At 41.5% G+C, this 244,417-nt stretch overlaps 4 protein-coding genes and 1 long non-coding RNA gene across 8 annotated transcripts; 4 read left to right on the top strand and 1 right to left on the bottom strand.

Annotated features, from left to right (window-relative positions):
* Window positions 1–2,754: 2,754 nt before the first annotated feature.
* PPP3R1 (protein phosphatase 3 regulatory subunit B, alpha) lies at window positions 2,755–54,433 on the top strand. Its single transcript, XM_074341253.1, has 6 exons — window positions 2,755–3,220; window positions 31,273–31,312; window positions 47,329–47,505; window positions 48,619–48,678; window positions 49,679–49,863; window positions 54,235–54,433. Exons 1-6 carry the CDS (start codon window positions 3,218–3,220, stop codon window positions 54,280–54,282), a joined length of 513 nt encoding a protein of 170 aa, XP_074197354.1. The 5' UTR covers window positions 2,755–3,217; the 3' UTR covers window positions 54,283–54,433.
* A 5,512-nt stretch (window positions 54,434–59,945) lies between these two features.
* Window positions 59,946–70,111, bottom strand: PNO1 (partner of NOB1 homolog). Its single transcript, XM_045523219.2, has 7 exons — window positions 69,831–70,111; window positions 69,442–69,591; window positions 66,760–66,843; window positions 66,522–66,582; window positions 65,597–65,714; window positions 61,403–61,473; window positions 59,946–60,713 (listed from the first exon to the last, which is right to left on the bottom strand). The coding sequence occupies exons 1-7, from the start codon at window positions 70,035–70,037 to the stop codon at window positions 60,646–60,648; spliced, it is 759 nt and encodes a 252-aa protein (XP_045379175.1). The 5' UTR covers window positions 70,038–70,111; the 3' UTR covers window positions 59,946–60,645.
* Window positions 70,112–70,434: 323 nt separating this feature from the next.
* DNAAF10 (dynein axonemal assembly factor 10) lies at window positions 70,435–104,906 on the top strand. 4 transcript variants are annotated; one of them, XM_074341250.1, is made up of 8 exons: window positions 70,435–70,736; window positions 76,790–76,890; window positions 79,092–79,222; window positions 81,397–81,498; window positions 84,332–84,447; window positions 85,149–85,283; window positions 86,465–86,562; window positions 90,690–90,886. In XM_074341250.1, exons 1-8 carry the CDS (start codon window positions 70,554–70,556, stop codon window positions 90,709–90,711), a joined length of 888 nt encoding a protein of 295 aa, XP_074197351.1. In that variant the 5' UTR covers window positions 70,435–70,553; the 3' UTR covers window positions 90,712–90,886. The 4 variants fall into 4 exon arrangements, with proteins under 4 accessions (XP_074197351.1, XP_074197352.1, XP_074197353.1 ...); XM_074341251.1 differs by lacking the exon at window positions 90,690–90,886 and adding an exon at window positions 101,738–104,906 and having other exon boundaries at window positions 70,436–70,736; XM_074341252.1 differs by lacking the exon at window positions 90,690–90,886 and adding an exon at window positions 100,821–101,647 and having other exon boundaries at window positions 70,436–70,736.
* Window positions 104,907–117,036: 12,130 nt separating this feature from the next.
* Window positions 117,037–135,085, top strand: C1D (C1D nuclear receptor corepressor). The gene is made up of 5 exons (XM_074341248.1): window positions 117,037–117,152; window positions 130,264–130,410; window positions 131,165–131,231; window positions 131,540–131,595; window positions 134,224–135,085. The coding sequence occupies exons 2-5, from the start codon at window positions 130,273–130,275 to the stop codon at window positions 134,386–134,388; spliced, it is 426 nt and encodes a 141-aa protein (XP_074197349.1). The 5' UTR covers window positions 117,037–117,152; window positions 130,264–130,272; the 3' UTR covers window positions 134,389–135,085.
* Window positions 135,086–193,193: 58,108 nt separating this feature from the next.
* On the top strand, window positions 193,194–201,168 carry LOC123619357 (uncharacterized). The gene is made up of 3 exons (XR_006727950.2): window positions 193,194–193,598; window positions 194,079–194,144; window positions 200,398–201,168. It is a non-coding gene; the product is annotated as an uncharacterized LOC123619357 (long non-coding RNA).
* The last annotated feature ends 43,249 nt before the right edge of the window (window positions 201,169–244,417 follow it).

Genomic DNA, 244,417 nt, shown 5'->3' with positions numbered 1-244,417 from the left:
TTTCCATCTCTCTTTTTAAGTTGACCCCCACATCGCTATTCCTTGCCACCCCGCACCTCCAGCTGCTGCTTGGGTGCTTCCACAGGGATATCTCACCAGCAACACAAATTGAGCATTTTAAAATCCAATCTCATCTCTTTTCACTCAACAGTCAAACTTCTCCCAACTTCTCTATTTTTCCCAATGGCATCACTCTTTCCTGTCATCCAGCTATAACTAGTCATCTTTTATTGCCCCTTCTTCTTGTTCTTGACATTGGCTATATTGCAGAGCGGGTCCATTTTTGCTTCATGTCTTTTCTGTTTACCTCATCCTCCTCTCGGCCATTGGTACATTTCATTACCTCATACCTGACCATTACCGTTCTTGTAACTGTCGTCTCTGTCTTAAGTGTCACTCCCTCCAACTTACCTCCATAACTCTCCAACAATCATCTTTTATTTGATAACTTTTCCAGGAAAAAATAATCCACTCATTAGATGTGTCCTTCGCCTCCTCACTTTTCTAATTACTTAAAGACATGTGTGCTTTTCACAGGACTATTTGGTACCTGTTCCTTCTCATATCAATCTTGACACCTAAACTTAGGGGGAAAAGGCAAAAAAGAGAATATTTTTGATCATACTTTCTTTTTATGGCCTTAGGGGGAAAATCTGGGTATTAGAGGTGCATTTTGGCTTTACCTCTCTCAGTGGATTCAGATAGACTAATTCGTTTCAGTATCAGAGAGGAACCGGCTACACGTCTATGTATTATGCAATGTACACAAAGCCGGGAGAATGTAGGTGGTAAACTCTGGTAGATTTGTAGGATGGGAAGAAGCAAGTGAACTGGCCTTTTGTCTCTTGCTCTCATCACTCACATAGGCTAACCAATGTTTCACAGTACCTAGCTCTTGAATTTCTGATTTAGATTCACAATAGGTATTTGTTGAATTATTACAGTCTGAATTGGCTCAAATCATGACAGAATTATGGGTTACTCTAAACCTACTGCATCCCATATAGCTCAAATTCCTTCTTAGTGTTTAATCCTCAGTCAGTGTGATAATTTGATTTTCACTAAATATGCCCAAGGGACGGACGGACACACACACACACACACACACACACACACAGTGATTATCTCTGCGAGGTGGAGTTGAGGGGGAGGAATTTTTTTTTTAATATTGTACTTCAAAAAAATGAGATTGTCAATTTCATGATGAAAAACTTACTAAAAATAATATACCTAGAAAATGCAGGCGACAATTTGCCTTGTTTTGGAATACCTATTAGCATCTAAATGGCAACATATCTAAGTCAAGACTCTTAGATTAAATGGTGGAAGAAACGAAGTCATTTCTTGGCCTTTCCTTGACACATTCTGTGTGATACAGCTGGTCAGCAGTCTAAGTTACTTTTCCTTGTTTATCCTGACACAGAAATAAAGTAATTCGTAAAGAAAAGGGCGGTTGCGAAGAGACCCAGGGCCCACCAGCCAAGCCTCCATTAGAAAAGATGAGTGTTTATCATACTGAGAAATAATTGGCACAGAAGAATAAAACTCTCACGTAAGGAGCTTTAACAGGCTGCCTTTAAAAACACTATGGCTTTCTATTAAACTACTCGAAAGGATTTGTCAACGAAGTTTCTGACTACTCAGTGAACATTTCTTGCTCTCTCTCTGTGTCACACACACACACACACACACGAAATTACCAAGATTTGAAAAGGAGTAGCTGGTTAAACCTGTTGCAAAATGTTTTCTTCATTATCTTCATCACACCTCTCCCGGCAGCTCTCCGCCCCCCGCCCCTTTTCACCAAACATAACTTTCCTCTTTAATGCTTTTCTGGACTCCATTTCGAACACTGGAGTCTGAATTTTCCGGGAATGATAATTGCCACCAAAGTAGATACAGCCCTTCTACACGGACAATTGGGCTGTCTTCAAATGTTTTTCAAAAACAAACACTGCCGCTCCGCGTCAAAAGGAAGCCTGGAGGGTTTAAGGAAAATACAGAGCTGGGTGAGAAAGGCTTTGCAGAGTGGAAGGCAGCCCCTCTACTCGGTGGTCCTGTGACTCCCCGCGCCTCAAGCTTCGGCGCAGCTCTGGCCCTCCTCCTGTCTTTCCGACCCGGCACCTGACTGCCAACCCACACTGAAGTGGGGGCCTGCGGGTGCTGCAGCGGGGTGACAACAGTCTAGATGCGCCATGCATTCTGCAGGGGGTCCACGGCGTTACACCGATGCCAAGATACCTGTCTTAAAGTGCAAACCGATCCTCTCTAGCCCCACGGCTGGGATTTTCCCCTTTTTGGTGGGGAGTCTGGGTGGTTTCGACACCTCAAGGCCGCTATCTGCTCTCCTCCCCCGCGAAGCCCCCACTCCAGGGCCCGCGTCCCCCTCCGGCAGGTGTTCGCGCACCCTTTACATTTCCTCCCTCCCAGGGCACCCTCGCATTTCCTCCTTCCCCTCCCGGCCCTGCCTCCCCTCCATCGCCTCCCGCCTCCAGCCACATGACAGGAAGGGCTCCACCAAGCGACGTCACCAACGTCCGCGCCCCCGCCCCCGCGCTCCCCCCGCCCCGCACGCAGGGGGGCGGCCGGCGGAGGGGCGAACGTGGTCGGCGCGCTCGGCGCTCCCCAACCAGAGCTCGCCAGAGCGCCGCGGCGGCCGCCGCCGAGCCGGCGCGCGGGTTCCCGGATGTGCGGCGCTCGCGGAAGCCCCGCCCCCGCCGCCGGCTCCGCGCGCGCCCCCGCCCTCCTCCCCGCGCGCCGCTGCGCTCCGCTTTCCCCTCCCTCTCCCGCCCTCCCCCTTTTTCGTGCCTTGAGGTTGCGGGTCAGCGCGAGCCACTGCAGTGAGTCCGTCACGGCTCCAGCGCGGGCGCGAGCGCGAGGCTGCAGCCCCCGAGCCGCCTGGCCTCCTCTCCCCTTTCTCCTCGCCTCTCTGTCTGTCCCCCTCCTCGCCGTCTCTCCTCCCGCGCTCTCCGTCTCTGAATCTCAACCTTAATTTCTCTCCTGCCCGCCCGCTCCCGCCTGCCCCGTCACCCGGCCGTCGCGGTCCCCGCGGCGCCGCCTCCCCTCCCCCAGCCCGCACCCCCTCCCCCGCGGGCGTCCCGAGGGCCGCAGCCGCCCCAGCCCAGCGTAGCCCGGCCGCCGCCGTTGCTTCCTGCGGGAGCCCGTCTCAGCGCCGACACTCTCCTCCGCGCGAGCGAGCCGCCGACCGCCCAGCAAAATGGTGAGCCCTTGGCTTCCCCACGCACCATCCCTCCCCGCCCGCTGGTCCCAGGGGCAGGGGCGGGGGCGAGCCCGGACGCCCCTGGTCGGCTTCCCCCGGTGGAAAATTCGAGAGATCCGAAAGAGCCTTAGCGGCCCGGGGGCGGCGGGCGGCCGATTGACAGCATGGCGGGGGCCCCCGCGCCCGCCCCCGGGCCTCCGCGGGGCGCCCCTCCGCCCCCTCCCCCCGCGCCCGCCGGGATTCCGCCCGGGCCTCGACCCCTGCTGCCCCGGCCGTCCGCCGGGGACTGTCCCCTGGTCGGCCCGCGTTACTTCCCTCCGGACTCTCCCCCACGTGGAGCCCCCGGCACCCCCAGACTCACTCTCTCAAGTTCGGGGAGATTCCGGAATCCTATGGAAATCATATGTGGCAAATGGCCTTTTATATAAGACCCACTTTCTCTTCGGAGCTGCTCTCTCTCCCACTCACGCTCTATTTTCAAGCGATGAGTCTTGGCAGGAATCCTGCCACTTACTTCCCCCTCTCCGTTCGTGTTTATTTCATTGCTGTTTGCAACCTTACGGGTTGTTTTTGTTTTTGTTTTTGTTTTTTTCCGCTGCTGCTTTTCTCTCTGCAGTGGCGAACCGGGAAGGTCCAAGGTGTAGATTCATGAAAACATGGTTAAGTCGGTTCGTGAGAGACGGGGATACTTGTTTTTTAATGCTTACTTACAGCCTGAGGTTTTTCGTTTTCTTTGTTACCTTCCTAAGTCGCTCCTGGGCTGCTTGTTTTTGAATCATGGCGATTTAAATTTGTCTTTCCTTACCCTCACATTAATCCCTAGGTAGAATTCACTGCTGTAGTGTTTCAGACCGACGCTAGGGGTGTGTCTCCCGCCTCTGTCACCGTAGCCAAGAAATCAACGACGCCCTTTTAGCCTGTTACCTTACCGCTTCTCTCGCTCCGGGTAGCCGGTGTAGTTTCCTCTTGTGATCAAGAATTGTGTGCACGGTAGAAAAAGTTTGCAGTGCTTTTTCGTATGTATCAGGTATCCGAACATGTGATTCGGTGGCTCGGCTTTTTCTAAAAGGCTTTAAACAGTTGTCCGAAGATTTTTCGACAGATGGCTTGGCGTTGAGTAATTTCTTGCACCTTTTAATTGTGTCGTATTTCACCTTCTATGTAGAATTTAAGTATTTCACAACAGCGCGGTGGGTGAGGGAAGAGAGAAATTCTGTTGATTGCAACCTGAGATCAGTTTGGTGCGGTTGTGAGGGAAGAAAGTGAAATTAGTCAAGTCAGCTTGTATTTAAGATACAGGACAAATGATTAAGTGCACTTATTAGTGTACTTAAAATCCAGATTAGGAGCAGACTTAATAAATGAATACTGATTTTGATATGTAGAGGGGTTTTTTCCCTGTCAACTTGGGAGGCACCCCAGAGACAATTTTGGCCTTCAGAGTCAAAACTTAAGCTTTTCCATGCTATTACAGAAAACAGGTTAGATCAGAGCCACTCATAGTACGGTCTCTCTCTTTTTGAACATAATCTTTTAGAGTTATGAATTACACTATTAGGGCTTTAATAAAACTTCTTATACGTGTATCTTACCGGAAGGTCAGGATCTTGAAGATCTGTGTCCATTGCAGTGAATGGTTTTAACTGTGTTTATAAGTGATACATTTTGAGGAACAGTGGTCTAGCCTTGTTTATGTAGTATATAGGAGAATGATCTGGTTTCCAAATAGATTTTTTCCCCCTGTGGTTCATCCTCCCAGCTCCCTGCTCCCACCTTTTTTTTTTGAACAACAGGCTGACTTTGGGAAATCCTCTTCTAGCTCCTAAATTTACCTTCCCAGTACTCAAATGTTTATTTATCTTTGAAAAATATTCTCGAATTACCATATGATTTTGTTTTCTTCCAGGTCATTATTTCCCCCTTCTTTTCAGTTTCCTTTTTAGTATTTATTTTCTAATTCACTCTTGGCTCTTTTTTGCTACCGTCCCCTCAGTACCATTTCAGGTCATAATTTGTGACAGTAGCTTCTCAACTTTAAGGACTATTTTGGTCTGCTGAATATAGCACTGGTTGGAAAATATCAAGACCATACCTATGGCTCAACTGTGCCATATGGAATACTGATTAACTCAAATAAATTGGACTTTGGAGTGATCTGGTTTCACTTTTGTTAATTGAGCATATGGTTCTGAAAACTTTCACTCCCTTTGGAAAATCTTTATAACTCTTACTAGGTATCATGAAAATACTTAAATTTTTATCAACAGATTTTAATTTATGAATATCAGTAATTAATTCAAGTAAGGGGAAAGTAAAAAGGCTTATAAGAATGAATTAAACCTATCAAGAATCTTTTTTGACAGGTATTAATTTTAGTTGCTACCTTAAAAGCATTCTTTTTTTTTTTTTTTACCCTCCGAGAGTTATGTCATTCCCTCCCTTCATCTCTATTTGAGTTTTAAACTGTTGAAGCAAGTGAGCTGAACATTATAGATATGTATGTAAAAATTGAGTACTGAGCTCCTAAGAATTTTCCTTGAACCATTAATAGTCTGCTGTCTATGGTTAAACGAAGAAATAGACGTTTATTTGTTGAAATACCTAGAGAAGAATTGTCACATACCTAGTTAGGTGCGTATAGTTTTAGATAGGTACTTCAGTGTTACTGACATGCAGAGGTAGAAAAAGAAAATAATAATGAAGTAGAATGTTTGGTTAGATCGGTCTTTGAGTAATTCCTGTAAGAGTGAATTTTGCAAAGGCATTTTTAGAAACTTTGAGTAATTCCTGAAAGAGTGAATTTTGCAAAGGCATTTTTAGAAACTTTGAGTAATTCCTGAAAGAGTGAATTTTGTAAAGGCATTTTTAGAAACGTAGTTCTCTTTTCATGTATCAGATACAGTTTTTGCTGTTCTTGGTATAATTTAGAACTATGATCAGGTGATTTTCTATTTTTCTTGAAATAGGTAATACAGATTTTGTTCTGGATGCATATACATATATTGTGCATAAATAATTAGTTATTCTTTTAAATTTTATTTTTTTAGGGCAACCTTAGATTTCAGAAATGACCTTTTCATGTTTTTGTGTTTTTAAGTTTTTTATTAAAATTATCTCCACGCCCATAAATAGAACCCAAAACACATTGCTGTCTACAATAACTGCATTTGGAGCTGTACACAGCATATTTTAGTTTAGATTCTGTGACCAAGAAAGGCTACTAAAAAAAGGGGGGGCAAGAAACCTCTCTTATGGCCAACAGAATTAAAATTCACATCAGCCATGAGGTGAAAATTTCTCCACTTATTATGTCCCGTAGTGGATGAGAAAATTAAAAAGGTTCAGAGCACAAGGTTAAGAAGCTGACTAAGGGTCAGTCAGCAGTGAGGGAGGGGCAGACAAGTGTGGGAGGATCAGGCATGTGTCGAAGGTAGAAAGGCAGCAGAAGTGCGCGGCAGTGAGACGTCGGCCTGGGCCAGGAGGACCGGGCAAGTCAGACAGACTGCGGGCCCAGAGGCTGGGCCAGCAGCGGGCCCGTTCCCATCAGCAAATACTTGCAGATTCCCTCCGCTCTTCACTGGTGACTGTGCTCGGTCATGGAGCATACTGCGATGATTAAGGCAGGTCTCCTACCTTCATTTAAGGAGAGACCTAAGACCAATGCCAATAGGTGTGAAATAAGTTAGCATGAGTTACCATATGAATGATAATCACAAAGCCGGTTAGAAATTGAGGAAAGAGCAAGATCAGCTTCATTTGGGATTAGGGAACGTTTTAAGAAGGAGGTGACAATTGAGCTGGGTCTAAAAAGATCATTAGGATTGCCAGAGGCAGAGTTGGAAGCAGCTAGGAAAAGGTTCTTTAAATCCCAGAGCTAGGAAGAGAAGATACCTTTGGCGCACTGACACTTAAAGTGTGGTTCCTGGACTGGCAGCATCAGCATCATCTGGGAACTTGCTAAGTCCCACCCTGGACCAGCTAAATCTGAAACTCTAGGAATGCAGCCAAACGGTCTAGATTTGTATGTCTTCCAGGCAGTTCTGTTACATGCTGAATTTTAAGAACCATTGTTTAGAGAATAGCATGAAATGTATCTATTTAAATTTTAGTTGAGCATCTGTTGATATACCAGACACTGACTATACAAACAGAAGACATAATTGTAGTTTCCAAGGAGTTTAATCAAGTAGGCAAACAAGACAGTTATTAAGCAGTGTGGTATGTGCTGTTAACAAACTAAACATGGGGTTCTGTAAGAGCACATGGCAGGGAAGAGACTTAATCCAAACTGGGGATGGAAAAGAGAGGGGAATGTCATTCAGAGAAAGCTTCCTGAAAGAGCTGGTGCCTGAGCTGAGTCTTAAAAGGGTGAGTATTAGCCAGCAGGAAAGGCGGTCTGGGTGGAAAGCTTTCTGTTTAAAGCCACTGAGGCACGGATACAGAGCATGGCTGGAGGTTAGGGGATTAGGGCAGAATGGAGAGAGAAGGTGGTCAGGCAGAATGAGGCAAGATTGTAGAAGGGTTTGCATAGCATATGAAGGAATTAACATTTTTGGCCCTAAAGCCTGTGGGAAGGTACTGTTTTTAAACCAGAGAATGGCATTGTCTCATTTACCTTTTGAGAGAAATCAATCTGATGGCCGTGTGGATAAAATAGGGTAGATGGATCTAGACAAGGGGACCAGTTAAATTATTACAATAATGTGAGAAATAAGGACCTTAAAGAATGTAGTAACAGTGTGGATGGAGAGGAAGGGCCAGGTATGAGGCATGTTTAGGAGGCAGAGGATAGGACTTGGTGACTTGGGTTATGGGGAAGGGTTGAGTCCTGCTGTGGCTTCTGGCATGGGTGACTGGGTAGGTAATAGTGTCATCCATTGAGCGAGTATTTATTGAGCACCTGTGTACTTGGGTAAGGTCTTATTCTGGGGATGCATGGGAAATGCTGTCCCGGTCTCAAGAAACTTCCAGTTTGCTGGGGAGACTTGTTTCATCTCTAGTGTTTCCTTATCATTTGGCAATTCATGCTTGGAATGCTGTGTTGCAAGAGTCTAAGTTCAGTAGGATCGAGTGCTGTGAAATATTAACAATGCCTGCTGCATAGACATCGTGGCCTCGGTGAGAGCAGCGGGAACCTGATAGCCTGGAAGTAGGAGGAGGCAGCATAAGCTTAAGCAGTGATTCTCACGATGTGGATCCCGAACTAGCAGCACAAGGATCATCTGGGACCTTGTTAGGTGTACATTCTCTGATTGGGAGATGCCGGAGGAGAGGATTTGGAGGAGTGATGATTTCTGTTTCGGTCATGGTGAATTGAAAAGTAGTCATGGGCCATCTAGGTGGATATTGCCGACAGGTAATTGAAGAAATCTGGGCTTAGATTAAAGATTTGAGCGTTGTGTGTATATGTTTTAGGTAGTAGTTGAAGCCATGAAACTGGATGAAATTCTGTAGAGAAAGAATATAAAATAAAAAGAGGACAAGCCCAAAATAACACTGCATTAAGGGGCAGGTGGAAGATGAGGAACCTGTGAATGTTGTCTGAGAATAAATAGCCAGAGAGACAGTTGGAAAATTAGCAGAGTGATATCCTATTTGAAGGAATCAGCAGTGTCTAGATTTTGCAGAGCTCAGGAAAGAGAAGAAGATCAAAGTGTCTTTGGAGAGATCAGGAGAGTTTGGGGACTTCGGCAATAGTACAGAAAATCACCATTTTGTACTGGTAGCAAGGAAAGCCCGGATGCTGTGAGTTGAGGAATAAATGGGTGGCCAGAGATTGAGTGTAGACTGTTCCCGTAAGCTTTGACTGGAGGGAGAGACGGTGCAAGTTAGAATACATTTAGGTTTGAGGAAGAATTTATTTTGGGAGTTAAGGGTACAAGCCAGGAAAGCAGGAGCAGTTGTAGATTCAAAGGGAATGGATGGAATTGTTACTAGTTTGAGAGCCCTGGGGAGGTAGGAGGATGGAGGGAGGGAGGGAGGGAGGAAGGTATGAGTCTCCTTAGACAAGAAGAGAGGTTTTTCTCACCCATTAACATGGAAGAGAAGGAGACAAAAGTGAAAACTGTTATTGAGGCCATAATCTTCAAGACAGTAACTTCAGTTTAAGTCCTAGGTAATGCAAATAAGATTGCAAAGGAATGTCAACTCTGCAGAACCTTTGTCTTTGTCTTTTCATTGTTATATTCCGCATACTTGATACATGATAGATGTTAAGCAGTGTTTGAAGAAGGAATGTGGAGGAGTAAGTGAAATAAAGGAGTAAGTGCTGAGGAGACGGTGGAGGCAACGAGTGCCAGTTCACTTTTTGAGACATTTATGGAAATAAGGACAAAGGAAGTTAATTCAAGTGGTTAACAGTTGGGGTTTTTAGAACAGGAGATACTCATAAGAGGAGAAGCCAGGAGAGGGAGCTGGGAGAAACGATGATGAACAGAGTGAGCCCTCGAGGTGATAAAGGGAAAGCAGGGGCAGCAAAAAAGAGGGAAAAGTCCGGGTGAGGAGAGTAGGCTGTGGATGTTTTAATAATGAAGTTCAAACTAGGTGGCTAAAATCATCTCAGTAAGAGAGATCTGGAGATAGTCTGAGGCAAGATCATCCGCTGAAGTTGAGGCTGAGGCTGAGGCAGATGGGGTGAGGTTGAGGGTGAAGAGTTATGGAAAAGATTATAGTATCGATTTTGGAAGAGTTGACAGCAGGGTAGTAAGTAAATATTATTAAATAGTGGGTGGATCAGGAGATGACGACAGTGGGTCAGTGACCCAGGAAATTAATCTAGGAAAATAGGAGTTTTAATAAGAAAAGAGCTTAATATTTTGTCAGTCTTGGCGTTGGTAACTTCTGATCAAATTGCACAGGTCTAAAAGGAACTATTTTCTGAGTTTGAGTTTTATTATAAGGAAGACACGTAGTCATATAGGAACATTCTTAAAACTTTTTAAAAGTTCTAAACACACTATTAAATACAGTTACTTAAAAAAATAAAACCATAATGAAAGGTATAAAATGGAAAATAAGACTTTCCTGGCCACCCTTTCTCCTTGTTGATCACTGTTAAGTTTCTTGTATACTCTTCCAAGGAGGTGTTTTGTTTTGTTTTTTTTTTTTTTTTTGTATGTGTGGGTTTTTTTTTAACCTATGCCAGTGTGTAGATTTATTAATCTTTTATAATTCAGTTTTTATTAAGATTACAAAGGTCGGACTTAAAGAGATTTTAATGATGTCATGCTCTAGGTTACTTATTCCAGTCAGTTTTATTCCAAGACTTTTAACCATATTTTAGACGTGAGCATTGAGTCAAAAACAAATCAGCATAATTTTTTAATCAGGTAGCAATTTCATGATGATTGATGTTGGTACTTCAGCAAGGGTCTGAACTATGACAGTATTATGAAATTACTCTTACGGAAAATAATGTATTACTAGAACATGTTTCTTACGTATTTTTGCCACTTAGCACCTTACTAAGTATTAACAAATGGGTGACAGTTTCTTAAAAAGAAAACAACTTCGGAATGTAGTAGGTAAGGCATCTTAATTTATCTCAAGCTTGCCAGGTTAAAATTTCTTCCTGACTTTTTACTCTTCCAAATAAACCTTTTCTTCAGCAGTCCAGATCCACTCTCTCCCTCTGAATTTGCTCCGGGGACATCCCCAACACCCTTTTGTGGTCGTGAATTGACAGTAATTCTAGCTAGTCTATAGATGTGGTGCAGGGATAAAATTTTGAAATGAAACGTGACTAGTCAACATGTCTGGGTTTGTCTTTGGTCTTTATAGTCTTGGTCTATAAAAATATTTCAAACATTTGAAGATTTCTGTAGGAAATTCTTTAAAATTTAGTACCGGTAATTCAACAAGTCGTGGTTCTTACAGGTTACCTCCTCCGAGTTTTGTTCTGTCAGGTGAAGTCCTTTCTTGGAAGTACCATCGGGAGGGCCACGCCGTAGCCCTGTTGCTGCCCCAGCGAACATTTCTGTAAATGAGATGTCACTTTGACTCGTCGTTTGGGAGAATTATTAAATTCATCTGTGCTCTAGCAAGGTCTCTTGACTTCTGTAAACAATGCAGAGAATTCATTTTTATTTGTATGTCAGAATTAGGTATGCAGTTTAAAACCAAGGGACAAGAGAGTGAAGCATAGCAACTCACAAAGAGAATCAGACCTTTACCATTGGCATTATTGGAACTATTTATTGGCACTGTATTTATTTGTCCTTAATCTGTCTAGTTTCAGGGATGGTTTTCTTTCATATCCTCCTGAGTGTGATGCCACAGTCTCCTATTATAGGCATGCAATTAGCTGGAATCCTCTAGTATCATCTGCTTGTAAGGCAGTCTTTACTAAAAATTAGAATGTCAGGAAAAATATGTGCTAATAGGTAATAATGCAGTCTGTGATTTTATGTGTGCTTATGTTGTATCTATTTTCCTGACAAGTAGAATTTCATGAATTATAAACTAACTCAGAATTATCTTTTTCAGATAGTGAATTTATGAATGTATAGGCTTACTTCAGCTCTGCCTTCCTGCCTAGCTGTCACTTTTTTTTTTAACCATCATACTTGTGACTCATCTGTGTTTGCTCATTTTCTTGTTTTCCAGCTTACGACAGTCTAGATCTGTGATGTCCAGTTCAGTAGCTGCTGGCAACATGTGGCTATTTAAAGTATAATTTGAATGAATCAAAATGAAATAAAATTGTGAATGCAGTTCTTCAGTCACAGTGCCTGCAGGTGCTCAGTAGCTGCTTGTGGCTGGTGGTTCCTGCATTAGTGCGGATACGGAGCGTTCCCATCGTTGCATAAATGTCTGTTAGGTCGCGCTGGTCCAGAATGATTATGCATCACATGTCACTGCACCTTACCTTCTTGTGTTGGTAGTAATCTTCTAATGATCAGCCTGAGATTGGGAGTTGGCAAGATCTGACTTTAGATTCTGGTTCTGCCATTTACTAGCTATGTGACTTTGAACAAATACTGTAAACTCTCTAGACCTCATTTAGCAGATGTGCAAAATGGGAATCCCAGCACCTCAGATTGTGGTGACAGTAGAGAGTGTCTGGCAATCCAGCAAATACTCATGAAATGTATTTGGTTCTTCATTCTTCTTACTTGACTTCTTTGTAATGTTGGACTTTGTTGGGAACTCTTCAAATTCTCTCCTTTTGTCTTTTGTAACGTTTCTGCTAGATGCTCCTCTGTCTCTCTGAGCATTTTTAATCTTTGTTCTTAGCCCCTCATCTGGCTTTGGCCCACGGTCCTCTTAAATATGATTGTATCTTTTTCCTATTTAAAATCCTATTGTAGAGACTAAAATCCTTACCATAGCCCATAGATTTCATTGGCTCTGCTTATTGTTTACTTCAGCTTCTTTCACGATGTTCTGCTTTCCCTCTATAGTGTCGCCCCTTCAACCTTGTTACATTTTATGCAGCATTTTATGCTATGTTTATTCTTCCATCTGTTTATTCTACCATGAGAACCTTTTGCACAGGCTGTGTTTGGAAAGCCTCAGAAGTCCCTCAAGCAAGTAACTGGGTCTCCCACCCCTGGGCCAGGTCAGACCATGTGCTTATGTTACACTCTTCTAGGACCTTTTATGTCTTTGTGGCACGTGATTCATTCATTCTATAGGCGTTTGGTGGTTTTCTGTCTGCCCGTGATACAATGTGGGTTTTATGAGAGTGGGCGTCGTGGCTGCTCGTTCCTCGCTGCCAGCATAGGCTCCTCCAGATGATCAGATTCAGTAAATACTTGTTGAATGAGTGAATCGAGTGAATGTATGAATTCTTTGTTAATTCTCAAAGTTCCATCATCTCCTGTGTACCAGTGATTCATATTTTCAGCCCACTTCTTTCTCCTCTTCCCGAGTCCGCAGATCTGACTGCTTATTGAATATTTATCTAAATAAGGATGTCTGTAAGATACCTCAAAGTCGGCATAATTAAAACCATGTTCATTATATCATCCTCATATTCATGCTTCGCTATTACCTAATTTTTCTTAATGGAAACAGTATTTGTCCATTCACTCCCATCTGAAAGCCTGGCCTACCTTTTACCCCCCTTCACTGCTGCTGAAGTCTTAAGCAGTCCCCGTTCACAGAGGATAACACAGGAACGCCGCCTGACCTGGTTTGGGGATGGGAGGCTCACTCACTCACTCGAGGGACTTCTGAGGCTTTCCTGTCTGGCTCACATACTATCCATAAAGAGGAAAATGTGTTTATGACGTTTCTAGCATATTAATGCTCCTTGCCATTGAAAAGTGGCAGCTGAATCAAAAACACACTAACATAGCTGAAAGCAGTGAGCTCCTGAAGCATGCAGTCCTGTGTGCTCTCCATACACCACACTCTTCCTCTTGGCTCATTTCGGCCATTTATCTGTGTTGGAAGAATTTATTGCACATTTCCCCCCAGATGTTTGTGCATTTTTTCTTTGTTTTTGTATCTTACCTTCAAATACCCTTTACATTTTTTTCTATTACAGTTAACTCTTGAACAGTATGGATCTATGAACTATGTGGATCTACTTACTTACATACTGATTTTTTTTCAGTAAATACACGTACTATACGAGCTGGGGTTGGTTGAATCAGTGGGTGTGGAACTGTGGATATGGAGGGCTGACTGTGTGGCGGGTCTTGGAACCAATCCGCATGGATACCCAGGGTTAACTGTACTTTGACCTGTGCCTTTAGAAAGTGCCATGCTTGTTAGTTACTTAGCACACCTTTAACTGCGTTAATATGCTTATTAGGAGTTTCACTGGTTTTGTTAGTACGCTGGTTTGAGTTGCACAGGTGTTAGGTATCTTTGTTACTGAGTCTGAGCTCCACTAAGACTGTCACTGAATCCAGTCTCCTACTGCTTGCTGGGTGCACGACAGACCAGTAAATCAAGAGATGAGGTGTTGGGACAAGGGACAGTGCCTTTATTTGGAAAGTCAGCAGACCTAGAAGATGGTAGACTAGTGTCCCAAAGAACCATCTTACCCGAGTTGGAATTCAGGCTTTTAAAGTAAAAGAGGAGGGCGTGTGGCTGGTTGATTTGTTCTTCCCCATTACATCTTGATTCCAGCTATTTTCCTCAAGCCCTGGTATTTTTAATGTGTAGTTTTTGTTTGTTTGTTTTTGTTGTTTGTTTTAATGTGTAGTTTTAAGAACATGAAGTTTTTCAGGAACATAAGTACCATGTTGTAGTAAATGTGTCCTGTCGTTTAGATCCCCAGCTGTCTCTTGAATCAGCTTCTTCTTTATCCCCATTCCCACTGACATCATTGCAGTTCCATTTATTTCTCACCTGGACTATTTCTATAGCCTGCTTAATGCTTTGCTCTTTTGGCTCCAGGTTCTTCCTCATTCTGTCTTCCATACTGCCACCAGAGTTTGTCTTTGAAAAGGAAATCTAGTGTCACTACCTTACTTAAAAGTCAATGCCGTATCTTCTATAATTAAAAATTTAAACTCCTTTTGCATGACACGCATGTTTTGATCATCATTTCTAGCCAGGCTTATGCTATAACCAACTCAAACTACTTGGTTTTCCAGCGCCGCATCATTTTTCAGTTATTGGTGCCTTTGTAGGTATTTTTTCTTCCATCTGCAGTGTCCTTCCCCTTTCTCTGTCTGGCAAACATCAAGATCCTGTTCCAGTGGCATTTCCCACCTTTTACCCCCCCCACCAGAAATTAATGGCCATTTGTAAGTAGCTTTCATTATACTACATCCCCTGTTCCCTTGTGTTTAGTTGCCTCCCCTCCTAGGCTGTGGGCTCCTCTAGGGCAGGGTGTGCGTTTTTATTCATGTCTGTAAAGCCAGCTCCTTGTGTAGTGTCTGTCATAGAATGTAAATGTAAATGCTGGATGGGTAGGTGGGCAGTTGTCCTTCTGGCTTGGGAAACCATCAGAGGGACAACTGAACTAAGTTGTGTGTCATCTAGGGCTAGAGAGGTCTTTGAAAGTCCTGTGAATAGAAAGCACAAGTGTGTTAGGCACAAGGGGAAAGTTACCAAAAAGGAAGCTGCTATTGATTCTGAAAGCTGTAGGACTTCTTTTACGCTTCAGGATTCTTTTTACATGTCTCAGTAAAGTGTCAGTTATACGTGAGAGTGTTACTTTCATTTGCTAAATGGTAAGTAAACTTTTTCATAAGTAAGTAAAATTTGATTTATAAATAATGCTTAGTTTTGTTTACTTAAGCTGATTTATCTTAACAGCTGGTAAGGGGGGACTGTGACTCTAAATCTTTGATTTCTTAATTTAGCAAACATTTATGTTCACCTACTACATACATCGAACATAGTGTTAGGTGCAGAGATGAAAGGAAAAAAGACATAACTCTAAAGACTTCACGACATAGATTGAGTCAGGCACATGGAGGGAAGATTTTATATACAGTATGATGAGTGCTTCAGTGGGGCTTCTGCAAGGTGCTAGACTTCTCTGGCCACTCTGCTTGCCAACTTTGAACTTACTAACATATAGCAGCTATTTGGACATTTTATTATTCATTTTGGCCACATTACTCCTCTAATAGAGAGTATAATATCAAGTAATTAAGTGCTGGAAACTAATGTAATCATTTGTTGTTGAATATGTTACTTTTAATGACTTTTATTTGATACTGTGAAATACACTGTGATGTGGTGGAACCAACATGGGATGTAGAATTGGAAGACCTCTTTTGGAGATTTGTGTGTGTATATATCGTAAAAGGGCCACAGGACTGCCTGAGTTAGCATTCTGGTGGTTACTGGGTAAGGTGGTTATCTAAGATGCCTGATAAAGTGCAAAATACTGTTTAAATTTTTAAAAACCAAACTACGGAAAACTAGTATGTAGCATTCTAGGTAGACCTAGGTTTCATAATCACTTCATTATAATTTCTGTATAGCTCTGTTCAGTAGTGTACTTGTTGACAAAGTAGAAAATGTATCAGAATGTTTTGGATCGCAAGTGACAAAATGCCCTCCCAACTAAAAGTGGCTTAAATAATGAAGAATGTATTTTCACAAAACAAGAAGCCCAGAGCCAGAGGGTTAGAGGGCCGTTCGGCAGCTCATCACTTTCATCAGAGATGTGGGTCTGGTTTGCTGTAAAGCTGTCTGTGTCAGGAGAGGGCTGTGACAATTTCAGACTCCACCATCTGGCTGAAGAAGAGCAGGGAACACTTCCTCGAGTGTCTGTACTAGAGAGGAAAAGCTTTCCTGCAAGACTCATAAGAGGATTTTTTTCTTAGGTCTTGTATCCACCATGTTTCTCACATATTGGAAAAAGACCAAGTTCCTTATTCTGGCAGTTAAGGTCTTAGAAACTGGCTAGCTTACTTTACATCACCCGAGGCTGGGCCTTATAGCAGTAGAAACCACCTCATCAGTATTTTATTTGGTACTCTGAACAAGAGTCACAGACTTTTGATGGAAATGTTGGCAGTAGAAATTATATTTAGCTTCTGATGTTATACTGTACCTCTTCCCTCACCAATTCGTAGCCATTTCCTGGTGTTGTCAGCCTCTTAACACAAATATTTTCTGTACCTAGCTTACCATAACCAAAATTCTGCTTGCTTCCAAAGGATATCATCCGCCTTGCAGCCCTTTGAAGGGAAGGAAAGCTGTTCAAGTTAGTGTGAATGGGAGGTGTTGGCATTGTGTTGGACCAGGAGTTGGAAACCTTGTCTGTAAAGGGCCAGAGGGTAAATACTTTAGCCTCTGTGCTCCTTACAGTCTTTACTCAGCTCTGCCATTGTGACTTGAAGCAGCTATGGACAATATATAAATAAATGAGTATGGCTCTGTTCCAGTAAAACTTAATTTATAAATGCAGGTGGTGAATTCTTTCTAAAAGCACAAATGACAAAAGAAAAAGAATACAGTGAACATCATCAAAATTAACTTTATGCTTCAAAGGACACCAAGAAAATGAAAAGACAACCATAGAATAGTAGAAAATTTTTGCAAATCATAGATATGATAAGATACTTCTACCCAGAATACATAACAGATTTTTACAATGAACAATAAAAAGACAATCCAGCTTAAACAAAAATGGACAAAGGATCTGGATAGACATTTCTCCAGAGGAGATAAACCAATGCCCAGTAAGCACATTAAAAGGTGCCCAACATTGCTAGTCATTAGGGAAATGAAAATCAAACTACAGGAACCATTTCACACCCTCTAGCATGGCTATAATCGAAAGACCAGATAAGTATTGTTGAGGGTGTAGAGAAATTGGAATGCTCTTGACAATGTTGATGGAAATGTAAGTGTTGTAGCTGCTTTAGAAAACAGTTCCTCAAAATGTTAAACAGTGAGTTGCTATAAGACCTAGTAATTCCATTCCTAAGTATATACTCACAAGAAGTAAAACAAAAAATGTAGATATAGATGTTCATAACAGCATTATTCATAATAGCCAAAAGAATGGAAATAGTCCAAATGTGCATTAACTGATGAATGGGTAAATGAAATGTGGTATATCAATACAACGAAACATTTTTTGGCAGTAAAAAGAAGTGAAGGATTGATTCTTGCTTCAAAGTGTAGGAGCCTTGAAAATATTCTGCCAAGTAAAAGAAGCCAGTGCAAAGGAACTGTATGATTCTATTAATATGTAATGTTCAGAATAGGCAACCATGCAAAGTAGATTAGTGATTGCCTAGGGCTGGGGTGAAACAGGGAGATGGTAGTGACTGCCAGTGGATATGGGCTTTCTTTTGAGGGTGGTGAAAATGCTCTAAATTTAGGGGGGAAGGTAGAGCTCAGTAGTAGAGTGTGTGCTTAGCATGCAGGAGGTCCTGGGGTTCAATCCCCAGTACCTCCACTACAAATAAATAAATAAACCTAATCCCCCCCAATAAATAAGTTAAATAAGGGAAAAAAAGATAAATCTTAAAAAAAAAAAAGAAAATGCTCTAAAGTTAATTGTGGTAATGGCTGCATAGCTCTGTGAATGTACTGAACACCTTGAGTTGTACATTTTAGATAGATAAATTGTATGGTATATGAGTTTTATCTTAGTAAAGGTATTATTTTAAAAATGCTTACAAAGCTATAGTAATCAAAACAGTATGGTATTGGCATAAAAACGGACACATAGATAAATGGAACAGAATAGCCCAGAAATAAATTCATGCATATATGGTCAACTAATTTATGATAAAGGAACCAAGTATGTAAAATGGAGAAAGTACAGTCTCTTTAATAAATGGTGTTGGGAAACCTGCACTGTTGTCTTACACCATACACAGAAGCTGACACAAAATGAATTGAAGACTTGAACATAAGGCCTGAAGTCATAAAATTCCTAGAAGAAAATATAGATGGTAAGCTCCTTGATATCAGTCTTGGTGGTGATGTTTTGAATGTGACACTGGAAAGAAAGGCAACAAAAGCAAAAATAAACAAGCGAGACTACATCAAACTAAAAAGCTTCTGCACAGTAAAGAAAACTCATCAACAAAATGAAAAAGAAACCTACCAAATGGGAGAAAATATTTGCAAATCATGTATCTGTTAAGGAGTTAACATCAAAAATAAAGAACTCATACAACTCAGTAGCAAAAAAAAAAAAAGTCTGAATTAAAAATGGGCAGAGAATCTGAATCAACAGTTTTCCAAAGAAGATACACTGATGGCCAACAGGCACATGAACAGATGCTCAGCATCTCTAATCGTCAGGGAGGTGCAAGTCAAAACCACAGTGAGACATTACCTTACCCTGGTTAGAGTGGCTGTTATCAAAAAGACGAGATAACAAGTGTTGACAAAGATTTGGAGGAAGGGGAACCCTTGAGCAGGTAGGAATGTAAATTGGTGCAGCCTCTTTGGAAAACAATATGGAGGTTCCTCAAAAAACTAAAAGTGGAACTATCATATGATCCAGCTATTCCACTTTCTGACTGTTTATTCAAAGGAAGTGAAAAATAAACTAACTCAAAAAGATATATACAGCCCCATTCATTACAGCATTATTTACTGTAGTCAAGACATGGGAGCAACCTAAGTAGCCATCGATGGATGGGTGGATGGATGGGTAAAGAAATTGTGTTTATATGTATATTATATATAAACATACACACATATGCAATAGAATATTAGCCATAAAAAAGAAGGAAATCTTGCCATTTGCAACAACCTGGATAAACCTTGAGGGTATTTTGCTAAGTGAAATAAGTCAGAGAAAAACAAGTACTGTATGATCTCACTTACATGTGGAATCTTAAAAACAGAAACAAAGCCCCAAAACCAAACGTACAGATAACACGTAACATTTGGTGTTTGCCGGAGGCAAGGAGTGGTGGGTGGGGAAAATGGGTAAATGTGTCAAAAGGTGTAAACTTCCAGTTATAAAATGTCATAGGGATGTAACGTACAGCATGGTAACTCTAGTTAATAATACAAGTTGCATGTTTGAAAGTTGGTGGGAGGGTAGATTTTAAAGGTTCTCACCACAAGAAAAGAAGTTTTGTAACACTATGGTGTTGAGTGCTAACTAGACTTACTGTGGTGATTGTTTTGCAATATATACAAATATTGAATCATTATATTATACACCTGAAACTAATACAATATTTTATGTCAATTGTATCTCAATTTAAAAAAATAGCCAAGAGGTGGTAGGCTTGATTTGTCCTGGGGTTATAGTTTCCTGATCCCTAATAAATTGTTACTACTTACTTCCTCTGCAAAATCATTTTTCTTCTGTTTGACTGAACTCTGCTTTATTTCTTCTCATTATTACCTGACATCGTTCTGGATACTCCAGTTTTTCATGTAGAATTTAAGTACCTCTGTTGTATTTTCCCTCTAGGTTCCACTGTCACTTTGTCTTTATGTACACCCTTGCTCTGCTTTTCCTTAACCCTCTCCAGTTACCATCCTGTGTATTTCCCTCTACTAAAACTGTGTTCTGTGGCCGTGGTCAAGGTGGTCTCTTACCACAATCCATAAGTCTTCCACTGCTAGGACTTTATTTCCTCTGCTCTGAGATAATTTTTTCCGATTATAATTATTGGAAATGCTATGCCTTTAGGGTTTTCTGTTTTGTTTTGGTATTGCGTGTGTTTTGAAATTAACCAAATTAGTATTGTTACCTACCAGAAGCTGCTGGACAGTTTGCATAGAAAATACTCTGTGTTCTCCATCCCTTTACTCCTCCTCTTCTCGGCTGTCCCCACCTATCTCACACCCTATTATTGCCATGTTTCTGTGATTGTTACTACTGTGTTAGATACATGAACAACACATTTTATGTTGCTATGCCAGGGTAAATTGGCGGTGACAAGCCACTTGAATTTAAGTGTTCTAAGATGCAATGAAAATGGTTTCACTAGTTTACTGCATCTCTTGTATAATGCAGAAAGGGTGTGACTTCATGACATGCTGGTAAGAATACTGTGCTACCTGCATGTAAATCAATGAAGTTAGAACACCCCCTCACACCATATACAAAAATAAACTCAAAATGGCTTAAAGACTTCAACATAAGACACTATAAATCTCTTACAAGAGAACATAGGCGAAATATTATCTGACATAAATCTTAACAGTGTTCTCCTAGGGCAGTCTACCCAGGCAATAGAAATAAAAGCAAAAATAAACAAATGGGACCTAATTAAACTTATAGGAATACTGTGGGAATTATATGAGTTGGAGCTCAGTTTGATCTCTTCTACCACCAGCTGTGTGGTCTTGTGCAAGCTGCTTAACCATGACACCCCTTTTTACCCAGAAGATGGTTTGGAGGATAAATGAGATGATGTATGTAAAGACTCTAACAGAGTACACAGCACATAAATAAATGATATATATATATATATATATTTTTTTTTTTTTGGTATTCCATAAAGTTAACTTTCAAAGCTTTTAAAGATTACGTTCTAGATCCATCAGTTTTTACCTTTAAAACAGTTGATTAGAACTTAACAAAGTAATGTTTATTGTGTTGCATGTTTAGTTTGAACTAAAGTAGTTACTGAAATTTAGGTAAGTACATCTGAAGTGTCTGAAGGATTTTAGAGCTTTACGTAAATTGCCTTAATTGGAAGAAAAGTAATTTTATTGTTAGAATAAAACTAGATAAGAAAGCCAGTGGGGTTTGTTTTGTTTTGTTTTTTGTGTCATGTGTCTGTTGCTACTCAAAAGATATCTTATACCTTTAGAAATGAAATTGTATCCTTGAATCTTTGGTTTTATTAATTGCTTTGAGTGTGTTAAGTACTTCGTAAGATACCGTTCTTACCTTTTTGGACAAATGCTCACTTATGAGAGTTTGCTTAAATGTTGGGAGCCTCATTCCTGGAAACATTGTGGGTTGGAATAAAGAAGATTAATTGGCAAATGGACTGTATTTAAGGTTCATATACCAGTTGTTTGGAACTCAGTACATTTTTCCAAAGAAATAACAAAAAAGTTTACTTAAAGATTTACAGTGACATATTTTAGTGATAATTCAGGAATCTTATTAAGTATTTTCTATGTATCATGAACTCAAGAATAGTGAAAAAACAAGTGCTTTGCTATCACGGAGCTTGCCATGTAGTGACATAACATAGTGGGAAACAGCTCATATGTGGAAACATCTCCTTTTTGCATTTAATTTAGGTCTTAGTTAAGATAGACTCTTTTCCCATTCCCAACAGCCACAGTAGCTGTGGGACTACTCAGAATATATTTTTCTCTGAGGGAGGCAGACCCAGAATCATGTGGTCCATCAGTGTGCAGTCATTAATAATACAGAAGTACTTACAATTGTACGTTATAGTAAATCAGCAGATCATTAAGAAAATTCAACCCCTTAAGATAATTTCAGAGATAGTTCTGTAGGGCTGGTTTTGGTAATTACTCTTAGTATAGCAATCTGCGTGACTTAGAGCTGTTACTGATCAAACTAAAGTTACCCCTTGCTTTTAATAATATGACTTGTGTAAAGTCTGAACCTACCTCCCAAGATGGTAGTAATTGCTGTTTGTTCCTTTTGTGACTTTTTACTCCCTCCTTAAATTTTTTCCTTATGTGATTTCTAGAACCATGTAAGAATGTGATCTATAATAGAACCATAACACTACATATGTTCTATTATAGTTTGTGAAAACATTACAGAATAATATAATTAAGATAAAGCCATAATAGAATATTAAATTATTAGAATAGAACCATATTCTACTGATTCTGTATTTAATAATTTTCTATGTTTTTCATGAATTTCTCATCTAATTTTTTAAGTGTTAGTACTCTACTATTTTTCGTCTCATTTTCCAGTTTTTGTGAACTCTTCCTTGAATGGGGAAGGCTACTATCTGCTGATAATTTCCAGAATTGTATCTCTAGTCATGATCTTTCCCCTGAGCCTAGGTTCTGTACTTGCTGGGTATGTCTGGCTGAATGTCCATAGACCCCCCCCACAATTTCTAAATTGTTTGGGGGACCTGGGAATCTGCAGTGTTTATACTCTGATGATAGTTACCATATTGTATTACACATGGGTGGGCATTTCCCCCTCCTCCTCGCTAATGTTTGTGTTAAAGGGTATAAATAGCAGATTCTTCACATGTAGAAAAATACCTCAGAATATTAATAAAGCAATACATAAACAGCTACAAATTCATATAATAGAAGTTGAAGTTATATTCAGACAGCTCAGTGAAAGAGTGATCAGATGTGTTACAAATTAGTCATAGTGTAAAATAGGAGATGAATAAATTAGACTGCATTAAAATTAAGAACTCTTCTTTATCAAATGATACCATTAAGCATTCTCCACTGAAGGGACCTAGGACTCCTTGGAGAAATAGCTGATTTCAGGACTGGGGCAGGGGAAGTACAATATAAGCCTAGAACATCTTGTGCCGGAAGGTAAGGAGGGCCCATAGAATGATGGGAATTTATTAAAATGATGCAGGAGCCAGCCTGAAGGGGAGGGACTCCCACTGGCCAAACGTGAGATAATTTAAGCATCAAGTTAGATAATGATGATAAAATATTAACACCCATTGAAATAAAAGCTGTAAGTCCACACTGAAATACATAAGTACATATAGAAATGGAGGAGAAAGGAAATCCTTTCCCTGCAGGAGGAAGCTAAGTGAAAAATGTTGAAGGAATGATGGAGTTAGAAAGCTACCATATGGCAATTGTATCAGTTACCTACTGCCCCGTAACAAATTACCCCAAAGTGTAGTGGCTTAAAATAACACACATTTATTATTTCACATTTCTCTGGGCTTAACTGTGTTCTCTGCTTCATGGTCACTCAGAAGGCTGAAATGAAGGCATTAGCCTGGGATTTGTGGTCCCATCTGAATACTTTATTGGGGAAGGATCTACATCCACACTCCTTCACTGGTTGCTGGCAGCATTCAGTTCCCTGTGGGCTGCTGGCTGGAAGTCCCACTATGTTTCTTGTTATGTGGGTTTCATGAAAGCGTGCAGGCCGAGAAGTTTGTAGACAGAGACTTGTCAGCAAGATAGAAGTCACCGCCTTCTGTAATCTAATCGCAAAGTGATATTGCCTTGATTTTGTCATGCTCTGTTGGTTAAAAGCAAGTGCCACAAGGGAAGAGGATTATACCAGGCTGTGACTATCAGGAGTGGGGAGTCATCTTAGAGGCTGGCCATCCCAGCAGCTGTCATGATATAATTGACTCAGACAGGAATCATCAGTGGATGTTAAAATGAGTAGGGGGGAGTTTGAGGAGTAACTCGGATATTTACATAGTCTAAAAACATCTTCCCACAAGATGTGGATTAAATGCAGAGGGGAAAATGTAACTTTACAGTGGAGGAATCTGGCTGCCCTTATCTGAGTGATCCAAGTTAACATTACCAGTAATGAGAAGAAGCAACAGTACCTGGTTCCTAATGTCTGGGAAGAGCACATTACCGCCTCTGTAGTGTTTTGCCAGAAAGGCATAACCTGAATTTAATCATGAGGAGACATTAGGTAAACCTACTGAGGGACTGTCCTTGAAGTAACTGGCCAAATGTCAGTCACGAAGGACCTAAACAAACTGAAGAATTGTTCCGGTTTGAAGTGCACTAGTGAGAGAAATGGCTGTTGAATACAGCACATGGTCCAGGATTATTTTTTCTATAAAGAATGCTCTTGGGATATATTTACATATTATGGAGTAATATAGACTATTATTATGGAACCATAATAGAATATTAGAACAAACAGAATCGATCCATAGTCTATTGGTTCTGTTCCTGTATTGGATTGTTAAGTATAAGTCACTTCTGCATAACTGAAGTTACGATGGATGATGGTTGTTTTAAGGGAAAACAAGCAAGTACTTAGGTGATTTATAAGCTGAACTGTCTTTTTCATAGAAGATCAAAATTTCTTGAAAACAACTGACACAATCTGGTCATTCACACTTGAGTATTTGGCAGACATCATTTTCTCAAAAATGAGCTGTGAGCCTGTCACTTCAAGGAAGATGACAGGTGACACATGAAAAAACAGAAAACCTCCCCAAAGAAATAGAAGATATAAAGATGTATCAAATGATAATTTTAGAACTGAAAACCATTTACTGATACAGTGGCACAGCAAGTGAATCAACAGCAGAACAAAACAAAGAGAGAAGAATCAGTAAACTGGAAGACAGAACAAAAGAAATTACCCAATAGAAATAGAAATAGGAAACAGACTGAAAAAAGTAATCCACAGAGCCTCAGGGAACTGTGGGATTATAAAAAATGACTTAACACTTGTGCCATTGGATTCCCAGGAGAGGAAGAAAGAGGACAGTGTTGAAAAAGTACTTAAGGAAATATGGGCTGAAAAATTTCCTGAATTTGGCAAAAATATAATCTGTAGATTCAAGAAACTGAGTGAACATTAAACAAGATGAACGTATAAAAATCTACAGCAAGACCGTGCAAAGTCAAGCTTTTAAAAACTAAAGACAGGTAAATGTTGAAACCAGCACAAGAAAAGTGTCACTTGATATAGATGGGAAAAACAGTTTAAATAACAGCTTTCTCATCAGAAACCATGGAAGTCAAGAGGAAATTACGCATTTTTTCAGTGCTGAAAGAAAAGAAATGCCAGCCCCAAACCCTGTATCCAGAGAAGACATCCTTCTGGAATGAAAGAGAAAATAAGACATTCTCAGATGAAAGAAAATTAAGAGAATATGTTGTCACCTGTGCTGAGAGGGAAGTTTTTAGCACTAAGTGCATGGTTTAAAAATGAAGACTGAATTTTGAGTCAGTAATCTGTGCCCCTGCCTCATGAACCAGAAAGAGAAGGAATCTACCCAGGGAAGGAAATAAAGATAAAAGCAGAAATCATTGAAATTGAAAACAGAAAAACAACAGAAAAAAATAAATGAGAGAAGGAGCTGGTTCTTCAAAAAGATCAATAAGTTGACAAACTTCTAGCAAGACAGAGAGAAGTAAAGTCAAAAACAAATGATCAGGATCAGGAGTGAGATAGAAGGTATCACCATGGACCCTGCAGATCCGAGAAAGATAAAAAGGGACTACTGTGAACAACTCTGTATATGTAAATTTGGCAACTTTGATGCGATGGACCAGTTTTTTGAAAAATACCAACCACCACACCTCACCCAATATGAAATAAGTAACTTAAATAGCCCTATCATCTCAATGCAAAAATAAACACTGTACAAAAAAGATAAGTATAGATCAGTATTCTCCTATCAATGTAGATGCAAAAATCCTAGACAAAATATAAGCAACTATAATTAAGCGATATGTTTAAAAAAAAAAAAAAAACAGCCATGAATGGTTCATTGCAGGGATGCAGGACTGCTTCACTATTTGAAAATCAACTAATATAATTCACTGTATTACCATGCTAAAGAAGAATCATCACATGGGCATATAAGTTGATGGAGAAAAAGCATTTGATAAAATTCAGGACCCCTTTATGATTTGGGGGGAAAAAAAGAAACTAAGAAAAAGATATTTAGGGGGAATTTACTCAGTTTGGATAAGGAACAGTTATAAAAACCTACCTTATGCTTAGTGATATATTGGGAGACTCAGATTCACAAATGTCCAGTTATTAAAGAGCTTTAGATTTTCACTTTCCTTGCTGCCTGCTTTTTATACTGAGTATCTGTTAAGCATTTATATGCACCTCACATAAGCAAGCAGTACTTTAAAACTGAAATAATATTTATAGTTCACAAAGAGAGCTTGTAACCAAATAAGACAGTGCTGTCACCTCTTAAAGTCTGCTAGATAAAGATAAATGTCTAAATATTCTGACAGCATGCCCCTTGAAAATATTCTAAACTTTACAGTGTGCATCTATAAAATTTATTCTTATTCTCTCACATCTTGACACTTTTAAGATCAAAGTAACTCTAAACAATACGACATAAAAGAGATCCAAAAATATTTTCTTCATTTCTTTGCCAGAAAGTTTCTTTAGAAAATATTTCCCTACTCCTACTGATTTAATATATACTAAAATTGATAATTGTAATAAAAATTTTAAAATTCTGAATAATGTCGACTTGAAGAAAAAGAATCTAGTGCCTTTATCTGCTGAAAGGCAAGGCTTGCTAGCTTCCTACTGTTAATATAATTGTTAAAACAAAATCAGGTTTTTTTCCTAGGACAAAAGTCACTGACCGTATTAATAACTTCTAAAACAAATGCTCTTTATTTTCTGAAGTATAAAACAAGTTTATAATCCCACAGTTCCCTGAGGCTCTGTGGATTATTTTTTCAGTCTATTTTCTTTCTATTGTTCAGACTGGGTAATTTCTTTTGCTCTGTCTTCCACTTTACTGATTCTTTTCTCTGTTCTATTCTGCTGTTGAGTTCACTCATTGTGCTACTGAATCAGTTACTGGTTTTCAGGTCTACAATTACCATTCAATTTGTCTTTATATCCTGTTTCTTTGCTGAGGTTTTCTATTTTTTCGTGTTTCACATGTCAGTAATTTTCTTTGAAGTGACAGGCTCACTGTTCAATGCACTGATGCTTAAAATTCCACTTAAACCAAGTTCCTTAAGGCTATCTAGCTTTTTACATGTACCTATAAAATGCTTCCTTGAATAAATTTAGGATAATGTTAAATCTGGCAAGGGATATCAAAAGACAATGAGACAGTTGCTGCCTTCATGGGCTTTAAAATCTGAGAAAGGGACTAAATAAAGGGTGAAAGAATTATAATGGTCAAGATTACTATAAATAGTTTCTGGTTTCTCTGAAACTGTAAGATTAATCTGAAAAATATGTATGAATTTGCTAACTAGGAATGCATATATATCTTATAAAAAAAATCTGTGTAGCTTTTGAACTGTGAACAATAGTATGATAGGAAACTATTATTTTTTAAGTGATAACATTTTTGTCTTTCTTAACTAGAGACAAATTTATGTGCTATGAAGCAATTTTATTAAATCTGGGGCTTCTTACTGAGTTTTAAAATTCAGCTTTATTGAGCTATAACTTTTCATATAATAAAGTACCAATTTTACATGTACATTTAATGTATCTTGACAAATGTGTGTAGTTTTTTAAGCACCACCACAATCAAGATTCCGTCACCCCAAAATGCTACCTGGTACCCCTTTGCATTCATCCCCCTGCCACAACCCCGATTTTTAGGTAACTATTGTTTACCTTTATACATGGAATTTATGAATGGAATCTTGTGCCATGTAACTTTTTGTATCTGGCTTCTTTTACATAACATGGCTTTTGAGATTTGTTTATGTTGTGTGTTATCAGTAGTGTTCCCTGTTCATTACTGAGTAGTACTCTGTTGTTTGGATACAATACAGTTTATCTGACAGTTGTTGAACATTTAGGTTGTTTCTTGTTTAGGCTGTTGACAGTGAAGCTTCTGTGGACATAAGCCTTTGTGTGCACATGTTTTCATTTGAGATCCTAACTAGCAATGTATAAAAATTTCAATTGCTCTACATTTTCACCACCACTTGGTATGTCAGCATTTCTGTTTAGATACATATACTGTATGTCTGGGCGTTAGCTTTCTACTGCTGTGTAACAAATAACCATAAACCTAGTAGCTTAAAAGAGCGCCTATTTATTATTTCATAGTTCTGCAGGTTAGAAACTTAGCATAGGGTCTCCAGAGACCACAAGGTGAAATCTAGGTATCAGCCAGATGACATCAGCATCTGGAGGGTTTGGGGAAGATTCTGTTTGTGAGCTCATTTAGGTTGTTGGCTGAATTCAGTTCTTTGCCATCTCCCTTGTGTTGAATTCTTCTCATGTTTTGAATCTCTGACTTCCCCTTTCCCCTTTCAGAAGGCTCTTAAGATTACAACAGGCCCACCTGAGCAATCTTATCCTAAGGTCAACTGATTTGGAACCTTAATTACACGTACAAAATCTCTGCAGCAGTCCCTAAATTAATGTTTGAATAAGTGGGAGAGAAATGTTTGTATACCAGGGGCTGGGAATTTCAGAAGGCCATCCTAGAATTCTATAGGACATAGCCATTTGTTCTACATTTTCAGCAACACTTCGTATCTCAGGTTTCAAATTCTTCCATCTATCTATCTATCTATCTATCTATCTATCTATCTATCTATCTATTTTTCTATCTGTCTGTGTCTGTCTGTCTGTCTGTCTGTCTGTCTGTCTGTCTATCTATCTATCTATCTATCTATCTATCTATCTATCTATCTATCTATCTATACTGAGGGATAACTACATATAAAAGGGTTCTGGGACACAGTGTGTATGTGTCTGTGTGTGTGGCTTTCCTCTGTACATTCACAGAATTCTCAGTTGCCAGCTGGGTGTCCTACAGAATTCAACTCAATTCTGACAGTGTCTGTCTAGAGATAACATTAGATTGCACAGGTTAAGAGCTCAGTCCTGCAGGATCTTCCCTTCCTTGTTTAGATTCCAGTTGCAAGTTCAGGTTGTCACCTGAGGTTCTGACCAGCTAGTTATAGATTGGAGGTTCCAATAGCTCCCTCCTTGGGTTTGATTAATTTGTTGGTGCAGCTCTCAGAACTCAGAGAACATTTTACTTACTAAATCACTGGCTTATTACAAAAGGATGCAACTCAGGAACAGCCAGATGGAAGAGATGTGTGGGGAGCTTCCATGCCCTCTCCAGGTGTTCCACTCTTCCTGCATCTACAGTGCTCACAAGCCCAGCTCTCCATCCCGTCTTTTTGATTTTTTTCCGGAAGCTTCATTACATAGGCATGATTGATTACATCACTGGCCATTGATGAATGGTTCAACCTTCAGCCCCTCTCTCTCCCCCAGAGATTAGGTGGTGGGACTAAAAGTTCCAACCTCTGATCACATGATTGGCTCTCCTGGCAACTAGACCCTATCGTTAGGTCCTTGCCCAAGTCACCTCATTTAACATAACAAGGCACCTTTATAGCTCTCCTCACTTAAGAAATTCTGAGGAGCTCTGTGCTAGAAATGGATGAGGATGAAATATGTTTCCTATTATGTATCAGAATATATGTAGGATTGTTACATCTTCCTAAAGAACTGACTCTTTTAAAGTTATAGAATAGTCTTATCCCTGGTAACATTCTTTTTTCTAGATTCTACATTGGCCGTTATTACTAGCCAGTCTTTCTTTTGATTATTATTTGTGTGGTATATCTTTTTCAATCTTTTTAGAACTCCATCTCTGCTCATTAATAATGTCATTTTATTAATGTTTGCTACTTCTATCTTTATTTTAATATGTATTTGGTATATAAAGTGGCATAAAATTAGGTTAAGCAGTTCTGGAAAATTATCTGCTTTAGTTTTCAAGGGAAAGACTAAGTATTGGCAACAAGATAAGAATTGAAGATGCCAATTTACTGATAAACTTTTCTTAGACTTTACGTTTACTCAGAATAAGAGGTAATTTAGGAGTTTAAAAACTAGCCAGCCAGACTAAAATGGTATTTCAGGCTGTATTCAATAACTTCTTAGGATTTGTAAGTATATTCAAACATTTCAATGTTAATCCTGTTGTACACGTACTGCCAGACAGGGTCAAGGTTAGACAGACGGGGTGTGGGATGCATGCTATACTCAGTTTCATTACTGAACATTAAAATTTAAATTTATATTACTTTAAATTCTGTAGACTTTTTTAAAAGTTCTTGATATTTACCTCATGTAAGATTGTTATACTTGGAATTTATACAGTCTTAGATTTAGAACTACTCCTGGTTCCATTAACCAAATGGTTGATCTTCTACAAGCTACTTGATCTCCCTGGACCCAGTCATCAAGAATTGTTCAGTGTAGGCATTGGGTCAGGTCTGTAGTTTTTCTGGGGTATTTTTTCCTTAAGTAAAATTTTTGTAAAGTAGGAATTCAGGCAGATTATAGTAACTTAGAGTTTATCCATGAGCTAAGACTTCTCATGAAAAGAAAACTATGGAGTCCAAGTGGCTGGCTGTCTTGCGTTGGGTCTACCTTCCTAGTAATACTTTTCCTATTTCAGTTGCACAGCACACAGAAAATTGTTTCATTGCAGGTATAAATAATAACAGGTCTTTGTTTTCTTAACAGTTTTACAATCTCAGGAAACTCTTCAATTAAATAGAGATGGCCGAGAGGGAGGGTATAGCTCAAGTGGTAGAGTGCATGCCTAGCGTGCACAGGGTCCTGGGTTCAATCCCCAGTATCTCCTCTAAAAGTAAATTAAAAAAAATAAACCTAATGACCCCTCCCCCCCAAAAAAAGAGATAGCAGGAGGAGCTTTATTCTGATCTCTACACAAAAATAAGTTCCTCTAGCAGGACAAGTTAGAGTATTGACCGTCTCCAGTATGTTAAAACTTGATACTCAGTGTGTCTAGGGCATTAATTTAAATCAAACGTTTGCATATGTCTTAAGTGGCAGAGCCATAACTTAGGCCTGTTTGATTCAACAGCTCTTTCTATATCATACTGTATAGTTTTTTTCTTATCAAAAAATATTTATACATCTAGGCACGTTAGTTTATGTCTTATTTCCCAGTGTTTTGTGACTCAGAGTATATAAGTATAATCTTTTAAAAACATTTGTGCCAATTGTGTGACTAATTATTGTCATTATTTTTTTTCTCCAGGGAAATGAGGCGAGTTATCCTTTGGAAATGTGCTCACACTGTAAGTCAAATATTCTTATCGAGAACTTCTTTTATTTTCCCATCTCTGTATATGTTTGTATGTAAATACATACTTCTATGCATCTGTATAGCAAAGTTAGTCCTTAACACTTTCAAATGGGTAGTGGATTTGACTTAAAGTCTTTATAAGTTGCCAGAATAGGGAAATTTTTTTTATAAACCTCTTTATTGTTAGTATCTGTGCTATGTTGTAGTTACATACCGACCCTTAAATCTCAGTGGCTTCACCCACCAGAAGTTTTTCAGATTAACAAAGCTTCAGGTAAACAGTTAACTTACTATAACTTGTGATTACATAAAATAAAGTGCTTATTGGAGGCAAAACTGTGGTAGACTAAGGAGCTATTGGCAGAAGACCCTTCTGGGCAGAGTGAGGAGTGTAAGAAGTGTGGGTGGACTGGTAATTTCTGACTGTCCTGGAGAACATAAAGAAAATGACAGTCTTGGAAATTCTTGAGTCAAGGATCAGAGGACCAGGGAGCTTAAATCATAACCAGAAGGTCTCTTGCGTGGAAGGACAGTGACGGGGAAAGAGGGAGGTCATGAGAATTGGAATGGGGCCCCTTGGTGAATTTGGATGCCGTGAGGTCCCAGGACTGCCCAGCCGTTCTGAGCCTCGCTTGCCCCTCCTGCCATTCCTGTTCGGCGAGGCTGGTCCTGCCTTGTTTGCAGACATCTTACATTGTGATGAGGTGTCTCTTCTTTTCTGTCTCATGAAAGCCATTTCCCCGTTGCCCTTGTTTCGTTAGTCTCCTTTGTTTTCCACAAACACGTGTCCGTTGCTTTCGTTCTCGTCAGCACCTCTGCTTGCCTGTGGGCTCTGGGTGAGCGGTCTCCCACCAGCTCCTTAATGGCTGGCGTCCTCTCGGCGTAGACGCCTGCTCTGCGGAGGAGTTTTCCCTTCCTCTCTGCTCTCCTCAGGTTTCTCTCGATCATGGGTAGTGCCCTGTTTATTTTCTTTAGAGCAGTTCCCATAAGCTTAAGTTACTTGTTTATTAACCCACTTTATCTTCCATTTTGTAACTTCTACAATTTTTTTAAACTTTTTTTTATGGTGACACTCTGACCAGTGACCCACAATTCTGCCATCCCAGGTGCTATTTATATTTTGTTTTACTCTTTCCTCCCAGGCTTTCCTTTATGAATTTCTTGTATAATTGTGATCACATGTAGATGTGTATTTCTGTTTTAAACATAAAGATAAAATGTTGCATCCAGCGTACTAGAATGGACCAAAACCAAACCTGACTATGACTGTAGACCAGAGGCTGGTAAAGTACCATCTGGCGACAGTTTTGTTAATAAAGTTTTATTGGAACACAGCCATGCCTGTTTGTTCACACACGGTCTATGGCTGTTTTGTGCTACCATGACAGAGTTAAGTAGTTGCAACAGATCACGTGGTCCATGAAGCCTACAATATTTACTGTATGAGCTCCTACAGAAGCAGTTTGCTGAATCTGTTACAGAGTGTAGCTAGCTGTCTTCTGGATTTGAGAACTGTCACTTCTGTTGCTGCCGAATCTCTGAAATATGGTCAGGATAAGAGTACTTACGGACTAGTGCTGAGTGCTGTCTAGATCTGTGATTCTTGTCTGTGTCACAGTTAACGTGTCAGGATGGTTTCTTTAGAATTGAAAGGGTTCTGTTCGGGACTGTGCCTTGCCGCTTGCTGATCAGCCGGAGCCTGCGGCGTGATCCCCCCTCTGCCTGCTAGTGGGCAGGGAGGACGTGTGCGCGTCTGTGAGCGGCTGGGATTCAGGCTGCAGATAGAGTTTGGGGTGGGCTGTGTTGGGAGTACAACTCTTAACAGGAATGAGGTACCAGGAAGTTAGTTTTTGTCTCTTGGTCAAGAAACAGAGGTCCTAAGGGGACAGTACATCCCAGGTTCTTACCATCTGCTCTCTCTTTACATCTGGGACTGAGGATCATTTACCTGACTGCAAAGAAAAACGTACCAGGGCAGAAGATAAGGTGGATGTTCCCTTTGGTACATCCAGGATGGCAAAAGCCAAGTTTCTAAAAACAGTAAGTGTTGGAGTAGATTTCATACACTAGTAAAGCTGTTTCTTTCGATTTCATCTGCAGAACTTGGTAGGTCTTCTTTCTTATGACTTCATCTGTGCTTTGATGAAACTTGAGCCTTGTGAGTAAAGGTCTGTGCTTGCCAGTGATTGTCCAGCTAGCTGTCAGGCAGTCTGAGTTCTGTGATCCAGTGTATGTGTAGTTTTCCTCTGTATCCTGTTTGGTTCACTAGAGTATATTATGCTTGTCTTTTATACTTGATTTGGATGAATTTGAACTTAACCACATTAAAACTGCCACTTTTTTCCTACCCACACATTGTAGTAAATCTTTTTTGCTCATTTGCAAAACGTCTTTATTATTGGAAGAGTTGAGTGTTCTCTCTAAACAGCTGCTGTTGTCCCTAAAATGTGAAAACCAGTCTTGGAGGCACTTTGCTGTTTCTGCCTCCCTCTTCAGGTGCTGCCTTCCCGTCCCCTTGAGACCTAGCTCCAGAGTCCCTCTGTGTCCTCTGAGCTCCTGTGTTTGCCCAGCCTGCCAGAGTCCTCCCCACTCCAGTCTGTGTCCTCCCCACTTTCCAAGTTTCACTGTGTCTTTCATTCTTTTCATATTTACATTGTGATTTAAAAAAAAAAAACAGGTAATCAGATTCTGAATTATATGCTGCAAAGTACTGGTTTCAGCCCTGTGACACACAGGTAAGTACCCACAGAGTGCTTACAGTCTGAAAATAAGAGCAGTGCATACATTTTTACAGTGGAGGTGAAACCATTATGAGACATAAAAGCAAAGGTTCCAAGGAGGGAAAATTACTTTTGGTTAAGAAAATTAAGATAAGCTTCGTGGAGGGGGTGATATTTGAAATTATTTTTGAAACCTACATTAAGATTTGAATGCTGATTAATTTTTTTTACCTGTCTGGTTATTTGTCCCTTTCAGTCTTCTTAAATTCCATCCAGATCTTCAACATTTTATCTCAACCGCTGGCATAATTCTTTCTACTGTGCTGCTTTTAATCAGTGATTTTTATCTTCTAATTCTTAAGAAAACAGAGAACATTTATACGTGTTCACCTCGTTGCCTCCTCGCCCCCTCGCCCCCCGCCTCCCACATACAGACATGTGGCCGTCACCTCACTTGTGCTTAACTAACTCCTTGCTTTCAGTGTCAGAGTCTGGGTTCTGCCTCCCGTATTCGAGGTCAGCCTGTGCACTTAGGCCTTTGCTCTCGTCCCCTCTCATCCCTAGGACCTTATTTTGTTGGCTTTTTCTGTTTTTTTCCCCTATGTCTTCAGCTTCTTCATCTTTCTTCAGTTTATTGACATAATCAACTCCCCTTTGATCCTGACGCTGCTCTATTGAAACTTACTGTTAAGATCACTTTTAATTTGTTGATACATTGCCTAATTGCTAAATCTGATGGATTCAAAAGTCATTTGTAGTGTTTGGGAAATCTTGAGCACTGATTATTTTAAATCAAGGAATTTATTAATAATGAACGTTTTAGGTGTAATGGTATTGTCATGGTTTGTAAGTGTATCTTAGAGATAGGTGATAACTACTGAACAGTGACAAGGCATGGTACGTCTGGGATTTTCTCTAAAATAATTGAAGTGACTGTGTAAATAGTATTTCTACTGTGTTAATGGTTGAAGCTGGGTGATAGGAATGTGGGATTCATTACACGAGTCTCAACCTTTGGATGTGTTTGAAAGTTTCCTTTTATAAAGTTTTTTTTTTCCCTTGAGTGGAAAAAAGAAGCAGGAAATAGCTGAGAGTAATATGAGGGAGAAATAATAATTTCATTATAGTTAAGTATGGCATGTAACACAGCAAGCTTCAAGGCTGTTAAGCTCACTTTGACCAGTAAAAGAATTGAGGCGCTGACAGTGCAGTGGACGCGCAGCGCCTGGCATCGCAGGTGCTGGATTCCTGCCTGTTGGCCGAAGCAGCTCGCTGGAGCTCGGAGCTGGACTGTACAGACAGCTGGGTGGGGAATTTTAAAGGTTGTCTCTTTAAAAAAAAAACAACAACAGTACTTACCCCAAACCCCATTTGTTTTCCTAAATAATAACGAGTAATATGACATTTAACACGTGCTGGGCACTGTTCTAAGCACCTCCATACGTTACCCTTTCTCATCCTCACAGTAGCCTCGTGAGAGAGCGGTTGCTACTTTCCCCACTGTGTAGATGAGAAAACAGGCAGAGAGAACATCAGTAACTGGCCTCAGATCACGCAGCAGCTAGAAGAGTAACAAAGCCATGATTTGATCTCAGGCATGTTTTTAATCACAATACTCCAGTAATATATATTTTTAAAATTTCATTTATCTTGGGAGGCGGTAATTAGATTTATTTATTTATTTTTAGAGGAGATATTGGGAATTGAACCCAAGACCTTGTGCGTGGTAAACAGGCACTCTACCGCTTCAGCTGTACCTTCCAAGAGTCATATTTTTTTAATCACAATACTCAACAGCTTCTCTTACAGTAAACCTTACAAGATTAGTGTTATGTTTGTCTCCATGAATCATTTTAGGCAAAACTGGACTTGTCTAGGACATGGTTAGGTATTCTCTGAATTTTTTTTGCAGGGTGGGGGGGGTCTCTCTCAATTCAGTGTTTGCTTTTTATTGAGTTAAATTATTCTAGTTCATTGTGACTTTGTTTCTGTCATTGTGACTTTTGTTTGTTGGCTAACCTGTCTGGACTGGGAAATGTATACTCTGTTGGGGTGATTTGCTTAAAGTTGAGACCGTGGTTGTAACTTGGCATGTCAGCTTGGAAAAGTGGCTGAGTGCGAGATACTCTGTTAGATAGGTTCCACAGAGGGAGGGCTAGATTGAAAGTCTGAGTGGAAAATGAGATTCAGCTGTTTTAAGTTGATAAAAGCGATATAATTCTGAAGAGGTCCAATAAAATTGGTAAACATAGGGCCTATTTTGTAGACTGAATATACATAAAAGACTTATTGAGTCTTTTATCTAAAAAGATTTCTCAATTTTCTTTCATTAGAAGGTGACCCAAGAAGAGCTTGGCAGACTGAAGGAATGTTTCCTTTTGCATAATGAAGTATCTGTAGAAACCTTGAAGACGTCTTTAGCCATTTGGATGCTGCTCTCATTTTGAGTAAACAGTCTCTTGTGCTAGCGGTTTTGTTTCGGGCTTGGATATTTTCAAGGGATTTGAAAACCTAGAGATACTGACTTGTGCTGTTAATTTCTGCTCGTAAATCACATGGTCTCAGGGAGCTTACGTGTTTGTGTTCTTAGACTAGGGTTTTTCTTTGTTTTGAAAACAAGACTTTTTACTTTTTCACAGGAAAAGTTAATCTAAAGTTAATTTGGTTTCCTCCATTTCTGCGTTCCTTTATGTTTCCTTGCTTACATGGACTAGTTTAACTCACTTTAATTTTTCTGCAGTGTGTGTTCTGTGGAGTAATTTTTGGTTTACTCCCAAATCTTTCTTCTTCATCTCAGAAATCTTTGGAGGAAACTGTTTTGATATCAAAATTTTATGTCATTAACTTTGAAATCGATTTGTATATTTGTTACTTTAGATTAAAATCTTCATAAACATACCACGCAATTCATGCTTCTTGAACAATCTACCAGCCCTGATTTATCATTTACTTAGTGATTAGTGATCCTGAGCTCTAATGTATCTCACCTAGTCCATTGAGGACTGCTTATTTTCTGCTTTCTTTCAGGGAAGTTTGTTGCCGGACGATGCAGTACATGAACTTAACACCTAGGCTTGAAGTTGTTACCTTGTTTTGCTGTTACATACCTTTTTTTTTTTTTTTTAAATCCCTGGATTGTCTGCTATATTCTTAAGTATTTCAGGTTTTTAAGTGAGTGGGCTTAATTAAGAAAAGTGAAGTGTTAGCTCTGCTTTCTTTATCTGTAATGTCAGAGTGTCATGGAAGCACTTACAAATTTGTAGCTTCAGCAATGAAGTCCATGACGTACAGTAATTTGATAGTCTAGTACAAATTTGGATAATTTTGTATCTAGTATATAGGGAAGACAGTTACTTCAGCTGGTGGTGAAAAAGCTTCACTAGCCATTTAGCAAAAGTGTAAATTGTTGGATCTCCCTCAGAATGTTAGAGCAAAAGATATGGAAAAATATATGAGAAAAAAACTTGGGGAACAAATACAGAGTGTAATAGCATCTGACTAAAAGACATCTTAGGAGATGTACTGGATAAAACAGAAGCAAAAACAGTCAGTGAAACAGCAGGAGAAAATTTTCCTCACGTGAAAAATCGAATGTTCTGACTGAAAGAGCACTCTGAGAGTCAAGACGTTGGATGAAAAAAGATCTACACTTAGTGTCAACGTCTCTTGTAATTTTAGAACTCCAAGAGTAAAAAGGAAACCCCAAAGTTAGCTGTGAGACAGGGGAAAAGGTGGCCTCAGAAGAGTAAGTCATTTGGCATTGGATTTCTTAGCAGCAGCAATTCATTCAAAGTTCTGAGTTCCTAAATCCAGAATTTGATACCAACCAAATGATTACTCAGGGGTGAGATCAACTTAAAGACATTGCCAGAAATTTAAGGACTTGAGAAATTTACCTTTCATAAATTCTTGAAAATGTACCCAGAAAAATGAAATGGAAGTTAGAGAAAGACGAACTGAGATCCAGGAAAGTAAATCTCTAAACCGCCAGTGAAAATCCCAGGATAACAGCTATGCCAGGGGCCGAGAGAGCAGGTGGTTCACATTAGAGCAAGAAGCAAGAGTTGTCTGTGGAAAAATGTCTTCAAGAAGAGAGTAAAAGCCAATATATAAATTATGTGCTGGAATTTCTTCATGTTAAGATAAAAGGCAAGTCGGTAAGAGAAAAACAAAAACAGAGACTGGGGCTGCAGTATTCCATTCTTGGCCATAAACCAGACTGAGCTCTGGAGCAGCCAGAAATACGTCTTTTGACTAATTGGTGCTGGAAGTAAAGGAAGACTCCTGAATATTCATGGTTTTGTGAAAACACCATATCTAGGGGAAGCGGTACAAAGCTGAAGAAAAGTAAAGTAACATGTTTAAATGCAGCATGCGAGAGGGCTGGATAAAGTACAGGGAAAGCGATGAGAAAGGAATACGACAGGCTGGGGCTGGATTTGACTCACGGAACAATGGAAATCTTGTGAGAGCCGCATCCTTTGAATAAGATATGTTACAGACCTACACAAAATACTTAGATTTAAAAAAATAAGCGTATGATTTTTAAGGCAGGGCTATTAATAACTTAGAAAACATGACGATGTGTTTTTATGATCTTGTAAATATATGCTTTTTCATTAATTTACTGAGTATTTTGATTGGAACCATAATATAGATAAAACCAAAAGGGGAAAAATACAGTACAATACAGTACACCTTCAGCAGGAAAAGCAGTAACGTACAAGTTGGAGAACAGCTTAGAAATAATGTGGTTTGATTTGTATCTACCTGGAGTGGAAATGTTCTTATTCCTTTTTCTCCATGCTTAGCCCAGGAATGCAGGGTGAGGATCAGCAGTGTCTCGGCGCTCTTAGCCTGCCTTCTGCGTTAACTCTTCAGATGGAACTAACATAGGAAAAGAAATTACATCAGGAAGCATATCAGGAAGCGTTTCAGGAAACCCTGTTGCCCAGCTTGGCCATCGAGTTTCACAGCATCGAGCAGTTTACTGAGCTCTCTGGTCCTTTTCCTCATCTGGAATTTTTCACCTCCACAGTTCCTTCCAACTCTTTACATCACGTGGCTTATCTATGACAGATTTTCTTCCAGAACTCAATGAGCTCTGAAAACAATTCTAAGAATGTTATTTTTAGGATTAAGTGTGTAGCTTCTTTTGTGACATTTTTGGACAATACTCACTTGCCTGAGTAAGTTTTGATGTGCTGGATCATTTTGGGCCATATCTTTTATATAAAGTAGGAGGAAGTTAGTGGTGCCTAGCATTCACATTTTGAAAGAGCATTCTAGAAGAAAGAAAGCAAACACAATTACCAACATCAGTAAGGAAAAAATAACAAGGAAATACTATAAACAGTTTTATGCCAATAAGTTACACACTTTGGATGAAATGGACAAATTCCTTGAAAAACAAATACAGGCAGACCTCATTTTATTGCACTTTCTTGTGCTTCAGAGATACTATTTTTTATTTAATTTTTTTATTTTAAATGGAAGGTTTGTGGCAGCCTTGCATCAACAAGTCTGTTGAGGGGGTTGAGGGTATCGCTCAGTGGTAGCGAGCCTTTTGAACAAAATACCTGTATTTTTATATGGAATAAAAGTTTACTCTTACCATTATTTATATACAAAACAACAACATGGATCATAAATTTAAACTTAAAAGCTGCAACTCTAAGACTTCTAGAAGACACGGGAGAAAATCTTTACGACCAGGATAGGCGAAGATTTTTAATATATTTATAAAACATGAAGAAGCATAAAAGAAAAAATGGGTTTCATCAGAATTGGAAGTTTTTGCTCTTTAAAGACAGCTTACAGACTGGGAGAAGATACTCGAAATGTCTACGCCTGACAAAGGACTTGTGTCAATCAGCATAGAGAATTGCACAACTCTCTTTAAGATGAGCCACTTTTTAAAAAGGCAAAAGATTAGAAGTCACTTAACAAATGAAAGATACATGAATTGCTAATAATCATGTGAAAAAGATGCTCAGGATCATTCATCCTCAGAGAAAAGCAGGTTGAAACTGTAATCACGTAATGCTGCCTCCCACCAAGATGGCCAAACTTAAAAAGACTGACAGTACCTCAGGCTGGCAGGGGGGTGGAGCTGGGATTCTCGTGTACTGCTGACGGAGCGTAAGGTGGTGCACCGCTTCAGGAAACTTTCTAACAGTTTCTGAAAATTAGACATTGTATTACTCTGTGACCCAGTAATTCCAGGAACACATTTGTTTATGAAAAGACTAAGTAGAAGATTCTTAATAGCTTTATTCCTAGTAGTCCCAAACAGGAGACAATAGGAATGTCTATTAACGGGTGATTTCATGAGCTGTGATATATCCGTACAATGGCATAACTACACTCCTGTGCTGTAAAACAGAAGCAGCTGACATGTGAAACAGCTTGGATCAGTGTAAAACACTTGATGAGAAAAAGAAGATAGACACAGGAGGGCATATGTATGACCCCATATACATGAAATTCTAGACAGAATTTAGATACAGAAGGCAGAACAGTGGTTGCCTAGGGTCGTGGTGGGGAGGAGGTGGGGTGTGATTGCGATTGACTGGAAAGGGCCGGGGAACATCTTGGGATGATAGAAATGTGCTTTTTGTCTTGATTATAGTGATGCTTAAATAGGTGTATACATTTGTCAAAACCTATAGAACTGTAGTAATGCATTTTTGGAATATCAGTTATTTCTGAAAGTTGGTTTAAATTTTTTTTATAGCATTTTGATTACAGCTTGGTAATTCTTTTGTTGGTGCTCAGGTCTAACTTTTGCATATTTGATAATTAATAAATTTCAAAGTATGTAATAATTATAATTTAGAAACACCAAAAGCACATGTTGCCACTTGCATTAGGAAATTATGATACACCCCTAAAATCTAGACCTTTGAAGTGGGTGGAAGTTTTTCATTGGTAGGAAAAGACCCAGCACAAATGTCCGTATTTCATAATAATCTTTTTTGATTCTCTCAATATTGGTAAGGTGTTTTTTGTGCTTTGTTCTGTTGTCAAATCATTGTGTGCAGAATATAAATATTAGAATGCTAGTTTATACCCAAGGTCATTATAAAATTTGGGCAGTTTTTGGAGCTGCTTATGCAGTTTTATCTGTGGTGGTCTCTACTGCGCCCCCTGGTGGTTTTTATTTCTTGTGATAACATTGGAGATGTTTTGTAGGAGATGGATTTTACAACAGACTTTAAAACTTTTAATCTTTATGCTAAAAAGCTACCCAATAGCTTCTGTTGACAGTGCTGTAAGGCTTTATTCTTGTGGTGGTCTTTACAAGAGTTATTCGATGCATGTTTCTCCATAAGTGATTTTATCCTGTCTGGTGACTCTTTCCACAAAGCCTCTAAGGGGTTCTGAGATCCCTAGTTAGGGATCTGTAGTTTTCATTTTATAGTGTAGTTCTAAATATCCTGCTGTACAAAAGAGGCTGGGGAATCTCTTTTTAGAAATACATAGTTAGAATGGGACTGGAACATTTAAATATGATGGCAGAAAATAAGGAAATGCTCAAAATGGGGATTGTTGAAAAATCACACAGGAGCCAACTTCAGGTAGTACGTAAGGAACAAAGCTGGAACAATTTGACTAATAAATAGTGACATTGGATTTAACCTATAAGATAGAATAAGGATCCCCAGGAATCCATGCTGATATGAGTCACTGAATAAAGAAATAAATGGGGGGAAAGGGCAATTTTCAGTTTTTGTTTTTTATCAGGAGCATTCCAGTTAATAACGTGGGGAGAAGAAAATCATTTTTAAGCAAGTACCACAGTAGTAAAATTTTGCAAACAAAACCCACCAGTGGATGCTAGAATTAGATCAGAGTTTGAGGATATTTGCACAGTCACAAAGTATACCCCCACCCCATAGGTTTTAACACAAAGGGAAAGATGGTGGATTCATAGTGGAGAAATCCGGCAGAAGCCACGTTGGCCAAGTGAGCAAAAATAACATCTCCAGCGAAGAGCCGTGTTGACATCATGAGCCCTTTGTGTGAGGCGCTGAGAAGGTCACGTCATTTCTGTGGTTTCCTGCGCCCGATGCCCAAAAGCATTCTGATCGTGAGAAAACACCAGCAAGCTCAGACTGAGGGCCGTTTCGCAAAATACTGGAGTAAAGGTTTCAAAGTCGTGAAAGGCAAGGGAGGAATTAAGAGCTGTCACAAATTGGAGGAGGCTAAAGAGAAACTACAAAAAAGTTGCAGAATTAATAGAGTTCCCAAATATCCCTCACCCAGCTTCCTCTGATGTAAACCTTTTGCAGACTTACAGTGCAGTTTATCAAAATCAAGAAATGAACATTTTTATAAAACTGTTCAACTATATTTTAGTGAAAACAGTGGTGACATTTGAAAGGTTTTCTTTTTCTTTTCCAGGATTTTATTCCAGATCCTACATTACGTTTAGTTGTGTCTTTGAAAATATTATTATTGCTAGATGGATTTGATCAGACTTTGTTTTTAAGTCATTAATGGACTACTAGGTAATAAATTATAAAGTGCTTATTAAAAAAATTCGAGCAATAAAAAAAAAGAATTTGAGCATTGGAGCAAGAGCCTTGCTGCTTGCTTGTTACTAGTATACAGTTACTGGGAATTGGCTAAAATCTGAGGGAAGTTTATTTCTCTACCATTTTGCTCATTTTCCTTTCACCTAAAAGAGCTTAGATTTAAAGTTGTTTTTCCTTTTAATCCTAACAGTGGAGCAGCAGCTTGGTGTGTGTGCAGTTGTAACAGTACCTGGAGAGCCAGGGGCCTGCATCTCTTCCCTTCTGTTGGGGATCTCTTGTGTTCTTTTTTTCTAAATGAGAAAAAAATACATCTGTAATAAAGGGAGATGGTTAATGTTCTTCACCTGAGAGGATGCTGACTGACCAAGCAACCTTCTGTCTCTTAATATTAGATACCCTGGTATTAATATGTCCAGTTGAAAATATTTACTTCAATTTCCTGTAGCAACATGAGCTCTCTAAAAGCAACTTCTTAATTCTTTTATGTGGTGATATTAGGAAGATTCTTGAAATCACTTGTTAAAATGAGTAACCATGTAGATTTCACATTTATTCCCGAGTGGACTCAGGAAGCATTGATCTGGGTCAACAGTTTAATTTGGTGTTTTCTGGGTAAACATAATAACAACTGTATTTTATAAACTCAGGCCAAAAGATCTGAGTTCTTAATATCTTAAACTTCAGAGACATATGTATATGTGACTTGATAAGATTGTGTTACAGTGCTTTGTCTGTTTAAATTAAATACGTAGGCATTTTCACCTACTGAAAAAGACAGTGCTCCCAAAGGTATCCTTACACAAAGTGGAAAAATAACTTGCATTTCAACTTGGCAAAACATAGAAAAAAAGTATCTCTGAGTCACAAGATGAGTCAAGAGGGTGAGGTTTGTTTGTTTTTCCTTGTTCATCTGTTTTAAGAGAATATGATCCCAAGCAGTAGGGAGAGTCTTTGATGAATGTTGGTGCCCAAAATTGGAATTTGTTCTTTAATATTCAACTTGGACTAAGTGCAGATCTGAAGTATTTAATGGTGCTGCCAAGATGGGTTTGATCTGTTTCAAAGATCTGTGCCTAATTTGTAGCAGGTGGGTAAGCGCTGCTGTTTCAGGAACTGAGCCCCTACTTCAGGGGTGCGTGTGACCCTGCAGCACACCTCGTTTACCGTCCTGCCAAGTGGGCGCGCTGAGAAGCTGCTTCTCTGGAGGTAGTAACGACCAGATAAGTCCCTTTGTTCCATACCTAAAAGGACTATTTGCTTTCTTAGCTCTTGGCTTTAAAAAATAAACATGGTATTGCCTTCCAAGCTAGCCATTTAAAAACACTATCATTATTTAGGTACGGATTCCTCCGGGTATTCAGCTAGCCTTAACTGGATCACCAGTACTGGGTAACCTAGACTGTGTCTTAACTCATCGCCGAATCCAGGCTGGAAGCCAGGGACAGGAAGGGGTGGTTGGAGAACAGATGCTGCCTCCTCTCAAACCACACTGGCTTCTTAAAGCAGCTCCGGGTGAGCTCTGGCTGCGTGGGCTACGTGACAGTGGTGACAGGTAGAGCGATGAGACTGGAACTTGGGCCTCCTCCTCATCCCTCAGGGGCCTTTGCAAGCCAGCGGTTGTCAGGTGAAGGTGCAGGCTCTGGCACGTTGCTTTGCCTTGGAGGAAGGTTTTAGCTATTTACCCAGAATGGGTATCAACTATTTTATATTGTTGCATAAGATATTTAAAGCAAGAGAAAGTGAATGGATTTGAAACGTTGCTTCAAGGGTTTTTGCCAGAGAGTGAGTTAATGAGATTCGTAAGTACAGGATATGCAGTTAATAACCTCACCTTTTTAAATCAGGAAAAAATTGATAGGGGGTCTCGAATGGGGAGTTCAAGAGGAGAAAGATGGAAATTTAAATTGAGGCTAATATTGTTAAGGGCTTTATACGTTTTATCCTGTTTGCATTAAGAAGCCACAAGAAGTTTTTTAAGCACAAGACGTAGCAATTTGGCTGACTGTGCCTTTTAGAAAGATTCCTGTTGGCAGTGTTAAGAAGGGTGGATTGAACCAGGTGTATTTATTTGATGATTTATGACTCATCTATTATTTGTAATACTCCTTATTCTTACGACTGTGGAGTGCTGTCTTCTGGGTCAGTGGGGTTTTCCAGGTAATTGAAACGTAATCCTTCAAGCACCTCAGTTTGAAAATTTCATTATGTAACTTTCTAAACTGTACTCATGTCCCAGCTTCCCTAAACAGAACCTGTCAGATAGTTTCCATAAATATTATGGTACTACTTGCTGCCTTCCCTCTTTTTCATTAATGGTACACTCCGGAGCTGTTGCCACGTGCGACGGTCCCGGTTCATCCGGGTCCTGTTGGAGGAGACGTTGTCTTTGCCTTTCTGCCCGCGATCTGCATTAGGCACCCGTCGTGTTCAGTTTCTTCATCACCTTTTCTGGTTCTGCGATTGCAAACTAAGGCAAAACTAAAGATTGCTAGAAGAAAACAGGTAACTAATCCTTCCTTGGTATGTTGTAAAACTAAGGCAGGCATGCAGGAAGGTAGCTTTCCAGCAAAATCGAGGAACTCTGAGAGACTTCTGAAGGGTTTGCTGAGTGGTGTCTAGTTAGGTAAGTAGAGTTTACTTTAAATACTGATGATATTTTGATCAATAGGTTTTAAATCCAAAATGCTTAGAATTAACACTCATTTAAAACATCTATTGAACCCCCGTTATATGCGGTGCACAGAACACCAGTGAAAGTCATGGGCTCTGCCCTGAGGTGGGGAGACGTGTAAATAAATGAGGTGGAAAGCATTCGTGGGACAGAATTTTTTTTTTCCCTCCAAAAGTAAGGGTATCTAATTTCATAACAGAAAATAGGAAAGGTTTGTTTGAACAGTTTGCTTTTATCATCTACTCCATTAAAGAAGGAGTGCTCTTTAATAGAAGGATGAATGCTCTGTGCAGTTGGTGTGTTCATGAAGTGTACGTTTGAATTTTGAATTGGATTATTATAAATAAATGTATATTCTGCTTGAATATTCTTTGAAGTGGTGTCCAGATGAATCATTGAATTAATTGTAAAGGCACTTACGCTATAATATAACACGTGCATTCCTGAAAAACCTTGCATGCTGCAAAGTCACATGTCTGGGAGAAACGTGGAGAGGGTGGACCACTCGTTACCCAGCTTTGTAACAGTGCTAACACGAACAGTAGCGGTCTTGAAAATACGAGCACGAATCACCTCTGGCGTTTGTAGTTAAGACCGTTACTGTTCACTTCCTAACCTTAAACTGGGGTTCGTGCTTCCTGTCTTGAGGTACAGGTTCTTGAGGGCATCTGCTTCAGCAGAAACTAATATTGTAAAAATTAAGTAATGGGCCAGGGTATAGTTGCCTTTATTAATTACTTTTGGTGAGGGCGATAGAAGGAGGGGAGGGAGACAAGGGAAATCATGGAAGCTTGTTTGGTTGCAGCCCAAGTTTTCACCAGAAAACAAGGTGAAGCCTTTAGGTTCCTGAAGCCACTAAACTTGCTGTTCTTGTCTCTAAGGAAAGCATTTGTTGTTTTCACCTTTTTTTCCTTAAGGTTTTCAAAGTTTACTAAGACTTTCTCTGTCATTTGAGAAAACGTGCCCCCCTGATCCCTTCCTGGCATACTGGGGACCAGCGACACCTCCACGCTCCGCGGACGCCGCTCCCTTCTCCGCCAGTTGCGTGGGGACTGATGCATCTTAGAGCAGCGTCTTATAATTGTACTGACTGTGCGCTAGGGGTGCAGATAATTGCAGTTCTCATTCCATTTTGACATAGTATTTTTATATTTAAGAAATATATACTTTAACTTCGAAGTTTTTATGGTGAGGATGCCATCTATTTGAACTTTTAAAATAGTTTACAGTTTTAGTCCCTAATATTGTGGGCCACAGTACATATATACTCATGGGCAATGTAACATTTGACTTGTTAAATTTTTTAAGTTGGTGATTGTATTTAAATTTTTAACGTATTTGTATTTCTGTTAAGCCATGGTCAAAATTATATGAATTAACCATATTTTAAAGGAATAATAACAGTAGTGTAATTTAGAAGATGAAGAAACCTTTTTCAAGAACGCATATGAGACCTGGTACTGAATTTTTATATACTGATTACAAACTAATACAAACTTTTCTAAAGTTGTTTAGTTATTTTGTTTCTCTTTTAAAGCATTGAAAAGTGAATTTTGTTAGCTGTGATTCTTGCAGTTAAAAAAAAAAATTCCGGGTTTCATTTGCTCATACTTGCAAAGAATATCTCTGGAAGAATATTCAGGACACTGGCAACATTGGAGGGAGGCTTTGAATGTTGAACTGTGTTCAAGCTATGTTCAAATTTGGAATTGTGAACTACATTAAAATTGAAAAAGATAAGTGAAAATCAGAGTGCTCTGGTACATAACAGAGATTGAGTCAGCCTGCCTGGTTAAGAACCACCTGACTTCCGTGATCAGCTTAGCATGGTCAATCCTGTAATATCTTGGTAGTCAGCATACAGTTGGTGTATATTATGGCAGGTGCAGGCAGGCAAAAGGGTAACCTAAAATATATATTTATGTTATATTTTCTTTGTTATAAGAAAGTAGTCAACAGTAAATGTGACTCTTAATGAAATTGGAAATTAAACTATTAGATAACTGCTGAATTTTTTCATAATGATTATCATAAAATAATTTGGTAAATCTTGTTGCCTCTTTTTGTTTGCTTTTAGTTGACGCTGATGAAATTAAAAGGCTAGGAAAGAGATTTAAGAAGCTCGATTTGGACAATTCTGGGTCTTTGAGTGTGGAAGAGTTCATGTCTCTGCCTGAATTACAACAAAATCCCCTAGTACAGCGAGTAATAGATATATTCGACACAGACGGGAATGGAGAAGTAGACTTTAAAGGTAAGAAAGTCGTTTTTTTAAAGCTACAAGTTAGCTAATCTGTGAGTAGTCTTGCAGCTCTATATATGAAAATGTCTGAAAAATTTAGTTTTTCTTGAATGTCTTTACATTATTGGTGATCAGATTATAATAATAGACTATGTTAAAACCTCATAATCTGTGGTATATGAACCTTAATGAACTAACAGTGAGATTGTTTACTTTTTGGTTCATAAACGATTAAATTGTCCTTTAAGGTAATTTAAAAATGGGATTTACTATTCCTTTTGTTCTTAGAAAATCAGTCTTTTTTGTTGTTGTTCCATTTACTCTTTTCTTTTTTTTTAGAAAATCAGTCTTACTTTAGGGAAACTTACCATATTAGAAGTTGCATTTTTAAGGAAACCTTAAAGAATGAGACACTTGAGTCAGCAATAAAAAATAACCTGTAGTCATCAGGATCTGAGCATTATCATAGGAAGGATTAATTTAGTTAATTTAGATTTTACAAAGACACTCGGTAGTGCTTGTGCTAATATTAACGTGATACATAATTTTACATTTGATTCTATACTTTAAAGTAAATAAACATTTCATTTCACTAGGGAATCAACAGATTTTGTTATTTTAGTTTTAGGAATGAATTATAAGTGAAGGTATGTAAGACCGGTTATGATTTAGTGTTTAGCAGGCAGCAAAGAAGAATGACTCTTTGTCACAAAACTTCCAACAGTTTATTTAAATTATTCTCAATTTTGGAACCAGAAATCCAAAAAAAATTTTTTTTCTGGCAAAACAACGTAAATCTTTTCTTAAAGTCCCTTTTTATAGTCATACTCCAGGAAGAAAGAGTTAAATAGCCTAAAGAAAATAATGTTTTTGAGTGTTATGCTCTGTGGTACTTAATAAATAAATATTTGTTCAAATTGACTTTAGTTTAGAGAACTCCATGTTCAAACTAAAAAAAATAGAACTTTGTTGAAGTTTCAAATTTGGCTTTTTCGAACTTTTACAGCAAGAAAATATCCTTTTGTGGGCATCTAGGGTGTTTTGGTTTGTATATGGGTGTGTATGTGTTTTTCTTTGTAAAAAAATGAAACTTCTGATTTGTAAACTTTTTTTATCTTTCTTCAGAGTTCATTGAGGGAGTCTCTCAATTCAGTGTCAAAGGAGATAAAGAACAGAAGTTGAGGTGTAAGTGTTTCTCTTCTCTGCATTCATTCTCCCTCTTAGATCACTGCATTATGACCTCTCTGTACTACAATATAACCTCCTTTTAAGATACTTTAAAAGATGTCTTTTATTCTAGATCCTTAGTAGACATGACAAATTTTACATTCTGGAGAAAATCCTTTTAGGACATTTGCAACTAGTATTTTTTTTAACGATGTGTCATTGTTGCTTTTAATTGGATTAAAGGAAAATAGAATTTCCTTTTACTGAAAACAGCCATATAAACTACATGTCTTAGATAAGAGATTTTTTTTAATTGAAATACAGTTGATGTACAGTACTTTGTAAGGTACAGGTGTACAGTATGGTGATTCATAATTTTAAAGGTTATCCTCCGTTTATAGTTCCTGTAAAATACTGGCATGAAAGTGACTAGAGATGCTCTAATGTGACTGGGTCAAATTCACTGATACTCACTGTATTCAGAAATATTTAGCCAGAAGTTCACTATTTTGGTTTATGTAGGCTGCCTCTATTACAGTGAACATCTGATGTCTTTGAAAAATACTCAGCTCTTAACCAGAGAGGTGCATTTACTAACAGTTCTCTGGGGCACAGGATACATGCAGCATCCTTTGCAATGAACTCTTGCTATAAACGAGGTAACAGCTGCTGCCTCTGGTTGTGCATTACCTCAGTCAGTGCTCTGAAGACCCTGGGGGGCGGGGACCGTTGTTAGCCCTGATTTTATATGTGCAGAAACTGAAGTTAGGAAAGTGAAATGACTTACCTCTAGGTTACACTAATCGGACCAAGCAGTCTTGAATCCATAGCCCATAGACTCTTAACTATTTTCACCTAAAGACAACATCTCTGTGTAGAAAGGAACCGCCCTCACAGTTATAAGTCTGTTTGACAACATACGGTTTTCTTTCTGATTGAAAGTATTCATTTGTGGTTGCCTTATAATTGCCATTGATTTTCTTTACTCTTTTTTTTTCCCCCTTACTCTTTTTTTCAGTTGCTTTCCGTATCTATGACATGGATAAAGATGGCTATATTTCCAATGGGGAACTCTTCCAGGTGTTGAAGATGATGGTGGGGAACAACCTGAAAGACACACAGTTACAGCAGATCGTAGACAAAACCATAATAAATGCAGATAAGGATGGAGATGGAAGAATATCCTTTGAAGAATTCTGTGCTGTGAGTACAGAGCTGAGTCTTCACAGTGTCATTTCATAAAATTACATTTTTAAAACCACTTAATAGCGAATTCCTTATAGTTATTTTGCCCTAGAAATTTATATATTTGATTTTGCCTAACTGCCCCATATTCAGTTTTGAAATATTCTTTGTTGTAATTGTTAATAACTACCAACTTTTATTATTCTCAAGAAGTAATATTCTCAGTGACTGTCTGATAAAGTGCCACGAGAATGGTACTAGTAACTTTCACATGTTGTTGGTAGTGTCCCCAAATTAACAACTGATTTATTTGAAAATACTTTTTTTTTTTTTTTTTTTGGAAAATACTTTTGTGGGAAATATATGTTCATGAGTTTCGGCTAGGAATCCAGAGGCCGGGCTTCATGCGGACGACAGCCATGGAGTCGCTGTCTGCTCTAACCTCGGCAGCTAGGTGTCGTCCAGCTCCTTTTCTAAGCTGGTGGTGGCTAGGTCTTGTGATCTGGGGCAAGGGCTCCGCGGAGGCGGAGGCGGAGGCGGGGACGACAGTTCTGGGAAGCCCTGGGCAGCAGCTCTAGGTGGGAACTGGGGCAGCGGCTTAGCTCCCAGTTCACTGCTTCTCCTCCTTACTCCTGGCCCGGAGGCACAGGCACTAACTTTTTCACGCATTGTAAGGAGTTTTAACTGCGCACTGGAGATACTAGACAATCCGGGGGAGCAACAAAGACAAAGAAAAAGCTTTGAAAATTTTCAGTCACGACCAGATGCTTCTATAGGAAGATTTTTTTCCTCCTGTTCTTTTCATTTTTTATTTAAACCACACAAGGGAAAACGAATGACTCTGGTTGTGTGTTATGTAAGGACTTAAGAAGCTACTTTGGCATTTAGGTAGACATTCACACTATCCTGTAAGTGTCTTCCTTCATCGCAAGGGAATCCTATCTTTGCATTTTGTTTCAAAAAATAGGGTGGTGCTCTAGTCTAAAGGACAGGCTAGGTCTTTCTGGAAGAGAGTTAGACAGGCTGGAGACTGGCCTTGGAACCACTGCCCGGGGGTACTGCTGCCACAGGTGCTTCTTACCCCGTCTGGGTTCCTCCTTCACCATCACCGACTGTCACTGAGGGCCTCCCGTGCACTGGCATCGGACTGTGTGTGACATGAGGCCTGGCTGGGAGTGGCATTATAGATGGCAGCCAGTTTTCAGACGAAGGGGAAAAAGAAATTTCAAGCCTTGAGGGAACAAAACAAAAATGGAAGGCTCTTGGCTGAAGTGATATGGGGATGTATACAAGTGAAGACTACTTACACTTAGTAAACACAAAATGTAACTTAAAGTTACATGTGGATCACTTACCAGTGGAAGGAAATTAAAGTGCATCTTCAGGTATAGAAATGACGCTGTTTACACTGGAGACGTAAGCTAAGCTTTGAGATGGTTTTTCAGTATTTCTGATAAATTGCATTTGGTTGTATTTTTGGAGAGCATAATTGAGGAAGGAAGAAAGATGTTTGTTTTGTGTTTTAAACCAACTTTTTTGACCATTGAGAAAGCCTATACCTTTGGCTTTTTGAGCTCTCTTTATTCTGATTTCTTAAGCTGTCACAGTGAAAGAGAATGGAAACGTTATTTTAAAAGAGCACATACTATATACCTACTTTAACATTTTTGGAATTCTTTATCTTGCAAAAATATTATAAATGATTCATGACAGGATTAAAGTTGGTGGGTTGAACACATGTATTTATTTTTGCTTCCTCTCCAAACTCCACTGAAATTAAACAGATTAAAAAGAAAGGGTATAAACCCACAAGGACCAGGTGAACAGCAGAGAGGACAGTAACTAGATGTGGCAGCCGCTGAAGCTGAACGGCTAACTGATTTAGCAGACAGGAGGGAAGTTCTAAGCTGTCAGCTCAGAAAGCTGAGAAACGTTACAATGCGGAACCCCTGCGGTCAGCATCCCCACGAGGTACATGGAGGCTCTGGTGCCCTTTCCACAGAAACAGGGCCAAGGATCACCAGACATTCAAGGCAAACCTCTTAACATTGATTACAGAGATGAAAAACAAGCCTGAAAAAGCTTAGAGAGGCAGGCTATGCAAGGCCAGTAAACACTTTAAAAGTAAAACAAAAATGTCATTATTATCCTCAAGCATATGATACATTGAATCTTTGAAACAAAAATTGGATGATATATATACAAGAGCTCTTGGAAATTAAAATTTTGAGGTTCATTCTAGGAGGTCTAACACCTCAGTGCTAGGGTTCCAGAAAGAAAATGGAGGGAAGGAAGTCATCAGAAATGAATCAAGAAAATACCTCAGAATCAAAAATAATGAGTTTCCTTGATCAGAAGGACTTACTGAGTACCCAGCATAGTATATAAAGGTAATCTGGGCTTAGGCACATTGTCATGGAATTTTAAAACAAAGAGGTGGTTCTACAGACTTCCAGAGAGCTAAGTTAGAGGGGTCGGGGGAGGCTTCATACGAAGATTCGAGAATCCGTATGGCGGCACATTCCTTAGTTAGCGGAGTTGGAAACTAGAGACAGGGGAGCATTGTCTTAACAGTTCTGGGGGCAGCTGTTTCCAAAGGGAACCCTCAGTAAACTCAGTTACACTAGATGGTAGAAATAAAGACATTTTCAGGTTTGCAAGGCCTCCCTGTTTTGGAAACTACTGGAGGATGTGCTCCCACTGTATTAAGCTTTTAAGTCAAGGAAGAAGATAATGTGGAATCCAGGAAGCAGAGGGCCCGGCATGAGAGACGGGGTCTCCAGGATGATGGGGACGGGGATCCGCAGGTGACAGGCCTGGACTGGAGCAGGCTGGAAAGCTCTGGGAGTGATTTCAAAATAATAAAATTGATAGAAGTACGTAATATATTTGAATGTGTTTGGAATAGAGGTTTAGGGTTGAATTAATGATAAATACTCAGAACACCAGCAAGGACAAAGATCAGACAGTTATTAACTGTAGCAAAGCAAACGTGCAGGAAAGAATCTAGTACGCGGTTCTTTTCTGCTATAAGGAGTATTTTACATAGTCATAAATAAAATGCTGAATTTCTGTCAGATGAAAAAAAACACAGCTATTTGAAGTGTGAGAGAGGTGGGAGGTATCTGGGGTAGGAGATAGAAGGGAGAGGTTGTGTGAAAGTTAAATCTTCACCTTCTGTGGTGAGAAGTCAGTGGATAATGCCTAAGCTTTAAATCTGAGAAAAAGCAATGCAGGAATGTTATTTGGAGACCCGTAGGTAAATACTGAAAATTACAGAAGATTCTGGATAATTGCATCTAGGTAAAAAGAAATAGAGAGTGAGGGCAGGGTAGCAAACTGCGCCTTTCATAGCAGGAGTTGTAGATCTAGTTGGTTGTTTAAGCTTTACTTTTCAAATAAAAACTAAATGTTTAAAAATAATTATTACAGACACAAGTATACTCAACAGCATGGATTCATCTCGCATACATAATGCTGAGTGAGACAAGCCAGATGCGAAAAGCTTCATTTACAACATATAAAACAGATCAAGCTAACCCATGGTGTTAAACTCTTGCTAATGACTGCCTGTGTGTCGTGGCCTGGCCAGAGGGAGGTGGCCGGTGCGGGGTGGGGGCCGTGGGAGAGCCCTGGCGACGCCCTGGGTGCTGGTCCCTTGGGTGTTCAGTCTGAAAATTCATCGTGCTGTGGACATTCATGATGGACTGACTTTCTCTGAGTAGGTTATACTTAAAACTTATCCCCCGAATAGTAGCGCAGGTGATCGCACTTTCAGAGTGCCCTGTCGGTATCCACTGAGCTGTCTGTAACAACCTGCGTGTGTTGACTCTGGAAAGAGAATGGGCAGAGAATTTTATTCATCGGGTACTTTTTGGTACCTTCTAGGACAGACCGACAGTGAAGCTCATATTTGGTTTTTTACAATTTTTATGGGAACATCTGGTTACCATTTAACATTAAATGACTAAGGGCCATGTTGGCCGGCTAAAGAGTGGGCCAGATCGTGCCTGTGGCTGGCTTTGTATGTTCTTGAGCTAAGAAAGTTTTTTACATGTTGAAATGTTGTCTAAAAAAAAAAGTAGAAGAAAATTTAAGAGAAACTGTACGTGGCCTACAAAGCTTAAAATATCCTACCTGGCCCTTGACAGAAAATTTTGCGAGCCCTTGTGCTAGAACACAAAAAGATGCCTGTTATCCTGGGAGAGAGAAGCTGTGAGAATTCCACCAGAAGGCAATGCAAGCTTAAAAAACAGCAGCAGCTTCTGGAAATGGCTAAAGTAGTAGGTTTTGTTTTTTTTTTTAAACTGTAGTTTTGATAAGGTGGTTAGACTAGTAAAAAGGAGTTCCTGGGACGTGGTCAAGTGTGATTTGTTCCGTCTGTTGCAGGTTGTAGGCGGCCTAGACATCCACAAAAAGATGGTGGTAGACGTGTGACTCTTCTTTAAAGAGTACCGCCCAACACTTTTGCTTTCTTCTCCATCTCTGAAGATCTGCTCAAGACGTCCAGCAATGCTCTCTGTGTATTTAAATGGAAGTATTTTTCTCTGTGAAGCCACATTTTCCAACATGAGCCTCATAAAGCCAACTAAGTGTTATTGAACTCTTACCCTCTCAATAACTCAGTGTAGCACTGTAAGGTCTGAAGGACAGCACCATGAAAGGAGCATATCAATGTGGTGAAGAAAGGGAAGGGGTTGGCTTTTTAATTTATTTTTCTTCATCTTTTATAACAAGAAAGTATCTATATATACATATGTAAATATTTATATATAGATATATGTAGCTTTCTATATGTGTAGTAGGTTGGCTTTAATTTAATATACTTGATTCAGAAACAAAACGATAGAGTACAGAAGTGCCAAGCAGAACATCAGACACCCTTACTTTTATTTCACACCGTTTTGTGTGTAGGTGGAAGACTGTACAATGTGAGCCGGGGGTCAGGCCAGCTGATTTCTTTCTCCTGCGCTTTCTCCTTTGAGAGATTGACAAAGCATTTGTTACCATCTTATCATTTACCTTGATGACTTTTTTGTAACCGAGGAGTGTGTAGCTTTATTTATACCTGCGGCATCCTCCCCGGGACTGGGCCTCGCCCCGAGCGGCTGTCACCGCGTCTCTGCTGGGGGAGGGCGTGTGGCCGGCGTCGCCGCCGGGAGCCCGCTCCTGTCCGCTCCCAGCGTGGCTGCGCGGAGCGTGCGGCCGCTTCATCCTGTCACTTCACGGCTAGGAGCCATCACATGCTTAGATGTCCCCGAGTGAGCGTAGCTTAGTTGTGATTTTATTCGTAAAGGACAGAAGCTGTCCGAGGCAATCCTGATTTATCTTAGACAACAACTTAATAAGAGTTCCTGAAGTAATCATGGAACTGCTTAGGATGTCTGTTTATTTGTTTCATTACATGGATGGCAAATTGTCATTAAGCTTACGTTTGAGCCAGAAATTTCCCTTCTGTGTTTCAAGAGACTGCAGCTAATCTGAAAAACTGGTGATACTTACCGTGCATGTGTCTCCGTTCACCCACATATGCTTAAGGCTTGCGGGAGAAACCTTAGTAATCTGTATCCCACAAAAGAGCAAAATTATGCCCGAACTGATCCCTCTTACATTTCTTTACCACAAGGCATAGGGAGAGTGCATGGGGGTTTTCTTGATTTGCCCGCATATGTAACAGGTGACATCATAAATGTGTGTGACATAAAAGTAGTGAGCCGTGCTCCACCTCTTGGTACCATCCCTTCCCTCTTCTGCAAAGGTACTGTTGGCTGGAAGACGACATTCTGGTTAGCTTTGTAGGACTGTAGTCTTTCCCTGTAGACTTTTCTAGGAAACTGGTTTTCTCATCACGAGTGGGGAAGGGCAGGTCGGATCAAGGTGAAAGAATGTCACCCTGGGCACACCCGCCTGCCCGCGCTGTTCCTTCAACTGAGTGCTGCACGCCGTGGGCTCTGTCTGGGAGAGAAGTCCCGGTGCTTGGTGTCCTTGCATGACATGGAGTTTTGCATGTAGATCGATTTCAAATGTACCTCTTGTTTACATAATTTGCATAATTTTAAAACATAATGTTGCCAAACTTTGGAAATGTTCATGTTCAGACTGAAAATCTCCACTACACGTAACTTTCTTCCTCTGGATCAGTACGTGGCTTATAACCCCAGCCAGTGGTTTGATCTGTTCCAGTGTCAACTGCCATGTGCTCTGCTTCAAGGGGGGACTAGTCTTTTGTGAATTTTTTGTACATAAGTATTTGTTACAAATATTTTAGCAAATGCTTTCTATTTCTCTTGCTTGTGCATATCTTGGCTGGCGTTACAGAAAAATAGTGCAAACATTATTTCCTTACTGGGGAATGGGGTTTTCTTTCTTTTTTTAGCGTGTGTGGGTGGGTGGGGGAGGGATGGTTTATGTTGAATGTTTAGTTTTTCTTCTGCATGAAACATCATGTTGTGGGATCTTTAGAAAACTTCATACTATATGAATAAGAAAATAAAATATTTGAAACTTGGTTGAGTGTATTCACAGTGGTCTTTTGGCTTCCCTCCGTCATTGAAGATAGTCCTTTATCTTTCTTTTGTATTTCTTAAAACTGATCAGTTGACATCTGGTCTTTGACTGAAAGCCATGAGTAAGACAAGTGTGCTTTGTCACTGGGTGCAAACACAAGTTTGCACGACCTGCGAGCCCAGCCTCTCGCCCTTATCCACTCTCCCTCCCTCTGCCCTAGCCACCTTGGCCTCCTTGCGCTCCCAGGAGCCTCTGGCTTCCTTCCCCCGTCAGCTTTGCACTGCCTCTTCCGCAGAGGATGTGCCCCAGCCGCCCCAGCCAATGCTTCCAAGGCTTCCAGCGATGTCCTGGCTCAGCAGGAACTCTCCTGGCCCCCCTGTTGAAACATGCCAGTACACCCGATTCTCTTTTATCCCACTTGGTTTTCTTCTGTAGCACTGATCTCTTCTGACATGATTCATTTCAGTATTTTCATATTTGTCTTCCCTGGTTATTAAAACGAATGAAAGCTCCCCAAGGGCAGGGATTTCTGTCCCTTGCTCACTGACAGACTTGTCTAGAATTCTACCTAGCTCTTAAGTGTTTGCTCAGTAAATAATGAATTAGGTAATGAGACAGCTTGTTTATACAGGTTGTGGTTTTACATTAAATTCTATTCAGTACTTTGTCATTCTTCATAAAAGGTAAAAATCAGTATTCTTTGGAGTCATTCATTCCACAGCCTTGCAGGATTCCTTCTCCGTGCTGAGCACTGCAATGCACACTTGAGATTCTTGTACGGAGGAGAGACGTACCTGACCCAGATGAGCTACGGGTTGCTGGGGGTGTTCATACCCACAACACCCATATTGTCAGGTATGCGCTTGTTCCCAGGCACTGTATTCTTTGGCTCTAGATCATCCTAAGAGTATAGATTAGTTAAGCTAAACTAATAGATACATTTAAGCCCTAGGTCTCCCTATCCTTACCTAGTTCTAGGGGTCTCAAGAGGAGAAAAGATGACTTAAAATGAAGCAGTAATCTGCAGGATGGGAGAACATATTTGTAAATCACATACCTGATAAGACATTGCTGTCTGGAATATATAAAGAACTTCAACCCCAAAACAAAAAATCCCACCTGATTAAAAAATGAGCAAAGGACTTGAACAGACATTGTCTCCAAAGAAGATACACAAATGGCCAACAGCACGTGAAAAGATTTATCACTAGTCTGTAGCAACGCAAATAAAACCCACAAGATACCACTTCATACCCATTAGCTTTGCTGTTAGCAAAATAAAAGTGTTGGTAAGGAGATGGGGAAATTGGAACCCTTGTGCATTGCTGGTGGGGATGTCAAATGGTAGTCATTGTAGGAAATGGTACAATAGTTTCTCAAAATATTAAACACAGAATTACCATATGACCCAGCAATTCCATTTCTGGGTACATACCCAAGGGAAGTGACAATCGGGGCTAGAACAGACATTTGTACACCCATGTTCACAGTGGCATTATTCACAGTAGCCCAAAGTGTCCACGACAGATGAACGGATAATCAAAATGTGGTCTATACATACAATGGCTTAGTAGTCAGTAATGAGGAAATTTTGACACATGCTATTAACATGGATGAACCTTGAAGACATGCTAAGAAAAATAAGCCACTCACAAAAGAACAAATACTGTATTATTCTATTTACACGTAAGTTCTTGGGAGTTGTCAAATTCATAGGCAAAGTAGAATGGTGGTTGCCAAGGGCCTGCCTGGAGGAGGGGGAAATAGGGAGTGCTGAATGGGAACAGCGTCACCTGGGAAAGTTCTGCAGATGAAAGGTGGCGGATGGTTGCACAGCGACGTTAATGTACGTAACACCGAGCTGTACACTTTGAAGCGGTTACAACAGTGAATCGTGTGTATTTTACCAGTTGAAAAGAGCAGACAGGATGGTAGAAAAAGAGTGTCAGTCTTTCTGGATACTTTACAGGACTTAGCACAAAGAAAGAAACGGTGTTCATGCTCGTATGTCTTCAAACAATCCTGTCTTCAAAACTCCCCACATGCTCTGAAGCCTCTGGTTACACTGGCTCACTCGAGTCCATTGCCACGTCAGCCTCTCACTTCCCTTGGGCGTTATCAATCTCAGTGAGTCCTTGCTCTCCCAAACCTCCCGAAGATTAGTGGTGTCTCTGACCACATGAGAAATTAACACTTGTACAGTACAAGTATTTTGCAAGTTGTAGGAAGGTTCCAGACGCTGTCACCGTATACTTTCAGTCATCTGACACTAAGCGTGCTGTCCAACGGCTCTGGAATCAAGAAAATTAGGTCTTTCCCAGGCGCTCAATGAACATGAGCTTTCCTGTGCGCTATCTTCCTTGTAGGGAGGTAGCATGAGGGCTGGAGCCCAAATCTGCTGGAGTGACTAGGAGAAAATGCCAAGTTCTCCTCCCTCATCAGTCACTGAAGAGCTAAGAAAATACTCCCCTTTCATGCACATCCCCCAGCCAATTTATCCATAAATATGTAAATGAACTATTATCTGATATGTCAAAAATTGTACTAGATTCTGAACATCCAAAGATCAGAGGCTTTAGGGCGGGAAGCAGACACAAAAATAACCCCTGTGTAGCATGACAAATGGCACAGAAATACAGGTAAGCACGGCCAATGTATCTGGTGTTAGACTTAGTGTCCGGGCCTTAGACTTTCAAGAAGTGGTCTGATCCAGTGTAGGTTGGCTACTGCTGACGCAGTCAGCCATCACCTCTCTCTCTTCTTCATCATTCCTGTGCCAAGAATTCGTTGGGTTTCCTCTAACACTGTTTCCCTTTCAAGTAGTACTGATTCCCTGGGGGACAGCAAGAAATGACCGACCAGGGAGAGGCCCAAAACTCAAATCAGTACAAGTTCAGTATTGCAAATTTGAGCAACTGCCAGAGAAATATATGTACTCTCTTGTATTACCAATAGTTCTCTAATTATGTACGAAGTCTTCAAAAGGAAATAAATTCAAACAATATGAAATCATGATTTCACTTTAACATAGATAACAAAACCCAAGTTTTCCCAGTCAAAATTATGCTCTTTCCTTAAAAGTAAACACAAAACATCTATGGTTACCTGGCAGTGGTTCATTTCAGTCCAAGGGATGAAAACTGTGGACCCTTCCTCAGGAAGGTACACCCTAAGCAGTCACAATTTTGAACATCATCCTGGGCAAAGCAGGGGGTGGGCAAGCACCTCCCGAAGCCTGTGCAGACTCCAGAGTACGTCCCAACAAATCCCTCCTGTTCCTAAAGTAGAAAGACTTGATACCATTGTACACACACTCTCTCCATGCTGCCGTGTCGCTGAAAGAGAAAACATGACCGCCGGGAGAACTTTCCTGCAGTTTCCCATCGAATTCCCACTGTCAGATGGACGCGTATCTAACCCCAGTGCAGGGTACCAGCCAGTCTGGGACGGTGGCGCACAGAACTGACAGGAAGGAAATGGCAGCTACTTATCAAGAATACTTTTTATAGCTCTTCCCTGTACTTTCTAATACTCTCATCACTCAAGTTGAAAAGTTTTGGCCCAGGGTCGCAGAGATGGATAAGAGAACACAGTACCACAATCACAGTTTAATGAAGTGAGTTCCATTCATTAAAAAGATGCAGACACTTGTTAAAACACTCTGTTGCAGGGTTTTCAGAATATCGTTTTCTTGGGGGTAAAAACATTCTTTTATTACATACTACACAGAAAAATAGACCCAACCCTGGTAAGGTCAGGCTGCTTTCATTAAATTCCTGTTTAAAAAATAAAACTCTTTCCTCGTGTCAACCTTGTGATGTAGCCTTAAATTTTAAGTTTACAAACTGCAAAAACAGGAGTAAAGATTAGCGTTTTTTGGTCCACAGAGTGTATCCAAACTGCTGCTTCTGACCTGATTCTAACGTATTCACACACCACCCAGTATTAAGGGTCACGATTCAGAGAGGTTTTCTGGGATAATTCTTTTAATTACAACTCATAGAGAATAAATGCTTATAAATTTATAAAAAGTTATATATTTATAAATAAAAACCTTAGATATTGATACTGAACTGTTTTTTTAAAATAAGAAGTTTCTCTCCAAATGAGAGAATTATAAACTGCAAATCTGCTACATGTGATTTAAAATGGAAAAAATGATGAATTATACTTAATGTCTAGTAATGGTACTCATGGCTGAAAAGCTCTTCACGTGGTGTCTGGTGACCAGTTGTATAGAGTAAGGCCTTTTTCTCTAGAGTCCAAAGACAAGATGGAAAGTCTGATTTGAAATCAGAATCGGTCTGCTGCTCTGCTGGCCACAGCGCGGATGTTGCCATACACCTTTGATGGAGGGTTTCCTGCAGAAGAAGATAAAAAAGCTTATTTATACAAATATACTCACATATAGAGAGGCTACATGGAAAATGGTCTACAACTCCAAAAAGGACAGGGACATTTTCCACTGGACCTACCTTAAATCAACAAAGAACCATAAAGGAAACTATACACAAATGTTCCCCCTAAAACATTTTAAACCCTAAGAGCCAAAGGCACCGAGTTGTCAAAATATTTCCCAAAGCAGCTGGTCAGCCAGACCCAGGCCCAGGGCAGACCCCAGGCGTTTCCTGAGCAACCCCTGCGGCTCCGGTCAGAAGTGACTGCGCTTTGCGGTTTGAAAGTGGGGCGAAGTGGGTCAACTAAGATGACCGATGCTGACCAGCAGCTCCCTTTCGGTTGGACCTGAAACAGTGCTGTCTGCTACTCTGACGGGCTCTCCTGTGCACTTCATCAAGGGAAAGTGGTGAAGCCACAATCTAACTCAGTAAACCTTTTCTCTTGGATTTAAGTGGAGCCAAGAGAAGATGGAATACAAGCAAAAACATTCCTCCTTTTCCTCTGGGCCCACACCTGCCAACCCCCAAGAGTTTCTCCTTGCTTCCTCTAAATGTCACCCTGACCCTAAAATGATTTGCAAACGTGATCTGAGTTCTGAAATTCTCTGTTCTTTTCTCTTGGAGGAAACCACAAAGGGGGAAGCTGCTGTTACCCAGGATGAGGTTGCAAATGGCAGTCCTTGCCATCTTGATGTTTTGGAAGGAACCAAGGATGTGCACTTTCCTGCAAGAGATAAAGTGAGACAAGTCAGCAACAGACGGCATTTCCTTAACTAAGCCCCGTATTCTGGAAACTCCTAACAGATAACAGATCCCTAAATAAAGGCGGTGGTGATGGTTGCATAACTCTGTAAATACACTAAAAACCACTCTGAAAGGGAGAAGTTTGATATGTGAATTACATCCCAATAAAAAATTATGAGAAAAGACATATAAAAAATAAAAACACAAACACTAAGTTCTTTCAGAATCTTGGTGAACAAGGGCTCCCCTCCAGGGAGTGCTCCCCACGTGCTGGGGCCTAACACACACAAGCTCGTTTAATCCTCGCCGAGCTGCGTTAGGCACAAGTTATTCCCACTTTACAATGAGGAAAAACGTATCTGAGAAATCAAAAAACCTGTCCAAGATGAAACGTGTGGTGCTGGGATATGATTTCCAACAGAATTGTACTTAATTAAAACATAGCTGGATTTCAACTGGAGAGCTTTCGAAAGACTGAGCTTCCTCATTGCTCACTGAGGGTCACCAAGACCTTGTTAACGGGCACTCCTTGCTGCGTGGCTCAAGTCACACTGACAATACAGCATTTTGCTTTTCGGAGCCCATCTTCCAAAATACCAGTCAACTCAGTAGTAAACTGACCCTGAAGTCTGCAGTGGGAGCGTCAAGCAGAACCTCTCCCCACGCAGGCTCAGGCATTTCTGAAACTGGGGGTAAAAGTGAGACGAAAAACAAGAGGATTAGGTAAAGTCTGTTGAAGACGATCCCCAGATTTTTTCCCCCAACTTTGTGCAACCAGGCAAGCACCCAACCACCCCTCTGGAACTCTGGTAAAGTGAAGGGGGGTGTTGCTCACTGGGGAAGGCGGAAGACCTGGGGTCTGGACCGGGAGTGCCAGGCCCAGCTGCAGTGGGGGCGCCGTGGTGAAAACCGGGGCAACGCCAAGCAAACGTGCACAATGAACACTAAGGCTTCCAACTGTCTTCCATTGCTGGGCTCTGTAAGTCTGCCAGCAAAGAGACTGGAGCATACTTCTCCGGGGAACCTGACCTGCTCAATAAGAAAGACTAAAGATACTGACATCCGGGGGGCTTCCCCAAAGCAACAGGCTGGCAATCACCCAAAGTGAAGCCTCCCATCCACCAGCCACCCCCCACCAGCCCCCACGCTCCGTGAGCCCAGGGCTGCTCCTCTGCTCTTGACGGCCCACGCTTACCCGTGACGCCCACACCGAGGAACCAGAATCTAACACAAGAGAATAGAAGCCACAACCAGCAAGGGGAAGAAAGCATTAGAAAAATGGGAATCGCAGGGAGAAAAGAATAAAAACAACAAAGACAAAACCGGCGATATTAGAAAAGCAATTTTCACACACTCCTGACTCCAGGACAGGACATTAAGACAACTGAACAGCAGGGTTAGAAGATGGAGTCACCAAAGGGAATTCTGAAGGGAAATGATTTCCAACAGAACTGTAAGCCTGGCCGGAGCAGCAGACACCTCCAGAACTAGGGCTTAAAAAGCGTACTTCCTATGATGGGCTAGCACCCAGACTACGTGTGCCGCCAAAACAGGGAGGCTGCGGGACAAAGAGCCAAGGACCAAGGGCTTCCGACCTCGAAGGGGCAGAGGTGCAAGCAGAAGCCGGGATGGCCGCTGTGTGTGGACAGAGGGTAGGTCCCAGAGCTTCTGGAAGAGAAGGCTCCAGGAGAGGTTCCGGAACTGCTTCGTGCACCTGAGTCCACCAAGCAAAGACACACACAGTGCGCAGCTTTCTACTGAATGAGTACGCTGAAATATTAACAGAGCACACAGGCACGCTAAAAATGACTGTGAAAACAAAGCTGCAAAGGACAGATTAAGTAATCACAGAATGCCGCCTGGCTCAGCCTCAGCTGTTAACCACTCTGAGCGCCGACTGCATACTCAGGTAACACTGAGCATGGGTCGAACAAAACCCACGGTGAATGGGGAGGGCGGGGAGGAGTGAGCAAACTGGACTGTTAGAAGGGCTGAGTACGGGGGTGACGAGGGCAGAGGACTGGAAAAGCTAAATCTTCATCTTTCATGGGAGAAAGGCAACAGTGAATCTGAGGAAAAAAATGAAGCTGGTATCTGAAGACATTTGGAAATATGGAGATGAAGAATTTTTTAAAATTAGCTAAAAGAGCTGAACTTGAAGAGTAGAAACCCCCTCTGGGAGGGGTGGCTATGGACAGGGGGCATCTCTGGCTTTTTCAAATATGTGTATGTCTAACTGATAAAAACAAAATCCTTTGAAAGAGAGCAGGCAAGATGAGGAAACAGAGACAGCAAGAGCACGTAAGTAACACAACCACCACAGCAACGTTGCTGGAAAGGAGAGTCGGTCTCAGGATGTAGAGGCAACACTACTTCCCATCACATACACTGAACGTCTCCAGAACAGATCGTGTTCAGTTTCACATCGTGTTCACATCACACTGCATTTTTACCAGATTATTAGCAACTCATCAAAAATGACATTTATAGATGCACAACAGTCCAGCTCATGGCTAATCGTAATTAATACACATCTTGGAACATGTCGATTTTCAATTAAAGTCAGTGCATGTCTTACAGCAAGAACTACAAGACAGTACGTCTTTGCCTGTACACGGCAATGACAAAACCTACGGCTAACACTCAACAAGGTGGAGAAACCTGAAACTGCACGCTAATGAAAAGACGCTCCCCAGTACCTCCATTTAAATAAATGAACAAACCTAATTACCACCCCCCAAAAGGGACCCATAAAATACACTCTATTTAAAAAAAAAAAAGAAGAAAAAGCCAGACGTCAAAGACTACATACTGTGTATTACCATTTATATGAATTTCTAGAAAAGGCAGACCCACAGTGACAGAAAAACCAGTGACTGCGTGGGACTGGGGTGGGACTGCAAACACGGACAAGGTGGAATCACAGGACTAACAGAGTATTTGCCAAAAACTCGCAGATTTAAAACAGGTGAATTTTACTGGATGTGAATCAAACTGCAATAAAGCTACTTAAAAAGATTAGTTTAACTAGTACATGTTATGTTAAGCCTTAGATATATAAATTTTAAGTCGTGAATTTAATGTAATGTATTACCCATAATTTGACTAGCAAATCAGTTACATTTTTAAACTTCTAAATTTACAAAAGCCTTTAGGGCTATATTTGATATTTTAAAATGCGGTACACGTTTCAAAATTTTTGACATTTCTAGTTCAAACAGGCTTTTCCCATGGCTCCATAGTCCCAACTCTAGGCTCAAGTCATAGAAGGTCAAAATTATCACACACCTGTCTTCAGCAGACGGGGCCACCCATGGAGTGTTAACAGTTTAATACTTAAAGTATAAAAAATTTGTCTAAAATTTAGATTCCAAATAATAGTGAGCCCCTCCATTTACAGCAAAGATGAGATGATTTTTGAGTAAAATTACTGCTGGCTTCAGTAGCAGGCGGGTCCCTCCTCCTCTCAAGCCCACCGCTTGGTTTCCCAACTTCCCGGCATTATATAATCTGAGCCATCTGCCAGTCACCCAGCCTGGCAATGGGGCAGCGTCAGCACTGGACATAGAAGGGTAATCCCAGCTTGACTTCCTGCACCCTTATTTTAATCCCATATCATCTTATATATGTTCACATATAACCGCCCTCCCGTTTTCACCCAACGTGCGATTCTTGCCTTTCTTTTGTGAAAGGCCTTTACATATGTGTGTGTGTTTATATATACATACACACTTGCATATATACACATATATAAATCTTTGTTAAGGAAAGCCTCACAATGGCATTTAACACACTCCTCGCTCTCCTCTACTGATTTAACAGATTCCCAAGATACTATTTAAATCTTCACCTGTCATGTAATTTCTTTTAATAGTGATTCTAACCATCTCCTTCATTGCTAATTGAGAAAAAAGTGGTAACTTCTAAGATTTTCTCAACTAACTTAATCTGCTTTCAAAGTAGGCAACTACTTACTCATCCAGAACCACATACTGGCATTTAGTGGCAACATGATACATAAAACACAACGCTTAGGACTTTCTGAAACCAGTAAAAGATCACATACAGATATGACAACAATTTTCTCAGGATCACATACTTACACATCAGCCAAGACTATCCGCGTCCGGGTCACATTCTCTATGGTGAACTTGGTTTTTCCTCCTTTGCCAGCAATTCTTCCTATTGCCCTAGACAGGTGATCTCCCTTTAAGGGCTTCACTAAATGAGAAACACAAAACCTCAAGATGGAAGCCATTCCAGCACCACCCACTTCCACAAAAAGTTTTACAATATTTTACAATACCATTTAAAAGAGTCAAGACATGGAAGCAACCTAAATGTCCATTGACAGAGGACTGGATAAAGAAGATGTGGTATTTTTATACAATGGAATACTACTCAGCCATAAAAAATAATAAAATAATGTCATTTGCAGCAACATAGATGGACCTAGAGATTATCATACTAAGTGAAGTAAGTCAGATAGAGAAAGACAAATATCAGATAATATCACTTATATGTGTAATCTAAAAAAAAATGATATAAATCTTATTTACAAACCAAAAATAGACTCACGGACACAAAAAACAAACTATGGTTACCAAGGGAAAAGGGCAGGGGAGGAATAAATTAGGAGCTTGGGATTAACAGATACACACTACTATATATAAAATAGCTAAGCAACAAGTCACTGTATAGCACCAGGAACTACATTCAATTTCTTGTAATAACATAAAATAGAAAAGAATCTGAAAAAAAAGTAAGTATACATATAACTGAATCACTTTGCGGTACACTTGAAACTAACACTGTAAATCAACTATAATTCAATAAAATAATTTTTTTAAAAAGCTTAATCATTAACCAAACTTCTCTACTAAAAGACACAAAATATACATTTTTTTAAAAAGCTGTAAATAATGCAGCTCAATTGATGTTGTTGGAAAGCTAAGACTCACACACAATACAGAGTCAGCAATACAAAAGCACTGTCTAGTATTCCACAAAAGACCAGCACACACTCACCATCTGTAATTTCAAAAGACTCTAGGAAGAGGTCATCCAACCTGATGAGGGCAAGTGCGTCCTACAATACAGAAATAAATACTGTGAAGCCCTGCCACTCGGGCACCTGAGAATGAGTGTTCAGCTACCATTCACAAACTGCAGAAGCAGAAAACGCAAACAAAAAAAAAAGCCCCAATCCATTGAAACATTCACATGGTGTATTTTTCAAGCCCCCACTTCAGATGAGATCACTCACCTCCACCTGAAACCCAAGAATAAAGGCTTTTACAAAATCAGCTGCTTTCGTCAGAGCGCTAACATCCTTGGTTTCTTTACAGGTCTGTTAAAAAAAAAAAAAAAGGCACAAGTTATAGCTGGGAATGAAAAATGGTAAAATCCTAACAAACGACTAAGATTGACCTTTCCCACTATTGTAATTGCCTTCACTACCACCCATCCCCAGTATATCCTCTACAACCCAGTTTTTGGTGAGGTAAGTACTGTGCTTAATTTTCAAAACAATACTCTGCTGGCTCCAGCGCTGGGCAGTGCCCCTCAAAGGCTGTTCAAATGGCTGATCTGACCCTGGCGTTACTTCCTCTGACACAGCCCAGTCGCCCCCATTCTGAAGGACCTCCGACCTCAGCCTATCCCCACCCAAGCTGGCCCTCTTCTCTTCTCCAGTGCGGTCTCCCTGGGAGTCCTGATCTAACTCCCTGACCTCAACCATCATTCGTGTGCCGATGCGTCTTTCCCACAGCAACAACTCTAGTCCTAATTACTAAGACTGGTTTAAGCAGGGATCCTGCCCTCGAAGAGTTTATTTGAGAATCACAGAAACAGGAGGTGCCATTCATAAAATGCCCACGCCTGTAAATGATGTGCACTACAAAGGCGGTGGACACTCTACGGCTCCAACCGGCATGTTAACCTAAATACTAATACAAACACTTCTGTATTTGAGGAAACTCAAGTACCAAAAGGTGAAAAAGTACTGATATGTGAACACGGGTCTGACTCCAAAACCATCACTCCTCCTCTCCCACACAGACTCACAGTAGAGTTGAGGAGAGCCCATATTTGACAGCTTTGAAACCATACAGGGCTGTCTAATGGCACATTTCAAACTAGATCCCGGTCCCAATTCTATCTGTGACCTCAGGCAAGTCCCACGAATGCCCTAGGTCTTAAGTTTTCTCATCTGTAAGATAAGATCCTGAGAGGTCCCTACCAGTAGCGATGACTTTGGCCAGGATACTCCTTGGCCAGTTTCCTCACATCTCTAAAATGGGGTACGTCATCTACCTCCTAGGGCTGCCCTAAAGACCAAAATGATGCATACCCGCCAAAGTACCACTACGGGTCTAGCATACAGCAGTAGCAACAAACGACAGTGGAATCCAAACTGGTAGTGCTGCAGTACATAAGACAGTTAAGGACAATAGCAGTTGATGCTGAAGACATGACTGAAAAGTGAACTGTAAAGGAGAAAGAACCTGACACAGTGAAGTCAGCCAGAAAGAGGAAGAAAAATATCTTATGATACCACTTATATGCAGAATCTAAAAAAATGACACAAATGGACTTATTTACAAAACAAAACAGACTCACAGACATAGAAAACAAATTCATGGTTACTGGGAGGGAACTTGGGGGGAGAGATAAATTGGGAGTTTGGGATTTGCAGATATTACTATACATAAAATAGATAAACCACAAGGTCCTACTGTATAGCACAGGGAAACTATATTCAATATCTTATAATGAAAAAAATATGAAAAAGAACATATATATTTATGTACGACTGAATCACTATGCTGTACACCAGAAATTAACATAACATTGTAAACCGACTATACTTCAATTAAAAAAAAAAAAAAGAACTTGGAATAGACCCTGGAAGATGATGAAATTGAGATAAGAAGGAAAAGGGAGCAGGGAGGAGGGGGCCTTCTTCAGAGAGCAAATCAGTCCATACGTAGGGACATAAATGTTCTAAGAGGTGGTGAGAGAACTTGGGAATGAGACACCTGCTTCAAAGGCAAACTCAGTCAAAACCTTAACTTTTATCTTTCAGAGATGAAGATACCAAGATACCATAATAAAAGCAGTGTGGTCTAGGAAGATTAATCTGGCTCTTGCACAGAGGATGGAGTCGTGAAAGGAAATTTAAAACAACAAAGGAAAGGAAACTTAAAAGGAAAAAAGATGTTTTAGCACTAAACCACAAAAACCTGAGTGAGAGGGGCAGTAGGAACCAAAAGGGGTCCTACTGTCAAATTCTGTGTTTTAAACCTCACCAGCTATTTAGGCCAGTGCCTCTCTCTGCTTTATTCCATCATTTCAGTCCCTCAGCAGAGATTAGTTTATACCAGTCCTGACAATGAATCCTTAAAAAGGAAGCTACAATTACTTTTGGTTATTGATTCTGATGCAAAATTGGCACCCAGAAGAAGAAACCCAAAGTCAATTAATTTTAACTGTCTCTTAGGCTGACATCATGGAATGAATAAATATATAAATATATTTATATATAAATTAAATTTATTCTCAAAATAATACTCCCTCAAAATAAAAAACCCATCAAAATATAAAATGTCTGTATGGTAGAAAGTACTTTGATTGCTTATTTACATACTTCTGTTTATGACAAACCCTTTATTAAAGCTTTTCTCAAACAGCACAGAATATTATTAAAACATTCAAAGATATAGCCAGCACTTTGGTACACTCTCAGGCCCAAGTTATGAATTCAACTAATATCGAAGTTGAATGCAGATTTTGAAGGCATTTGAGCGGTTCAAGCACTATTATTAAAAAACTGCAAGAAAATCATTGAACAAAATAAGGCCCATTAAGGAAAGCCTATTCATGCCTTTTCATCTCTGGAGGAGAGAGAAACCGCAGCATATTTGAAAATGGTTAACATTCTCCTTACCCTGATTTCTACATTCCTAGATTTCAAGTTAAAGCGTATCTGAAGTCCCAAATGTTCTACAATAGGAGTAAATATCTTCATCCAGTTCTCTTTTAACGGTGTGTATCTGTTAGCTGGGACTGGAATTTTCCTGGTTTCTTCTTTCCCACCCTACAATAAAACAAAACACAACTCAGGAGTGGTCTGGAGGGATGGGGGTGAGGGGTCGGGGTGGAGTTGTACAATGACAGCTGATCCACAGAAAGTCTGCTTTAACTGAACGAATTAAACTTCAAGAAGAGTCAGGCTGTAAGAGCTTCACGCCAGGAGCTTCAACATCACCCAGAGGCCACCGGCTTGACTTGCCTCTCGCCCCTGCCCCGTTCCTGTCCCTCCGTCCCCGCCAGTACCAAGAACCCATCCCCGGAGAGGGGCGGGAAGACGGGCCTCTTCGCCGGCCGGGCCTCCTCGGTGTCCATGCGGCCCGCGTCCCCGCCCTCCCCTGGCGTGGACAGCTGCTCGGCCTGCCGTTTCTTCGCCCGCCGACCACCTTTGCGGGTGACCTCGGTAAAGCCGTCCTCGGCCAAAGAGCTCTGTGACTCCATCTCGGTTTCCATCCTCAGGAATCTTCGGCCTCTGCACCAGCTTCCGGCTGGAACACGTGCAGGGCTGCACTGCGCAGGCGCACCCCGCAGGACCCAGCCTTTGCCAACCAGCCCCAGGGCTCCGCCTTTTTTCCTAAGACGTCCCACGCAGGGGGCCTGAAGCCGGATTTTGTGTGTTTGTTGGGGAGGGAGATAGGCTGTCCTAAAATGTGCCTGATTCTTACAGGCTCCCTCCGGCCCCTTCGCAGCCAAAACGTTTTGTAATCTCTAATCTGTGTATGTACGAAAGGCAATAGTAAAGGCGATAAACAAATTTGTGCCGTCGATGAAGAAAAATCTTGTGTGCCGTCAGTGGCGCATCTGGCACTATCTGAGACACCTAAAGCCAACTCGCTAGGGCGTCAGAGGGCGCGTACGGCAAGCGGGAGGGACAAACTGTCTTTACTGTTCGGTGTCTGGTTTCCAGGTTAGCGTTTTGTTAGGGAAAGGGTGTGCCCTTTAGAAGAAGCGAAATCAATCAACTGGACCATGTCGGCCTTCGAGAAGCCTCAGATCATCGCCCATATCCAGAAAGGCCTCAACTACACGGTGTTTGACTGTAAGTGGGTGCCCTGCAGCGCCAAATTTGTGACCATGGGCAACTTCGCCCGGGGCACCGGCGTCATTCAGCTGTACGAGATCCAGCACGGGGACCTAAAGCTGCTTCGGGAGGTGGGTGCCGGGTCGACACTGCCCAGTTCCCAGGCCTGGGACTGACGTTGGGGGCGAGTGAGGATCCGGGGCGGGAGGGTGTCGGCATTTCTTTTTGCCAACGCCTTCGTCCAGCGTCTCGCCATAGCACAACTCGAGCTGGGCGGGAGTAGCGAAGCGGTTCGCAGATTGAGGAAAACTTCCGATGTAAAACGCTTTGTCCCGAGTCCTAAATTGTCGATGGGCTTGTTCATCCAAGCCCTGAAGTCCCTTCCTCTACCTACCGCCAGCCACTCTCGCTGTCCAGCGCAAGGTCTCTGGAAGTGACGCTACGGCTGTGTTTAAATTCGAGGCCCTTCTGGACAGTGCGCGGTTGTATTAACAGGCACAAGTTAGTAAAATGCTTTTTCATACAAACAGAGCCAAAGCAGGCACCAGGATGCCTGCAGTGTAATTGGAGGAGACAACTAACACATCTGTTCTTTCAACGAGTATCAGTTTATTGCCTGGTATTCCCATGCATGTAAATAACAATGTCACCCGTATCATGGAGTTTTTTTTCTAGTGGGAGAGGGAATCAGTTAAATAATCAAACCAATGATACTTAAATACAAACTTGAGATGAATTTTCTAACATAAAGGAACACGGTTCTATGAGAGTAAAACAAAACAAAACCAGATTTGGGGTGAGTAGAAGCTAATTTAGGCCAAACTAGGAGTTGACATTTCTAGAGGAAACAGCATAGGTGGAAGCTTAGCGATGGGAGAGAGGTTATTTCCTTTAGAAACAAAAAGAGTAGTAAGCAGGGACCAGACGTTGCAAGATCTATAGGTCTTTTAAAAGAGTTATGTCTTTTTTTTTTCCCTAAGAAAAATGGGACGTTAATGAAGGGTTTTAAATGGGATGTGGCAAGATCAGATTTACAAATTTTGTAAAGATACTAAGGAACGAATTGGAGAATAACAACATTAACTAACATTTTTATGCCTGGGTACAGTTTTTTAAATGCCTTGATTTGCGTTGCCTTTTGAAAAAGAACGATCCTTCATACTCAGAGGTTTAGAGTTGTAATAGACTACGGGACGTCTGTAATTCCAGGGACCAAAAGCTATGGAGAGAATCTGCTTGGAGCAGTTAGGAGTTAAACTGGTAGGTAAAGGATGAATACAATTTCGATAGGAAAGCTTAAATGAGAAGGAAAGTCAAACCCCATCCCACTTTAAATTTTATAAATGCCAGTTTTCTTGTTCAGTTTGTCTTCTTTACTCCTAAACATGGCTTGTTCTTTTCTACCTTTCCTTGTGTTGCTCATCACTGAGCCCCGAGTCACTTGTTTATATTCTAAGGTCCAGTTCAGAATATTTGATTAATGATGTCCCATCCTGATCCCTACACAAGGTAACTTCTCTTTATGTTGCATTCCTGTGATACTTACTGTGTCATAAATATATCATTCTGTCCCATGTATCTCTAATTAGACCATGAGCTCCTGAAGAGTAAGGGCATATCTTTCTTTAGAGGGGTAAGGAGCAGCTGCTCAATAAACTACTTGTTAAATGAGTAAATTCATGTCTGCGAAAGGATATAACTTGGAACTTTGAAATACTGGTTTATTGATCATTAGTTGATTGGGGTCAGGAGTTTGAATCAATAAGAAACACTGGAATTGTGCAAAGAAACTTAAAGATGAAGCATTAGGAACGAATACCAATCAAAGCTCAACCAGAGCTTCTAAAGACTTGTGAGTTTTCTTTTTATACGGCTACATGACTTGTGTACATTTCAGTACACTTGTTCTGTAATGAGAAATAGTGCTCTTTGTCTCTTTTAGAGATTCTGGAGGAGTCTAGGAGGTTTTTTTTTGTTTGTTTGTTTGTTTTAGTAATTTTGCTTTTTAACAAAAGTAATGTGTGTTCATGATAGAACATACCAAAAATATAGATAGGAAAGAGAAGAAAATTAGCATCACCCATCATCTCAACCGTAGGAATAACGACTTTGTGTAGTTTCACCTGTATCTTTTGGCTCTTCTCTTTTCTACCATAAACTGTCTGCTGAGAACCTGTTATTTCAAGGTACTATGCTAAAGAAGGACCAAAGAGATTTGAAAGATGAGTCCCTCCTCCTAAAGCGCCTACTGTCTGGAGAGAGGATAAAACAAATGCACAAATTTAAGAGCTTGCATTGTATTTGGCTGGGATGATGCAATGGGAAAGAGTATAGATTAAGTACAATCTCAGTGATTCTCAACTCTTACTGTGCATCAGGGTCACCTGAGTGTGTATGGTTGCTGTTGTGTGTGTGTGTGTGTGTGTGTGTGTGTTTTAAAATATTCATGCCTTTGTCCCACCCCAAGAAATTCTGAAGCACTGGGGCTCTTGCTTCTAAACTAGAGTGAAACCTGGACATCAGTATTTTTGAAACTTCCACCAGGCGATTCTGATGAGGACTACCATTGGTCTGGTTGAATTATTTATTAAAATAGGATGAAACCTACTTGATTATATCCTTGTGGAACCACCTCAAGTCATGTGCTCCAGAGCCCGTGCATCCAGGATAAAAAGGAAGAAAGCAAATGGGTCTTCATTGATGGCCTCCTTATCTTGTTACAAAGGGATAGACAGGGAATGGGGGCAGGGCCTTGGTATACAGTTGAGCAGTTCCGGTGGGAGCTGAAATCCATCTTTCTCTCTCTTTAGGCCCTGCAGGTGTGAGACTACCACCAGCCTCTAGAGGGCACCGTTTTTTTCTAATTGGCTCAAAGGACTACGGGTGGCCCTGAAAAGTGGAATTATAACTGGGGATGTTTACACTTTTAAAAATTAGTAATAAGCTAATGAAATTCCGCTTTTTTAGCCTCTGTGTCGCTGAATTCACCACTTGTTAGCATTTGGTTGACTAAACCTTTAGTGTTAATTAAGTAGTGCCAGGATGTGGAGGAGGAGATACTGACAAGCTGTACTAGACCCACCCACAGGCAGAACAGAAATAGCTCTCCTGGGAATTATCCGTCATGGGCTTCCTTTATCACGCTAACTCAGCCTGGCAAAGAGAACCAAGAGCTGGGTCAAATCTGCCCATCATTGATGGTCATCTTCAGTACCACACAGCCGAAATTACCTAATATATACTGATTTTCTTTGTGGAACAAATTTTGCAAAATAGATCTTTATTATAATTTTTTCTAACCAATCAGTTTTCTAGCAAGAAAAATTTTAAGTGTCCACTGAATTCTTTTCATCTTTTCTTTTCCCAAGGTAAAGCATTTAATGGGCAGGGAGGGAGCCCTTTTATCAACTATAAAAAATTAGCTTCACTCCAGCGGCCTCTCTCAGTTTAGCTACTACTGTGATTTCAATGACTGTCTAAGGGAAGCGCAAATACCTCTGCTTTTTAAAGTCCATTTAGCACAGCTCAGCCCTTCTGAGCAAAGTGCAGCCCTTGTTGAGGTGCAGATAACAAGCTGTTTATGCATTTGAGTTTGTTTTTCAATACATTTTACATATTTTGAGTTTAATTTGATCACTAGTACCTATAAATCTGTTTCTTTGATAGAAGGAGAAAAGAACGTGAGTGAAGCATAAACACCATGGATTTATATCTTGTAAAGACATGAATGGGGGTAAAAACCAAAGGACCCAAGTCAGAAAGTAGGCTTGATTCAGGCCTGTACCATTGACCTTCTGCACTGTTTCAGACTTTTTCATTATTGCTGTAGTTGTTATGGTGATCTGTGATCAGTGACCTTTGATGTTCCTCTTGTAATTGTTTGGGAGCGCCACAAGCCATGCCCGGATAAGATTGAAAACTTAATTAGTAAGTGTTGAACGTGTTCTGTTTGCTCCGCTGCCCAGTCCCTTTCCCCAACTCTCTCCCTGTCCTCGGGCCTCCATATTCCCTGAGACACAACAGTGTTTAAATTAGCCCTGTAATGGCCTCTTAAGTGTTCAAGTAGAACATGTCTCTCACTTCAAATCAAAAACTAGGAATGCTGAAGCTTAGGGAGGAAGGCGCATTGAGAGCTGAGCTAGGCCAAAAGCTAGGCCTCTTGTACCAAACAGTTGGCCAAGCTGTGAGTGCAAAGGAGTTCTTGAAGGAAATTAAAAGTGCTGTTCCAGTGAACACACAAATGGTAAGAAAGTGAGACAGCCTTATTTCTGATACATATAAAATTTTAGTGGTCTGGATAGAAGATCAAACCAGCCACAGCATTCCCTTAAGCCAAAGCCTGATCCACAGCAAAGCACTAACTCCGTTCAGTTCTCTGAAGGCGAGGAAGCTGCAGAGGGCAAGTCTGAAGCTAGCTTGGGTTGATGTATGCGGTTTAAGGAAAGAGGCTGTCTCCATAACATCAAACTGCAAGGAAAGCAGAGGTGCTGGTGTGGACTTGAGACAAGTTCTCCAGCTCTAGCTAAGACCACAGATGAAGGTGGCCACACTCAACAACAGATTTTCATTGTAGACGAAACAAACAGCCTTCTGTGGAAGAAGACGCCATCCAAGACTTTCATAGTTGGAGAGGGGAAGTCAGTGCCTGGCTTCAAAGCTTCAAAGGACAGGCTGCCACTCTGGGTGTAATGTAACTGGTGACTTTAATTTTAATTAAAGCCAATGCTTGTAGACCATTCCAACAATCCTAGGGCCCTTAAGAATTATGCGAAATCTATTCTGTCTGTGCTCTATCAATGGAACAACAAAGCCTGGGTGACAGCACATCTGTTTATAACATGGTTTACTGAATATTTTAAGCCCACTGTTGAGACCTACCACTCAGGAAGAAAGTGGCTTTCAGAGGACTCCTGCTCATTGGCAGTGCACCTGGTCACCCAGAGCTCTGATGGAAATGGACAAGGAGATTCATGGTCTCATGCCTGCTAACACAGCATCCATTCTGCAGCCCACTGATCAAGGAATAATTTCGACTATCATGACTTAAGAAATACATTTTGTATGGCTGTAGCTGCCACAAAGAGTGATTCCTCTGATGGATCTGGGCAGAGTCGATTGAAAACCTTCTGGAAAGGATTCACCCTTCTAGATGCCATTAAGGGCATTCATAATTCATGGGAAGGGGTCAAAATATCAACATGACCAGAAGTTTGGAAGAAGTTAATTCCAGTACTCATGAATGACTTTGAGGGGTTCAGGACTTCAGTGGAGGAAGTAACTGCAGATGTGGTATAAATACCAGGAGAACCAGAATTAGAAGTGGAGCCTGAAGATGTGACTGAATTGCTGCCATCTCTTGAGAAAACGGATGAGGAGCTGCTTCTTACGGATGAGCAAGCAAAGTGGCTTCTTGAGGTAGAATCTGCTCCTGGTGAAGATGCCGTGAAGATTGTTGAAAATGACAGTAGGGCATTTAGAGCATGACATAAACTTGGTTGATAAAGCAGCGGCAGGTTTTCAGAGGATGGACTCCGATTTTGAAAGAAATTCCTCTGTGGGTAAAATTCTAACAGCACCGCACGCTACAGAGAAATTGTTTGTGGAAGGAAGAGTCAGGCAAACTAGCAAACTGCACCGTTGTCTTATTTTAAGAAGTTGCGGCAGCCACCGCAGTCTTCAGCAACCACCACCCTGATGAGTCAGCATCCATCAACATCGAGGCGAGACCCTCCACCAGCAGAGAGAGAACTACTCGCAGAACGGTTAGATGGTGGTTAGCTTTTTTAGCAATAAAGTATTTTTAATTAAGGTCTGTACATTTTTTTTAGACATAACGCTGGTGCACACTGAACAGACTACAGTATATGTAGACATAACTTTTAGGTGCACTGAGAAACCCAAAAATTCATGTGACTCACTTTATTGTAATACTTGCTTTGTCGTGGTGGTCTGGAACCGAACTTACAAATATCTCTGAGGTCTGCCTGTACTTTCAAACAATACAAAAATGACTAAAGGAAAAGCATAATAATTTTTATCAGAGAACATTTTAATTGCCTTTTTTATTGTGTACCTTATTTAATTTCCAAAATAGAGCCATAGAATATGGAAATCTAGAAAATGATGGGTTATAAATAGCTGCTTACATAAATAACGTACCCTCTCTTCCCTCCCTTGCATCAAGATCGAAAAGGCCAAACCCATTAAATGTGGAACATTTGGTGCAACATCTTTACAGCAGAGATACTTAGCTACTGGAGATTTTGCTGGAAACCTTCATATATGGTAAGGTTATTTTATCAGTAATAAGACACGAAATAAGCAGTTTCTTAGATTATCACTCTTGTTACGCTTCCTCTGAAAGAATTCTAATTTTAAAATATTTCTTTCCCTGTTAAATTTTAACTATTTGTAAGAATGTGACAATTATTTTTTAATGTATATTTCTGACTTCATGCTCAAAACCCATTTTAAAATACTAACCTATTTTTCTTTAGATATTTTGGGTAATGTTACCAATATTTATTTCCACAATGATGTTTGGGGCTAGCATTTAATACACATACTTGTAAATAAAGGGCTATTCTCCACCTTAAAAGATACAATATATAAAAATGCTCATGTATAACACTGAAAAACTAGATATTGTTTACATTTCAAGAAGAAGTTTGGCATTACAGAATGACACACTGTTTTAATTTTTAACATAGAACTTCCAATTCATTAATTTTAAAAAATGCTTTAACTAACATCTGAGCACAACTTTTTAGGAACACATATGTTGAGTGAATCAAGATAAACAAACTAAATAAATAATTTTGTTAAAAAAGACAAAAATAAGTTTAAAAAAAAAAACCTGTTTTGAATGAGCAAAATCACAACTGTGCCCAGTGCCTTTAATTTTCTTGTTTTTACCTAGAGTTATTTTTTCATATTTAAAGAGTTGAATGAATTGAAATTCCTCTCTAATTACTTTTCAAGAATATCTCTTAATCATTTAAAGTAAACAGTAATGGTCTAGAGGAACTGTCTTCCCTAGCTCGTGTCTTCTATTGTGACCTTTCTTGAGTCTCACTTGGAATCTGCTGCTTTGTAATTAAATGACTTCGATAGACTTACCTGTCTTAGAAGTACAGTGTAACACAGAATGAAGCTTTTACTCCACCTTGCTTTAACTGCTTGACAATCAGTTTAGCATTTATTAGATTTATTAGTTTTTACCCTGCTATGTCACACACTTTCAAAGACCTTGGGAGAGAGACAAGTCTGAATGTTATTTTTTAAAAACAAATATATTTCAGCACAAGAATATGCAACAAATACAAACTGTTGACTATTTTCCTAACAGAGCTTCCCAGTACAGCACAGGTGTTACTGTCTTATTTTCATTGGTAAGTCTTACAATTTCACATTAAAAGAAGTGATATTTCAAAGTCTGTAACAACAGTCAAATAGTTATTTTAAGTAGAACCTCAGTCCTGTTTAGTCTCTTGATGCTTTCACAATTATACTGCAAAGATAAACATCATCTCTAAGCTAGGCTGAATTTCTCAAATTTTGGTTTGAGAGATTTTACTAATAAATCTGGGCCCAGCAATAAATTGGGATCACATGTCATAAAGAAGTACATTCATTAAGAAGAGAAAGTGTAAGTTATTAAAAACTGACTTGTTAAAGAGAAATGTGGATAGAGGCTCCAACAGAAAAGCCAAAGGGGGTGGGAGAGGACGAAGGGAGGAAAGAAAAGCGTGTATTAGCATAACCTACCTGAGCCGTTCACGCAGCCACACACAGGAGTTGGTATTTCCTGCATTCCCTTCATGTAACTGACCTAGAATTAGACAAACTTCAGCCAGTTTGACTGTTAAACATTTATTGTGTCCAGCATGAGGATAAACTAAAAAAACGTAACTGGATGAAAATTAGTCTGGAATTCAGTGAGAAAATAATACGTTATTAAGGAAGAATTGTATACAAAGCAAACACTGCTCACATTTTGTCCCTCAAAAGATCCCAAGATCAAACTGCCAAGGCCGACCTTGGAAACATTCCACATCACTTGGAACTTGCTCTCTGCCTAAAGCAGTGACTATCAGACTTCAGTGGGCCAGAGTCAGCAGGCTTGGGGCCCCATCCCGGAGACATGTAGGCATTATGTCTGGGGAGGAGCCCCTGAACCTGCGCTCACTGACAAGCACCCCTGCTGATCACGTGCGGAGGCCCCAGGTAGTCGTTCCTCTTTGAGGCCCGCTTAGTGAAGTGGGCTCAGGAGTTAGAACTCCAAGTTGATTGATGACAGCTCTCGTTGGGGGCTGAAAGAAGCTAAAGTCCATGGAGAGGAAAGTTTGGAAGTAAACGTATAAATGACCTTAGTTGCAGAACCCTTATTTGTAAATAAAAATCTCCATATGCCACGCATTCTTAAATTTGAGTTGTGTACTAATCACTTCGGACACGTGTAAGTAAGAAACTGTTCTGTTGTTTAGGAATTTGGAAGCTCCAGAGATCCCAGTCTATTCTGTAAAGGGCCATAAGGAAATTATAAATACTATAGATGGTGTAGGTGGACTGGGAATCGGGGAAGGAGCGCCTGAAATTGTGACTGGCAGCCGAGATGGTGAGTCAGAATATTCTGTATATTTTAAATTTTTTTTAGATTAAGTTTCTGTGGAACAGTGTTTTCTCTCTATGTGGAAATCTTCCTCAGTGCTTGCTCCCCAAAACCTAACATTCTGGCTTTTTGACAGGTATGCTTGACTGCATGTCCCTCAACCGCATCAGACTTTGGGGTATTTCGAGCTAGAGGCTTAGCACTTACTGCTTTTGTTTTGAGCTGGGTCAACTATTAACAGCCATAGTTTTCTATGAGCCTTCAGGATTTAAAATTTCTCTACAGGTTTTTGAGACAGCTGATGATATCATGTAGGTGGCAGCTTTCATTTTCTTTTTTTAAAAAGCAGAATGAGTACTTGTGAAAATTATCTTATTGGCAGCTGGTTGAACAGTGAAGTTCTGTGGTCTTTCCTCTGAGAAATGTGCATGATGTTCCAAGATCACCAATTTTGCCTTTCCCGATGTCAGTAATTAACAAAGGACTGGTCTTTTCGTGTCCAGTCGCTGTTCTGAATGACTGTAATAGAGTCAGAATTTTTGTTGCTTCGCAGGGGGTGCATAAGTGATCTGGAACCTATTAATGGTTTGTCTAGTTTTTTAATGGCCACTCAAGACCATGTGGGAATTGTTTTAAAAGAAAAGTGGGATTTAATTTTCTAATAGTTAGTCAAGAGCAGCTGTGTTTTGGAAATCAAACATTTTTTCCAATCGTAAAAACAATATGAAATATAGAAGGAAAAATAACATTCCGTCTACCACACCAGCGTGTCTGTTAGGTTTGTTTTCCTTTCCAAGCTTAGATACAATTTGACATGTGTTATCAGTGTTAACATGATTTTGTTTCCTTTTTCCTTTAATGTTTCGCTGTGTGTAAACACTGCTGTTTCTGTGTGGTTTTCATAATTACCATTTAAATTACTGTATAATATTCCATCCTATGAATGTCTCACAGTGTCTCTAACCATGCCTCTTTTAATAAGCCTTCAGTTTTTGTTTATTATTTTGGGAGAGTGACTTAAAAATAATGAAGAAATAAGTATCATCACGTATGGAACTTTTTTTGAAATAACCATACTTTATCATTTAAAAAAGTTGTCAAACTTTCCAAAGTACCTATTTACCTTACAAGCTACAGTAGATGAGGTGGATTTCCAGTCTACCCTACCAGCTTCCATTCCTTCCCCCCCACTAATTTTATAGATAAAAATAATATTCCGTTCCAACTTGTGTTTCTATATTTACTAGTTAATTTTGCTTTGTGAATTGTCTGTTTATGTTCTTGGCTCATTTAACTATTACTAACTTAATATGAATGTTAATTTGTATGAACCCTGTAGGATAATATAATAACTCTTGTCACATTTGTAGGAAGTTTATTTCTCCTTGAAGCGGCCGTTTTAATGACCAGTTTTCTTCTATCCTTGGCAATAAACCTAGTAGAATATCTCATCTCCTCTTTTCCTGCATTTATTATCCTTTTTAAGGATTTTTGTGCCCTTTTCCTATTCTCTCTTAGGTACTTGCTTTTTAGCCATTTTATTCCATGCCTTTGTGTTTCTCAAGAGTCAGTGACACTAGTTAGTAGTTCTGTAATTTGCATTAAAAATGAGGGCATTGAAATTAAATTGAGAAGAATTATTTATTACTTTTATTAAATCTTTCCCTCTTCTCTAGTGCCATGGGAAAGTTAAACTTAATAGTATATGAAATGGTATTCTGAACCCCATATAATAAATCATAGATGTTAAAATTATTCATCTGTAAAAGAAAAATGCCAATGATTATATGGGTAGTAAGGAAAAAACATTAAAATGACACTATTTACTTATTCTAAATGAGTAGTACATTGGTTTTAGGCTTAAGCCAAGAAAATAAGGCACAATTTGAATCCCATAACATTCGTGTTTGCCTTGTCCAGCATACCTTGTTGTGACTTGGGAACAGGTGTTAGCCTTTAAGTGTACCGATTAATTTGGAAGTCATGTCAGACAGTAACATGGGTTCTATCTCTGACATTAAGTTCAACTTGCCTAATTAGAAGTCAGAGACATGCAAATATTTTTCAGATATAACATCTGTAATATCTCCATGTACATAGAAAGCCATATGAAGAGAATGCAGGAAAGAAATGTCATCACTCACTATTGAATTTTGCCAACTCACTCTTGTTCCTGCCAGGAACCGTGAAGGTGTGGGACCCGAGGCAAAAAGATGATCCTGTTGCTAATATGGAACCTGTACAAGGAGAAAACAGGAGAGACTGCTGGACCGTGGCATTTGGTAAATTACCGAACAACTCTTGCATTTGAAGTATCAGATTGTAGAAAGCGCAGGTCTTCAAGAAAGTCCGGTTAGGTCTTTGTGATCTCTTCTGTGGGTTATGCTGACAGTTTTTGAGGCAAATAGACGTGATGATTCATGGCAGCCTCTGGGGCCTGGGTTTGAATCCTCACTGTGCTACTTACTGGCTGTGTGACCTTGGGCAAGTTACCCAGCTTCTCTGTTTTTGGTTGCTTCATTTATAAAATGGAAGGAATACTAGAATTTACTCAATAGTGTTGTTATGAGGATTCAGAGTCAATACTTGTAAAGTGCCTAGAATTGTGCTTAGATATTAAATGCTCAAAAATATTTGCTATTACGTACTTCTGCTTAACCTGATAATATTGACCTAGTTTAGAACCAAGTGCCATTAGTGAAACTAAATAGAGCCTCAGATGCAAACGGTACCCTAACAAACCTCACACTGTGCTCTACCCAGAGTATGTTTATTTTCTAGAAAATAGTTATGCCATTACAAAATTCTTACAAATTTGATAATTTAAAATGAATATTGATCTTGTAGGACTAATTGATGTTTGCCCTTGTATCGCTTGTTGAGCACCAAAATTATAATTATTTTTGGTAATAAAAGAGATGGGCCATATTTCTTTTTAAATCTTTCTTTTTTTCCCCTTTTTCTTAGTATAATCCAGTGTAGATAACAGACATTAAAAATAGGATTTAACAATGTAAGTGAACTGTTTAGCTTCTTATGTTATTTTTAAATTGGATTGTTATTTAATCAGAGGAAAATTTTAGATTTCTAATTTTAACAATAAGTGGGGGAGTATAGCTCAGAAGTTGAGCACGTGCTTAGCATATACAACGTACTGGGGTCAATAAAAATAAATAAATAAACCCCATTACCTCTCCCACCCAATTTTGTTAATTAATTAATTAATTACTGTCCAGGAATTATTATGTGTGTGCAGATTATAAGCAATAATATAAACTTAAGACATGCACACTTGGGGAGAAATTTTAGAATTAGTATTTAGAATCATCATCTAAAAATTTATATAATAATTAAAAAGTAGTTAACTTTGGGTCCATTAAAGGCTTTTTATCATTGATCTAAGGAACATAAGTGCAATTTTAAATATAGGACATTAAATTTAAAGAAAAGACATTTATCCATTGATTTGACAGTTTTGGGGTTTTTTTTAACAAATGACAAGTATGTGCATAGCTGTGGTCATTAACAAAGGTGAAACAGACTCATATTCTAGCCTCAAGAAGCTTGTAGTTTTGGTGGGGAGGGTATAGCTCAGTGGTAGAGTGTGTGTTTAGCATGCATGAGGTCCTGGGTTCAAGCCCCAGTGCCTCCATTATAAAATAAATAATAAATAAATAAATAACCACCCCCCCACCAAAAAAAAGAAGCTTGTAGTTTTAATAAAGGGGCCATGTTATCCACATTAGTTACAGTACAAGGTGGGAGTGATAAAAGACCACAGAGGATGGTAAGTGGAGAAGGAATTCCGAGGGAGAGATGACTGGAGAGGAAGAACACACTGACCTCAGACCAAGGATGTGTAGGATTTCAACCACTGAGACTGGAAGGAGAGTTCAAGCATTGGGAGGAAAGTATGTAGAAGGAATGGTGGTTGGAATATCCTGGAAGATGGCACAGGGCCCCGGACAGAGGCGTTTAGATGGGCTGCCGGTAGTGGTAAACCTTCGAAGGCTTTTGCAAGGATGAGCTATGATGAGAGCTTTAGGAAAACTAGACTGGTATTGTGGAGGGGGAGAGATGAGTGACACAGGGAACACGATTCCGGAGCTCTTTGCAGTATCCCAGGAAACACAGGTCAGAAGCAATGAGAAAGCAGCCGGGGCAGGGCAGAGGAGTCTGATTCAGAAGATAATTCTGTGGCAAAATAAGTGCACTGTGGCAAGGATGAGGAACAAGGGAAAGGATTAGGTCTTAAGGGGGCTGAATTTTGAGGCTGATTGTGAGGTGAATGATGTTATTAATTGAAAAAGTGCCACAGAGGATACGATGGTTTGTAAAGGAAGATGGTGAGTTCAGTTTTAGACATCATGGGTTTCAGATGCCGTTGTGCCATCTCGGTGGACCTACAGTGGAAACGCAGGGCTGGAGTTTATAAGAAAGAGGGAGTTGCAGGCAGCAGAGAAGAAAGGTGTTGGGTAAGATGCCCACATCGCGTGGCACAGTTACAGGGGCTTCCTTCTCGGTTCACATTTTCCTCAATAAGACGTACTCTGGAAAAAAATCCTTGGATCTGTGCAGGATGTATTTAACCGTGCATTACAGATTTACTTTGGGTGTGATCATCCACACAGATAAAAACGTATCACAGTGCGCTCCAACTTACCTGAGGTTTCCTTGCAAAGATGAGAGAACATTTTGCAAAATAAATACGTTTAAAGTGGTTTCTGTTTGCATTCAGTATAGCTACCGCCAAGCAGAGCGATGGAAGCATAGGTGGTATTTATTCGGCCAGACCCTGCTGTGTTTGAACTGTAGTTGGCCTGTTAGTCTTTGCAGATACAGTACAGAGAGACTATTTGCTTTCAACTTAAAATCCAATACACACTTTCACATATCCTTTGAGTGTAGAATCTCAGCGATTGGGCTTTTGCTTTTAAACAGCCTTAGATACCAAATCAGTGACCCCGATGTCCTGTCGGGATTGGCAAAAAGAGATTCTCCCCAGTGTGATTTCTTCTTCTGATTCGGTACAAGTTACATGTGTGGTAAGTTTTTTTCTTGCAGCCTTCAAATCAGCATTTATAAAGATCTGAAATGTCTTGTGTTGATTTCCAGGCAATGCTTATAATCAGGAGGAACGTGTTGTCTGCGCTGGCTATGACAACGGAGATATCAAACTGTTTGATCTCAGAAGTATGTCATTGCGGTGGGAGACAAACATAAAAAATGGGGTAATGTACGATTGGATTCTTTTGAGTTTCTCTGAATGTATTTTCCATCTACCTCTGACCTACTACAAAAGGAAAGCGCCTCTCATAACTCATCTCAGTGAAACCCCTCAGTTGGTAGTTCTTAACCTTTTGGGCCTGTGAAGTCCTTTGAGGATGTAATAAAAATCAGGGGTCCTCTCTTCAGAAAGGGAACACACACCCAGATGTGGTGTGACAGTGCCCGGTGAGTCACCAGCCTGTGGCCCAGCCACGGACCCCTCCGGGCCACACAGTGTGACAGTGGAATGAGCTAGCAAGAGGCCTGTTTCTGCTAATATTGGAAAGCCTGAAATTGTAATAGGCTCCCAAATACTCTCGGATTTTTGGTTCCTGAGTTGCACACCTTTAGTGAAGAATGTGATTTCCTCCTGCATTCTAAAGTCAGCCTTGACTTAACTTTATAAAATAATGACATAATAACAGTAAAAAGTTAAATTATGACTTTCCAGATGCATTTACTGGATCGGGGAACTCTAGATGGTTTTGTGGATCTTATTAACCAAGAAGAAATTTTTACCGTTAAAAATATTTGACGTATTGATTTGAAAGATAAAATGATTTTTTTAAAGTGCTTTCACGTGAGCTGATAATTTTAAGGTGGTTCTACTTAGTTTGAAAAAACCTCTTCAATAATAATCATCAGACCTATTCTCTGTTTTCAGGTATGTAGCTTGGAGTTTGACAGAAAAGACATAAGCATGAATAAGTTAGTGGCTACGTCCCTGGAAGGAAAGTTTCACGTTTTTGACATGAGAACACAGCACCCAACCAAAGGCTTCGCTTCTGTTTCAGAAAAGGTAAACATGAGGCAAACGTCCTTCTATGATGCACAGTGTTCACAGCTTGTTTTGGACTAATAAATAGGATGAGTCACCAAGTTCCTGCCAGGTTTTTACATGCAGGGAGCTATTTTTAATATATTCTTATAGGATCTTGACAAGTTTTTCTGTGCAAAGAGTACTTCCCCAACATTGATCAGTTTTAGACTTTTTGACACTAATAAAGGCCTCAGTTGGCTCTGACACTTACTTTGAAGTGTAGACGCGATCACAAGAAAACGAGCTGATTTAGGAATTTAAGCAGCAAACCTAGCCTAGTGTTTCCTAGGAAATTATAATATTTGTATTAATACCTAATTAGCATAATGTTAATTATATACAAAAATATCTATATATACATTATGTCGTTTATCACATTTTACTTCATACTGCAGTGTGATATACTAAATGAGATGATTCAAAGTGCTAATCACTGTGATTGGTACATAGTAGGTACTCAGAAGTTTCTTCATTCATTCATACATACACACGTACGTACATACATACGTACATACATGCATGCATGCATACATGTATACGTTACCTTGCTCCAAATAGTATTTGAGGTAGCTTAGAGGGAAATGTGTGGTATTACAACGTTAGAAAAACTGATGAAGAAAGGGCAAATGGAAAATGAAATTGATGTCTAGAGTAAGGGGACTGGATAAAATTCATGCTGAAACATCGTGTCATTTGCAAGAGATGGGTTGGAAGTGTGACTTTGAGCTTCCCTGAGTATAAAAATAAAGCGAAAAAGGGGTGGGGTAAGAGCTCAGTGGTGGAGCGCATGCTCAGCATGCATGAGGTCCTGGGTTCAACCCCTAGTACCTCCACTAAAAAAAAAAAAATTGAAGAGAGAGAGAGGGAGAGGGAGGGAGCGAGGAAGGAAGGAAGGAAATAAAAATAAAGAAAAATAAGTCCATAAAGATTAAAACATGTAAGTTGCTCAGGAAATAAAAATTCACTCCCTTGCTCCCTTTCCGTCCATCATGGAGTCAGCAACACTTCTCAGACCTTCTGATTTTATCTTATTTTATTATTAAAATAATTATTGTTGCATGTAAGTTACTGTCATTACCTGGTGAACTAAATTCTTAGAGGATAGTCTGTATTTATCATAAAAACTGACACATGCCTCGTGCGCCTCTTATTCTGTTCAGGCTCACAAGTCGACCGTGTGGCAGGTCCGGCACCTGCCGCAGAACAGGGAGCTTTTCCTGACAGCCGGGGGCGCCGGCGGCCTGCACCTCTGGAAGTAGTAAGTCCCCCCACTGCGCGTTGCTCCTTTTTAAGTTACTTGTGGGCGTCAAGTAGGATTAGATTGAACTCTCTTAGTCTGTTTTCCCTCCTTCCACTTAGTTCATTTTGATCATAGCATTACGTAAGTATTACTTTCTAAGCATTTTTTTAAACTAACATTTTATTTATTTCTTTATTTTTATTTTTTAACGTAAAATTTTTTATTTGGGGGAGAACAAATTAATCTGAACACTCTGATTTCTTACACTTTCACCCAGGTCTACACTAGCAGAGAATGAAGGTTTAGTGTAATTTTCCAAATGAACCTGATAAAAGAATCTTTAGTTTGAAATACACAGAGCCAAAAATATCTTGGGATTTGAGCATCTTCTTAAATGACACTGAAGCAAGTTCTATATGAGTGCACTAACATATACTCATTTTATACTTCATAAATATTAACTTCCTTTTGACACATCAAATCTGTTATTTTGTGGTGTCTTCCATATACTAGAGGAGCCCGTGAATAATTTTTTTCAGAGTTGAAGTCATGGGCTCCTCTTTTGCTGTTTCTTTTTTTAAAAACAGGAAAACTTTGACCAAAGGCTTCTGTGAAATATCATTTGCTCATTACTTCTCTATTTATTAGCTCCTTCTAGAAGCTAGTAGGGGTTCTGAAAAACAGGGCTACCAATTGGAAAGTACTCGTTAAAGCATTTAAGGATATAGCGGACAGAAAAACCGAGTGAGAGCTTTAGATCAGAACTGCCCGGTTTCTGTGAGTGAGAAGCAGAGGAAAGGTTTGAGGCGCTCTGGGAGAATGCTTGGTAGTAGATCATTGGGAAATTTCCCTTTTCCTGGCACCTTCGCCCACTGTCCTTCCCTGATTCTCCCAACCCCAGTCTCCACGCTGCTTTCGGCTCTGCTGGTCCGCTCAGTTGAGCCCCGCAGCGGCTCATCACTGCCCTGCCTGATGGCCAGACGCTTCAGGCTGCCTACTTGAAGAACTAGGCCCAGTTTGCTGTGTAACCCACATCCAGAGCAGCAGCCCGTGTGATGTGCAAACATGTTTGCTGCTAGATTTTTGACCATAGTCGATTTAGTCGCTGTCAGTAAAGTTGGGTCTGTGTACAGTTGGAAATCTGAAGTTTATCTGAATATGAACTTTAATTCTGACCATAACAGATATCTAATCTACAAATTGGGCTGGAGCTTTGCTGTCAAGTATTGCACCACAAAGGAGAAGTGTTTATTGAGCACCCAACCAAGAGTTCCTAGAGGAACTCATCTAATTATTTAGAAGTTGTGGGGGATTTTGTGTTCTGAATGAATGGACAACAAGCTAATTTTGGGATGTGTGTTTGAAATACGCATATACATTCTTAAAACTTTTTTGAATTTATTTTTTATTGAAGTACAGTTGATTTATAATACTATATTAATTTCAAGTATATAGCATTCTGATTCAGTGTTTTTATAGATTATACTCCATTAAAAGTTACCATAGGATAATGGCTGTAATTCCCTTGTTGCTTATCTATCTTGTACATAATAGTTTGTATCTCTTAATCCCATCCCCCCCCAATCTTGCCCCTGCCCACCTTCTCTCTCTCTGGCAACCACCAGTTTATTTTCTGTATCTGTGAGTCCATTTCTGTTATGCTATTACACATTAGTTTGTTTCATTTTTTAGATTCCATACATAAGTAACATCATACATTATTTGTCTTTCTGTCTTTAATTTATGTCATTAAGCAAAATACTCTCTCAGTCCGTCCACATTGCTGCAAATGGCAGAATTTCCCTCTTTTTTATAGCTCAGTAATACGCCATTGTGTATGGGTGTGTGTGAGTGTGTATATATCACATTTTCTTTATCCTTTTGTCTGTTGATGGACACTTGGGTTGCTTCTATATCTTGGCTATTGTAAATAGTGTTGCTGTGAACACTGGGTTGCATGTATCTTTTCAAATTAATGTTTTCATTTTTTCTGACACATACCCAGGAGTGAAACTGCTGGATCATACTACAGTAGTTCTGTTTTTAGTTTTTTGAGGAAACTCCGCACCGTTTTCTTTAGTGGCTAAATCAATTTACATTCTCAACAGTAGTGTACAAGGGTTCCCTTTTCTCCACATCCTCACCACCATTTGGTATTTGTGGACTTTTTTTTAGTAAAAGTACGATCAGTTACAATGTGTCGATTTCTGTTGTACAGCACAGTGTTCCAGTCACGCATATTATTTGTAGACTTTTTGATGGTGTCCATTCTGACAGGTAGGAAGTGGTATCTTGTTGTTTTGATTTGCATTTCTCTAATAATTAGTGATGTTGAACATCTTTTCATGTGCCTGTTAGCCATCTGTAGGTCTTCTAAGTTTAATTAGGTCCCCAAAATTTTTGTTTATTTTTGCTTTTATTTCTTTTGCTTTATAAGACAGATCCAAAAAAAAATATTGCTACAATTTATGTCAGCGTGTTCTGCCTATGTTCTCTTCCAGCAGTTTTATGGTTTCAGGTCTTAGATTTAGGTCTTTAATTCATTTTGAGTTGTTTTTTGTATATGGTGTGAGGAAATGTTTTAATCTCATTGGTTCACATGCAGCTGTCCAGTTTTCCCAGCACCACTTATTGAAGAGACGGTCACTTCCCCATTGTACATTCTTGCTTCCTTTGTCATAAATAAGTTGGCCACATGTATGTGGACTCATTTCTGGGCTTACTCTTCTGTTCCCTTGATCCGTGTGTCTGTTTTGTACCTGTACCATACTGTTTTTTGATTATTGTACTTTTATAGTACAGTCTGAAGTCTGATACCTCCAGCTTTGTTCTTTTTTGTTCTTTTTTCTCAGGATTGCTTTGGTAGTTCAGGGTTTTTTTGTGATTCCACATGAGTTTTAGAATTATTTGTTCTAATTCTGTGCAAAATGTCATGGGTATTTTAATAGGGAGTGCATTAAATCTGTAGATTAGGTAATGTAGCCATTTTAACAATATTAATTCTTCCAATCCAAGAGCATGGGATAGTATCTTTCCATTTTTTTTTATATCATCTTCAATTTCTTTTATCAGTATTTTATAGTTTTTAAGTATAGACTATAGGCCTTTTGCTTCCTTGGTTAAATTTATTCCTAGGTATTTTATTCTTCTTGATGCAATTTTAAACAGGATTTTTTTTCTACTTTCTATTTCTGAAAGTAGAAATAGAAAGTAGTTCATTATTAGTGTGTGAAAATGCAACAGATTTCTGTATATTAATCTTGTAGCTTGCAACTGAATTCACTTATTCCTTCTAATAGTTTTGGGGCAGAGACTTTAGGTTCTTTCTGTATAAAGCTGTCTTGTCATCTGCAAATAGTGACAGTTTCATTTCTTCCCCTTGGGATGCCTTTTCTGTCTTTTTCTGGTCTGAAGGCTGTGGCTAGGACTTCCAATACTGTGTTAAATAGAAGTGGTAAGAGCGAGCATCCTTGTCTTATTCCTGAAATTAGAGGAAGGGCTTCAGCTTTTCATGGTTGAGTATTACGTAGGCTCTGCTCCCAAGTTGTTTCCTGCGCCTTAAACTCTTGGCCTTTATTATACCTTCTGAAGTAAAGGCAGTGTTATAGTTGATCCCTAACAGGCTCTAAAAGGTCTTCTGAGGAGCAGTATCCCCGTATTTCATTAGGAACAAGCCCCATGGGGGAGGGCTATTTCTTCCTTCCCTCTCTCAAATCTAGACCAAATGATATTTATGAAGAGCCTTCAGCTCTTTGTATTTCATAAATTTATATCTTCAGCTGATAGAAAATCAAATGTTCTGTTTTCTTTTTTGAAGCAATGATGTTAAGGCTAAAATCTCCTCCCAGCAGCGCCTTCCCATAGCAATGGTACGCAGAACGTCCTTAGGCTCGAGGGAACTCTGGGATTGGAAATCGGTGTCAGGTCTCTGTCCAGAAGTGTTTAGATGAGGTTGTACAAATGTTACTTGTAAGGTAAAAGGTTACTTGTGGTTCCCAGCAATCAAAATCTAGAGAATCACAATAAAAGAAGATTAAGATCACCAAGTGAATTTATTACAGAATGCTAGATCAACCTAGAACTTTCATTGTAAAAGAGAAAATACCAACTCATGCTGAATAGAAATAATGTTTAAACTTTTTTAGTAGAACTAATGCCTTTTTGTGAGATTTTTGGCGGTTGGGATTGAAGTTGAAACACTGTCTGCTTATCAACTCAACATTAGAAAGATTCCTTAACCAGGTCCAGTAAGCAGGTGAGAAATACAAATAGTCACTGGAGTATATGTATAAAAATAAAATGAGAAATGCTCAGATGTATCTCCTCTTACCAGCGCTTTGATCTTGTTTTCAGTGAATACCCGATTCAGCGGTCAAAGAAAGATTCCGAGGGTGTAGAGATGGGAGTTGCGGGTTCAGTCAGCCTTCTGCAGAATGTTACGTTGTCCACTCAGCCCATCTCAAGTTTGGACTGGAGTCCAGACAAGAGGGGTCTCTGCATCTGTAGTTCATTCGATCAAATGGTAAGAGTGCTGATTGTTACAAAACTCCAGAAAATTTGACCTAAAGACTTTGGACTGGAAACCTTCCAGAGGAACACTCACAGAATTTGGAATATGTTCTGGGGTCCTCTGAACAAAGGACTGGATTTGATTGGTGAGTGAGGTCCTCTGGACTCTCACTGAACAAAGCTGGATTTGATTGATGGAAAAGGCCCCAGATGCAGACCTCCAGGCCAGCCTTTCTCTGGGTGGGAAAGGCCAAGCTATGTGTCCGGGGACCTGACTGGCCACTGGTTTGCGCCTCGGTCTCCAGCTCCAACACTATTCCTCTCTCCTCTATCTCTAAGTAAAAGTTGAAACTTTTCTATATTTAAACATTTAAAATTTTCAGCATCCTGTGTTCCTTATTCTGTAATAACACTTCTGTTGCATTTTGGTATTTGCAATGTTGTGGTAGTGACTTCAGTTGGTTTAAAATAGTTTGCCTTGGTAAAACCTCTGTGAATTAACCTTCATAAATAAATACACTTTTGAGAGATTTCAGTGTCCATAAGTTTCTGTAAAGAATATTACTTTATAAAATACCAAACTGGTATGGTCAGCCTAGATTTGGGTCACTGGTCACTGTTTTCAGCAGTGTAACTCATAAAATGAAATACTGGGATTTACAAAGACCTCTTTTTTTTAACTTAAGAACTAGGAGTTAAATTCTTGAGACGTTTTGGTTGTTGGCTGTGATGAGTGATGTTGAGCCGTAGAGGATTGTGGGGCTTTTGTAACCTTGTTTTTTGTCAATTTCTTTAGTTTATTTTATGAATAAATTTCATTTTATTGTAAATTTTGTAGAACCTTTGATTCTTTTAATAATAATAGTAATAAAGCCAACACATCACTTCTTTTGCTTTGTAAATGCTTAATAAGTACGTCTTAAGTCACTTTGTTTCTCTGATGCCCAACATGTCCATAGCTAAGCTCAGGAATCAACTTCACTGCCCTTTCATGAAGTCTTCCTGCTCCCCCTGCCCCATTCAAGAGACAGAGCCCCCAAAACACTCATACTATGTAAAACTCATGTGATTTCAGGGGTTCTTGGAAAGTCACTTGTTTGGAATATTACATTCAGAAAATTAAACATTTTTTTAAATCCCCAAAATGTTTACCAAACAATGCTATGGACATAATTAGGAAAGTAAAAATTAAACTGAACTTAAAAAAAGCCTATCCCTGATGGGTTTTGTTTTTAATTTTCAAAGAAAAAATGAGAACTTTGTGAAATTCTTTGAGGACACTTACATTTGGTGCTGTAATTAGAGGTTTTAGTCAAGAACAATGAATACTTGTATTTCATTATATCTAAGATCTACTGATTTTGAGGTTATCTTACACCTCTGAGAAAAGTGTTCCCGATGAAACTGATACAGTGCTTTCTTATCAGTTAGCATTCTTTAATATTCACTGAATGTTCTTTTAAACTTATTTAGGTACAGGTTTTTTTCAGTATATATCACTCTTGTGCATCCCTAGAAAGGAAAATATACACAAAATAAATTTGGTTTGGTATTCCTCAAATTTCATTCTATTCAAAGTCTGATCCTTCTAAATCACTTTTTGAATTGAGTCATTAATGTTCTTTCTATTCCTTCTAATATTGTCCTTTGTACCATAAAAATTGTTGGCGATGCAACAGTTCTCAAAAACATGCTTCTCTGTTGTCTGCAGGGTTTTCTTTCCATCAACTGACATTTATTCTACAAGTTTTGGTGCACATATGCTGGCCGTGACCCCTGTCACCATCGCTGCCTGGCTTACTGCCTTTGGTTCAGTTGTCTGTTGCTGTGTAACAAAGCAGTGCAAAACTTAGTATCTTAAAACAGTAAAAGCATTGACTTTGCTTAGAAATCTGTGGTTTGGGTAGGACTCAGCAGGGGAGATTCTTCTGTGCTCTTTGCAAGTCAATCAGTCAGCCCTACTCGGGGCTGGAGGACCTGCTCCCAAGGTGGCACTCACAGGACTTGCAGGATGGTGCTGGCTGTCAGCTGAGACCTCCGCCAAGGCCTGACACCCAGGCCAGGGCGTCCTCAGAACATGGTGGCTGGGTTCTGAGAACGAGCTTCCCCAAAGAGAAGGCCAGGTAGAAGCAGTATCATTTTTAATGGCCTAGCATCATGACTCATTTAGCATCACTTCTGCCACACTCCATTACATTAGTTAAGGGGATCATACCCCCCACAACTGTCTCCACCAGTTCCAAGGGAGGGGACATAAACTCCACTTCTGGATGGGGGCTTAGTTAGGTTCTGGAAGAGCATGTGAGACTGAAACACCGTGTCCATTTTTGGAAAGTACAATCTGGCACAGTGATTAAAAGAGGCATTCCAATTTCAAAGATGTAAAAATGGGGGATAGGAGGCATGTGCGTGAACTGAAAGAACTGAGGAAAGACAGAACTTGTAATGCAGATACCCCATCCCACTCGTCTGCTTCCACCCCTCCCTGCCCCTAAGCTACTGCAGACATTACTAATCAATCATGATGCTCCTTTTCTCTTGAGCCTCAGAAGCTTTATCTAACTCTACCGGTAGCCACTCCTTACTGTTGGCAGGTGAACCCAAACTTATTTACTGTCCTGAGTCTAGAGAGCGATGCCCACCTCCTGGACCAGGCATCATCACCTTAGCAGAGGTCCCCCTTGATCCTCAGCTTTGTTGTGAGTGTGGAATTAGAGACTTTGAAAGCCTTTAGAAAGAACTCACCTGGCCTCAGTGAAGCCTTAGAAAACCACCTCAGAACAGTGAGTCTTGGATATTGGGATGATCCTGGAACGAGCCACAGGAGGGTGAAAGTAGATTTATTCAGGGAGATGCACAGTCCATAGACCCAAGTGCAGTCCGTCTCAGAAGGCCAGAGAGGCCACTAGGTGTGAGGGTGGGTGGTAGTTTTAAAGTAAAAGCAGATACTCCATACACAGTGTGGGCTGTCTCACCCAGAAGGGAGAGGCCTCAAGGTGCAGGTTAGTTTTTATGGGCTTGGTAACTTGATATGCTAACAAGTGGCAGGATTATTCCAACTACTTTGGGGAAGGGACGGAGATTCCCAGGAACTGGGTTACTGCCCACTTTTTGACCTTTTATGGTCAGCCTTGAAACTGTCAAGGCGCCTGTGGGAATGTCATTTCCTAGGCTAATATCTTACAATGAGTGCATAATGAAGCCCAAGGTCTACTGGGAGTTGACTTTTCTGCCACGTTGGTGCTAATTGCTGCTTCATTCCTTGAATGGCTATGTCCTGCCCCCTTCCTTCCTGTCTCAATACTGCAATCTGCATTCAGGTGCTATGGCTAGTTTGGAAAATAAGTAGGCCATTGGCTGTTAGCTATGTTTCTGCAAAGGATGGGGTGGTGATTTTTGCCAGGAAGCACCCACCCATGAATGTCTTGCCACCCTCATCGTGTTGTGCAGCCCCACCTCATTACTCTGGATGAGATCAGGCTGCCAGGCCACTATCTGCATGGAGCTCTCCCTCAGGGCTGGGTTGGACCCAGCAGCCCTGACAGGCCCTGTACTAAGTCTCTGTAAGGTCCTGATGCTGCTCCTGAGAGAGCCTGGGTCACAGGCACATGCTCTCAGATCTGTTGGGACCTGCTGACCAAAGTCCTGTCCCTCATCGAGTCTTCTGAGGCGTTGGGGCTGCTAGAGAATGTCCCCTACCCACTCCGTCCCACACCCCTGAACACCACCTGGAGTGGTGAGAAATTCTTTGGCCCGTGGATGCCCCCCTCCATCTTCCCTCCAGGGCCAGAGTGGACAAAATCTCTGTTTTATCTAGACCCTGTGAATCTGTGACACTGTATAGGGAGCTCAAGGGAAAAGAACCTGCTGGTCCTCAACCTCGAACCAGGAAAGTGGTTCTTAATCAGAACAGCACAGAGGGAGCAGATGCAGCCTGGCCTCACAATGCCATGGCCATTAATGCAGTGTCCACAGGTTTCGCATGTTTTGTATCAAACATCAGGCTTAAATGGAGGAAGAGGATTTTGACTTTGTGTTCTTAAATCATAAAGGGAAACTCAGGATAAACACAACCTCTGCTCCCAGGGAAACAATGGATATTAGAAATAGTGATGGCTGTGACCAAATACAGCTGCATTTATACAATAGTGCTGGAGCAATTTCCATGAAGGATTTTTTAACAATTGAACTTTGCTTATGGTATCTTGATCCAGCTCCATCCTTAAAGATAAAACCAGATTACCCAGCAGTGTTCTTCAGACAACGTTCAGTAAGTGTTGATTGGTGATAAACAAATTATGACATAATGACAAAATGAATCATTAGAAATTCCATCTTCCTTCTGTTTTCTCAAGGCATCTCTATTGATTGGGACTAAGTACAGCTGCAGGTAACTGAGAACACAAAATATTTGTATTTCTCTTTCTATAAAATTTTAGGTAGGCAGTCCAGGCTGCTGTGGTCACTCCACAATGATGAGAGGCCCATCTCTCTCTGTTTTGTTTCTCCAACCCTCCTCATGATGTATCTTTCACCTCATCACCCAGTGTGGCTGCTGTGGCTCCAACCATCACAATCATATTTCAGCCATCAGGAAAGTAATACCCTGCCACTTTAAAGAACACTTCTACTTTCATCCCATTACCCATGGTTTGGTCAAGTGGCTATACCTACCAGAGTTAAGGCTGAGAAACACAGACTTTATTCTGTACAATGACATACTGAATTGACAGCTGGGAGCTCTGGTACAAGGAAAACAGGGAAATGGGTATCAGGAGACATAAATGGATTCTACCACATGTGACAGATTCTACTACATGTGATAGTCAAGCTATAAAGTCCCCCTGGGTAAATTCTCCCATGAGATAAAAACTACGAGTGATCAATTCATGCTGCTTTAGGTTGCATCTGGCACCCAACAGGCCCTGTGGTTTCTCCTTCAGCTGGCATAGACAAGACACACATCAGGAGCACTTGTTTTCCTGATCTGTTGAATTACTTTTATTATCCTTTACATATGTACATTATGTACTTCAATGGAAGTCCAGAGCCCAGTACAAAAATACAAAAGGGAAATCCCCCCTGAAAAAACTCTAACTAATCTTCTGTTCTAAATTTCTTTTCTTGGGAATTTATTTTTACTCAATAACAATTTACTTCAAATTCTAAGCAAGATTTCCATCCAGGGCCAGTCCAAACACACAAGCAGTAGAACATGAATGAATATTTTATCTCGTGCTTTTCTATAAATTCACAAAAGAAATTTGAAGGGTAAACAATTATGATTCAGTGTGTATTGGTACCTGTCTAAAATCACTTTTTCAGTGAATGAGGTGGACAAATTTTGTATTTCTATAGGAAAAATAAATTTTCATTTGTCCATCACACAAAATGATTTCATCCTTTCTCTGCAGGAGAACAGCCAAAAGGTTTCTTGCAAATACTTACGGCTTTCAGTTATCTCAAGGCATTATCACATCTGCCTCTTCACAACTTTTAGTGAATTGTCTTTTCCCTGGGGAAGGGGGCACTCTCACTCAAGGCTGTGCTGTCTGAATCCCAGGCCTTTGCTGTAACTAATTGCCCTGTGGCGTACTGCCGCCTTGAGGGAAAATGTTGGCATTGCAGGCCTTTAACCACAAGAAAATGGTTTTTGCTTTTCAAATGCAACGGTAAGAATCTTCACTGTTCAATTCACATTAGGCACACAAGTCACACTGGACCTTGAGAAGAAGTTATACTACAGAAATTTATCCCCTAGATGCGATTGTTTATTAAAAAAAATACTTTGTATATAACACTGCATAGAATACCTATGTTTTACACAATGGGTTTATTACTCAAAAGTTGTATAACTAGCTTTGTTACAGTCAATCTTATTTGTAGTGCACCGTGAAAGCTGACTTCCAAGAGGAAACATTTGGGTTTATAAAAAGTGAGCAATTATCTCGTAAAGTAAATAAACCGTATATGCCTCCACCGCCCACCACCATTTCATTCTGTAAGTTCTGATTGTAACGTGAAGTATGTCTTAAAGTAAGGACTTCCTCAGGCCATTACTCAACTTTCGGCAAACTTTCTAGAATTTTCCCCCACTTTCCTTGCTCGGGATTGGCATGGGATATAGTCCTTGTTTTCGCAGGCTATTTCTGCGTGAACAAGCCAACGAGCAGGAGGCCTCCCGGGCCCGGTTTGGGCGCGGGGACCACAGCCAGGAACACGCACACCAAACCAGCAGTAGGGTCAAAAAAGACTCATGGTTCTCCCCCACGCCGGAGGCCGGAGACACACTTCCTGCTCCTCACTTTAAGTCTTCCACTTCTCTTTAGCTCACACTCGGCCTTCTGTAGCAAATCCTAAGGTCTCCTGAAGAAGAACATCAGAAGCCGCTGACCCAACCCATCCACTTGGGGACAGACGCGGCGCTGCGGCTCCCGACTTCCGACTTCCGGTCCCGAGCCCTTCTCCCGGCACCGCCCACACTCCACTCTCGCGAGAAGCAGGGCATCTCTCAGTCCACGAGCCAGAAAGTGAGGTCAGGCGCGCAACTACCACCGCGGGTCAGAGGAGATGCGGGTGAGCCTCTGAGCCACCAGGAGGAAGGGATGCAGAGGCTTGGCTCTCACTGCCCTGCAGGTAAACAAGAGTTTGATCTGGGCCCGCACGTGCCTTACCTGGTGAGAGAGAACATTCCCACTGGGAGGGAGTCTGCGCCTGCGGTCAGCGCGCTGTCGGAGCTGGTCCTCACCGCCAGTCAGCGAGGGCTCGGGAACAGCAGATGGGGGGAAGCTATTACCACCCGCCCAGGGGTCCCTGAACTCCCGGGAAATCACAGGCCGAGAGGACAGATCCAGAAGTCTCAGAAGGGGAGTCCTGGTGGCCACAGTCCCTGCTCATCCACAACGAGGCATCAGGCATGCTCTGGATTTTCCAAATCTGCTCAGTAAAGCTTCTTAGGAGAAACGTCAGAAGCCTCATTCTTTTCCTCACTGTTCAGACTGCTGAAGCTGAAGAGAGCCGTGAAGAGTGAGCCCAGAGGGGAAACCATGAGCTTGTCTCTAGGGAGACTTGACCGAGATAACGTTAAGAAAGATAGTATCGACAATGATAGCAGCTAATATGTACGGAGCACTCACTATGTGGCAGGCACTATCCTCAGTGTTTCCCTTTCTACAGTAAGTTGCACAGTCCTCACCACAAAACTGTGAAGTCACTACTACTGTTGTGGTCATTTGCAATCAAGGAATAGGCTTCAAGCGGTTAGGAGCCTTGTCCAAAGCCCCATGGCCAGGAAGCAGGAGATACAAAAGTAGAAACGTGGTTTGGCCATCTCTAGAATCCAAACTCTTTGTTTTTAAATTGAAGTATAGTTGATTTAAAATGTTGTGTTAGTTTCAGGTGTGCAGCAAAGTGATTCGGATATATATACATATATACATATGTGTATATATACACACACATACTTTTTCAGATTCTTTTCCATTATAGGTTATTACAAGATACTGAATATAATTCCCTGTGCTATACAGTAGGACCTTGTTGTTTATCTATTTTGTGTATAGTAGTGTGTGTCTGCAAATCCCGAATTCCCAGTTTATCCCTCCCTTCCTGCCTCATAACCACAAGTTTGTTTTCTATGTCTGTGAGTCTTTCTGTTTTGTAAAGTTCATTTGAATCATTTTTTTTTAGATTGGACATGTAAGTGTTATCATATGGTACTTTTCTTTCTCTGCCCGACTTCATTCAATACGATCATCTCTAGATCCATCCATGTTTCTACAAATGGCATTATTTCATTCTTTCTTATGGCTGAGTAATATTCCATTGTGTAAATATACCACAGCCTCTTTATCCATTCATCTGTCAATGGACATTTAGGTTGTTTCCATGTCTTGGCTATTGTAAATAGTGCTGCTATGAACATTGGGGTACATGTGTCTTTCTGGATTAAGGTTCCCTCTGTATATACGCTCAGCAGTAGGATTGCTGGGTCATATGGTAAGTCTATTTGCAGTCTTTTGAAGAATCTCCATACTGTTTTCCACAGTGACTGCACCAAACTGCTTTCCCACCAACAGTGTAGGAGGGTTTCCTTTTCTCCACCCCCTCTCCAGCATTTATCACTTGTGGAGTTTTTTTTTTTTTTTTTTTTTTTTTTCCATTTGTGGACTTTTGAATGAAAGCATTTGAAATACGGCAAGCATACAAACTGAATTCTTAATTAAATTAAATTTAAATTTGAATAGTTGCACATGACCAATGGCTATCATACTGGACAATGTAGTTCTGGAGTATAAACTTCAAGACTGAATTGAGAAGAGGCAGCTAGCCTCTTGAGCTCTCATGCACTGCCCTGGCTTTGGTGGGAGGGTGGGTGGAGCATAATTTTTCCTGCAAATCTCTTAGCAGTGGATAGTCACAGGGTTGAGGGGTGTGGGGGGTAGGTACCCGCCAAGTAGAGGGGATGAGGCACTAGCACGCCCCCTACAGGTTACAGGATAATCAACCGGGTCATCCTGACATCCTATTTTCATCCCACTTTGTAGATTTTCCAAGAACTGAATTATAGCCATAGAATAACCTGAAGCCAACAAGTGGCCATTGTCTTCATACAATAGGACAACATTACTGGTTCCTAGAGCTGCTAGTTCCTCTCCCACCTCATTCTCAAATCGTCCCTGGCAATTCTTCTACTGATTTGCTGGTCCCAAGAGGAGGGTCATGATGTTCTGCATAAGTATACAGAGGAATTTTTTCTGGGGGCTTCTGATTATTAGTTATTTCAGCCTTAGAGAGGAAATCTTTCATTTTACACTGTCTACTACAATCTTGGAGATGGTTAGCCCAACAGCTCTAAAAAAGAAAAAAACAACTTTGCCCTTTCTATGCTAAAGTGTCATAGATATGGAGTTCTAAATGAGGAAACCCAGGTTCGTGTTTTATTTATACCTAATATACTTGATTTATGGTGTTGAAAAACACATTCAGCTTAATTTATGCAGGAATTAACTTTGGTAGAGATTAATTTAGGATCTATGGCCCCTTCCTGAAGTATATCATCTCTATTCATAATCTTGGCTTGTGGACAGAGATGATAGTGAGTTAAAAAAAAAAAAAGAAATAAACCATAAACAAAACCAAAAATCTTCCAAAGGCAAATACTTTAAGTCCTTAAAATGAGGATAACAGATGGTTTTAAAATTAGAATCCCTTGGATTTCACTGACAGAAACAGAATTTAGAATTAACCTAGTGGTCTTTTCCACTGAGTTCGGACATTCAGTAAAGAGTTTTATATGAAAATAGATAAAACAGAAAAAAACAACAACAGGACCTTGCTACACAGTAATGCTTAAAAACAAGGAATTAAGAACTCTGAAATATTTAACCAGTAATATTCTTATGTTATCTTTGTCACATCTTTATAGACTACCAGGCGGGTGTGTGTGTGTGGGTGTGTGTGTGTGTGTGTGTGTATGTGTGTGTTAGGAGAGGAAATGGATGGGAAGGAGAGGAAAAAAAAAAAACAAAGGGAAAAATAAAAAACCCAAAGGGAAGAACAAAATACAGCTTGGAGCCTCCGGACAGTCAAGGGAAAAAGGGGGCAGTAGATGTCATGCCGAATTCAAGAAACATACTAGTTTACCAGGAGGAATTAATTTTGGTTTTGTTTCAGATAATTGTTTTTATTTAAGAAAGCTGTCTTTATTAAAACAAACAAACAAACAAACATAGTTGAGGGTCTCTTTTTTCTTTTTCTTTTCTTAGACCCTCACAGCTTCAGCACCGACTGAGGTGAATCACCTGCTGACGCTAGCAGCCTGGCCCCAGCTGACAGCTGTATTTGTAACCCCTGGCTCTAAGGATGCTGTTCAGAGGTCATCACACCTGCCTCTTTCTGTTTTTCGTTTTTGTTTTTGTTTTTTAGACTGTGGACTTATTTTTCTTTTTTTCCTTTTTTCTTTTTTTTTTTTTTTTGCCTCTTCCTGTTGAAGCCTCAGGCAGGTAGAGAAGGGGACAACTCATTTTGTTGTCAGATGACACCCCCTTTCCCCGGCGATTAGTGTTTCTTTTTTTTCTGAGCCTCTGGCACTGTCATCACCCAGCGTCCAGCCAGCACCCAGAACTCCAGGCCATCTCTGGTTATGGGCCGGGGTACCACAGGAGAGTGTCTGGGGAGAGGGTGCCAAAAAGGCCTCCCTCATAGGTGGGGTCCTGTCAATATTTACTGGTTAAAAAAAAAAATACAAGAGCATCCTACCTGGCTTTGTGTTTTACTGGACAGAAGCAGAGAGTATCTAATATTAAGTCATCGTCCTGTAGCTTATGTGACCAAGGGAGTGATTCTGGTTTGCTTTGCTCTTCGACTGTGTCCTTGGCCGCTGCATGATTTAGTTCTGAAAAGGAGAACAAATCTCTCTCTTTCACCAGCCCTCCACAAAGAGCAAGGCGGGAAGCTTAGTCAAGTGTGCAAATCTCTACTGTGAGCTTCTCTGCCACGTCTGGGGGAACCACTGGCCCTTGAAAGCTGTCACAGACAGAGAAGAAGCGAGGTTATAACATGATTGGACATGGAGTTTTCCAGGCCCCACTCAGAAATGTGGACAGAGCGGCTTTCAAGGCACCATTTCAGGAGATTAAGATTTGAAATTGTGTTGCTTTATCTTAATGTTTTTCTTTCTCAGGCTTTTCTTAGGCCTTGCCATGGAGTTCTGTCCCTCCCACCCAGTGTACATACGAAGGTTTGCAACGCTTCATGCTTGAAGACTTGAGGCAAATGGAATAAATTCAATGTGCCCGACTTCATAGTCCTTGGATCCACGTGCATTTGCTTGCTGTGAAGAGACGAGCATGTGAGGAAAACATATTCCTGCTGGAGGAACGGCTCCTTCTCATACATAATCGCTCTTTTTGATTTGTCCTTTGTGTCTTACCAGAGGAGATTATGAAAGAGGCTGGCTCCGCGGCTCCAAGGCCTCTCAGCCTCAGCTCTGTGGGATGGGCCTCATCGCCAGGCCTCCTTGCCTCCATCCCAGTTTCACTAGCAGCAACAGCTGGGCTGACATCACCTCCCCCGCGCTCTTCTCAACTCCCTCACTTTCCCTGAGCTTCTTACAGGCCTGGAGCCCCTGGGCTTTTGGCAGCTGAAACCAAAGCTAAAAGAAACCTGCTTAGCTCCGCTCTCACTGTGCTGAAACACCTCCACGGCCAGGGCACAAATTCTTCCACTTCCTGTCCTGTGGCAGCTGGAGCCGCTGGCCTCAGATCCCTGGCTTAAGGGTCTTGGAGAAGTTGAGACCAAACTCTGGGTCCCAAAGGGACGAGCAGATTCAGCCCCAGCCCAGCCGCTTCTGTTTCCTGAGAAGTGTGAATGAAAAATGTTGCTTGTCACAGCAGCATGCAAAGGATGCTGCAGCCATCAAGCCAGCAGCCACTACCCCAGCCCCCTCCCCACTCCACCACGGTGAGCCCTGAGGGAACTCAGGTTGGACACAAACAGGCCAAGCCCTCAGCCCCTGCAGCCCCCCACAACATTGTACCCTGAGAGGACTCAGGATGGGAAGGAGCAGGAAGCTGGCCCCAGATGGCTAAGGTGCACATCCAAGGAGTGATTTCAATGAGCCCAGACTCTTGCATCTTTTCATACATAGAAAAGCGCTGAATTCCTCAACTTGAGATGTCTGGTTTTCTTAAATTAACAGTGATCTTTTGAGAGGAGGGTATAGTTCAGTGGTACAGTGAATGCTTAGCGTGCGTGAGGTCCTGGGTTCAATTCCATTAAATAAATAAATAAACACAATTACCTCCCCCCCCCCCAAAAAAAAACAACAACAACCCAGTTTTTGATTTCCGACTCCTGTACATCCTGGCCCTTCTCTCACCTCTTCAGAGCAGTCCCTCAGAGCAACTCAGAGGCTGCCTCCCAGGCTTAAGTCCTCAGCAAGTCTGCCAAATAAAACAGAAGTCTCAACATTTAGATTCTGCATTTTTTTTCAGTGACAGGTTGAACTCCTGAATAAAGAATTAAAAATCTTACTGGGAATAAATATTGACCTTACCTACTGATAGCAAAGATGTAACGCATTGCTGGGGCCATCGGTCAGTTCTTAGCAGTCTCACTGGCCTGTGTGTTAGCAGAAGAAAAGACACCACTCTGGTGTGACCCTGAGGGTTTTGACCTTCCTGGCACCAGTCTTTCTTTCCAAGTTCATCTTTTCCTCCCTTCGCACAATTCCTTGCCTTTGCCCTTCCGAAGTCTCTTCCCCGTTCCCTGCACCCACCCAGCCGAGCCAAGGGCGTTCTCACTGCCTGGGAGGCGTCCTCCTCTCTCCACTCTCTGGAACCGTCTTATTATCCATTCTTCGTGGTCCCCATCAAGTTCCATCTAGCCCCCATTGTTCTAGTTCCCCGAACAAGATGAATCCTATCCTTCTCTGAACTCTCATTTGTATGCTACTAGAGCATATGTTGAGTTATAATTATTTCTTCATTGGTGTCGCTCTGCTGAGTCATGTATGCTTTCAAGGGGGAGACCAAAGTTAAACCGAGTTGCTTTGTTGTCCATTAAATGAAGTGAAAAGTCTGAGATATGCCCATACCATCTCAGGATCCCTCTCAAAGGCAGGAGGGAATGAAAATGGAGAATCTCTGTCTCCGTTATCCATGTTGCATGCTCACACACACACGTATATATACACATACACACGCATAGATACGTAGAGCTATTTACTGTATACCATCTACTGCACTAGGCAATTTTACATGGATATTTCAATTTAACCCTCACAAGGACTCGTTTTAGAGGCAAGGAAAGAGAAATGATTAAGAATGTAAGTAATTCACCCAAGGTCGTGTAGCTAGTAATGAGAGCATAAATTCACATTCGGGAAAGCCCAACTGCAGAGCCCCAGTCTTCATCTGTTATTATTAGTGACCTCCCTTTATCACATCAGAAATGGACAGCTGTCATTTCTTGGCCACCTGCCTCCCACCTGAGAAGCTGAAAAGCCCAGCCTTTGTCCCAGCCTCCCTTGCAGCTAGACTGCAGGCAGGTGACCTGTGCTTGACTAAACAGATGCATCTGCTAGTGATGTTCAATTGGGAGCTGGTGACGCAAAGAGGCAGAGACAGTGGAGAAGCTAGAGGTGCCGAGGAAGCGGTCGCAGGGGCAGCACCACCCGAAGCCCAGTGTCTCTGGACAGCCTGCAGCATCCATTCTTCAGTGGGCGGTCAGCGGTGGCAGTTTCCTCAGTAGGTGGGTTGGGTGATGTGTTTTAGCTGGGTCCACCTGTGGCGAGCATCCCTTGTTTGGGCTCCTTGTCCAGCCTGGTCCCAGGCCCACTGGGAACTTCTTAAACTATTTAACAACTCATTGGCAAATACTTTTTTTCTGCTTAATTGACTGGAATTAGTTTCTGTTGCTTGCAGACTACAACCTTGACTGGTATAATATAGAAACTCATCATCTTCAATACAGGTTGACTTTCACATACATCATTCCCACTCAGAAGGAAAAACACGTATGTACCCAGATTTGTATGGAAGTTCAACAGAGTGGAGGGTGAAGGTGGAAGACTGTGGATCATTGGCAACAATTCTTAGCTCATCCGTCTGATTACCTGTTCATGATTCACATTGTTGTCTGCATGGCTGACTACAGAACTTTGCAGTGTGTTGTTACAAAACTGGTATCCAGAAATGGATTTTTACCTTCCAAATATAATTTGACTTCCAAGTCTAACGCTGGGCTTTAAAATTTTTATAATGAATTTGGCCTTTGAATAATAAGAAAGTAAAAGATTTTACTCAACATCTTTCCTGCTATTATAAACCAAATGGCTTCCCCAAATTGCAGTACTTACAAAACTAAGATCACAGAGGAGGTTGAATTGCTGAATTGTTTAATGTAATTTGACTCATTAGAGGCTCAGCTTCTGAGATGGAAGACGATAGGATAGCTTGCAAAAAGGTTCCTGATAAATTCCAAGATGAAATTCACTTTGAAGAGAGTGAAATGTGGTTGGTGGGTAACTAATCTCTCTGGTCTAATGCAATGAGGGAGTGGAATTTGCAGTTTGGCAAAGGGGTTATAATTACAAGGCATCTCTGAACTTCTGGAAGAAGCTACTGCTTCAGATGGCCAAGTGGTCGACAGGGATGTCAAATGTGAGATGGGAATAAACCTTAGAGAGGCCAGGGGTTTGACCTTCGTAAGTCTAGACACGCTAACGTGATTATCATCACTCTAATCAGGTTATAGAGTAAACACACTCTACAAAGCAAAGAGTCTCATGGGGTTGTTATTTAGAGGATGATGAAAAGCTGCTTTCTGTCTCTACTTAGAACACAATGGGAAGAAATGGGGTGGTTTGCAGCATCTAACTTTGGTTAGATCTGTGGCTCTCAACCCAGGGTGATCTGACAGTGACCTGGCAATGAGGGGGTTGAGAGGGTGCTACTGTTTTCTAGTGGGTGGAAGCCTGGGATGCTGCTAAACATCCTACCATGCACAGGACAAACCCCCACAACGGAGAATTATCTGGGCCCAAGATGCCAATAGTGCCAAGGCTGAGAAAGCCTGGATTAGATGTGAGAAAGAAATGTTTGAATCCAAAGTTATATAAATATTGGAATGGGTTTACACCTCCAGGGTGCATAATTTAAATGTCAAAAACCTCAGTAATCAAGATAAATTATACTGAAAAAAAAATTAGTGCAAAAAATCCACAATGAACAGTGTATCAAAATTATTAATTAATTAATTTATTTTAATTGAAGTATTGTTGAGCGACAATGTTGTGTTAGTTTCAGGTGTACAGCAAAGTGATTCAGTTATACACAAACATACATACTCTTTTTCAGATTCTTTTCTACTACAGGTTATTGCAAGATATTAAGTATAGTTTCCTGTGCTATATAGGAAGTCCTTATTTATTCAAACTTTTAAATGAAGACAGGACCCAACAAGAGACAGGATTTGGGTTGAGGAATTTAATATATTATTTATCTTAATTACTGAGATTTGGGGCACCTTCCTTAAATTTTGTGCCTCAGTCCCCTCACCCTAGTCCTGGCCTGTTGGATTATCAAGGGTATGGAATCATTTTAGCTAAAAGGTTATTTGATGTGATTATTACTAAGTTGGGGGTAGTTAAGCCTGGTGGAGGTGAAAGAGGTCTTTTCCAGCTCCAGAATTTTAGATTTTGGTGACGACATTAGACAGGGAAGCAACGCTGGTGTTAAGCTGCATGGACTTTCTGTAACACAGATTTTTAACTTCTCCGGTTTATAGCCTGACCTCAGTTAACCAAGATCATCCTCATCACAAAATGCAATGTGTGAACGGCGTCCCAAAGAAATATGTGGCATTAACTGTGGTCGTTAGCAACCCTCTTCCGTTGCAAATTTCCCTACCAGAAAAATAACCATTGTGTGATTTTTTTTTTCCATTTTACTATTCCTCCTTCTCCCGCTCTCCTTTCCCCAGTTCCACTTCGTTGCATAAACCAACTTACTGTTCTTTTCTGGGATCCATTGATATTGACGTTATTCTACATTACTTGCCCCTTTGTTCCCTAAAACACCTTAGATGGAATTTTGTGTGTGTGGTGGGGGTGGAGGGGGAGGGTTTAAAATATTTTCCCTTCTAACAGGCTTGGGGGAAATAGTCTGTCTATATCTAATGACTAAGTTTGTGTATGTAGGTTTGAGAGTACTTACAACCTAATGCTGACGCCCTCAGAAATGCAAGATGAAAGTTTCCAAGCTAATTTACTATCCTGGGCAGGGCAAGATAGACAGTTATAAAAAATTACAGTAATATTCCTAATTAGGAGAAATGTGGTCTTGGATCCGTACTAGAACAAACACTCTAACCATTATAGATTGCCTTTCATTAATTTCCCCGGTTTCCGTCTATGTGCGGCTCGCCCATGAGAGTACCTGCATTCAGCAAATGTACTCGTGCATAAAGTAACTGGATATGGGACCCACCGCCTCCCCACATCCTGTCCCTTAATCTAACTGACGTATGTACAATTCCTTTTGATCTATGCTAACCATCCTTATCTCAATGCAGATCTCAACTTCCTATCTATTACTTTAAAAAATGCTTTAATCAGAGGGTAGTGACAAGTTGGGTTGAATTATAGGGTTTGGGTTTAGGGAAATTTTTTTCATTCTGTTAGAAACAAAGCAACATCAAACTTCATTCCAACCCCTTAGTCATTGCTATTTTGATGAGCCATTTTGTGTTCATTTCTCAAAAAAAAAAAAAAAAAAAAAGGACAAAAAGAAAAGAAAGAACTAAGGAACTAAATGGTAGATGGATTGATGAAGAAGAATTTTAATTGAATTTGAACTGAAAGCTGCTCATAGCCAAACATTTTCTTCTCTTTTTTCCTTGTTCTTTTTCTTTACCTTTTCTTTTTTTCTTCTTGGTCCAGGGTGAATGGAAGTTCATGTTTAAGCAAAGGATGTACTGAATTGTCTAGGATTTGAGACTCTGAACTGCCTGGATGTGTACTTTGCTGCAGAAAATCCACCAGGAGAGGGCAGCAGAGAGTACGGAGTGGCGGCTGCTGTCGGCGGGCAGAAGTCCTGCCGCCCCTTTGGGACCATGCATTTTGACTCAGGACGGGTCACAGGATCTAAATTACATATATGTACCTAGGTTCTCCAATTCACAAAATGGTGATGAAAATGCTTAAAGGTTCCTTTATAATAAACAGTTTACATGAACATTAGATTTCCTATTGTGGGCTTCCTACTGTCCTGTGGCAGAAAAGAAATTATGTCTCCAGAAAATTTTAGTTAGATCTTCAGAAAGAAGAACAAACGGGACAAGTGGGATGCTGTTCTCTCTTCTGTATCCCTGCTCTCTAAAGAGATGTTACTCCACCTATTTGATACAATGTTACAAACATATACTAAACAAATGAAGGAATAAGTGAATGAATCAGGTCATTGCAAATGGTAAGGATTCTTTTATAAAACTCTGGGCTTGGTCATGCACAAAGTATGAGTCAGGAGGCTGAAATGTGTTTTTTACTGTGGTTTCAAGCTAATCACTGCTGAGATGAGAGTGGCATACAACACAACCAGAATGCTACGACTACTACGCAGGCTGTTACTCCATTACTGGAGACGTGTAAGTTCAAGGTTCAAAGATTTTCCTTTTATCACGCTGCTCCTTGTGCTGCAACAGAACTTCAGCGATGCAAAGACAACTCCCTCCATTGCACTACTGCGTCTGCTTTTGTGCACGTTTGAAATTCTTCCTAATAAAAAATGTTTTAAAAACCTCCCATCCACTGCACCAATTTATTGCTCCTAGTAAATAAATCAGGGAGTGTCTCTTATGTCTAATGCTTTGAGGCAAACCCTTTACACAGCATCTGGGCCATCTCAGTGCTCCCAAGGGTTCTATGTCTGAAGTTGCATCTTCTGTTCATGCCTGTTTCTAATTACGTCTGGAGATCCGTTACCATAGGAAACCAGCACCTTCTCCATATACCTCCCAGAATGCTTCCATTGACAGTGGCTGACAAAAAAACAAACAAACCAAACCATCTGTAGAAAATGATCATTTAGAGATGGCCTCTTATTAATACTCATGTTCTTCTTCTTTTTAGGTATTGGTAGAAACTCAAGGGAGAGTGGACCTCCCCTTCGCAGGACCCTGTGCACAAGGCGTGCTTCATGCCTCATTACCCTCCACAGCAGACCCAGGTTGCTTGGTACTGTCAGCCTCACCATACAAGTGAGAACTTAGGCAACTGAATTTCTGATCCCATCAATTCTGGTGAGAAGCACCAGTGGCAGACCAAAATACGGTTAAGAACTTTGCAAGGAAATGAAGAGATGTGTGCCTACAGATGGTGACGGGATGACAGGCGCCACCTGCTCTGAGAAGATGCTCATGACGCTGGAGTCCTCAGGTTGGTCTGCCAGGAGGTAGAAGTTACCTTCCTTTTTGGGAGTGGGGAGGTAATTATGTTTATTCATTTAGATAGAGGTATTGGGGATTGAACTCAGGACCTCATGCATGCTAAGCATGCGCTCTACCACTGAGCTATACCCTCCCTGCAAGAAGCTACCTTCCTTTTGGAGGTAGAGGGGAGGTATTTAGGTTTGTTTGTTTGTTTGTGTTTGTTTGTTTTTTTAATGGAGGTACTGGGGATTGAACTCAGGACCTCGCGCAAGCCAAGCATGCCCTCTACCATGGAGCTCTACCCTCCTCCAGAGAAGCTCCCTTCATTACTCTGGGTTTCATACAAATGCCATCTCCTTTGGTGGGGCCTCAGAGTGCTGCAGAAGAGGATCTTTATCTTCAGAAATGATGCTTCAGCAAGTGCTAGATTTGTGAGGATGACCAATTTGCCCCAGTTTGCCTGGGACTGTCTCATTTTCAGAGTCAAAGCCCTGCATCCGGAGAGCCCCGTCAGTCTCCAGCAAATTGAGATGGTGGGGTTCCAACAGGGCTCTGTAAAAGTTTGTTGTTTGGATTCTGACAGATCACATTGATATGAGTCTCATGAAATACACCAAGTCATTGCATAGACATCGGATATGTAAAGGAAATAAAGTTGCATATTGTCAACAGCTCCTCTCCCACAGAAGAGACCGAGCTTCCGGGAGTTGGCTTTGGGAGTGGTAAAATGCAGTTGCCGCAGCTCATGCTGGCAAATCAACATAATGTCTGGGCCCCTCTAAACACAAGAAATTGCTGTTTCTTTCCATAGCTCAGCTCTGCTCCAATAACCTCACTATTCCTATTTGAACACAAGTAAGTCAGATAAACACATAGAACTTGATTTTGTGTTACACACACTATTAGATAAGAGCAGAAGGCGATCATTTCATAAGGTGGGGTGGGGCAGGGGGAGCCATCTCCACTTGACATTGTAGTAGCATTAGCTTGGAAAAATGATCTGGGACCAAGAAGAGAATACTCTGGGTTTAGTTCAAAACCACTGAGTCCAGCTGTTAATAATGGATTGCTTTATGCAGTCTATTCTGCCTGTTACACTTGGTATGAAGTCCTCAGCATCTCTACAAAGCGCGAAAAAGTATTTGGAAGTATTTGGGAAAGTGGAGTCATTGAATAAAGCAAAGATGAGAAAGGGTAGAAAAAAGAAAAACGCGTCAGGATTGGAAAGTTAAAAAACAGGGACAGAAAGTGTGGGGAAATAAAACAAATTTCAGTTTAGTATTGTTAATACATCTTTTTAAAAAAATCTACTTCAAGCCTGAGTTATTGTAGCCCAGGATTATTTAGTCCAGACAACACTCAATAGTAAAGACAGGCTGATTTTTATAGTAACTCATTCAGCATCGGTGTCTGTGTCATTTTCTTCATGACTGCTTCTACTACGCTATTTTGAGTCCCCAAATAACAGTTTGAGCTTCAAGCCTTTCAACTAGCTTTAAATAATTTTTCAGACAGGCAAAAAGGTTTGTCTTGCTGAAAACATCTCCCCCTTTAGTTTTAAGAGTTATCTGTATTAGGGAGAGACGTTATCTACATCCTGAAACCAAAAAGAACTCATGTCTGTTAAAATATGATGCGCGTACTCGGTCACAGCTCACTTAAATACCCCGTGTTTTGTGAGTCTCAAAGTGGGGTCTGGAACGAGCAGTATCAGTGTCACCTGGGCACCTGCCAGAAATGAAAATTCACAGCTCCCCACCCCAGACCTGCTGAATCATAAACTCTGGGGGGAAGGGGAGAGGGAACAGCCATCTGTATTGCAGCAAACCCTCCCAGGAATTCTGATGCACACGCAAGTTAGAGAATCACTGCATTCGTGTATCCACAGTGGTGGTTTTATTGCCTAGCCACATCATTTTATCACATGGATACGCTTTACCAACCAGGCCAGCTATATGCTAAAAAGTTCACCCATTCTTCAAAGATTGATCACACCTTGCCTGAAGCTGGCTCTGGTGCCAGTGGAGATCTGCAACCTGCAGAATAGTTCTAGCACATGGGTCCTACTTGTAATCATTATTAAATTCTTTACTTAATAAGGATTCTTTTTTTTTTTTTTCATTTCAAAATTTATTGAGATATAACTGACATTTAAAGTGTACAACCATCCTCTATGGGCCACCAGTGTGGCCTAATGGATAACCTATAAGGCAATGGTTACTGTATTAATTTCCTAGGGCTGTGCCACAAACTGAGTAGCTCAAACTGGGTGGTGAGAAATTTGCCTCATAGTTTTAAAGGCCAGAAGTCCAAGATCAAGACGTTGGAAGTGTTGGCTCCTCCTGAGGGCTGTGAGGGAGAGTCTGTTCCCTGCCTCCCTTCTACTGTATGGTGGTTTGCTGGCCATCTTTGGTCTTCCTGATTCCCGCCTTCTCCCTGTGTGTGTCTCTGTCTCTGTGTCCCCATTTTCCCCATTTTACAAGGACACAAATCATACTGAGTTAGGGCCCACCCTGAGGATCTCCTCTTAGCTTGGCCATCTACAAAGATCCTATTATCACATAAGGTTACATTCATAGGTACTGGGGGTTAGGATGGCAGCATCTTCTGAGGGTGACGTACCTCAACCTGTAACAGCTGTTTACAAATCATCGTAGAGGTGTAGGATTTGGCCTCATGGCTGTGGTCATCTCAGCGAGTTCCTTTCTTCCTTAAGCTGTAAGTATTTGGACTCTGGCCTGTCTTTCCTGCCTATTATGTTATCCTGGTCTAGGCCAGGTTCTACCGTATAAGCACAACTGAACTGATTTGGTTTGAGGCAAACATTTAGACAGAGAAAAGACAAACATATGCACTCGAGATTCAGCTAAACTATTCATCCACTGATTTACGTTAAGGATTTAAAGTAAAGACCACCTATTTAGAATGATGATTTTATCTAAAATACTGTGTCTGCAGCTGCAATTACCTTTACAAAGTCTATTTTTGCGACTTCTGAAGCTCTAATAGCCTCATGTGCTACCAATACCCCAATTTTTAGTAAAAATTATTTTTATTAATACAATTTTACTTTCCTTTTCAGAGTGGAAATCTTCTAAAGGCTGACTTTTCCCCAATCCACTTATTTTTAAATGGAATATCTTATTTATTCTAAAATTTTCTAATGAAAGAGATAAGATTTCTTTTTCTTTTTTTTTTTTTGTAGGGTAGAGGGAAGGTAATAAAGTTTTTAATTAGTTTTTAATGGAGGTACTGGGAATTGAACCCAGGACCTTGTGCATGCTAAGCACACACTCTACCATTGAGCAATACCCTCCCTCGAGATTTTTTTTAATGGATTAAACTATATCTGCCTTTTTGCTTTGTATTTCTTAATTTCAAAATGATATAACATTTTCACAGAATATTTGGAAAATAGAATAAAAATTTAGCCAAATGCCATTACCTTATATAACTATATATATTTTTTCTGAAATACTATACACATTACATTGCGATGCACCAACTGAAGGCAACATTGTTTTTCCCTTTCATGAAATAGGTGTGCTTCTTTCTGCCAACAACTTTGTTAGTATAACACTCCCACTATATTTTTGTTCCTTGTGAGGAACACGATGCCAGATTTCTTTCTTTATATTAACCAGTTTACACGTTTCTTAGCCTTTCCTTTATATAATAGGTAAAAAGATGAATCTACTCATCAATTAGCCAGTCAACTTCCAGATAGGATTATAGTAATGTACCAAGCACTGGAAAAGAAATTAGTGAGAAAAGAGGTCACTGTCCTTAAGAACTGACATCTAGATGGGGAGTTTACAAAAAGTGTCAGATTTGAATGCAGATCAAACTCCCTACAGCACATTACACTGCTATGCCGCCTCCTCTGAGCTGCAATTAGATGATTTTGCAGCTAAAGACCAGAGACACTGATGAAAATGAAAGACAAAAGGAAACAACAGAGGTGTCAGACTGGGGCGGGTCCCTCCAGCCCCTGTGTGTTGGCTGCCAAGGGAGAGATTCAGGGAGACTTGATCTCTTTGAGATTTTTGCTCTTAAGGCTGACAGGTGCTTGGGGAAATGTCATGAAAATAATGCAGTGAGATGCTATTTATTATGTAATATGAAAGGAACAAATTGATATAAGACATCAAAGCAGAGATTCGGGGGAGGGGGAGGATACAGCTCACGGGTAGAGGACATGCTTAGCAGGGACAACGTCCTGGGTTCCATCCCCAGTACTGCCATTTAAAATAAATAAATGAATAAATAAACCTAATTACCTCCCCCTGCAAAAAAGCAAAAAATTAGGAAAAGGACGAACAGGGAGATGATAGAGCTCATGCTCAATGGTAGAGCACATGCTTAGCAGGTGAGGTCCTGGCTTCAGTCCCTGGTACTGCCATTAAAAACAAACAAAAAAAGACAAACAAACATAAAAAAAAAACACCAAAAACCAAAAAACCAGATTCCTCTACATTTGGAATTAAAGAAGCACACATCAAGGACGCTTGCTAATGAAAATGTGAAATTTCCGCTACCGGCCCTGTAAAGTGAAGCGAAGCAAACAGAACCAAGCAACACTCTACCCACCTTTCATGTTAAATACTTAGTTTCTGAATGTGGAGAATGATTTATGTTGTTGATGAGATTAAGCCAATTTTGGTAATTTGGATTTTCAAGCCCATTATCTCTTGTATCCAGATGCAACTATTTCACCCTAGGGACACAAGTTTTGCAGAAGATTTATACCCCAAAATGGGGCCCTTTCCACGGAGCTATTTATTTTCCAATTAGCAGAAGTCACAGCATAGAGCAAGTCCAAAATAGTGCAAATTACCACAAATGCCTCTGCTCAAACATCTCCAGTCTTGTTTGAGTCCAGGATACTTGTTTCCACACTTTTGTTTATTTTGTTAGCATAACAGGTTTTCGAGTTTATTTGGATAATTTTTTTTTCACCTTCAACGTTCTTTTTGCCTATAGGGCTTAGCTTTTCTTTGGAAAAGGGCAGGACTCAGCACCTCTTCAAATATTCATTGTGATGTAGAATCCTATAAATTAATCTGCCTGATAAGGGCTGTTGGGGCTTCTCGGTGGTCCTGGGAAATCAAGGCCACTGACTTCAGTGAGAGCTTTCCCAGCTACTCCTCCCTGGAGGGGGTGAGGGGAGGAACCAGGGGACAAATTGGGAGATAGAGCTTTAAATTTTTCCTTCAGCCTCAGAGGACCTGCTGGGGCAAAATCCCCAAGCAAAAGAAATGATTCATCCCCTACTACAGAACTAGAAGAAGCTCCAGGTTAAGGTGTGTTTGATGGAGCCATTAACCCTGAGTGAGCAACAGCCGGAAACACTTGCATTTTCACCCTCAGGGCTGGCTCACCCACTGGGCATGTGAGGTTGTCATCATAGCCTCATAAAACACACCCAATTGTCTCTTATTCCTTAATTAACATCTTGTAAAGTTGATAATATGATTCTGATGGAAGCAAATCAGAAATGACTTGGCACTTTTATCTGCAGACACCATAGCTTCCTAGGGAGCTTATGGAATAGTGAGTAGGAAGGGAATACATGAAGACAAAGCATAAATACTGTTATCAGGAGGAGCTCCTTTAAACCTTTAAAGAAGAAAATAACAAAGTAAATGCAAATGTGTGCTGTCAAAGGGAAGGAATCTTAGCTCTACGATCCTTTAATCAGTTTCAGCTCCTTAGCATAAGACTGGCTGCGTATAGAATGTCAGTGTCCTGCCTGTGTTTTCCCCTAGGAATTTTCGAGTATGTGGTCTTAACAGTAGAGATGGTGATGGCATCAATGGCTCATCCTCTAGGAACTCCTACTCTGGGTTTCAAGGTAGAAAAGTCTCACCATCTGGGCATTCTCTGGCATGCAACTGGCAGCAATACTCAGGCATGCACCTGGAAGGCTTAAATGTTCGAATCAGGAGTCACAGGAGAAAAAAGTGCTGTGAAGGAAAAGAATAGGGGAGTAAAGTGGAGGCAAAGGGAGGAAAAGAATAGGGGAAGATGCTCCCAAAGGTAAATTTGAAAGTAAGCATCATACGAGGAGGGACTTTGTTCGCTGCTCTACCTAGAACATGTAGAATAGAGTCTGACATTTAATAGGGACTCAGTAAATATTTGTTGAATAAATTATGGGATTGCAGGGCTACTGTGCTATTGATGGTTAGGTGTAGGGTGGTTCAGGAGGTGTGCCCCTCAGATCTCCCTTTACGAAAGAATTAACCATTTGGTTGCAGAAGTGCAGTTAACTGAGAGCTGCCAGTTGGCAGCAACTCTAGGCTCTGTCTCATTCTTTAAGCTGAAGCCATGCTCTTGTCAATAACTGAACACAGAGGTAGAGGTGGGCGCTAGTGTCTGGCTATTTCTGCCCCACGTGGTCTGCTCTGAGGGGCACTCTTTGCTCTGGAACTCACCATCGGGTTGGTGAGAGACTGTCAGATGTCCATCATGGTCTGAGGCTTTCTGCTCAATCCTGTTTCCTTCCTCTTTATCTTTCAGAGACATCTCTACATCCCCCACATTCCCAAACTCCTTGTGCTCCTAACTCCATTTCAGTGTTTGCTTCCCAAGGACCTAAACCACACAAGATGTGACAATTTGCCTTGAAGCCTCATTCTCACTTTGGTGCAGGATGAACGGTCAGGTTCTGAGTTATTCTGATATTCTGGTATTTCAGTCCTCCCAGGTCTCAGTAGTCTTTGTGGTAAGGTTAAGCACACAACTCTCAAGGACAGTGCTACTCAAAGTGTAGTCTGTGGACTTGTGCCAATCCTTGAATTATTTATCATTACTTGTCCACAATGGATGCAGAAATTGAGAATAATCATTAAAAAACTTTAGGACCATATAGCATCACTCCAACAACCAAGATCAGTGAACTGGGTTTCTAGAAATGTGTATAGCTTAGTTTGCATGTTGTTGAACTCACATTGTGAGTTGCACGTTGTGTGAATTGTGTACTGGTCATGCGTAGTAGAACCGTATTGCAACTTGTGGTATTTTAAGGTTAGTTTGTGATTGTGACTCTACCAATGTATAAAATTTGGAATCCATTTCTTTCATTAAGAGATAATTTAATTATAAGGATAACTTTAAAGGATAAATTGTTGGAACTGATGATGACGGATTGAAGAATTCTGAAAATGCCATCATTGGTTTTATTTTAGATAAAAGTTAAAAAATGAATATTCTTAGCTTGCAGCAATTGCTTTGAAAATTCCTCTTCCCATCAACTTCCCTTTGTGAGACTAGTTTCTCTACTGAGTGTGAAAACAAAACAGAGGAAGAGTTTAGATACCACCCTCAACCAGAAACCTTGTCTTTAATCCCACTAGATTATAGTAGCAAACCAGACAAGCTCATTTGCCCTTAAAACATTTTAGCTATTGACACACACGGTGTTTGTTCAAACTGCTTCGACAGGCATTTAATACATGGAATCGCTTTTTCATGCGTAACTTTTTGTTAAATTACAATTGGGGAATAATGAAGTCAGTAATGTAAAACGGATACTCTTAGTTGTTCAATGAACAATACGTACAGACTTCGCAATTCTTATGTTAGTTTTGATTGTATTTATTGACATGTAGTTTTGTTTATTGAAATAATTAGAAATCTGGGCTTGCATTTTGCCCATCTCCCCCACCCCATTTTCCAACCAATTCATTTTTTAATGTATTTTACAAAGAATCTCTTAGCGGTGGATTGGAAAAATATAGAACCCGTCCTCTCACCAGAGATAATTGGGGAAACTGCTTTGGAGGCTAATTTTGAGGCGGACACTGGGAGTGTAGGAAGAACCTGGGTCCTGGAATGAATTTCAGGGAACGTAAAAACCTGAACAAAGCTTTAGTAACGAACTTTTTCTTTCTGGTTAAATACGCTCAATTTGTATTAGAGTGGGCGCCGGCCAAATACAATTCCAGAAAAAGGCGCCCGCACCCCGCGCCAGCTTCCTCTCACAGCTTCGGCCCGAGGCGTTTGAGAGGACCGCCTCTGAGGGCGGAAGGAAAAGGGGCGAAGGGGCGGGGCGAGCGGCGTGAGGTCATCGGAGAGCGCCGCTCGCGCCGCGGACAGAGCCGGCGCGCCATTGACGTCACCGCCGCCGACCGCTTTCCGGGAGGCAGGAGTGGAAGGCCCGCAAGGTATTATTCAGAGCTGGCGTTCGGGTTTTTCTCGTGCTTCTGTCTAAGTCCGCTTCTCCTGGGACACCCCGTACCTTGTAACTCCTCCCGCTGACTGTGAGGAGCGGGGCCGACCTGCGCAGCCTTCCGCGAATGCGAACGTTGGGGCAGCGTCGTTGCGGGACCCCTATTTCCGCTTGTCTGTGGCTGCTTGCTGGCTTCGGCCTACCTTGGCCGCTCGCGCCTCTCCGCTTTTTCTTCGCTTCTTAGCTCCGCCTTTCAAGTATTGGAGGGCGGAGAGATTGAAAGCACGTGACTTCACGGTTAATTTTCAGCTGCCTTCAAACCTTGTTGCGGGAGGAAGGCCAAAGTGGAAGGTGTAGAGGTGTAGCTTTCCAGTGCCATCCACGTTTATCGTTCACGAACGTTGATGACGGACTGTCTGCCGCTGCAGTATTACCACCCCCCTCCCCCCCGAGGTGATAGGTTGATTTCGACCTTAAGGTGAAATCTAATGGAATCTCAAAAAAATGGTTTTTCTTTATGGCCCGGGAAAGTTTAGTGTAACTCACACTTGTGTTTGAAAAGAGCTTTCGTGTCTTGCTGTTTGTTGACTGCAATTCAATTTTGGCTTGATAAAGATGTATCGGTCCCAGTGAGATGTTTGCTACTATTAATCTATTTGGACTGCCTTATAGAAGACTGGTCTGAGACTTAATCGTATGTTGATTCTGGATCCGAAAATAACCAAATAATTCCCTGTTGAAATTTCGAGAGTCGTTTGTGATTGGTAGAAATGAGAGAACTCAACTATTTTATTGAAAGATAAGATAATGGTAGTGTGAACAATGGTTTTTCAAAATAATCCAAAGAATTTTGAGTTGAAAGGTGTTATAGCTGCCTTCAAATAGTTATGTTGTATGTATCACAGTTCAGAGGTGATATAATTTTTCATAACTGCTTTAAATTTTTCAAATGACTCTTTACAATATGTTATCTCAGTTAGCTACTGTTTCCAGACAGTTGACCCTTCAAGTGTGGCTCTAAGTAGTCCCCAGGGGGTTAGGGTGTTTGATCATTTTCACTTTAGTAAAATAATAACAAATATTACTAGCTAACGTATTGAGTTCTGAGACAGGCCTTCTTCTAAAAACTTTACCAATATTACTCATTTAACCTGCATCGTAGCCCTGAGATGAGATGAGAATATTGTCACCAGCAAATTCCATGGTTTGGAAGGTAACCATTTTGCTGCATCATATCTATAATTTTGAAAACTCTTCAGATTAAATATTAGAATTAAACATCAGAAGTAATTTCATTGTATTCTGATGTAATTACTCATCTCAATCTTGAGCAACCTCTTTGTAGTTTATATCTTTTTCTATGATCAGACTTTGGGGTAAGTTTGTGTTTTAGAGGTTAACATCTTTAAAAGGAAGAAGTCCATCTTTTCTCTGGGACTTTAAGTCTGAAGGAGAGTTAACAGGTGACACTAACATGGACTATCTGCCAAAGAGCAGTATTTATTGAGAGATTGTTGTGTGTATGTTTCACTATTTTTTAAGGTAATGCAGTGCAAAATTCATTACATTAATAGAATTCTGGTGCAACATCTGCAGATGTCTCTCTAGTTCTCTGCAAAATTATATATTTGATTTGTTCCCTGGCTTAGTTCAAAATTGTATATAACTCTACTTAGCATAGGGATAGGAACAGGTCCAGGATGTACATTATTGTATAAATTTCTTTTGGACCCACATGGTGACTTCCTAATATCTGTTAAGTCCAAACTGTAATCTGATATTGAGATTCTCCAAAATTTGGTTCCAGTTTACTTTCACTGGTTTCAATTAGTGAGTAAATAGTTACTAAGTACCTAATATGTAGCAAGACTTGATGTTAGTCATGTGGAGATACAAATGTCATACAACATGAATCCTCCTTTGAAGGAACAGTCCAGTGGGTAAATAACCAGTGGAAAGTTCTGAGCAGAGGAGTAACATGATCTGACTTAGGTTTTTAACAGAATCGCTCTGCCTGCTGTGTTAAGAGCAGATTGTTGGCAAGGAGGATAGGACAAAGCCAGAAGACTAATTAGGAAGGTGTTGTAATAAGTCAGATGAGATGATAGTGGCTTCACAGTTGGAAAGAAGTGACTGTGGTGAGTCGCAGTTCAGTTTTGGGTGTATTTTGTAGGTGATGCTAAGAGATTTGCTTGTGATTGAATGTGGGTTGTAAAAGTAAGATAATTGTCAGTGGGGCTTGAGCAACGAGAAGGGTGGAGGTGTCATTAACTGAAAAGAGGCACACTATGGGAGGAGTAGGTTTGTGAGGGAGGATTGGGAGTTCAGGTATGACGTGTTAAGTTGGAGATGTCTGTTAGTTGTCCCAGTGGAGATGTTGAGTTGGCATTTGAGTCTACCAAGTCTGGAGTTCAGTAGGGAAGTCTTTGCCTGAAAAGAACATTTGGGAATTGTCAGTAAACAGGTGGTCAAGAAACTGGAGACGGTCACCAAAGAAGTGAATGTAAGTAGAAAAGGGAAGCAGCACAAGCTCTGGTACTTGGGCATTTAGCCTTTATAGGTTTGGGGAGATGAAGACCCAGCAAAGGAGACAGAATGAACATCTCATGAGGCATGAGGACAATTTGGAGAGTCTAGCATTGTGGAATTCATGGTGGAGTAATGTGTTCACTGTTGGATGCAGTTTATGGATCAGATGAAGAAGGATTGACACCTTTGGATTTATCAAGATACAAGAGGAGTGTTATTGATGGCTAAATGATTACTAAGCCTGGAGGATCTTGGAAGCCAAAGAGGAAGAAGAGATTACTTTTGTTTGGGACATATGGAAACCTTTATAGAGGAGGGGGCATCTGATGTGGGTTGTAAAGGATTAATAGGTTTTACTAGGCCCAGAAGACAAGGGAGAGGTGTGGGGAGGGGGTATTCTAAGCAGAGGAAAAATGCTTGCTTCTGCTCCTTCAAGGCCATACCTCCCAGTCAGTTGTCTTAAAGATGCTTTTGCAAATCCTTTCCTTTGTGTCCATTAGCCAGTTCCTCATTCTGGATTATCATTCTTGCTCCAGGCCTACTGAACACTGCTGAAAAAAATTCACAAAAGACCCAAATTAATGCTACCCAACTCCAACTGGGTCCTCTCGGTTGTCTGACAGTTCCTTTATTTATCCCTACCCTCTTCCTAACACATACCCTACGATGCCATGTAAATGAATACCATTTACTCAGTGTTTACTCCATGCCAGGCACTAAGGAGTCATTTACTCAATAGATAACCTATTTAGTTAGCACCTATAACATGCTGCTCTGATACTTGGAATGTAAGTGAGCAAAGACTTGCCCTGCACCAAGGCGCTTACAGTCCAGCGTGGATGACAGACATTAATCGAATAATCACAGAAGCATAAATTACAGCAGTGACGTGGAGCAATATGTGGTGCTGTGAGACTGAGTAACTAGTGGATGTGACTTAGTCTGAGGCAAGAGGGGCTGCTTCCCTGAGAAAGCATTGTTGATGAGGGAGCTGAGTGAAGCGGGCAGAAAACGGTGGTGGCCGGGAGTCCTCACAGCAGTTCTAGGAGGAGTTTCCAGGGAGAGAACGAGGCTAGAAAGGCTTTTGTAGCATGAGACTAGGGGGAAAATGGCCTTATGGAGGCTGGAAATTTAGGTGTAGAGGAGGCAGTCCATTCATATAGTTCTTTGAATATAATGGAGCTAAAGAATATAGGTTTGACTGTAGCTGGTAAGTTGGGGGAAATGACATTTTATCTGGCATATTTGGGAATAAAGTAAATTTCAGACAATTGAAAATTTTATTTATAAATTTATCACTGTGGTATGTTACAGATATTATTGTTTAAAAATCCTGATTCTGAGAGTGTAACATAAAATGTGCTCCTTTACCTTCCTGCTTTTTCATTTCCCAGCAGTAACCACGGTTGTTTCTTCTGTATCCTTTAAGAAACTCACATGCCTATACATGTACACCTCCATATTCCTATTATCTTTTTTCTTAAAAACAAATGGTTTGTATTCTATATGTTGTTTTTCAGTTTTTGTTCACTTAATGTATCTTAGGAATTGAAGCTCTCCTTCATATTTTTCTCTGCTGCAGAGTATTTTATTGAATGGACATATCTAAAGTTATTGAAGTCGTCCTTGCCAAAGGACACATTGGTTGTTCCCTGCTTTAAGGTGTGTTTTAAAGAGCGTTGCAGTGGACATCCTTGAACGTTATCTTGTGTGAAAATGAACATTTTGAGAAGTAAAATAGCTAGGTCAGAGAATTTGTGCATAGACAATTTTAAAGCATAGTGCCAAATTGCCCCCTAGAATGCTCAGTTTACACTTCAGTTAATGGTGAATGAGAGGCTGTTTCTCCTCACCTTTGCCCGTATTTTCTGTCAATCTTGATTTTTGCTTGTTTGACAGGTGAAAAATGGCATCTTGTTCTGGCGATTTATGTTTCTTTAATTATGAGTAAGATTGAGTAGCTTTCTTTATGCTTGTTGGTCGTCTGGATTCCTTCATACGCAAGCTGCTGATTTTCTTTGTTCATTTTTCTTTTGGGTTGTAGATATTATTATTATTTTTTTAATGAAGGTACTGGGGATAGAACCCAGGACCTCGGGCATGCTAAGCGCACGCTCTGCCACTGAGCTAGATCCTCCCGCCATGGGTTGTAGGTGTTCTTGTGCGCTGTTAAGTTGCCTTGTAGAGGCTCCTTTTATCTGTATGTTGCAGCTGTTTCCCCCTAGTTTTTCATTTGACTTTAGACTTGGTTTGTTTGCTTATTTATTTTTGCAGGCTTACATTTTAATAAGGGCCAGGTAAAGATATAAGGTATCAGGATTTTTTTTTTTTTGAAGGAAATTTGTGACGTTATGGAAGTGATTAGACACTCTGGAATGTCAGCCTTTGTCAGAAATGTTAGTACAAACCTCGTTTGAGGCCACAAGCTCTGTCTTGTTTTTATAAGTTGATCAGCAACTATCACGGAGATCTGGTGAACACCTAGCAACCTACCTTCCCCTCACCCCGAGTTATATTTGGGATTGAAATGAGGTTCAGTTGAGTATTTTAGACTATGATTTCTTCTTAAGTGTTCCCCAGTTTATGAACTGGGTTATTATTTTACAAGTTAAATTGTGGGTTGATGATCTAATTTCACTGTAGAAATAAAGTACATGGCTTCTTATCTTTGTTCTCAAAGTGGGATGAACCCTTCAGGGCTAGCTTTTTTTTTGAAGGTAAATTCAACATATCCTGTGCTTTTACCTTTATGTGCATCGGTATACGTCCTTAAATGATGGGGGCAATTTCTTATGTAACTATAATGCCATTTTCATAGCTGAATTCTAACTTCATAGCAAAATTATCAGTAATTTCTCAGTGTCATCTAATACACGATCCAGGTTTGAATTTTTTTCTTTCAGAAATATCTTTTTACACTTAGTTGATTTGAATCAAGATCCACACAAGGTCTCCACATCCTGTTCAGCTGTTAGAGCTCAGAGTAGGCCTCTTCTTTCCCTGCTGCCTCTCCCTTCTCTTGGTTTTTCTTCACGCCGGTTACTTGTTATGGAAACCCCGTCAGTTGTCCTGGAGGGTGTTTCTCTTCCGGATTCGCCTCTTTGCTGTCTTGTGGTACTACGTTGTTTCTCTGTCCTCCGTTTTTCCTATAAATTGAAAGTTAGCTGTAGAGACTCAGTTATATTCAGATTCAGCTTTTTGGGGGAGTTGGAAATACTACACAGATGGTGCTGGGTACGTCACATTGCCTCACATCAGGAGGTGCGTGGTATGTTTGTGCCCTACTTTTAGTAATGTGAAGACTGATCTGTGGGTTCAGGAAGTGACAGTCTCACTCCTCTGCTGTAAACATCTCCTTTTATCTCTCGGTGATCATTGCCCGAATCTGTAATTTCATCAGAGGCTGCAAAATGGTGATTAAAAGAAAAGTTACCACTTCTTCCATGTTTGTTAGCTGGAATTTGAACTCTTGTTTTATTACTTGAGAATCTTGACAATCAACGCTGTCACGACTGTCGTGGAAGAGTGCTGTCAGAGCAACAGTTTGTGACGCCGAGGATGTATCTTTCCTTGCTGTAGTTCTGGAAGCTGAAAGGAGTGTGGTGGCCTTTTGCTGTGTCAGCTTGGCTAGGCTGCAGCCCCCAGACATTCAGTCCAGCACCAAACTAGGTGTTGCTGTGAAGGTGTTCAAAAAAGTAATTAAAATCCACAAACAGTTGACTTACTTGCCAACCTGTTAGGGAGGTTATTCTGGATAATCTGGGTGGGCTTGATTCATGCAGCTAGAAGGCTTTAGAAGCAGCGCTGAGGCCTCCCTGACGAAAAAGACACTCCACCTGTGGACAGCAGTTTCAGCTTGTGGCCAAGAGGTCCAGCATGCCCTTTCTTGCCCGCCTGCCCTGCAGATTTCAGAATTATTTAGCCAGCCACACAATTGCATAAACCCATTTCTTCAGAATGTCTCCTCCTGGTTCTGCTGCTCTGGTTGAACCCCAGCTGATACCAGGAGCCATTTCCTCCACTCCCCTGTTCTCTAACAAGATGGGGTGAGGAGTGGTGGCAAGGCTCAGAGCACATCCTTTTGTTTAGGGTGATCCTATAGTTTATTTGCTCAAACTAGGGCTTCCGAGAGAGAAGTGGGAAGCTGAGCAGTGGCATAAACTGGGACTGTCTTGGGCAAATTGAGACATTAAGTCATTCAGTGTGTCAGCCACTGGTGACACATCAACATGGCATTGCCCTCTCAAGGAGCTTGTAGTCAAAGGGAAGTGAAGTAAATCAGTGCATGTCACCAGATAGTGTTTTAAGTGACAGCCACTCCTAGTGGTGGTTATCCAGACTGAGAGGCGGGGACGGTGGCACTCAGAGAAGTCTTACTGGTTGAAGGGAAGCCTGATCTTACTCCTGGAGATAAGCAGGGTTTGAACCTAGCCAAGTAGGGAGGGTGGGTCATGTATAGAAAACCTGGGGTGAAAGGTTAGACTGGGTGGGTGTGGAACATTTGGAAAACTGCCCTCAGGGCTACAGCTATAGGACTGGAAGAGGGGAGCAACAAAAGATGGGGTCAGGCCCATTACATTGGGCCACATTGTAATGGGCCTGACATCCACACTGAGAGGTTTGGGGTTTGTCTTTCAGGTAGTGGGGAACTGTCGCAGGATTTAAAGCAGGGGCGTACCATGATCAGACTGTCTTTATAGAAAAATCACATTTTGTAACATCCTACAATTGAGAGTGGAGAAAAATTGACAGTGGGGACCTATTCAGAGGTTCTGAAAGTGACCTGGTCAGTGAGTATGGAGAAAGGCTTGGGGCTAAGGAGATGAAGAAAGCCATACTGACAGGACTAGGGGGATGGGGGGTGACTCCCCGGCGCCCCGCTGGACTGAGCTCCCTGCAGCCGAGGGTGGAGGGGAGGAGGGGGGAGGACTTCAGTTCTGCCTGTGACGCCCTGCACCCCTCCTTTGCTCCTGCTGGTGCTGTGGCTCTCATCACCAGCCAGAGAGGGAAGGAATGACAGGCACGTCCTGTAGGGATTCCGGGGCAGGGTTCCTCCCTCTGCCCCTGAGCCTCAGCCCCACCTTCTCATGCCTTTTCCACTCTCTCCACCTCTGCAGCCGGTGTTTTGGAGGGAGCAGGTGGAGGGGTGAGGAATACCTGTAGAAACTGGGCAGGGAGTCGGGAGCAGAGGTGGCTGACTTCTTCTCTTTCTCTTTGGACACTGACCATGTCCAGCCTTGGGCAAGTGATTGAACCTCACTGGGGTTCGTTTGTTGTCTGTGAGGAGTAAATGAATTCACATGTGTAGACCTCAGAGTCGTGCCTGGGTCACAGGCAGCCGTGTTCAAACGTTCACTTTTGCTGCTAATGCCATACATTCCCTGCTTTGTCCTGGCATCCGAGTAGCAGCGGGAACCAAGGGAAGTTTCTGCAGCTCCTTCCTGGCAGCGCTTCCCGTGGAAGGAACGGATCCTCGGGAACTGTCTGTCAAATGTTAGAAGTCATTTGAATTGGGGGGAATTTCTGATAATAGAAGAACCTTAACAAGAAGTTCATGCTGTATAGTACAGGGAACTGGAACTATATTCAATATTTTGTAGTAACTTATGGTGAAAAAATATGAAAACAAGTTTATGTACATGTATGACTGAAAGCATTGTGCTGTACACCAGAAATTGACACAACATCATAAACTGATTATAACTCAATAAAAAAAATCACAAAAAAAAGAGAAGAACCTTTATTTTTCAATCTGCCTTGCCTTTCTTTCTTTCTTTCTCTTTCTTTCTGTCTGTCTTTCTTTCTTTCTTTCTTTTTTTTTCAGTTAGAAAGAAGGCAAGTGGTTCAGTTCAGGTTTAATGAGAGTCATTATTCTTACTTACTGCCTTGCTTTCAGTATTCACCCTTACCCATTTTAACAATAAATAACTATTTGTTTATTGGGGCTTAGGGACAGGGAATAATTGCAGGAAAATCCCCATCATGATTCTTGAGAGGGGAAATGTTTTCTGATAGAAAAATCAGATGAAAAAATTCACATTTAAATAATGACCTTTTTGTGTTTTTTATACCTGCAGTATTTGTTAAAAGCCAAAATACTTTCTTAAAATATGCCTTTATTTAAATGTTATGTTTTTTTTATTACAACTTTAATACATGCCTTTTGAAATAACAAGATTTAAACAATGAAGAATGGAAAGTTAAAAAAATGAGTGTGCTTTGATCCTATTTCCTAATTCTTACCCCTTCTCAGAGAATGTGTATTTTTGTATGTCTCCTTCCAGACTTTTTTCTACATCTCTACATATACAGGTTTAAAAAAAATGGCATATGTTAGACACATTATTTGTTATATACTATGTTCTATGACTTTTTCACCACTTACTGTGTATTACTACATAAAAATTCTTTATTTTTTCTATTGTCTTGGATAGATGTGCTGTAATCTATTCAGCTGTTTCCCTGTTGATGAATATTTAGATTACTTCCAGTGTTTTGTTACAGTTTATTCATTTGACAAGTGTTTATTGACTGCCAGGCAGTGCTAGTGAACAAAACAAAAATTCCTGCTCTCATGTTGTTATCTTCTTTTGGAGGTAGACAATAAGTGAGGTATGTCAGATGCTCTTAAGGACCATAAGGTGATGAAGGAGACAAGGAGTGCTGGGAATGAGGGGGAGGGGTGGCAAGCCTTTGAAAGTTTCCGAGCAGAGGCCTGATATAATCTACTTAGATTTGGGATGATCATTCTGCTTTCTTGATGATAAACTATTGGAATGGAAACAGCAAGGCCATTTAGGAGGCTTTGTGACAATCCAGGCACGACACAGTGATGGCTTGGACTGGCTTGGACCAGAGTGGTAGGAGTTAGAGGTGGTTAGATTCTGAATATGTTTTTTAAAGATAGGGTGATAGAGAAGAGTCCAGGACCATTCTGTAATTTTAGTTCTGAACAGTCGGAAAAGTGGAGTTGCCATGAAATGAGATGGGGAAGACTGCAGTAGGCAAGATTAGTAGGGTTTTTTTAAAAAAGTGAAGTATAGTTGATTTACAATATTTTGTCTGCTTTCAAGTGTAGAGCAAAGTGATTTGGCTTCATATTTATATGTTTATATGTATATGTATTTTCAGATTCTTTTCCATTATAGGTTATTACAAGATAAAGTAGGCAAGATTAGACATTTGGGCTTTGGGCATATTCCATTTGAGAATCTATAACAGCCAAAGAGAGGTATTGAGTAAGCACTTGGAAAGGTAAATTTGGAGTTCAGTGGTGAGGTCAGGGCTGGAGATGCTAACCTGAGAGTCATCAGTTTATTAATGTAGTTTAAACCCTGAGCTCACCTAGGGACTAAATTAGAAAAGAGACTCAAGGACAGCCCTGGGCACTCCAAGGTTAAGAGGCTGAGGATATGAGAAGGTTGTAACGAAGAAGACCAGGAAAGCAACCAGTGAGGTAGGAGGGAAACCACGAAAATGTCATGCCCTGGAGACCAGCTGAAGGGAGTCAGCTACGTCAGATGACAAGACCTGAGAACTGACATTGACTATACAGTGACTGTACAGTGTGGCTGTGGGGGTAACCTTGACAGGAGCAATTCTGAGTGAGAAGTAGGGGGCTTGATTGTGGTAGATTCGAGAAAGAATGGGAAGAGAGGAACTGGGCTGTTAGTATAAGCAATGCTTTTGAGGAGTTTGTTCTAAAAGAGAGAGAAAATGGGCTTTAGCTGGAGGGGGTTATGAAGTCAAGGTGTTTCTGTTGTTTCTTGTCTTAACGTGGAGGAATAAAATGCTTTAAGCTTATTGGATCCAGCAGAGGGAAAAATCCAGCAAGGCAAAGCCCCCACTTTCAGAGAAAAGTTTGAGGAATCCATTTTAATAAATTTATATGCATGTATACAAGGGTTTCCGTGGGCTGCTTTCTTAAGAGGATTTCCTGAGTCAAAGGGTATGTGCATGTAAGAAATCTGTACCAATTTGTATTCCACCTTTAGTGTATATACCTTTGCTAATATTGGACTTTGCCAATCTTTAAAATTGTTGCCAGTCTGATGGGTGATATCTTCATTGTTTTAATCTGTTTTATGCTTTGTAGGAACTCTATATAATCGAACTTATCCTTTGTTGTATTTTGACAAATATTTTCTCCCAGGCTGTTTCTTGCCATTTAACTTTGCTTATGCTATACTTTTACCATATAGATTTTTTTTTCAGTTTTTATGTAGTTAAGTCTGTCAGCCATTTCCTTTTATAGCATTTGGGTTTCATTTAGATTATATAAATATTTTATATACTCTTTTAATACACTTACATATTTACCTTGAAAATTCATCTGGAGTTTATTTTTGTGTATGTTGTGAAATAGGTATCTAAGTTTTCCATCTTCTTCTATGTTCTTAAACAGTTAAATACCTAAGAATTAACTGTTTCTTGAAGGTTTGGAAGAAATTACCTATAATATCTTCTAGGCTTGGAACTTTTTTGGAGCATAGATCTTTGGCTTCTTTATTTTTTATTTTTAAATTTAAAAAATTGTTGTCTGTGGTTAATGATCTATTTGGTTTATATACTTCTTTTTAGGTTAGTTTTGGTAATTGATTTTTTTTCCCCTGGCGCCTCATTCTTATCATCCAGATTTTTCAAATTTACTGGTTTATAATTCTACATACAGAAAAGAAATTGCAAGTCTTCTCTATATGTGCGGTCTCTCCCTGTCCTTATACCTTTGGGCAGTGATGCTGGAGCTGTCCTTTCACAGATCTGGGGATTGATTAGCTGCTTTCCGCCCTTACGGACCAGCTCTTACTGCCCTTTGTCTTGGGGTTACTCCTAGATTCTTCTTCTCTTTTGCCTGCAAGGGATTGCAGGCTCCTTGGTTCTGTTTCCTATCAGTCTAATCCCATTTGCTCTTTAGCTCACAAAAATTTCTACTGTTGAGGTCTGCAGGTGTGTCTGTGCCCTTTTTGGGCACATAGCTAAGGAGAACATCAAGCCAGCATTACAGTGGACTTATTTTTGTATTTCTCCTGTCATTCTGGAGAGATTGTGGGAAGGATGAGAGACAGATACGTATTTTTAGTGAGCCTTTTGAAACAAAGTCAGTTCTATCCTGTGTGGTTTTCTTTTCTCATAGCCCTTTGTATAATTGCTGGTTGCACAGTAGTTGGGTAGTAACTTCCCAGTGTGAGTAGTGATAGTCCCATGGACTTCACTTTTTAAATTTTAAATGAAACCAGATGTCTCAGTGGAATATACTTGTTGAACAGAAATGTTGATATATTGTGACTAAATATTCGAATAGTACTTTAAAACCTTAAATGACATAGTCATAACATTTAGAACTACAGGGACTTTACAGACCATTAGACCCACTGCCTTATTTTATGGATGAAGTATTCGAGGCCCAGAGAGATTCAGTGATTTATCTAAGGTGACAAAGTCACTGATCAAGCAGGATGGAAAACCGGAGTCTCTTTGCTTCAGTTTGACTATGCTGTTTGCTTTTTACACATTCTTGATGTTCTCCTTAGCTATGTAACGAAAGAGGTATTTTCAGCTAATGAAATTTTTTAAACATAAGGATGGTACATGTGGCTTGGAATTGCTTCTGAAATTTGGTCTTAGACACCATATTAAATATATTGTTGTGGATTGTGCTTCTCATATAGATATTAAATATTATGAATGTGAATATAAATATTTAAAATATGAATTTTAAAAGAATGAGCTGTCCAGGTATGCTCTAGCCTAAACGAAAACCATATAGTTTATTTCCCCCTCTCTGCATACAGACTTCATGTAATTTATGGACTCCTGGATTTCTTATTACTATTTTAAGCTTAAGGAATATATATAAATATAAATATAAGCTTGAAAATGATTTTAGTGATAAATAATCATGAAATATTTCAGACCTAGGATTTCTAATTTTTTGGTTTAATATGCTATGCTGCTGGATCAGCAGCTAAATTTAGCAGTGCTAAAATACATGTTTTTCATGAAAAGAGCTTTGCTTATCATTTTTTTTTTCCAGCAAGCATTAGGGAATAGGATATACGTATCACATTTTCACTGCTTTGCTTGGTCTTTAACTTCAACAGAAAGTTTTTTAAATTTGGGATTTTTATTATTGATATTCCGTGTTTGGTAGTCTTATCTTTAGTTCTTGAAAAGCATTGAGGGGTTGAGGGTTTGCTGTGTGTAGCATTAGTGAACTTGGGTGGGTTCTGTCCTGGTTCCCCGCTGGCCCTCCCCCCGCCCCCATCCCTGTCTCACCTCAAGCCAGTTAGGAAGAGGGGAGGTTTGTGTGTAGTTGCTCGAGAATTATATTCTTTTTTTTTCTTAATGGAGGTACTGGGGAATGAACCCATTGCCTCGTGCACGCTAAGCCCGCATGCGCTCTACCACTGAGCTATACCCCCCTGCCCAGGATTATATTCTAAGATTTGTTCAATTATCTTCAGGTTTCAACTCTTTCAGCACTTTTGAAATACATGATATAACGTTTTTTTTTTTGTAACTTAAAGAGCTATCTCTCTATGTCCAATATGAATTCTAAGAATTTAATTTTGTTCCAGTTGGTCATAATGGCAGGCGAAGAAATGAATGAAGACTATCCAGTAGAAATTCATGAGTATTTATCAACATTTGAGAATTCCATTGGTGCTGTGGATGAGATGCTAAAGACCATGATGTCTGTTTCTAGAAATGAGTTGTTGCAGAAGGTATTTTAAATATGTGATTTCTAAACATGTAATTCATAAAACCAAGTGCTATGTTATGAAACATGTAGAAGAAGAAATAGATAAATGCCCCTTTCTCCCTTTATTTCAATTTTTTTAAGTGTTGGATAATTTAGGGGAAAAATACAACAAAACTCCAACCTTAGGAAATACCTCTTAACTATATTTTATTTTGACTTGGATTTGGGAGAAAAAAAGTTCTCCCAGCATTCTTTTTGACAGCCTCTATCTTTGACCTTTTAAGTATTACAATGATGTTATCAGGGTTTCTGGAAACCCTATAGGACAAAAAGAGTAAATTGACTTTGACAGTCTAAAACAAATCTCATTATGTTTCTTCTGTCTTTGGTATTGCCTAAGCATTTAGCCTGCTTCTTATACATAAATGCATCATGTACAGTGTTTATATTGATAAATTACTTTTGACATACAAAGCCCAGATCATACCTCTTGAAATTAAAATAATTCAAAAGAATTTTTTTTTTGTATTGTACATGTTCCTCGTTTAACCAAAGATGGTACCCTGAAGTGAAAATTTGTGGGCAGAAATTACTGCTTAACAAAACTTTTCTTTTTGCAAATTATTTCCAGGTTATTTGGTTATTGGATTATAGGAAGTGAAAAAAAACATTTCTTTGATACATTGTGCTTGGTGAAAGTTTAAATATCTGATGGTGCTCAAAGTTTGTGTGTATTTCTTTTTTTCTTTCTCTTTCTCTTTCTCTTTTTTTTGTAGTTGGACCCACTTGAACAGGCAAAAGTGGATTTAGTTTCTGCTTACACATTAAATTCAATGTTTTGGGGTATGTATATTACTTTAGAGTTAATTAGAAAGCAAATTATTTATTGTGTCAAAAGTGATTTATTTTTAAATGCTAGCAATTTATATAGTTATACCTTATAGCAATTTTAATAGTCAGATATTTATTTCTTTTAAATTAGAATACCAGATGCCCATGAGCCACACATAAATTTAATATTACAAAGAGGTGGAATAATTTAAGATTTAACGAATCATTTGTGTGGTTTCTTTTTTGTAACTAGGATTTCTTTAATTGATGCCGTTAATTAATATGTACCCACGTTATTCCATGAAATCTTTCTCTTGTAGTTTACTTGGCAACTCAGGGAATTAATCCTAAGGAACATCCAGTAAAGCAGGAATTGGTAAGATTGCAGTGGATTTATTTCCTTTTATTTTACATGTTTGCCTGTTGTGTATTCCTGAAGTTAAAGTCGCAGTGCCTGTATCACACTAATTGTGGGGGGCGAAATTATGAAAGTGAGCCAGATTTCATCATGTCTTTAGTTTTTCTTTTTCTCACCTTTGTCAGAGAATAGTGTTCCATGTATTATATAAATCTCTGGATAGGAAAATGTTATGATTCTAGTAATTATTTATAACTTCTGTATTATTTTTCCTATAAATTCTTGAAACCTGTTCATCTCTACAACTGCCTTTTTTTTTTTAATTTACACAATTCTTTAAAGTATATTCTAGTTGATTTACTAGCAAAGACAGGAAAGTTTCTCCTCCACCTTTTCAATTCTTCCATTAATTCATTTTCTCAGCAGTAAAGAATCCAGTTCAGCAACAAAGCTAAAAGCTTTTTTGGCACCAGTTGTATGTGTACTGTCCAGTAATTCTGCATTAGTGACATATTTACAACCTGTAATAAATCTTCTAGGTTTGTCTTTGTATTCCATTTAGATATGTAAGTACAGTATATAAGGTCTGGTATCTTGGAGTTTTTGCTGACTTCAGAAATTAAATCATTCAATTTTGAAAGAAAAAATTAGAAATCAAACTTACGGTTACCTTCTTGACTTGGTTTTATGAATAAGAATATTAATAAATTTACTCTTTCTGTTTATAAAATACCAGGTAAATACATATATATGTGAAATACACTTGACACTAATCTTCGTCTTACTGTGGTTGACAAGTGTGTGTTATAACTTAGTAAAGAACTTGGTCATTCATTTTAAAAAAATGAGTAAACCAGATCTGTTGTCTTTAGTTTTTAGATGTGTAGACTAAGACGTTTTCGTCTTTTAAATTTCTTGGGGGAAGAATAAATTTATTTTTAAAGATGGAAACTGTGAAAAATACTTAAAGCTAAAACGTGAAGCGGTGGGAGCCAAAGATCTTGGTTTGACAAGTGGTCCTGGCTTTCGGTCTTAAGAAGTACACATCGTATCATCTGTTTTCACCTTTCTAGTATGGTCTTCACATGTATAAAGGTCCTCTTTTTGTCTTTAACACCAAGTTATTTGGAGTGTTTTAGTACTTGATTCTGTCATTGGAAAAGGATCAAATCACCTGTCTTCTTTTTCCCTCAGAATCCACTTCATAGGGGAGTACATTCATATTCCGGACAAGGGCTGGCACATAAAAAGCATCCATGAGCCTGTTCCCCTCTTCTGACCTCGTGACAGACGTTGCTAATTGATCACAGAGTTACTGTGTGAGAGGAGGCCTGTTTGTCATATATATCATGCGTGGGGAAAGGCATTGAAAATAGTCACTTTATTCATTCAGCAAATATTTGAGTGCCTCCTGGGAACCAGGCATTATTTCCAAGTGAGATAATTCCTCAGTGAATCAAGCCAATAAATATCCCTGCCTTTGTGGCAGGTGCCAGACTGTCTGGGGTTGAAAAACAGTTAACATAATAGAACAAACAAACAAATAATAAATGTGTATGAATATATGGAACGTTAGAAAGTTATATGTTATGGGGAAAAGGAAGAAAATAGCACAGGGTTAGGGGCACTAGAGTACTTTTGTAGGGTCTCCCGTTTCGGTGGTAAAGGCCGGGCTGACTGACAAGGCTGGCTGTTGAGCAGGCGTGGCCGGGTGGCTCCGTGAGGGAAGCTCATTCCAGGCAGGGCTGGGCTGGGTGGTGTTGTGAGGGCTTGGGCTTTAACTCTGGGAGAAATAGGGAGCCATGAGAGGGTTTGGAGCAGAGTTGTCCATTTTTAAAAATTAAAACCTTCGGAGGTTCTGCATTTTTCTGTATCTGTTTGTACAAGTCTTTTGATTATTGTAATGAAGCTTGCTTTTAAGTGGTGATCAGTCATTTACTCTGCTGTTTTATGGCTCTCACACCGTTGTTGCTCCATTTGAAGTGTAGAATAGCCCTTTATTCTCATTAATGGTCTCAGAAGATTCATAATGATGCAGCACCCTAGCATGTTTCTCTCCTTGTCTGATTAGGACAGTATGTTTCACTAGAAAATATCATGTGTTTATATGAAATTGAATGAAAGATCTTGTGCTTTCATTCTACTCATTTTAGTTGTGAGACTAGAAGGTAACATAAAAAAAGTAAATAGTTAAATACTGCCTTAGCCCTTTCCTGTTTAGAAAACATTTTGGAGAGTTTAGTTGACATGTTGCAAGTAAGCTCTGTTTTAGATTATGGACTTCAGATAGAAGAGAGTTAGTATGTGGATTTAGATTTTTAGATTTAAAAATTTAGTATAACCACATACAAACAGTGCAGTGTTTATCTCTGTAGCCACGTGTTAGTCTGGGTCTTCCTCTTTTGAAACACTCAGAACACTCCTGAAGTGGCTTTCTCATATCTGCACTCCCCCCGGGCTGCGAACTCCAGGAGGGCGTGGACCACGTCTGTCCTGTTCACTCTGCTCTTACCCAGCGCTGCTCAGTAGGCAGTAAATGCAGCGCTGTTGAGTTTAACTGAGGTGCAGTACAATGAAACCTAGTGGCGGTGAACAGCTTAGTAAATCTATTGCCTTTCTTCTTTTTCTGTTTTTTTAATCTTCAAGGAAAGAATCAGAGTGTACATGAACAGAGTCAAGGAAATAACAGACAAGAAAAAGGCTGGCAAGCTGGACAGAGGTGCAGCCTCAAGATTCGTTAAGAATGCTCTCTGGGAACCAAAACCTAAAAATGCATCCAAAGTTGCCAATAAGGGAAAAAGTAAAAATTGACCTTTTGGTTTTGGTGTACAGATATTCAAAAAGTACATCATTTTTTTATTGTTTTTCACAAAATAGTTGATGATGATGATGTGGTTTAAATGTATTTATTCCTTATTGAATTCTTATATAAAATTGACATTTTAAACCTGTATTGCTAAATACTTTTTCCCCCAGAAAGATTGTTATCTTTATTGGTTTTCTTATAGAACACCATGCAGTTTTTAACATTGTGGTATATTTTATATTTATAGTTTACCATCTCTCTTGACAAAGACTTATTTCCTTATATAGGTTGATCTTTCAAGTGCCACTTTATAAGCAACTGTGAAATTTAAGTTAAATGTTCTTTGTAAACATTTGTCTATTTTCAATGAATAATAACTTTATGAAGTATGCTGATGTTATAAATACATGTTTTCACTGTATAATATTAAGAAAGAATGAAATGATGTAAATGTCCATTTTAATCTGTGTAGTTATTTCATTATGCTTTCATGATTTTGGGAATTACTGCTTTTTTGAAATTTGAAGTACGAAATTAAGACTTTAAGGTTATTCTTTAATTCTTGGCACTTTGTCACTATATCCCATTTGAAGTAAAATATACTCTCATTAACTTTAGATGGGAAATGAGGTTGTATATTGATGGCTGAATTTTGGCATAATGGCTGTATCCAGTCAATAAAGCTGTAAATGTTGTATAGCTGACCTGTTTAATTTTTCTCTTTTGAGTAAACTTGTCCTTGAATTACGAGGGTAGGTTTTAGAAATGCTGAGGAATAGAGAAGTTCATGAATTTTTGTTCCTTATGCATAGCGCCCACAGTTCTCGTGGCCTCTCTTCATCAGGTTTTTTTTCAGTGTACGTTTCTGAGGCTATAGCAAGTGCAGACAGGTGTTTTGGAACAACTTCCTCTGTTATATAGTGCCACTTACGCAGAGCAGAAATCCAAAGGAGATTACGTCATGTTTATAGTCTGATTTATTTTTCTGTAATATTTGTTACAGAAAATCCTAAATATTAAAAAAAACCCAAGTTTTAAAAAATGTCGAGGCCCATGACTTTTAGTCATATGCCGTTAATGCTTTTAGTCTTTGAATCCACATCGTTCTGTGTAGGAATGCCAAGTATAGTAAAGTACTTTAATTTTTGAAAAAGAAGTTGTTAAAATTTTCTGTGTGATTAATTCTCCATAAGTAACCTTGAATAAATGAATTTCTTGATTTATGGCCACAGATATTGGAAATGGTCTTAAAATGTAATGGATTTTGTAAAGCATGTTGAACTTGTCTCTGACACACGGAGAGGAAGTCACTGATAGTTGCAGAACGTCTTCTGGCTCTGGTGTCAGACAGTTTGAAGTGGAAGAACGTTTATAATTATTTCACTCCTTTTTTCACCTTCATCCCCTCAAATTTCTAGGTTTTTTTTTTTTTTCTAAGTAACTTCATGAGAGAAATAAATGTTATTAAGAGCAAATGAAGTGGCCTTGTGTTTTTTATTGCAAAGAAGCATATAACTTGCATTTCTGTATATTTCTCATTTCATTAAGGAAAAAAAAAATTAAGTGAAAAACGTCATATGGTGGCAGAAAATTCTTAGCTAGATTATTGGTTTGTGCAAAGTCCAACTCTGCATTCTCTGAAACTGGAGGTTCTTAAGATTCTTAAACTGAGTAATTACTTTAAGTGTTTATTGGGAGAAGTAAAAAACAGTTTGAATGTATTCCGTTTTATGTCTAATTTCAAATACTTGTTATTCAGCACATAGCAAGGAGCTGGATGATAGTAAGTGCACTGGGTTGCTTATTTTTTGTTCATTTATTTCACATTTAATGAAATTTACATTGCTAAATACCATACTAAGTTCCAGTTAAGACAGCTCCTTTTTTTCTATTTTAATCAAGTATTATGGAAAAAAAAACTGGTCTTTTTGTTTAATTCAGTTTTTCAGATTTACTGGAGAATTTGTGACAAGTTGTGCTCATTAACCTTAGAATCATGAAGGGTGATGTGTTGATCTATTTGACTATGGTGCAGTTCTTGTTAACGTAGTTTGTTCCAAATGACAGTGCTCTAAGTTTAGATGTTAATTACATCTTATATTAATCTCTGCGGGAATTAACAAATTGGAGAGGTTATAGCTATAGATATTTTTAAGATTAGAATTATAGACTATTAATCTAATACTAAATAATGAGATTTGGTCTTTTAATATTATTTTAAGTACAATTTTCTTCTTGTTCATAGTTGCAGGATGGGAATTCATTTTAGTAAAATAGAATATGTTAAGAGGAAAATTGAACCTTGAATTATGGTTTACATTCCTGGAATTCGAGGTTCTGTCAAGTTGATTGGTTTTTAAGATACCCTGCAGATTAAAAAATTGTTCCACTTAGCTATTTGAAATGGGTTAGTATTCTTTCTAAATAAGCCCTTTAAAATTGACTAGAATGTAGGAAATGCTTACCAAATGGACAATATATTGAATATAGATACTTTTTCTTAAGTGTAGGTCATGGGAGAAGAAGATGACAAGTTTAGGAATCACTCAGCTTTAATACAGTTAAATCATACTTTTAAGCAATAAATTATCAGAAATCCTGGCTTTCCAAAGTGACATTAGCTGAGAAACGTTGAGCAGGGATTCCGAGCCTCATGTAATAGCTAGATTTGGTATATAAAGCAAAGAAAAAGAAGCACTGGCGTCTTGTTTTCTCCCTTGGCAGCATAGTTAGTAAACTTGCTGCAATAAATTCAGGGGGTCTTTTTTCTGAATAGCAGCGTGTTTTATGTAAATGTTATCTGAATGTAGTTAACTAATAAAAACATTTCGTCTTCCCTATATCCTGGTCTAAAACTTACCAATTTTGGAAATACAAACTTTATTTTGTTTATTTTATATATTAGCATTTGAGCATTGTTATTAACAATTAGGTTAGGGGGAAAAGTATACAGGATTTCATAATAGAATTCTGTAGATATGTTCTACTTGATTGATTAATTTGCTGTTATAACCATTGCTTGTGAGCAGGATTTCAAGAAGATGCTTTAATGTTTTTGGTTTGCAGATCTGTTTTCCTTTCAGAGAGCAGCCACCCTCTGACTTGATGTACCTTTTTAAAGTGTTTATTTTATGGTATAATTTTTAATAATAGCCGGGAAAGATTAGTAGAGTGGTCCAGAAAAGGGGGTAGCTGTTATCTATTGGTCACTGAGGCTTAATTTTAATTCTGTGACCTCCTATCCTAACCTTAGCCCAGAAACTAAAACCAGCCTAGCTCTGTATTAATCGTCTGTTCATGAAAGGTTGAGAAAAAGTGCCAGTCCCCCACCAGCCCCCCTCTCCACCTTGAAGTCTAGCAGGTGCATCACGGCACAATAACCGCGCGCAAGATGTCAATTTTGTAAAGTGATATATTTCAGATAGTACACAAAACTTGATGGCAGGAAAAATAAGCTTTCATAAATGAAACATTTAAGAGACTTTTTTATTATTTGCTTTCAGTTTAGTGTTGCCTTTAAGGTGTGCCATTTCAGTTTGGCAGCTACAATAAATGACTGAAGGAAATTGAAGATGGTAATTCAGCATTTCAGGATGCTTCTGCTGAAATGAATGTAGACCTACCCAGGGCTTGAATTTAAAGTTTATAGTAATACAGTATTTTAAAGCCAAGTACCCAGGAAATTCATGGTGATAGGATCTGAATGAGCTGATTAGGAGAAATAGAAAAGAATACCTTCAACTCCTTATTAGATGGTTGTTAGCTGTTGAGAGGCTGTATTGAAAAGTGTCAGTGTAAGAAGGATGGAGGCTTGTTACATGCAATTTGCTATAGTGTACAGTTTATCTTGGACCTTGTCCAAAGATGTTTAGTTATTAAAATAACAAAGGAATGATTATAGCAAGGAATCACTTCTGCTTTAGTGCTATAGAAATGGGTTCCCATAGGCCGTGTTGCAATGTGTCTGGTAGATACGGTTTCATTCAGTGACATTTGCTCTCTCTAATAACACATTCCTTGACTTACTTAAATTGAAAGCATTTAGTGTCTCATTTCTGACACTTCCCTTCTTTACTATTTTTCCCTTAAGAAGGAAATCATTATTAAAAGTGTGTGTAAACATTGGGGTGCATGTTTCTTTCTGAATTAGTGTTTTTGTTTTTTTCATATATATATACCCAGGAGTGGAATTGCTGGGTCATAGGGTGGTTCTATTTTTGGTTTTTCAATGTTCATAGCAGCATTATTTACAATTGCCAAGGTATGGAAGCAACCAAAGGGTCCATCGACAGACAAATGGATAGAGAAGATACAGTATATATCTACAATGAAATACTACTCACCCATAAAAAAGAATGAACTTTCGCCATCTGCAGGAACATGGGTGGACTTGGGGGGCATTATGCTAAGTGAAATAAGCAGGCAGAGAAAGGCAAACACTGTGTTACAGCACTTTTTTTTGTGGAATCTGAAATACACAGCAAACGAGTGAATAAAACAAAAAAGAAGCAGATTCACAGATAACAGAGAACAGAACGAACTAGCGGTTCCCAGTGGGGAGAGGGAAGGGGGGGAGGGTCAATATAGGGGTAGGAGGAAAAAAGTCTTAATGGTTGCTGGGTTTTGACACTTGTGAGTTTCAACATTATGGTTTTGACTATTGGTGAGTGACTTTGTAGGTCCATGGACTATATAGTATTTTGCTGTTTTGCCAAGGCATAGTCTTAATTCCTGCCAAATTCCATGCAGGAAGGCATTGTTCAGTGAATGATTTAGCCTAGCTCACCTCTCGGCATCCCCAGTTTTTTCCCCTCCCTTGCAGTCTCATTCATTTATTCACTCACTCACTGAACAAATATTGAGCTCTTCACGTGTGCCAAGTTCTGTTACAGGCATGGGAGATTCAGCAGTTATCCAAACAGTATATCGTGATTAGAAGATGTCAAACTTCACATGAAAAATGGCTGCTGTGGGTTGAATTGTGTTCCCCCCAAATGAGTATGTTAAAGTCCGAATCCTTAATACCTCGTCATGTAAGCCTATTTAGAAATAGGGTTGTTGTGGATGTAGTTAGTGAAGAGATCATAGGGTGGACCCTAATGCAGTATGACTGGTGTCGTTTTGAAAAGGGGAAATTTGAACAAAAAGTTGCACACCAGGAGAGCACTATATGAAGATGAAGGCAGAGATCAGGGTGATGCTTCCATAGGCCACGGCACGTCGAAGATCACTTGCAAAGCACCGGAAGCTGGGTGAGAGGCCTGGGACACTCTCAGCCCTCACTCAGAGGGAACCAACCTGGCCAACGCCGTGACGTTGGACTTCTAGCCTCCAGAACTGTGCGGCAATATATTTCTGTCTTGTGAGCCCTAGCAGACTAAAACAATGACCATTTGAGGGAAGGAATTAGAAAGATCAATAACTTGGATGTGAAAGTATGTGTGAGAAACTTTATGACACAAGATGAACATGGAATTCATGGAAGAAAACCAGGAACGTGTGTAAACTTTTCTAGGAATATTTTTGAATTTGAGCAAAGATCAAGGGTCTGAAGCCAGTATGTTCAGACCTTCTAGCAGACATTGTTAATTTTGATTGAGTGTACGTACCATCTTTTGAACTTCATCTTGGTTTGAAGAAACTCATTTCCCTGGAGGAAAGAAAACCCTGTCTGGTTTCCACAGAGAAGAGATTTTCACCAAACCTATTATCGTGTGTCATACAGTCTTCCTAATACAGCCAGTAGGTTCAAATAATGAAAATAAATATGCAAAACATCTTACACAAGTTAGATGTAATTTGTGCTCATCCAAGAGCACAAACCACTTAAAAAATCTCTTATTGAATTCATCTGGATAGAGATTTTCTTTTTAATTGCGTAACTCTATATCATGTGCTGTTTAGTTTTCTTTTTTAAGTTAGATATTAGGAAACTCAGAAGTGGGTTTTTACTCCTAATGATTTGGTACCAGTTTAATTAAAAAAAATTTGGTAAATGTTGCCTACTGGTTTCAGCTTTTATAGTCAACCGGTAGATTAAACAGAAGACAAGAATGTAAATGGGATCAACCTTGACCAGGTAAAAGCGAGTTAGAAAGGGGAAGGGGAGAAGGCACACTCATGGTAAGAAAGTTGGATGCTGCCCACACTGATGGGTGAATGTGGTTTTAAGCCAATTGTACAGGTAATGGCTGTGTTTTTCTTTTTAATTCTTCCATTGAAAGCTGGAAGGAGTAACGGTGGTGGGAGTGGTATAAATCAAATACTCATTTTTCGGATGGAGAGTCAGAGAGAGAGTCATCAGTGTAGGTGTGTGTTAGGTAGGTAATCACCAGAATCCAAGACAAAAATGATGTAAAAGTGATACTCCCTCATGTGAACAGAGGTAAAGTGGGGGCACAGATTTTTTTGTTTTTGTTGTGCCCATGATGTCTTCATTAAAAAAAAAAAAAATGAGAAATTGATGCTGATCGGCAACATTTGTTCAAAGAAGCAGCCCGGCAGTGGGCTAATCTAGTGAATGCTGGTTATTTAGTTTGTGGAAAGTTAAGCAATGAGTAAAACCCTTCAGTGATAAGGAAATAACATGAGAATGCTTAAGTGTCATAGCAGCTATTTCACTGTCTTAAAAAAAAATATGCATATAAGAATGTCTAAGCATCCAGTAGTTTTCCTGCATTTGGGCTCAGTTTAATTTTAGACAAATTACATTCCAGATATAGCCAGAAAATAAGAATTTTTATTTGAACGTGGCTCTCTTCCTAACCTGCTTTCTGTGTCCTTTTGAAACTTCTGAATGTTACTCAAGATAAAGTCAGATAGCACAAAAATAGGGTTACGGGTAAGTGACAGTGTGATCTTTGTTTGAATGTCTAAATAATGCTAAATCGGAAGACGGATGTTATTGCACATAATTTTCATAAAGGGAGGTTAGTTCATAGGAAATGCTTATTACACTTTTTTCCAAGATCTATTTTCTCACTGCAATCTAACTGGGTTGTAATGGAAATTAGTTGTTTGGTATCAGAAGTTGTACACGTCGCAAGTGTAGCAAAATATAACATCTTTTAGCATTTGTTCTAAACACGAATAAAATTAGGGCTTAAGGAATTGCAGTTGCTCGATTTTATCTTTTACTTGTTAAATTTGTAGAAGACGGTAATAAAAACCAGCCTAATAGTGCTTCCTTAATTGTTGACTACTTAAAATTTTATTTTAGCGTAAGTTATTTTTAAGCTACAGTATATATACTTAGCTATATTATGCCTAAATAAATAACATTGAAAATACCTGTAGTCAAATTTCGTTCTTCTGCTTAGCTGGGCATTTAAAGTAACAAAATAAATACACGACATTGAAAATAAATGTTAAAAGCAGCTTTTGGGAATAGTGTTAATGTGTGTTTTAAACCTTTAAGGGAGGTACTATGTACAGCTTAATACAAATCTTCTTATCCTCTGACTTACTAAGCGTAACTCTTCTGTGCTGCTTTGATATTTACCAGAAACATTTGAAATAATCATCTTAAGCTGTAACTGTATGAGATGTACTTCTTGCCTGTACTCCCCTTCCCTCTTATAAGTAATCTTTAATAGATTAATTAATAAACTTGAATTTCTAGAGTAATTTTAGGTTCATAACAGAAAACAGAGGGTTCCTATGTCCTCCCTCGCCCCTCCCCTCCCCTAGCCCCCACTACTAAAACATCTACCAACCAGAGCTGTGCATTTCTTATACCAGCTGAACCTACATAGATGCAACATCATCACCCAGGTCCATGGTTTACATTAGGGCTCACTCTGGGCGTTGTACGTTCTTTGGATTTGGACAAATGTATAATGACGTGTATCCATCATTATAGTGTTGTACAGAGTAGGTTCATTCCCCTCAAAATCCTGTCTTCCACCTATTTGTCCCTCCCTCCCCACAACCCCTGGCAACCACTGATCTTTTCACATTTTTACAGTCTTAATAGCTTTTTCTGCAATGTCATATAACTGGAATCATGCAATATGTAGCAATTTTCAGATTGGCTTCCTTCATATAGTATATCATGCATTTAAATTCCTCCATATTTTCTCTTGGCTTGATAGCTCGTTTCTTTTTAGTGCTGAATGATATTCTGTTGCCTGGAAGGACCACAGTTTATTTATCCAGTCACCTCCTGAAGGACATCTTGGTTGCTTCCAGGTTTTGGCAATGATGGATAGAGCTGCTATCACCAGCCGTGTGCCGGTTTTTGTGGAAACATAAGTCTTCAACTCCTGTGGGTAGATACCAAAGTGGAGGATTGCTGGATCATAAGGAAAAAAGTGTGTTCAGTTTTTAAAGAAACTGCCAAACTTTCCCAAAGTGGCCCTACCATTTTGTGTTCTCACCAGCAGTGAATGAGTCTTTTTCTGCATCTTCTCTAGCATTTGGTGGTGGTGTAATTTATTTTTAAAGCTTTTATTTGTAGATTATGCTAGATACATTTTTGTAGAGGTTCAAAGCAAAAAAAAAGTATTTAAGTGATCAAAGGAGGTGTAGAAAATCTTTAGTTTGTTAATGATAACATTGAAAAGGAGTTGGGGTCTGCCCCCTGAGAAGCTGGCAGCTAGAATGTTTCATTCTGTATTTATTTATTTATTTAGGGGGAGATAATTAGGTTTACTTATTTTTTTAGAGGAGGTACTAAGGATTGAACCCAGGACCTTATGTATGCTGAGCGCGTGATCTACCACTTGAGCTATACCCTCCCCTGGAACATTTCATTCTGAGTAAGATGGGCTTCAATTTAAAATGCATCTTAAAATTCCTTGAATTTCCTGACTCCCTGGAAGTATTTTCAATATATTCGAATTTCTATGAGGCAGAGCATTAGATTCTTCTTCCAAAAATACACATTTTTTTTTTGTCAGATCAGAGAGAAATAAGAAATGCTTATTAATGTGTGGCTTGGAAGGCACAATTGAATTTATTAGGGCTTTGTCTTTAATGGTATCCTCACCAATTGTTTTAAATATTTTTGCCTTTTATCAAGATAAAGTAGAAGAAGTGATACCTTAGAATTCCTACGGGATTGTCATTTGCACAAGTGAAACCCAGGCTCAATGTTTACTTTTTTGGTAGGTATCTGTAGTTAAAGCATAGGTTATTCAGTTTAAAAATGATTTACATATGAATAAAAAGATTCTCTAGTCATCCCTTCGTCTCTGAATAGTTACTGGTGTGTGTGTGTGTGTGTGTGTGTGTGTGTGTGTGTGTGTGTATTAAGGTCATGCGTGGTCCACGTGCGAGAGTCTCAGCATTCGCGGCCGCTAAGACCAGGTCCTTGCCATGAAAGGGACAGACCTTGTGTTATTTCATTAATGATCCGTGCAAGCCAGTTGAGGTAGGTATTTATTATTTTCTGTTTATTATTTTCTGTTCACGAGGTGACGGAGACTCTGGATGGCTAGGCCTTGTCCAAGGACACACAATTAATGAGGCTATGATGTGAGTCCCCTCTGGAGACAGCCGCTCCACCGCTGTCCCTGCCCTAAGCGTTATCACCACGGAAGAGCTAACTGCACGTGGGGAGGCTTCGCGCCCAGGAGACCTGGCTCAGCCATGGATGCTGTTTGCTGATTGGCCAAACTTGCCCTGAGTTTTCCAACTCTGGAAAGCTGCTTTCAGCTTTGGTTTCTGTAGTGTCAGTGTTAAATTTGCACACCAACTTTTGAGCATGGTTTGGAGCTGTGTCACATTTCTGACTCTATGCTCTATTGCTTGGGTCAGCGATGGGAAAATCATGCTGAATTTTTGACCCAGCTTGACAATTTTTTTTTTCTCCAGCTCAGACAATCTTAAAACTATCCAAAAAGTATACTGTTGTGTGTGTGTATGTAGGGGTGGGGGGTGCGTAGAGCTCGGTGGCAGAGCATATGCTTAGTATGCACAAGGTCCTGGGTTCAATCCTCAATACCTCCATCAAAAAACATACATATGTGTGTGTATGTATATGTGTATATATGTGTATATATATATATATATATAAAGCATATTATGGATGCACCTGGCATATTCCTCATTCCTCAAAAATAATTCTTTACTTAAATGAATAGATTTAATTGATTGACTCCCCACACCTCCTGGCCATTTAGAACATGTTCTTTACAGAAAATAAAGAGAAGCAAGTCTGTCGCCCCTCCCTCCCCACCAAGATAATTAACATTTAAAATATTTTTGGGGATCTGTTATCCACTTATATTTAAATGCAAATACAGCTTTTTCGTTGTGCTTTTTATTTTCCCTCTTGATAATAATGGGACAGCTTCAAGATGTAGCTGGTTAAGTTAAACAGGTGTTTTACTGAGTGCCTACTATGTGCTGATGCCCAGCTGGCCTGAGACTAGAAGACTGAAGGGCATAGCTCCCGCTCTTGCTTGAATTTACAATCTAGGCGAGGTTTTCCCTCAATCTTTGTGTAACATACAGGAACCCTTTATTATGTAACTGCCTGCTTCAAAATGAATCACTTTTCATTATTTGAATTTTCACTCTTGGGGTTTTCTTGAAGGTGTCTTTCTGTCTCTTCTGTTAGATTTGTTATCCTTGCATTTGCAGATCAGCGCCACTGGGTGGCAGCAAAGGAACATAGAAGATTTTCTGTTTTGCTTTCACGTACACAAAAAAACAAAGTGAAAGCTATTTGGATTTCATGGGTGATGAGGAGAAAAAAATAGAGTGATTAAAACTTGACACGTAACTAAAGCAGATGAAACCCCAACACGTCTCATCACTAAATGAATGTTACCGTCATGTAAAAAAAAAAATTGAATTTATGTTTTAATGTTACTAAAGCCATATTGTAAAGTTCTTTTCCATTTTTTTTTTAATCACAAAGATATCTTTCAAAATTCCTATGCAATTACTTTTCTGTTTATAAAGGTGAAGAATAAAAGCCAAACCAGGTATTAAGAAAAACTTGTTCAGCAAGAAACTTGTGAACAGAGATTTTGAATGTCAAGAGACAATGGGAGGGGGTCCTTTTTTTTTTTTTTTTTTGATAGCTTGTTTTAAAGAGCATTCTTGGAGAAGATTGAATTTAGTTTGGAGATCTTGTCCATAGACAAGAGTTTGTTTTCTTTTTTCTTTTAAAAATTGCTTACTAAACAGATTTAAAGTAATGTGAGCCTCTTGGCAGATTTCCTCCCATTTCTATAAAGTTACAATGGCTTTAGTTCCCAACTGAGAATACCTTGTATATACTATGTAGCTCCAGCTGAAAATGTGAAATGGTGTTGAGTAAGTGACAAGGTAACAAACACTTGTTTATTTTATTTTAGGTTTTGTACAGATACTTGAAATCTCCTTAGGTGAAAATACACCTTGTCCTTTCTCCCAAACATTTTTCAACATAATACTTTAAAAGAACCTTTTAATTTTTAGACAAAAATATATTTAGCCTATCTGAAAACTTCAATGAGTTACATAAAATATTGGGTGCAGAACGGAAAGGTTGCTTTTGTCCAGAGAGCTGAGTATTGAGCAAGCCAGGGTAGCACCCTGGGGCTTGTTCTCAGAGGATCGTGGGAGAACAGAGGATATGGTTCTTCCCCTGCTGAGCTTGGGACCTTCCAGTGGTGCTTGGAACCTGAGCCCTTCCTGACTATTTCTTTTTGGCAACATTATCATTGCCTTTTGATGTATGTATGATATAGATCAATGAACCTTGTGTTACTTGACTCTTGGTGGAAATGAAGTTTTGAAAAATAGGAAAGACACCCCCCTCCCCCAGCCCCCCCCAACCCCGTAATGAGGCCACCAGAATCTCAATGTCATCTTCCTTTAACAATACTCAAGTAAAATGTTCCAGCAGTATTTATGGGTACTGAGACGTGAAACCTCAACTTGAAATCATAGCTGGTAACTTTCTGGGCTTGGATGCTGGCTCTCAGTGTCTGCTGCAGACCGAGAACAAGGAGAGAGAAAGCTTACTTGCACCATTCCTTCCTTTTCGGGGCAAATTTTTTGGTCAGGGGAGCCAGAAGTGAAGCATTTGTGTTGTCCCAGCGCAAGACAGATTTGTGTCAGGTGCATTTAGTTTCTTTTTCAGAAACTACGTGGTCACTATGTTGAAAGAGACTCAGTTGCTCTTCCTATGAGTCCAGAGTATTTGGGGGTGGAGGGTTGTAAATCCTCTTGGAAAATTTCTAGGAGAGAAAGTTTTACATGCTTCTTTAGGAATAATCCCCTATAAATCTCCCTTTGTGTCTATCATTTGGCCATATGGGTTTCATTTATTTGTACTGGCTATCAAGATATTAAGGGAAAATATAAATATAATGAAACAAAGTTCGTTTTGAAAGTGAATGACAGTAAAACTAGAGTCTGGAACTGAATACCCTTGGTAGCTGTCTTTACAGACTTCAGGGACCTATCTTTCAAATATCAGGATGTATTTTGTTCAACTTATTTTTATGGCGATTTTAAATTTCATGGAATTTGGTGACCCAACCTTAAATCACTGATCTTGAAATATATCTTGAGATACAATATCTCAAATAGAACGTTTTTTAATGTGAATTGCAGAACACCGGCAAGAACGTTACAACACAGCTTTGAGTCTCTTGATTCTGTCCGTGACTGTTGACTTTGAAATAAGTCACCAAAATTATGCTGACGTTTCTCCATCTATAAAGTGGGCACAACCATGCCATTTTTCCCTCATCAACTGTGCAAATTCAAATAAAAAGGAGTCAGGGTTTTGGAAGGAAATGCTATTTAAAATGTTATGCTGATAGGACTAAAATTTAGATGACTTACATCAAAACTGGACAAATGTAATGAGAAGTTTCTCTTTCTAGTTTGTTCTTTATTCCTTTTGTCCCAAATAAGGTTTTTTAAGTTAATGGTTGTGGAGGTCACATTGGGAAGTTAGCGTTCTCAGCCTGAAGCCTGATCCTGGAGTCTTATGTCCTCTGTTTGATAGAGAAGGTTCTGCTAGATTGCTTGAAATCATGGGCTGATCCTTGAAGGAGTCAGGCAGTGAACAATTTCTAACAAAGCACAGGATATTATATTATATGAGAAAGTGTCAACCTTCTTATTTACTTGGAGAAGGAAAAACAGAGCACAAGGAAGAGAGTCCTCCGTGTTTGTTATGAGTGAGAATCCTTCTTCTTGATTCCAGAGCAGCAGTGAGAGCGGTGCCTCTCAGCTCTGGCCCTGCATCACTCCTGGAGCTCTTAAAAATATTCCTCAGGCCCCAGAACAGCAAATCAGGCTTTCTGGGCGTGGGGCCCAGGCGTTGGTATCATTCAAAGCCTCTCAGGATGTGTCACGACCATCCAAGGTTGAGTAGCCTTGATCTGAAGTCTGCAGTCGAGACCAACAACTTTGTAAAAGGCTGAAACAAGAGAACAGCCTTCAACAGCCATTTCTTTGTTCTTGCTTTTGTTTCCTTATTTTTCCAAAGTGAACCTGTAAGTTGAAGGCAAACAAAAAAAACATACAACGAAGATGTGCTCAAAGTCAGACAGTGAATCTTGGCAGCTGACCACGCACGGTCCTTCCTGGGACCACTCTAACTTGGCTGCACCTCTGTGAGGGAGGGGGTCATTCCTTCTAGCCTGTCCACTCACTCTACCAGTAACAGGAACTGAAAAAGGAACAAAAAATTCATCGGAGCCGTCCCCGAGACAGCTGAAGTTCTTAGGTAGTGACACAAAAATGAAGGAAATATTTTCCCCAACTTGAACTTGAGCCCCCCTCAAAAATGACAGATTTTAAGAAATGAGTGGTTTCTTGATTTTGTCTGGAAAGAACAGAAAAAGAAAGAAAGTGAAAAAGAAATCTCATTACTTGAAACATTCAAATAATGATGTAAGATCGTTTGCATAGACACAAACAAAAACGCACTCAGGAGGTATCGGTTGTGAAAAGTCACAGCTCTGGATTGTGCTGTGTGGTACAGAGAAGAGCCGCTGGGGAGATAGATGTAGATTTTGAACCTGAGTTGGCCCTGGCTGGGACCTTAAACATCTCTTTCATTCTCACTCAACTTAAATTTCCTTACTTATAAAAGGGAATTGCATCTGTGATTCTGGGAAGCCAGGGACTTCATCTTCCACTTCTATGATCCTTATTGACGTCTCAGATTAACCCTACTTGTAGAGATTTGAAGTTCCAATCAGGTATATAGACTTGCTTTAGAAAAATTCCAACCACAGGTGATAATTTTTGCTGGGTGAGTAGAAAAGAATGTTGATGTCATTTACTATCAATTGCATTTGTCCCTTTTTATGAGTAAGATACTGTAGACATCGGATTAAATTTCAAGGCTGTCTTAGAAAGACACATTACACCGAGAACTGGGAAAAAGTCTTTTCACTGATTATGTTACAGACACTAATGTTTAATACGGCACATAAATCAGCAAAGGACACGAACAAGAGTCTGACATATTTTAAAAAGGAACCGAGCAATATACTTACATGTTTGACATAGAGTTAGTGCTTGACAAATGTTTGTTAAATGGTGAATGAATCTGAGCGATTGAAAAGCAATTTCTCAGGCTCAAATGCTAACCTGAAGAGGTTCTAAAAATCAGTGTTTTGGTCACAATGTGTGTTTTTGATTTAAACTGGATTTTTCTGAAATGGTTAAAACTTCAGTGCAGTCAAGTTGGAAAACATTATGAGACAAGAATAACCATTTTCAATTAGATAGTGCTTGGGTTAATAGGCATGCCGTTATTTTGAAATGTTCACAAAAGTTACAGCAAGTTTTGAAATATCTTAAACCCATTTAATTAAAACCATGATATCAATGAACAACTCTAAGGAAGTTTTTCCTATGGGGTGTACATCTAGTTTTTACTATGGGTGTGTCAACTATGATAAACTTTGAAACTATAAAGCACAGGTTTGTTAAGACGTGGAAGAAAGTGGAAGTCACATTAATGTTCTGATACGTCCTACGCCTTAAACTTGTACAGTGTTGTATGTCAGTTATATCTCAATAAAACTGAACGAAAATATTCTGATCTAATCATTTGTTTAAATCAATACTTCTAAAAAGACATCAGTTCGTTTAAATGATTATTTGGCTACTTTAGATTAAATAGTTATAAATTGATGAACCACTTGGGAATAAGAAGAATTAGAAAGCCTTCTGATTTCTTGGCTCCTCTTAAGATGAAAAAGAAAGGATAAAACTAGGTTTCAGTGTCTTCTGCTTTTAATAATGGGGGACAGAGTAACTTAGACTGGCCCTCCTGCTGAGTCCGACTTGAAAAACTGGACCAAAACAAGCAAACAAAAATAAAAACTGCTTCAAGATCCCAGAAAGTGAACAAAATAGTAAAGAATTCTGAGGCCAGGATCTAGAAACAGGGCAAGGCTCAGAGAGGTAATCTTGGAGTTGGGGCTGCCTTTCTCCCCTGTTTCTGGAGACAGAGGCTGAGAGGTCAAGTGGTCACGTACTAGTTTTGATGCCCCATGAAGCTCAAGCCGCAGGGATTGGTGTCCAGAGTCCACCAAGGTGGAGAGAGAGTTCTCGTGCCTCCTTCCCCCATTGTGAGTCAGGACTCCGAAGGGCTGCACTCAAAGAGCAGAGAAAGACGGTGGGAAGGTGCTCCAAGGGGCAGGTTCCCCAGGCACCCAGTGAAGAAAATACAGAGCCCTCCTGGAGAAACAGTATCATTTCCCAAGACCTCAAATCACTTCTCCAAGGAATTTTGCAAATACAATATTCAGGGCATATGGTTAAAAAAAATATGCAGACAGGAGACATGATTGAAAGTCAACAGAAACAAGACAGTGGAAACAGTCACAAGGGCTCCAGATGTTAGAATGATCAGATACAGAATTTTAAATAAACATATTTACTTTGGTGAAAGTGGAAAGGATGAGGTGGAGAAATTTGGCAAAGGTGAAAACTACTGAAAAAAAAAAGAAGACCATCAGGTTGAGTGAAAAGTCTAAAAGAATTTTTGAAATGATCGTTCATTTGTGAGATACCTTAAACATTAATCTGGAATTTCAGTGCATGATGACCTAGGACAAAAGCTTCATGACCATGAGATACATGTAAGGTGGTGGAAGGTCCAGAAAGGGTCAGGCTGAGACCTGTGGTTTTGACCTCAGAGTGGAAGGAGAACCCGGATGTCGGAAGTCCATGTTTGCTGTGAACACTTTCCCCCGGGTCAGCCATAGGAAAATGTTGATCGTTCTCATTCTAGAATGTCAATTAGCCACTCTCAACAAGTTATTTTGCCTTAAGTTTCATCTCAATGGACTCTTCTAGGTAATGTTTATCCACAGATGTTTGGATGGGGTGATCCATACACCTGCGGTTGAGATTAAGCACAAGCAGGTAGGCTCCTCTCCCAAAGAGCTGTCCTACACGTTGTGCTTTTGTTGGACTGGACTCTGACTCTACAATGACATACCCAATATTTTTAGTTTTCAAACTGATGCTGTAGAAATAAGCTACTCGTGTTCTATTTTCTAAGAATCTCCTTATTTAGTTTACATTAATTTTTGAATCGTTAGTATTTCAAAAGGATGTGTGTTTCCAGTTAAAATGATTTATTCTATGCTGAATGAAACTGTCTGAAATATGTTTATTAATTAAAAAAGACAAACATGTGTGTTTTAAGTATTGTTTTGGGTTTTAGTGCTATCCTCCTTATGTGGCTCCACAAAAATCTCCGCCCTTCTTCCCAAATGTTCACAATTAATTTTTGAAATTGGAGCTAAGTAGCAAAAAACCAAATATATACATCAATAAGCAACAAGTTCTGAGGTACTTTTGAAATGGAAACATTTCTTGATGACAGATCTACAGGGACCATGCTGCCAACATCACAAGGTGGGTCACCTCTCTCATGCTGGGTTCTGAAATTACGGTTATGAATTGCCTTGTTCTTAGTTTTGTATTGGGCCGTTGAACTGCTTTGCAAGAGCTACGTTGAATCCCATCTTTTCATTTTGCTTTTTGCATTTCCCTCTGGTGTTGTTTGTTATATATGTGTTTTGTTCTTGCTACTAATGTAATAGATGTTTATTGTCAGTATTCAACCGTGAGAAAATTGATAGTGTAAAAAAAAAAAAGAACGTGGTCAGCAATCTCATTGTAGCCAATGCTGTTGGTGGCCCCACCCACAATCACTTACGCTGATCAGTTTCACGTGCCCCTGTCTGACTTTCAGCTGTTAGCACCTGAAGTTCTTGGCCTTGGACTTCGCTTGAGGGCTCACTCTACCTGTGTTTGGGCTGGCTGGAAGGGCTGGGGAGTTAATAGCCCTTGGGATCCCTTGACCAATGACTGGCAGGACGTGTGAGTAAATATCTCAGTCTCTTGGAAGTTAATGAATATCCTGCAGTCTCTCTGGCATTCCCTGGTGGGATTCAACTCCAGTTGTCCACAGTAGTAACTTGCTTGAAAACACATCCCTCTAATGGCTTCCTTCCCTTTCTGCTTTCACTTCTTCACTCACCTTCCGAGGTTTCCAGGGGTCACCTCCCAAGTGAAACACTTGTGCTTGTTCCTTCTGGGAGGACCTAACCTAAGGTGCCCATCATCCTAGGATGACACTGTGGCTTTAAATTCTCACTCTTCACACATGGAGGTGAAGAAGCTACACTGTTCTAGGGACTCACTTGAGTGTTCTCAGGGTGGAAATTTAACCACAAATCCTGTTCATTATTCAGGAACTGATCTACTGCCCGTTTCCTCACAGCAGTCATTTATCAAAGTTTCTCCAACTTGGCACCGCTGACATTTAGAGCTGGATGACTCTGTCGTGGGGGCTGTCTTGTGCACTGGAGGATGCTGAGCACATCCTCGGGTTCTGTCCACTAGATGTCAGGAGCATCCCTCACGCGAGTGGGGACAACTAAAAATGTCTTCAGACATGGTCGAATGCCCCTGGGGGCTGGGACTGCCCCCAGTTGAGAACCACTGAGTTAGATCAAGTGTAGGTGGGTCTAATGTGGCGAGTTTGTTTAGGGTCCTTGAAGGTGTTCTGATCACCCAACAGGAAGGAAAAGACAGATTGAAGATGACCTGAAAAAAAATCTTTGCAATTCCCCCCTTGCATTGGATCTACTGCCTCCCAATAAAGTAAATATTTAAGGTATATATTAGAAGACTGCTTGGATGGCATACAGCTTCTTGGGTGGTGATCCTTAGCCTGAGAGAAACTGAAATCCTTGGAGAAGGTGGCAGCTGGTTGGTGTCTTGAAGTGACTCGGGAAGTCGCCATTAAGTTTTGTAGGGTGCATGGTAGATGGAATTCTTCACTATGAGGGACTTTATGAAGACCTGGGTTCTGGACTGAGCGGTCCAAGCTGTGAACTGAGCCAAGGGTCTTATGCTGTAATAATTATGAATAAATATAATTAAAGGCTGTGGGTCAAGCCTCCCTGGGAAGGGAACGGAGCAAACCACTGTCGGGCATGGCAGTGACATGGCCTTGTCTCCCATAAAGAGCAAGTAGAGAGTAAATGCTGGGCGTGGCCTGGTCTACTCTGAGAAATGGCAAAGAGTAGGGATTGAGCTCAATAAACTTGCACCCCAGGGGCACAGATCCAGGGGTGCAGTGGCAGCAGGAATTCCCTGGGGATTGCTTCCAGGATGCAGGTGGATAAAGAGCCCTGAGGTTTCCACCTGCTTGCCTTCCAGTTTGGTGCAGTGGGAAACCCAGTCCCAGACGCAGACAGGAAGCCAGGAATTCTTTGCACAAACATGAGTCCATCAAATTACTTCCTAGAGGACACAAGGGTGGGGATTGGACGAGTGTTTGACATCCTTTGTTCTCACACTTGGTGTCAGAGATAAGATAAGACTGTCCCAGGCCAGGGAAATGGCTGGGGAAAAGAGACAGACTGTCATCTGGTTGACCATTTAGAATTCCCACCCCTCCCTCAGGTCCAGTTCCAGTTCTCAAAGCCTTGACCAACCCCTTTCCCACCCACTAGGAACACAGTCCGGACGTCTCTGAGCTCTACTTTTACTCACTTCTCTTTTTTCAAAGTGACTCCTCCTTTCCCTGGGTTGGAACCTGCCGTGGCTGACTCTGTCCCCAGTTTGGAATCTTGGGCGAGGGCGTAGGTGTTACCAGTGTCAGTCTTTTCCAAACGTATTGGATCGTCAGGGGGAACAAGCTACTGCAGCCTCTGTTTTGGGGTCTACAGCAGGGATTCTCAACGTGTAGTTCCAAAACGAGCAGCAGCAGCAGCATTCTCTGGAAGCCAGTGAGAAAGGCCGAGTCTCAGGCCCGTCCCAGCCCTGCTGAATTAGAAGCTCTGGAGGTGGGGTCCAGCAGTCGGTGTTGTAACAGACTCTCCAGGTGATTCCAGTTTGCACTCAAGTTTGAGAACCACTGGTCCAGGTCATGGGGGAAAAGACAAAGTGAGGATGTGACTTCAGTCACAGGCCTGGATTCCTGCACCCAAGAAGGGTCCTTGTCTTTCTCTGGCTGCCAGGGAGGCTCCGACATCAGGGTCTGAGGGAGATCACCTGGCCGATAAGTCAGACCTGTGTAGCACTGAGGACATAGACATGGGGAGTGAGAGTTCCTGGGGCCAGGGAGCAAGGCCTGGCTACCTCCCAGTAAAGGCAACACACTCCCTTGTTGGGCATGTCATTGTGACTGCCCTGCCTGCCAGACACAGCTCTGGGTGAACAGTGGTGCTGGACCACGAAAGTGTTTCCCCTGCCCACCTCCTAACACAGATAAGAGTACCAGCTGTCTGTAACCAATTCCAGCAATGCACCGTGCTCAACAACCCTGTGTGAATTTCACTTAACCATCACAGCGTGCTCGCTTCAGCAGCGCGTATACTAAAATTGGAACGACCTGCATTTGCTTTGCTTCTCTGGTGGACTCAGCTCCCAGATATTGCCAGTCAATGAGGCTAAAGCAGCTTTCTGGGGAGAAGGGCCTAACTGGTTTTGTCTGTATGCGTTGGTTGGGGTGCTATTGGAAGAGAGAGAATGCTGCTATTCTGTTGGGTTTTGTTGTGTGTGTGTTTTTTGGAGGGAAGTAATTAGGTTTATTTTATATATATATATTTAACGGAGGTACTGGGGATTGAACCCAGGACCTCGTGCATGCTAAGCATGCGCTCCACCACTGAGCTATACCCCCCACCCCCGGCCCCAAACGCTGCTATTCTGGATGTACCTGTGTTCGCGTTGACATTAAATGTTTGCAGAACCTCACAGCTTGATGTGTCGATCCAATAAAATCATCAAGGGACTGAAATGAAAAGAAAGACCCAGAAGATTGGTGGGCAGGAGAGCCGACTGTGTGAAAGGCACCAGAAAACACTTCTTATCACCCAAAGCATTACGAGAAGTGGGGGAAAAAAACAGTCAAGGAAAAGAGGTCGAGCAGGCAGGAGGGTGATGGCAGCTGCCTTGGGCCTCTCGTGATAGGCTTTTATCCTTTTCAAGCTGATTGACACAGAACTTATGAACAAATTAAGAAGTGTTCCTTCCTTGAAACATTTTGGACATTATACCAACTTTCTCGAGTGGGTTGTTGAAAGGACTCTATTATGTTGGGTTGGCTTGGAACCCAGGAAATGAGCTGGCTCTCTTCAGCGTTAATAAAACATCGTCTGTCATAGGATTGGCAGGTGTGACTCAATTCCTGCGCTAAAATATACAATAGGAGCCAGCCCTTTGGCAGGCCCAGTTAGCGTGCTCTGTGCAGTCTGGAATCTCCTGTGTGCCATCTAGGTTGGAAGGGTTCTGTTTGTGGGAGGATCAGACCTGCCACCCTCACTCAGCACCACGCTGGCCACTCTCACCCCTGCAAAGTGCAAGAAAACCCTCTCTGTTTCTTCCCTTGGGCTGGTTGCACGTGACCCTACAGATGTGCCTTGACATCATGTGAGATTTGTGTCTTCGAAAAGAGGGGACTTTTTCTAAATTATATTTTTTATTGAAGTGTAGTTGATTTACAGAGTTAGTTTCAGATGCACTGCAAAGCAATTCAGTTATACATATATATTTTTTCAGATTCTGTTCCATTATATGTTATTACAAGAAATTGAATATAGGTCCCTGTGTTACGTGGGAGATCCTTGTTGCTTATCTATTTTATATATAGTGGTGTGTATCTGTTAATCCCAAACCCCTAATTTATCCCTCCCCTGCCCTTTCCCCTTTGGTAACTATAGTTTGTTTTCTATGTCTGTGAATCTATTTCTGGTTTATAAATAAAATTTATATAATTTTTTAAATATTTCACATATAAGTGATATCATATGATATTTGTCTTTCTCCATCTGACTTACTTCACTTAGTATGATAATCTCCAGGTCCACGCATGTTGCTGCAAATGGCATTATTTCATTCTTTTTAATGGCTGAGTAATATTCCATTGTATATAGATACCACAACTTCTTTATCCAGCCATCTGTTGATGGACATTTAGGTTATTTTCACGTCTTGGCGATTGTAAATAGTGCTGCTATGAACATTGGGGTGCATGTATCTTTTCAAATTAGAGTTTTCTCTGGATATATGCCCAGGAGTGGGATTGCTAGATCATATGGTAACTGTATTTTTAGTTTTTTAAGGGGTCTCTATAGTGTCCTCCATAGTGGCTGCACCAATTTACATCCCCACCATATTGTAGAAGGGTTCCTTGGAAAGAGGGGAATTTTACTGATAGGCTCATGGCAGTGGTGGTGGCCACACCAGTCAGAATCTGAGTTTTTTCTAGATGCAGTGGATTCCAAGGGTGACTGGGGATACTGAAGTGCTGCTGTGCTCAGAATCTCCCCAGACCATCGGTTGCCTGTGGGATCTGCCCCACAGGGAGCAGAGGAGATGAATCAATGCCCCCTGGATGAAGGGCTCCCATCCCCACTTTTCTCTTATACAAAGTTCCTTTTGAAGGTGATGATGTGTTCATACCTCAGGTAGGACAGTGATGTTCAGTCTTTTTGGTCATAGGACCCCCTTTATACTTACAGATCACTGAGGATGCCAAAGAGCTTTTGTTTAAGTTGGTTGTATCTATTGATATTTATCATATGACAGGGGTCAGCATGCTGTGACCCATGGGCTCAATCTAGCGCACGACTGTTTTTCGTAAATAAAATTTTAATGGAACACAGCCATTTGTTTATGTATTGTCTATGGTGGCTTTAATGCCCCCATGGTAGAGTTGTTTTATCGCAGGAAAAGACTGGTGAAGCCTAAAATATTTATTATCTGTCCCTTTCTAGAAAAATATGCTGATCCCTGATATAAAAATTAAAATGAGAATTATTTAAAATATTTATTTATTAGCTCTTTAAAAATCAATAGTAAAACCATTACAAGAAAACTGATGACTTTTTAAAAAATTATTGAAGAATGTCCAGCCTGTCCAAAATGAAACAAATCAAAAAACACTCAGTGAGACCCAGAGTGGCCTTGTTTTGTGCTTCTGCAAATTCCTTTGATGTTTGGTTTCATAGGAGCAGCTCAGCTCTCATCTGCTTCTGCATCTAATCTGCTGTGCTATGTTGCTGTGTTTGAAGTGGGTGAAAAAAATCCAGCTCCGTAAAGGTATGTAGTTTGACAACAGAGGAGCATTTTCTTAGTCGTTTCAGATGTGTGTGGATATTCCCCTTTGACTACAGCAAATCTAGACAAGTGGCAGTTTCTAGGAGGTTGCATGTAGAATCTGAAACCATAGTAATGAAAATTTCATACTCTGTTACACTCAAATCCACTGGTCTAAATTGCCCTCTGAGTGGAACTTACACCCACGGAAGATTTTATAACATCATGCATTAATTGTTTTGAAAATATTAGTTCACAGAGTTATTCGTCTCTTCCAAATGTTGATATATTTCATTTCGTATCATGCCAAAACATCACATTTGTTAATATCCCCATCGAGTTCATGAAAAGAGCCTTTAAGCTGTCAAACTCACGATGGTGCACACGGGTTTCCGAAATTCTAATTTTTGCTTCAAAGCCCAGGCTTAATCATCGACGTCAAACTCTGCCAGTTGTTTTTCTTGTCGAGATCCGCTCCTCTCACTCATTTTCAAGAAAAATGTCTGCCAGATATTCAACTCTGTATGGACGTAGTTTGTCAGTCAGTCAAGTCCAGTGGTGTCCCATTTTAAAAAAGATGAACTCAGCTTGCAACTCAAACAACTGCACAAGAGCATTTCCCAGAGACAACCGTTGTACTTTGATATGCACTAAAAGTGCTTTACGATATTTCTTATTTATTCATATAACCTATATATATATATATATATATATATATATATATATATATATATAACCTCAAAGTTTGCAATTTAATGAAGTTAATACTCCTTACAGCTTCATGAAGGACTTTTTCTTTGATTTTCTAGATTTTATCGAAGTGTAGTCAGTTTACAAAGTCGTGTCAATTTCTGGTGTGCAGCGTAGTATTTCAGTCATACATATACATACATATATTCCTTTTCATATTCTTTTCCATTATACACGACTACAAGGTTTAAATATAGTTCACTGCACTATACAGTGGGACCTTGTTTATCTATTTCATATATAGTAGCTAGTATCTGCAAATCTCAAACTATCAAGGACATTTTTCAGTAAAACCGTTTTTTCTTTCTTGCAAGTATGTGGTGGGAAAAGCGCCCAAGGTCAGTACGAGGCCACTGCCTGGTGTACGCTAAGGTCGCAGCCGTTTTACCCATTCCCCTCATTGCTTTTGGACCTCACTGTGAATGTCAATACAGGCAAGAAGACAAATAAGTTCTTGCTATGATTATGAACGTAGTTTTGACCTCATGGATCTTGGGAAGTGTGTCCATGGACCACATGTGGAGAACCTGCTGAGGTAGCAAGGGAGCCAGTGAACTGAAGTCCGCTGGTTCTAGGAGATGCCAGGCCGGGAGAGGCTTCCATGATCACGTTCTCTTGGGAAGACGCAATATATTGTACCATGTTGCTGGGATTTCCCCGTGCTCGCCAGGTTTGAAAGGCTCTGAGAAGTCCTCGAGAACATAAACGTTTTCTAGCTTTGGATTTTTCAAACACTTTTGGGCAAAACACCTATTTCTCTTTTTCAGTGTCTGTGAATGCCCTTTGGGAAACCACAGCCCTCAGGGTATAAACGTGGCTGTTGGGACCCCCGAAAGCAGGCTTTGAGGGGCTGGGAGTGGTGGTGAGAGGCGTCAGGGGATGGGCGGAGACTGGGGCTCTCAGAGGGAGATCCTGGCCCGAGATCGCTCCTGGGGCGTGTTCCCTTTCTTTTCTGGACTGAACTCCTGGAGAGAAAGCAACAGTGTTTTAATCCTCCCGCCTGGCTTTGGGCCCCTCCTGCCCACCCCCCGAGGAGGATGCTAGCTGATCTGCAGAATCGCATTTTTTGTATTGCTGGCTGGCTTTTGGAGAGCTGAGCCAGGCAGAAAGGCCCAGATGTCAACCCTGAATGGGGTGGCTATGTCTCAGGGCGCTGGGTGGCGAGGGTTATTTTCTCTCTTCCTGCCCCTGTTTGTGTTGTGGGAACCTCAGCAGCTTGGTCCTGGGGTCCTTGTGCTAATCAGCTTCCCCAAACTGTCCCAAAGCTCAGTGCCTGCATAGCTGAAACAGATTCACGTCATGGTTTCTCCTACAGATAATGGCCAATCTACAAAAGGAGTGTGTGCCGTTTCTCTATGGAGTCTTTCCAAATGTGCTCCACCCAGACTCAGGCATTCCATCCTGTCTGTGGGTCCCCTCTCCAATAGATGCCACCAGTGTTGTGGTGTGATTATGGGCGTTCACTTCAAGAGCTTTTTTTGGGACATCCTGTGTAGGAAAGGCACTCCCCGAAGAGTGTGCGTCAGGGGGAGGGGACAGGAACAAAACTGATCAAACCTCTCAGTGTGGGACGGCAAGGTGTTCACAAATATCCCCAGTGCAGGGGGTTTGTGTGGAGGTGGTGGTGGTGAAGCAGGAACCAGGAGGGCAGGGCAGGGCAGGGCTGGAGCACTTTCGACGGGGAAGATCCCAGGAGGCTGCCTGGAGGAGGTGGCATTACTGGCCCCCTTGGAGGTTGGCCAGAAGGCTGCTGGGACAGGGTTTATGTGAATGTAGAAGGTGCAGAATGGGAAGATGTGTGGGTCAGGCTCAGTGGAGGGAAGGGAGGTGTGGACAGGGAATGGGAGGAGACCAGTGAGAGTGCAGGAGGGCTGTTATCCAAGACAGGTAAGAGGGGATCAGGGCTTTGGTGGTGGGACTGCCAAGGAAAGGGAGCGCGACCCTTATTGTTCTCATCTGTGAATGCTGCATCTGTGGGGAGCAGAGAAGGCAGGGGCGATGGGACCACAGGGCTCCAGGTTCCCACCCGCCTTTCACTTAAGCCCACCTGTTTATACTTGTTCTAGACTCTGAATTTTGACATCTGGCCCATTTGAACGAACGATTCTGCTGCTTAAGAAATACGCTGAAGATCACTAGGGCTGCTAAGATTCCTGCCATCGCTAAATTGATCCCACACTTCTCGGTGACCTCAACATCCTGATGCTTTCTGGGTTGTGTGTTTTTTTTAACTGGAGTATAGTCAGTTTACAATGTTGTGTCAGTTTCTGGTGTACAGCATAATAGTTCAGTCATACATACACATACATATATTCTTTTTCATTATACGTTACTATAAGATATTGAATGTCTATGCTATACAGTATAAACTTGTTTATTTTATATACAGTAGTACATGCAAATCTCGAACTCCCAATTTATCCCTTCCCACCCCCTTTGCCCCCAAGTAAACATAAGTTTGTTTTCTGTCTGTGAGTCTTTCTGTTTTGTAAATAAGTTCACTTGTATCTTTTTTTCAGATTCCACAGATACGTGATTTTTTTTTTTTAACGGAGGCACTGGGGATTGAACCCAGGACCTTGTGCATGCTAAGCGTGCACTCTGCCACTGAGCTATATCCTCCTCCCACCCAAGGGAGTTGTTTTAAAGCCATGTTTCCCAAATTTGGCCTCGGAGAACTAACATTACCTTAGTGTGTCCAGACTGTCCTGAAAGTTATAGGCTGAAGACACAGTGTCTTGCACATACGTAATTATTTTTCAGATGTATTAGGAGTGATTGTCAGTTACAAAATGCAGGTGCATTTTAAAGTGTCACTGAGTTCACAATGCCTATTAATGGCAGATGTCATAAAGATGAACGTTTATTAAATGCTTGCTGGTTGTGAACTGTGCTAAGTGCCAGTCTCAGGTTGGACTTCCAGGCTCAGAGAAGAGAATGTGCATGCTGGGGACTCACGTAGGCTTTCTCCGAGAATGGAAGGAGCGGAGCGGAGGAGGATAAGAAACCAAGCTGGGATGTCATTTCAGGTGAAGCCCCAGCCTCAGCCTGATCACATGGGAGGCTCTGGAGTGTAAGTTACATCATGGAGTTTGTCCTCACCGGTGGCGAGGGAACTGGACTTTCGTGTACCAACCCTGTTCAGCGCTGGCTCAGGTCACCCAGTCGGGTGATGGTGACGTCAGGGGACATAAATTCCCAGGTGCTTCTGGCTTTTTCTGTCACATCACAGAGCAGCTTCACTAACCTTCAGTGTTCTGACAAGGTTTACAGGCAGTTAAAAGAAGATGAAGGGGAAAACAAACAAACCACACCATGCCGGGAGTGGCCAAGGTGCAGGTGCACAGAAACCATGTGAATGCAAAGGAGGTGAGGGGGAGTCTGGTGGGGCGTGCTCATTCTAGCTCATTCAGTCCTCACAACAACCTCAGGAGGGGCGTGTTACTGTCTCCATCTTACAGGAAACTGAGGAATCTGTGACACGAGAGGTTAACAGACTTGCCAATGCTTATTTAGGTCTCCTGCCTATTTTGGTATCACCTTGCACTAGTCAGAACGGCCATCATTAAAAAGTCCACAAATGATAAATGCTGGGGAGGGTGTGGAGAAAAGGGAACCCTCCTCCACTGCTGGTGGGAATGTAGTTTGGCGCAGCCACCATGGAAAACAGTATGGAGAGTCCTTAAAAAATTGAAAATAGACTTACCCTATGATCAGCAATCTCACTCCTGGGCATATATCCAGAGGAAGCTCTAATCTGAAAAGACACACACACCCCAATGTTCACAGCAGCACTATTTACAACAGCCAAGACATGGAAGCAACCTCAATGTCCATCGACAGATGGCTGGTTAAAGAAGTTGTGGTATATAATACGATAGAATATTACTCATCCATAAAAAAGAATGAATTAATGCCATTTGCAGCAACATGGATGGACCTGGAGATTGTCATTCTAAGTGAAGTAAGTCAGACAGAGAAAGACAAATACATGATATACTTATATGTGGAATCTAAAAAAAGACACAAACGATCTTATTTACAAAACAGAAACAGACTCACAGACATAGGAAACAAACTTATGATTACCAGCAAGGGAAGGGTGCAGGGTGGAGGGATAAATTGGGAGTTCAGGATTTGCAGATACACACTACTATATATAAAATAGATAAACAGCAAGGTCCTACTGTATAGCACAGGGAAATATATGCAATATCTCGTAATAGCTTATAATGAAGAATATGAAAAGGAATGTATGTATGTATAACTGAATCACTAAGCTGTATACCAGAAATTAATGCAACATTATAAACGGACTATACTTCAATTAAAAAAAAAAACCTAAACAAACAAAAAAAACCTAAACAAAAACAATCCCAGACTGACTCGTGGCTGGTCACACAGCTAGTAAGCAGCAGACCCAACGTTCAAAACAAGGAGCTCATGCGTTTACCACCCGACTGCATAGTGTTCGTTGCTTCCCCAAACCCAGCAGCCTTCATGTGTGTAATCAAGACAATTTGGGGAAGTCAGTGAACAAGATATTGGAGGTTCCGTGGGGTGGTCTAACGTTCGGTGACATCATACTCTCTTGCCAGTTTGTGCTCCGATTTCAAAGCAATTTCAGGGGCAATTTGGATTTCAGCTATTTTTCTGTCTTAACAGTCCTTCTGACTGGAGCCATTTAAATCCAAATCAAAAGATCCCACCACAATTGGTTAATAGCTAAGAAAACAATGGCCAAGGGTGAAAGACTGTTAAAGAACTACAAGGCACTGCTGTTGGCAGAATAATTGAGAGGTGGCTGTTTGGGTGGGAGACAATGTGATTTGGATTTCTAGTTCAGCAAAATTGCTTAATTGACAACACATGCTTCCCAATCGCCATAGACGAACGGGAGGGTGGCTTTTATGTAGGGGACGTGTGGCAGGGGGTAAATGGAAGATGTCTGAATAGGGCGAAGGGAATAGATTGCCTTTGAGTCAAATTAATTGCCTTCTAGTTAAAGTCTTCTCATGAATTGCCTCATCCCCTCTGTCATCCCATGTTCATGAGGACAGTGACACAAAGTTCCCATCATGGGCAGTGAATCACACTACAACTGTCCCATGTCTAATACAGTCAGTGATTGAGGGCATTCGAGGGTCAAGACTTAGACCTACAGTGGTTCTCAACCAGGGACAGTAGCCTTCCTCTTCCCAAGGGTTTTTGGAGATACAGGAGGAATCTTTTGTTGTCACAATGAACAGGCTGTCACAAGGTGAGCATATGTGGGCTACTGGAATTTAGTTCCAGGGGACAGTGATACTAAATACCTTGCAATGCATAGGACAGGCCCCCTTGAGGAAGAAGTCTCACTCTAAATGCTAATGACCCCAACATTGAGAAACTCTGGGAGAAGTGACTTGAAGAAAGTTAATCATCTTCAGTATGAGACCCAATGGCCTCTGAAATGACCTACACTTTTCCCCCTGAAGTGGTACTTCTGGAAGACCATGTGTGAAACAGAACATCTTGGCAGTTAAGGCTGCTCAGAATGGAGCTGCCCTTGTCTTTGGTAGTGAGTTCCCCATCACTGGAGGTGTTAAAAAAGAGGCCAGTGTATCTCATGTAAGGGATATTGTGAAAAGAATATTTAGCCTGAAGAAGAGAATGGATTAGATGATCTCTGAGAGGTATCCTAGCACCAAGATACTAGGATCCTTCTTACGGTTTATTTTTACAATTCCAGGTGAGGTTTGGGAAGAAAGGAATTAAAACTGAAAATCATGATAAAGAAGATGTAGTATATCTATACAATGGAATATTACTCAGCCATTAAAAAGAATGAAATAATGCCATTTGCAGCAACATGGATGGACCTGGAGATTATTATACTAAGTGAAGTAAGCCAGACAAAGACAAATATCATATGATATCACTTATAAATGGAATCTAAAAAAAATATAAATTTTATTTACAAACCAAAATAGACTCACTGTCATAGAAAACAAACTATGGTTACCAAAGGGGAAAGGGCGGAGAGGGATAAATTAGAGGTTGAGAATTAACAGACACACATTACTATATATAAAATAGATAAACAACAAGGACCTACTGTATAGCACAGGGAACTATATACAATATCTTGTAATAGCCTATAATGGATCTGAAAATTTAAAAAAAGTATGTATGTACATGTATAACTGAATTGCTTTGCTGTACACCTGAAACTAACATTGTGAATCAATTACACTTCAGTAAAAAAAAGCCCTGAAAGTCATGCGTATATGTGAGGTCTAGTCTGAGACAGAGAGGTTGGACTGAAAGAACATGAATTTAGTATGAAGAATTGAAGGAGAAAGCACATCTTACTGGAAAGACCTCTAGGTTAGGGGTCAGCCTGCCCTGATTCCTGTGTTCACTACAAGCTCACTGGTTAGTGTGTGGTGCTGACTCATCACGTTTTCTCTGCACCTGTCAGGTGATGGCGCTCAGTGGTTCAATGGTCAGAATCTGTGCTTCTCTACTTTGAGGGTAGACTGGGTTCTTTGACATATTTCCACTGTGGCCTTAGATAAGTACCTTAATTTATCCTTTCCCAATATGTGAAATAAAAATAGTATCTGTTTGTTTTTTTTCTAATTCACAAAGAAATAGAATGAAGTAAACCTGAATGCTAGAATACGTACTTTAAAGGTAGAAAGCATAGCAAAGTACGTGTCACTTTGAGATTTCTTTTCTCTAACACCATCCTACAAATTCTAGTACCAGTGGGTACACGGGTCTCAGTAAGTTGCTTGCATCTTTCACTTGATATCTTCATTTTTTATTTTTATTTTTAATTTTGTTTTTTATTGAAGTGTAGTTGATTTACAATGTTAGTTTCAGGTGTACAGTGACTCAGTGGTACATATACATACATATGTATTTATTTCAGATTCTTTTCTATTATATGTTATTATAAGAAATTGAATATAGCTCCCTGTGGTATACAATAGGTCCTTGTTGTTTATTTTATATACAGTAATGTGATACCCTTATTTTTGGTTTCAAACATAATATTCTCACATCCCCATTAAATAACATTTTCATAGAACAATACATTTTTTATTCTGATAAAATGTTTTATAAGCATATAATTAAATAAGAATGAGCTAAATTTTTTTTTTTTATATCACAAACATTTTTGGTAGGTCCTTTAGAAAGCTCATAGATACTAGTCACCTAACTGTTTAATGTTTCATAAATGTCTTTAGAGAAAAGACATCAGGTCAAACTATGATCTATTAATAATTAGTAGAAAGAAAAAAATTCCTTTCTCAGAGCCTCTCTCTGTGTTCCAACAGGCTTGCCCTTTTAGGTCAAGATGGATCTGGGTGCAGGAAAGGAGGGTGTGGGGAGGCCAGAGGTAATTTGTAGCTAATTTGTAGGTACCCGTGAAAAGTAGTGAGTGTGTGTGTGTTTGCGTCTGTGTGTGCAGTAGTGAGAGTGACAGATGAGGGTGCTGAGGGATGAAAGGATATGAGAGAAAGGACACCCCAGGGTCAATGGTAGGGCATGGTAATGTGATAGGAAGAGTTCCGAGATACCCACCCCGTGGTGGACACATCCCTCCATTTGAGTGTGAGGGACCTGTGAGCATGATGAGGTTTCACTCCTGTGATTAGGTTATAGGTTATATGCCAAGAAGAATTTTGTAGGTTTAAGACCCTTAACTTATCAAAGGGGAGATGATCCTGGGTGGGCCTGACCTAACTAGGTGAAACCTCTAAAAGGAGGCCTAGAGGTCAGAGATGGAAGAAGGTAGAGACACTTGCTTGTTGGCCTTTGTTATGGACTGAATGTTCATGTCCCATTCCTCTCCCTCAATGGTATGTTGAAACCTTGACCCTCAACATGATGGTTTTTGGAGATGGGGTCTTTGAGAGATAATTAAGGTTAGATGAGGTCATGAGTGTGGGGCCCTCATGATGGGATTAGTGCCCTTATAAAGAGACACTAGAGAGCTTGCTCTCTCTTTGTCTCCCTGAGCATGTGCATGTGCAAAGAAAAGGTCACATGAGCACACAGGGAGGAAACAGTGGTCTGCAACCCAGCAGGAGAGCTCTCACCAGAACCCGACCCTGCTGGCACCCTGATCTAGGACTTCCAGCCTCCAGAATGGTGTGAAAAATACCTTTCTGTTGTTTAAACCACCCAATCTGTGGTGTTTTGTTATGGTAACCTGAGCAGACTCATTTCGCCTTGAACAAGCAAACTGTCGTGTTGTCAGAGGGCCACGTGGCAGGACTGTCCAGTCTTTAGGAGTTGTGAGCCTCAGTTCCACAGCTGTGCAGGTATGAATTCTGCCAATGACCAGCAAGCTTGGAAGGGAACCCTAAGCTCCAGATAAAAATGCCACCTTGTGAGACCCTGGGCAGAGAACCCAGCTAAGCTGTGCCCAGGCTCCTGACCCAAGAAACTGTCAGATGATAAATGGATGTGATTTGAAGCCACTAAGTGTGTGGTGATTTGTCACATAGTGTAGAAAACTGATGCATTGTGCCTGTTGGAGGTCTGCCTTTGCTTGGGACAAGACAAGATTTGGGAGGTGAAGGGAACCCATTTTCTCTCCCTTTTCTTCTTTGTGCTACTCAACTGAATTTTTGCACCTGTATGATTCATAATATGTTTAATCTCAGGAAAAGCGAGGGGATTCTCAGCATTGGCTTCATCATTAAAAGTCCAGCTAAGAGAGGCAGGCTGTGGAGAATAAGGAACTTTCCTACACTGTTGGTGGGAATGTAGTTTGGTGCAGCCACTATTTAGAAGATTATGGAGGTTCCTTTAAAAACTAAAAATAGAGCTGCTATATGATCCAGCAATCTGACTCATGGGCATATATCCAGAGGGAACTCTAATTCGAAAAGATACATACACCCCAATGTTCATAGGAGCACTATTTACAATAGCCAAGACATGGAAGCAACCTAAATGTCCATCAACAGATGACTGGCTAAAGAAGATGTGGTGTATTTATACAATGGAATACTACTCAGCCATGAAAAACAATGAAATAATGCCATTTGCAGCAACATTAATGGACCTAGAGGTTATCATACTAAGTGAAGTAAGTCAGACAGAGAGAGAAAAATATCATATGATATCACTTATATGTGGAATCTAAAAAAAATGATAATGAATGAACTTGTATACAAGCTGGCAATAGACTCACAGGCATAGAAAACAAACTATGGTTATCCAAGGGGAAAGGGGTGGGGGAGAAGGGATAAATTAGGAGTTTGGGATTAACAGATATAAACTACTTTGTGTAAAATAGATAAACTACAAGGACCTACTGTATAGCACAGGGAACTATATTTAATATCTTGTAATAACCTATAATGGAAAAGGATCGGAAAAAGAATATATTTATATGTATATATATATAACTGAATCACTTTGATTTACACCAGAAACTAACACAAAATTATAAATCAACTATACTTCAATTTAAAAAAAAAAGTCCAGCTAACCACATGCTCCCTGTGTGATGGCATTTTGGTGCTGAAGCACTTTGCGTGTTTTCCTCCGAAAGTAGCTCAGGATGGGTTTAAGGAGAACGAACAGCTTTTATCAGCCGCGGCTTCAAGGAAGAAGCAGTGCCTTAGGAGACCAATAATTCCTTTCCGGATAATATTTCCAGTTCTTCCCTCCTGTTGCTGACAGTGGCTCTTTATTTGTTTTCAAACGAATTCTACCAGTCGGCCTACAGCTGGAAGTGTGTTTGGTCACCGGGAGGTTGTCTGCCCTGCTTTCCTCCTGGAGAGATGAAAAAGCTGGGAACTCACCCCGTTACGCTCAAGTTTCCTGTCTTTCTTGACTCAGCATTAGGAGGAAAGAAAGTGGAGTTTTGATAGGGAAAAAAAATCTCTCTGACTCTCCCTGATTTCAGATTAGAGAAAGAAAATGCTTCCACCAACTGGGGTCCTGGTGGGTGTGAATGGCGCAGTTTCAAGGAAAACTTGACCTTCTGTCTTCTGCATCGCGTTACACTTGACTCAGGACTGTTTCATGCTGCTGTTGGAGTCGCTTTCCCCCCTGACCCAGGTCTTCTCCGTGATCCCTCTCTCAAAGCCTCTTCCTTTTCATTATGTGGTCGTAATTACTTCTCTGTCGAACACCTAACCTAACACCTCTCCGTGCACAGTGCCAAGGTTTGAAACCCTAATAAGCGGACTGCTCACCTTCGAAGCCATTATTTCAATCATTAGAACCCAGTTTATTCCTCAAGAGGACATTAACATTTGAAAATGTGTCAACCAGAGGAAGAAATTCATCATGATCACGGACCACCTGCCAACTGATTAAAATGCAATGTTCCTATTTTCCCGGATTTTTTCGACGAATCTAACATCTGACATCAGTTTATGTTTCTAAGTTGTCTTAATTCAGTTCCTGGTAAATTGCTTGTGAAGGTCAGAGGAGTTTGATTTTTAAACACCAAACTGGGAAAGAAACGCAGCCAGAAGAAGGTGTAGGGACCCACTGAGAGCATTAGGGCAGAAGGGACAGACTGGTCCTCAGTCCACGAAGCCATTTCCATCCTAGCAGGACTCAAAGCCAACAATGGCCTCTGCATTTGGGCACCTACAACTTTAAACAGAAATGAGTCTGGTTGCGTGCTGAATTTCTTAGACGACATCAATGAGATCATCTCTGAAGTTCAATTGGTAAGGAGTAAAGGAAAGAGTTTTCTGTCTAGCAAAAAGTCACATTTCATCAATAATAGCATTGAAATCATTAGTTGAAAACATCTAGCAAAAAATTATAAGTACAGGTTGGAAAGTAAAGTATAAATTCCCAGAGAGCTGGGATACAGGGGTGAATAACGCATCAACCCAGAGATTTCCTGGATGGTCTTTGTCATCACTGCTTCTTTCTAAAGCTCAGAGAGGGAATCAACAAAGTGAGATGGTACAATTAGGGTGACTTTAACCATTCACCTTTTGCAGCTTCTGGGATGTATTTGAAAAGAGGAATATTTTTGATTAGGTTTTCCGCAGCTCCTCACCTGTGGATCCAATCTCTTTCCATATCTAATGCTGCATGACAAACTACCCACATCCTTGTGGCTGGAAACAATATTTATTTTGCTTATGAATTTAGGCGGTGGGAACAGTTGGGAAGTCAGCTGGGGTAGTGTGAAGGCTGGGGTTAGAATCATCTGAGGGTCATTCACTCACACATCTGGGGATTAATCCTGGGGAGGTTAAAACAGCCGAGGCTAGCGCAGTTGGGATTCCTCGGGCATCCTTCTATTTCCAGGTGGCTTCTCTGTGTGATCTCTCCATAGCAGCTCTTCTTGGCAGCTTCAGTGTAGCCGAACTTCTCACGTGTCAGCTCAGGGATCCCAAGATGCATGTTCTGGGAGAGAGCTAGGCTTATGGTCAACAATACCGCACTGTACACTTAGACTTTTAAGAGGATAGATCTCATGTTAAGTGTTCGCATCACAATTGAAAAAAAAAAAAGAGAGAGAGAGACCGCGCCAGGGAGAAGCTGGATCATCATTTATGACCCAGTCTTGGAAGGCATGCTGCACCACTTCCATGCCTTCTGTTTGTTCAATGTGCGTCACTAAGCTGGTCCTCACCCAAGGGTGATGGAATTCCATGCCTTCAGAGAGTTTGCAGACATATTTTTAAAGCACTGCAAATCACCAAAATGTTTTCTAGCCTCTATGCTGGCATCTCTGCAGGCACAATCGGGGATGAAAAGACACAGGAGCCGTGGCCCCACTCCCATCTAGGGGTGGCTCAGCCTGGATATAAGACAAAGTAAGATGACAACAGAAGAAGGAAATAACAGTGAAGCACACACAGGACCATTATCTCTAAAAGTGTTCAAGTACTGAGTGAAACCAAAGATGGAGCTAGGAAATCTGAGCATCTTGAGATGATGTCTCTCTGGGATGAGGAGGTCTGGAAGCTGCAAATAGTAGTATGTTAACAAAGCATTTTCACATGGTGTGTAATCACGTGGTAAGTGCCTTTAATGTATATGCCAGCTTTAGACCTAGCCCCCTGGGATGAAACATGTGGTCCCGGGCATGGGAGGCAGCGCCATGGCATCAAAGGAGGACAGGGAGTCGGGGGACAAGTTCTTTTCTCTTGTTCTCAGGAGACTGTGTGCCCATGGGTCTGACCAAGTCAGGTGTAGACTCAAAGCCAGCAAATATTTCTCAAAGTGCTTTGCCCCATGCTAGATGTTTTTGCCTACATTTTAGCATTCAGTCCTCAGCACAGCAAACAGAAGTGTTAACATGTAAGAAGGTTTCAGATACTTCATCTTAAGGAAGGATGGAGTAAATACTGCAGGCAAACAGGCAGGCTTTGGGAAGCCTAGTTCCCACTTACCCTAGGGCAGTCGCCCTCAACTCTTAATTGGGGTGATTTTGTACCCTCCCCGGGGGACATTTGGAGACATTTTTGGTTGTCACAACTGTGTGGTTGGAGGGATAAAGAGGGAGATTTCTATGGGCATCGGGTGGGTAGGGGTCATGGATGCTGCTAAACGTTCTACAATGCACAGGACAGCGCCCCCCACCCCCAGCAAAAAATTATCTGGTCCCAAATATCAATAAACATGAGAAAACTTGTCCTAGAGACTTGATAGTATCTAAAAAGCAGAATACTATAAATACTCATGAAGACTTACTCCTACAGCTACGTATAGACTTTGTTTTTATTTCCTTAGATGTAGCTCAGTGTTTTTCAATGTCTAGTGTGCAAAGAATACCTGTTCAGAGATATGTACCTAAGACCATGTGTGATATGCTCAACGAATGTTTTAAGAATTTTCTCCAGAGTAATTTCCCTGACATTTTTGCCTGCTGTGTTGATCTGAGAGCCTCACTTATGTTTACAGCAGCACTCGTGTGTAGCCAGGGCAGAGTTTAGTATCTCCACTTCATTGATGAAGACACTGTGACTCAAAGAGAAGAAAATGACTTGCTTAAGATCCTTACAGCTAGAAAATAGCTAAACCCGGGTCTTCAACCCAGATCTGCTTTTTATTCCACTGTTCTTTCAATTCAACTACACATGGATATTCAATAATTTAACTGCCATCTGTGCAGGCACTGCATTATGAACTGTATACACAAAAATGAATAAGACAGTGACCCGGCCAGAGTAAGAGAGAAAGATTATTCCAGAATGGCTATTCAACATTGTTTCACGTGACCGTGAAATGAGAACAGGATACTATAAAAAGGAACATCCAGAGAACAAGAAAATTCTTTTAGAAATAAAAATGTGATAGTAGGAATAAAAACTTTATGCTAGAGTGGTAAAGTTGAGGAAATCTCCCAGAAGACAGAATAAAAAGACAAAGAAATAGAAAAGAGAGGAGAGAAGGAAAGAAAATGAGGGAAGCACTTGGAATTGGGAAGCAGCAGGCCCTTACGTTTTCACATGCTTTCTTGTGTTTTAAAAACTGTAGTGCTCACATGCATAAGCTCTCAAGTCCAGGAGGAGACAGTAAATGGCTTGTCATATAATGTAATTTTTTGGTGTCACTGGCTTGTGGAAATGCTTCTGCATTTGGAATGCCCTTCCAGGAATCAGTTACAGAATCAGACGGAGCTTCTAGTATTAAATAAAGAGAAAAGGTGGAAAATTGCAAAATGGTCAGCTCTGCCTGACACAGTCTAGGTAAAATCAAAGCGGGGAGGGTCTCTACCGTAACTGTCCCCAAGAGCCATTTGGCGCGCGCACCAAGTTCTGTTTCTGAGGGCAGTAGGGATGCCATTATTATGTGGAGGGAAGGCTTAGTTAGCAAGGCCTGGGTGAACAGAGCCTGGAGAGGGACTTGGCAGAGCCCCTGCTGACTTCATCCCGCCTGCCAGTCTGAGCCGATTTGGAAGGCGGTGTTTGGTGCCAGGGACCGGGTGGGAAAGGGGAAGTGCATTCAGACAAAAGAATGCCCCCGAAGTGTCTGAAAAGAGGCTTTTAGCACCATTCTTTCAGTGCTCTCAACCAGACGGAAGGTGCAAACATTTAAAAAGCATCCACAACCACTTTGGAGAACGATTTAGTGTAGCCAACACAGTGATATTATCACATCTATTTGTTGGACAAAGGACTTCACTGTATCACCGAATAAAACATGTTCCTCCTTCTAGTTCGTGCTTTGTGACGTGTCTTCAAAAATGAGCTGACAAAGGAGCAGCCTGGAAACTTGGCAAAAGTTGTTTTTAGACAAGCGCCTTCCAAAATATCTGATTGAAAGGGTTTTCAGACTGTTTTCCTGGCCTGCTGTGCAATTTGCAAACAATCCCCCTTTTTTTGGTTGCCTGGGGGTGAGGGACTGATGAAAGTATTTGAAACTCACTTCTGACATTTATAGACAAACCTCTTCCAAGCTCATTAGTTTCCAGCATGCGTAGTGACTGAACGCTTTTGCCGTTAATGACGGTGTTCACATCAGGACCCCCAAATATCCTAGACGGTCCAGTTCTGGGGTGGTTACCTGCTCCTCCTCCCTCCCTCCCATTCAGGATCCCTCAAGGACACCTTCCAGTGTTCTGGTGAATTCTAGTGGTTAAAGCCTTTATCTTCAGAGTTCCATCGGATTCTCAGATTTCCTCTGAGTTGAAACACTCTACAGGGTCTGAAGATGGAATTAATTCTCCTCAGTAAAAATCTGGTCAAGAAATCCTCCCCAGCCAAGAAATCCAGGGTCACGATGTAAGGCCAGTTTCCCATGAGTGTAAAACCGCCCAGCTTATCTCAAAGGGTGAGCCCATTTACATAACGTTCTCCAAATGACAAAGTGATAGAGATGGGGAGTGGATCAGTGGTTGCCAGGGATTAGGTAAGGGAGGAAGGGTGTGACTGTAAAAGAATAGTGTAGAGAATTCCTTTGTGGTGACAGAGCAGGTCTATATCTTGATAGCAGTGGTGGTTACACAAGTCTACACACTACACACGGAGTGAAATGTCACAATGTCATGGGATTATACAAGGATATAGATTCCACGCAAAATTTGGAGAAATCTGAAGGTCTGTTGTCTTGTTAATTGCAGGGTACCGATGCTGATTTCCTCATTTTGATAACGTGTTACATATACATAGATAAGGTGTCATTTTGATAACGTGTTACATATACATAGATAAGGTGTTGGTACAAGCTGGGTGATGGGTACACAGAACCTCCTCATACTCTTTTCACAACTTGTGAGTCTGTAATTATTTAAAAATAAAAAGTTAAAAGGATGAAAACACACCGAACTATATGTTTCCAGGGCCTCTGCCGTGGTAGAGATGAGATGACCCCACAATAGGTGATTCAAAAGTGAATGGGATAAATTACTGAATGAACAAAGGAGCGTTTGCATTATATTAATGGAAATTTAAAAGGATAATGACATTAGATGACATTTTTGAGGACTTAATTTGTGTCAGGCAGGGTGCTAAGGATTTCAAGCACTATCTCATTTAATCCTCATAAGAAATTTATGAAAAAGAACTGTTCCTTTGAAAGATAATTCTACATATTTGGTAAAGGCGTAAAGAGAACAAGGAATTATGAACGACAGACAGTCAGGATATTCGTTAATAATGGTTGGTGGGAACTTGTGTTACTGAACAAAGGTTTGTGTGCTTGATGCACAGTGAGGCCAAGCAAACGGAAACATCAGAGTTTGGAGCTAAGAAAGTTTTACTGCAGAGCCAAGCAAAGAGAATGGGTGGCTTGCGCTCAGAAACCTTGAACTCTCTGATGGTTTTCAGGGAGAAGTTTTTAAAGGCAAAATTGAGAGCGAGGGCAGCAGGGTGTGTGACGTTCTTCTGATTGGTTGGTGGTGAGGTCACAGGGTGGTGTTCCAGGAACCCTGTGCTCAGCCTGAAGCCGCAACCCTCCCCCTGGGCAGGGCCTCAGTTCCTGCAGAAGAACTCGGCGGTGTTATTGGCTCCTCTTGGAGGAGGAACCAGGGCCCTGCCTCGAGGCTGCACTATTCTTCCCTGACCGTCCCTCCCTCCTCTCTGCATCCCCTTCCTTCCCTGATTGGCAACTGTTTGAATCTGCCCTTTGGAGCTCAGGGAGGGTCAAAGAGGCTGAATGAAATCTCTGCTCTACTCAGAAGAAGTGGGGGACATGGAAAGGGGTTGAACCAGGGAGGACCCCACAGGGTCCTGCTCTGTTTCACCCTCACAAGGAGGCCCCCAGCATGAACTATTGATGTGTCTTCCAAAGGAGTCTTGCTGTGGGGGAAATGAACATGGGATTCTGGATAAAATCTGACTAGTGAATTCTTAACTCCTCCTCAGGCCCTGGTCCCGCATGAACATGTAGTCAGATCTCAAGGATCTACACTGAGGAAGGGAGCGAGCACCCCCACTTTTCTGTTGCAGCACCTTTAGGGTGTGGAGAGCAGAGGGAGCGGGGAACAGGAACCCCGAAGTTTCAGAGGTGGAGAGGGACTTTGAGAGCCCTGGGCCAGCCACTGCACTTAACAGATGAGGAACACCAGGTGTGGAGAAGCTGGGACTTGGTTCAGATTTCACAGCCACTGAACGGGCCTGAGTGGTCTGGAGCCCAGAGTGCCAGACTCAGGACCTTCTACTACTGGTGATACTTACCCGTGTTCTCCATCAGGGCTTAAGGGCGCTCACAGAGACAGACACCAAACAGACACATACTCATACATGGGGCGATGGGAGAACAAACTAGGAAAACTAAAGCAAGACTACAGGATTAGGGATTGAAATCCAGTCCCCCGAAAACTGAGTTCTTCTGCCGAGGTTTTTTTTCCATTTTTGTGGGGGAGGTAATTAAATTTTTAATTAATCTATCTATCTATCTATCTATCTATCTATCTATCTATCTATCTATCTATTCATTTAAATAGAGGTAAATAAATGCGGATTGAACCCAGGACCTCGTGCATGCTAAGCATGCGCTCTACCACTGAGCTATACCCCCCTCCCCCACCTGCTAAGTTTATGATTAACCTTTCCATCCAAAACGTTATTCCTTTTCTTGTCTGACATCTATTCTCTTCAAGACTGAGGAGGATCAGAGAAAACGGGGAAGCGTAACTGAGCAGATATGCTCTTCTAGTGCAAATGGGAATCCCTGTATCTTGGCAATCGCTCTAAGTTCTGGCTGGAGGTGCTGGGGGTCGTTCCGGACTGAAGAACAGTTCTGGGTCCTGGAAGGCTAGACTTCCCTTCAGGGCAACCAGTAGTTTGTCTTCAGATGAAGGTTAGTATCTTCCCTGGAGGCAGCTCCAAATATTTAGGAAATTGCTTTGTTCCAGCCCCATATCGACTCTGAGAGTCTCCCGTGTCACAATCCCCATTTTGCAGAGCTGTGCTTGAGGTCAAAGCCCGCGCCAGGCAGGGGTGCTGTCCTCCTGCTCTTTTAAAACAGTAACCATGCCGACCACCTATTTCTTCTCTTCTCCCTGCTGCCCCTGATCTTTGGGTTGTTTTAGACTTCTTCACTGGAGGACTTCTCATTTGCCTTTATGGAATTATGGATTCTTTAGATCTGTTTTCTCCCACTTTTTTTTTTTTTTTTTTAGAAAATTTGCAAAGTTCCAATATGCCAGTGGCAACTCCCTTGGTTTTTCAGCTCTATTGAAATTTACTTTGGTTTGCACATTTTCCCTGTCATTTCAATGGAATTTGGAGAATGTGACCAGGTAAATGCTTTTCTTCAGTCTGCCATTTGAAACCTCCGTTTGATCTTGATCTTTCTCACGCAAATAAAGCTGAGATCATTTTCTGGACAAGCCCTCTCCGAAATAGTCTGCTTTGTAATGGAGGGTCAACAGCGACAGCTGCAGAAGTGAACTTAAAATTAGCATCCCCACCTCAAAATTAAAAGCCTTATTGTCCAAAAACTAGAGGAAAATATAAAAGGAAAATTTAAGAAATCGAAAGTCCTACCCACATATCCTTGTTAACAATTTGATGTGAATAGTTTGAGTTGTTCATATACACACAAACGTACTTTTCTCCATAAAACGAGACTGTAGTCTTCAATATGTATATAGGACAGGCAGCTAGTGCATCTCCGGCACTTTGCTGGGTTTTTTAATAATTTTATTTTTGCATTATTTTATTTAATCAATTTTCTTATCCTAACAGCCCTTCATCCTTGAAATTATTATTAGCTGTCTTTCAATGCGCATTGAGGGTGAGTACTCGTCCACATTCATCTAACACTCTATTTTTATTAAAGTACGGTTTTCGGTGTACAGCAGCCTGATTCAGTTATACAAACATATGTATGTATGTTCTTTTTCACTGTAAGTTATTACAAGATAGTGGATATAGTTCCCTATGCTAACACTCTCAAGCACCACACTCTGCTACCACCTACAGGATACTTTTTTATGACCTGTTTTGGAAAACAAATCCATGGATTCCTTTTCGTGTCAATAACTATGTATTTTACGCCATAAATGGCAATTGCTCCAGAATATCACATCGTATATATATATATATATATATATATATATTCTAACTGATTTTTCCAGAATAAACCATGCTACATTGCAGACTACTCACCAAATCAATCCCACACTCACCCTGAGCTAGGCATTGCTCTGGGTGCTGGGGATAAGTCAGACGGGGGTCTCTGACCCCACAGGGTTTCGTTCTAGTGTGGGACCTAGACAATTACGAATGGTTGCACAAATGTCTGTTTAATTTCAAACGCGAGAGATACAAGATCCCAGTGTCCGTTCCACATGAGGGCCGGTCCAGACCTGGGAGGTGTGAGCCTCTATCTCTGGGGAACTGACAGAGCAGAGCAAAGTTTTCCTGTTGCTGGCTGGGCCCTTGGTGGGCTTTGCCTCTATGGCTCAGTCTGTGAGATGGTGTTAAGTAGAATCCACTCCAAGAAGCCTTGGGGAACTATATTAACCTGACAGCATTCTTGCTAAGATTCCCTGGGATTAAGGTCTTGCTGTGCACAAATCATTTGAATGAATTAAACATGTAATTGAAAGGCTCATCGTGTGCAACTCGAATGCTTGGCTGTACCAGAAATAAAATGGAAATGAAATCATTTTCTCTTTCAAATAAATATTATATACTGTGGGCTTTACCGGCTCCATTAGCACTATCCAATTGCACAGAGGCGATTACATTATTTATAACACATGCAGATACTAAGAGGCTCCTTCAGCATAAGGCAGACAAGCACTGTAGGATCATTTCCCTCCTTACTCACCCACCCAGTATTTCTTACTGTCTCTCCTTTTAAAACCTACAGACTGGTGGTTTTTTTTTTTTTTTTGAGTCTGAAAAGCAGCCATTTTCAAAGGGTATTTACTTGCTCAAGATAATCTAGCACCGTCATGAGACTGGAATGATAATTCCTTGGGTTGGGTCATGAATTTGTTTGCAGGTTACCTTTCTTATATCAACTCAGGCACTCAGGGTATGTTGTCAGTAAATAAAATGCTTGGCAAATTAGTCACTGACCCTGCAATAAGTTCTAAAAAGTTACAAGGGGACTCCAGTTAAGAAAGTCCACATCATCTTCCTCCACAACACGATGAAAATGGAAGGAATAGACGTCCAGACGGCCAACAGACACATGAAAAGATGCTCAACATCACTAATCATTAGAGAAATATAAATCCAAACTATAATGCAGTATCGCCTCACACCAGTCAGAATGGCCACCATCAAAAAAGTATACAAATAATAAATGCTAGAGAGAGTGTGGAGAAGAGGGAACCCTCCTACACTGTTGGTGGAGCCGCTATGGGAAACGGTGTGGAGGTTCCTTAAAAAACTAAAAATAGACTTACCTTATGATCCTACTCCAGGGCATATGTCTGGAGAAAACTCTAATTTGAAAAGATACATGCACCCCAATGTTCATAGCCATGCTATTTATAATAGCCAAGACATGGAAACAATCTAAGTGTCCATCAACAGGTGATTAGATAAAGAAGATGTGGTACATATATACCATGGAATACTACTCAGCTATGAAAAAGAATGAAATATTGCCACTTGCAGCAACATGGATGGACCTAGAGATTATCATACTAAGTGAAGTAAGTCAGAGAAAGACAAATATCATATGAGATCACTTACATGTGGAATCTAAAAAATAATACAAATGAACTTATCTACAAAACAGAAACAGATTCACAGACATAGAAAATAAACTTATGGTTACCAAAGGGGAAATGGCAGGGGAGGGATAAATTAGGAGCTTGGGATTAACAGATACTCACTACTATCCATAAAATAAACAATAGAACTTACTGTACAGCACAGGGAACTATATTCAATATCTTATAATAATCCATAATGGAAAAGAATCTGAAAAAGAGTATATATGTACAACTGAATCACTTTGCTTTACACTTGAAACACAATTTTATAAGTTGACTACACATCAATAAAAAAATGTAAAGAATAGTTACCATTCACCAAACACTCCCAATATATCATAGGCTTCACACACATTTCTAATCTAATGAGGAAACTGGGGATGAATAATGTTAAATAATTTGCTCACTGCCACCCTATAAAAAGTAGAATCAGGATTTCAATCCGGATCTTTTGGGCATCAAACATAAGATGTTTCCACCTGTGGTGGCTTTTTAAAAAAAAAAAAGGCTGCAAAATCTTTGACTCAACACTGAGACGATGGGTCTAGGTTCCCTTCCTTTAAATCTGAGTGAGCTTGGATGCTTCAACCAATAGCGTACGACGTATGTGATACTGTATGACTTCCGGAGTTGGGTCCCAGGAAGCCATGAGCTTCTGCTTTATTTGCTGAAACATTTGCTTTTGGAACCCCTAGCCACCAGGTAAAAAGATTACTACCCAGATGCCGCCGCGCCGTGAGGGAGCCCCGAACACAGGGAGCGGCCGTGTTTGCGAACACTGCAGCTGTAGCGGACGGTTCCGGCGAAGCCCAGACTTTGAGACATCCCAGGCCAAGTGCTAGATATGTAATTGAAGGAGCTCCGGACGAGTCCAGTCCGCATTGTTCAATTCCCCCCAGATGTTTGACTTTTCCCAGCCGTAGCTCGGACCCTGGGAACCACAGGCAGCTCATCCTTATCACGTCTGGTCCAAATTTCTGACCACAGAGCCCTGGACATAGTAAACCTTCTGTCGTTTTATGCTACTAAATTTGGGGTGCTTTGTTGTGCAGCAGTATTTTGCAGTGTTGGAAGGGATCTTGGGACTTGACTAAAATATCTTCTACCTACTAACCAGGATCTCACCGATTTCTAACTAAGAGGTTACACCCTGGTGGTTAATGAGCTAAGTCTGGCATTCAGAAGGGTTTTGTTTGGATCCCAGCATTTTAAGTTTTAATAATGATTCAGTTTTACTTGAAAGCTGAATTTCCGGCTGCTCTGGGAAGATCAGAAGATCTGGAAACACTGGGCTTTCCTCCTGGTAAGAAAACAGTGCTCCGCCTCCTTCACGCGGGCCTTTGCTCTCAAGTATTAGAGCCCTCAGCACTGCCGGCTGCGCCCCCGGCCCTCCTTCCTGCCTGCTTACGGTGTGCATTTGTGTTTTTAGGCCTGAGAGATAGATGATCTCGTAGCCTGTTTTCAGGTGTTGAAAAGTGCTTAAGAATTCTTGTTTCTTCCACTTTTCTCTTCCAGAATTCAAGTTCAGGTTGCATTATCGCAATCTATTTTGCATGTAATTACAGTGATGACTGGAATACCTTTTAATGTTATAAAATAGTGCAGCTTAAAACGAGCATTAAATCCCCAATCTTACATTTAAGCATCCATCTGTCATGATAAAGATGGAAGAGAAGTCAGCTAACTGTTTAATTAGGAAAAAAAAAATCTCGATCTTGCACTGAGCTTTGAAAAAGAAGGGTATCTTTCAATTGTGGACTTAATGCTCACTCTATTTAGGACTTACAGATGGATTTGTTCTGGGGGAAGACCTTTCTTTACCAGAGCCCTTTCTGGAAGAGAAGTTGGATTTTGGCATGGGTCCATCCCTCTGTGGTTCCTGAGTTGAAACCCAGCTCTTTTGTGTGGCTGTGATAAATCATTTGATTTAGGAGAGCCATCAGTGGATGTAACTGTATTTACTTTGCTAGGGTTAGTGGAATTAGTATGTGATGGCTTGCTCAGGGTCTGAAGGGATAAGAGGAAGAGGAAAAGAAATTTCATATCTACTGAACGCTTAAAACTACAACCAGAGCACAGTAAGCCATATCTATTTTCATTGGCAGAAGGGAATGTCTTAAATTTTCTTTTCACTCGAATTTCAGGATTAAAGAAGAGGGGACGTGATCACCAAGGGAGCTGCAGTAACGCTTTCGTCCAGAGATGTTTAATAACAAACCAGGCTTTCTAGACAGGAGAAAGTCCTTTCAACTTTGGAGTGGGGCCGAGGTAGGAGATAAGGGAGGTCAAGGAAAACTTGGTGACTTTTGGAAATCTCCATTGGAGCTTTAATAGCTGTTGTACAGTTTGGTCAGTGGCCACAGACCTGTAGCAGAAAGCCTTAACAACGTTGTCTCGAAATTGGCTGTGTATGCCATTGGTGTTTACTGTTATTCTGATGAGGCTCACGCCATCTTGATAACCCATCCATGGCTTCAGATGATTTCTTCGGCCCTGTTCAGCATGATGTAAATCACAAAGGGGACCATCTACCTCCTGGACAAAGTGCCACATGGCATGGTTTTGGCTTCTGATTTTTATGTTTAGGTTTCCCATTTTAGGAGAACTGTTGAAGTCAATCTGCGGATAGTTGCTGAGAGGGGTCCCATCAGGGAGCCTTGGGTGCTGATTGCAATAATGCTTTTGGCCATTAGAAATCAGCAGTGAATGACTAAGCCTGCTAGGTAGCCGCCAAGAACAGTCACAGAAAAATCATGGATGGACACACAATGACATAGGTTCTTTCCATGAAGAAAGCATGCCATTTTCTAGTATTCCAAAAAATAAAACAGCAATACAACTTTCTCCCCATTTAGTGTGAACCTTCTTCCTTCCTTTCAAAGGAGTGTTTAGTCCAGTCCTTTACGTCTGATGACTAACACCTGTCCCATCGTGCTGGCTGCTGTCATGTACTAGCCAGTCTTCTTCAGGAATAAAGAGTTTCATTCCCCAGCTTGTGAAACTGTGACTAGCAAAACCCCACAGCTGCCCGTTCCCTGCTGGGTTTGTCTTGGCAGAAAAAACCCACATCCAAAGTGACTGTTCTCCCAGGGGCAACACATGTGACATCTGGTCACTGATCATGTAGGGACATCTAAACGCCCAGAGAACCACCCTCTCTCCTGACACTCACTGCAGGATTTGGGCGTCTCTAAGACCACTCTCAAGTTCAGTAATTCACTAGAGGGACTCAGAGAACTCGCTGAAAACTGTTACGATCATGGTTACAGTTTATTACAGTGAAAGGATACAGGTGAAAATCATCCAAGGTAGAAACTCGGAGGACAGCGCCCAGGAAATTTCCACGTACGGCGCCTCCAGTCATCCTCTCCCAGGGGAACTGCAGACAGCGCTGAACTCCCCAGCAACAGTGTGTAGCAGACACCTGGAGTACTGCCAGCCAGGTGGGCGCGCCTGAGCCTTAGTGTCCAGAGTTTTTATTTGGGGCTCCATCACACAGACGTGGTTGGCTGCCCAGATGGACTCCTCTAGAGGTCAAGCTGATACCTTGTGACCCCGAAAACCTCCCATAAATCACGTTGTTAGACTGTGTACTGTGGACCGAGGGTCTTAGGTAAACAAAAATACTCTTCATCCGGCAGGACATTCCAAAGGCTTGGTTATGATCTCCCAGGAGCTGAGGACAAAGGCAAGACTTCTCTTTGGGCAGATTTAAATTCTTTTACTACACAGGACATATAGACCTCCTTCCCCAACCTGGGATGACTTTGAAGAGTCATGCTAGTTCCAGAGCTCAGTGTAGGGTCAGCTGAACCCTCCTTTGAGATTGCGATGCAGCACAAATGCCCCTCTACCCAATCCTGTTTTCCTCCCTTTCCTTCCACAGGTGTTAATTCCAAGATCACTTCCTAACAATTCACCTGCATGCTATTGTCCATCTCAGGGTCCAGTTCCAAGGGAACCCAACTTGCAGCCATTGGTGCCACAAGTGGTCAAGAAAGCGATGCTGGAGTGAGATTTTAGAGCTGGATCACTTGCTGGGTCCAGTTGCCAGTAAAGAATCCATCACCAGTAGAAGGAAGAGAGCAGATGACCCCTGGCACAAATAACAACATAGCAGTGCGACAGTTCACACTCTCACGGGCAGTGAATTAGAATCACAGCCTGGTGGAAGAGACGCTGATGGCGCTTTCGCTCTTCTTCCCTGGTGGACAACACGAGCATCGCAGTATGACCCCACAGGATCCAGCACCCAGTCTTGTGTGACAGTGGCCAACCCAATCATGCAGCCTTATGTTGGCTCTTTCCTCTTCTTTCTTTCTTTCTTTCTTGTTTCCCACTTCTGCCTCCTAGGATCACACTCCCAGATAAACAACTGGCGTGCAAGCCTTTGTCTCGGGCTCTGCTTTGGGGGGAAATGCAGCCTATATTCTGGGACATGACAGTCAGACGGGTGCTCCCAGCCACATGTTACGAGGAACTACATCGTTAGCTCACAGTCTCCATCGTGTGTGTGTGTCCGTCCTTCTCTGTTCTCACTTGTTTCCTAAGCTACGTAAAACAAAGCAAAGGAGGTCAAGTTTCATTTTGAGCAAGACATACACTTGAGGAATAATAGCAGTGAACAGTTTTTGGATTGGTCCTTATCCGCCAAGCGCCGTTCTCAGTGATGTATATGCATGGTCTAGTTTACTTGTTCACTGAGTCCTGTGGGAGAGGCACCATTCTTGTTTCTTTTACACACAGGGAAAGTGAGACTGAGAAAATTATAGTAACTTTCTGTAAGTGGCTTGGTGGGTGAATGGTGAAGCCGGGAGGCCATCTGATTACATTGTCTGATGTCAGAGCCGTGCTCTTAAATACTAGAAATCCCAAGATGCAAATCAATGAGGCCCCACGGGGGTGATGAACGGGGTTTGATTACCACCATTTAATGTGCCAGCGTTAGCGCGGGACTGCACACCGAGTCGATTTTTCTCAGGAGGCCCGGAGAGAGGGGCCAGGCTGCTGCAGCGGAAGAGGAAAGCCTCTTTCCCCAGGCCGGTGAGGGTCAGCAGAATGGGACCATTTGACCTCTTATCTGGCTCTATCTGATTGCTGGGAAAGGATGAACACTGTGATATTTATTTACGGTTCGCCATAATGTTTATGATTATTTATGATATTTGTAAATAGATGGCTCTGCCTGGTAATTTATAGCTGTTTACTTCGGCTTTTAATCATAGAGATGGCCTTAGAAATAATTTCAGTCTGTCATTAGAGGACAAATAGATGGTGTTTGCCGTGTTGGGCGTCAGGCAGGAGCGGCTGGTGACACCTGGGGAACCAAACAAAGGGGTAATTTACAAAAGTGCTTCATTTTTCAAAACCTTCTCGCTTTCTTCGTGTCTGCATGCTGTACTGAAATATAATGTTTGTTTTAATTAGAAGAAAAAGGTCATGACTCTGAAGGCAAACAGATCCATTATTCTTCAAGAAATGTTCTAATCCTCCAGGCTGAGGTCAGGGTGTGTGGATACAGGGTGCATGTGGAGGGGGAGCATTTTTTGGTTTTGAACTGCTGCTGAGCAAACATTTCCTTCTCCCTACCACAGTCAGCTTCCAGAGCAACCCACAAATGTCTTTCTGAGGAGGATCCGCAGAATCCAGACCCCAGGTCCAGCCCTGGTGCACCTGCTCAGGCTGAAGTGTTTTAGGGTCCTTTGGTGACAGCAGTCACCCACACCATATCTGCTCCCCAGAGCTAAGCTCATTCAAATGAGTGAAGGTGGAGTTTCCTTGCAATTTTCTTTTGCAAAGCATATAGTCATTCCTGCATCCCCAGGTCTGCAATATGCAAGTAAAATTTTGTCACATGACGTGGAATTATTTGCATGAACTAATTTTTTTAGTTTCCTGGGACTCTGATCCCAGATGAAAACAAAATGAGAACCACAATGACAAGAACTAGAATTCAAGAGTTCTGTGTTCTTGGCAACTTCTGGAGGCTTTCTGAGTGTGTGATGGGAGTAACAGGGGGTCCAAAAATGGACCAAGTGCATCCAATGAAGACATCCAGATGGCCAAGAGGCACATGAAGAGATGCTAAATAATGCTAATTATCAGTGAAATGCAAACCAAAACTACAATGAGGTATCACCTCACACTGGTCAGAATGGCCATCAATAAAAGGCCACAAACAATAAATGCTGGAGAGGGTGTGGAGAAAAGGGAACCCCCCTACACTGCTGGGGGGAATGTAAATTGGTGCAGCCACTATGGAGGACATTATGCAGGTTCCTTAAAAAATTAAAAATAGACTTACTTTATGATCCAGCAATCCCACTCCTGGGCATATATCCAGAGGAAACTCTAATTCAAAAAGATACATGCATCCCAATGTTCATAGGAGCACTGTTTACAATAGCTAAGATATAGAAACAACCTAAAATGTCCATCAACAGATGATTGGATAAAATGTAGCGTATATATATACACTGGAATACTACTCAGCCATAAAAAAGAATGAAATAATGCCATTTGCAGCAACATGGATAGAACTAGAGATTATCATACTAAATGAAGTAAATCAGACAGAGAGAAACAAGTATCATATGATACCACTTATATGTGGAATCTAAAAAAAATGACAGAAATGAAGTTACTTACAAAACAGAAACAGACTCAAACATAGAAAATAAACTTATGGTTACGAAATGGAAAGAGTAGGGAGGGATAAATGGAGAGGTTGGGATTTGCAGATACACACTACTATATATAAAATAGATAAACAACAAGGTCCTACTGTACAGCACAGGGAACTATATTCAGTATCTTGTAATAATCTATAATGGAAAAGAATATGAAAAAGAAAATATATATAAAACTGAATCACTATGCTGTACCCCAGAAACTAACACAACATTGTAAATCAAATATACTTCAATTAAAAAGAAAAAAAAATGAACCAGGTACAGACCATGCCTTCCAGAAACCCACAGACGAACGGAGGAGGGCACTCACAGATACACCCCAGACAACTCGAGTGTGAGAGTCAAATTTCATCACAGGTCGAGGACTCTAGGAGCTTAAGAATAAGATTATTTCAAACTGAAAGGATCCAGGAAAGCTGTGTAGAATCCTTTGGATTTAGCCTTGAAGGGAGGGTTGGATTTAAACATTCAAAGGTTGGGCTGGGAAGAACTTTCCAGAGTGAGGGGACAGCCTGTGCACAAGCAGAAGAGTGCAAATGTCAGAGTGTGTGTGTGTGTGTGTGTGTGTGTGTATGTGTAGCAATAGGAGGGCAGTGGGGAGTCCAGGGACCTGGGGAAAGACAGTGGTGGCATTTTTCCCATCGGATGAGGGATTGTGGGGGAGCCCTGTGGATAAATGAATCCACTGTCAATAGAGGCTGTGAATTGTCCAAGGTCAAATGATTAGCAATTGGCAGTGGGTGAATTTCATCCTCCATCACCTGGTTCTCCGCTCGGTGTTTCTTCTTCCTCACTTTGGATGACAAGGGGTTTCTAATTTTGCTTTATTTTCAGTCGTCTGTGACAGATCCCTTGAGGAGTTCATTTTGGGAAATTAAAGGCAATATGGTCCCGAGGGCTGAATCTTGAAAATCTACCAGCTTTCTCAAGATTTACTCTTGCTTTCCTTCCACAATCCTTCACCCGTTGGGATAGCAGCCGGGCCAGGTCTGAGCCAGTCAGGCCCTGGGGACAGGCACGTGGCTGGGTGTATGCGTGCGGGAGAGAGAAGGGTGTGTGAGTACGTGCTTCTCTGCCTGCTGTCTCTGTGCCAAGACCAAACATGAGTCACCTTTGGAATTTTGTTCACTCAGCCTGACCTGGGCAAAAAGCCTGCACAAAGGAGAATTTTACTTTGCCCTAAAGTGTGTTTACTTCTGGGCTTAGCTGGAGCTCAGGAAGCAGGGAGGATTTCATTGACCAGGAAAGCCCTTTCTTGAAGCCGGCCATGTGCTGCTTTAGTGGAGAGATAGAGGCAAAGAGTGAACAGCACTCAAATGTTGGAAGGGAGCTTAGAGACTATCTTCCAAAAAGCTTTTCCTGACAGCACATGGCTTCCCGACGCAGGCTGGTACGTGCCGGTCAGGGCTCGACTGTCGGTCAACACACAGCAGTTGGGAGCTTAGTATTTGCCAGACAGGGCTGTGGTGAGGAGGGAGTGAGGTCAAGCTAGTTAAGTGCCTAGCACAGAGACGGTTAAGAAGTGAGATTTGCAAAGGTTAACCACTATATATAAAAATAGATAAAAAGCAGATTTCTTCTTTATAGCACAGGGGACTATATTCAATATCTTGTCCTAACCTTCAATGAAAAAGAAGATGAAAACGAATATATGCATATATATGCATGACTGGGACGTTATGCCATACACCAGAAACTGATACGTTGTAACTGACTATACTTCAGTTGGAAAGAAGAAATGAGGAGGTAGTGTCCGTGGTGTGGAGGATGCTCTGGAGGCTGAGAAACCAGCCGTTCAAGAATGCCCTGGTCGGGGGGTAGCGGGGGGGAGAGGGAGTGCAGGGTCAGTTTTCCTAGACTTCAGCTCTGCAGATTCCCTCCTCTCTCAAAGCCCATGTGTTCAGCTGACAGCATCCTTATTTGACAGACTCGGCACGCAGGAAAACAACCGTAATTGCACCAAAACCGAGAGTCAGTTTTCAATTTTTCTGTTAAACCCTTTCCATGTTTTGAAATCTTTTTCTTTGGAGATTATTTTAAATGTAATTAATACTTCTTTTCTTTTCTTTCTTTTTTTTTAAAAATTGGGTTTGAGTTTAGCATTTGTGTTTGTTTCCTAGGCTAGCTGTAACAAATTAGCACAACTTGGGTGGCTTAAAACAACAGAAAATGTTTTCTCTCTCACAGTTCTGGAGGCTTAAAGTCTGAAATCAAGGTGTCGGCAGGGCCACGTTCCTTCTCAAGCCTGGGTGGGAGTTCTTCTGTGCCGAGTTCTAGCTTCTGGTGGCTCCTGACAATCCTTCACTTTCCTTGGCTTGTAGATGCATCACGCTAATCTCCACCTCCTCATCACATAGTTTTCTTCGTGGTCTGTCTGCGAGTTCACATGGCCTTTAAAATTTTTTTTTTTGCTTAATTTATTTTAAGCTACACACATCTTTCCATACACTTTTTAAATTCTTATTTTTTATTGACATATAGTCAATTTACAATATTAGTTTCAGGTGTACAGCAAAGCAATTCAGTTACATATATATATATATATATGCACACACATATATATACACACACATATATACATATATTTATTTTCAGTTTCTTTTCCACATGATCGTCTTAACAGAATTCTAGTCATTGGATTTAGGACCCACCCCAGTCTAGTATGACCTCATCTTAACTTATCTAGTTATTTCTGCAAAGACTCTATTTCCAAATAAGGCTGCATTCTGAGGTTCCATGTGGACATACTTTGGTGGGGCACTATTCAACCCAGTACAGTGTTCATAAAGGGATTCTGGAGAAGAAGGAAGGGTACATGGTGGATGATAAATTCATACGATTGTCTTCCTCCTGCTTTCTAGTTTCTGAACTCGATTTCCCAGCTTGACTGGGAAGCAAGGCTCTACTGAGTCAGGGACTCAGTTGTGGGAGCTCCGGGTGTGTCGGGAGCGGGGCCAGGATGGCAGGCGGCGTGGTCCTCCAGATCGGGCAGCGACACTGACTGGTTGGTTTTGGCCAAACACAAATGGTTCATGGTTCCTTTACACCCATCCAGAAGGAGTTTAAAAAGACAGATTTCTGGCTTGGCTCCAACATTTATGACTGATGCAAATTTAAACAAGTCACAAAACCTCTCTGAGTTTGCTACCTCACTTGTAAATTAGGAATAGCTACGACACCTGCCTATCCTACCTGCGGAGGATGTGGGGAGGCTCAAGGGATGGGATGCGTGAAGGGTCCTTGCCCACCTGCTGATGGTCGCGTCTATGCTTCCGAAGTCAGGGTGACTTTTCAACAACACACATCAAATGCTTTCACTGCCTTGTTTCAAACCGCTTATTGCCCCTTCATGTTTATGATTAAGCCCAGACTTGTTAACAGAGCGTAAAAGGTCTTGGAGACTCTGGCCGCAGCGTAGATATGCAGACCCGGACCTCTCTGTGAGTCCTGCCTCTCCCAAGCATCCTTCTCTGACTGTTCCAGCCCACACCCGAAAGCTCATTTTCTGGACTACTTATTTCAGCCATTGATGATATTTTGTCTTGAATTCTCCTTTGATTCATTCTTATAGGAAGATCTAATCAAATGAAATCTACAGAAGGACAATACACAAAAGCAGAGAGCTCCAGCTGAAGTGGAAAAATCTCACCCGTTTATCTCTTATTTTGATGCCCTACCCTTGCTTTCTGCCTTTAAGCGTGGACTTGTGGAGCATTGCTTGAAAACCATTTCATGGACTTTAGTTAGAAATGGCAGAAGTATTCTCGCTCTCTCTTTCAGATGGCATTAAAGTTATAGTAAAGAATTAAAAAAACCTATAAACTTATAAAAACTAAAAGGACTAAGTCTATAAGTGGGCAGTGATGGTTCATATATTTTAACAAATCTCGAAAAGGCAGAAAACAATTGGAGAAATAATTGGCTCATAAAACAGAAAGAAGAAAGCTTCAGCATAGGCATGTGTACTTGGGCTTTAGCAAAAAGAGAGCACAAAAGAACTGCAGGGAGGTTCTGTCCTTGGAGACAGCATGCTTGTCAGAGGTGGTGGTAGGGAGTGAGACTGAAAACAGAAGACTGGAGCTCCACGGAACTGCTGACACCGCTCCCTCCACCTTCCCTGTGCCACCGAGAATAGCGCTTGTTCTCAAGCTGAATATTCTCTAAAGAAACTGAGCACAGTCTTTGGGAGAAGACTAGTGTGAGAATTACCATCCCCAGACTAAATCTCTCTTCATTTTGGAACTGAGGAGTCTCCAGACGTAATGGCCGCTTTCCCGTCTGTTCAGGTGAAGCAAAACCTGCCAGTTGACAAGCCAAACCATTATTCACGGAGCTCCTGGTTGGCTGTTCTATTGTTTCCTTCTTAAATATGGAAAGCTGTCTGATGATTATCAGAGTACTGAGCAAGGCATGAAAGAGAATGGCTAAGAGAAACAATAACAACAACAACAAAATGAGCCTGGAGGAAATGGAAATCATTCAAGGGACAGAGGGGCACTTAAAAAAATTAGTTTCCTTAGCAGGATTTGAGAAACTATTGCATCCCCAAAACAAGAGAGGAAGAAAGAGATAAACTAGAGGAAGAAAGAGATAAAATAGAGGAAGACCTTGTGAAACATAAATGATGCTTGACACAAAATTAACTGATATAAACATTGGAAGGTGCTGTGAAGGAGATCTCTAAGAACTTAGAGTAAAAAAAAAAAAAAATGAAAGAGAGGGAGAACGTAAGGAAGGGAGGAGAGAAAGAAAGAATTTGGAAGAAAGAATTAGAAAGAAAAAGAAAAGGTGGGAGGATCAATCCAGGAGCAGTATTTTTTGAATAACAGATTGGCTTTATAGAAGTTCCTGAATTTACAGAGGAAAGCAGAGGAGAGGAACTTATTAAATAAGCAAGAAAAGAAAATTACCCAGAACTGGAGGAAGATACAAGTCTTCTGATTACAAGGACCTACTAAATATTGAATGGAATGAATGAAAAAAGATCCACACCAAGACAAATAATCATCATGTTTTATTTCACTGGAAATGAAAAGAATGTCTTAAAAGTTTCCAGAGAGGAAAAGCAGGCAGTTTAAAAAGGAACAAGAGTCAGTGTCTTGGTTCTTGCTGGTTTGTGCTGCGATAATAAAAATACCAGAGACTGGGTGGCTTAAAAAAAAAAAACCCAAACATTTCTTTTTTGCAGTTCTGGAGGCTTAATGTTCAAGATCCAGGTGCCAGTATGGTCACATTTCAGTGAGACCCTCCCTCTTCCTGGCTCATAGGTGGCCCCTTCTCAAATGGTGAAAGGGGGCTAAAGGCACAAATTCTATTCACGAGAGCTCCAACCCTCATGACCTAAGCAACTTCAAAAGTCTTCACCTTCTAACAGAATCACACTGGGCACTGGAATTTCATCATATGAATTTGGAGTGGGGACACAAACCTTCAGACCGTAGCAATTAGCCTGGCGTTAAACTTCTTCATAGCAACATGGAATGCTAGAAAACACTGAGTAATCCTTTCAAAGCTTGGAGTGAATGTGGTTTTGGTTCTAAGATTCTATACCTAGCCAATCTATCAATAAAGTTTGAGGTCAGAATAAAGATCATTTTTTTAGGGACTCAGAAAGATTATGACCGTGCATTCTGTCTTAGGAAACTATTAGAGAATGCGTTTCAGGAAAAAAAAAAATCAAGGGAATAAACTAAGAAAGAGGAAGCTCTGGGAGACAAAGGCACCAACCCAGAAGAGCAGCAAACAGAAATCCTGTCTTGGCAGCTGGGTCTCAAGCCTAGGGAGAAACTAGTCCTGATTGGAGGAGGAAGACAGGGGATGCTGTGAAAGAGGTCTTGGCAATGGCAGAGGAGTATATCGGGAACTTTAAAAACCATGAGGCTACTATAACGTTGCAGAAAATAAGAAGCAGGGAAATGAATCAAAGACTTAAGGAAAACATAAATTTCCAAGAAAGGCATGGTCCAAATATGAAGCCAACTCACCTGTGGCATGATTCTGACCAACTGATGGAATGCGAAAAGAAGGAGCCATTGGAACAGACGCTGGAATCGTCATTCTCCCTTTTTCAGGTTTAGCACTTACTTACCCGTATAAATCATGGAGGACTTCCCTATGGTTCCAAACAGAATATAAACGTTACGTATCCTGGTGATGTGAACATTATAGGTACAGCTGACAGAGGTTGGGGAGTGGAAGAGAGAAAGAAGAAAATAGTTGTGAATAGTTGATGGAACCGGAAGGGAGGCTTTAATATGTCCTTGAAGTTGCCGCTGATGTGAGAGGAGGAATTGCTACTGGGTGCAACTCACTAGAAATGAGGAGGAGGGGGCAGGGAAGAAAGGTAGGGGTGATGCAGGTGAGGGAAATTTTCATCCATCATGGTGGAAGTCAGTAGATGATGTCTAAAGATAATAAATCAAGAGAGAGAGCTATCTATCTGTTATAGAGAGATTGGAAGTAACCACCAGGAGAAATAAAAATAGAAATGATTAAAAGTGCTCGCTTCTGGGAAGCCAGACTGGGTGGGGCACAGGAGGAGGGGTCGCAGATTTTCTATGTAAGTCATTTCATAGAGTATTTGATCTTTTAAACCATCTATACGTATAATTTAGATAGCACTGAAAAATAGACATACATATACACAAAGGAAACTGCTGGATGACCTTTGAAACTCATGTTTAGCCCTCAGGTTTAATTATGATTAGCTGAAATTTCAGCTCAGCTCAATATAACTGTAATTAAAGATCTCAACTGCCTAATGGCAGACAATTAGCTGGGGCTGTCAAGAGCCAAAAAGAATGATGGGCAGCTTGAAGACTTGGCTGTAGGGCTTGGCAGCAAACAGCCAAGGATTCCCGCTCCCTGACTCTTCCTTCCTGTCTTCTAATCCCAAGGAGGCAGCAGGATTTATGGCAGTATCCTTGGCTTTCGACTTCCCAGCAGACCTCCATTCAGGTCTTGGTTCTGCCACGTATTGCCTATGAGATTTTGGGCAAGTTATTTAACCTTGCTGAACTGATATTTTTGTCCACTGCAAAATGAGGAGAACATCTTTTTTTTGCAGTGTCATATTAAAGATTGAATAAAATCAGTATTGATCGTGGTACGTGCCTGACGCACGGTAAATAGTCAATCAATGATAGCTATCCGAGAGAAACACAACATTTTAGATATTTGAAACATGATTCTGGAAGAATGTAGGGCTATTCCACTTGGCAGAATTTGAAACATGGATGTGAAGTCTTCTACTGTTCTAGCCTTTGGAATTCCCTTGTCAGGAAGAGCTACAAGGTGGCATCTGGATTACCACTCCCATCCGTGGCAGGGAGGGCTAATTGATCTCCATGTACTTGTCTGCTAGGTTTGGATGTGACCTCAGGATCTTTTTTTCAGTACAGCTTTGGAGGTAGATGTTATGAATCAATCAAAATTTGAACTTGAGGGAAAATCTATTTTTCATCTTTGACTAGGTAGATAACAGATCCATCATGATGATCAGTCATCTTTTTTATTTTTTATACAATTTTTAAAGGTTACTTTCCATGTACAGTTATTACAAAATATTGGCTATATTCTGCTTATTGGACAGTATATCCTGAGCCTGTCTTACACCCAATAGTTAATACCTCCCACTCCTGACTCCTGTCTTCCCCCTCCCTGCCCCTCCCCACTGCTAACTTTGTTCTCTATATCTGTGGGTCTACTTCTTTTTTGTTATATTCATTAGTTTGCTGTATTTTTTTAGATTCTGCATATAAGCGATATCATACAGTATTTGTCTTTCTCTGTCTGAATTATTTCACTTAGTATAATGCCCTCCAAGTTCATCCATGCTGCTACAAATGGCAAAATTTCATTCTTTTTTATAGCTGTATAGGATTCCACTGTGCATATATACATATATATTATATCTTCTTTATCCAGTCATCTGTTAATGGACACTTAGGTTGTTTCCATATCCTGGCAATTGTAAATAATGCTGCTCTGAACATTGGGGTGCATGTATCTTTTCAAATTAGCATTTTTGCCTTTTTTGGATATATATGGAATAGGCATAGAATTGCTGAGACCAGTCATCTTGATGGCTGGGTGACCATATGGTCACACACAGGGAATAGTATGCATCAATCTTCTATACAGATACACAGTGACTCCCCCACTGGTGCCTGGAATGTCATAGTTTTTGGAGCTTCATGGACAGGGTTGGTGTAGGAAGGCTTGAATGACCCTATGCTGACTAATATCTCTCTCTAAGAGTTTATTATTATTAGTAGGGTAGGAACCTTGGGCGGATGAGGATAAAGACTTGATGAGTCTTGGACCATTATGGAACTATATGGATTATAAGGGGGTTAATCACAGGTAGGTCCTCAAACACACTTGATTTCAGTGACTGTAACTTTTAGACACCAACCAAATCCTTAGTTCTACGAACTACTTTAATATCGGTTGGTCAGATGTCTTTGAATTTCTTTGCTTGGCTGCTTGCCTTCCCGGCAGTCTTCTCTCCGGGAAACTTCCTACCAAAAGGGTGAACCAAGCTCTTTAAAGTAGCTTTTCCTTAAGTCTGTAGAGAAATTACCCCCTCACCCACCCATGATAGCTTGTAAGTCTCTAAAATCATAATGCTCAGTTCAGCCAAGCATGGCTCTGTAAGAATCCATGCAGGGGAGGGGGCGTATGGGTGGTGGGCTGGTGGAACCTTCTTGAAAAAGTCCAGTCAAAGATGCTGCACCTGATGTTAGAAAAAGGCATAATTTTTGTCCTCCCAAGAGGACGAGAGATCAGAAGCCATGGACTTGGAGTGGTTGCTTTTGCTCATGTTGGTTGAAAGATTATGTAATTGCTGCCTCCTTTGTGATTTATCTGAGAGAAAAACAAACACAATCCAAAGGCAGCCCCGTGACCTGGTGACATTAGAACCAGACAGATTTTCAGAGGAACAAAATTTAAGCCGCAGCTGTAGATAGATCAGAAGAAAAGCACACACAGCCATCCTGACCCCCCAACACACTCACAGCTGATCAATGGAAAGCCGTACATTGGTGCCACCTTCTCTTCGGCACATCTACGGATTCCTGGCTTTCAGATGGAATGCTCGCCAAAAAGGAAACAACGGGTGAGGGGAAACACACGCGCACCCGTTTCTGTCGGGGCGGGAGGGATGTGTGTGGGTGGGGAGAACGAGAGTGTGAAATCAAAAGGATGATTAACAGAATTTGAGAAAGAAAACGACTTCTTCCACCCATTTAACACCCACATTAATCCACTTGGATGATCAAATACAAAAGACAAAGAGAATTACAACCTTTTCCAGGCCAAGGAAGGATGATTATTCAGAGGAAAATCTTGGCAAAATGAGGAATAAACCAAGCAAAAAGAAAGGGAGAGAGAGAAACACACACACACACACACACACACACACACACACAGAAACAGAGAGATATGGAAGGAAAAAAGCCAACAGTGAGGCCGTAGTATTTGGGCAGGCTTTGTACATTTCACCGCCTCTCAGTTTTAAAGTGAAAAACAGAAAGAAAAAAAAAAAGTCAAACGCTTGATATGAACCAATAATGGAAAACTGATCTCGCCTTCACAGCGGCTCCGGACCGTTTCCCGGTAGAAGTTGCAGAGGGCACCCGAGGAAAGGCGAATTCTCAAGGTGGTACGTTACGAGTGGGGCATCTCCTACCATCCATACAAACTGCTCCTATTTAAGTGCCAGGTTTTATTTTTAAAAGCTCTGCCGTACCCCTGATAGAAGGAGGGGGTGGACGTGAGAAGAGGTAACGTGTGAACAAGGTCAGAAGCAGAAAGCAAAAGGGAGGAAAAAGAAGAAAAGAGGGTATGTCCAATTTCCTTGGGAAGCATATTGTATTGTTCGGCTTGCCTGGCTCTGTTCCAAGGGCTCAAATGAAGTGAATTTCTCTTATTGAATTCCATCCAGAGATATCATAACCTCAGAAGGCTACCATTACCCAGAGGGCTTCAGATGGAACCATTTGTGCGTGACTCTTGAAATGCAGGGCGTCACAATTGTCATTTGACATCGCGGGGACCGTCAGGCCAGCTCCTTTCAGGGTAGGGGAATTGTTGACATAATCTGGCCCCTGGTCCCCTTCAGAGGGACCCGTCTCTCTCTGTTTCTCAGGCTTTTTTACTCAGCAGGTACAGCAGCAAGAAGACTGGGGAGTTTTACAGAAACTAACAAGAACAACAACAGCAAAAACTAGGCTCAGGCTGATTTAAACATCAAACGTAGGTGGGATACGGGGTCATAGGTCACTGTACGGACCTTCCAGGTCCTCGGGACTAAGTTTATCTTTTTAACCAAAATAGGCAATGAAAATATTACAAAACCCCACAAAATTAGTAGGAACTCAAACACAGGGGAAATAAAGATACTAAAAGAAGGGCAAAGGCTTTGGGAAGTGGGGGAAAATCAAAGCTGACTTTCTGGTTCGTATGGATATTTTTTTTCTTCTTTTGAGCCAGCACAGCAAAGAGGCATACGCGGTGATAGGTTACAGTGGCTCTTCAAATGTTTTGTACTCCGTCCCCCTTTCCTCCTGTTTCTCCATTCCCTTCTTCCTCTTTAACTAACCCCCTCCATTCACTGCAGCCTGTATTCCTTCTTCTGTTTCTCCCCTCCTTTCAGCCTTAAGTAGTGGGAGTTGCTTCCTGAAGCTTAGCCCTGATAATAAACCTCTTGTGCGGTGACTCCATTTATTCTTAGATACACACAACCTGTTTTGAATGGGACCATGGAGAGAAACTCAAATAGAATTAACCACTCTTTTCAGAAGTTGCTGAATACAAGCTTTGGTGCTCAAAATCAGGCTTCAGTGACTGGGTTCTTTTGAACAACGTGCAAAGGAATTCAGAATAATAAGTGTAACAAGATGGAGAAAATTTTTATTCACCCGTATTCTGGACGAAAGCGCTGTATGCATTTGGGAGAATCACTTTGATAAACCACTTTGGCTGGGGATTAAGCCCCCAAAGGATGCTTGAGTCACAAAAGACTGTCACTCGACTGCCCTGGGAGGAGGGTGGATCCTGTTACTAGGGGAGTCCTTTGTTTTGCTGAATTCAGTGATGAGTTTGGTAAGCTGGTGTAGAAGAGGAGGAGGAGGAGGGAAGAGCTGGAGGCCTGAGAGAAGAGGAAGTTCAAGTTTCAGGATGTTGAGGGGAGAGAATCTGCGAAAAGGAGAGAGGAGAGGCAAAAGAGAAACCAACCCCAAGGTATTCATAGCTAAGGTGGGTGGGGGTGGGGGACTATGTTTGTTTAACCTTTTAACATAAAATTTTGAAACATATTCAAAAGTGGACAGAATAATATAAGGAACCCCCCAGGTGCCCACCATCGCCACACATGGCCAATTTCTTTTTCATCTGTATCTTCAATGTCCTTCCTCCTTCCTCTTTTTATTTTGAAGCAAATCCAAGGGGAATTTGGAAAGAAAGATGTATTTAATGGGAACTGTGACACGGCTTGCTGGAGTGTGTTCTGCCTCTTGTACGTTCTTCCCTAGCGTGTGCCGTGGTCACAAATGCTTATGTGGGTGGATTCATCTTTGAGGAAACCAAGGACATGCTGTTCTGCATCAGGGTTTAAGCAAAGGGAAAACAGTCACAACACATGTGGACTCAGAACCTGGGTAACGAGGATTCAGCCGAGAGATCCAAGTTACATAAATATTACAGATTTTAGCTAAACAGAAAAATGTGGTTTAAAAGACAAAATGTTAAAATATCTGTCTACAAGAGCCTTTGGAAATTTTCTGCTCTCCACAAGTTTATGTTTTTGATTGATGATTGATTGATTGATTGATTGCTGTAGAGTTGATTATGTTATGTTAGTTTCTGGTGTATAGCATAGTGAAGTGATTCAGTTATACATATATATTTTTTTCATAATAGATTTTTTTTTTGTACAAGATATTGAATATAGTTCCCTGTGCCATACAGCAGGACTTTGTTGTTTATCTATTTTATATACAGTAGTTTGCATCTGCTAATCCCAAACTCCTCAGTTCCCCGGTATCTACTGGTTAGGATTCAGTGCTCTCTCTCCACAATTTTAGACATACTTTCAATGGTCTATTTACTTAATGACATGGCTTGATGATGTACAAAGGACACTTGACTGAGAGTTAGATTCTTTTATCACTTTGTTATGAAATATTGGGCAAATTGCCTATCTATTGTTGGGTCCATTTTTGATTCATATCTGCCTTAATTCCCAGTGATGTTTGGATGATCAAATTTGGGAAATGCAGGTAAAAATGTTTTTAAAATATGGTGCTTTGTCAATATGGGCTATAGTGTAAATGTTACTGAAAAAGGCAGGCCATGATTCTCCCATCAGTACTTGAGGCCAAAAAGACTTCCTCTTTTAGTTTCTCTTAATAAAGGATTCATATTGTAGGATCTGACGTCTTATCAAAAGAGTTTATAGCTATACTCTTGGCTTTATCTTTAGACCGTGCTTTCTTGATCTTTGCTCAGAAGCCATTTCTTAATTTTAGCATTGTTTGACATCTGCAGAGGCTGGGGATATTCAAAACCAACAAATCGTGGTACCTTTCAATTGAACGATTCTTTTAGTCTATTCTTTTCTTTTGCATTTTACTAGAAGCAACAAAATAGAAACCAGATGACACCTTCAACATTCTGGCTGAAAATCTTCTCAGCTAGATCATCCATTTCATTAGTTACATGTTCTACTTTCCACGTTACTGCAGGTGACAGCGTTTTGCTAAATTTTCTACTGCTGTGTAACAAGGATCCCCTTTCCTCCAGTTTCCGAAAAGAGGTTCTTCATTTTCCTCACCAGTGGCCTCCTCAAAGTCCAGAGTTGTTCAAACAGTGTATTCAAGCTCTCACTAACTGTCCAATTCAAATCCTATAGCTTTGTAGCTTCTGCCCACTACCCGGTTACAGAGTCATTTCCATATTTTAGGTTTTTGTTACAGCCAAACTCCACTTCGAGGTACCAAGATATGTATTAGTTATCTAATGCTGAGCAACAAATCTTCAAATGCAGCATCTTAAAATAATAAACTTTACTTCTCTCATAGTTCCTGTGGGTCAGGATGTTTGAGTTTAGATTATAGAGTCAATTCTCTCCCTGCCACCTCCTTTTTTTTTTTTTTTTTTTTTTTAAATATGGTACTGAAGGTGCTGAAACGGGTAACTCTTCCTGGCTATATCTGGAGGGCACCGGAAGAGAAGCATCTAGAATGTCGACCTCAAGACTCAGAGTCCCATTCTCCTCTCACCCCCTGCTATGCTTTCTTTCAGGAGGACCAGCTCTGAGCCCCAGTCAGAGCTTGGGGCTCTGTGTAACAGAGTCCTGCTCAGGGAGTATGTTCTCTCAGCCTTGGTGTTTTTAGTGCTTCTCTGATTTCCGTTTAGCATTTTGTTGAATTAATGGAGCTCACAGATGTTTGGCAGGAGAAATTAATCAGCTATTAATCACCAAAGGGCTTCCCTGGAGCTTTTCTGGAATGAAAATATCTCTGTTGTAATTGAAATCATAGTTGCTTCCTGAACTTGGGTGGAGGGAAGGGCCAGAGTTAGACAGGGTGGGTCTCCTGCTGGGGAGGTTTGGCAGACATACCTCGGGGGCTTCTTTGTTTGTTCTGCTGCTGTTAGTAAGAAGAATGCAGCTGTTATTTTCCAGAGCTCATCAGGGTCTAAAGAAGTCAAGGAGAGGAGAAAAAGGTGGGTCACGTGATGTGCTGTGAGGAACCACACACTGGGCACTCCCAACGGCTCTAGTCCCAGCTCTGTGTCTAGGCGGCCCTGCCACGCCGGCCAGATGGCTTAACTTCTTGGCACTCAATGCTCTTACCTTTGAAAATCAGCCATTTTGACCAAAATCCCACTTTGGGATTTCCAAAACCTGTTCTGTAGAACGCATGGCCCAATGGATGCTTTTGTGAACAAAGAATTTCTGGTCAAATGAGTTCAGAAACTCTATACACTACGTAAGCCTCTTGGAGATTCACGACAGATACCAGGATAGTTAAAAGAGTGAAAATGTGGTCAAATAACAAAATAAAACGAAGCAAAGAAACATTTTGAACCCAGCGCATGCCCAAATATTTTTGGATCACAGAACCCTTTGTTGGGTAAATATCTAGAAAAACTAGTAGAATGTGTTCCTAACTCTGATGTCTGTCTGATTTTCTGGTTTCTGAGTCAATTCCATTACTAGCTTTAGATTTTTCTCCTGGAAACATTCTTGTGCAATAAACTCCATCACCAATCCACCTGCCTCTCAACCGTAAGCCAAGACTCACATCTGATTTTGCAAACCTCTCCTTGACCCTACTGCTGACCTATGGTGATGGAAGGTTCTGGTCTATTCAATTCTACCATCCACGTCTCCCCATGGGAACAGAAGACCATGTGGGCCAGGGACACTTTCTACTGTATAAAAATGAGAATGTAATTTATGAAAGTTGGATATAAAGAGCATTTGAAAAGTTAGTGACATGACTTTTGAGGATCGAATTCGGATTTTGAAATGACAACCTCATCTTGTGAATTCACCGTTTAATTCAAGACACAGTTACTGCTCTAACTCTACCATCCCACAAAGAGAACCCGTGTATTTCGGGGAGTTAGCATGATATTAGGCATTCGGGGGTCTTATTCTTTTCTTTTAGCTATGACTTGTCATCCTGGAATTTATTGTTTCAATCCAAAGCAATACTGTACGTTTGCAGGGGCAATATACCTTTTTAGACCGGAATGTTAATTACTAGAATGGGGCAGCAATCTATGTAACTGTTAAGTCCTATTAGTCATGTTAGAGACCATTGATTTTGTAAGAAATTAGTTAAAACCATAGAGATCCATGTGAAGTCAAACTAACCAGTGGCTCACCTTCCTGGCTACCTTTCATGATGAATTTTAGGATGAGAATTCTCGTGGAGGAGAAAAGATGAAGGAATCACTCAACCCTTAGGTAACAATATCTGGTTACTAATTTTGATTCCAGCCAGTTCTGAGTCATATATAGTTCCTGATAAAATATGGTAGAGCTGGATGTCCCGTCCCTTTTGATAAAGAAAAGCCTGTTCGATTATAGGCATAAAATCTACCTACGCAGGCACCATCACCAGTTCATATTCTTAAGCTAAATTTACTATTTACTTTGTTCTACATACCGAGAAATAAAACTGGTGACTGTACCATCAAACCATCAAGCGATTATCTATTAACCAAACAGAACCCCCCCAACTTCACACTCACATCTCTTCTGCTGCTTGGAGACGTTTGGTTTTGGTGGCTTTCCTGAGTCAATAGAACTTTTTGAGCCCGTCGCCCTAGTGCATACTCCTGAGCCCAAGTTGATGTCAGGCGCCGACACAATCACATGATAATACTTTTCAACACTGGTGGAACTGTAGGGGTTGACAAACTTCCTTCTACCCGCTTCGTTTCTGTGACTGGCCTAGAAGTTAAACCGACATAAGAGAAAGAAACAAGAGGAAAGTGTACAAATGTGTTTAATGTGTTTACATGTACATGGCATTCTTCAGAAGGAAAATTAAGGCCTGAAGAAGCTGTCAGGCTTCCTAGTGAGTGATAAATTATGGGGATGTGACAAGACAAAGGGGTCTGGGCTAGCGGCAGTAAATTTGGGATAGTGACAAGAAAATACATGGGGACAACTGGTGAAAGATACCAGTTGTTTCAGTAGGTTTTTTGGTAGATCCATTTTGGCACGGACTCCCAGTCTCTGGTGGTAAGAATGTTCTTCTCTGGGGGAGGGTATAGTGCAAGGGTAGAGTGCATGCTTGGCACTGCACAAATTCAATCTCCAGTACCTCCATTTACACAAATAAACCTAATTACCCACGCCCCACCCTCAAAATAATGTTCTTCTTTTTTTGGTACAGGGAGCACCTTTCCATGGGAAATGGTACGACCTGCTTTTTGGTAGAAAGGGGAAGTCACTGAGCCATTTCTGCATCTGCCATTTCTCCAGTGCCTCAAAATAATCAGTACACCAAAGTGGCATATTTTGGGGTTGCATGTTCTGGACCCCTTCAAAATCCTGTTAGACGCCACGCAATACCTTAACTCATTTCACCTGGACTGTCCACTTGAGCTCTGCAGAAATCCCTGAATTGTCCGTATGGATTCTTGCCACAGTTTTTCCATCTTCATGAGACTCTGTGTCATGGTGTCAAATAAAGGAGTTGGGCCAGATGGTCTCTGTGTTTCCTCGTAGCTCTGACATTCTCTGACTCTGAGAAAAGGAAATACCGAAAACTACTTTATTTTCATCTCCAGAGACTAGGTAAGAAATTGACCGTAATGTGGTAACATAAATGATTAAAACTTCTCTTGAAAACAGCTATTTCAAAGTCCTCTTGTCTCATCGCTCTGTCTCAAGCATCCATTGGAAATGGTCTTGCCCTTGTATTTCTTATAGCAAAGTTGTCCCCGTTATCAAGGGCCCTGGTATAGTGCCACATGTGGGTTCAAATTCCATCTCACTGGCTGTGTGACTTAAGACTGGTTACTTAACCTATCTGAATCTCAGTTTCCTCCTTTGTAGGGGGAAGTGGACATTTGTGGCATTTGCCTCCCAGGGTAGCTGGGAGGAGTAAATGAGCTAATCTATGCAAAGAGCCCAGCAGAGTGCTTGGCACAGTGATGCTCAGTATACCCGCCCCCAACTCAGCTTCTGGTCAAAAGACTTTTTTTATTCGAGGCTGGTCAGTGCCAAGCACATATCATTGGGGTGGTGGTGCTATCAGAAAAGTCTTTCTTCCAAACCTGGGATTAGATGAACCATTTATTCCACCAAGGGGGCACAGAGAAGTGGAGGGTCGAAGGACCTCCGCTTATATGGACCACTGAAACAGGAAGGAAGGGGGCTGGGCACAGCCATTAAAAGAATGACACAGCCATTAGCACCAATATGGTAGAAGATTCAACTCCCAGTAGACCTTGACCTTCAATATAGGCTCATTGAAATACAATAGCATGCTAAATGGTGCTCCCACAGGCGCCAGGATAGTTTCAAGGCTGACGTAAAAGGTCAAAGGGTGGGCGGTGGCCCAGTTCCTGGGAACCCCAGCCCCTTCCCCAAAGTAGTTGGAATAATCCTCCCACTTGTTAGCTTAGGAAGTTACCAAAAACTGACAATCCCCACACCTCGGGGCCAACCTCGTTTTTCCTAGTCAACTCCATGCTCTGAGGCTGCCGCTCTCCTTTCTGAGTAAGACGGAGTATGCATCCCTTCGAATAAATCTACTTTTACTCAATTATGGCTGACTCTTGAATACTTCCCCGTGTGAAGCCAAGGACCCTCACTTGGTGGGGTGCATCCCAGAGACTCGCCTGGGACCTGGGACATGGCCATCCTCTTGCACCCCACTTTTTCCTATCACCATGGCCTCCCTGGCTCTGGCAGAGCTGGAATGTCCCTCCTGATATCTAAGTCAGAGAATCCCAGAATCCTCTCAAATTGGGATTTAACCCCCCAGCAAAACATAACACAAATCTGGCAGCTGTTAATTTTAAACTTTGCCAGTAAGGATATTTACAAAAAGCAAAAGTGACCTGAAAAAACAAAATCCCATTTTGAATCACAATCACTTCATAAAAGGAAGAACTTCTTAATATCAAAAGTAGGACAAACATAATAGGAATCTCCTTTAACTTGAATATATTTAGCCTTATAAAGAATTGATTACAGTGTCCTTATTTTAAAAAATGTGCCATGGATTGGTAAAAATGTTGGTATAAGCTAGCACCTGTTCATGGAATGATGTTTGAGAACCAAAGCTTTGAGTCATATAAGGACACTAGAAAGTGTAGGGAAAAAAATGAGGGAGATAAAATGAATAAAATTTTGGACAAAATGGTATTCTGTTTTCATCTTGATTGTTGTATTTCGAGTCTCCGGTCCTTATCACTTGACTTAAATGTTTCAGAATAACACACTTAAAATCGTGACATAAATGTATTTTCCATTGATCAAAAGGCTAGTGACTTCTCTGCAGTTTAGAGCGGGGTGATTTGCTCCGAACTCAGTTGGCCTCTGCAGTCCTTACGGAGAGTTCTTGCCTGTGGCCTGCTGGTGCCATTTGCATGCTAATCATTTCTGTAATTGATCTTCCCAGCTCCCTTCAAACCTGGTGGGAGGCAGCTCTGAAATTAACTAAGGTTCGCAGAGTGGGGCCGCGCCAGTTGGGGGGGCAGGTCACGTGGGCACTGTGGCACTGTCAGACTCTCCACCGCACTCTGCCCCGTGACCCCATGCTGCAGAATTCTGGTCAGCGTGCGGGTGAAATAGCCTTTACTGTCACACAGGTCAGCCCGGGTTTATTGTTGCCAATATGGCAAGAGAAGCTTAGTTTTGTCTTGTGTTAGGAGAAAAGTGGGAGTGCTGTCAGTGGCGGGGCAGCTGGTGTTAGAATATGTACTTAGATTATATGCCATAAGCGGCTTCTGTCCATGTTGGGTCAGTAACATGTTGAGAGAGAGAGAAAATGTTCCTAAGTTTGGCCACAGATCTGAATACATCTCTAACTAGAAGAATAACTGTTGTATTTATTCATGGATGACAGAGTGAAGCAACCCCAAGCTACCACAGACATTTCTTATTCTTACTCTCAACATCTCCTAAGTAGAGATCAAGATTCAGAGAGGTTTAATGACTTGTCCAAGTTCACACCCTCAGAACAGGGGTATAGAGTTGCACTGCCCAATATGGCAGCCATTAGCCACACATGGCCATTGAAATTGAAACTAGTTGAACAGTTCAGTTCACTAGCCACATTTCAAATGCTCACTGGCCACCATATTGGACAGCACAGAAATAGAGCATTTCCATCATTGCAGAAGGTTCTCTTAGCACAATATGAGAAACTCTTGGTCCAAGATCTTTCCATTATTACCGTAAGATTCCCCCTTCCTCCCTATGCACACGATCTGTACCTACAATTCTTATACATAGTGGGAAGGGCATTATTTTGACATTAGTTTGGGAATAAAGTCAAAACCTATTATTCCTGCCCTCCTTTGAAAATGGGAACAACTTGAGTGAGTTTCCTAACTTTTCTAGAACTGGCCCTTACCCGTAAGCATTTTCCCTATCACGCAGAATTATTAGAGCGTGGTTTAGCAACGTGGTTGCTTTGACTTCAGGGTGCAACTTTTTCTTTAAAGCTAATATTGATCTACCAGTGAATTCTTCAGAAAACCCATACAGCTCCTTGAGGACAAATTGGCCAAGGTGGTATGGTGTCACAGATAACTGAGGGCTTTAAATTAACACTGTAAATCTCAGGATTATGGGAGAAGAGCTAGCAAGTTTATTGAATGTCTCCCATCTGGCTGTTTCAAACAACTTCCTGACTGGCCCAGGGAGTGGTAGGTATGAGAACAGAAATTCAGGTATCAGGAAGTATTTAATAAAGAGTCAGTTTGGTACCTGTTCCCAGGGACCCCATTTTAAATTGATTTTTCTTATTGAGATCAACAACAGGATATTACGATCTTGGCAACAGTGGGATAGGACCAGCCAAGGCTTTGGAGCCCAGCTCAGGGGCTGCAATGGGAGTGGAGGCGGGGTCTGGTGGATATCACAGGTCGAGGGAGACCTGAATTGAGGGATGTAGGATACTTCCCAGCATGATGTGGCCTGGTGAACAGGACTGCCCTCTGTTCCTATGGCAATTAGGGTATGCCTATTGGGTGTAGGCAGCCCAGAGTCTTTGGGTGTTGAGTAATTGGGATTGCCTTTATCCCGATCTGTTATTTCTTATCGAGAATAGCGTGTCCAGGATATTTGATAATATATCTTTTTGTTTTGTCTTGTTTTCCCTCAGAGCAATGTAGAATTGCACTAGGAAGCTGGAGGTGACATGCAGATGGCGTAAGCACTCTTGCAACTCAAACTGTGGTCCACGGACCAGTAGCATCAGCATCATGTCCGGGTAGTGATGGAATCCAACCATCTGCCCAGTCCCACTGGCATTTAAAAAAACCCCAATAGAACCGTCCATACTTTCCCATAGAAGACCTAACCCTCCCCTGCCTTTTTTTTGTTGTTAGATTGGTATATAAACTTTTCCCTTTGAGTATTCATGGGGCCACTCGTTACCGAGTAAATGCCTGTGCACTTGTAAGTAAACTTTGTTTTCCTCTTGTTAATCTGTTTATTGTCAGTTAATTCACAGGCCCCTGACCACTTGAACCTAAGTTATAGAGAACACATTTTCCTCCCAACAGTAGGAATAGGGAATCTTAAACTCTAGCCCATAGCTATGGAATAAGAATCAACATTTTAAGACTATGAATTGTATGCAAGTTACAGTTTGGGAAGAAAGAGGGTTGGCAGCCTTTCTTTGTAAAGAACCAGAAAGTCAATCTTTTAGGCACTGTGGGCTATGTGGTTTCTGTCGCAATGACTTGGGTCTTGCCATTGTAGTACAAAAGCAGGCATAGACAACACTTACACAAATACATGTGGCTGTTGTGATGGTGAATTTTATGTGTCAGCTTGACTGGGCTGAGGGATGCCAAGACAGCTAATAAAACATTATTTCAAGATGTGTCTGTGAGGGTGTTTTCCAGAAGAAATTAGCATTGGAATCAGTAGACAGAGTGAAAGAGATCAGCCGCACCGATGCCGGTGGGCATCAGCCAATCTGTTGATGGCCTGAACAGAACAAAAAGGTAGAGGATGCAAATTGATATCTGCTTGAGCTGGGACATCCATCTTCTCCTGCTCTCAGTTCCTGGCTCTCAGGCCTTTGGACTCGGACTTGGACTTATACCATTGGCTCCCCTGGTTCCCAGGTTTGATTTGGAAATGGGACTCCCCCCACTGCTGACTTTCCTGGGCCTCTGGCTTACAGACAGCAAATGGTGGGATTTCTCAGCCTCCATAGTCACGTGAGCTAACCCTTTAGATTTGTGGACTGAAATAACTGCACAGCCTAAGAGTTGAGAGTTATGTTTTATAGGGTGGACAATTCTGAGGACTCGAACTCCTTCGAGCCCAGGATGACAGCCTCTCAGATCGCTCTGAGGGACTGCTCCGAAGAGGTGGAGGAGGAGCTAGGATATATAGGAGCTTTACAACAAAGACCAGGTAGTTGGAACATTAAAAGATCACTTGTTAACTAAAGAAAACCAGGCATCTCAAGTTAAAGAGTTAAATGCTTTTCTATGTATGGGAGGAAGCAAACATTTGGGCTCATTGAATTCATTCCTTTGACAAGCATCTAGCTATCTAGGGCCAGTGTCCTGTCCTTTCTTATCCTGAGTCCCCTCAGGGTCCACCATTGTGAGTGGCTGCAGAGGCCGGGCTGCAGGCTTGTCTTCGCTGGGGGGAGGCGGCAGCCGCTGATGACTTCATGGTTTCAGCGTTCTTTGTTACCTGATACAGTTTGCAGTATTCTTCATTCACAGATTCTACCTCTTTCTGTATATCTATAGAAATCCTCTTGGTTCTGTTTCTCTGGGGAAACTGTATAACATAGCTGTATTTCAATAAAACTTTATTTTTGGACACTAACATTTAAATTTCATATGCTTTTCTGTTTCACAAACTATTCTTTTTTTTTTTTTTTTAACCATTTAAACATGCTTTTTTCAATCATTAAGGTTTTTTTCTCCAACCATCCTTAGCTTGCAGGCTGTGTACAAAAATAGGTAGCAGTTGAATTTGGCTCATGGGCCTTAGTTTGCTGATCCCTGGTCTAGATAATTGTTTTGTTACTTTTTACATTTCATGGTACACATGGAAAATTATGTTGGCACAGCACACTGGGGTGAATGAGTGAGGCTACATGTGATTGGAGGTGCCCAGTTGGCAGAGGGTGGGGGCCTCTGGTTGCTCTGGGAGCTGAGAAGATTGGGAAGACTTCTATCTATTCATGGCACAAAGCTGGGAGGCTGTGGTATAAACCAACCCCTTTCCATTACACACGAGGAAATGGTTTGTTCATCCTTTATCCCCAAGGTGCCTATTGATGCCTGGCCTTCAAAGATCCTTCATGGGTGTTTTCTGAGTGAATACATGAGAAATGGCTTTCTGTTAATTAGCTAGGAAATGAGTTGCTTGTCCCTGATCCAGGGCTCTTTTCTCTAAATAATTCAGGAAAATCAGGATTAAAAATTAAGTTTGTGTCTGAACTGGGGTTTACACTGGTTTGGTAACAGTGAGATATTGAAACATTTGAGATGCTGTCTGAGTCTCCATTCTCTTTCCTTCTTGGCTTAGAGGTCATGAAACATGTTATGAGATTGGCAAATGATAGAGCCTTTATCAGCCTGAGCTACTGAAAGACTATGAAGAGTCTCTACTGATTCACATGGTCTTATTGTCACAAGCTATGGAGAGTCTGTTTTGTTACCACATAATAACTTAGGCTATCCTGACTGATACACTAGCACATAGATGATTCCTGAAGAGTCGAGGTCTAATGGCTAACAAGAGACATGGGAGAGAAAATTCTAGGGTTCGGGGCTAGATTTAAAGTCTCTCAATCAGTTGTAAACTTGTAGGGACCACGTCTCAGCCAACTTTAAATCCTTTGAATGAGACTATGACAGGTTACATTGTCCTTGCTAAAGTCATATAGTGAAGTCTTAATCCCCAAGTATCCCAGAATCATCACCTTATTTGAAATATGGTCTTTTCACAGAGGTGATCAAGTCAAAATGAGCTCGTTTGGGTGGTCTCTATCCAATATGACTGATGTCCTTATAAGAAGGGGAAATTTGGAGACAATCACAAAGGGAGAATGGCATGTGAAGACGAAGGCAGAAACTGGAGTGATGCTTCTATAAGCCAAGGACAACCGAAGATTGGCAGAAAATTGCACAAGCTAGGGGAGAAGGATGGAATGGATTTCTCCTTACAGCCCTCAGAAGGAACCTACCTGCCCATTTCTTGAACTTGGACTTCCACTCTCCAGCACTACGAGACAATAAATCTCCATTGTTTAAATCACCCAACTTGTCCTACTTTGTTATGGCAGCCCTATCAAACTAATGCTGGGATTAAAAATTTTTTTGATGATTTTTTTCTTTTTTATCAGCTTTATTGCAATATAGTTCCCATACCATCCAACTTGCCCATTTAAATCTACAACTCAACTGGTTTTTAGTATATATACAATAGTATGATTACTTTAAGAACACTGTTATCACCCCTAAAAGTAACCCTGTGCCCATTAGCTCATAACCACCATCCCTGCTCCCCAACCCCCCTCCAGCCCTGAGCAGCCACTGATCTACTTTCTGTCTCTGTACGTTTGCCTATTCTAGACATTTCATATAAATGGAATCATTCAGTACATGGTATTTTGTGACTGGCTTCTTTCACCTAGCGTAATGTTTCACCTAGGGTATCAATGTTTCATCCCTTTTTATGGCCGAATAATATTCCATCGTACTGCTATTGCACATTTTGTTTATTTTTTAATCAGTTGATGGACATTTGAGCTGTTTCCACCTTTTAGCTATTATGAATAATGCTGCGGTGAACATTTGTGTGCAAGTCTTCCTCTGCACGTGTGTTTTCATTGCTTTTGACTATATACCTAGGAGTGGAATTGCTTGGTCATGTCGTAACAGCATGTTTAATATTTTGAGGAACTATTGCCCAAAGCAGTTGCATCATTTTACATTCCCAACAGCAATGGAAAGGTTCCAATTTTTCCACATCCTCACCGACATTTGTTATGATCTGCCTTTTTAATTGTAGCTGTCCTAGTGTGTCTGAAGCCGTGTTTTGTTGTGGTTTTGACTGGCGTTTCCCTAATGGCTAATGATGTCAACATCCTTTCATGTGCACCATTTCATGTGCCTACTGGCCATTTATGCGTCTTCTTTGGAGAAATGTCTGTTCAAATCTTTTTCCCATTGTTGGATTACTTGGCTATTTGTCTTTTTATTGTTATGTGAGATGACTTTAGAGGTGGGGCACTCATTTCAATAAGACTAGATTTGATTTTTTTTTTTTTTAAACCAGCAAGATGAGAGTACCATTTCTAGTTCCTGTAAGGTTCTGAAAGCTGGTTAAATTTGCTGGATATTTAATCCCTTCCTTGAAGTAAGTGTTTGAAAATAGGATAAAAGCCTGGGAATTCTAAGCTGAGAAGGAGGAAGGAAATGAAAAGAATTGGGAAGCTTACTCGCCAGTGAAGAATTTTGTCATTTCAAAAGTTTTGGGGCTCCCTCCTCTTTGTGTAACCCCTCCCAGGAGCCTTTTTCAGGAGTCGAAGGGGGAAAGACTTTTTTTCTTACCCTTTCCTCTCCTCCCCTTCAAACAGTTCTCTGTGAGATTTGTGATGTGTTCGTTGCTGCCTCGAATTGTTGAACTCTGGATACAAGGGTGGGAGGTAAGTTGAATAACTCATTCACCTCCGGCTGAACAGCTTCTGTCTTTGTTACCTGGACCAAAGAAGAACCTCTCCTTCCGACTATGCAAATCTAAAGCAGATAAATGTGAGCTATCAGGAGCCAATTTGCTGGAAATCTTCCCTTCAGTAATTGGCTTCATATTTCAGCTCTTAGAAAAAGTCGACTCTCATTACCACCCCTGCCTTCTCCCCTCCAGGCCAGCGGAGAGAGAGGTAGGGTCCACCGGTGACAAGGAAGGGGAGAGACTGAAGCCCCAGATAAATTATTATTACTATTTCCTCTCTATTGGCTTCACTTCCAGGTGCCCTCTCTCAGTCATGCTTTCTCAAAGAACATCTCATCAGCCGCCTGGGGCCTCCTTGCCAATGGTAATCGTGTCCTTCCCGCCCCCGGCTCACTTTACCGAGATAGGAAGTGACAGGCAGGGAGCCCTCCTGCTCCTGGGTTCTTGGGAGGGGAATACAAAGCATTATATCAGACACCGCCACCGGGCCGGCTCTTTGGGGTTGCATTAGGCAGTCAAGCATTTTGCTGCCTGCTGAATGTCATCTCATTTAACATTTTGTTAAACAGCTTCTAAAGGTCTTAACAAGATGACAGATGGGCCATTGACGGGGTACTTAGTAGCTAAGTACCAGTTTGGCTGGGCTGGATTGTGTTTATTGTTCATTAAGTGTTATTTAAAGAACTCAATGGTGATGCCTCCCACCCCCTGCCCACCCCTCAGCGCACACTTTCTGCAGGACCCCAGGGTGTCACATTAGAGGCCTGTTTCTATAGAAAAGCACAGCGGAAAGGAAAGGGTGGTGAGAGGCTCAGAAAGGAGAAGAAATGAGAAAACAAGGGGAAAGAAGTGGAGGGAGGCAGAAAAAAGGATGTGTGTGTGTGTGTGTGTGTGTGTGTGTGTGTGTGTGTGTGTGTTTGCGCGCGCGCGCGTGTGTGTGGTGAGGAGTAGCTGGAAGGGGTTATGGTTCAAAGGCAAATATAACAGCCAAATGAGACAGAGCCAAGTGGATTACTTCTGCAGAGGGCGAACCTGTCTCTCCTGGCTTCACTTCCAGAGAGGGTCGTCCTCCATCTTGTTCCCAACTCAGAAGAAGGTGTCACCCCCAAAAGGGGAAGGGAAAAGACCCCCATTCTTGTCATACCCAAAAGATAAGAATTCAGACGGGAGACAGAAGCCTCGTGTAGTGAAAGATTTTATTAGCAGGAGCGAAAGAACACCTCCAAGATCGGGAGGCGGGCTGACCCAAGGGAGGGTGGCAGTGCTGGTCCTTGTTGGGTCCCCTGTCTTACACCCTCGCTTAGAGGTGGTCTCTGAATTGATTACCGGCTCTTGCTCCTGGAGTGCTTAGTCTTGCTCGTCCCCTTTTGCGCATGTCCTTACCCATGATGCACACACAAAAACCCATAAGGGTGGTCCTAAACTGCAATGCTCATTATATTACAATCAGCATTAGGTCACGTCGGGTTAGGTCCTTGTCACTACTGCACAGTTGCGGCTGTCGGGTTCTAACCAGTTTTTTGCTGGCATCATTTAGAGGAAGTAAAGCCCCTGTATGCTGAAGTTGGGCACAACGCCATCTTCCGGACCCTCCTCCCCCTCCTCCCCCTTATCTGCCCGGTGCCCCCACTTACCCACCTACCCAACAAAGGGAAGAGAGTGTCTCTGTGCTGTGGTAGCTACTCCTTACACTGACCACCACTGGCACTGCCCTCTTTTTGTGGCTCTTGTCTTCCCAGGTTACTTTAAGTGATAAAAGTTCAAGGACCCTCTTCACCTCTGCTTTCCCCAAAGAGGAGGTAACAATGGCTGGTGTAGAATGCCTCCTTTTGATTGGTCATGAAGTTCACCTATGGAGTTCAGTCAGGTTGCTGCAGTTAAAAGATAAACGGAGGCATATTAAAAATTTTGACCTTATTTCAACGAAGATCCATTGGGGTTGGACAGCGCCAAACTAGAAATGGTTAGGAGCACTCTAGCAACAGGAGCTGGGGAAAGACTTACACAGAGAAGATACGGAAACTACGGACTGGCTTGTAGTTTAAAGCTTAGTTGGCTGTTTATGAGTGTTTGTCCTTAGGTTTTGATTTCATTACCTTGAGGCGTTTGCAGGCTTAGGTTTTGGTTTGCTTACCGAGGTCATGGAGGAGGGGAAGAATACGGCACCCCAGAATGGGCTGCTTTGGCGTGTGGATCCTTTCGAGCTAAAGACAGCGCCTAGCAGATTCAGGAAGAGCTTCTTACCTCCCCCTCTGAGACCAAGCAGGACCCCATGGAACCCTATTGGGTACCAAATCCCCTTTGTACACCCAGTTTCTTGTCTGTAGAAAAAATCTCCTAGGCCTCCCCTAAGTTCCAAAAAGCAGGCTCAAGCAGTGACTGATTAGGGAAGTGAGGGAATGTGGAAACGAAGTCAAGAAACAATAGTTGAGCAATAAAGCAGAATCCTAGTTCCTCCTCAAGGGCTTTACGTAATAGCCTGACACATAATCCTTGAGCTGTTCTGCAGGAACGAAGACCCTCCCCACCCGGGTGGCAGACAGTGACTACATGCTGACCACAAGCACCTAGACCCCAGACTGTCTGGAAGCAGAAGTCTGATGATTAAGGTTTCTGAAACACCGCCCCGTCACCACCAACCAATCAGAAGAAAGCCATGCCCCCTGTGACCCTCACCCCAGATGTTGCCTTTAAAGCCATTCCCTTAAAGCCATCAGGGAGTTTGAGTCTTCTGAGTATGATCCACCTGTACTCCTTGCTGGGCTCTACAGTAAACTCTGTACCTTCCCTCACCGCAATCGTGTCAGTAAATTGTCTTTGCTGTGTGGTGGATGAGCAGACCCAAGTTCGGTCCCATAATGCCTTAACTGCCTAAAAGAATTTAGAAATAGGGCCTGTACCAGGAAAAGAGCTATTACCAGAGATAATCTTTTATATCAGTAAGACTTATCTGCATGACAAATATTTGTTTACCAAACATTTGCTTTTCTCGTCTTCCTGTGAATTGTCTTTGGCCTCTTTGAAGCCCCAGACCCTTCCCCCTTCTTCTTAACTCAGGATGCTATATAAACCTCAGTTACCTGACTGTCAGAGAGTCTCATATTTTTATGATTCTCTTATAGGTAGTGGTATAAAATTTGTTTTTCTCTTGTCAATCTGTCTTAAGTCAATGAAATTATTAGGCCAGATAAAGAACCTAGAAAGGAAGAAGGGAAAAGTTTTCCACCGCTACCCTGAAAGCCACCTCCTTGTTTAATTAATTTAACACTGTTCATCAGATTAAGACCAGGGCACTAGGGTTAGCATCACTTAATTGACTGGAACCAAGGTAGTTTTACATAACTTTGCCAGACCAGTGCTGGGATTCCAAAGTCCTCCAGGAGGTAATGAGGGCTTCACACTGTTCTGGTGTTGTCAAGAGCAAGACTCTCACCAACGACAAAGAAAACGACATGGAAGCATTGGGCATTATCACGAGATGACAGGTCAGTTGTAGAGTTATGTTCTTTCTTCCAGTTAGAGAATGCTAGTTTAGAACGTCAAGTCTAGAGGATGACTTAGGGGATGTCAGGGCTGGAAGGAACTTCAGGGGTCAACCTACTTCTTCAGAAAGATAAAGAAAGAGTCTCAGGGGCTTACCTGTGCTCACACAGTCAGTCAGTGGGGAACTGGAATCGGCAGCCTGCCCCTTGTGCAGCGTGTTATCCATTGCGTCAGCCAGAACTCTTTTGGAAACCTAATGGCGTAAGCAAAAATAAATAAATAAATAAATAATAAAAAGGAAATAATATATCAACTCACATCTGGGGAAGCCCAAGAGACACAGACTTCAGGCATGGCAAGATCCAAGAACTCAGTGGTAGCAGAAAGACATTGTTTCTTTCTCCATCTTTCCGTGGTGCCATCCTTTGTGTTGGTTTCATTCTCAGGCAGATCCTTCCCACATCGTAGAAAAAGTGACCACCAGGAGCTCTGGGTGCATATTCCACCAGCCTGGCAACCCCAGTAGGTGGAGAGCGGTTCTTCCCTACTGGTTTCAACCTGTCCAAGGGGTGACTCTCTTTGGCTAGATCTGACTTCAGGCCCATTTACCCCTCCTGGAGCCTGGGGGGAGAGGCCATGGTTGCACCTGAACCACATGACCGGGAGAACAGTAAAGGGGAGGAAGTGGCAAAAACAACAGAGACCCACTCCACTCCACTTTTCTGGTGTCTGTTGCTCTAGGTGTCCTTCTGGACAAGCCCATTCATCCTTCTTGGGAATCTGCCCTTCTTTTAGGCACAGCTGCTCACTCTGGCTCCACTGTTAAGATGGGATGAAATGGGCCACGTGCCTTACATCCAGAGAAAACTCCAATTTGAAAAGACATAGACACCCTAATGTTCACAGCAGTGCTATTTACAATAACCAAGACATGGAAGCAACATAAATGTCCACCAACAGATGACTGGATAAAGAAGTTGTTATATATATATATATAAAACATATATACAATGGAATACTACTTAGCCATAAAAAAGATTGAAATAATGCCATTTGCAGCAACATGGATGGACCTGGAGATCATCATACTAAGTGAAGTAAGCCAGACAGAGAAAGAAAAAGAAAAATACCATATGATATCACTTATATGTGGAATCTAAACTAATGACACAAATGAATTTATTTACAAAACAGATGCACAGACATAGAAAAAAACTTACAGCTACCAGAGGGGAAAGGGGGTGGGAAGGGATAAATTAAGATCTAGATTTGCAGATATTACTGTATCTAACATACATAAACAATAAGTTTCTACTGTACAGCACAGGGAACTTTATTTAATATCTTTCAGTAACATATAATGGAAAAGAATATGGAAAGGAATATATATATATATATGTGTATATGTATGGCTGAAACATTATACTGTACCCCAGAAATTGATACAACATTGTAAACCAACTATACTTCAATTAAAGAAAGAAAGAAAAAAAAAGAATAGGGCCATGTGCTCCATCAAATCAGTTCTGGGGTTCCTGTCTTAGGCAGAACAGTTCAAGACTGGACATGGACTTGAGTTCTTATTTCTTCTACTTGCAAGAATGCGCACCCTGTTTAAACCTAATTGAGGGGTACAATAACAGGGTTCAATTTCTCAAGATTAACAACAGTCTTATGATTGTCTACAAAGTTTTTCTATAATAAGAGGAATAAAATTATACAGATGCCTGCAATTTGGGTCTAATGAGATAAGTGCTACAAATTAAAAAATATTTGAGGGTGAGGTGGGGATATACTTTTGGAGAGATTTCAGAATGATCAAGAATGACTTCCCAGAGGAAATGACCTTTGTGTTGGACTTTGAGGGATGGGAATGGGGACAGGAGTGGAGAGTTGTCAGGAACAGAGAAATGAACATTAAGAAGATACAACAGAGCAGTCTTTAACCCCGAGAGGGGCGGGGCCTGTCTAGGGAACTGTGAGTTGTCCACAGTTGGAGCAGAGGTGAGAAAGCAGGGATGCAGGAGAGAGCGCCCCATGGGGAGGTTAGTCCGGTGACCTGAGCAGGGGGCAGAGAGCCTGAATCAGCTCAGCATCACAGGGTAGGGTGGGCCAGGGCGGGCCAGGGCGGGCCTGAGCGGACCAGCAAGCACCCATCTTCAGAAACCACACTGATTCTTAACGAGCTGGGTCCTAGGAGATTTATCTGGGTTGCACTCAAAACATGGGCTCATATTTGCCAAATCAGACTGCCTCGTTTTGATCTGGGGAAGCCAAAAAAGTCCCAACCTTAATGACTGCCTTCTAGATTCACTAGAAACCCATGGATAGTTATTGGAGAAAATAAATGCGTATTTTCGTCAAGCCGTGGTTATTTGTGCATTATTTCAGAAGATATATTCCTACCCTAATAGTTTTGTGTTCTGAGCATAATTGGACCCGAATAAATATTCTAAGAATTTACTAAGGCGATACCACAAGATTGAGTAGAAATCACATCGCCATTTCACTTCAGATTCTTATGCCCAGGAGCCTGGGATGTCTGCCCCAAAATCACATTTTATAAACGATGTGTTAATTGATCGATGGTGTGCCAATTTTCCTCTGTCTGTGTCCTTTATGCCACGGAATTCTCCTCTGTGGCTGAGTTTGACTTTTATGTGTTGGTGGACAACTCCTTTCCTCCCTCCTGTCAACATTAATCGAGCCCCAGTAAGGCTCAATGTTAGCTCTGTGTCTAATATAGAGACATCACAAATATATTCTATTTTTAGAAAATGAATTCAGCTCAGGCATAGACATGGAATGAGTTAAATAGCAGAGCAAGACAAGGTGTCGCTCAGCACAGACAGTACTTGCTATGAGCTCGCAGGAGGAGATGAAGGGTCACTTAGGGGACCCACTGTGGCAGGATAAATATGTTACTGAGGCTGGACATGCGCCGTGAAGGAGGCTCTTGGTTGCACTTTCGCACTGTGCCCTCTCCTGGAAAATCCAGACGGCTGGAGATACAGCTCTGCCCCAACCCAGAGGACTTGTGTGGCCGCTACAGTTTCTGCCACTTTCTCCTGTCCTACCCACTGCGGGGTTTAGTGTGTACTCTTGGTACGACCCTCTATTTAGCTGTAGCTGGGGGACCCTTTCCCAGAGGGCACCTGGGCACTTGTCTGTGGGCAGGTTACATCTTCAGCATTTTCAGAAGCTGAAAAACTGGGTCGTCCTGCCATGCCTGTGCTGGGGGATTGGGGAGGCTGCCCTGCCAACTTGTGCTGAATATATTACATACGTGTCTTCTGGGTCAGAGTAAATTGGGCCCTTAAAAGACAGCCAACTTTCTGGGTAATTAACCCAGTTTTGTCTTGAGAGATATAACTGAAATTTATGGAGAGAGACATCCCTACACGTTTTTAGTGAAAAGGGGCAGCTCAGAATAGACTTTGGCCATCCAGAGACGGAAGGGGGACTTACTTATGGAAACCCACTCAAGAGTCCTGCAGAAGGTGGTGGGCGGCTACGGACCCTCCCACCTGCCTGAAGTCAGAGAAGGTGACCTTGACTTCAGACGCCTTGCAAGAGATTTGCCTAAAGAGCAAAATTAGCTGAAAATTGAGTGAATTGGCTCAGTGCAGAGAGAAAGCGGATGAGATAGGGAAGGACTGACTTCTTTTTATTTAAACTGATAAAATCAATTGATTGCTTTTTGCACTATTATTACACACACTTTCCGGGTTTATATTGAATACCACATTCTCTTTTTCAATCCAGTGCCTCGAAGCCTAAATGACATTCCTTAGCCGGGGCCCTGACCCACAGTCACAAATTCCCAATTTACAAGCTGACTTGGGCCCACAGCCCACCTACCTGATGGCTTGTGACAGTTCTTTTAAAATTTGAAATTGTGCCATTTTAGAGCTAGACTCTTTCTGTAGCTGGACTATAAAGATGAAGTTTCTGGAATGTTCTGAAAAATCAGAAACTATAACAATGCTAAGTGAAGGTTCTGACGTGGAAACAATTATCCTGAGCTCAAATGTTAGCTTCCCCTTATCAGTGGGACAAACATCCTCCTCTTGAACACAGTCCCGACCAGGATCTATGTTCTGTCTCACCTAGCTCCCTTTTCCTATTTAAGTTTAGACCTGTCTGACCTCTGTTGCTGTGTGAGTGTGTGACCTCCTCCAAACAAAAAAATATAAAGTCGTAGGTAATAGGGAATAAGAAAAAGGCACAGCCCAGAAAGAAATTGGAGAGTCCCTTTGGGGCTTACATCCGCCCCAATACACAGATGGGATGTCCTAGCACCTCCACGGACTGTGAAATAAACACCCGTGATTGATACTTTTGGCTCGATCTTTGGGAGGGGCAATGGAATGATCTTCTACTTCCAAGGGCATGAATCTGGGGTTCTGGCTTTCTTAGAGAAGGTTTAAACCCTTGAGCCCGGTTTGGCTTTGGCCAGAGAAGTGGAAAGAGGTCTGCAGGGACATTTGTCGTTGTCTCCCCTCTGCCATTCACAGAGTCAGCACAGTTCCCTCAGGTTCTCCTCGTTTCTAGCATGCCATGGACTTCTCTACCCAAGATCGCCTTATTTCTCTAGGTAGGTGTCCACATGGAGTGGGCAGCACAGGATCCTTATTTCAGCTCTGACACATGAATCCGACTAACTTTCATATCTGGCTGTATTCAAAATATCTCATTGCCAGCAGGGAGGGTATAGATCAGCGGCAGAACGCACGCTTAGCATGCACGAGGTCCTGGGTTCAATCCCCAGTACCTCCTCTAAAAATAAATAAATAAATAGACCTAATTATCTCCCCCCGACTCCCCCTCCCCCACAAACTGTCTCATTGCCTCCCTCCCAACTTTGTTTCCCTTAAACTTTGGATTTGAACTAACAGAACATTACAGTTGAGGTCTGATGAGTGCCCTTTCCAGTTTTTTTTTTTTTTTCTCTTTAGTCTTCTCTATGACCTGGCTTTACAAAAAAGCTATTTTACTCTAAGAAATTAGGTTTCTGGTTATCAGGAGCCCTAAATAGACATGAATTACAAGAACGTCCTTTGAAAACCCCATGCAGCATTTGTTTCATTAAATCCCGTGAAGCGACCTTAATTTAGTGGAACACCGGATAGGCTGTTCTTTTAACCTATTATCACTTTGGCCAGGCCCATAAACCATATTCATGGATGATTCCATCAAGAAGGACAACAGTGGGATTAATATTATTTCAGGATACAGTAAATGCCACAATGATGAAGCTGTTTAAGATCCGGTGCTCACGGTGTCACGCTGAATGCATTGACATTTACTCTGCTATCACTTCATTTCCAATATTCCTTCCAAATCAGCCGATGCTAATGCTTCCGCATGTGTGCAGAATACAGTATGGGCGGGGGTGGGGAGCCCAGGAAGGGATCGCACACATCCTTTGCCTTCCTTTTTCCTCTTGGTGTTGAGAACGGGGAACTACACGCGGAGGACATTTGACGATGCAACGTGCCCCAAGATGTTAGTTGTCAGCAGAGGCGCCCAGGAACTCGGCTGTGCCCTGTGGTTCAATCAAAACAGGACATGGGGCCCCTCTTGCCTGTGACTGAGAGTGTGATGTGGACCGGATGGGAACCAAGAAAGCACTGGTTGGCATTGTTAGCAAGACGGTGTGTTGGAATTGAGCCCATCTGTCTATAACAGCGCATCCCGTAGAAGGTCTGGTTTGCGGTATAATCTCTTTGACCCTTAAACCTGATGCCCCTGACAACAGTATGGCCCTAATGATACTGACTATCTGAAAGCTCATGGGTGATTTTTGGGAATCTTGTTTAAAGAAGCAGCAAAGATGTTACAGTACTAACATCCAGTCTCTCGAAGAGTCCCAGCTCTTAATTTTGAAGGCAAGTTTCTCAGGGTTGGAAAGAAATTTGAAGACTGTCCAGTTCACGCTTCTCAAAGTTGCATGTGTCAACAAATAATTCTCATAATCAGAGTCTGAGAGATTCTAATCCAGTAATTCTGGTGTAAGGGCTGAGAATCTGCATAGCATCGAACTCCCAAGCCATGTGGATGCTACTGATCTGTGAATCATACTTTTGAGTAAAGGGTCTAGTCCAACCATCACCTGCATTCTCTTTAGATGAGCATCTAGTGTATGTTTAAACCTCTCTTATTACGAGGCTACTCATATTCTCTTAAGGCAGCCTGTCCCATCTTTGAACAGTTCTGAATATTAGTTTTCATATTAGCCAAGTCCCAGTCCCTGGACTTGTCAGTCATTGGCCCTGACTCTGGTCCTTGGTCCTGCTCAATACATACGTCAAGGCAAGGCAACATCTTTCCTATGGAAAGGAGAGAAACTCTCTAGGTGGGGAGGGTTAGCTGACCCAGGGGTAATCTTTGTCTCCTTGGGGTTCACCATCCCCATTGACTTCATTGCCCTCTGCTGGCCCCTGCAGGCTGGTTCTTGGTTGGGCTTCCACTCTCTGTGCCCCAATTGGATGCTATCTTCCCCTCTTTTGAACTCTCACATCCTTAATATATATTTTGTGCATCATAAAATTCAAGTTGTCCCCCCCAACCAGGTTATAAATCCATGAACACAGAGGCTGTGTCTTAAGCTTCTTCAAATCCTCTACACACAAACTGAGAGCTCAAACCATGTGTATTAAATCCGGTAACACACAGAACCTACTTCGAGGAATTTATGGTGGTAACACAACAAAGCACAAAGACTACAAGGTAGTAAATTGTCACACTAGCTAATAGTACAACAGGTGGGCTCACAGAAAGCAAAAGTTCAGAGTGGACAGGAGCAGTTGCAGAGGGCTTTGTGAGCAAAGGGGAGAGAAGCTGTAAATTTAAATAGTCTGTACAAAGCCTACATTTCAACTAAGGATTCCGGGGCTAGATAGGAAAAGAGCCTAGTAGATGGTATAGGAGTCCACATGGTTTCTTCCAAGGAGGTTGGGAGAGGAAAGAGAGGTATCTTGGGTGGACTCAAGGCAGAAGTCAGCACACTTTTCCGCTAAAGTGCTGAACAGTACATGTTTTAGGATGTGTGGATGATGTGGCAGAGTTGAGTAGTTGCAACAGAGATCACACTGTCCATAAACCCTAATATGTTTACTCCCCAGCCCTTTACCAGAGTGGTGCAGTCCCTGGACAGCCCCAGAGCTGGAGGTGTCTCTGCCTTTCATGAGGGTGACTCTTTATTCTCAAGAACGATATGATGAGTCATCTCTTTCCTCTGCCTCCTGCTCTCGCCTCCTTCTCCCCACTTTGGCTGCACATTTCTCCCCCCACTACCCACTTCCCACTTCCCTTTCTTTCTGTTTTCCTCCTCTTGCCTTTATATCCCTTGGTCACTTACTCCTCTCTTTCTTGATTCTCTTTTTAAAACCATTTATTTTAATTTTGGCACAAACGGTGGTAGGCTGAGACAGGGGGCCTCTGGTTCCCATTCTGTGACGACAGCATCCTCTTTTCACAGTGGCTAAGATGACCCGGGAGGGGAAAGTGGAAAGTAAGGTTCTTTTTGTGGGGAAGCGTGGGGATGGAGGGGAAGGAAGGGGAGGGGGGGATGTCGAATCAGGACGGGGATGAAGAACTTCCTAGCCAACCTGAGTATCGCTAGCAAACAGCCTGGGAGTCAGACTCCCAGACTCCTGGGTCTTTCTTCATCGGATGTAAGATTCTCTGACGAGCCAGCTGGAAGGGCCTGGCTGAAGCTGGGGTAAACCTAGTCCGTGGGCACTCTCATGGCCTTACAAGTGCTCCTCTGAGGTGTCCTCTGGGAAACCCAGCCACACAGATTGCGGTTGAGTTTGCAAGCCACTTGCTCAGGGCAGGTCCTTGAAAAGCGCCGAAGCCCATGCCTCAGACATCCTTCTGATTCATTTTCCATTTCCAGGCGCTTGACAGGACCGAGTTGGAATTCCAGCTCCCTGGTTTCTCTGGAGTCGCCGACAAAAAGCTATTTTCTGTGGGACAGCTTCCGGGAGCCAACGCTGTCGCAGCGCAATCAAACCGGCTGCTTGAATAGAAAGATAAATGAGGTCTATTTTCAGCTGTGCTCTTCAACATGGGCTGAGCCAGGAGGTCGATGGGTTTTTTCGACTCCGGCTTCTCAGCATCAGCCTGCTTTGGAGCCGGCGAGTGGGGTTTCTGGGTACCAACCTGGAACAAGCTGGCCTCCCCTGGGCCCAGCTCTGCCGGTTAATGAATGGATTTGATGGGGCCCCCTCTCCTCCCCCTTCTCTTAAGCCCCCTCCCAAAGCGAGGTGTGTCTCCTCCTGTGCTGCCCTCTGTTTAGGGGAGCGGCTCAGGGCTGAGCCAGTACACAGTCGGGAGCGGGTGTGGCGGACTCACCCCAGCTCCGGACGCCACGCCCCCTTCTCCCACTGGTCCTCTGGGGAGTGGTGCTCAGGTGCGGGAGCCCGCAGGATACAGGGCCCTACGTGTGGGGATGCGCTAGGCTTTGTTTCGTTGTCCGTTTCCTCCTTTTAAGACCAACGAGCCTTTGGAAGCTTTTTACAACATTAACGATTTGGCTGGATTCAACGGTCACCCTGCCTTGGCGGGCTGAGCTGGTGAGGGCAAACACCTGGCTGAAACTGATGAAAGGCAGGAAATTCAGAATCACTTCCCAATACTTTGAGCTCCAGTTTCAGATTCTTTAAGGCCGGCTGACAGAAGGAACAGACCGGAATTCTCAGTTGAGGGCACCGCGCTCAGGGCAGGGTGGGCATGAGGTTGGGTGGGGGGCGCTGGGTGGGGACAAGACCGGACGCCAAAGCCTCTTTTCCTGCGCCAGCTGGCAGGTGCGGGGATGTGGGTCTTGGGTGGAAGCAGTGAGGTTTTCCATGACTCCTTTTCTGATTGGCTGTTAGGTCATTTTTCCCCCCGGGGGACACCTGACAGTCTTTGCTTTCTTTCCGACAAGATCCCTGCCCGTGGAGCCACTGGCCTTGCCCCTGGCTGGCGGTGCAGCCTGATATAAACAAGCAGAGGGGCGCACCTGGTGTCAAACATTATGTTTACTAAACAAACCCGACAAGTTCTCATGGTCGCGTGAGGAAGCCCTGCAGCTCTCAATCCCCCAGAGCTGAGGAGGATCCATTTTATTGAGCTCAGTAATGACAGCCCCGGCTGGAACAGCTGGGGAGTTTGTATTCGCTCTAACAGACTCAGGAGGACAGTTTTTCTTTAGAAAAATTATGTTTTTCATTTAGACCAACAACTGGCTGCCTGTCTCAGCATACCTTCCTATCATCTTAAAAAGCATGGTACAGTCATATAACCCAGATGGTACTTACGGTGGCCAGAGTTAGCAAATAAAAATAGGGGGTGCTTGGTTAAATTCAGGTTTCAGGTAACTTTTCTAGTAATATTTGGGGCAGACTATTACTAAAAAGGTATTTGGTTTTATTTGCAATTCACATTTACCTGAGCATCCTGGATTTTATCTGGCCATACTTGGTACCTTTCCAGACATCCCCCACCCGCATACCTGTGGTGACAGGGAACTCACTATCTTTCAAAACAATCATTCCATCATGAGACAGGTACAATTGCTAGAAAGCTCTTCTGTCCATCAAGATGGCATTCTCTCACATCTGCTCCTCGTGTGAACTTCTGGGGGTCCTTGGAATATGCCTATTCCATCTCTCACGGGACAACCCTCCACATTTTTATTAACAGCCCTGGGACTCCTTGAATCTTCTTTCTCCAGCCTGAATGTCTCCTGTCCTTTCAGTTTTGCCTGGAGTGATGTGGTTTCAGGGCTGCAGACCCACCTGGAAATGTGCTCTGGCTTGTTAAGAGCCTTTGTCATTGGCTGGGATCTGGAGGCCTGAGTAATGACTCCGATCGATGTGGCTTTGTGCTTGTTGTTATGAGCCCATGTCTACTGTGCTGGGGACGTTCTGGCCTCATGAGCCAGGCTTTGGCATGGACCCTTCTCTGTTATCTGTTATCTGTTATCTGTCAGAGAGGAACCCAGGAGCCACTGGAGATGTGAACACTCCCTGCTACGGCTGAACGTTTGTGTCCCCCTCGAAATCCACATGTTGAAACCTAATGTCCAGCGTGATAGTATTTGAAGGTGAGGCCTTTGGGAGGTGATCAGGTTATGAAGGTGGGTCCCTCATGAGTGGGATTAGTGCCCTTAGCAGAGACCCCAGAGAGCTCCTTTGCCCTTTTCACCACGTGAGGACACAAGGAGAAGATGGCCCTCTATGACCCCGAAACAGGCTCTTAACAGACACCAAATCTGCTGGTGCTTTGATCTTGGACTTCCCAGTTTCCAGAACTATGAGACATAAATTTCCATGGTTTACAAGCCACCCTGTCTGTGGTATTTTTGTTACAGCAGCCTAAACAGACTGAGACACTCCTGGACACACCACGTGGGCAGCCCTATTCTACTTTTAGGTGACAGCTGGCAGTCAGGATGGTAGCATCACCAAAAGTCAGGTTCAATCTTGATGAAACAGACTGAGTAACAAGAACACACATTTCTACTTCAGGTCAGACTGAAGTTGTGCATACAGACATCAAACTGGACTCAGAGAGTGACTGCAAACCAATGGTAGGACTTTGGGAAAATCAGTTATCTCTCTGGCTCTCTGCATCTTCATCTGAAAGGCAAGGCTTGTGAGTTAATTCTTCAAGGCAGAAGAATGTCTCACAAAGGCTGTGGTTGTGGCTATGGACATGTGAAGCTGACTGGAATAAAACAGATTAAAAAAAAAAACCAACAAAGAAAAATAGTAATTGTTCTAGAGCTAAATGACTCTGGTTCTCAGCTTTCCTAGGGCAGGAAATGTTTAGAAAATTAAGTGTGGGCTACTCATTAGTGCGTGTGTGGGAGCTCTTTATTACTGGAGAATGACAAAGAAAGTCAGGAATGGAGAAGGGTTTAGAAACATTTAAATCTACTTGACATGGTTGTGCCATCCAAGTGTATGATCAGTGGGTTGTTTCATTGACTGGGGTGTGGACCAGCCTGGGTGCTATTGAACCCGTGGGTGGTGCGTGATATGTGACGTGAGCAGTGTGCCAGACTTGAAGTAGAACCATGTGTTGATCTTTAAAGGATTAGAAATAAAGGAAAAAGTGGGTTCATTACCCAGATAGATCGAGGCAGCGTTTCCTTACTGCTATGCCATTCTTGAGTGATAGGTGTGCGTAGGTATTGTGCCCTTGACCCTTGGGGCATCTAGGGGAGCCCTGGGCCAGTTTGGGACCAGCCGATGGACTGAGTTGCCTCTGGCCATGAGTGATCGGTGTGCTGTACAAATATGATCACTTTCTACGTGTGCTGTCAAGTGAGTGCGGTTGGAAGGTGCTACGTTTTCTCCAAAAAAGCAAATAGACAGAAGAGGGTGGGCTACTTGTTTTTCAGACCACAGCGTCCACATGAACTGGCCCTACCTTGGTGCTTCAAACTGGAACTCTGCTCCCAGGCAAAAATGCCAAACGTCTTCTTCCCCTCATGTCTACTTTCTTTTTAAAGTTAAATTTAGATTTATCGTAGAAATATATGCATGTCCTTTAAAATCAGAGTACTAAAATGTAAAAACCCCAAGTCATCTGTACCTCCCTGACCCCCAAGTCCCGTTTGGGTTCCCCAGAAGCAGCCACTTGCAAGTTGGAGCTTCAGAGTTTGTGGAGAGAGGGTCCTGCAGGGAAATGCCCCGATTTCCCCATGGAATACCAGGAGACACAGTGTTGGAGGCACCAGGGTCCGTCATGCGCCATCGGGGAGGTTGGGTGGAAGCCAGAATGTACAGCAACAGGACCATGTCCCCAAGTCCCCCTCACCAATCCATCACAGCCAGGCTACCTCTCCTTACTGCCTTCCTTCTCACACTACCCTCCCTTCACTCATCCTCCGCAGAAGTCCAGACGTTTAATCTCTGACAAAAAGGAGGGATTCTGAGCTCTGAGATGCTGGGTGCAAGAGAAGGCAGAGGTGAGACTCAGGCTGAAAACTGGAGTCTTCTGTGAATGTCTGTATACTGAGCTGTGCCACCCCTAAGCCCTCCCTCTGACTTGCTATCAGAATTACCAAAGCCAGAGGTGGCGTGGCAAAGTACACAATCAACAGAGCAAAGAGACAACCTACAGAATGGGAGAAAATACTTGCAAACAATCTATCTGGTAAGGGGTTAATAACCAAAATATGTAAGAGACGCGTCCAACTCCATAGTAAAACCAAAAAACAACAAACAAACAAAAACCTCCCCAATCTGATTAAAAAATGGGCAGAGGACTTGAAGACATTTTCCATAGAAGACAGAAATGGCCAACAGGGACATAAAAAGATGCTAAATGTCACTGTCTCTGATGCAATCATCAGAGAAAATACAAATCAAGACCTCAATGAGACATCACCTCACACCTGTTAGGTTGGCTGTTATCAAAAAGACAAGAGACAACAAGTGTTGGTGAGTGTGTGGAGCAAAGGGAATCCTAGGGCATTGCTGGTGGGAATGTACATAGGTGCAGCCACATGGAAAATGGATGGAAGTGCCTCAGAAAATTAAGGATATGAATACCGTATAGTTCAGCAATTCTATTTCTGGGTATTTATCCAAAGGTAATGAAATCACTATTTTGAAGAGGAGATATCTACACTTTTATTTCCATTGCAGTATGATTTACTATTGTCATGGAAACAACCTAAGTGTCCATCAATAGATAAATGGACAATGAAAAAAAAAAATTACACACAGTGGACTATTACTCAGCCAGGAAAAAGAAGGGAAAGCTGTCATTTGTGACAACATGGATGGACCTTGAGGGCATTTTTCTAAGTGAAATATGTTGGAGAAAGAGGATGAATACTGTTTGATCTCACAAGTGGACTATAAAAACATTGAACTCATAGAAACAGAGTGGAATGCAAGTGGGGGAAATGGAGAGATGTTTGTCGAAGGGTACAAACTTCCACTTATAAGGTGAATAAGTTTTGAGATTGAATGCACAACATGGTGACTATAGTTGACAAGACTATTATATACTTGGAAGTTGTTGAGAGAATAAATTTTCAACGTTCTCGCCACACACACACGTGTAATTATGTGAGGTGACAGCTGGGTTAACTAACCTTATGATGGTAATCGCTTTTTAATATATTCGCGTAGCAAAGGTGGAAATCCTTTTAAGGGGGTTGAGGTTTGTGTTTTCCAGTGATCTTGAAATGCCAACGTGTGGCTAGGTTTCTATGGTTGAAACGCAATGCGGGCACTTTTCTTTTGGCAGAAACATTCTAGAGATGATCATTCACTCACTGGGGACCGGAAGAGAAAGTAAATAAGAAAGTCTCCTTGCAGATGAGCATGGCGTTTGTCATTTGGACTCTCTCTCTGCTGATATTCAGACAGCATTCACAGCCACGTGCTGTTACCTGGGTAACTATCCTTGAGTTGGCATTTTAGGACCCAGTAGGGTCCAGAAGAACAATTGCATCCTTTCCTGGGCCTTTGCCAGGTCTGTGAGAGGTGTCTTCCTCTTTTTGATGCAAAAATAGAACTTACAGCCTCCTGGGGCAATGAAGTCTAGTAAATCAGTGGTTATGCCCTGGGCTTTCCCGGTACAGCCAAGGGAGAGCTGAGGCAATTGTCTGAATAATCTGAGCAAAACAACCCACTGTCCTCAATGGATCGCAAAGTCTGGAGTTACCCCAAGAGAACAATACACTGGATCTGCTCAGTCCTTTTTAGGGTCTAGGAAAGGAAAACACGTTTTCTTTGGGGGATACTTCAGATGGACTAAACAAGCTTCTCCAATTGTCCTAGCCTACCTTCCTGGGAGTGGCTCACAGAAGGAACCCCGTGAATGCAATAACAATGGTGGATGTTTACTGGGCTAGTGTATTATGTTCTAGGCGCTGGGCTAAGCATTTCAAATAGATCTCATTTAGATGTCATCACAACAACCCCATTGCCATCCCCACGCAGCAGACATTGGACAGGAGGCCAACAGAGCCTTCAGGAACTTGGATGGAGCGCACAGCTGGAAAGTCACAGGGCTGAGTCAGCCAGTCTGACTCCAAATCCTATCTTGCCCACATGAAACCTCTAGGGGGAATTATGCTACAAGGATACTGAAATGCAGAGACATCGTGATTGGATCAAGGGAACTTTGTCCCTTAGTGGAAGAGGTGGTGTATGCAAAACACCATTAACAAGGGGGTAGGTACAGCTCAGTGATAGTGTGTATGCTTAGCATGCATGAGGTCCTGGGTTCAATCCCCTGTACCTCCTCTAAAAATAAATAAAAAAATAAGCTTAATTACTTCCCCCTCAAAAAAAAAAAAAAAAAAGACCCCAAAAAACAAACCACTAACAAATCAGAACATTTAAGGCAAGAAATGTGCCCCTCTTGGCCTCACACTCCTCAAGGGTAAATGAAGGGGTTGACCTGGGTAGTTTGCAAGCCCATCTCAGGTCTCACGTATGATTTTTAGAGTGGTCTGTGTTTGTGATCTTCAGTATCATTTCACAATTGGAGCTGAGTCAGAGCACTGTTTGAACCCTAGTGTTCTTGTAAAGAGAGGTGAATTAATAGTCAGCATCGGCCAAGTTTTCTTTTGGTGACAAATAGTCTTCCAACCTCAGTGCCCTAAACAACACAGCGGTACATCTCACGTGCTTACATGTCCATTTCAGATGTCCTGGGACTCCGCTGTTCTCTAGAATCCAGAATTATGGGTCAGCTACCATCTCTAACGTGGTGGGTCACTCTGCCAGAGGGAAAGAGACCTCTGGAAGTAATGACACTGGAAATTGAATGCCCTGGCATGGAAAATGACATGTGCCACAGTCTCTCCTAACTCCTTAACCAGAACGAGTCCCATGGGTCCATCCAACCATAGGGGGCTAGAAGGTACAGTCTTACCACGTGCCCCAAGGGCAGACAACTGGGAATATTTGGAGAACAGCATTAATGACCACCTAAAATATGAATGCCACAGTGTCCCTCTAGAATCCTAGATGACCCAGGGAATGTAGCAAAGTCAGGCAGGCAGGGCTGTTAATACTGCATCATGGTCAGAGGAACAGGTTGGACATGAGAGCACTTCCTTTTCAATGAGATGATGGAGACTGGATTGGGGGTGGGCATGGGGGTAAAGAGAGGTCACTCAAAGCCAGGTTTTCTCTAGGGTCACCTTGATCACATTCCTTCCTTTACTGTTTCTCGTAACCCACTAATTAAGATAACTGAAAATGTTGCCATGAACTAAAGTCAGCATCAATTAAAAATCCCATCTATATTTCACGTGAAAACACATGGTCTTCAAACACGTGTGATTTTCATCAGAACTGCTCATCTGTTTGTCATTTAAGGTTCAGGCCTTTTTCCATATTTCTATCAAGTACTGCCTGCTGTAGTTGAAAGCCTGGCAAATAACTGTGCAAAAGAAACTTTCTGAAGTTATAAATAATCAAATGCCCATGGTGGGGTTGACCTCAGACACAATAATACACAGAGTAATGATCAGAGCTCAGGGGGAAAACGGAGCTAAATGATTGCCTTCTTAGGAAGGAGAAGGTTGCAGCTTTGCTGACAATAGTGTGAGTGTCATCTTCCTGACCCGCCTCATCCTCTGGTGGGAGGAGGACAGAGTGGGAACTATGAGGAGAGCTGGAAAAGTAGCTGAAACAAGGTAGGGACAGTGAGGAGCCAGGGGGTGCTTAGCATTTGGCTCTTTAGTGATAAAAATCCCCGATTCATAGTGGTTGCCAATTTCCATGGTGTAAATTCCCTTACTGTGGTTGGATCTCAAGGTCCCAATGTGATGTCATCGGACGTGGATTTGGGAAGAAACATATCATTGGCTCTTGCCAGTCAGCGCCACCCGGGTCCTCCACATCGCTGAGTGGGGAATGGGATGGTTGCCGGTTTCCTGTCTTCTCCCCACCTCTAGTCCCCAAATGTGATGCTAGGAGCTTAGGTGGCATTGATGGTTCAGAGGAAGACAATGGCAAGAGGGAGGCAGTCTAGCACGGAGAAATATTGGTGGCTCCCATATTGTATTTGTTTCATAGGTCTGTGGCAACAAATAACCACAAACTGGGTGGCTTCGAACAACAGAACCATATTTGTTCACAGTTCTGGAGGCCAGAAGTCTGAAATCAAGTTGACAAGGTTGGGTCGGGGACGAAAACTTCTCCCTTCTTCTCTTCTTTGGTTCTTTGGCTGGCCTAATGAAGAAGTTGGCATAAGACAGATTAACAGGAGAAAAGCAAATTTAATTTTGGAGGGCCAGGAATCCCAAATATATGAGATTCTCAGACAGTCAGATAATTGAGTCTTATCTGCCATCCTGAGCTAAGGAGAAAGGGGAGGGAGTCTGGGACTTCAAAGGGGATGGAAAAAAAGTCACAGGAAGATGGGAAGAACACTGTTTGTCATGCAGGTATGTCTTTCTGATGTAAAAAGTTATCTCTGGTAGTAGCTCCCTTCCTGCTACAGCTCCCCTACCTAAATTCTTTTAGGCAGTTAAAGGAGAGGTTAAAAAGCTACTTTCTAGTCTGTTGGACCCTGTTGTCTTCAGCTCAAAATAATTCCCATTCCCAAGTGGCACATTCTGGGCAGCTTGCCCTGAACCCCATCAGCTGGTTCCTGCTGGCGTCTCTAAGGGAGCAACCACCTCATCTGTCTCCTAGCTTCTGGTGATTTCCAGCAATTCTTGACATTTCTTGGCTTGCGGACATATTCCAGTCTCTCCCTCCATCTTCACATGGCCTTCTCTGTGTGTATCTCTGTGTCCTCTCCTCTTCTTATAAGGACATCTTACAAGGATGGACCCACCCTAAATCCAAGGTGACTTCGTCTTGAGATCCATAGCTAATTATATCTGCAAAGACCCTGTTTCCAAATAAGGTCACATCCTGAGATTCTGGGTGGACAAGAATTTCTGGGAGGTACAATTCAACTCACTACACACATATATATATATACACACAGGGCAGAAAGGATTAGAGAGAGGGTAGGCAGGACTAGAGCTGGCCACCTGGCCCTAACACTTGCCCCTGACTTCCCAGAGCATCCTTCAGGCTGTGATCTGCTTCCTGATTGATGATCGCAGGTCAGGAGGGGAAGTGGTCTGTGATGGCTGGGTTGCCTTTCCACTTAGTCATGCTCCTCACCTCCAAACCCAGGTGGGTGAGGAGGGAAGTGACCTTGGCCTAGGGTCCTTTCAAAGCTGTGTTTGGGCAGTTGTCTCTTTATATCATCTTCCATTTTCTTTGAAGATAAATTTTGGCAAAAATAGCTCAAGCCTTAAGAGGGTTCCGTTCTTTAATTAGTATCATACACCGTACCTAGCAGAAGAGATACTGAATGAAGGAACACAGACAAGGGCTTAAAATGGGCCTTCTCTGGAAGAAAACAGATGCGCTCTCAAGTTCAAAAACATTTTTTCAATCTAAGAGACATATTCCAGCCCATTAGGTCAATGGAAGACAGTGACGGAGGATCAAGTGTCAAAGGCCCCGGGGACATTGAGGGGGGCTTTCCTTGGCCCTGTAATAGGAGATGCCGCCAGCAGACCAGCAAGGCTCCTCCCCACAGCCCTGATGAGAAAACCAGCTTGGCTGGGCCTCAGGGGGCAGGGAGAGGTCACTGAGACTCTCCGGGTGGCACCTTTAGACCACATCTTGTGGGTCCCTTCAGTTTCATCCATGACACTCCTCTCTCATCCTAGAATGTGGAGGAAGGGAGTAGACAGATTCGATTTCCAGGAAAGAATCTGGCTTTTAAGTTGATGTGCTTTAGCTAAGCTCATACCTCAGGAAGCGCCACGGTTTGGGGCATCTGATACACCAATGAGATGTTCACATCTCAGGGCCCAGATTCCTCATTTCCACAAACCGTGTTTGAGATCATTGAATTTATGGGCCGTGGCTTAAGACGTCGTAACAAACACCTTTCTTTCAGACACTCTGCCCTCTGATACAGCCTCTTCTACTCCCCCAGGGTTGATCTCTCTCCTGGGCTTCAGGTATGCAGTCACTGGGCTGGCCGAGCCCTGTGATCACATGAAACAATGACCACATAAAACACACCTCAATTTCGCGATAAGCACTGATGCGTGCCCTGCGGCTGAGATTAAAATCTGTCCCATAAATCTCTCCACAATGCTGTATATTCCACACATAATGATGAGAAGTGAGCTAGTAAATAAATAGCCGAGGGGAGAAAAATTCTTCACAAAATACCCTATGATTAAGAGGCTTGATCTCAAATTGCTAGAAACTATAGAAGGGGGTAAGATTTGCCAGTGGTGTCAATTCCTCCCCGCACTATGACATTGCATACGGGGTTCATTTTCATTCATTATATATATATTTTTTGAGAGCCTACTGAATGCTGTGTGTTGGGGATATAGTTAGATTTAACTGGGAGTTTAAAGATACAATTGACAAGGTAACAGAATTTGAAAACATATCGATTTGAGATCTAGTTATGAAAAGATTCTATCGGCGTGTGTGTGCATGTGTTCTGGAGTTTAATGGTAACATTGCCTGGAGGCATTTGACATACTTTTGCACATACAGTGGAATATTATAAGCCCCCAAGGTTCAAAATAAATAATAATGGAAGGAACCAACCATTTCCGTGATCTTTATGCCTCTCCCATGATAGATTTTCTGGAAAAGGATTTAAGGGTTCGCTCCTGCTCCTTGGTCTGTTAGTAAACCAGGACAATCTGCTGCTTTGGTGCCAACATTTTCTCTTAACCAAGGAGTGTTTGTGTGTGTGTATCTCTCTCTTATGTGTGCATAACTGGGCGTGTTTGGGTAAGCGTGAAGGTAGCTGGCTAGGAGCCACAGAATCCACAGAGAAAAACTAGATGTAATGAGAGCACATTCTGAGATGGCAAATCAGCTCTTTTTGTCCTCAGTGACTCCTAGTTGCAGGTAACGTGCATTCGTCAGGGTTAGATCTTTGAAGTGCTCCCGTGTGTAATGAAGGTGCCCTCCTGCCACGACTGCTGGGCCCTGAGGTTGCAGCCCTAAATGAGGGGGAGTAGGAGGCTGGAGTAGAAGGGAAAATCTGCCCTGTGCACTCAGCTAAGGTAGGAAGGAAGGGGTTGAGTAGAAGAGGAAAGCAGACTTAAGGGTCTTTGTTTCTCTTGCCCCCTTGGGTCTCCAGCCCCTTCTTCATCATTGAGAAGGAGGACACTGAACTAGTGGGCTGGTGGTCTGTGTGTGTGTGTGTGTGTGTGTGTGTGTGTGTGTGTATGTGTGTGTGTGTGTGTGTGTGTGTGTTTGTGAGAGAGAGAGAGAGAGACAGAAAGAGACAGAGAGAGATTCCAGTCTCTAGGAGACCTCCATCATGACTTGGGAGGTCTGGTGAGGATAGATTGAAAGACCAGAGGCCACAATCCTGGGTACCACAGTCTGACTGGGGCTTCCAAGGACCCCAAAAGGACCCACCTCCATCAGGGGATGGAGGAGGGCTAAGAGGGTCTATTGATGTGCTGGAGGCCGATGGTCAGAGTGAAGAGGCTGCAGCAGGCAGGGACCACACACTCCAGTGGTGAGTGCCATCAAGTTAGCCTCCCCTCTCCCCTCCTCCCAAAAGAAGCACATCATTGTGTTTGTCACTTCTACTGTCACTACTCTAGGGAGCAGGAGCAGATCTACTGTGGGTGATAGGCAGCTGGGAACAGGGGTTATCCAGAGAAATGTCTCCCTTGCTGGCAAGAGGATACCACAATCCCTTCCTGTATCAAGAAGACATCTTAGGGACAAGAAGGAGAGATGACATCGAGAGACCGAAATTCATCTAAATACACTTTTTTTTTCCTAAATGAAGGCACTGGGGATTGAACCCAGGACCTTGTGTGTGCTAAGCATGAGCTCTACCACCGAGCTGTACCCTCCCCCTTACCCCCCCCCCGTCATCTAAATACTGACCCACCCAAAGAAGAACCACTGAATGAGCCCTGATAGGGAATTCGATTTTGAAAAGATTGAGTGTCTAAGGGACAGAAGTGAAGTACAGTTGACGCAGAACAATGCAGAAGTTAGGGCTGCCAACCCTCCCTCCACAGCTGAAAATTCAAGTCTAACTTCTGAATCTCCCCAAAACTTAACTACTCATAGCCTGCTGTTGACCAGAGCATTATCATAGCACAAACAGTTGACTAATATGTATGTTTTAATCTTATATGTTTAGCTTCATATACTTATGCATTCATGACACACCTAAGCTTTTCTTAATTTTTTGATATTTTTAGGTTACGCAGTTTATTGGTGAGTTTTTTCAAATTGCCGCAAATCTCCCCCCAAGTTTTTCAATACATTTATTGAAAAAAATCCACATATAAGTGAATCTACACAGTTCAGACCTATGTTGTTCAAGGTCAACCATACTATTATTTCTCAAGCCTGAGTTTCCCAGCTACCCAGCTAGGCAGGGGCCAGGGACAAGACTGGATCCTTCTTGTGGGAATAAAGAAATTTCATTTCCCTGTAAAACCACCTGTGGTGTAACAAGCAACCCTGACACACGTGGATAAAGATAAAGTGAAATTTCACACACTTTCATCTTAAATAAACAAACTTAAAATGGTCACGAAGCCTTTTGAAACTTTTCAGTTGTCTTTTGAGTCTTTTATAAAAATACCCCAGGAATGAGAATCCTGGCTGAACCATCCAGCTGGCATCCAGCAAGAGGAGAACAGGGGACCCAGAGCACAGCATCCCGGCAGAACCCAGGGGGCCCTGCAGATCTGGAGGCATCAGCAGTCCTTGGGGACACTGGTCCAAATATTGATGAAGAAAAGGGCCTAGAAAATTTAGTCTTCGGGGAACATTTCCCAGTGGAAGGGTTCAAAGTCCGTGGAATTCAAAGCCTCTCCAGACAGTGACGTTCCTCCCTCTGGGGATGCCTTCTGAGTAAGGGAGATAGGTAGCTGTGTGACCAAGATGATTTCGGTGCAGATTGTTCTGGACACCGGGGAATGACCTTCCAGGGGTCTGGTACCTAATCCGTGATTCTGTAAGTAATGAGTTGACAGAAAATTGCATTTTGTATTTGGCTGGCCATCTGCTGTCCCCCCAGTGCTGGCTGATAAAGGCATGGCTATGTGGGGAGAAGGTGAGCTGTAATTAATTATCTATGGCATTGATGAATTTCTTGTAAGATATTCCCCTGCTAATCCAGCAATACAGCTGCGTCCATCCCCCACTCCCAGTGTTAACGGTCTATTTATGGACTCAGCTCCATAATTAAATGTTTCATTTGCAAGAAAATGGTTCCTAGGAAAATCCAAGCTCTCTTTTTATGTGCCTGCAATCGGCTACTGCAGACGTTACATAAGAGATTAGTCCACGTTGGTCTGCTGCTCTTAGCTTGCTGGATAATCTAATGTATGATGTTTCCGGTGTATGTAAATTACTAAATGTAATATTCTTCAATATGCCTGCCGAATGAAGCCAAACGTATTGTGGGCATAATTTTAATTATTTATACGCTATAAAAATGGAAGAAATTGGAATTACAGAAGTAGGGTTCTTAAAAACCCCTCTGGTTTTCTTTTGGGCAACAGTTTAATCAGATTAAAGCCATAATTGTTTTTCAACTCTTGCCTCACACTTGTTTTGGTCATCTCTTTTGTCAGCATGTGGCCATGCCCCATGAAGGCATTTAATGTCAACCCGGAGTGTTTGCCTTATTAGAAAACAGCACATACTAGATGGCTGGGTTCAAGGCAGAGACACCGTTGGGAGAGCTCAAGGCTGTCTTCTGAGCTTTGCTTTTTGATCTTGGAATTGGTCCCTGGCAACTCCTGACCCGTCTTCTTATGAATCAAGGAAGTAGCAGTCGAAGGGGTAAGGCTGTAAAGTCGGACGGGGAAGGAGCAGAGGTGAGAGGAACATGTGTATTTCTGAGCATGGCAACATGAAAAGAGAATAAAAACAGTTGACTCTGATTAACTAGCCAGGGATGTGGAGCCAGTTTTAATTCAAGGTGGCTGATAAGGACTGGATGGATATGGGTATCTGTTCCAGCCCCGAAGACCGTAATCTGAAATGAGTTAGTCTGATGATTCTCATCATCTTGTGATGTCATGGTGGTGCATGGAGTCTGGAATTGAAGCCCCTGGTCTTGGATCCTGGTCTCTTATTTTAGGTGAAGCATCTTGGACAAGACATCTCTTAACACCTCGGTTTCCAGTATAGGACAGTAGGGAGTGTACTAAAGTTGTTGATTGACAGGTCAGGAAGATCAAATGGAATGACCCACAGTGATGGGATTTATAAACACTAACGGGTGTGCAAATGGACATTTTTGTTATCCTTACATCCTTCTCTGGTCCCAGAACCTGCAATGCCTGGCAAGTCATGTTTTGATTTTTTTTTTTTTTTTTGTGACTTACATGGAGTAAAAAAAATTTATGAATTATTCCAGTTGCCCTAGGAAGGTAGAAAATTCCTCAGAGAGGAAAAACTGCCCTTTTCTTTGGAAATATATAATTGGGATATTTTGTCTAGACCTTCTGGGCCAGACTAGATCAAAGCTTCTTAAATATTCCATGGGGAAGGACCAGATTTTAAAATTCCAATCCACCAGTACTTTCGTAAAAACACAATAGAATGTAGTGTAAAAAACATAAAATAAAATGGACATACAAAGCACAAGTCCTATTTTTCTTTTATTAGTAGATGCAGTAGAGATAAAAGTAGTCTGTCAAGTTGCTGTAAAACCTGAATATCTGTGCTTATCCTGCTGTGGACTGGGAAACGAAGTTCACGGACTGACACTCCTGAGTGGAATTCACTGGGGAATGCTCAAGTAGGTGGTAGAGATTTCAAACAGAAAGAGAATGAATCTGCTTTCCATCGAACAATAACAGGAATTTTTGTTTTTGGCAGATGAGCTGGTAAATGGGTGCAAAGCTCAGAAAAGAAAAGATAAGGGGGAAGGAAGGGTCTGTTTTGATTCAGAGAGGAGGAAGGGGCCCTGGGAAAAGGAGAGCTGGCCAAAGGGCGAAGAGAAGATTAGTAGTTAAGAAAGTCCACGTGCCGGAGACAAATGTGTGATGACAGTTTTAGCTTCTTTCCTCTGTTGGGCAGTGCTAATTCCCAAACCTTCAATAGACTGTTTACACGCAATAGCTGCATGTTGGTGGTGCTGGGAGCCCAAGGTGGGGTCTACAGCCACACTTGGGGGACAGTGGAGACAGCCATGGAGCCATGATGGTGAGTGGGGTTCAGAGTCTAGCCCAGCAGGGGAATTTGGAGCCAGAGCTGGCCGGAAGAGGATCAGCCTTCTCTTGAGTGTCTGTGATTACATCAAGGTGGGCTCTGGAGTTTCTGTATGATTTGGGATGGGAGCCTTTGTGCTTTTTGGTATTAAGAGGAAAAGGGACCCCAGAAGTCTAAAGGATAAGGGACCCTCAGGTTCTACTCCCGTCTCAGATGGAAAAGATTTCTGCCCACATTTTGCCATCAGAGTTTCTTGCTTATTACATGTGAGGTCCTTCCCCCTTATGGAAGGCAGAGTCTTTCCTCTAACTGGGTCTGAGTCGCACAGGTGAAGCAGAAATAGAGCTTAGACAGAGGCAGGCTCACAGACATAGAAAACAAACTTATGGTTTCTGGGGGGAAAGGGGGATAGATTGGGGGTCCGGGGTTTGCAGATACTAACTACTACATATAAAATAGATAAACAAGGTCCTACTGTATAGCCAAGAGAACTATATTCAATACTTTGTCATAGCCTATAATGAAAAAGAATGTGAAAAGGAATATATGTATGTATCACTGAATCACTCTGCCGTACACCAGAAACGAACACAACGTTGTAAACCGACTATACTTCAATAAAAAAAATTAATGAAAGGAAGAAATAGGACTTAGAAATGTGTTCTGCCTTGTTTCTTAGCACCTGTTTTCGTTTTCCGGGAATTATCACTACACTTCTTGAGAATTTGCTGTGCCAGCCACTTTGAATAAGTCATCTCAGAGCCTCGTGGTGGTTCTGCACTTGTGTAGGTTTTTAATATCTCAGATCTGCCATGACTAGTGGTTATAACCTTGACTAAACAGTTACTTCACCTTTCTGAGTCTCAGTTTTCTCATCTATATATTGGAGATATCCAAATTGATACCATCTCATAGTGTTACTGTCAGCATTAAACAAGGTAGCATCTTTAAGGCATTTAGCATCCTACCTGATGAATACTAAAAAAATAGTAATAATAATAATAATGATAATATTAACATTAAAGAGTGCTTGCTATGTGCCAAGGTCTGATTGAAGTACTTTACTTGTATCCTCTCATTTTATGCTTACAATCACCCTATGAGGTTTCGTTCCCATTTTACAGATGAGGACTCTGAGACTCAGAGAGCTTAAGATACTTGCTCTTGTCACATGGTCAATAAATGATGGAGTCAGATTCTAACCCAGTTTGACTCCAGAGCACTCACTTATCTTGTAACTATTTATTTTGCCACCACACTTGCCACACAGTAGTTTATTATTGTCATTATTATTATTACAGATAAAAAGAACTGAATCCCAGAGAGGCAAATAACTTGCCCAGTGCAGCACAGCCCTGGGCAGAGCTGGGATGGAAAGCTGCTGGCATCCTGTGTCCCAGGTTGGTTGTGTGCCTGGGTCCTGGGAATTTGGATGGAGTCGATGGTCCCAGCCTGTCCAGGCAGACTGCACCCAGCGCCATGCCCTCAGCACAGTAGATGCAGATGGATGAGGGCAGGGTTCGTGTCCTCTGATGTCCCCCCCCCCCCCCGGAGGAGCCAAGATCTCTGCATGAGTCTGAGTTATGAGCTTGGAGGGCAGACTTGTTGGAGCCCAGAACCCATCCACACCCAGCTTTGATTTACATGGGAACATTTCCTCACTGTTGGCATTGGGGAAGGGAAATAGCAAATTTGGGGTGTTTGCTTATTTCCATCAGTAATTTCGGCTGGGAGGGGTGAAGAAGGCTGATTAATTATCCAGCAGCTCATTAAAACATAATAGCCCTTTGAAGCCCAGAGCAGCAAGTGGAGAGCTGTTTTGCAATGCTGGTGGGACATTGGGCAGCCTCCAATGCATCTCTTTGATGCAGTGGGGTAGGGTGTCGATTCTAGACTTGTACCTTTGGGCACAGTTGAGGCAAACTTGGAGTCGGGTTTGTGGGCTTGTGGTGTAAAAAGAACTCTGGGAATACATGGCTAGTAAAGAATCCCACAGAAGGAACTCCCAGCCTGAGACTGGCTTAGCCCATATCCTGTCCCCCGGGTCCCGACTGGGCCCCCGCCGGGCAGCCGCTACCTTCCACCATGAGGCAAACCGCCCCAGGGAGGTTGGGGGCCACAGCTGGCTGAGAACCCTGGCGGCCGCCAGTGCCTGCAGCTCAGGAAGATGCCGAGGGCCAAGGAAAACACTTGGTAAGCTTAGCCTGGGCAGCAATCAGTAACTCATTTAGGATTTAATGTTTCTTTCTAAACAGAGCACAGAAGGCTTGGAAAGCAAGTTCAGTGACTCCTGAGAGGATAACCTAGTTCTGTGTCTTATTCATCTTTTTTTTTTTTTTTTTGGCACCTAGGAGGTGCTCAATAAATGCCTGTTCAATTTCAATCATCTTCTGTGGTTTTCCTTTCTTTTTTTTTTAAAGAAAGTTTGGAAACACCTCAACCATCGTCTCTTGGATTGCTTAGATTTTGGTTGAGGCCAAGTGTTGAAAGAGTGGGTTGCTGAAGACTGATTCTTCCCGATTCAACAAATAGTCAGCGAAAATGTATCGGTCCAGGCATCAAGCTGGAGGCTGTGGTAGGAGGAAGATGTGAGGCAGGAGCAAGGCTGCAGAGCAGGGGCTGCCACAGCAGGAACAGAGACGAGCCAACCGCGTCGAGGACACAGAAGACGGAATACACGTCACAGAGGGGCATTGTGGGAAGAGCATTGAAGGATGAGGTTTTGAAAGATGTCAGGTCCAGATGGGGATCTCTGGTTAGTGTGAATGACCAAAGCAAAGGCTTCTAAGCACAAAGCTGCCACGGCAAGTCTGCAGTGAGTCTGCGCTTCTGGTCTGAAATGTCAAAATATAATTGTTTAAAAAAGTTAAAGTTCTCACACAAATACAAGGTGAGCCCATGTCAAAGGCTGATTTAACTCATTAATTAGGGAACCAGCAGAGTGGCAAATTGCTTCAAAAAAGGGTTTGAGAGACTAAAGCCTCTATAATCAATAAAAGAAGGAAAACTGAAAGAAGGCTGCGTAGTTAGATGTGAATCTGGTTAATGTTCTACAGAGCAATAAAGCTGTAACCTGTGGAGCTATTTTTGTTTTCTATCAGGCAGTATTCATTTGCAATTATACCAGACAAAAAAAATCGCTGGTAGCTTGCCAATTTTATACATATTTATCCAACTCTAGAGAATCTGGGTCAGAATCAATGGTGAAAGATAAGACAAAATTTGCATTTTTCTAGAGCATCAGATGCTCCCAAAGTAGACTATTTTCACAATACTCTAAAACGACTTCGAAAAGGCATGCAGTAATCTCCTTTCTTAATTTCCAAGGTTCGGATAAACTGGCTAGAAGAAAAATGTTCTGGACAGATGCGGAGGACCTGGTGATGAACTTGGACTTGACTGATCAGTTTGAAAAGATGGATATTGGGTGGACTCGAACTTGAGGCATCCATGGTCAGAACCTTAGGGAGTATCTATTTAATTAGAATGATGTTTTTTTCCCCCTCTTTTGATCAAAAGAGTACTACAGATTTGTAGTTAAAAAGCAAAAATTAAAATGGCATAGAAGAATACAAAGCGACTTTCCCTTCTAGCATCCTGCGTTCCATTTCCCGGAGCCTCTTGGGATGGTTTCTTGTGTGTATCTTTCAACATTTTTTCTCTGCATATATGAGCACACACTCATGCACACTGAATATTGTACACGAATGGGGCCATATTGTGCAAATTGTTCTGTAACTTGTGGCTTCACATTACAATATTTTAGGCATCTTTCTATGTCTGCGTATTTAGAACTACCCCATTCGTATTGCCAGTTGTATGGTACTCCATGGAATGATCCCGTAATTTCCCTAACCTGTGATAGACATTTAAGTTGTGTTAGTAGTTCATTGTGTTATAATATGTTTCAGTGAACTGTTTTGCATATATATTTGCATAACTGTGGAGTTCTGCTTATTCATTGGCCCAGCCCTTAGACATGGAATTGCTACATCTGTGGTTACGTACATAGAAAATTTTGATGGGCATTATCAACTTGTCCTCCAAAATTGTTGTACTAATTGCTTTGCCTAACTACAAATTCCTCATTGCCTTATAAATGCTGTGTGTTTTAAATTGTTTTTGGAGATGGGAAATGGTACTTCATTGTTTTAATCTGAATTTATTTAATAAGAGAGGAGTTGATTATCTTTTCATATGTTTATTGGCTATTTGTAACCTTTCTGTTCAAACAACTTCTATTAATCCTCTTTGTTCCTACCATTTTTTTCCTCATAATTTCTTGTAATGTGGAATGTCCTCTTTATCATACACGAAATTTCCACATACATTTGGATTTTTTCTGGATTCTTTATTCTGTTCCAATCTTCTGTCTACCTATTTAAGCAGTAACACTATTCTGTTTTAATAACTAACTTTGTAACACCTTTTACTATCTTATAAGATTAAGTCATCCTCAGTTACCCTTCCTGTTTAGAATTTTCTCACATGTTTATTTTTTCAGATAAACTTCAATATTATTTGATCAAATTCAAAAAAGCCCTACTGGGATTTTTTTTTGTAATTGGAATTGAATTGAGTCACTAGATAAACTGGAACTGTCATCCTCACAATAGTGAGCTTTCTTGTTTAAGAACAAGGTTTATTTTACATATTCAATTTTTTTGTTATTCTGTAGTGTTTTCAAGTTTTCTTCACATAGGTCTTGCACATTTCTTAAGTTTATTGTTAGATATTTTCTATCTGTTTTTGCTATTGGACAAATGATTTTTTTTCTTCCATCATATTTTGAGTCTTGTTTGTATTAGGGAAGCCACTGATTTTTGAATATTCTGGAAGAACTGTGATAAGGAGCATGACGAGGAAGAGAAGGAGAGATGTCGGGGAAAGAATCAGGAGACTGCAGGGGAAGCCAGGGGAGGACGCATTTCAAAGAGCAGGATTTTGACACTATCAAAGATGTCAAGGTCAAGTAGGAGGGAGCGGGACATGCATGTACTAGGCGCCAGCTGAGAGAACGATGTGGTAAAGATGAGAGTAGTTAGGAATCATGCAGGAAGGAAGGACACGCCACTCCTCCTTGCCTTTTGTGTGCTGTTCCTTGCTGTAGTCCGAAAGCCCTCTGCACACAATAGAAAAATCTAGAAGCTTGGTTGCATATGCTGTGTGTGTGTGTGTGTGTGTGTTTGCACATGCAGCTGAACACGGAGCACAGGGACCAGTCTTGGAGTCTGTAGGCTCACATGGGAGCTGGGTTCATTTGCAGTGAGCATGCTTCAAACCCTAAATTAGCACGCAAATGCTAGAAAGTTAGCATTCCCTGATGTAGTGGAGCAGGGTAAACTGGAGTGTGGATTTGCTTTTCCTGGGAAGTGAGAACAGTAGATGAATAGCAAGACTTTTTTTTTTTTTTTTAATAACTTGTTTCAAGTGAGAATTTGTTCAAATGGCACCAGAGTTCCCCAAATGGCCATAAATCCCTGACTTGGCTTGAGTCTAGCCTTCCTCTTCCTGCCCACGTTTAGCAACCTTGCTGCCAGCTATGAAGGTTCTCTTGGCACAGCGGGGAGCAGGAAGAAGAGCTGCTTGATTGGCATATGGCGCTGCCTTCTCCCTGTTGCTTTCTGTTGGCCCAGCTTCCTGCCTTTGCAATGTGGGGACTTCCATTGGCTGTGATGTTAGAGAAGGGTAAAGGTCTATGAATACCATTCCACATATGAAAAATACCCTTCTGGTGACTAGACCCTGAGGGCAAGACAATGAGTTGTCAAGAAAGATGGTTTCTCCAGCTGGAGGGCCTGAGGTATCCAGCTCTGAAAAAAAGGAGGGTCATTGATACGGATGCTGATAGTCAATCCGCCGTACTGAACTTTAAGACTATAGAGTAAGAATGGGATTTACCCCTGTTTTGGAGGAAAGGGTACTTAATAGAATGGCATTGACTCTCAAATTCTAGGGGGGCATTCCTCAAGTGGCCAGATAAAATACAGAACACCCAGTTCAATCTGAATTTCAGATAAATGATGAATAAAAATTATTTGTACTTTCATTTGCTGACTCTGGAAACACCAAACAGCTAGTCCTTCTAAAATAGAGATGGCCATAGAATACGGGAAATGCATGAGCGAAGCTCAGCGGGACTTCACCGGGTTATCCCAGGGACCAAAGGCTCTTTGGAAAGAAGGATTCAGGGCTAGGTACCCTAGGGTTCCATTTTCTATCCATCCTTTGTGTAGTGAGCCTTCCACATCTCTCTTGTCCACTCCATTCCATCACCACCAAGGAGATTCCAGCTATTAACAGCATGGACCCCAGATGTTCATGTGCTCAGTGATTTATTCTGGGGAGGGACTTCCCTTTGCAGTAAGCTCCTATTGGTCTCTCTGCCTGGTTTCTCTCTCTCAACACTGCCTTCACACCACACCACTCCATCCTGAGCACAATCACCTGAAAAATGACTCCCCAACTCCTCTTCGTCGTGTCCTATGGTGACGTATTGCCACTTAAGCCCACCCACTTACAGAATTTGAACCCCATCTGTACGTGGCCTGGGATTTTCAGCCATGTAATTGTGTCTAGCTTAGCCACATCCAGGCATCTTGTTCCCTGAGTTCTTGGGAGCGGGGCTTTCGCAGCCCTTCAGAGCTCCTCACTCAAGAAACACTCGCCGGTTAATTGGTTCTAGAGAAGCCTATCAGAATTGGCCAGAGTTACTGAGTGGGAAAGTTGTTTCAAGCTGAAGGTTCTGGTGCTGGAGAAGTTCAGAGAGACCAGAAGCCACCAAATCCTCCTCCCACTTCTGTGAGCCCCCCTCCCACTGTTGTTTCCGGTTTTGCGGCTGAGAAGGCAGAGGTCTCTGTGTTTGAACTCCCGATTGAGCGAGTTTGGTTAGCAGATGCTCCTTGAAACTCCAAGCCAGCTTAAGCAGAAAGGGACTCAGTAAATGCTGGTGATGGAACTGAACTGAGAGGTTTACTCTTCGAGTCACTGCATTCTCCGGTCATAGATTTCGAGGATGAACTCCATGATATATCTGGAATTTAGCATTTGTGTCTACGATCTTGTTCAACAGGATAATCTCCTTGGCTGCTCTATTCAAGAACATTACAGAGTCTTGGTGGAGGTGAAGGAGAGAGCTCGGAACCAAGATTAGTAACACTAGTAATAAAAATAGCTGAAAGCTGTAATCGTAATAATAATAACAATAAAATGTCCACTGTGCTTCAGGTGATTTATAAATAATTTTCTTTAATTCATACAATGTAATCAGTAGGTATTTTTGTTACCATTTCACAGATGAGAAAACTGAGGTCCAGAATGGTTAAACTATTTGCCCACAGATTAAAAACTAGTTAAGTACTGGAGCCAGTATTGAAATAAGTGCCCATCTGGCTGAAGTCTTAGGTTAATCCAATATACAGGTCACATCCATCTTCTTGTTGGTTTTTGGGGCCTTTTTGCTTTGTGATTACAGAGTCAAGGGTTCATTGAAGGGGAATGAGGGCCAATGCTTAGCCTGGCACCCACAGTGAGACGGCACCCACAGTGAGACAGCACTCCACTCGGGGGTCATCTGTCTCCAAGACCAAGAGGAATAAGGCACTTAAGCTGAGGTCCTTGGGGTCTGGAATGTGATGTGAGTCCCCAGGCCAGCTTCTCTGAAACTGACCTCACCTTGACCCTAGTTAATTTCTCTATAGTTACTCACACAACAAAATTCCTGCTGTCAGTGGGTCCTGTGATGCAAGTCCAGGCTGCCAGCAAACACAGAACAGCGCTAATCCTGGGGAACTTGCCCCGGGGCTGGGCAGGATGTCCTATCGAATGATTATCATGTGATGAAGCCCCAGGGCTTCCCCAGCCTGCCCAGGCTTTCCTGCTGCAGCGTTCACAGACTTTTCTTCTGGCGCATCCAGGAGCTGGAAATTGCTCATATGGATCACGCCCGCAGTGCTGCTTTACGGAGCTGAAGGCCTCCCTCACTCAGGCTTGATAGCGATCGAGCCTCCCAGTTGGAGTCTGTTACCTGGGAGCTGTCCAGATCCAATGATGAAAACTGGCCGGGGAGTAGTCATTTCGGTCAATTACCAGCAGCCCATTAGAGGGGGGCTGGCAAACCTGGGGAGCACTGAGCATCATTACCAAAGCACTTTGGGTGCATTGTTTTTCCTGCCTCTCTCCTCTTCACCTGCCTTGGCTCTGTTCTTTTCTTTCATGTTGAAACTCATGGGAATGTGAAAGGAGACGGAACCTGTGGGTTTCTGATCCCCAGGACAGGGCTGCTGGGTGGTGGGATGGGATGAGATGCTCGGTCCTTTAAAGGTGAGCCGAGCCTCTCTCACCATCCCAGGAAAGAATGTCGGCTTTGTTAAGAGTCCGTGGGCTGAGTCAGCAAAGAGGTCAGAGTGTGGCTGGAAACGGAGTGCCTGCAGGGTTCGGCTGGGCCTTCTCAACCGGGGAGAAAGGGAGCCGCGTTCTCCAGGAGGGCTGCATCGCCGCCTTTCCAGGCCCTCAGGCTGACCACCTCAGAAGGTGCTATGCATTTTGGGGTAGAAATGCAAATGATCAGGTTCCTAGACTAGACCCACTGAATCAGAAGCTCTGGGGGTGGGCCTGGCAGTCTGTTTGAGCAAAGCCTTCCATGTGACTAGGAGGTGTGCTCAAATCTGAGACCCACTTCTTTAAACCCATGCTATTCAAAGTGGGGTCTTTGGACCACAGCCTCAGCATCCTGGGAGATGACTAGAGATGCAGTATCAGGCCCACCTCTTGCTGAATCAGAACCTGCATTTTAACAGACCCCTGGGGGGA

Source organism: Camelus bactrianus, chromosome 15 (assembly GCF_048773025.1).
Source record: "Camelus bactrianus isolate YW-2024 breed Bactrian camel chromosome 15, ASM4877302v1, whole genome shotgun sequence".
Taxonomy (NCBI): Eukaryota; Metazoa; Chordata; class Mammalia; order Artiodactyla; family Camelidae; genus Camelus; species Camelus bactrianus.
Note: the sequence above shows the minus strand (reverse complement) of the source record. Positions and strands in the feature narration are given on the sequence as shown.

What these genes read in the sequence shown, in the direction of transcription:
- PPP3R1 (XM_074341253.1), top strand. An exon ending in TGGAGAAGTAGACTTTAAAG is followed by an intron (nt 47,506 to 48,618) that starts GTAAGAAAGTCG and finishes ATCTTTCTTCAG; the next exon opens with AGTTCATTGAGGGAGTCTCT. An exon ending in TAAAGAACAGAAGTTGAGGT is followed by an intron (nt 48,679 to 49,678) that starts GTAAGTGTTTCT and finishes TCTTTTTTTCAG; the next exon opens with TTGCTTTCCGTATCTATGAC.
- PNO1 (XM_045523219.2), bottom strand. Translation starts at nt 70,037, where the DNA reads ATGGAAACCGAGATGGAGTCACAGAGCTCTTTGGCCGAGGACGGCTTT. An exon ending in GTCTTTTGAAATTACAGATG is followed by an intron (nt 65,715 to 66,521) that starts GTGAGTGTGTGC and finishes TTTCTCATTTAG; the next exon opens with TGAAGCCCTTAAAGGGAGAT. An exon ending in CATTTGCAACCTCATCCTGG is followed by an intron (nt 60,714 to 61,402) that starts GTAACAGCAGCT and finishes CTTCTTCTGCAG; the next exon opens with GAAACCCTCCATCAAAGGTG.
- DNAAF10 (XM_010963792.3), top strand. Translation starts at nt 70,554, where the DNA reads ATGTCGGCCTTCGAGAAGCCTCAGATCATCGCCCATATCCAGAAAGGC. An exon ending in AGACAAACATAAAAAATGGG is followed by an intron (nt 84,448 to 85,148) that starts GTAATGTACGAT and finishes CTCTGTTTTCAG; the next exon opens with GTATGTAGCTTGGAGTTTGA. An exon ending in GGCCTGCACCTCTGGAAGTA is followed by an intron (nt 86,563 to 90,897) that starts GTAAGTCCCCCC and finishes TCTTGTTTTCAG; the next exon opens with TGAATACCCGATTCAGCGGT.
- C1D (XM_074341248.1), top strand. Translation starts at nt 130,273, where the DNA reads ATGGCAGGCGAAGAAATGAATGAAGACTATCCAGTAGAAATTCATGAG. An exon ending in ATTAAATTCAATGTTTTGGG is followed by an intron (nt 131,232 to 131,539) that starts GTATGTATATTA and finishes TTTCTCTTGTAG; the next exon opens with TTTACTTGGCAACTCAGGGA. An exon ending in ATCCAGTAAAGCAGGAATTG is followed by an intron (nt 131,596 to 134,223) that starts GTAAGATTGCAG and finishes TTAATCTTCAAG; the next exon opens with GAAAGAATCAGAGTGTACAT.